The sequence below is a fragment of the Rhinopithecus roxellana genome, chromosome 2 (genome assembly GCF_007565055.1).
Source record: "Rhinopithecus roxellana isolate Shanxi Qingling chromosome 2, ASM756505v1, whole genome shotgun sequence".
NCBI lineage: Eukaryota > Metazoa > Chordata > Mammalia > Primates > Cercopithecidae > Rhinopithecus > Rhinopithecus roxellana.
Genome location: NC_044550.1, coordinates 146,361,065 through 146,649,422, shown reverse-complemented (window position 1 = coordinate 146,649,422; position 288,358 = coordinate 146,361,065). Strand labels below are relative to the sequence as shown.

The window sequence follows — 288,358 nt, the reverse complement described above, 5'->3', positions numbered from 1 at the left end:
TTTTTAGCATGAAGGGCTGTTGAATTTTGTCAAAGGCCTCTTCTACTTCTATTGAGATAATCATGTGGTTTTTGTCATTGTTTCTGTTTATGTGATTGATTACATTTATTAATTTGTGTATGCTGAATCAGCTTTGCATCCCAGGGATGAAGCCCACTTGATCATGGTGGATAAGCTTTTTGATGTGCTGCTGGACTCGGTTGGCCAGTATTTTATTGAGGATTTTCGCATCAATGTTCATCAGGGATATTGGTCTAAAATTTTCTTTTTTTGTTGTGTCTCTGCCAGGTTTTGGTAGCAGGATGATGCTGGCCTCATAAAATGATTTAGGGAGGATTCCCTCTTTTTCTATTGATTGGAATAGTTTCAGAAGAAATGGTATCAGCTCCTACAAAAAGACTTAGACTCCCACACAGTAATAATGGGAGACTTTAACACCCCACTATCAATATTAGACAGATCAGTGAGACAGAAGGTTAATAAGGATATCCAGGATTTGAACTCATCTCTGGACCAAGTGGACCCAATGGACATCTGCAGAACTCTCCACCCCAAATCAACAGAATATACAATCTTCTCAGAACCACATTGCGCTTATTCTAAAATTGACCACAAAATTGGAAGTATAACACTCCTTAGCAAATGTAAAAGAACAGAAATCACAATAAACTGTCTCTCAGACCACAGTGCAATCAAATTAGAACTCAGGATTAAGAAACTCAATCAAAACCGCACAACTACATGGAAACTGAACAACCTGCTCCTGAATGACTACTGGGTAAATAATGAAATGAAGGCAGAAATAAAAATGTTATTTGATACCAATGAGAACAAAGACACAATGTACCAGAATCTCTGGGACACTTTTAAAGCAATGTGTAGAGGGAAATTTATAGCACTAAATGCCCATAAGAGAAAGCAGGAGAGATCTAAAATCTACACCCTAATATCACAATTAAAAGAACTAGAAAAGCAAGAGCAAACAAATTCAAAAGCTAGCAGAAGGCAAGACATAACTAAGATCAGAGCAGAGCTGAAGGACATAGAGACATAAAAAACCCTTCAAAAAAAAAAAATCAATGAATCCAGGAGCTGGTTTTTTGAAAAGATCAACAAAAGAGACCACTAGCAAGACTATTAAAGAAGAAAAGAGAGAAGAATCTAACAGATGCAATAAAAAATGATAAAGGGGATATCACCGATTCCATAGAAATACAAACTACCATCATAGAATACTATAAACACTTCTACCCAATAAACTAGAAAATCTAGAAGAAATTGATGAATTCCTGGACATACACACCCTTCCAAGACTAAACCAGGAAGAAGTTGAAACTCTGAATAGACCAGTAACAGGTTCTGAAATTGAGGCAATAATTAATAGCCTACTAACCAAAGAGAGTCCAGGACCAGACGCACTCACAGCTAAATTCTACCAGAGGTATCAGTTCCTTACTATACTAACAAAAAGACATGGATCACCAGGGAGATCTTTTCTGATTGGCTTCACAAACATTTTGTACCAGTAGCTTGCCCTCACTGCAAAAATACTAGACTGGATGGCAACAGTGTGATTGTCTACATGTGTGGCTTAGATAATGAAACTTTTGCCTTCTGATGAATTGATGTATATAAACTTGGTTTCATGCACTATATTATTTAAAACATTGTACAAAATTACTTTCAGGCTATGTATATGATATGGTTTGGATGTGTGTTCCCTCCAAATCTCATGTTGCATTGTAACCCCTAATATTGAAAGTGGGGCCTGGTGGGAGGTGATTGGATCATGGGAGAAGTTTCCCCCCTTTGGTGCTGTTCTCAGAGTTCTCAGGAGATCTGGTTGTTTAAAGGTGTGTGGCACCTGCCCCGCCCACTTTCTTCCTCCCGCTCTGGCCACGTAAGATATGCCTGCTTTTCTGTCACCTCCTGCCATGACTAAAATTTTTCTGAGGGCTCCTCAGAAGCATCATGCTTCCTGTACAGCCTGCAAAACCATGAGCCAACTAAATCTATTTTCTTTATAAATTACCCAGTCTCAGGTATTTTTTATAGTAATGAGAGAACAAACTAATACAGTGTATAAGATGCATATAAATAATGAATAAATACATTTTGTGTTTAGACTTGGGTCTCCTCCCCAAGATATATCATTACATATATGTAAATATTCCAAAATCCAAAGAAACCCAAAATCTGAAATGCTTTTGGTCTCAAATGTTTTGGAAAAGGATTACAACTTGTATTCTAATTGTAATGGCATCTCAAAGGAAAAAAATACAATGCTTTCATAATTTTTCTTTTAGATTGTCAGACTTGAAAAATATAAATAACATCAGTAAAATCTGATATAATTTTAAAAATAGATATTATGGGGTGTCTGCCTGAGCCTGGACCTGAAATTTCAGAACTGTGAATTGTTTACTGCATCCTCAGAAGATTATTTCTTTTTCCTGGAAGTATTTTTTGATTAATCCCTTTAGTTACACACCAGGCAAAGGTTCTTTTCTGAAATGGAAATACCTGAGACAATTTCAATCTAATTATGCGGGTTGGATCTGTAATGGGTTGCCAGATCTGATTATTGGTTGATCATTTCCCTTAACGAAATGTTTCTTTACTACACATTCTCACTTCTCTATCTCTGCCTATTATCGCATGTTCCTGCAGAATTAAATGCTGTCTGCCTAAATAGTTGCTCAAGGTAGATGGAGTATAGAGATGGGTAAGGTGGCAGCAGGCATGTATAGGTCTTCCCTTGGTTTTCTACTGCAAGAGAGATTGCGCCAACTAGAGGGAGTAAGCTTGGTACAGCATGACTTTCTCTGGATTTCAATGGCCTTCACATGCTATAGTAAGAGAAAATGCATAACCCAGACTTTAAGAATCATACTATGTTTAATCTAGACTTGATAAGGTGCCAAATAACAAAAGAAGATATTAGTAGACTGGTAAGGTTTCCCTGATAAAAATGAATATTCTGATAGTCTCTCAGCATATCCATATACAGTAATATGCATTTTAAATTTTACATTGCTTCTGTTATTCTGAACATTCAGTGCAGTGAAGTTGCAAGTTAGACTTTGGGCTTTGTGTTTTTGTATGAAATTACAAATCAGTCTCTCCTGAGTTTCTGATTAGTAGCAAAAAAAAAAAAAAACAACAACAACAACAACAACAAAAAAAAACAGAGAGCTGGGTCCCCTTCCTTAAAGCTACAGTGGTAGTGACAAGAACAGTCATTAGTGAAGGACAGCTGTACCCATCGGGGTGATGACACCACCACAGCCAATCTCAGCAGAGCCAGTACAGTGGCAGCATGTCTGGAGGCTGCAGCAGAATCATGTAGGAGGCTTATTTCTGGGCACTCATGTGACAACTATCTGTGAAGCTCTTAGAAATAGCTAGAGGACATGTTGAGAGACGCTAATTTCTGTCATTCAAGTACATAGGGAGGATGCCTTTGTAATTTGGATATTTTGAGTTACTTATGGTGTGTGGTACTCAAGCTGGTCAGGCTAGAGAACATTTGTGTTACATAAGCCTTATTTGTTATGCAACACAAGCCATACAAACTTCTTTTCCATTTTTGTAACCCTTGTGCAGAGAGATGAAAACACTATTTTTGTGATTTCTTTTTCCCTAAAGGGGTCTCTCTGTTCTGCAAGAAGTTGCAGAAACTGCTACTTCATAAAAACATCTTTTCCCAAAGAAGTTACTTTGTACCCTAAATAAATTAGTATAACATATGTATAGTCAATTTCTGTTTTATAAATGGAATCTCAGCTCATGGTGGATCAGTCAACAAAATGAAACATCATTGCAAGAAATAAAATAAGAGAGGAAATTACCAGTCAATCCACTCAGAAAGTAGATTGGTTTCTTCTTGAAAACCACGGAGAATAAGATAGCTGGATTACACCAACCAGGGTACAATGTTCTTGCAAACAAAGAGATAAGTTGTCTTGATTCTATATATTGTATTATTCCACATGAACATGTAGTCAACTAAAGATCACAAAACCTTTGTGGCATGGGGAACTGGGATAGTAGAGAGCCAGAATGAAAAAGAAAATTTAATGAATTAATACAGTAATTAGAAAGTCTTTAGATGAAAGAGGGAAAGTTAAATGAACTCATGGGAAATGCTATAACTTTAACCAAGTCGCCAACACGTCCAGAATGCTACTGTCATGTATGTATGTGTTCCTCTTAGTATTCTTTCAGTTACAGTGTTTTCCAGTACTCAATAGAGAAATTAAGGTAGATGTGAAATGTGAATCCAAGCTCAAATATACTCCATCTCTTATTTTAGACCCTGCTCAGAGATATGGCCTGAGTCAAATTAATAATTTAAAAAAAAAATCCAAGCAGCATGAGATTTAAAGTCACCTTCTCCTTTATCTTAGAGAAAACATGTTTAATGAAGAATAGAGCAATAGATGAAGGTTTTTAATGATGTCAAACACCTCAAAAATGTTCATTAATACACTGAGAAAGAAATAACTGAGGAATAATGGGAAGGAAGAAAGAGCAGGAAAAAGAGAGGGAGGATGAGTATGAGACAAGGAAAAAAGAAGGACAGAAGGTGAAAAAAAAAGAAAGAAAGAAAAAATGGAAAGAAGGAAATAGAAGATGGAAGTTAGAAAATCAAGCCCAAGCCCTGGCGATAATTCCCTTCTGAAGGCTGCAGTTACCCCATCTGTACTGAGAGAGCCTGAGGCCAGATGTTCCCTAGATCTATAGCAACTCAATTAAAGGTGAAATTACAATGGTTATTTCTGCACACTGATTTACCTCAGCTTTATACAGTGCAGAATTGCACAGGAATCATAATTGCCTTAAAAATTCTTCCTCCTCAAGCTGTTAGCTGTGGGATCCCAGCTCTATTAAAATCCGTGGTCCCACAGCCTTAGGTCTTCACAGACCCTCCAACTACTTCCTTGCCCTAAAACAAACATCCCACCCTCAAGGCCTCACTTCCTTAGACTCTTCCACAAAACAGATCACTCTTCACAGAATTGAGAGATATGTCAGAATGTGTTTTGATTCCTAATTCCATTTCCAATCCACTACTTTTCCACCCTCTGGTGAAATTCTATCTTTTAATTTTACATCAGCCTCCTCTCATAGCCAGTCTCTGCAATCCTTCACCTTCTCACTTCCCTTCAGCAAGACTTCTTCAACTATCTTCGACAACTGCATTTGGTCTCTTAGACCATACATACAAGTTCAATGCTGCCAACAATTAGAAACTTCTTCCTTGGCCTTATAACCCCATTGTCACTTCTCATTCTCTCTCTTTTCTCAACCAAAATTCTCAAAACACGTTCAGTACACTGTCTTTACTTACTTTCACTCCTTAATATACTACAGTCTCATATCTGCCCCCACGATGTTGGTGGGAGTCCCCACTCACCTGCCAATTGTCAAGTGAAAATAGCACTTATATTACTTAGCCTTTCTGTAGTATTTGATGTTATTACATCATGGACAGTCTTTCCCCCACCCCCTTGCTTACCCAACACCTGATCTCCTGGTTTTTCTTCTCTCTCATCACTGCATCTCAGTCTCTTTTGCTTGACCCTAAGTCTTTCAGTGTTCCCTGGGTTTCTTTATCTTTTTTCCTTTACAATGCTCTCTCTTTTTAGTCAAGCACATACATTCTTAAGTATTTAAATTTCACCTGTAGCTGCATGATAGAAGAAGTTTTCTTAAACATGAAATTCCTACTACACAGACCTCCCTGAAGATGGGACATGAATAGGCACACAAAATGTTTAACACCATGCCTGGCACATAGGATAGACTCAAAAGCTTGCATTCATTATTTCTAAATATAAAGAAAATTTTTCATACATTAGTGATGGCCAAAATAACTCCATAACAGATCTCTGTAGTGAACTTTAGCTTAAATACATTACTATACATTATATCTATATATCTGACAAAGATCTCCAAAACATGTCTAAAACTAAAGTCTTATTCTCTTTACCTCCCCTTCATCCCCCTTCCCAAAAAATTGTAAGTCTGCTCTTCTTCCTTGTTTATTCCCAATTTTTGGTTGAGGAAAACTTGTCTCTCAAATCTGCAATGTAAGTAATTCTAAACCCCTTCTTCTAGATTGTATCGACAATGCATTTTCCTGACTTTCCCCATTCCCAATCCAGTGCATTCTACCTTGCTAACATCTGGGATCCATTTTCTCCTCTTCATCTGACCTTATGCTAGTTCAAGTCCCTGTAATCTTATTCCTGAACTGCCTTTTCATTAGCCTTCTAGTCTTCGTCTCACTAGTCTGGAGTCTAGACTGGCAAAGAAAGACAGTACTTAGGCAAAATACAGCCTACATTTGCCACTGATGGAAATAAATCCTTTTTCACAAATCCCTCATTTTAAGATGATAAGAACAGAATATGCAGCTCTTCAATTTCCTAATTCTGCCTATATCCATGGTCTCACCTTTGTCAATCTCTTTTCTGAACTTAAATCCAGCAATATGAACCCCGTAATATTTTGGATACACCTTGTTGTCTCATGTTCTCATGAACATCCTGTTTCTTCTGCTGGACTGTGCTTACACTTCTCATTGACCTGAAAATTACCTATCTTTCAAATCCAAAATTATTAGTCTTCTCTTGTACAGTGCTTTAATTCCCATCATCCCAGAAAAAAATTAATCACTTTTGGATTCAAGCATGAAAGGGTCAAATTCAAATCTGTGCTTAGGCTTTTTGTAACTATATGAATTTGGATGTCACTTAGCTTTTCCTTGTCTCATTTTCCCAAACTGCAAAATAGGCACAGCACTTGTGAGGCTTAGGAGTTATGCATAGCCAACAAAGAGCAAATGCTAAATGAACTGTAGTTATTATGTGCATATAGAGAATTATACAGATGCTATTAGGCAGTATGTTATCATCAGTTGTGTTGTAATCATTTGTCTTCCCCATTGAATTGTGGAGATCTTTGAGGGAAGAGACTGTGCTATCTGAATATCTGTATCTCCAGAACCTAATGCTGAACCTAGCATTTAGTAGCTCTTCAATAAACATTTATTGAATAAATGCATACAATAATGAATATTCACTATTGTTACAGAGAAATTAGTGTTGGAAAATAGTGAGGGCTTTGTAGGCTTCCACACCACAGAGGGTCCTTTATTAAAGGCCTTTAGCTGATTTCCAGTTGCAATAATGGTGCATTTGTAAATCGATATTCTTGGATTCTATAAAATAACTCTGTCATGGTTAGGGAGTGAGAATTAATAGAGACAAGAATATTTTTAAGTCTGTAATCAAATATACAAAGTGAAGAAGCTCCAGTTTTATACCTCTTGAATCTTCTCACTTAGGAACATGTATCTCCATCTACACATATCAGTCTTGCTTCCAGGACAAATTATACTATCTCCCATTTATAGCCCTACTGCTTTATGATTAGACCCTTTAGCCAGGAATTTTCTCTTTCTGGACACTATGAACTTCTGGTTTACCTGCTTCACCTGTCAGTCTCTGATGAGTTACCTCTGAGTACATTCTAGCTTCAAGCTCCTACTGATTATTATTCCTAGTGGCTTCTTATATACACATGCATTAAAGTAGTGCTTCCAGGTTACTGTTCTATTGACTATTAATTGCATTCAGTGAACAAGAAAAACACTATGGGTAATAACACTAATCAGGCACCCATTTGGCCCCAGTCACTGTGCTAGGTAAGTAACACATGCTGCCTCATTTAATTCTTACAACACAGAATTATAAGAGACATACAAAGATTAGGTAACTTGTCATAGGAGTAGTAATTAATAAAGCTAATTAATTTATTAATAAAGCTGATCACTTTGCCTCTTAAGATAAAGCCACACTGCTTTTCTTCACCTTAAAAATTAAACATGTACCCACGAAAGTGTCAAATAATTATGCATGATTATGATATACTGCCTTCAAGCTAGAGTACAGTTAGATGAAAAGCTAGGTGATTGGTAAGATTGAGCTAATCACTAGACATAAATGTAGTAAGACTATTTCCCAGTCTCACTGGAGAGCCTGTTAGAGAACCCAACAGAGCTATAGTTAGTGATTGCATAAAGTTCTTGTTCTTTTGTATTTTTATGGAAATACTTAGAGAACACATAAAGATGAAAATATAACCAAGTACAGTTTAACCAAGAAAGTATATTTGTGCCCTTGGGTCTTTTTTGCTAAGTGCTTTGCCTTAGGAGCCACCTAGTGACCCCCACAAAGTGAAAACTAAAAGAAGTCATTCACGCTATCTTGAATTTAAAGAAGAAATCTTTGTTCTTAAGCCCAATTACTATTAAATTCAGATTTGATTCCTTATAGAATTAGAAAGCTCTGTTATTTACACTGTCTAGGTGCCTTTAAAGTTGAGTGGAATCAAGCAAATTGAAGGGGAAACTGAAAATAATATATATATTTTATGTGGACTAACAGGAGTTGACCAGAATAATATAATTTTACTCTATAAAAATGAAGAAATATGCTTTAGCTCTTGGATTATTGCCTATAATATGAGTCATGTATCAGACACTAAAGAATATTGAATGGACAGAAATGAAGCTGGCCACTGAGCTGAGGATTATGAAAATTGTCTCTTTACAGAGCACGCTGAATAGATATTAGAATGTAAATGACTTATGATTATTTACATATAATTTAATTTCTCATATTTTCAAGGAAGAAGAATACAAGTCTTGCAATAATATCCTTTATGGAAACATCTTTGGGAATCAACCTGCTGTTTTCCTCTGAAAACAAATGCAGTATAAGTAATTCTTACTATTCTAGGAAACAAAATGTATGATCTGATTCTAGAGAAACTGCAAATAGAGGACAATATTTCTCCACTGATTCTAAAGGCTACACCGTAATGCATTCATTATTGCACAGACCTCAAGGTCGGGTTGATTTTATTACCCATGCCTAAGTTAGGAACTAAATTTTTGTGTACATTTAGCAATGTTTTTCCATGACATTTCTATAAATGAAGTTATAGAAAAACTAAACATTTTTTACAAAATGCTACAACCTTTAAGTTACCCAGAAGAGTAGTAAATCTGCTGGTTATTCTCCATTTGCTTCAAAGTCTCTGACCCCATTCATTCGTGACCATTTTCCTCCTGTGTGTACCCTAGGAGGATGCTCTATATGAACTGAATCGATGGATTTCCTTGACAGTTGGTTTCCATCAGAGTGGTCATCTTCAAGAGATTGGAAGTCTGGAGGAGAGAGGGTCAGGATTGTATTTTTTTACATTTATTTTATTTTATTTTAAGTTCCAGGGCATACGTGCAGGACATGCAGGTTTGTTAGATAGGTAAACACGTGCCACAGTGGTTTCCTGCACCTATCAACCCATCACCTAGGTATTAAGCCCAGCATGCATTAGCTATTTTTCCTGATGCCCTCCCTCCACTGCCCTCCTCTAACAAGCCCCAGTGTGTGTTGTTTCCCTCCCTACATCCATGTGCTCTCACTGTTCAGCTCCCACTTATAAATGAGAACATATGGTGTTTGATTTTCTGTTCCTGTGTTAGTTTGCTGAGGATAATGGCTTCTAGCTTCATCCATGTCCCTGCAAATGACATAATCTCATTCTTTTTTATGACTGCATAGTATTTCATGATGTATATGTAGCACATTTTCTTTATCTAGTCTATCATTGATGGGCATTCGGATTGATTTCATGTCTGTGTTATTGTGGATAGTGCGGCAATGAACATACATGTGCATGTATGTTTATAATAGAATGATTTATATTCCTCTGGGCATGTCCCCAGTAATGGGATTGCTGGGTGAAATGGTATTTCTGGTTCTAAATCTCTGAGGAATCTCCACACTGTCTTCCACAATGATTGACACCCAAATTGTAAAAGTGTTCCCACCCACAGTGTAACAGTATTCCTCTTTCTCTGAAACCTCATCAGCATCTGTTGTTTCTTGACTTTTTAATAATCGCCATTCTGACTGGTGTGAGATGGTATCTCATTGTGGTTTTTATTTGCATTTCTCTAGTGATCAGTGATGTTGAGCTTTTTTCATGTTTGTTAGCCACATATATGTCTTTTTTTTGAGAAGTGTCTGCTTATGTCATCTGCCCACTTTTTAATGGGATTGTTTGCTTTCTTTCTTGTAAATTTGCTTAACCTCTTTGTAGATTCTGGATATTAGACTTTGGTCAGCTCAATAGATTGGAATAATTTTCTCCCATTCTGTAAGTTGTCTGCTGGCTCTGATGATAGTTTCTTTTGCTGTGCAGAAGCTCTAATTTTTGCTTTTGTTGCAACTGCTTTTGGTCATTTCATCATAAAATCTTTGCCCATGGCTATGTCCTGAATGGTATTGCTAGATTTTCTTCTAGCACATGTATGTTCATTGCAGCACTATTCACAATAACACAGACATGAAATCAATCCAAATGCCCATCAATGATAGACTGGATAAAGAAAATGTGTTACATATACACCATGAAGATTTTATGGTTTTGTGTTTTACATTTAAGTCTTTAATCTATCTTGAGTTAATTTTTGTACATAGGGTAAGGAAGGGGTCCAGTTTCCATCGGCTAGCTGTTTTCCTAGCACTATTTATTAAATAGGAAATCCTTTCCCCATTGCTTTTGTCAGGTTTGCTGATGATCAGATGGTTGTAGATGTGCAAGTTTTATTTCTGAGTTCTCTATTCTGTGCCATTGGTCTATGTGCCTGTTTTTCTACCAGTACCATGCTGTTTCTGATTACTGTAGCCTTGTAGTATAGTTTGACGTTGGGTAATATGATGCCTCAAACTTTTTTCTTTTTGCTTAGAATTGTCCTGGCTACACAAGCTCTTTTTGGTTCCATATAACTTTAAAAAAATTTTTTTCTAATTCTGTGGAGAATGTCAATGGCAGTTTAATAAGAATAGGATTCTTCCTATCATGAGCATGGAATATTTTTCCATCTGTTTGCATCCCCTGTGATTTCCTTGAGCAGTGGTTTATAGCTCCCCTTGAAGAGGTCCTTCACTTCCCTTATTAGCTCTATTCCTAGGTATTTTATTCTCTTTGTAGCAAGTGTGAAAAGGAGTTCATTCATGAGTTGGCTCTTTACTTGTCTGTTGTTGCTGTATAGGAATGCTTGTGATTTCTACACATTGATTTTGTATCCTGAGAGTGCTGAAGTTGACTATCCGCTTAAGAAGCTTTTGAACTGAGTCAGTGTGGTTGGATAATGTGATCTGCAAGCAGAGACAGTTAACTTCCTCTCTTCCTATTTGAATATGCTTTATTTTTTTCTTTTGTATGATTGCCCTGGCCAGAACTTCTATGTTGAATAAGAGTGGTGAGAGAGGGCATCCTTGTCTTGTGCCAGTTTTCAAGGGGAGTTCTTCCAGCTTTTGCCCATTCAATATGATATTTGCTGTGGTTTTTCATAAATGGCTCTTATTATTTTTAAGTACATTCCATCAATACCTATTTATTGAGATTTTTTAATGTGAAATGATTTTGGATTTTATTGAAGGCCTTTTCTGCATCTATGGAGATAATCATATGATTTTTGTCTTTAGTTTTCTTTATGTGATGAATTACATTTATTGATTTGCATATGTAGAACTAGCCTTGTATCCCAGAGATGAAGCCAGCAAATGCCCACATCAAAAACTGAAAAAGATCTCAAGTCAACATCCTAACATCACAAGTAAAAGAACTAGAGAACCAAGAGCAAACAAACTTCAGAGCTAGCAGAAGACAAGAAATAACCAAGTTCAGAGTGTTAGTGAAGGACATAGAGACACAAAAACCCTTCAAAAAATCAATGAATCCAGGAGGTGTTTAAAAAAAAAATCAATAAAATAGACTTCTAGTAGACTAATAAAGAAGAAAAGAGAGAAGAATCAGGTAAACACAATCAGAAATGATAAGGGGGATACCACCACTTACCCCACAGAAATACAAACAACCATCAGAGAATACTACAAATACCGCTCTACAAATAAACTAGAAAATCTAGGCAAAATGGATAAATTCCTGGACACATACACCCTCCTAAGACTGAACCAGGAAGAAGATGAATCTCTGAGTAGGCCAATAACAAATTCTAAAATTAAGATAGTAATAAATAGCCTACCAACCAAAAAGAAAGCCCAGGACCAGATTAATTTACAGCTGAATCCTACCAAAGGTACGAAGAGGAGCTGATACCATTTCTCTGAAACTCTCCCAAACAATTGAGAAGGAGAGACTCCTCCCTAACTCATTCTATGAGGCCAGCTGTATCCTGATATCAAAACCTGGCAGAGATACAACAATAAAAGAAAACTTCAGGCCACTCTCACTAATGAACATCAATGCAAAAATCCTCAAGAAAATATTGGCAAACTGAATCCAGTGCACATCAAAAAGGATTCCTTTCTTTATTTGTGTCTTGCTTTAGTACTACATTTCTTTCAGCTCAGGACCCTTTTAGGATTAAATCTCATGCAAATAGTCCTTCTCTATGGCTTCAAATGTTACAGGGCTTCCTGAAATTACTTTTCCCTTCGGTATCTGCATTCCTAGGAGTTATAATGGCTTCCTACTCTTGTTAGCCTCTGGGTCCCTCATCATCCCTTGATGGTTCCACTAACCATGCCTACACCTGTATAAATTATCCCCTTGTTAAGATGTCTTTTCCTGAAAAAAAAATCAAAGTTGACATTGTAACACCTGACTTCAAAATATACTACAAAGCTATAGTAATCAAAACAGCATGGTATTGTTATAAAAATAGACACATAGACCAGAGAAACAGAATAGAGGACTCAGAAATAAATTTACACATTTAGAGCCAACTGGTCTTCAACAGAGACCAAGAACATACATTGGGGAAAAAACACCTTCTTCACCAAATCATGCTAAGTAAACTGGATATCCATATGCAGCAGAATGAAACTAGACCTCTATCTCTCACCATATATGAAGATCAACTCAAAATAGATTAAAAACTTAAAAACATAAGACCCAAAACTCTAAAACTATTAAAATAAAACATAGGGAAATGTTTAGGACATTGGCTGAGGCAAAAATTTTATGGCTGAGACTTTAAAACTACAGGCAACAACAAAAAAAAAAAAACAGACAAATGTGACATATGAAACTGCAAAGTTTTTTAATGGTAAAGAAAACAATCAACAGGGTGAAGAAATAACCTGCAGAATCATTTGCAAACTATTCATCTGACAAGGGGCTAACATCCAACATATACAAAGAAATTCAACAGATAAAAACCAACCAACCAAACAAATAACCTAATAAAAATTGGGCACAGGATCAGAATAGACATTTCTCAAAAGAAGACATACAAATAAATAAGTATATTAAAAATGTTCAACATCACCAATCAGGGAAATGCAAATAAAAGCCACAATAAGATACCATCTCATATCAGTTAGAAGAGCTTTTATCAAGAAGACAAAAAATAATAAATACTAGTAAGAATGCAGAAAAAAAGGGAATGTTTAGACACTGTTGGTGAAAATGTAAATTAGACAACCATTATGGAAAACAGTATAGAGATATCTCAAAAAGCTAAAAAATAGAACTACCATAGGATCCAATAATCCCGCTACTGGGTATTTATCCAAAGGAAAAGAGAGAAGTGTGTTGAAGAGATACTTGCACCCTCATGCTTATTGTAGCGGTATTCACAATAGTCCTGACACAGAATCAATCTAAATGTCCCTCAACAGATAAATGGTGATATAGTCTGGGTATGTGTCCCTGCCTATACTTCATGTTGAATTTTAATCCCTAGTGTTGGATGAGGAGCCTGGTGAGAGGCGACTAGATCATGAAGGTGGAAGTCCCTCCTGCTGTTCTTGTGATAGCAAGTTCTTAGGAGATCTGCTTGTTTAAAAGTGTGTAGCACCTCCGCATATTCTCTCTTCCTCCTGCTCCAGCTATGTAGGATGTGCCTGCTTCCCCTTCCCCTTCCATCATGACTATAAGTTTCCTGAGGACTCCCCAATCATGCCTCCTGTGCAGCCTGAGGAACCATGAACCAATTAAACTTCTTTACCTTATAAAACTTTATGAAGAAACTTAATAAAACTTTTTTTTACTTAGAGTCAGTCTCCGGTAGTTCTTTATAGCAATCTGAGAATAGACTAATACAAATGGATAAAAGAAACATGGCATATCTACACAATGGATTACTACTCATAAGAATGAATAAAATTCTGTCATTCTTGGCAACATGGATGAACCTGGAGAACATTATGTTAAGTGAAATAGGTTAAGCATAGAAACACAAATATTGCATGTTCTCACTCATACGGGGGCTAAAAAATTAAGCTCAAAGAAGTATAAAGTATAATTTTGGTTATTAGAAGCTGGTAAGGGTAGGAGACAGTGGAGGATTGGGAGAGGCTAGTTGGCAGAAACAAAGTTATAACTAGACGGGAGGAATAAGTTCTAGTATTCTGTATCACTGAAGGGTAAATACAGTTAATAATTTAGTGTATATTTTCAAAAAGCTAGAAAAGAGGATTGCAAATGTTTATAACACAAAGAAATAAATGTTTGAGGTGATTGATATGCTGATTATTCTGATTTATTACATATTGTGTGTGTATATATATATATCTCAAAATAGCACTTTGTACCCCACAAAGATGTACAATTATTATAAGTCAACTAAAAATAAAATAATTACTTGACCAATCTGAGGGGACTTCTGCTTTCTACCCATACCCTGACTTCTACAGTGAGGTTATATGTAATATATGTATTAAGCAAATAAAAATATATGAAATACATCCATGTTCACTTTCCAGGGTTAGAAGGGGAAGGGGAAGGGGAAGGGGAAGGGGAAGGGGAAAGGAAGGGAAGGGAAGCGAAGGGAAGGGAAGGGAAGGGAAGGGAAACAGAGGAAAGAAAAGAAAAAGTAAGTGAGTCAGACAAACCCACAAAACTTAACCCAGTGATTTCTAGACAGAGAGGTCCCTATTATCAATGAAGCGCTGAATTCAACATTTCAAATAAGCCAAAGCTAGTCTTAGGTAAAACCCCACAGGTTAAGCAAAATAATGAGTTTTACTGTCTTTTGTCTTGCTTTGGCTAAAATGCTGACAGCTCAATGTGATGTCACTAGTTATCTTAGAATAATCAGAAGTTCTTAATTGTGATTTTATATACCTGAATAATAACCATGTGACAGCTAATTATTTGCACATGATAAGAGCAATGTGGCAAATAGTCTAATCTTAATGTTTATAGAAAAAATTCAATAAAAAGGAGTTATTGGGGTTGAAAGTTAGGTAATGACTGGCTTCATACTGTAACATTGGAAAAGGAGGCTCTGCTTAAATCTGGGGCCTCTTGCTGCAAACTCTGCCACATGCCTCAAGGACACTTCACAATGTAGGGCAGCCACCTCCCCATGGACACTTAGTCCTCAAAGACCCAAAGAATCAGCCACAAGAGACTTCCATATGAATGCACACCATTGCTTGCTTCAGCCCCATGAATAAGAGGTCTATGATAAGGAAGACTGAAATAGTGAGACCAAAACTCTATACTTATCAAGCACAAATTTGAGAATCTAGTTCATAGACCAGCCCTGCTGTGTGACTCAATGTGTTGAATTTTCCCTTCTGGGCTCCCCACATCAACATTTCACCACCTATAACTGAATGTGACTACATTCTTCATGAAGGTGCTACATTGTGTACCTTGGTTGTGAAATTAGCTTCACTCTCTTAATAATTCTCATTTTATTTGAGTAACATTTGATACAGGACTGCTGTGCATCACCAGTTGGTAATGTCTGCAAGTGTCAGAGGCAAGATTTCACTCACAGCCCCACTGGGGGCTAATACATGCCATTATTGTTGGTATCAATAAAAGACACAGTCTCTGAAAACCTCTAATACTGACCACTCTTTCCCAGGGCTGTTTTCTGTGAAGGTCACAATTCAGGTGTCTTAGATATAACCTGTGATTTCTAATTTGAGTACATCCCTGATGCCAGGCAGAACTTTAGTAACAGGCTCTGGCTAAATAGGTTAAATTCTACATAGTTTATATATATTAATTGATCTATCATTGATCTATCTAACTAGATGTAGATAGATGGATAGATTATAGATAATAGATAGAAAAAGCTATATCATATATACATGAATATGGTACAAAAATACACTTTATTATGGCATTCTTAAGTATTTTACTTACTTTTAATGCCTTTTCCTCAGGGAAAAGGTTTCCTTTTCTTTTTAATATATGCATGTTTATAGTGCTACATACAGCTGAGAAAAATAGTTGCTGAGTTTTAAAATCAGCTAGACTATCTGAAAATACTAATTTCCAAAAACTCAAGTAAAAATCCTGAGTGTCAGAGTGAAGGGACATAGGTTCTGGTGTGGGCCCATCTTTATTTACCTAAGTGATCTTCACCAGCAATTAAGGTATCAAGATTTCAGTTTTCTAATTGGTAAAGCAAGGAGACTGAGAGCCCTTCTCAGACCACCCTGCTTCCTTTCCACCTCCAATTCATAGTCTGTATCAACAACCCACTCCCTCCACTGACCTTTCATATTTATGATTATCACAACTTGTAATTACTTATTTACTCACTCGATTTTATAACGTATGCATGAATTTGTATAGCAGGAGCTCAGGAAATACGTGTTGGCTGAATGGGAGAATTAAGTTGATTCCAGTTTCAATATCTTATGCATCTAGTAGGTAAGGTCAGGATCCAAGTGAGGCTCTCACTGAGCCAATAATCCCACTGAGCATTGAGTTGGAGCTTGTGGTGACAATCACAGTAATTACTGCATTCCAAAGCCATAGGCAGTTTTAGCAGGAAAAGGTAGTGTTTCCTGATGGAAGTACTGTCAAATGAAGCCTTTGAGTGAGAATGGCAGATATTTCCTTTAGGACATCTTGGGAACCACATAATCTCGAATCCTACTTAGGGATCTAAACTCGACATCCTCCTGAAGCTGACTCCCAGACTTTATGGTCAAAGTCTCTTTGTGGCTTTAAAAACAGTACTGGATTTGGAACAATGAGGCCTGGGCTTGAAATCTCTCTCTGCTGCTTTTAAGTTGTATAGCTGTGAAAAATAACTGAACTAATATTTCAAATCTAATTCTTCATTTGTGAAAGTCAGACAGCAGCTGCCTATCTACATACCCTATGACTCAAAATTGCTTTGGGGCATAAGGAAGTTAGCGTTACCAAATAATATAGCATGTATGAAACACACTAAATGCCGTTGAATTTGAATATCTAGATTCACCTTTAGGAGAATTCATCTTTAGAAAACTTCAGCATGTCATAGTTTTTTTAAGGTTAACAAAAAAATGCAAGAGATGATTACTGCTTTTGTAAGAAAAACTGCAGAAATTATTAGTAATGACAATTATCCAAAATATTAAAACTATTTACAGAATCACCTAAAGAGTTAGGGTAATTAGTCAGTTAACATGACTTCATTTTAAAAGAGGAATAAATCTTTGTCAAAGACTAAAATGACTATAGGAAAAATGTGATTTTAAAACAAGGCTGAAACAGTTAAACTGCACTAATAGTTCATAATTAAGAGTTGAATTCGAGTATCAATGTGATCCCAAAGTAACAACAATCAAAAAGTTCAGAAAATAAACTAGAGTCCATTTCTGCAATGCAGCAATAACTGCTGATAATAATAATGGCAAGTGCAATACTAGCAGCCATCATGCATTGATAAGTTACCAAATGCCAAAACCATGTTCCCATGTATTATATCTCATTTAAAATTTCCTCAACAACCCTAGAAAGTTAAGCTCTGATAATACTTGGATTTTGTAGATGAAGAAACTGAGTTTCAGAAAAGTTGAGTAACTTGTCCAAGCCACAGTTATTAAACTTTAGAGCTGGAATAAGACCTTAGGCAGTGGGATTCCAAAGTGCTAAGAAAGGAGATATAAATTACTCAAACAACTGAACATTGCAGCACTTCCTAGAAGCCTAAGCATCCTGCTTCAATTTACCTGCATGTCTGAGATGCCATTTATTGAAACTACTTACTTGCTCAACATTCAAGCATTAATTACAAAGATAACAAATACCCAATCCAATAAAACTGCTGTTAGTCAGTGCTCTACTGCTGAGACACATATGGACAAACGGCATGTGGTGGAAACTTTTACTTAGGTCAAACAGGAAACCAGGTATCAATTATAAGGAAGACGTGATTTAAGGAAAAGGGTCTTTGTTAGCCCGGGATAGCTTCACCTCACTGATGCTCATAGGCAGTCAGGAAGCCACTTTTAGCTGATCACTACATTCCCATTGGGATATTAATTTATTATTAGAGTCACACAATTAAAAATGACTTACAATTATTTTCTCATTTCTTCCTGGGGTGTTATTTTAAAATCATAATTACAAAATTAAGTAATTTGCATTTTTTCTCATTCATTCAATGAATTATTTCTACCCAGTTTTTAGGCTTGCTGTCAATTCTCTCATTTACATACCTTGCATTCCTATTCACTTATGTTTTAAGGATCTCTTTAAGGTTAAAAGTCAATACAGAAACTAAAATCTGAAATAAGTAAACTTTTCACATTTAGCCAATAATTTTTGTGTGTCAATCATTTTCTAATATGTTCAAGTCAATATGTTCAATTGGTTTTCTGAATATTTACAAAATATAACTGAATGTTTCCTTTGGAAGATAAGTCAGCATCATATAAGACCCTAAAATTATTGCTATAAATAAAAAGAAGAGATACTACTTTATTTTTTCTATTTCGTTATTAGAGATAAACTGACTTCACCAAGGTCACATACTTGTTAAGGAAAATTACCAGGGATGGAAGGTAGATCTGATATAAATGTCCCCACAGCCTTGCTTCTCAGCGTAATACGAAAACTTACAGCATTGCCATCATCAGGGAGCTTGTTAGGAATGCAGAATCTCAGGTTCCACTCACGTGTACTCAATTAAAACCCACATTTTACAACATCCTTAAGTGACTTGCATCTTGTCGAAGTTCAAGAAGAACTGCCACTGCTCTATAGTATACTGCCAATTATCTTAATTATCCACCTACAAAATAATGTGGCCCTTGGCAGATGTACTCATATAGAATTTAAGAGAAATTCAGGAAAAACTGAGGACTAGCTTTTTTTTTTTTTTTTTTTTTTTTTTGAGACGGTGCGCTCTGTTGCCCACGCTAGAGTGCAGTGGCATAATCTTCACCTCCTGGTTTCAAGTGATTATCCTTCCTCAGCCTTCTGAGTAGCTGGGATTACAGACGCACACCACCAGGCTTGGCTAATTTTTGTATTTTTAGTAGAGACGGGGTTTCACCAAGTTGGTCAGGCTAGTCTCAAACTCCTGACCTCGTGATCCGCCCACCTCGACCTCCCAAAGTGCTGGGATTACAGGCGTGAGCCACCACATCCGGCCAGGACTAGACATTTTTTAAAACTTATGTTGAGTGATTTCAAATAAATCTTTTTATTATCAGGCACTTTTCTTTAGAAATAAGCCATTAATATGTTTGTAATTGCTAATAGAAATTGATAGCTACACAGGCATCTGTTTAATACATATATACTAAAAGAATGACATATTTCAGATCTTTACTGAACTGCATGTTTTTTCATCCCTAGAGCCCTGGAGAGGAGGGCAGTACATCCGCATAACCCATCAAACTCAACTTTTACCATGCACGTTGTTACCTATTTCAAGCTCACCAGCGCCACCTGCTGAAGCTGCCATAGAAAAAGCTAGCAAAGTGTTTTGCACTTCTGTTTTCTTATCAAGGTAGTTTCATTATAATTTTACTGTTTAGCATTGACATTTTTCCCCAATCCTTGAATTTTCTCCATTCCATTCAATATTTCTCCTTTGTTTATGAGTCCCAATAGAGTATCTATACTTTAGCCTACACAACCACACTCAAAATATTTTAAAAGCAGCTTCAGAATATATGAAGTAGTTTATATTACTGTATTCTATGCATAGATTTATAATTGCCAGGACAAGTGTTCTAATTTATGACTTAAAAAGTAATATCAATGTATTGGGCTCAGCCTAGTGACCCATGCAGAAGGCCTTATACTTGTGTTCAAAGAAAAAATATTCGAGACCCATTAGTTATGAGAAATTCCTCTCTTTATTCTCCTTCATTGGTTGTCTGTGTATGTTTGTATGAAATGGCTCCTTTCTCTTTTGCCTTTAATAACAGTAAACATCACCATATATAAGTATCTATCCATCTCATAAAGCAAATTTTCTTTAACCCCTATTTTCTTTCCTCACCCTGATTAATTTACTCCCAGAAAAATCTCTGTTCCCTTTCTCATATTATTAAAAATAAAACTGGCTTCTAAAAAGGCAACTGTCCGGAAACTCCTGGAAACATTTTAAAGCTAGTTCCAAATGATCTATCAAAATATAATTAGTTGGAAAGATCTCGAGGAGCTCAAAATCTCTGCTAGTTAACAAAGTTAGTTTTTGTCACTTTTGTTGTTGATGATGATTGATTATAGCATCTTTAAAAGTGATTCCATTAAAGTGATGTGATTGCTACCCTAAGTACTTCCCCTCTGGAATGCTGTGTGACATCCTACTGAAAGGGAATTCCAAATATCCCTTAAGTTTAGAGGTACATAGAAGAAAATCCCTGTGTCTCATCTTTTAACATCTTAAGCCCTTATGGAGAAAGAATGTTAATTCAACATTAGTGAAATTTAAAAGGATGAACTGAAAGAAAAATAAAGTGCATTCCCTAAAAAAGTATATGCCTTCAAATCTTAAAGTGCCAATTCAGTATAAGAATCAGCTAACATAAAATGTTCAGAAGAAACAAGAGTAAGGAGAAACTGGCGCTTTTTTTTTTTTTTTTTTTTTTTTTTTTTTTGACACAGAGTCTAGCTCTGTCACACAGGCTGGAGTGTAGTGGCACAATCTCAACTCACTGCAAGCTCCGCCTCCTGGGTCCAAACGATCCTCCCGCCTCAGCCTCTGGAGTGGCTGGTGAGAGGTGACAATGTGCTAGCAGCCCTCACTCTCGGCGCTTCCTCAGCCTGGGCATCCACTCTGGCAGCGCTTGAGGAGCCCTTCAGCTCGCCATGGCACTGTGGGAGCCCCATTCTGGGCTGGTGAGGCAGGAGCCAGCTCCCTCTGCTTGCAGGGAGGTGTGGAAGGAGGGGCGCGGGTGGGAACCAAGGCTGCCTATAGGGTTCACAGTGTAGCGCGAGTTCCGGCGGGCGCGAGCTCAGCTGGCCCCACACTCGGAGTTGCCGCCATGTGTCTCCAGCCCAGGGCAGTGAGAGGCTTAGAACCCGGGCCAGCACCAGCGGTGTATGTGCTGGGTCCGCCAACAATGCCGGCCGCCAGCGCTTCCCTCGAGTTCTTGCCTGGCCCCAGCTGCCTCTGCTGCCTTCCCAGGACAACACTGGGAACCTGCAGCTCGCCATACCTGAACCACCCCTCCCCTGCGGTGGGCTCCCGTGTGACCCGAACCTCCCCAACTAGCCCCAATTAGTGCTGCTCCCTGCTCCCTGTCCCAGAAACCCTCCAGGGGCTGAGGAGTGTGGGTGCACAGCTCAGAACTGGCAGGCAGCTGGGCCCATGGCCGGTTGCCCAGGTGGGGGATCCAGGAAGTGAACCCAGCTAGGCCCCTGAGTCCAGTGGGGACTTGGAGACCTTTTATGTCTAACTAAAAGATTGTAAATTCACCAATCAGCACTCTGTCTAGCTCAGGGATTGTAAATGCACCAATCAGCACTCTGTCAAAATGGACCAATCAGCTCTCTGTAAAATAGACCAATCAGTTCTCTGTAAAATGGACCAATTAGCAGGATGTGGGTGGGGCCAGATAAGGGAATAAACTCAGGCTGCCCCAGCCAACCAGCAGCAATTTGATGCGGGTCTCTTTCCACCCTGTGGGAGCTTTGTTGTTTCATTCTTTACAATAACTCCTGTTGCTGCTAGTGCTTTGGGTACAGGCTGCCTTTAAGAGCTGCAACACTCACTGGGAAGATCTGCAGCTTCATTCCTGAAGTTAGGAAGACCAGGAACCCACCAGAAGGAGTAAACTGTGGGCACATCTGAACATCTGAAGGAACAAACTCGGAACACACCATCTTTAAGAACTGTAATACTCGAAGGGGCAGGGTGACTCAAGGCTGTAATCCCTGCACTTTGGGAGGCTGAGAGGAGCGGATCATGAGGTCAGGAGATGGAGACCATCCTGGCTAACACAGTGAAACCCTGTCTCTACTAAAAAACACAAAACACTAGCCAGGGGAGGTGGCAGGCACCTGTAGTCCCAGCTATTTGGGAGGCTGAGGCAGGAGAATGGTGTAAACCTGGGAGGTGGAGTTTGCAGTGAGCTGAGATCCGGCCACTGCACTCCAGCCTGGGCAACAGAGCAAGGCTCCGTTTCAAAAAAAAAAAAAAAAAAAAACCCTGTAATACTCACCACGAGGGTCTGCGGCTTCATTCTTAAAGTCAGTTAGACCAAGAACCCACCAATTCTGGACACACTGGGATTACAGGCATCCGCCGTTATGCCCAGCTAATTTTTGTATTTTTGTGGGGACAGATTTCACCATGTTGGCCAGGCTAGTTTCGAACTTCTGACCTGAGGTGATCCACCCACCTCAGCCTGCCATAATGCTGGGATTATAGACTTGAGCCTCTTTTCCCCACCAGGAAATTGGCTTTTAAGAGATTGCTATATACGAATTTACATGAAATCACTTCCACTGTGCTTATGTTGAATTTAGTTACCATAATAATAATAATAAAAAAATAGGCATACCACCTGGATTTGATCTATTTTGAAAAAAGTGCTTCACATTATTTCACATTTTCAAAGAATAATTACACCAGAGTTCGACAGGCAAGGAAGACATAAGACTATTGCAAAAGGGGAGAGAGATTAAATTCTACTCCACTGAAACAAAAGATGAGTGGATTTTTAATCATGGGGGGTTGCCGGTGGCAAAGTGCTGGAAGACATTAGCGGAGAGGTTACGTAATGTCATTAGCCTCAAAGTGTTTGCTTATGAAGCTCTTACCCGCCTACAGAGACTGGAAGATAAGGAAGCTGCTCCTCTCAGTGACTACGTCTCAATGGGATAGATTCTAGATCTTTAAGAAAGGTTAATTTTTGGGTTGTAAAACAGGCTAGAGGCTAGAAGACAATTTACATACATTTCAAAGGGACAAAGAAAGATTTTACAATTGCAAGTTTTCTAAAATAAATGCTTTAAGCAAAAGGAGGTCAGGTGCCCACAGTCAGGAAGAAACCTGTGCAAAGTCTAGTCAAGGTAAGAGGATTAAGGCTGCCTTGGTTAGCATCCAATTATATCAGAAGGGTGTTATTTTCTGAATTCACTGGATGTGAAAATGAACTCAAAAATCTAGATTTTCTTTACTGATGTATAAACCATATATAAAAGTAATCTGCAAAGAGAAATTCTTAACCTATAACTACTTTATTAAAATAATTGAATAACCTCACAATAAGAGGACTTTGAAAGGCAACACTAATTTGAATATGTTAGTTTCTGTTGGTTAGTGAAAGTCTATTTACCTAGTGTTATAGGAGATTCTGTCCTTTGCCATTGCGTAACTCATTTTTTTTCTTAAATTTCAGAGATTCTATTTTATTTCTTTACTTTTAAGAAATTCATTTTGAAATTGTGTTAGGTATTGTCAAAAAATAATTGCTCTAAAACCATTGCTATACTATTTTTCGTAAAGTGTGGCTGAGCCATTTTACATTTCCACCAACAGTGTACAGAGGTTCACTTTTCTCCACATTCTCACCATTATTTATCTCTGTGACCATCCTAGCAGGGGCAAGGTGACATCTCATTGCAGTTTTGATTTGCAGTCCCTTATGATTAGTGATGTCAAGCACCTTCCATGAACCTTTTGGCCATTTGTATGTCTCTTTTAGAGACTTGCTTGTTCATGTATTTGGCCCATTTTTAATCAAGTAATTTGTTGGGTTGTGGGGTTTTTTTGTTTTTTGTTTTTTGTTTTTGCTATTGAGTTGGAGTTCCTTACATTTTTTGAATATTAACTTTTCATCAGATACATTGTTTGGAAATATTTTCTCTCCATGTATACCTATGTAACAAACCTGCACGTTCTGCACATGTATCCCAAAACTAAAAGTATAATTTTTTAAAAAAAAAGACAATATAAACATATTTATTATGTTTTTAACACTTTTCTTATCCCATGTTTTAAAAGGCAACTGTATAAGGCAATAATTAAAAGCTGTGTTTATTCACAATAGCAAAGGATGTGGAATCAACCTGAATGTCCATCAATGAAAGATTGAATGAAGAAAATGTGGTACATATACACTATGGAATATTATTCAGTCATAAAAAATAATGAGAGCATGTCTTTTGTAAGAACATGGGCGGAGGTGAAGGCTAACTGATACAGGAACAGAAAACCAAATATCACATATTCTCACATATAAGTGGGTGCTAAATAATAACTTATGAACACAAAAAAGAAAACAGACACTGGGGTCTATTTGAGAGAAGAGGGTGGGAAGAGGGAGAGGAGCAGAAAATATAACTATTGGGTACTGGGCTTAATAGGTGGGTAACGAAGTAATATGTACAACAAACCGTCATAACACATGTTTACCTGCTTAACAAACCTTCACATGTACCTTCAAACCTAAAATAAAAGTTAAAAGAAATTTAAAAACAGAAATATTTTCTCTCATTCCATAGGTTGTCTCTTCATTCTGTTTATTGTTCCCTTTGCTGTATAGTTTTTTTAGGTAAATGTTGTATCACGTTTATTTTTGCTTCTGTTGCCTGTGTGTTGATGTCATATCCAAGAAAACATTGCCAATATCAATGTCAAGAAGGGTTTCCCCTATATTTTCAGAAAACAGTATAGAGGCCACTCAAAAAATTATAAATAGAATTCCCATGTGATCCAGCAGTCCCACTTCTGGGTGTATATCCAAAATAACTGAAAGCAAAATCTCAAAGAGACATCTGCACTTTCATGTTCTTTGCAGCATTATTAACAATAACCAAGATAAAGAAACAACTTAGAATGTCTATTGACAGACAAATGGATAAAGAAAACACGCAATGGCATATTATTCAGCCTTATAAAAAAAATCCTACCATATGTGACAGAAAATATTAATGATCCTAGAAGACATTATGATATTATGTGAAATAAGCCAGTCACAGGACAATACTGTATAATTTCACTTATATAAAGTATCTAAAATAGCCAAGCTCATAGGAGCTGAGAGTAAATGGTGGTTGTGAAGGACTGAAGAGGGAGGAAAATATGCAGTTATTGTTCAATTGTATAAAATTTCACTTATTAAAGATGAATAAGTTGTAGAAATCTCCTGTACAACATAGTATTTATCGTTAACAATATTGTATTTTACACTTCAAAATTTGTTAAGAGAGTAAATCTTAACACAAACAAACAAACAGGAAAACAAAGGAACACATGGCAACTTTCAGAGGTGATGGATATGTTTATTATCTTGATTGTGGTGATGGTTTCATAGGTATGTGCATATGTCTAAATTCATCAAATTGTATGCATGAAATGTGTACAGTTTTTTGTATAACAATTATACCTCAATAAACAGATTTTTTTTTAAAGGAACTGAAAACAGATTTTTAAAGCAGTATTAAGGAGGAGATGATAATCTCCTTATTAAAGAATGTTGTTTAGTTAGTCCTGTTTTTGTATTGGAGATTATGTATCAAATATCTTTTAGATGAACTTATTTACATTCAAAAATAAAATAAAATAATCGCCATAAAATCATTGCAAACAATCATCATACTTCAATGGCATACAATAGTGTTTCTTTCTCATGCTTTGTAAGTTCAGTTGATCTACGCTGAGTCCCCTGGCATGACTCAAAATTTATCATCCTTTTCCTAAGATTGGCAGGCAACCCCAGGCATGTCCTTCTTCAGAGGATGACAGAAGAAAGAAGCAATCAGAAATAGACAAGACCTCTTGAGCACTACACCATACCATTGCTTCTTCCTAACATTGACTAAAGAAAATCACATGGAAGAGCACAGTGTCAGAGAGGGCACTACAAGTTACATGACAGGGATACAAGGAGGAGTGAAGAATTGGGGATATTAATGCAATATACCATAGATTTAATTATTAATTATTCATTGAAAACTTGCTGTATTCACTGAGTAATGTTGAAGAATACTTCCTTTTTCTCTTAAGGAATGCATAGTCTAAGAGAAAACTTGAGCAAGTTCAAAGACTTTCAAGGGAAGTATTTTCAATGAGTATTAAAAAAGACACTATTCACTGAATAGAAATGTACATGATGCTGGGAGCATCATGAACAGAAGCATGTAAGTTAGAAAATATGGGCATATTTACAAAGGTCCAATTTGAGTGGAATAATGAATACATCAAAAGCAAGAATTTGAAATGCTGTTGGAAGAAAAAACATTGACTCAGTATCCCTTACTAAATCATCATCTTCATCTCACTCCTTAAATGTTAAAGGACCCTCACACCAGTTAGAATGGGAATCATTAAAAAATCAGGAAACAACAGGTGCTGGAGAGGATGTGGAGAAATAGGAACACTTTTACACTGTTGATGGGACTGTAAACTAGTTCAACCATTGTGGAAAACAGTGTGGCGATTCCTCAAGGATCTAGAATTAGAAATACATTGGATCCAGCCATCCCATTACTGGGGATATACCCAAAGGATTATAAGTCATGCTGCTATAAAGACACATGCACACGTATGTTTATTGCGGCACTATTCACAATAGCAAAGACTTGGAATCAACCCAAATGTCCATCAGTGACAGACTGGATTAAGAAAATGTGGCACATATACACCATAGAATAATATGCAGCCATAAAAAAGGATGAGTTCGTGTCCTTTGTAGGGACATGGATGCAGCTGGAAACCATCATTCTCAGCAAACTATCGCAAGAACAGAAAACCAAATACCGCATGTTCTCACTCATAGGTGGGAATTGAACTATGAGATCACTTGGACACAGGAAGGGGAACATCACACACCGGGGCCTATTGTGGGGAGGGGTAGCGGGGAGGGATAGCATTAGGAGATATACCTAATGTAAATGATAAGGTAATGGGTGCAGCACACCAACGTAGCACATGTATATATATGTAACAAACCTGCACATTGTGCACATGTACCCTAGAACTTAAAGTATAATAATAAAAAAAAAATAGTTAAAGGACCCTAGGACTTGGTATTTGCTTTCTCTCTACTCTACTAGATTGATCTGATTTCCACATCCATATTTAAGTAAATGACTCATAAAGCTGAATCTCCAGTCATAACCATTCTCCTTTTACATACAGAACCTCTTGTTCCAACTGGCTTCTAAATATCTCTAACTGAATGCTTTAGAAATATTTCGCAGAGGATGTTTCTAAATGAGTTTCTCTAGTGTTGAAGTGAAGGAAACTCATTTAGAAACATCCTCTTTAAAATATTTTAGAACAACCAAGTCTCCTTAGCTAAAAAATCCTAACTCATTTCCTAACTTCCATCTGCTCACAACTCAGCTACATCTAATCACTCATTGACTCACATGAATTCTGCCTCATAAGCATTCCATGTATCTACCCACTCCTTTCCATTTCCGCATTATTACCTTAACTAAGACCATCTACATTTCTTGACTGCAAAATTACAATATTCTCCAAACGTAATTCCCATTTCTAATCCTTTCATTATCAGAATAACCTATCAAAACTGAATTCTTTGGTCATATTATCTCTTTGTACAAAAAAATTTAAAGGCTTCCTCTTATTGCCATAATTATCTTATTTGGTCATTTATTCATCCCCAAAATACAGCTTTTTAAAACGTGTACTATGGATACATAATACTTGTACATATTTATGGGGTGCACGTGATATTTTGATACAAACTCATAATGTGTAATGATCAAATCAGGGTAATTGAGGTGTCCATCACCTCAAACAATTATCATTTATTTGTGTTAGGAACAGTCCAATTCCAGTCTTTTAGTGATTTTGAATATACAATAAATTACTGTAACCACAGTAGCCCTACTGTGTCATTGGACACTAGATCTTATTCCTTTTATCTAACTGCATTTTTCCACTCATTATCCCCTCTTAATCCCACTTACCCTTCCTAGCCTCTGGTAACCATCATTCTACTCTCTATCTCCATGAGTTCAATTTTTTCCGCTCCCACTTGTACATCTTGATTTCCTACTATGTGTCAGCCCTGTTTTTGTTAACAAGAGTACAGCCCTGAAAAGCACAAGAAAGGCCTCTGCTCTCATGGATCTAGCATTCTAATGGGACAAAAATAATACAACAAGTAGAGAAGAAAAACACATAATGTGACATACTCTAAGAGAATAAAAAGCAGCACTATAAAGGATGTAGGGTAATGGGATAAAGAGGAACCTGGTATGAAGTGTCTGTTTTAGAGCATAATTAGGAAAAAAATACTGCTAAGAGTTGATGGTGACAGATTTAGGCTGGTAGCAGAGAAGAGGTGATTAAAGATATACTGAGATCCAAGGTACATTTTGACATAGAAACGACAGGCTTAAATCATCGGTTGGGTGTGAGTGATGAAGAAGAGGGGAATCAAAGATTGTTTTCTTGTATTGGGACAGGAAACTCAGTGAATGGCAGCACCATGAGCTTAGCTGGGTAATATATCTGGGAAGCAGTGGTTAAGAATAGAGGAATCAAGATTTCTAGTTTTGCCATGTCTAGTCAGAGATGCCAAAAGTAAACATGGAATAACTGCTTCAAATTACAGAAATTAAATCAATTAATTAACAATTAATGACTTCTGAAAATTCAAAGTACTATAAATAATTTTTAACACATAAATTATAATGGGAACTTTAAAGAATATATTAACATGCTTGCCTCTTGCATTTTCATACACATCCTTTTCATCAGTCAGTAGGATGGGGATTACTTTTGACCTGTTATTATATAAATGTCCTTCATCATTTTGTCTAAAAAATTTATGGTTATTTAATTAAATCAATAGTACTTAAAACCATTACGATAGCATGTCTATAATATATCATGAGGAATAAGATTCTACAGGTTATGTTAATGTATAGATTAGATTATCTTTTCATGGATTCAAGCAATCATTCAACAAATATTTCTTAAGGAGTTCCAATGCCCCAGGTTCTGTCGAGTTCTATGAAAGCTAGCCTGTGAGCCTTACTGCTCAAAGCTAGAAGAATGGAGGAGGTAAGCAGAGGAACGGGAAAACACTAAGTCCACTTTTTCCATCCCAGAAATTGTGGAAGAGGAATGATAGAAATGATCAGACCTCAAGTGTTCTTCTTACCACTTCACTCCACATTTCAGGCTCTCCTTTAACTGTTTTTTAAACCTCTGGATATGTATAGGGATAAGCTGAAAGACAGAGCAGGAGTCCTATTCTCCTGGCATAATAAAAGTAAGGAATGTGAAGGCCATTAGAAGGCCTAATCTGGGCTCAAGATCACATCCAATGTGGTGTGAGGGTGGCTTGTGGAAGAAGCAACAAGAATCAGAAGTAAGTGAGTCTGTGCTGGGGCCGTTGGCATTTCTTATCCTGTACTTGGAGTGCTTCGTGAAAAACCCTAGAGAACTAAGCTGACCCACAGACCAGGAAAGTCATGGCTCAGCACAGAAGCTGATTCAACAGGGACTTCAGGCTTGGAAACAAATGGCAAGAACCACAGAGTCCAGCAATGGGGCCAATACATCAGTGGTGCTTAAACTAAGACCAGTGCAACTTTCTTATAGATTCAGATGTTTTTAAGGAAATCAATTTCCAGATTCTCAACTTTCATAATTTGTCTTTATAAAAACTTACCTAACTGGGAGCATTCCTGCATTCACAATACCTGTTTTTCACTTTTACAGAAAAGATATAGCCCTCACCCATCCAAATAAACTGATAGTTGAAAATATGTATTTTATATATCTCTTTTTTAGTTGTTAATTAATCAAAATGTAATAGATGCACAGGGTTTCTTTTTTCTTATTTTTATATGTTTTTATTAAGGTGGACACATAATACTATAATAGAACACTATGTCGTGAGTTGGAATCTTGTGAGTTCAAATGTTGTGAAATAGAGTGGGTGATGACAATTTTTGTTTGACAACTTTTTCTCTTTTATTTCAGGCTATTTTCAAAGAAGGTGTAAAGTCTGAGGCAAAATCTCATAAAAATAAAACAGAGCATTGGAAATAGATATTGAACCCTAAAAATGTTTTTCTTTGATAATTTACTTTGTATATTCTAACTACTCATCTCCAGAATTTGTCATTAACTATTTTTTTAAAAAGCCACTTAAAAGCAGATATAGTAGCAAAGGCTTATGATATCGGTTCTCCAAATATAGCAAATGTTTTGAAAGACTACCGTGGCTTTCCTGACACACTGAATACACTTCACAGGTAAAATTTTCATATAATTACTATCACAGTTTTTATTTAGAATTCAATATGATAACTAAAACCAATAATCTCAAATGAAATCATGAAACATCTACTGCTTTTATTTTAAATTATCTTACAATATACTTACCTGTTTCTTATTATTAAGAAAAAATTAACATATGTCAACTATCAGAGTCTTAATTTTCAGTATTATATATTGTTTCCTTTTATAGAAAACAAAGAAAGTTAGATTCTAGTATTTAACAAAGTTAATACGGTTCTTTTTTGTTTTAAATCCTTAATTTTTATTGTATTATTTCCAAACCCAAACAATTGAATTTGCTATATATACACATGTATTAAAGTAACAGCATGCCTATTGTGGGTTGGATTGTGTCCCTGAAAAATATTCTGAAATCCTTACCCCCAGTACCCATGAATTGAACTTGTTTTGGAAATAAGGCCAATGTAGGTGATCAAGTTAAGATGAGGTCACTTGGTTGGGTCCTAATCCAGTATGACCTGTGTCCTTATAAAAAAGGTAAAATGTTGACACATATACAAACACATACAGAGGAAAGATGATGTGAAAGCACAGGAAAAAGTCCATCTACCAGCTATGTAATGCCTGGAGCTACCGGAAGCTAGGGGCAAGCCCTGGAGCAGATTCTCCCTCACAGCACTCAGAAGGAATCAGTCCTGCTGGCATCTTGATTTCGGACTTTCAGCCTACAGAACTGTGAGACAATACATTTCTCTTTTAAAAGCCTTCCAGTTTGTAATACAAAAAACTAATACAATGCCTTTTATCATATGCCTTATTTTACAAATAACATAATTTTCACAAAATATTGTATAATATATGTATAAGAAAAATCATATTGATTTATTTTGAATTAATTATATAGTATGCAAATTAATTACATACCATTTACATTTCCACTTTGATTAGACTGCTTATAATATATATTTTAAAGTGTTATAATTTTATTTTTTTATTTTTTATTTTTGTGGGTACATAGTAAGTGTGTATATTTATGGGATATATGAGATTATTTGATACAGGCGAGCAATGTGGAATAAACACATCATGGAGAATGGGGTATCCATCCCCTCAAGCATCTATCCTTTGAGTTACAAACAATCCAATTACATTCTTTAAGTTTTTTAAAAATGTATGATTAAGCTATTATTGGCTATAGTCACCCTGTTGTACTGTCTAACAGTGAATCTTATTGATTTTTTCTAACTACATTTTTGTACCCCCTTAATAATCCCCAGCTTCCCTGCCCAGCCCCCTGCAACCCTCCCCAGCCCTTGGTAACCATCCTTCTGTCCATGAGTTCAATTATTTTGATTTTTAGATCCCACAAATAGCTGAGAACATGCAATTTTTGTGTCTCTGTATCTGGCTTGTTGCACTTAGCACAATAATTTCCAGTTTCCAGTTCCATCCATGTTATGGCAAATGACTGGATCTCATTCTTTTTTATGGATGAATAGTACTCCATGTGTGTATGTACCACATTTTTTAATCCATTCATCTACTGATGAATGCTTACATTGTTTCCGAGTCTTAGCTATTATAAACAGTCCTGCAACAAATATAAGAGAGCAGATATCTCTTGGATTTACTGATTTCCTTTCTTTTGGGCATATGCCCAGCAGTGGGATTGCTGGATCATATGGTAGCTCAGTTTTTAGTTTTTGAGGAACCTCCAAACTGTTCTCCATAGTGGTTGTACTAATTTACATTTCCACAAACAGCATACAAGGGTTCCTTTTTCTCCACATCCTCGCCAGCATTTGTTATTGCCTGTCTTATGGATGCAAGCCATTTTAACTGGAGTGACAAGAGATCTCATTGTAGTTTTGATGCACATTTCTCTGATAATCAGTATTGTTGGGCACTTTTTCACATGCCTGTTTGCCATTTGCATGTTGATATGGTTTGGTCGTGTCCCCACCAAAATCTCAACTTGAATTGTATCTCCCCAGAATTCCCACATGTTGTGGGAGGGTCCCAGGGGGAGGTAATTGAATCATGGGGGCCGCCTTTCCCATGCTATTCTCGTGATGGTGAATAAGTCTCATGAGATCTGATGGGTTTATCAGGGGTTTCTACTTTTGCTTCTTCCTCATTTTCTTTTGCTGCCACCATTTAAGAAGAGCCTTTTGCCTCTTGCCATGATTCTGAGGCCTCCCCAGCCATATGGAACTGTAAATTAAACCTCTTTTTCTTCCCAGTCTCGGGTACATCTTTGTCAGTAGCATGAAAATGGACTAACGCAGTAAATTGGTACCAGTAGAGTGGGGCACTGCTGAAAAGATACCCGAAAATGTGGAAGCGACTTTGGAACTGGATAACAGGCAGAGGTTGAAACAGTTGGGAGGGCTCAGAAGAAGACAGGAAAATGTGGGAAAGTTTGGAACTTCCTAGAAACTTGTTGAGTGACTTTGATGAAAATGCTAATAGTGATATGAACAATAAGGTCCAGGCTGAGATGGTCTGAGATGGAGATGAGCAACTTCTTGGGAGCTGGAGCAAAGGTGACTTTTATAACATTTAGCAAAGAGACTGGCAGCATTTTGCCCCTGCCCTAGAAATTTGTGGAACTTTGAACTTGAGAGAGATGATTTAGGGTATCCGGCAGAAGAAATTTCTAAGAGCAAACCATTTAAGAGGTCACTTGGGTACTGTTAAAAGCATTCTGTTTTAAAAGGGAAACAGACCATAAAAGTTCAGAAAATTTCGGCCTGATGACGTAGAAAAGAAAACCCCATTTTTTGAAGGAGAAATTCAAGCTGGCTGCAGAAATTTGCATAAGCAGCAAGGAACCTAATGTTAATTCCCAAGACAATGGAGAAAATGTCTCCAGGCTATGTCAGAGACCTTCATGGCAGCCCCTTCCATCACAGGCCTGGAGACCCAGGAGGAAACAGTGGTTTTTGTGAGCCAAGCCCAGGATCCCTGTGCTGCTGTGCAGCCTAGAGACTTGGTGACCTGAGTCCCAACTGCTTTAACCATGTCTGAAGGAAGCCAATATACAGCTCAGGCTGTGACTTCAGAGGGCAGAAACCCCAAGCATTCACAGCTTCCACATGGTGTTGAGCCTGCAGGTGCACAGAAGTCAAAAATTGAGGTTTAGGAATCTCTACCTAGATTTCAGAAGATGTATGGAAACGCCTAGATGCTTAGGCAGAAGTTTGCTTCAGGGGCAGGGCACTCATGGAGAACCTCTGCTATGGAAGTGTGGAAGGGAAATGTGGGGTTGGAGCCCCCACACAGATTCCCTACTGTGCCACTGCCTAGTAGAGCTGTGAAGATGGCCACCTACCCCCAGACCCCAGAATGGTAGATGCATCAACAGTTTGCACCATTCGCTTGGAAAGATCACAGACACTCAATGCCAGCATGTGATAACAGCTGGGAGAGAAGATGTACCCTGCAAAGCCACAGGGGATGAGCTGCCCAAGACCACAGGAACCCACCTCTTGTATCAGTGTGACCTGGATGTGAGATCTGGAGTCAAAGGAGATCATTTTGGAGCTTTAAAATTTGACTGCCCCACTGGATTTTAGACTTGTGTGGGCCCTGTAACCCCTTGTTTTGGCCAATTTCTCCTATTTGGAATGGCTGTAGTTTGGAATACCTGTACTCTCATTGTGTCTAGGAAGTAACTAGCTTGCTTTTGATTTTACAGGCTTATATGCAGAAGGGACTTGCCTTGTCTCAGATGAGATTTTGGACTGTGGACTTTGTGGTTAATGCTGAAATGAGTTAAGACTTTGGAGGACTGTTGGGAAGGCATCATTGGTTTAGAAATGTGAGGACATGAGATTTGGAGGGGCCTGGGGTAGAATGATATGGTTTTGCTGTGTCTCCACCGAAATCTCAACTTGAATTGTATCTCCCAGAATTCTCATATGTTGCGGGAGGGATCCAGGGGGAGGTAATTGAATCATTGGGGCTGGTCTTTCCTGTGCTGTTCTCATGATAGTGAGTAAATCTCATGAGATCTGATGGGTTTATTAGGGGTTTCCACTTTTGCAGTCTTCCTCTTCTCTCTTGCTGCCATCATGTAAGGAGAGCCTTTCACCTCCCACTAGGATTCTGAGGCCTTCCCAGCCATGTGGAACTGTAAGTCCAACTGAACCATTTGTTTGTTCCCAGTTTTGGGTATGTCTTGAAACTCTAATGTCCAGCAGCATGAAAACTGCTATGGGTATATCTTGGGTATGTCTTGAAACTTTCGTCTCCAGCAGCATGAAAACAGATAATATATATGTCTTCTTTTGAGAAATGTCTATTCAAATATTTTGCCCATTTTATGATCAGATTTCTAAATTTTTTGTAGTACCACATAAGCTTTGTGATTTTTTTCCACTCCTGTGAGGAATGCCGTTGATATTTTAATAGAGACTATATTGAATTTGTAAATTGCTTTGGGTAGTATGGATTCTTCAACTACATTGATTCTTCCAATCCATGAACAGGGAATTTTTTTTTGTTTTTGTTTTTGTTTTTGGTGTCCTCTTCAATTTATTTCACAGTTTATATTGTAGAGATCTTTCACTTATTTGGTTGTTAATTCCTAGATATTTAATTGTATGTTGGCTATTGTAAAGGGGATTACTTTTTTATAGTTTGTATTGTAGAGACATTGTTCACTGTGGAATGTAGAAGTGTCACTAATTTTTGTATGTTGATTTTGTATTCTACAACTTTAATGATTTTGCTCATTAGTTCTAATAGTTTTCTTGTGGAATCTTTAGGGTTATCAAAATGTAAGATCGTATCATCTACAAACAAGAAAATTTTACTTATTCATTTCCAATTTGGATTCCCTTTATATCATTCTCTTGTCTGACTGCTCTAGCGAGGACTTCCAGTACGATGTTGAATAACAGTGGTGACAGTGGGCATCCTCGTGTTCTAGATACTCAAGGAAAGGCTTTCAGTTTTTTCCCAGTCGGTCTATTAAATGTAGCTTTCATTATGTTGAGGTAAGTTCCTTCTATATCCAGTATTGTTTGTTGTTGTTTTTGTTTATTTGTTTTCTTATTTTTTTGAGATGGATTCTTGCTCTGTTGCCCAGGCTGAAGTGCAGTGGCATGATTTTGGCTTACTATAGCCTCTGTCTCCTAGGTTCCAGTGATTCTTCCATGTTAGTCTCCCAGGGAGCTGGGTTTACAAGCATGTGCCACCATGCCAAGCTAATTTATATCCAGCGTTTTGAGGGTTTTTGTCATGAAGAAACGTTGCATTTTATTGAATGCTTTCTCAGCATCAGTTGAAAAGATCATACAATCTTCATCCTTCATTCTGTTGATATAATATCACATTGATTGATTAACATATGATTAACCTTCCTTCCATCTCAGGGATAAATCCCACTTCATCATGATTAATAAACTTTCCAATGTATTGTTGAATTTGGTTTGCTAGTATTTTGTTGAGAGTTTTTGCATCAATATTCATCAGAGACATTGGCCTGATGAATTTTCTTATTTTCTTTATTTGATAAATCTTTGTCTTGTTTTGGTATCAGGGTAATACTGAACTTGTAGAATGAGTTTGGCAGTGTTCCCTTCTCCATTTTTTTGGGAGAGTTTGTGTAGTGTGATTCTTAAAAGTTTGGTGGGATTCAACTGTGAAGCCATCAGGTCCCAGCCTTTTCTTTATTGGGAGATTTTTTATTATGGCTTTGAACCCATTACTTGTTATTGGTCTGCTCAGGTTTTACATTTCTTCCTGGTTCAATTTTGGTAGATTGTATGTATCTTGGAATTTGTCCATTTCTTCTAGATTTTCAAATTTATTGGCACACAGTTGTTCATAGTAGCCACCAATGATCATATAAATTTCTGCAGTATTAGTTGTAATGTCTCTTTTTTTTCATTTCTGGTACTATTTATTTTGATCATCTCTCTTTTTTCTTAGTTGGGCTAAAGGTTTGCCAATTCTGTTTAACTTTTCAATAAAGCAACTTTTTGCTTCATTGATCTTTTATATTTTTTATCTCAATTTCATTTCTTTCTGTTTTGATATTTATTATTTATTTTCTTCTACTAATTTGGGATTTGGTTTGCTCTTGCTTTTCTAGCTCCTTAAAATACTTTGTTAGATTATTTATTTAAAGTTTTTTTTCTTTTGTTTGATGTAGGCACATTTAGCTATAAACTTTCGTGTTAGTACTGTTTTTGATATATCCTTTAGGTTTTGGTATGTTGTGTTTCTGTTATCATTTGTTTCAATAAATTTTCCAATTTGCTTCTGAATTTCTTCATTGACCCTCTGGTCATTCAAGAGCATATTGTTTAACTTTCATTTTATTGTATAGTTTCCAAAATTCCTCTTGTTATTCATTTCTAGTTTTATTCCACTGTGGCCAGAGAGGAGGCATTATATTATTTCAATTTCTTTGAATGTTCTGAGACCCTTATTGTGACTAACATACAGTCTATCATTGAGAATGATCCATGCGCTGAAGAAAAGAATATGTATTCCGCAGCTCTTGGAGGAAATGATCCATTTGGTGTATAGTGCAGATTAAGTTTGAGGCTTTTGTCTAATTTTCTGTGCAAATGGGGTTTTGAAGTATCCAGCTGTTATTGTATTCAGGCCTATATCTCTCTTTAACTCCAATAAAATATTCTTTATATATCTGGGTGCTCCAGTGTTGGGTGCATATATATTTTAAATTATTATATCCTTATATCCTTTTGTTGAATTGACCTTTTATCATTATAAAGCTTTCTTTTCTCATAGTTTTTGTCTTGAAATCTATTTTGTCTGATATAAATGTAGTGATTTACCTCTCTGCTTGTAATATATTATTATTAGTTGTACCCAGTAATTACTTCTCAGGATTTAAAAATTTGTTTTCAAATGCATATACTATACTCCTCTTTGCTGAAAACAGAATCAGATTTCATCTAATAACAAGTCTGATTTTGATGGTTGGTTTGACAGTGAGGGCAGCTTTGCTCATTCAGTTTTATGGTAGATATTTTCCATACATTAGATGAGGTAGCTCTGTGGTTCCAAGAGTTTGGTGAATTTATTCAAAATGTATTGTAAGATAGAAGTATTTTGTCAAAATATACTGTAATTCCACTGTATTGGGAATATATAGTAAAAATAACTGTGTATTAATATTCTCAACTCTTTGTGATTAAAATAACATTTTAATATAACTTATTTTTGTAATTTTACATAATTCATCTTTTTAATATGGCTGTGTTTGCTGGCTCAGATACTTCCTAAAATTATAACAATTTTTTTCTCACAAGCTAGTATGAACTGGCTTCACCACACCACTGGGTGAGACCTAAGTACCAATTAAGAAGAACTTATATATTTTCCCAATTCTAACAAGATCCTACATACGTGGAGTGGCTCACCAGAAGACGCACACACTAGTGAGCTAACGTTTCTGAAAAGTTGAGCCAAGAAATGCTCATCAATTGCATTTCTCCAACTCACCCTTGTTAATTTTCTGGACCCTTGGTCCAGTAAATCAATAACTTCTATCAGGTGCATGCAAGTGTGATCTCTTTTCACCAACAGGTTACCCATAAAAATGTCACAGAGTGGGTGAAACAAGAGTAAAAATATGCAAACTCCAACACAAAATAATTAACCCTAGATATAATTTAAAGTATCCTAATAACATTATTAAAAATATGACCAGGTTAAACTGTGAAAAATGGTCCAAAAGAGATAAATATTGCTAATTTATCTTTATATTTTTAGTTCCTGACTCAGTACATGACATATACTAGGTTCTCAAAGAATAATCTCTTTATCAATGACCAAAATACATTAAATGCTTTTTTCTTATTATTGTATCAATTTATTATTTTATTTTATTTTGTTTTATTTTATTTGAGACAGAGTCTTGCTCTGTCACCCAGGCTGGAGTGCAGTGGTGTAATCTCGGCTCACTGCAAGCTCCACCTCTCAGGTTCACACCATTTTCCTGCCTCAGCCTCCCAAGTAGCAGGGACTACAGATGCCTACCACCATGCATGGCTACTTTTTTGTATTTTTAGTAAAGACTGGGTTTCACCGTGTTAGCCAGGATGGTCTCAATCTCCTGACCTCATGATCCACACACCTCAGCCTCCCAAAGTGCTGGGATTACAGGTGTGAGCCACCACACCCGGCTATTGCACCAATTTTTTAAGAAAAAGAAAAGGATAAAAAGTGGAAATGAAGGAGTTGGTCTCAAGTTCTAAACCTGCTGTCCTTGTGTCCTCTTGAGTTAGGTATACTTTGTGGGCCTAATATATGTCTCAAGGATAAAATAAAATGGTTGCCATAGTAATCTTTAACTCTATAACTCAAAATGTATAATATATAAAACCATTAGAAAGAAATATAATACTTAATTGGATAGATTAAGTATTATAGATAAAGATAATTGGAGCAATAGAATATGTTTAAAATAATCTATCAGGTGTTCCTAAAATTCTGTAAAGTCTACCTAAAGTGCTTAAATAAAGTGCTTAAATTATTGTATCACGGTCAATTCTACCTGTGAATTTAAGTATAAAGTGCTTAATTTATTGCACCACAGTCAAATCTACCAAACTTTTTGATAATATATTTCCATTGCTATTTGAAAGAAAAAAATAGAGCTTTCAAATTATATAGACCCTATGTATTGAATCTTAGTAGTATGTTTAATCAACATGGGTTTTATTTTATATTGTTTTAATACACAGAAATGTCACTTGTGAAAAAAACATCTACTTACTGTTGTATACACAAGGAAGCATCAATCTTCAAAACAGTGTGTTAGCCTGCGAGACTGCCTTAACAAAATACCACAAATTGGGTGACTTAAGCAACAGAGTTTTATTTTATCACAGATCTGGGGTTTAGAAGTCCATGATCAAGGTGGAAGCAAATTGGTTTCTATAAGGGACTGTCTTCCTGGCTTGTAGACAGCTGTATTCTCACTGTGTCCTCACATGGCCTTTCCTCTGTGCATGTGCAGAGAGAAGCATCTCTGATGTCTCCTCCTCTTCTTATAAGGACACTAATCTGATGGAATTAGGATTCCACCCTAATGACCTCATTTAACCTTCCTTACCTTACTAAAGGCCCTATCTTGGAATACAATCACATTGGGAGTTAGGGCTTCAACATAAGAATTTGGGGGAGGGCAAGGGACATAATTCAGTCCATAACAAATGATGTTTTAAGAATAAATGAAAACAATAATTAAAACAACAACTATAAACATTTATAAAAGACTGTGTGTCAGTCTCCAACTCCCAGTGCGAGCGACACAGAAGACCGGTGATTTCTGCATTTTCAACTGAGGTACTGGGGTCATCTCACTAGGGAGTGCCGGACAATCGGTGCTGGTCAGCTGCTGCAGCCTGACCAGCGAGAGCTGAAGCAGGGCGAGGCATCAGCCTCACCTGGAAGCGCAAGGGGGAAGGGAATCCGTTTTCCTAGCCAGGGGAACTGAGACACACAACACCTGGAAAATCAGGGTGACTCCCACCCCAATACTGCGCTTTAAGCAAACAGGCACACCAGGAGAATATATCCCACACCTGGCCGGGAGGGTCTCACGCCCACGGAGACTCCCTCACTGCTAACACAGCAGTCTGTGCCGATCTATCCGCAAGGCAGCAGCGAGGCTGGGGGAGGGGCGCCCGCCATTGCTGAGGCTTAAGTAGGTAAACAAAGCCGCTGGGAAGCTCAAACTGGGTGGAGCTCACAGCAGCTCAAGGAGCCCTGCCTGTCTCTGTAGTACTCCACCTCTGGGGACAGCGCACAGCTGAAGACCAACAGGGGAAGCAGCAGGGGCTGGTGCAGATGCGAACGACTCTGTCTGACAGCTTTGGGGAGAGCCGTGGATCTCCCAACGCGGAGGTTGAGATCTGAGAAAGGACAGATATCCTGCTCAGGTGGGTCCCTGACCCCTGAGTAGCCTAGCTGGGAGACATCCCGCACTAGGGGCAGTCTGACACCCCACACCTCACAGGGTGGAGTACACCCCTGAGAAGAAACTTCCAAAGGAAGAATCAGACAGGTACACTCGCTGTTCAGCAATATTCTATCTTCGGCAACCTCTGCTGCTGATACCCAGGCAAACAGGGTCTGGAGTGGACCTCAAGCAATCTCCAACAGACCAACAGACAGTCCTTCTGACTGTCAGAAGGAAAACTATCAAACAGGAAGGACACCTATACCAAAATCCCATCAGTACGTCACCATCATCAAAGACCAGAGACAGATAAAACCACAAACATGGGGAAGAAGCAGGGCAGAAAAGCGGGAAATTCAAAAAATAAGAGCGCATCTCCCACTGCAAAGGAGCGCAGCCCATCGCCAGCGACGGATCAAAGCTAGTCAGAGAATGACTTTGACGAGATGAGAGAAGAAGGCTTCAGGCCATCAAACTTCTCAGAGCTAAAGGAGGAATTACGTACCCAGCACAAAGAAACTAAAAATCGTGAAAAAAGAGTGGAAGAATTGACAGCTAGACTAATTAATGCAGAGAACGATCATAAACGAAATGACAGAGATGAAAACCATGACACGAGAAATACGTGACAAATGCACAAGCTTCAGTAACCGACTCGATCAACTGGAAGAAAGAGCATCAGCGATTGAGGATCAAATGAATGAAATGAAGCGAGAAGAGAAACCAAAAGAAAAAAGAAGAAAAAGAAATGAACAAAGCCTACAAGAACTATGGGATTATGTAAAAAGACCAAATCTGCGCCTGATTGGGGTGCCTGAAAGTGAGGGGGGAAATGGATCCAAGTTGGAAAACACTCTTCAGGATATCATCCAGGAGAACTTCCCCAACCTAGTAGGGCAGGCCAACATTCAAATTCAGGAAATACAGAGAACGCCACAAAGATACTCCTCGAGAAGAGCAACTCCAAGACACATAATTGCCAGATTCACCAAAGTTGAAATGAAGGAAAAAATCTTAAGGGCAGCCAGAGAGAAAGGTCGGGTTATCCACAAAGGGAAGCCCATCAGACTAACAACAGATCTCTCAGCAGAAACTCTACAAGCCAGAAGAGAGTGGGGGCCAATATTCAAAGTTCTTAGAGAAAAGAATTTTCAACCCAGAATTTCATATCCTGACAAACTAAGATTCATAAGTGAAGAAGAAATAAAATCCTTTACAGATAAGCAAATGCTTAGAGATTGTGTCACCACCAGGCCCGCCTTACAACAGACCCTGAAGGAAGCACTAAACATGGAAAGGAACAACCGGTACCAGCCATTGCAAAAACATGCCAAAATGTAAAGACCATCAAGGCTAGGAAGAGACTGAATCAACTAATGAGCAAAATAACCAGTTAATATCATAATGGCAGGATCAAGTTCACACATAACAATATTAACCTTAAATGTAAATGGACTAAATGCTCCAATTAAAAGACACAGACTGGCAAACTGGATAAAGAGTCAAGATCCATCGGTCTGCTGTATTCAGGAGACCCATCTCACATGCAGAGACATACATAGGCTCAAAATAAAGGGATGGAGGAAGATCTACCAAGCAAATGGAGAACAAAAAAAGGCAGGGGTTGCAATCCTAGTCTCTGATAAAACAGACTTTAAGCCATCAAAGATCAAAAGAGACAAAGAAGGCCATTACATACTGGTAAAGGGATCAATTCAACAGGAAGAGCTAACTATCCTAAATATATATGCACCCAATACAGGAGCACCCAGATTCATAAAGCAAGTCCTTAGAGACTTACAAAGAGACTTAGACTCCCATACAATAATAATGGGAGACTTCAACACTCCACTGTCAACATTAGACAGATCAACAAGACAGAAAGTTAACAAGGATATCCAGGAATTGAACTCATCTCTGCACCAAGCGGACCTAATAGACATCTATAGAACCCTCCACCCCAAATCAACAGAATATACATTCTTCTCAGCACCACATCACAATTATTCCAAAATTGACCACATAATTGGAAGTAAAGCACTCCTCAGCAAATGTACAAGAACAGAAATTATAACAAACTGTCTCTCAGACCACAGTGCAATCAAACTAGAACTCAGGACTAAGAAACTCAATCAAAACCGCTCAACTACATGGAAACTGAACAACCTGCTCCTGAATGACTACTGGGTACATAAAGAAATGAAAGCGGAAATAAAGATGTTCTTTGAAACCAATGAGAACAAAGATACAACATACCAGAATCTCTGGGACACATTTAAAGCAGTGTGTAGAGGGAAATTTATAGCACTAAATGCCCACATGAGAAAGCAGGAAAGATCTAAAATTGACACTCTAACATCACAATTAAAGAACTAGAGAGGCAAGAGCAAACACATTCAAAAGCTAGCAGAAGGCAAGAAATGACTACGATCAGAGCAGAACTGAAGGAGATAGAGACACAAAAAACTCTCCAAAAAATCAATGAATCCAGGAGTTGGTTTTTTGAAAAGATCAACAAAATTGACAGACCGCTAGCAAGGCTAATAAAGAAGAAAAGAGAGGAATCAAATAGACGCAATAAAAAATGATAAAGGGGATATCACCCCTGACCCCACAGAAATACAAACAACCATCAGATAATACTATAAACGCCTCTAAGCAAATCAACTAGAAAATCTAGAAGAAATGGATAATTTCCTGGACACTTACACTCTCCCAAGGCTAAACCAGGAAGAAGTTGAATCCCTGAATAGACCAATAGTAGGCTCTGAAATTGAGGCAACAATTAATAGCCTACCCACCAAAAAAAGTCCAGGACCAGATGGATTCACAGCTGAATTCTACCAGAGGTAGAAGGAGGAGCTGGTACCATTCCTTCTGAAACTATTCCAATCAATAGAAAAAGAGGGAATCCTCCCGAACTCATTTTATGAGGCCAGCATCATCCTGATACCAAAGCCTGGCAGAGATACAACAAAAAAAGGGAATTTTAGACCAATATCCCTGATGAACATCGATGCAAAAATTCTCAATAAAATACTGGCAAACCGGATTCAGCAGCACATCAAAAAGCTTATCCACCATGATCAAGTGGGCTTCATCCCTGGGATGCAAGGCTGGTTCAACATTCGCAAATCAATAAACGTAACACAGCATATAAACAGAACCAAAGTCAAGAACCACATGATTATCTCAATAGATGCAGAAAAGGCTTTTGACAAAATTCAACAGCCCTTCATGCTAAAAAAGCTCAATAAATTCGGTATTGATGGAACGTTCCTCAAAATAATAAGAGCTATTTATGACAAACCCACAGCTAATAGCATACTGAATGGGCAAAAACTGGAAAAATTCCCTTTGAGAACTGGCACAAGACAGGGATGCCCTCTCTCACCACTCCTATTCAACATAGTGTTGGAAGTTCTGGCTAGGGCAATCAGGCAAGAGAAAGAAATCAAGGGTATCCAGTTAGGAAAAGAAGAAGTCAAATTGTCCCTGTTTGCAGATGACATGATTGTATATTTAGAAAACCCCATCGTCTCAGCCCAAAATCTCCTTAAGCTGATAAGCAACTTCAGCAAGTCTCAGGATACAAATTAATGTGCAAAAATCACAAGCATTCTTATACACCAGTAACAGACAAGCAGAGAGCCAAATCAGGAATGAACTTCCATTCACAATTGCTTCAAAGAGAATAAAATACCTAGGAATCCAGCTTACAAGGGATGTAAAGGACCTCTTCAAGGAGAACTACAAACCACTGCTCAGTGAAATAAAAGAGGACACAAACAAATGGAAGAACATACCATGCTCATGGATAGGAAGAATCAATATCGTGAAAATGGCCATACTGCCCAAGGTTATTTATAGATTCAATGCCATCCCCATCAAGCTACCAATGAGTTTCTTCACAGAATTGGAAAAAACTGCTTTAAAGTTCATATGGAACCAAAAAAGAGCCCACATCGCCAAGACAATCCTAAGTCAAAAGGACAAAGCTGGAGGCGTCACGCTACCTGACTTCAAACTATACTACAAGGCTACAGTAACCAAAACAGCATGGTACTGGTACCAAAACAGAGATATAGACCAATGGAACAGAACAGAGTCCTCAGAAATAATACCGCACATCTACAGCCATCTGATCTTTGACAAACCTGAGAGAAACAAGAAATGAGGAAAGGATTCCCTATTTAATAAATGGTGCTGGGAAAATTGGCTAGCCATAAGTAGAAAGCTGAAACTGGATCCTTTCCTTACCCCTTATACGAAGATTAATTCAAGATGGATTAGAGACTTAAATGTTAGACCTCATACCATAAAAACCCTAGAAGAAAATCTAGGTGGTACCATTCAGGACATAGGCATGGGCAAGGACTTCATGTCTAAAACACCAAAAGCAACGGCAGCAAAAGCCAAAATTGACACATGGGATCTCATTAAACTAAAGAGCTTTTGCACAGCAAAAGAAACTACCATCAGAGTGAACAGGCAACCTACAGAATGGGAGAAAATTTTTGCAACCTACTCATCTGACAAAGGGCTAATATCCAGAATCTACAAAGAACTCAAACAAATATACAAGAAAAAAACAAACAACCCCATCAAAAAGTGGGCAAAGGATATGAACAGACATTTCTCAAAAGAAGACATTCATACAGCCAACAGACACATGAAAAAATGCTCATCATCACTCGCCATCAGAGAAATGCAAATCAAAACCACAATGAGATACCATCTCACACCAGTTAGAATGGCAATCATTAAGAAGTCAGGAAACAACAGTTGTTGGAGAGGATGTGGAGAAATAGGAACACTTTTACACTGTTGGTGGGATTGTAAACTAGTTCAACCATTATGGGAAACAGTATGGCAATTCCTCAAGGATCTAGAACTAGATGTACCATATGACCCAGCCATCCCACTACTGGTTATATACCCAAAGGTTTATAAATTAGTCTACTACAAAGACACATGCACACGTATGTTTATTGCGGCACTATTCACAATAGCAAAGACTTGGAATCAACCCAAATGTCCATCTGTGACAGACTGGATTAAGAAAATGTGGCACATATACACCATGGAATACTATGCAGCCATAAAAAAGGATGAGTTTGCGTCCTTTGTAGGGACATGGATGCAGCTGGAAACCATCATTCTTAGCAAACTGTCACAAGAAGAGAAAACCAAACACCGCATGTTCTCACTCATAGGTGGGAACTGAACAATGAGATCACTTGGACTCGGGAAGGGGAACATCACACACTGGGGCCTATCATGGGGAGGGGGGAGGAGGGAGGGATTGCCTTGGGGAGTTATACGTGATATAAATGATGAATTGATGGGTGCTGATGAGTTGATGGCTGCAGCACACCAACATGGCATAAGTATACATATGTAACAAACCTGCAAGTTATGCACATGTACCCTAGAACTTAAAGTATAATAAAAAATAAAAATAAAAAATTAAAAATAAAGAATAAATAAAAGACTGTGTGTCAAATATTTTATACAAGACTATATGTCAAATACTTTTCTGAAAGCTTAATATTTATCTATATATTTAATCCTTCTAACAAGTCTTCAGGTTAGATAATATTATCACCAATATTTACAAATGAGATAACTTAGGCACAGAAATGGAAACTTGCCCAAGTTTTCACAGCTAATAAGATAGGATCCTGCTAATAGAGCAAGGGTACAAAATCATACAGGCCCCAGAGGGTACACTCAGTGAAACTACTAAAACCATCAAGTCAATTTAAGGATGGGTCACTGAGTCCCAACTTGTTTCTCAGCTTTATGAAGAGAACAGTCAATATAAACTACTATTTCATACTTGGGCTCATTAGCTTTTATGTAGAGGCATTCTCATTCATCTGTTTGAATTTTAAGATGAACATTAAGTCTTTCTGGAGAAAACTGTCAATTCAAGATGTTTTCTCTGACTGCCACCAGCTCTGCTAATGTACATATACTGCAGATATATTTGCCATTTGAACAATTTAGTTATTCTTACAAGAGAGGCTTATATCAGCATTCTGTGTGCAAGAATGTGTAAATGGAATAAGAGAAACTGGAGTTATAAAGTGCATCACTTTATTGAGTGGGTTTGGATATTTGGTGTCTAAACAGCCTGTTAAGGAACTCATCTGAATAATTCACTAAATATATTATGAATGTTATACAGAGGCACTTGAAAGATGGTGTAAATGGTCTGTAGTAATATTTTCCAAACCAGATAATAGCAATTTACGAAGAAGGAAAAATTTGCCATTACTGTCATTTATTTTCCAAAACTTGATCTATTCAGAAACTAAATAGACAGAAGAGTTGTATCAGATGGTTTAATCAAACAAAATTTGTTTTGAAAGGTCATTTGCATCATTTTCTTTGAAAATTAATTCTCAATATTAAATCTTAACTAATAAGACAGTTAAATAGTTTCAGTTCTTTCCAACTATCTGTGCCATTGAGCTGGAATTACGGTTAAAGCTAAAACACAGAATCAATTTTTTCACCTTAAAAACTTGCCTTCATCTCAACCAAACCAACCTAAATATTTCTTTATTTCTTTAACTGAGCATAAACAGCTCCATTCACCTCACCAATCAGTATTTTCAGGATGAAAGTTGGCAAAATTTTTGAGAACTAATATTACTTATATTTCATAGTTATTCTCATTTTAATTTGAAAATCATGTTTAATATATATTTTAATAATTGTATTCTACTTTTAACAATTATACTGTTTTCCTCAACAGTAGTATAATAGTTTTTAATAAAATTTGAGTTAAAAAAGGTTGATTTTAAAAATTGATATTTAGTAAATAACAGTGGATTGCATGCATATAGCAGAAACCATGACAATGGTTTATAAATGACTGAGAATTACACATCATTACATTATTCTAGTATGTTCCTTTAAAATTAAATATTTTAATTACTCATCTGCATGGAAAAGTTATTTGCAGCATTAAAAAATAATAACCACATACAATAAATCTGACAATTATATAAACAAGATTAAAAGTTAAGGAAGTACAGGCCTGGCTCTGCGGCTCACGCCTGTAATCCCAGCACTTTGGAAGGGCAAGACGGGTGGGTCACCTGAGGTCAGGAGTTCAAGACCAGTTTGGCCAGCATGGTGAAACCCCATCTCTACTAAAAATACAAAAATTAGCTAGGTGTGGTGGTGCACACCCGTAATCCCAGCTACTCAGGGAATTGAGGCATGAGAATCGCTTGACCCTAGGAGGTGGAGATTGCAGTGAGCCTAGATAGGACCACTGCACTCCAGCCTGGGCAACAAGAGCAAAACTCTGTCTCAAAAAAAAAAAAAAAGTTAAGAGAGTATAACATGTTTATCAGTTAATCAGTTATTGCTATTCACAGGAAAGGAGATTCAAATTCACCATGATCTTGTCTAGCCTGTACAGAGCCAGATTCTTGTCTTTCCTTTTTTAAAAAATTTTCTTTTCTCCCTTTTTTTCCTTTTTTTCTTTTGTTCTTTTGTGTGTGTGTGTGTGGATTGAAATCCTCTGAAAAAAATCAATTTTCTATTGAAGCAGTTCATTACATCTTGAAATTTCACAATCACCTAGACCAACACTATAAGCAAAACCAATCTATGCCTTCCAATCTCTTCCAACTCCTACTTATTATATGTGAAAGAAAGAAAAAGGTCAATTAGATCAGTAATGGTAACAATAGTGACTATTTTGTTATGACATTCTTCTATCTCATGCCTTCAGTTATTCCTTGGGAGCTCTGCAACGTGACCTCAATCTATTTGTGTGACTTTCTCCCACTGTTCTACAATTGAGAGGTACCTGTCTCCATATTGTCCCCCAAACACGCCTGGTTCAGGTTTATCCCTAATCCTGTTCTGTTCTGTTTTCTCTACTTAAATGCATTTTTCTTTTTTCCCTGTCTAACCAATTGATTTCTATCCTTCCACCATGGAGGGTTTCATTTTCCAGAAAATCTTAGATTTAATGTATCTGGCCCTCTTGTAATCATCTGTATAATTTATTGCCTACACATTAATTGCTGTATTGCCAGAGTTGCTTATCTATGGCTTAGTTACTGAACTGGTTTATATCCATTTTCCCCCACTAGGATTTTAAGGTATTGGAATCAGGAATTACCTGTTGCAGTCATTTTTCCCCTGGAACTCAGCTATGCATAGAGTTATTTAGTAAATACCAAATAAATTAGCACTAGGTTATTTTATTTATGCCTCACCTTAATCAATAAATTTTACATGGTTCCATGAATTACATGCAGTAAAACAGTAAAATGTGTGTGTGTGTATATATATGTATATATGCACATTAATATTTTATATATAAAGATTATATTTATATATCAGGAAAAAGAAAATACAAAATAGTTACTAATTATTATTTTATTATGTAAACTACATATTATATTTGTGTTTTATATATATATAAAAATTGAGAAAAAGCAAAATGCAAATTAAATAGGAAAGTAAAACAAGCACATATATGTATATAAATGTATGTATCATAAGAATCCACCCAGATTCAAAATAAGGGCTAAAATTTTGTTCTAGGATCTCTGACCACTAAAGGAAAATAAGTCCAGATACATTGCACATAATTTTCATGTTTTATAAGAAAATACTCCCAATTTCTTAGAGTAAACAAAGCTATTTCTAAATTTCTAAAAAAAGTTTCATAATGTCCAAGTGAAGAATAAAACCCTGAAAGGTGATAGATAAAATGGTCAACAGTCCTCTAGAATATGGCCTTTTTTCACAGATCCTCAATTAAAGCTAATGCCATAAATGTAAACTCCATCTTAGTGAACTTCAGGTTTTAAACATAACCGCTTGCCAAACTGAATAGATTGAAGAATATCATTGTAAATTATAAACTCTTTGTCTGATCTGTGGAGCTACCAGGACATAAATGAAATGAATAATTTCATTTAAATTATTAACTGAAAATAATTTAATAGCGTATATAATGCCATTCTAATTCATTAAAACAAACCTGTATCATAAGCATTTTTCTGTGTTTTCTCTATATCAGAAGAAATGTATCCAAATCGTACCAAGATGGTTATAATTTTATGCTATTTAGTATTGTGATATAATCTGTCGTCTCTGCCCCTTGCACTCCTGCTATACTGCATACCTTGGTAATGGACTTTTAGCTCATGCAGATTAACCTCCATTATTCCTGTCCATAGTTTGAAGACTGAAAAAAATTCAACAACATTTACAAACGATTATATTACTCTTTTTAAAATAACTTTTATTTTAGGTTCAAGGGTGCATATGCAGGTTTGTTATATGGGTAAGCATGTGTCACAGGGGTTTGTTGTACAGATTATTTTGTCACCCAGGTACTAAGCCTGGTACCCAGTAGTTATTTTTTCTTATCCTCTCACTCCTCCCATCCTCCACCCTCAAGCAAGCCACAGTGTGTATTTCCTCTTTGTGTCCATGTGTTCTAATCATTTAGATCCCACTTATAAGTGAGAGCATATGGTATTTGGTTTTCTGTTCCTGCATTAGTTTGAATTACTAAGTATATTATATTACTTTTAATAGGTATCTCAACACATTGATAAAGTGGTTGGTAGTAGAACAGCCATGTATAAAACCCACTGCATCCTTGTTTAAGTATTTGCCAGAAAACCTCAGACTTGGAGATGTTTAAGGAGGAAACAGTCATGAGGTCTAGTCAGACTGTGTAACAGACTGACTGACCTCAAATTTGAAAGGAGAAAAGCATCTCTCCTCAGAAAAGAGAGCACATAATTTGGGGTCTATCCAGGTGGGAATCTACCCGTGGAGTTGGTTAAAGCAATCAATTGGTGGAAACAGAGCCCACCAGTCAGACCAGAACTGATTCAAGTTCTGGACACAAAATGTCCTTGTTCATAACTTGACCATGGGTGGGGATACAACTGAAATCTCCAACAGATACATCATTTACCTATCTGTTAATAATACCAGATTTTGGTCTTAATGCATTTGGAGAGGTCTTATTCTTACTAAATTGGCACAGCTCTCTCCACATAAAAGAAAAAAGAGCACATTGTCATTCCAAGATGGCATTTAAATCTCAAAAGATGCTTGTCTGTATGTTAGGGAAGGTACTTGCAGAACCCCATACCCACCCTTTAGGCAGGTGACAACTGATAAGGCCTTATCTCAATGAGCATGAATTGCTATATATTCATAAACAAAAAGTAGTTTTAAAATAGGTGAAGATATAAAACACAAGGGAGCCACATTATGTGTACAAATGCCTAAACTCCCACCCACTTCTCAGAGTTTATTGTATTTCAAATATAAAATGTTTTGAAATATAACATCTATGAGAAACATTAACATATTAGAGCCAACATATGGGTACATCATATAAGGACAATCTTAGTGAAGAATAGTATTTAAAAAGACAATGTGACAGATATTAATTAAGTCATTATCCTTATTAAGATTAAAGTAAAACACAATTTTGTGATTGTCTTGACCCCTAGTTAGTTCAGGGATTTTTAAGTTCCTCTGATTCCAACATTCTTCTCAGGGAAGTCTTCTCAGGAAAGCATTTTACACATGGCCCAATATACCACATATGTTTGTGTGCATTTGTGTTTTTTAGAGCTGTCATAACAAAATACCACAGACTGAGTGGCTTAAGTCACAGAAATTTATTTTCTCACAGTTCAGGAGATTAGATGTCCCAGATCAAGGCATCAGCAGGTTTGTTTTCTCCTGAGGCCTCTCTCCTTGGCTTGCAGATGGCTGGCTTTTTACTGTGTCCTTGCATGGCCTTTACTTTGTGTGCATACATCTCTAGGGTCTCGTCCTCTAATTACAAGAACATCAGTCCTATTTGATTAGTGCCCCATCCTTATGACATCCTTTAATGTTAATTACCTCTTTAAAAGCCCCGTCTCCAAATACAGTCACATTCTAAGGTATTGAGTGTTAGGGCCTGTATTAGCCCGTTTTCACACTGCTGATAAAGACATACCCAAGACAGTAATTTATAAGGAAAAGGAGATTTAATAGACTCACAGTTCCATGTGGCAGGGACACCTCACAATCATAGTGGAAGGCGAAAGGTAACGTCTTACATGGCAGCAGACAAGAGAGAGTGAGAGAGCCAAGCAAAGAGGGGAACCCCTTATAAAATCATCAGATCTCCGTGAGACTTATTCACTGCCATGAGAACAGTATGGTGGAAACCGCCCCCATAATTCAGTTATCTCCCACCAGGTCCCTCCCACAACATGTGGTAATTAGGGGAGCTACATTTCAAGAGGAGATCTGGGTGGGGACACAGCCAAGTCCATATTAAGGCCACAATATATGGATTTGGGGAAGGTGGAAAGGGCAAAATTCAGCCCATAACAATGTGTGTGTGTTTATTATGTGACTGCAATATAGATTCACAAAGCAGTGCTTACCCATATTCTATACTATGTGACCTGATACTGTCTTTCTATTCTAATACATTGTATTCTTCAAACAAACAAATCTTGGTTGTGACCCACTAGTTTGATTTTGTGACGCACTAATGAGTTGCAAACTGAAGTTTGACAACGTTGACCAAGTATATCTAGACAAGTATATGGTCCACTTAGTTCTTGGAGTAGGAGAAACTGTGGGGATATCAGATGAGATCGTATACATGGAGTAGTAATCACTAGAGAGTCAGCCAATTGAAAAATAATAGTTAACAGTATGTTAAACGTTATTTCAAAGTAGACTATGATACTGATAAAAAAAAATCTAGACTTCTGAATCATTGAGTCAAGAATAGGAAGGTAATTGCATTCGGGGAATTTCTAAGCTTTCTTGCTGCTGACTTAAAGAGGGATCACCAGTGTGACTTTGCAAATGCTCTTCGAAGTTACAACCCAGTGAAAGGAGGCTGCTCAGCATGAGTACTAGATGTAGAGGAAGACACCATGGGAGAAAAATGTATTCAAGAGATGTTTCACCATAATCTAACCATAAAGTCTTATTAAATCTTCCTTCAGAGAAGCTAGCCTTTCCATCTGTGGAAATATTATATTCTTCTAGGCACAGTGAGGACTACAGAGGCAACACTCCATATGAAAGTATCCTGTCTGGGTTTCCTCGTGGTCTCTAGATTGTAGTACAATTTAGTAGTGGCAGCTTCTGATGTCCTAAATATGTCGTTTCTCCTTTACCCTTGATAAGTTCATCGTTATTTCATAAACCATTGACAAGCAAGCATTCTCTCTCCTTAACATCTGCTCCTCAACTGTTCTCTGTTCATACAGTGCTTCAAATACTCATAGTTCTCTAGTGCAGGCATTGGGCTCTCTCTGAGAATAACACTTTAGAGAAAAGAAAAAATAGTAATATTTTTAAAATGGCAGAAAGAAGCATAATGTGTCACACTGTAAGACATCTACATTTGGGTAGGAGAGTCATGGCACATATTTCCAAACTTCAACTTGGTCTGTATTCCCTCCCACAAAGGTCCTGGTACAAGTAACTAAAAACTTGTCATAAACCCTAGGTTCGTCATATTCCCAAAGGCAATCTGGTGCCTGGCTTTTTCCTTTAGATAAACACACAAATGTGCGTATGTGTGTTTGTATATTTGTATGCATTTGTGTATTTTTGGTGTATATACGACACACACACCCACGCACGCACTCACACACATGTATAGGTATATATACATACACATGTCCATATACATAGATATACACATATATATACACATGCACATATACACATATATATACATACACATGTGCATACACATACATACATATGTTTATTCTGTAAAGTTTTTTACATAAGTATCAAAGAGCCATTCCAATGTTAATTTACTTAAACCCACTCTCCAGTGAAGTAGGAGGAGACATTTTTATAAATAGACAACACATAGAACATAATTTTGATATCTCCCCCTTTATTTTAAAAGGTTAAAAATAGATCAGAACGGGCAGGGTACAGTGGTTCACGCCTGTAATCCCAGCACTTTGGGAGGCCGAGGCGGGCGGATCACAAAGTCGAGACCATCCTGGCTAACACAGTGAAACCCCGTCTCTACTAAAAATAACAAAAATTTGCTAGGTGTGGTGGCGGGTGCCTGTAGTCCCAGCTACTCGGGAGGCTGAGGCAGGAGAATGGCATGAACCCAGGAGGTGGAGCTTGCAGTGAGCCAATATCCCGCCACTGCACTCCAGCCTGGGCAACAGGGCAAGACTCTGTCTCAAAAAAAAAAAAAAAATTGATCAGAACAAATCTCATCCCTTTTATTCTTTTCCCATAGCAATAATTTCATTATTTTGTTAACTCTGAATATCTACCAGACATTTTTACTAAATTCAATTTTTAAAGCTATGAAAGCAATCCAAGAAAAACACTTTAGCAGAATTATCACAGTTTCTGGGATTAAAATCACTTAGTTTTTGCTGTCTAGTTCATCCCTGAAGTTTCTTAAGAAGGTACAATGTATATTGTGACGCAAAACCCAAGTTCTATAATGTCTTCCTTCACAGCAGAGTTGACTCAATTCTTTCGTTTTCCCACATGGAGGTTTCAAGGCAATAACTTTGCATAGGAAGGAAAGTTGCCATAATGTCATTTTCAGGAAAGTCAAACACACATACTAATGAAGCTGTTGACAGAAATATAAGTGAATTATGGCTTGGCAAAGCATGAAGCCATTAAAGGAAAAATGTCCTCCAAGTCATCCCTAAGGATCAGCAGATTTTATACATGACAGCTTTTCTTTGCTTAATGGACTTTCAATGGGAATTATAGTAGCACAGTTTGCATTACACTATTTGTTATTTAACATGTTGAAATATGGCTCCTAGTCAGAGTAAGTTCTAGAGAGAGTCGGGAAATAAGGACCATGAGACTTGCCTAGAAATGGGGATTGAAATTCCATTTAAAACCCCATGTTCACACTTGGTGTAAGTGATATTTTAGGGAGAAATACTTCCCTAAATGAGTGATAGATTGGATGTTTCGATGGATTTTTTTTTCCAACTCTAAGTTTTCTGAGTTTTTTATAATTTTCATTAGACATTGTTAGATCTTTAAACTGAAGTTGATCCTTAAAACTTAATACCGACTTGACTCAATTGACTTGACTCAAAATTAGGACTAGTTGTTGCCTGCTTCATATCCAAAACATGTATTTGTAGAATCCAGCTAATAGTACTGGGTTCCAAAGAATGAGGATTCAAAAGACTAAATTATAAAAGGTAACACAATGTATGTGTTTATTGTGTACCTTGTTTTGACCATATGCTGTGTTAAAGGTTTATTTCGCAATTTATCTTTTCAATTGCCCTGAGGCAGCTGATTTTCTTTTTTCCCTTGGTACCAGAAACAAACTATTTTTAAAAATTACATGAAGACTATGAAAGCTGTTGTTTTGTGTCTTAGAGTTAATAGGGTGAGTGTTTATCATAGTGTTCTAATTTTGTTTGAACTTTTCTTACTCAGTGTATTCCAAACACCTTTCCTTTCTGTAAAGTAGTTCAGAAAATCTCCATGTCCTGGCTGAATTTACTCAATCAAACCAAGAGGAGAAAATGCTGTTTAAATGCTGTTTAATACATGTGTGTGTGTGAGAAAGTGTGTGTGTGTGTACAGTGAGTAACATATATATGTTTTATATATAAATAAAAGTTTATATATAAATATTTTATATAATATAGATCAAATATATGCTTATATTTTATATATATAATTTTTTTTTTCTTTTTGAGACAGAGTCTCATTCTGTCGCTCAGGCTGGAGTGCAGTGGCACAATCTCGGCTCAAGGCAACCTCCACCTCTTGGATTCAAGCAATTGTCATGCCTCAGCCTCCCGAGTAGCTGGGATTACAGGCACCTGCCACCACACCCAGCTAATTTTTGTATGTTTAGTAGAGACGGGGTTTCACCATGTTAGCCAGGCTGGTCTCGAACTCCTGACCTAAAGAGATCCATTCACCTTGGCTTCCCAAAGTGCTGAGATTACAGGCATGAGCCACCACGCCTGGTCAAAATGTTTATATATATATATCTTATTTATATATAAAAAGTTGTATATATGTGTTACTCATTAGACATTATACTCGTTAAACATTATATTCATTCAACATTGTACATTATACTATGCTTGACCAACTGTATCACACCTAAAAGCTACTCATTTATATATATATATATATAAATGTGTGTATATATATATAAATCAAGCATAGTTTCTATTAAGAATGTGTCAGTGTGTTTGTGTTTATTTTAGAGTGTAAATACCTTTCTAAGGTCACTTGGATGATGGTTCTGCCATGAGCTCCAAGTTCTTTGTGATATCTTAGGTGTCCAGCATCATGTACAATCATGCACAGATCTGGTTGAATAGAGCATCACTGTATTTCTATGACTAAAAGCGATCAAGGGGTAATCATAGATTCCTGGGTAGAAGATAGCAAGCAAACCAGTTTGACTGAATGGACATGGATAAAACTCTTACTTGAAATACAGGAATAAGTAGTAGTATTTATCTGGAAAACTAAAAGTTAACATTCAGGAGAGTCTAGAGAGATTCACTATTGGCATAGAAAGTAAATTGAAATGAGAATGAGAGGATTTGTTTGTTAGGGGACTAGGCTCCCAATCCTGGCTCTCTCTACCTGGCTTTGTGTCATTGGGCACATACTGGGTCTTTGTTTTACCTATAAAATGGGTTGTTGGATTAGACTTTTTTTTTACATCTTCAATTGCCCTTTTTTTCTCCCATTTTAAATCTTTTTGGAAGCTTCAAAAATATGCTAAATTGAATATTTGACTACATGGACAGTTCTACTGTTCATTTGTTTTACCCAATTCTTCAATTAAAGCTGACTATGTTACAATTGATTTCATTGCAGAGATCACTGGGCAGGTAAAAACACAAATTGAATCAATTTAGCTTATTAGCATAAGTTAATATATGGGAGATCTTGGCCATTTGTGAATTGTCTTATTCTTTCTTCTATGCACCTGCCACACTATATATTTTATATATATATATGTGTGTGTGTGTGTGTGTGTGTGTGTGTGTGTGTGTGTGTGTGTGTATACCAATTACATGGATTTTAGCAACTGATATGTTGTATGGTCCTGTTTTATACCCAGGAAGCCTGTAATTCTCACTGCCTGGATAATGTGGATAAATTTTTTAGTGTCTTGGATTGACATTTGGCTGTATTTCTTTATTCATAACTTTGTAGACTACAGTTAATGAAATGAAGGTTTGCTACTGATTTATGAGTAATTGGTGCTAAAATAAAGTATTACCTCATATTTTATTTATGAATATGTTTAAATATACCTATTAGGTCAAATAAATCTGTACCATGGAAACTAAATATCTGTAAAATAAAGTTGAAATTGGTAAGATCAGCAAATATAACTATAGCTCTTTCTACACACCAGACATTATTTTAAGTGCTTTAGAGATATAATCTCATAATTTCCACAACAACCCTTTAAGGTCAGCACCATCCTGAACCTCATTTCTTGGAGAGATTAAGTAACTTTCCACACAGCTGACAAATGGCAGAGTTGGGGGTTGAACTAAAGTAGTCTGAAACCAGAGTCCACATCAGCCTGAACATGAGAAATATTTTCCTGTCTTTGAGTTAACCAGTAAAAATGAAAATAGATGATTTTTTTATAAGATTAATTTTTCTAGAGGAGTATCAGCAAACTAGTACATGAGCGAATTCCAGCCTTCTGTTTTCGAAATAAAGTTTTGTTGGAACACAACCATATGCATCTATTACATCTTGTCTATGACTGATTTCACATTACAATGTCAAAGCTGAGTAGTTACCACAGAGACTATATGGCCCACAAAACTTAAAATATTTACTATGCTACCTATTATAGAAAACTTTTGCAGACTTGTGATCTAGAGGAATCCTACTCAAGTTTCTTCTCTTTGAATAATCAGTCTTCTTCCAACCTTCCTCTTGTAAATCCATAATGAGAAGTTGTCACCAATAACATGTATTCACATTCATTCTGCCCATGCCAGGATTCAAAACATGGCATTCTTTCTACCTTTTTATTTTTAACCATTCAAGCGAACTTTCTTATCTATTTCATTTTCTTTCAATCATTTTACAAAATTTTAAATATTTGCTTTGTTAGCATTTATTTTATTTTCATATCTATAAGTAATATTAAAGTCTAGATTTGACTCTGATTAAAATATCTTTCATATCTCATATTTATTAACATATGTAGTAGGTAAATGACTTTCTTTTTTTCTTCTTGTGCTGATCTCGAATTGGTCTGCTCTCAGATCCATTCTTTCCCCTTCTTCTGCTTTGCTCCCTATCGCAGGGGACCTGATCCCTGCAACCTATATTTAAGAGATTCCTCAAACAGATGGCATCCAGCTGGATTCAACAATAGGAGGCCTCTGGAAGATGGGGAGGTAGGGAAAAGTCAAAGTATTTCTTGCCCTCCTTGCACCTACTCCATGGTTTATTGTGGTTCCAGTTTACTAGATGATGGAGTAGGAGACAGGGCTACAGCTCACAGATTCTAATAACATCCTCTCCCCACTCTGGTCCAAGCTTCTTGATATGGCTAATTTCTGGACTGTCTCATCACTCCATTTGGCTTTGTTGACTTTCTATCTCTTATATAACCATTCCCCTGCATTTAATTACTTTGGGTTCTTGAAGTGTGTTCTTTACTTTGGTTTGACATTGACCATTATAATCCTATTTTGTATAATATTTAAAGATAGACTATACTCTTAACATTTGGTTAATTGTCAAGCATGACTTTACAAAAAAATAGGCCTGTGAGAGTTAATTATCCAAGTCTTTTACATGAAGTATATGTTTCCAAAAATATACTACTAGTGGAACAATCTTATAAATTGAATTTGTAAGGCACACACACACACATACACACGTGACTTTCCACTTACTTTGAACTCTGTTCAAGCACAACAGATTGCCAAATTCCATAGAAAAAATAATAAACCCAACCCTCCTTTTAAAGCATTATACATTTCATCTTAACCAAACATATTTCAAAGTTTTAGCCTTTAGATGCAAGGAATTACTGGACATTTCAAAATTAAATATGAGACATGAAAATTAAAGAAAAAAGCCTCTTTCTGCCATTTCCTCATTCTGAAGCTAAGCACTCAGTAAGAACTCAGCTGAAGACAATATGAATGCCTCCCTTAGGATTCCTGCCTTTCCCAAAGATAGAAACCAAATGTGACTTGTAATGTGATGCTGAGGTGAAAAAGAATAATAATCAATGGACATTTTCAGATTTAGAATCTAACATGCCTTGTTCTGTAAAAAAAAGGTTTCGTGTATATATATCACATTTTACACATGACACAGTTTTATATATTATCTACAAAATATGTTTTTCATTTTAAAAAACTGCAAAAATTTTGCACACCATTATAGGTCATGTATATAAACTTTAGGAATACTTATATGAATACACAGTGCCTTTTTTATTTTCAGAAACAGCAATCAATGTTAACAAATACATTTTAATATCTCTTCATGCTGAAAGCAAGATGGCATTAAGGATGTTTTTTATTGGCTGAAAATTTCCTGAATTTCTTCTTATTCTTTCCTTCCTCCTCTCTCATTTTTTCCAACTTCTCTTTATTCTCATTATAAGTATGCTTTGTAATGTTATGGCAAGAGTAGGGATTTTGGAGTCAGGGACATTCAGATGCAAATCTCAGATTCTCCACTTCTTATCTGGGACAATTACATACTTCTTTGAAAGTTTATTTCCTCCCTTGCAAAATATGTGTAATGCTATCTCTTCCATAGAATTTTTTAGAAAAAATATATAAATTCCTTTCAATATGCGCACTCAGTATATCTTAGTACCCTCTACTTCATACCATTTTCTCCCTGCTACCTTCAATATTCAACATAAAAGCCAACAAGTTCCATACACACCATTATCTGTGTTAATTTTCCCTCTTGTAAGCTTGGATTGCCTTTTTATAAATATACCCATTTGATGAATTAGAGGAAAATACGAAGTAATATGCAAATTTGCAATTCTAATTTATTTCCGTTTATTCTCTTAACTGTATCTTTACCTACAGATAATTTTAATGCAAACAACTATTAGTCTATAGAATTCTCCCTCTTTGTGTGTGTGCGCGTGTGTGTGTGTGTGTGTGTGTGTGTGTGTGACGGAGTCTCACTCTGTTGCCCAGGCTGCAGTGCAGTGGCCAGATCTGGGTTCACGGCAAGTTCCGCCTCCTGGGTTCACGCCATTCTCCTGCCTCAGCCTCCTGAGTAGCTGGGACTATAGGCGCCCGCCACCACGCTCGGCTAATTTTTTTGTGTTTTTAGTATAGACAAGGTTTCACCATGTCAGCCAGGATGGTCTGGATCTCCTGACCTCGTGATCTGCCTGCCTTGGCCTCTCAAAGTGCTGGGATTACAGGCGTGAGCCACTGTGCCTGGCCTCCCTCTTTTACTTACTCCTCCAGTCCATGCATAGTAAGCCTCTCTTAACCTCATCACCATCCACACAACTTAGGAGGAAATGCACAGCCAGACATGGGAAGGTAAAAAAGAGAGATAGATAAGGGAATTTGTAAGCCTGACAGGACAGTCAAGGCTTTTGTTCCAAAAGACCTGTAGGATGAACCGCTAATTAGAAAGGCCCTTTACTTGTAGCAAGTAACAAGTTGTCATAGGTGAAATTCTGGTAATTCTATTAGAATAAGATGCATGCTGTCAATTATAGACAGCTAACTCCCTGGAGATGCTGAATCCTGAAAACAAGAGGCAAATTATAAATGTTTGGCCGTGACTATTGCTCAGGAGATGAAAGCCAATATTTGAAGAACATGTTCTCATTTTACTGTCTTTCGTTCCACTGTGATAGAAAAATCCTACTCTAGACTGATCATTTATGTAAGTCCCTAAACTTCAATGAAACGTAAGCAGGATATATTTCCACATGCCTATACCATCCAAAGCTCTAAGTTCCTAAGTTATCTCAAAAGGGATGGTTTAGCCAGTTGCCAATTGCCATACATTACTTGTTTTTGTTGCACAGGTATAACTTAGAATCCTACTTTTTATACCACTTAGATATTGTGGGGTGCTTTCTAATAAACATTTTAACTTTTCTATTGGAGTATTTCATTTGATATCAAGCCAGGCACTTTTAAAAGTACATATTTTTACTAATAATGCAAGAAAAGGCGTGGTTGGAGAGAGGGGTGGGGGGTTAAGAAACTGGGGAAGATATTCTTTGCTCTTACTCCCAGGAAGGGTAACAGGCCGTGATGTTTTCAAAATACAGCCTTTCTTTGGTGAATCCATTAAATTTTGTTTTAGAAATTAAATGTTTGTGAGAGTGGGAGAAGATATAAAATAAACCTTTCGTGAAGTTAAAAACAAATTTCCTAAACCCCTGGCATAAAACTGACTCACTTCTTGCCTCCCAGAATTATGAAGGTCTCAGTCTCTGCTGGTTTTATCAGGTGAGCAATTTAAACAGCTCTGGGTCCAGGACACCTGAGGTGTGTGGGTTTGAAGGGAAAGGGCTGTTGCGGATCCTGCCAGGAGAGACTCAGAGCTGAGTCATGGGGACATGGCCAGAAAATTCAGAGGAAACATGGCTATTTGTGACATCTCCTTCTTTGGACACAGAATCCAGGAAGGAGACGTGATTACATTCTAGAGCACTAGTGCCAGACAGATCATACCAAGTAATGGAGAGATTGTAGAATGAGAACTCTCATATACTGCTGGAGGGAATTTAACATTGTTATAATCACTTTGGAAAACAATTAGATCATTTCTTAAAATGTATCATTCCTACAATTTCACTCCTGATATTTACTCAAGAGAAATGAAATAATTAGTCTGTAACATTTTTTATCACTCTCGGGTAGTAAAAGTTCATCTAGCCATATTTAGTCATCAAAAGTTTTTATCACTCTCAGGTAATAAAAGTTCCTCTAGCCATATTTAGTCATCAAAATAGTCTTTTTATGCTGTGTAAAATTTCTATTTTCACATAGTAATGGAAACTCTAAACTCAGTCAAAGTCAAAGCTTCTTCTCTCTCCATGCTCAGCCTTGCTTAAAGTTGGTGGCCTGAAGAGGAAAAGGGTTGCATGACTGACTTCTTCTTAGTCCCTCTTCAGCCATCAAATCCTTCATCCCTACATCACTAGCTGAGAGTTCTGTTCCTTCTAAGAGACTGGCCCAGGATAAAAACATACCAGGATCTCATATGACAGTATCAGAATAATCTGGTTTCCTCTGATATGGGTCAAACTGACTTTTTCTTTTTTTTTTAAGAGATTATTTGTGGGCTTCAGGGAGGTATTCCTTCCATACCATTTCCAGTTGCTGAAATGTCTTGTTGCAGACCCCTGACATCTCTGGCAGGATACTTGTGACTCCTCATCAGCTTTGGGAACCCAGATACCATGCCTCTATACATAGACCTCATGGACTAGCTCTCTCATCTATGGGGCGTATATCTTGTCCTCAGAAAGTGCTAATGAATGGTTCAGCTTAAGTAACTCTGGGAGCCCAGGTTATTGCCAAAATGACAACCTCTTCTCAGAACTAGACACAGTGTCTCAAGAGGATGGCTCACAGAAAAGTTTTCTGTAACCCCTGACCTCCAGGGACAAAGTTCAAGCTCTCCAAGGCCTTAAGGTGAATGGAATATACCACTAATTTTTCTTCCATGGGAATTGGCATCAGGACTCTCAGTGCCCTTTTTATATGTGTTGATGTTAGAGTGTGAAGAAATACTTCTATTTTCCAAACAACAATAACTTCAGCAACTTGAACTCTTTTGACCTTAAAAGGACATGCAGAACTATTTATCACAAAATTAATTTTTGAACATGTCTTTATAACCCTATTTCATTACATCCACACCTTACTTTAGAATGCAGAAGTGTTTGCTATACATACATATACATATATTCATATCTGTATTCATATATACACATATATGAAAATTTATATATAATATATATACACACATACATATATACATGTATACACACATACCTATATCTATGTATGTGTATATATATACATATATATATACACATATATATATACACATATATATATACACACATATATATATACATATATATATATATACACATATATATATATGAAAATAAACTCTCTTGGGACCAGAAATGGAGATGCAGTTCTAAAAGAAAGAAGCCAACCAGAGGTACAGCTCTAAACAAAAGTAATCTCCATGGATCTGAAGCTGACTCTGCACTAAAGCAGTGAGGAGATCTTTTCTTTAAAAAGAAGAATAATGAAGACATAAAGCACTGGAGAATCCCAAAATATGTGAGAAAATTCAACACCAGCACGTTCCCAGCTGAGGTAGAACAAGGTGACACACTTTGACTTCTTGTTTCAGTTCTCTTACCATGAGCAAGTGTCATGGTCCATACAGTACCATGTTTTCCACACTTTTGTACTTTTTATTGGTGATTCCCTCGCTTAAAATGGCCCCCAAGCATAATGCTGAAGTATTGGCTAGTGTTCCTAAGAACAAGAGGACTGTGATGTGCCTTTCAGAGAAAATAAGTGTGCTACATACAATTCTTTCAGGCATAAATTATAATGCTGTTGGCTCTGAGTTCAATGTGAATTAATTAATAAGACATCTTAAGTAATGTTTGCTTGAACAGAAATATACGTAAAACAAGTTTGGGTATTGATCAGTTGATGAAAATACTGTGACCAGAGGCTTACAGGCACCTAACTTTGTATTTCCCCTAAAAGCGATGGTTCAATAACTGTTAATTCAGTGCCCATGGTGCCATTATAGAATACAATTGCTGTGAATAACAAGAGTCAACTGTAAATAAGTCAATAAATAGTAACCACATTAGAAAGAAAAACATGAAACTCCTTATTCACAGACACATCAACTCTACCTAGAAAATCCTACAAAAAATGGTACTAGAATGTATTAGTAAGTTTAGAGTTCATGAGACAGTTAATACACAAAAATTAATTGTATTTTCACATAAAAAATCTAGCAATCAGAAATTAAAATTTTTGAAGAAAAATAACGCAAAAATATATACAATGCTTACGGTTGATCTAACAGAAGAAGTGAAACACCTGTACACAAATACAAAATATTGCGGAGAGAAATTAAAGACCTAAATAACTACAGAGACATATGTGTTTATGGAATAGAAAATACAATATAGTAAAGAAATCAGTTATCTCCAGACTTATCTAAAATATCAATGTAATCTCAACCAAAATCCTCTCAGAGACTTTTGTAGAATTGACCAGATGGCTCAAAGTCACAAGGGAATCTGTTAGAACTTAAAATAGCCAAAACTATCTTTAAATATCTGCGACAAAAACTTTGGTTCTCAGAACCTCATTTTTCTTATCCGTAGAATGGTAATACAATACATTCCCCATGGGAGATGTTAGTTGAAGATTCAATGACAGATGTACACAGAAACAATTTTCTACAAGAAAACCAGTTTTGATCTATAATCATGAGTACAACAATAACAAGCTGTGATAGTTCATCCTTTAAACGTCAAAAAGAGTACTCCTGAGATGCACATGTGCTCATATCATTTTCATTTCTAATCAAATTATGGAATACTTAAAAAAGAATAAAAGGTGACTTTTACCTGAGAGAGTTCTGTAACAAAGCAAATTGTGATATGTAAACTTCAGAGTCATTTTAAGTATAATGAGCAGAATAGACAAAAAGAAGATACGTTGTTGGTTGTTACGCTATGGGGGAGAAACGTTCTTGAGCAAAATGTCCCGGAGATACAGAATCTCACTAATTAGAATGAATTAGTGTTGGTAAGGCTCCCATGAAATAGACTGAAGACTGGCTGACATGTAATCAACAAAGAGTGATGATAAATGATGGTGTGCTGAGCTGGGGTGATGTGATTAATAGAATCTACAGAAGTCCAGGCTGCCTTTTATTTGACTTAATATTTTCCTGAGTGAATTCAAGAAGGAGTTTTTTCTATCACATCAGTTTAAATGAAGAAGAAATAGTGGAGATGATGGACGTTTTAAACCCAAGAGAAGTCAAGCAAAAGATAATATTACTTCCTCAAGCTCTTACAGGGCTATTTACAAAGGGCTCCCACATTCTATTATTTAACCCTCTTACTGACATAATGAGTTAGGCAAAACATGTATTAACGCCCATTATATAGTTGAAGAACCTAAATCCAGAAAGCCTGGGCTGCCTGTCCAAGTTCATATCACTAGTAAATTTCAGAACTGGGACTATAGTGAGCATCTGCAATGTTTTCATCTGCTCAGAATTTACTATTTATTCTGAAAATATTACTCTTATTTTGGGGGGTAGCTACCATCCCTCTCTCTTCCATCCTTTTTTCTTTATTCAACAGTCATGTAATTTTATTTTAGCAAATTAAAATAGAAGATTAATAAAAAAAGGCAATGTGGTTATAGCTAAAAAATTTGCCTCTGTAACAAAGCTACACTTATACCCCCTCAATCCATTGTGTGGTTTTAATGTTACAAATACCATTCACAGGTCTCAGGGCATGTGTTAGAACTCCTACTAGATTTATTAGGGCAAACAAACATATATTTTTAAAATATATCTAGAAATATGTCTAACCAAGGAGGTGAAAGATATCAACAAAGAGAACTACAAAATACTGCCTAAAGGAATCATAGATGACACAAATGATAAAACATTCTGTGGTCATGAATTGGAAGAATCAATACCAATAAAATGGCCACACTTCCCAAAGCAATCTGTAGATTCAATGCTATTTCTATCAAACTACCAATGTCATTTTATACAGGATTAGAAAACAACTATTCCAAATTTCATCTGAAACCAAAAACAGCCTGAAAGGCCAAGGAAATCCTAAGCAAAAAGAATACAGCTGGAGGCATCACATTACCTGATTTCAAACTATAAGGCTAGAGTAAAACCAAAATGACATGGCACTGGTACAAAAACAGACACATAGACAAATGGAACAGAATAGAAACCTCAGAAATAAAGTCACACACTTATGACCATTTGATCTTCAACAAAAATTAGGAATGAGGGAAAGACTCCCTTGTCAATAAATGGTGCTGAGATAACTGGCTAGCCATATGCAGATGATTGAACCTGGACCCCTACTTTTCACAATACACAAAAATTAACTCGAGCAGATTAACAATTTAGATCTAAGACCTAAATCTATGAGAATCCTGGAAGAAAACTCAAGAAACACCATTCTGGATATTAGCCTTGGCAAAGAATTTATGGCTGAGTCCTCAAAAGCAATTGCAACAAAAAAATTGATAAGGGGTTCCTAATTAGAATAAAAAGCTTCTGCACAGCAAAGTAAACTATCAACAAATAGACAACGTCTAATATCCAAAATCTATAAGAAACTTATCAATTCAGCAAGCATAAAACAAATAATTCCATTAAAAAGTTGACAAAAGACCAGACACTTCTCAAAAGAAGACATACCAGCAGCCAACAAACATATGAAGAAAATGCTCAGTATCACTAATCATCAGAGAAATGCGAATCAAAATCATGATGAGACACTTTCTCACACCAATCAGAATGGCTATTATTAAAAAGTCAAAAAACAACAAATATTGGTAAGGCTACAGAGAAAAGGGAATGCTTATACACTATTGTTGGGAATATAAACTGGTTTCTTCACTCTAGAAAACAGCTTGGGGGTTTCTCAAAGAACTTAAAACAGAGCTACCATTAGACCCAACAATCTCATTACTGAGTATATATCCTGCCTTTACTTCAAGTTGTCGTGCCTTTCCGGACCGAACCAATGTACTTCTTGCATATATTAATTGATGTCTCATGTCTCCCTAAATGTATAAAACCAGCCAGTGCCCTGACCACCTTGGGCAAGTATTGTCAGGACCTCCTGTGGCTGTGTCAGGTGTGCGTCCTCAACCTTGGCAAACTTTCTATATTAACTGAAACCTGTCTCAGATTTCCTGGGTTCACATTTTGGTAACTAGGGGAGGATTCTGAGTGGAGATGCCCCTGACCTTTGACAGATCTCCTGTTTGTTTCACGTGTCCGTGTGAAGAGATCACCAAACAGGCTTTGTGTGAGCAACATGGCTGTTTATTTCACTTGAGTGCAGGCGGGCTGAGTCCGAAAAAGGAATCAGCAAAGGGTGATGGGATTATCTTTGGTTCTTATAGGTTTTGGAATGGGTGATGGAGTTAAGAGCAATGTTTTGGGGGCAGGGGTAAAGCTCACCAAGTACATTCTCAAGGGTGGGGAGAATTACAAAGAAACATCTTAAGGGTTGGGGAGATTATGAGGAACCTCCTTAAGGGTGGGGGAGATTACAAAGTACATCTATCAGTCAGGGTTGGGCAGAAACAAATCACAATAGTGGGATGTCATCAGTTAAGCTATTTTCACTTCTGTGGATCTTCAGTTGCTTCAGGCCATCTGGATGCAGGTCGCTGGGGATATGATGGCTTAGCTTGGGCCCAGAGGCCTGACACTATTGGTGCTTGGTATCAGCATGAGCTAACTTTATGACTCAAACCAATAGGACAATTTACTGAGGTCTGAGAGTACCCCCTCCAAAGGATCCCTCATCTCCCAAAATTTGGTAGAGATCTAAAGTTTATTTTACTGTACAACTCCTCTTTTTTTTGTTTGTTTGTTTGTTTTTTTTTTTTTTTTTTTTTGGAGTTTTACTTGCTTCCAACAGGAGGGGCAGTCTTCCTGCTTCCACGACAATGGAAGGCAGGTAACTCCTTCAGGGAATTTGAGCTCGTTTCAAACAGAGAAAATGAGTTTCCTTTCTTTTTTTACTGCTTCTAGTGTTGTACCTGAGTGAGTTAGAGAGAAGCACCACACTGTTAGGGTGAGGGAGAAGGGACAAAATGGAGGAAGGTGAACAAGATAGAACAGTTCCGATTGCTTCCGGGTTCTTCATCACCAACTTTCCCGAGCTGGGGAAAGTGCAGGACAACCGAGCATGCGCCAGGTGACATCAATCCAAAGAGATCCAAACTTACCCAGCCACACCTACAGAGACGCCCCTATCAGCCCTTATCCCGCCCACTGCCCTCCCCCTTCCAGTACCAACGCATAAAAGTCCACCACCGGCAGAGGTCGGAGCCACTTCCCTGGCCCCATACCGGAGGACCGGAGAACCTCTCCCGAGAGGGCATGCATATTTGCAATAAAAGGCTGCCGCTTTCTTATGTACTTTGGTCTCATGTTTAATTATTTAGCTCTCCTAAATTAAATTAAATTAAGACAGTTGGTGCCAAAAGCCTGGGAGGAGACACTTCCTCGGTATCCCTCAGGGGGATCCTTGGAACCTCCTCCCTCACGAACCTACTACTCCAGCTCCAGAGACCTTCCTGGGTACATCAAGCATTCCGGCTCCTTTTTGCCGCGGCTCTGAAGTCGCCATCTTCAGTGAGTGTTCCCCTTCCCTAATTCGCCCTGTCCGTAGTCCCCTCGGCCTGAAGTTGTGTACACGCCAGGGGCTTAGACCACCTGGTGGCTGCTGGGAGAACTTCAACCCAGAGACATCCGTCTTGAAGTTTCTCTCTCTCTTTTCCTAAGTGGCTCCACAAGCCCCCGGTCTTTAACAGCGGCAAAAGATGCTTTGCCACTGCCCAAGACCTGCCTCCATTTCTATTAGCTAGGGCAATGGGAACCTCACAGTCAAAAATCCCTAGGAACACCCCCTTGGGTTGTCTCCTCCAAAATTTACAAACCTTACATTTGGCTCAGGATCTAAAACGAAAAAGACTAATTTTCCTCTCCACGGTGGCATGGCCACAATATAAATTGGACAACCAATCTCAATGGCCACCCGAAGGTATGCTTGACTATAATATTTTACTAGACCTTTCTAATTTCTGTCAAAGGCTAGGAAAGTGGTCAGAGATCAATTATGTCCAAGGCTTTTCAGACTTGCGCTCTCGCCCAAACCTGTGTGCCCAGTGTTCAATGGCCCAGGTCTTGTTAGCCAAAACCCAGCCCTCGGCCCCTACCTCAACATCAAAGGAGGACTCCACCTCCATTTCAGATGGGGCCCACAGTGGGTCACCTCCCTCCCGACCTTCCAGTGCCCCTCCATATGCTTCTCTCACCGCGCCTCCCTCAGCCACTCTTCTTACCTCTCCCATTTCCGCCCACACTCGCTCCAAGACCGCAGTAGTGGCCCCCACTAGTCAGCCCTCTACCAGTCAGCCTGCCCCAACCCTCCCTACCAGTCAGCCTGTCTCAACCTACCCTATTGGTCAGTCTGTTCCAACCTCCCCTGCTAGTTTGTTGGCCCCCCTCTGAGAGGTCGCCAGAGCTGAAGGACTAGTTAGAGTCCATGTCCCTTTTTCCTTGGCAGACCTTTCCAAAATTGAAAAACGGCTTGGCGATTTCTCAGCTAACCCCACCCTATATTCCAAGGAGTTTTGATACCTGTGTCAGGCATATGACCTTACCTGGCATGACTTACATGTCATTCTTACTTCCACTCTAAACTCAGAGGAAAGAGAGCGCATTCTTGCAGCCGCCAGGCAGCATGCAGATCAGTTACACTTAACTGAGCTTGCCATCCTGGTGGGTGAGCAACTGTCCTATCTGCAGATCCTGAGTGGGACTACCAACCTCAACAACCCGGGCGTCGCAGGAGAGACATTATGATACAATGCCTCTTAGCTGGCATGCAGGCAGCCTCTAACAAAATTGTAAATTTTGATAAATTGCAAGAGGTTATTCAACATTCAGATAAGAATCCTGCCTCCTTTTTAAATCGCCTTATGGAGGCACTTGTCCAATTTACCCGACTGGATCCCACCTCTCCGGCAGGAGCTACTGTCCTTGCCACTTATTTTATTTCCCAGTCAGCCCCTGACATCAGAAAAAAATTTAAAAAGGTACAGGATGGACCTCAAACCCCCATTCAGGACTTAGTCAAGCTGGCTTTCAAAGTTTTTAACTCTAGAGAGGAAGCAGCGGAAGCTCTTTGACAAACCAGGGTAAAACAGAAGGCCGCCCTCCAAGCACAAGTTTTAGTGGCTGCCCTCCAACCTGCGTTGCCCACTTTGCTGGCAGGGAAAACCAAAGATAAGTCTCTTAAGGGCTCCTGCTACAAATGCGGAGACCCAGGACACTGGGCAAACCAGTGTCCCCAGGCCAAGCTGACCACTCCGTCTGGCCCATGCTTTAAGTGTGTCACAACTGGGCATTGGGCAAAAAGATGTCCAAATCCTTGCCAGCCTACCATGCCATGCCCAACCTGCCAACAGGAAGGACATTGGAAGTCTAATTGCCCTGCTAGCAGGGCAGGCATTGCGCCTTAACATGGTGCCTCTCCTCAAGGGTCAGAAGGCTCCTTCCAGCTCCTACAGCTGGACGACGACTGATGGTGCCCACATTCGGAGATGCCGGTCACCCTCACCGAGCCTAGGGTAACTCTACAGGTAGCAGGTAAGCCAATTTCTTTTCTCATCAATACGGGGACTACCTATTCTGTTTTGCCAACCTATGGAGATCCTAGCCAGCCATCCACTGTCTCAGTAGTTGGGGTACACGGTAAACTGTCTAACTCTCGCCAGACCCCAATGTTAAATTGCTGCCTGGACTATGCATGCTTTGCCCACTCTTTCCTCATCATGCCCTCATGTCCCACCCCCTCTTAGGACGAGACATCTTAAACAAACTCAAGGCATCTATTTCCCTTCCCTTTCATCCTCACCCTGGCTCTAACGTCACCCTCATAGTGCCTTTGTGCCCCCATAACCAAGGTCTTAAACCCCCGTCCCTGACATTTCCAGTGTTGGTCGACCCACAGGTATGGGACACCTCTACCCCGGTAGTCGCCCAACACCATAAGCCAGTCCTCATTCGCTTAAAACACCCTACCCACTTTCCGTCTCGCCCCCAGTTCTCTCTCTCATTGCGTCACCGACAAGGAATCAAACCCATCATAGATCGTCTACTCCAACAACAAATTTTAATTCCCACCCATTCTCCTTGTAACACCCCCATCCTCTCTGTCAAAAAACCTTCAGGGGCATACAGATTAGTTCAAGACTTACGCATCATTAATGAGGCAGTAATCCCAACACACCCAGTAGTCCCTAACCCATATACCCTTTTATCCCGTACACCTACCAAAACGTCTCACTTCACCGTCTTTGATTTAAAAGATGCATTCTTTTCCATTCCCTTGCACCCTGACTGCTATTTTCCATTTGCCTTTACTTGGAAAGACCCCAAAACCCATACGTCTACTCAGTTAACCTGGACAGTCCTCCCCCAGGGCTTCTGGGACAGCCCCCATTTTTTTGGACAGGCATTGGCCAAAGATCTGGCCCAGTGCCCAATCAGTTCTAGCACAATTATCCAGTATGTTGATGATTTACTTCTGTGTAGTCCTTCACATAATATCTCCCCACAGGACACCGCCCTCCTCCTTAATTACTTAGGAGGGCTAAGTTACAGAGTCACCAAACAAGAGGCCCAACTTTGTCTCCCTGTAGTTATATACTTAGGTATAGAATTTACTCCTGTGTCCAAGTCCCTTACTATAGACACACTAAGTCTTATTCAGGATCTCACCCCCTCCAACCAACGGAGAAGAAATCTTATCTTTTTTAGGATTGGTAGGATTCTTCTGACATTGGATCCCAAATTTTGGGGTCCTGGCCAAACCCCTTTACCAGGATGCAAAAGAGTCCCCAACAGGACCCCTGTCCAATCCAAAACTAATCACTACTGATTTTATGTGCCTTAAGTCGTGTCTGCTGTCAGCCCCTACTCTCTCACTGCCTAACCCCCAATACCCGTTTTATCTCTTCACTGATGAATGCCAAAAGGTAGCCACAGGTCTCTTGGCTCAACCAATAGGAACAACCTTTAGGCCAGTTGCTTGTCTCCCCAAGCAGCTAGACACCACAGTGCAAGGGTGGCAACCCTGTCTATGAGCTCTAGCCGCGGCAGCAGAAATAACCAAAGAAGCCTTAAAACTTACCTTAAAAGGTCCCCTCGCAGTCCATTCCACACATCGCCTCCAAGATCTAATTTCCCACAAGTGCATCAGTCATCTCACTCCTTCCCGTATACAATTATTTCATGTCCTATTTTTAGAAATTCCTGACATTAAATTAGCCACCTATTCCCCCCTTAACCCGGCCACTCTTCTACCTATCCCAAATACCCCTCATGCCCCAGAACATTCCTGTCCTGAGGTCATTCAATCAGTCCCCCCAACTCATCTCCACTTACAGGACCAACCCCTCCCAAATCCACAACTAACATTCTTTCTGGATGGAAGCTCCTTTACTGATCCCCATGGAAACAAATACGCAGGATATGCGGTAGTCACTAACACCCAAGTAATAGAAGCCAAACCTCTACCATTAGGCACAACCTCACAAAAGTCAGAACTCACTGCCTTAACCAGAGCACTCCATCTCTCTGAGGGAAAAACTGTTAATATATATACTGACTCTAAGTATGCATACATGATAGCACATACACATTCTGTACTCTGGCAAGAGCAGGGATTCTTAACCGCCGAAGGAACTCCCATTATAAATGGCAGACAAATCCAACTGTTACTACAAGCTCTAACCTCCCCTAAGGAGATGGCTATCATTCATTGCAAAGGACATCAAAGGCCTACCAATCCAATTGCCCAAGGTAACCACTTTGCCGATGGCACAGCAAAATCAATAGCACGCTCCACAAAAAATCCCCAATCTATCTGTTTCTTAAACCCCCAATACTCCCCTTCCTACTCCTCAGAAGAAAAGAGTAGACTTTTACAAAACCCACAAGCAACCATAACGCCTGACCAATGGATCTTTATCCAGAACAGTGTTGTCCTCCCTGAAGCTCAAACGCAAAAAATCCTAAGAGACATCCACAACTCCCTAGACATTGGGCACCAAGCTCTATATGATTTTTTATATCCCATCATTGAGTGTCCATCCCTTCTCTCTCACCTCAAAAAAATCGGACAACAGTGTCTAATCTGCCTAAAGGCAAACGCTCAAGGGGCAATACGCAACATACACCCAAGCCATCAGCTTAGAGGGCATCAACCCAGAGAGGATTGGCAAATTGACTTCACCCATATGCCTAGACACAAAAGACTCCGCTACCTACTCACCTTAGTAGACCCCTTCTCAGGGTGGATAGAGGCCTTCCCCACTACGGGGGAAAGTGCATCCATTGTGGCTACCACAATTATAGAACAAATCATACCATGCTTTGGGCTTCCCCAATCAATCCAATCTGATAGTGACCCGACCTTCTTTTCCAGAGTAATCCAACTGGTGGCGGATTCTCTCAGCATTACTTGGAAGCTACATATTCCATACCATCCCCAGTCATCTGGAAAGGTTGAACGGGCCAATGGACTCATCAAGCAACAATTAACCAAACTCTCCATGGAGACACGTCAATCATAGGTAACCCTACTTCCCCTTGCCCTCACTAGACTACGGGCGACACCTAGAAGCCCTACAGGCCTTAGCCCATTTGAACTAGTTTATGGGCGCCCTCTTGCATTATGAGAACTTCGTATTCTTCCCACACCGCTGGCACCCTACTTGCCCTATTTCTCTCTCTTAAGACAATTCCTTAGAGAACACACCAAAAAGTCACTTCCCCCACCTACACAAGGAAATCCAGACACCCCCTCGGCCCTTTCTCCAAGTGACCAGGTTCTACTCAAGGATCTACGTGCAAAGTGCCTTACTCCTAAGTGGAAGGCCCATATACAGTAATTCTTACCACTTCTACAGCAGCCAAGCTTTCGGGTCACAGTTCCTGGGTCCATTTTACCCTGTTGAAGAGAGCCCAGCCCCCTCAGGCTAAGTGACAGTCCACCCAACTGTCACCCACCCATCTAAAAATAACCAAGATAGAAACAAGCTAGATGAGCCACACCCTCCTCAAATTTTCCCATTTCCTCACTATTGTTCATCTTAACTGACTTTTCCCTCACAAACCCCATAGATACCCTCCTCCCCAACCCATCCCCCAACCAGTGAGTCTCCCAACTTTTTACTCTCATAGAATACCTAGCTTGGCAGGGTGCCCTTTGTGATTTCAGCAATTTTGAACTTACTCTCTACACTTTTGCCACCATTATTATGGTTCATTCTAATCCCCCTAGTTACTCCTACTAATCCTAACTTTGTATGGAAATTTTCTATAACTGAAACCTGGTCTACAGACAACCAGGTACACTCAGTCATGCAGGTCACTGCAGAATGTCCCCCCCAGGGCTGTCAATCTGTCCTCTCCCTAAACTTTTCCCTAAGTTCCATCACTGGAGACCTCCTGGGCATATGTTTCTTATATGACCAAACAGAATATAATTGTAAAAACTACTGGCAAGAAACCAACCTAGGGTGTCCATACAATTACTGCAAAATCCATCCTTTGTATGACTTTGGTGCACAATCCCAACATAAGAATATGTTTCAAAGCCCTTCTCCAGGAACATATAGTCTTATTATTAATGATCCCTGGGACCCTCAGTGGGCCCAGAGAGTAAAAGGTGGACTATATGCATCATCTTCTTCCTCATATCCCACCGCAACCATCCAGGTAAAGAGAATATACGTTCAGCAAGTACAACTCTCTAAGACCCTACAAAATTTAACCTCAGTCGTAAAATCTCATGAACAAAAAATACAGAAGCTGTTAAGCCCCCCAAGCCCCCCTAACAATGAGGACCCATTCTCATGGCTAACACTTATTCGCCAGGGACTTAACTTAACCCAGGCTGCCGGAGTAAGAACCCTCTCCCACTGCTTCCTTTGTGCTGCACTCGGAAAAGCTCCCTTAGTGGCAGTCCCTCTACCAGCCACTTTCAGTATCACCACCGACTCTACCAGCTCCTCTCAAGCAACATCCTTGCCTCAAGTCCCATTATACTGTAATCCACAGAGTCTAACCCTTCCTTTTTACTACTCTACTCCCAACTCTTCATGGTGTAATCACACCCAAGCTCCCAATGGAACCCAGATGGCCACCTTTGGCAGCTACTTCTGGTGTGACCAAACTTTATCTAAAACTCTTAACCCCACCTCCATCACCCAATCCTTTTGTGTTCCGGTGTCTTTAGTGCCTAGTTTAACCCTATAAGGTGAAGGAGAATTGTCCAAGCTAGCTTCACAGCTTACCACTTCCAGCAATAAAATCCAAAAATGGGCTGTTTTTCTTCCCTTAGTTATCGGGGTTTCCCTAGCATCGTCCCTAGTAGCCTCAGGACTTGGAACAGGGGCCCTCACCCACTCAATTCAATCCACACAGACCCTCTCCACTCAGGTCCAAGCAGCCATAGAGGCTTCAGCTGAAAGCCTAGCCTCTTTACAATGTCAAATCACCTCAGTAGCCCAGGTAGCAGCACAAAATAGGTGGGCATTAGATCTTACAGCTGAAAAAGGAGGAACATGCCTCTTCCTAGAAGAGGAGTGTTGCTACTACGTAAATGAATCAGGCCTGGTTGACACCAACATCCAAACATTAAACAAAATCAAACAGGAGCTTCAACAATTTAATGCCCCCTTAATCCCCAGACCACCAGTATGGCTGCTGCCTGTAGTACAGCAGATGCTTCCATTCCTAATTCCCATACTAATCCTCTGTCTTATGTTGTGTCTTGCTCCCATTCTAATAAAATTTCTCCGAGCCAGGGTCCAAGAAATCACCCGAGTCACCTTCAACCAAATGCTCTTGCATCCCTACATCCAACAGCCAACCTCAGACCCTAACTATGCCCCTTAACAGCAGGAAGCAGCCAGAAAGACAACAGCCCCCCAAATTCTTATAATCAATAAGAGATTGGACTGTTTGGGTGAGGGAGAAGGGACAAAATGGTGGAAGGTGAACAAGATGGCACAGTCCCGATTGCTTCTGGGTTCTTCATCACCAACTTTCCCGCACCCAGCAAAGTGCAGGACAACCGAGCAAGCGCCAGGTGACGTCAATCCAAAGAGATTGAAACTTACCCAGCCACGCCTATGGAGACGCCCATATCATGCCCTTATCCTGCCCACTGCCCTCCCCCTTCCAGTACCAATGCATAAAAGTCCACCGCCGGCAGAGGCCAGCGTGACTTCCCTGGCCCCATACCTGAGGACCGGAGAACCTCACCCGAGAGTGTGTGCATATTTGCAATAAAAGGCTGCCGCTTTGTTATGTACTTTGGCCTCATGTTTAATTATTTAGCTCTCCTAAATTAAATTGAATTAAGACACACACTTTGAGACAAATTCAGGAGTCCTTTATTAGCCGGCGATGGAGAGAAAGCTAATGCTCGAAATTCTCTCAGCCCTGAAGCAGCAGCTTGATTTTCTTTTATACTTTGGTTTAGAGAGGGGAGAGTGGGTGCTTAATTGTAGCAATTCTATAGAAGTAAAAACATGCAAAAAGTTAAAAAGGCAAATGGTTACAGAAAAGCAAACAGTTACAGGTGCAAGGGCTTTAAATTTATCACAAGGCTACAGGTATGGGGGCTCTGCTGGACAGTAACATGGGGGCTTTTTGGTGCTACCTCTTGAGCAAATTCCTGGGAACTACAGACATTGCTTGCCACAGTACTTTATCAGTTAATTGGACTCTTTGATATGCTGAGAGTCAGCTTAGATGGGCTAACTCCTTGAGGAGGGGGGTGGGTAAGGAGTCCTTGATGTCTTTTAAATGAAGGAGCCAAATGGAGTTCTTCCAGTTTTCTCAACTAAGGGAGAACCTATTCATAGTGAAACAAGGTTAGTAAGCTAAGGGAGTCTAAAAACAAGGTTAGGTATTACACTAGGATGGTAGAAAGCAGTCTACACCTTGAGACCCATCACTAGGTGACAAATTGGTTTGGGATTCTGTCTTGCAAATTCCTTTTAAATGGCTGGTTAACATTTAACAACCAGTTGGTATTAATTCCAGGTTACACAAAGCGCTCAGAAATCATATAATTTGTGTGATCATTGTTATCTTAGCAGCATTTTGTCCCAGCTGAAATATGGTAATAAGATTAAAAAAATGTTTTTTAAGGAGTTCAATGGTTAAAAGTCAGCTTAATTAAAAGGCTGTCATCCAAGATATGTGTGTGTGTGTGTTTTTGTGTGTGTGTGTATGTGTGCATATGTGCATGTTTGTATTTAAAAGGCCTTCATGTTTTGGGGTTACGTTTGTTTGTTTTTCTCCCCTAAGAGCCTTTTTTTAAGCAAAACTTTTTTTTTTCTTTTTCTTCTCAGTTGACTGAATTCTGTTTTCACTTTTTTTTTTTTTTTTTTTTTTTTTTTTTACTAAATTACTGCAACAGAGGCTGCTCTTAGGTTTTTAAGGAAGAGGTAGTTTAATTTTACAATTAACTTGGCTCAAAGAAAAATCAAGTTGTCTCCCTCTAGCACCACCAGACTTTATCCTCTCTTCTCTGTACTTTATGATGTAAATTTTGCTATTTGATTTTCACTTGAGTTGTTTCCTTTAATGTGCAAATTTAAGGCTATTTAGCTGATAACTGCCTAGGACTGTGAAACAAGTTATCAAGAATCTAAGATAGAAAAAAAAAAAAGTAGGGGAGGTCTTTATAAATCTATAAAATGTACTTCCATTGGCATGTCTAATATGCTTTTATATGTATTTATGTATTGTGTACAGAATGTTTCACTACTAAAAAATATATAAAAGAGCTATAACTAATTGGCTAAAAAAAGTGCTTAAATTGACACAAAAAAAGAAAAGACCAGTAAAATGCTTTTTCAAGTTTATGTAACTTAAGTTAAATCTTTAATAAATAAGATAGCTTTAAAAGTATTGGTAAAATAGTATTAGAAATGTTTTAAGAATTGCCCAGCATACATTTTTGTTTGTGTTTATTAATCGAGGAATTTCATACTTATCCCTGCCAAATACTGTAAGGTGTCAAAATTTGGCATATGGGTTATGAAACTATAAACCAAGCCCAAAACACAATGATCTTTGCTTGTGTAATTTTTAACAAATAAGACACTGATATTGTTATGCCCAGACCCTTTATTCCCCGAAGAAGTCCACCAGAATCCAGAGTCAAAGCCAAGCGGCAAGGATCTTTAATGCAAGTTCGAACTTGGTCCCTCTGTTTTACAACATACAAGAGGGCCCCGAATGATGTATGTGGCCACTCTTTATAGCCCGATACATACAGGATATGCAAGGTTACAGAGGTACAAAGGAATTCTTTTGGTTGCAGCATTACAACTGGTAATTGGTTAATACAATTAACAGTTTTCCATTTGTTCCCGCGCTTTTAGTAAAACTACAAACGGTTGTGATCTTATCAGGGGCTCTCTAGGTGGTGTTTCTGAGATGTGTGGGGGGGAGGATGTGTTGGGCTCAGGAAGTTGGGACAAAATAGAGGATTGTGTTTGTACTGGGCCCAGGACTAAGATATGTGGCAGACACCAGTAATTAGAGCAGGACAGAGACTTTCACAACGTTTGTCCTTACAATGTCCGGAGTCTATAGATAACCTAATTAACCTAATCGGTTGGGTCCCGGGTCGATCTTTAACTAGGCTGAGGGTGCCGCCCGGGCTGTCAGGGCGCCGCCCGGGCTGCTTGCCTATGGACTTCATTTCTGTCTTTTAGTTTTTTTCATTTGATCTCTTTCATTCCCCCCTTTCTCAGGTACATCTGGAGCCAATCTTGGGTCTTGTAAGTCTGATTCTGTTTCAGCGCTTACAGGTTGGTATTGGGCTCTGAGGACCATGAGAGCTGTATGGTGTCAAACCTTTCCCTGACAAACTGCAAAATTCTGTTAATAACACAAGTTCCTATGGTAAGCAGAAATAGTAGACTTAGCAGGGGTCCAAGGAAGGGGGCTAACAGGGGAAACATAGAGGAATTTTACAATTGTCATTATGACACTGAGATTACAAACTTTACAAAGTAATACAATATTACAAAGTAAGTGGGGGCAGGATGAGAGCACAGGATGGTGTTAACATTAAAATTGCTAATGAAATTTTGGGCACGCATAGTCATTGATAACATTTTATCAGGAAATAGGGTTTGAGAGCAGACAACCTGACTGACCAAAATTTATTAGGTGGGAATTTCCTCATCCTAATAAGCCTGAGAGCACTACAGGAGGCCGGGGCTTATTTCATCCCTTCAGCTTCAACTGTAAAAGGCGGCACGCCTCCAAGGGGGTCGTTTATAGGCCTACCCTTAGAGCGCATTCTCTTTCTCAGGGATATTCCTTGCTGAGAAAAAGAATTCAGCGATATTTCTCCTATTTGCATTCAAAAAGAGAAGAAATATGGCTCTGTTCCGTCCAGCTCACCGGCGGCCAGTTCAAGGTTACCTCCCTTGTTCCCTGAACATCACTGTTATCCTGTTCGTTTTTTTTAAGATGCCCAGATTTCATATTGTTCAAACACACGTGCTCTACAAACCATTTGTGCAGTTAACTCAATCATCACAGGGTCCTAAGGTGACATATATCCTCCTCAGCTTACAAAGAAGATGATGGGACTAAGAGATTAAAGACACAGGAAATTACAAAAGTATTAAAGTAAAGACAGACATAAGAAATTACAAAAGTATTAATTTCGGAGAACTAATAAAATGTCCATGAAATCTTCATATTTTATGTTTTTTTGCCATGGCTTCAGCCAGTCCCTCCATTCAAGGTCTCTGACTTCCCGCAACATTCTCTCTCCCTTTTTCTCTATATAAATGTGCCATGGCGATGAAGGCTAGTTTGTTCTCTCGATTGTGGCGTAGGATTTTTTTTTTATGACTGGTCCAGCACACTAAAAACAAACTGATTAAACAGAGACACATAATTCCAAAATTTACTGCAGTAGAGTTCTCAATAGACCTAATCCAAGTCGTGGGGTTTAATCCATAAAGAATTTTTTTTTTTCACTTGATCTAATGCCTCAGTTCCAGGCACAATATTTAAATGACTTTGAGAGGCTTCAAAATTTGTTGTTCTAATTTAGAAATGTCTAAAGTGAGATTATCTCCTCTTCCCTGTAGATGGCGTTTTGCCATGTCCCAGTGATGTTTAGACTCATTATAAACTTGGGGTGTAATACAAAAATCTGAAGTATTCCAGTCACACTGTAACTGGAAACAATACCTAATGGAAATATTTATTATCAATTCTTTTTTTTTTTTTCTCGGTTAGGCAGGGCAACAATCTCTGTGGGACCAGGTACCTACACACTATTATTAACATATATTTTAATAGGATTATCCATCCATGTGACTGCCCGAATTAAGGGCGGGAAAGGCACATAAGCCCAGTAGGTATAATTAGCTGCAGCTGCTCCTGCAGGCATGGGGAGACTTACCACCGTTGATACAACCATTAAAGCTGCAAGCAGCATTTTTTTTTTTTTGAGGTTTGTGTCACCTTTGTGCTGGCTAGGCTTTTTCTAGCTAACAGCGTCAGCTTCTTTAACTGTGCCCAGGTTGGCAGCTTTGCCTTCCTGGTGCGTGGTGACTTTATCTGTGTTTCTAATATCACCACTTGATTTCTCCTGCGAGTCAATGGTGCTCGATTGCGGTGTTTCCATCTCCGTGGAGGCGCTTTTCTTTGCATCTCCGATGGGTTCATTGTAGAACTTCAAATGTTTAGTGGGTATCCAAATAGGAAGCTGATTTTCTCCTAGTGAAACACAAGCAAAACTTCTTCCCCAGGTTATTACCTTCCTCTATTTCTCATGTCCTATTTTTGTTGTAACAAAGTGAACAGTTGGTTTAACTGATTATCTATGCTATATTTAATCAGAGCTGTCTTAACATCCTTTGTAGCCTGTACTACATATACAGAATCTGATATAATATCAGCAGGTTGATTAAAATCTTTTAACACTGTAATGACTGCAACCAACTCTGCCCTTTGAGCTGATTGATATTGAGTTTTGACTACTCGCTCCTTTGGCCCTGTGTAAGCTGCTTTTTCATTGCTGGAACCATCAGTGAATACTGTCAGAGCATTTTCTAAAGGTTTTGTGTCTGGTAATTTTAGGTAAAATCCAAGTAGTCAATTTTAGAAACTGGTAGATTTTTGTTTTTGGGTAATGATTATCAATAATTTCCACAAAATCAGCAAGGCCAATTTGCCATGCACCAGAATTGATAAAGGCTCGTTTAACTTGTTCATTCCCTGAGGTAATACTTTCCAATGAAACCTGGTGGCTGGTTCTTTATTATTTATGGCTGGTAAAGTAAAGGCAAATTTTTCACAATCTTGCTCTGCCAGAGGAATGGTAAAAAAGCAATCCTTAAGATCAATTATAATTAAAGGCCAGTCTTTTGGGATCATGGCTGGAGAGGGCAATCCAGGTTGGAGAGGCCCCATGGGTTGAATTACAGCGTTTACAGCTCTTAAGTCCATTAACATATGCCATTTGCCTGATTTTTTTTTTTTTTTGTATTGCAAATACAGGAGAATTCCAGGGTGAGAATGAAGGCTCAATGTGTCCCTTTGCTAATTGTTCCTTTACTAATAAGTGTAAAGCCTCCAGTTTTTGTTTTGGTAGCAGCCACTGATTTACCCATACCAGTTTTTCTGTTTTCCAAGTTAATGGAATGGGTTTAGGAGGCTCTACAGTGGCCGCCCCTAAAAAGGATATCCTATTCCTTTCCTTTTTTGATTTTTCTCAGTCTCAATTGGGACTTTAATGCCATGTTCATTTTTTCCTAATCCCTTTCCTGGTATATATCCCATCTTAGTCATGATTTTTTTGACTCATGGGGCTGTATAATAGAGCGGGCATAATGACTTCTGCACCCCCTTAAACATAAGGGAGTGGCTGGACAATAGGATCATTGTAGGGAGGAAACCAGCAGTAAGACGTATAAACAAAAATCCCTGTAACATGAATAAGTTTAAAGGAAAATGCTGCGCCTTGAGATGCATATGCAAACATCTCCATAAACCTTTTAGCAGCATTGCTCCGGCAAGTCCCACCTTATTCCTAAAGGCGGTTTTTTCCTTGCTCAGTAAACAAATCACACAATGGGTTTTACACCGAGATGCTCCATTGCCCAGGGACGGGCAGGATTTTTAACCAGCAAGTACTTGCCTTCAAGCACTTGTTTAACAAAGACACATCCTGCACAGCCCAATATCCATTAAGCCTTGAGTCACCACAGCACATGTCTCTGGCAAGGACAAGGTTGGGGGTAGGGTCACAGATTAACAGCATCTCAAATACAGTACCAAATAGAGTCTCTTATGTCTACTTCCTTCTATATAGACACAGTAACAGGCTGATCTCTCTTTCTTGATTATCCGGCCCTAAACAATGTAAAATCATTGTACTTTCATATCCTTCTGAAGCTGTGCCTACGCCGACAAGTCTTGTAACAGCCTTTTGTTTAGGCCAATTTTTTTTTTTTTTTTGCCACTGATTTAAAGCAATGACAGAGATATCTGCTCCTGTGTCTACCAACCCTTCAAACTGTTTTCCTTGAATAATGGCCTTACACACAAGTCTGCTCTCAGAGACCAGACTTGCCCAATATGCAGCTTTTCCTGCCAGATCAGTGCTTCCGAACCCTCCTGTTCTTTTTATTTTACTGTTTCCAACTTTAATATAAGGTAGGAGTAATAATTGAGCAATCCTGTCTCCTGGACTGGCACTCCAAGGAATTGAGGAACTAATAACCAATTGAATTTCGCCTTCATAGTCTGAATCAACCACACCAGTATGAATTTGAACTCCTTTTAGATTTAAACTTGATCTTCCTAAGATTAGTCCTACAGTCCCCTCAGGCAATGGTCCGTACACCCCTGTGGGGATTTTTTTTTTTTTTTTTTGTAGGCTCCCCTGGAAACAAAGAGACTGCTTGTAAAGTACATAAATCTACTGCTGCACTGCCACTTGTGGCGGGGGATAATTGCTGTATTGTGATAACTGGCTTATTCCCTGAGACATTTGCGACAGTGGGGGTTGTTATTCCTGAAAACCCTGAGGAACAAAGGGTTGAACTTGGAATGCCCCAATTTGTTGCGGGGCCTGAGGCTGGCCCCTCCTCTCATTTCCTGACAGTGAAAGGAGGGGCAGGCGGTTCCTGGGTCTTGGATTTTTCTCCCAGGCCCTAAGGCAGATAGCCCTGATTTGCTCAATGGCCTCATTTGGCATTATTGCTTGTCGGTCAACAGTGCTCCAATTTTGACCTATTCCTAATAGTTGATCTGCATCTATGTTAATTGGAGGATTGGCAGTCCTATTTTTTCGGACCTGTACTTGTGCCCCATCAATCCACCAAGTCTTAAATTGTAAAAATTGAGAGGGTGAGAGTGATGATTTTGCCAGAATCTCCCAATCATAAGGAATGAGTCTATGTCCATGAGCAATGGAATCTAATAATGTTCTCATGTAAGGAGAGTTGGGTCCATACTGTTTTACTCCTTTTTTCATTTCTTTTAGCATTTTTATAGAAAAGGACTGATATCTGGCTTCAGCTACGGGAGGCTCTCCCTCTTTTTAAGAGAATTTTTATAAAGCTGCGATAAGAGGCATATTTACTTTTAGTTTGCCCCATTGTTACCCTAGGTTCTTCTGAGCGCACAAGCTTACCACAAGGCTGACTGTAGACGTACTCAGGAGTCTCTCGTCAACTTGTCCAGCGTACCTTTACCTTAGAGAAAAGCTTCCACGTTGGACGCCAGATGAAGGGGTGGTCTGCCCTTCCACACCTGTGGGTGTTTCTCGTTAGGTGGAATGAGAAACTTTAGAAAAGAAGTAAGACCCAGAGACAAAGTCACCAGCGCTCATCTTACAGAGGACCCACGCCGGCCCTTCAGAGTTACTTTCCCTTTCAGTGGGTCCGGGTGCGCTGGCTGCCTCCCGTCCGCCTGCTCCCTCCCGCGGCTCAGCCTGGGGGTGGGGGCTGAGGCCTGCGGCCCGGAGAGGTACGGAGGGGGTTCTGTGGACAGTGGGTCCTCGCTATCAGGTAGAACAGGATGGGGGGGGCAGTCGGTTGCTTGGATTTTAGCGGCCGAGCAACCAGTGTCTTACAGGGTTCAGAGGCTAATTGGAAAGGGGACAGCCAAGGGGGCGGGTTCCCAGCTAGATCCTGCCATACGAGGATATATGGGATATGATCTGGGTGACTAGCACGCCCAGGCTGGAAAACCTTGGACTTTACTCTAGTGATGACAGGAAGACAGAATGTCCCTTTGGGTGGCCACCCTACGTTAAGGGCGGGCCACTCGGAGCGGCACAGAGTAATTAGCTTTCCCTTCCTGATGTCCATACCAAGATCATGGCCCCTTGCCCTAACATCCTTGAAATTACTTGTAAGGAGAGATAGGGGAGTGCTCTAGGTATTACCCATCTTGAACAGTAGCGCCCGGAGTGGCGCCTGGAACAGGTCCTGCAAGGGAAAAGTGAGTTGCGGAACAGGTCCTGCAAGGGAAAAGTGAGTTGCTGGAACAGGTCCTGCAAGGGAAAAGTGAGTTGTGGAATATCAACAACAAGTTTACGTCAGTTGCAAGCGCGCTCCAGAAATCTGGGTCAGAATAAGTGCAAACAAGAATCAGATGAGAGCCGGGGGACGTCTCCCACCGGTCTCCTCTGGCTGTCCTATAGCGCGTCCGCCAGAACTTATGCCAGCTTTCAGCTTCAGACCTCGCGAGTCACAGATTCAGAGCAGACTTAGAGAGCCGCGAATTCAGACAGGCTAACAGCCTCAGGCGGACTTAGAGAGCCGCAGGTTCAGAACGGACACAGACAGACAAACAAAGACTAGCCGGCTCACCTATTAGCAGATCGATCCTAGTAGATCCGTTGACCAGGGGTCTGGTGGGCTTGGGGGAATCCCGGATGAGCCCCCAAATGTTATGCCCAGACCCTTTATTCCCCGAAGAAGTCCACCAGAATCCAGAGTCAAAGCCAAGTGGCAAGGATCTTTAATGCAAGTTCGAATTTGGTCCCTCTGTTTTACAACATACAAGAGGGCCCCGAATGATGTATGTGGCCGTTCTTTATAGCCCGATGCATACAGGATATGCAAGGTTACAGAGGTACAAAGGAATTCTTTTGGTTGCAGCATTACAACTGGTAATTGGTTAATACAATTAACAGTTTTCCATTTGTTCCCGCGCTTTTAGTAAAACTACAAACGGTTGTGATCTTATCAGTGGCTCTCTAGGTGGTGTTTCTGAGATGTGTGGGGTGGGGGATGTGTTGGGCTCAGGAAGTTGGGACAAAATAGAGGATTGTGTTTGTACTGGGCCCAGGACTAAGATATGTGGCAGACACCAGTAATTAGAGCAGGACAGAGACTTTCACAACGTTCGTCCTTACAATGTCCGGAGTCTATAGATAACCTAATTAACCTAATCGGTTGGGTCCGGGGTTGATCTTTAACTAGGCTGAGGGCGCTGCCCGGGCTGTCAGGGCGCCGCCCGGGCTGCTTGCCTGTGGACTTCATTTCTGTCTTTTAGTTTTTTTCATTTGATCTCTTTCAATATGAGTTTAATGAAAATAGCTACATCTTGAATTTAGTAAGATTACCATAACTTGGAATCCTGTGGTTCTAAGCAGCCTGGTCCACAAACAATAAGGAGGTTTGTTTTGGAAAAGGACAGTTATCGTCTTTCTTTGAAAGCCAAACTGTAAACTAGTTCCTCCCAAAGTTAGTTCGGCCTATGCCTAGGAATGAACAAGGACAGCTTGGAGGTTAACAGCAATATGGAGTCAGTTAGGTCAAATCTTGTCCAGTTATAATTTTGCAATGGCAGTTTTATAACTTTAAATCATGACTATCATGGTTTTCATAAATAATCTAGGTAAACAATTAAAACATTTAGGAAAATGTAATGGGATAAATACTTGTAAACAAACTGGTCATAATTTTGAATATAAAGTAATATTAAATTAAATAATAGATATTTCATTATTTGAGTATTTTCCAATAAACATACACTGCAGGAAAACATTTTTGCTAAAGAAAAATCCAAGTGTGTCCTTTTTTAAAAATAAATTTGAAAAGGTAAACAAGTTTTGTCTAATTCAAAGCTTTTTTAAAAGTTATGTATAAAATAAGGTGAAAACTCCAGGAATTTAAAAAAAGATGTAAAGAAAGTTATAAAAAGAAACAGGACTTTTTGAGGTAAAAAACCTTAAAGAGAAATAATTTTATATAAGAAAGAATCTTGTATAGTAAATTTAGTCCTAAAATAAAATAACTGGTGGTTTAAAAAGGAAGGATGTTCAGAACAAATCAGAAAGTCTGACCATCTCATGAACAGTCAGTGTAAGTCACAATAAGAGGATTTATATTTTTTTTAAAACTTTTATATAATCAAGTTGTCATATTATTATTGAGTTTTATTTTGCTTAGAAAACACCTGAGATAAAAATTAATGTTATTACATCCACATATCTTTCTATATGTTAAAGTCCTTGTAATATTGAGTTAGAGGATTTTAACTCCTGGGTCTGAAAAGGACACCAAGTCCTGCTAAATCTTAGACACTGACAGCAATTACAGTCTTATCTTCAGGCCCCATAGAAGATGTCAATCAAAACAAACTGCATTCCTTGAGACACAACAAGGAATTAAAGCTATTCAACTTCTCAAGATCCAGAGATGATCACAGAGGAGGTGGGTGTGTAAGATTGTAAGATAAAATAAGTTCAGTTTCTCTATAAATTATTAATGTCAAAGGCATACTGATGCAAAACCAGTATATGGACCCCCTGTGTCAGATTAACAAGGTTCTCCAGAAGCGCATTAACCAACATTTTTTTTTTTTTTAAGATGGAGTTTCACTCTGTCACCCAGGCTGAAGTGCAGTTGCGTGATATCAGCTCACTCCAACCTCCACCTCCTGAGTTCAAGTGATTTTCCTGCCTCAGTCTCCTGAGTAGTTGGGATTACAGTCATGCACCACCATAGCCTGCTAGTTTTTGTATTTTTAATAGAGACAGAGTTTCACCATGTTGGTCAGGCTGGTCTCGAACTCCTTACCTTGTGATCTGCCTGCCTTGGCCTCCCAAAATGCTGGGATTACAGGCATGAGCCACTGCATCCACCCACATTAACCAAATTCTTAATAAAAGTTATAAAGCTTATACAAGGCTTATGGAGGTTATATTTTATAATCAAGATTAAATTTTATAGATTGTTTACAAAATTTTGAAAAACAAATGTAATTAGCTTTATGCTGCTTTTGTTAGTATTTCTTGTTTAGAAAGTTAAGTCTCCTCTCTCAAAGAATGAATGTTTTTGCATTTTTTTGAAGTGCTTGAATTATCACTTTGGTTAAATAAATGACTTTACAATGATCTGTAATCCTATTCTGTAATCTCCCGTGTTTTGAACCTTTTATATTTGGCAAACTTTCCAAAATCAAACTATAAATTATGTCTTTTTCTAACCTAATTAATCCTTTAAGACATTAGGTTCCCTAAAGTCCAAAAGTGACATAATTTGGCTTATTTGATATAAAAGTTATACACAGAGTATTGTCAAATATGTAATTGTGTTTGGTTTTCTTTGGACTGTATTTGTTTAAATATGCTATTGGTATGTGTTCCAACATTATTGGAAACTCCTGCAATTCTGATATAACCTAGTGTACATTGTCAGTAATAATCATAATTGTTATGTTAAAATTATTGTGTGCCGCAGAGGTAACAAACTTCTTTGTCAATTGTGTCTTTTAACTATGGCTGTTTTAAAACTTCTTTTTATCCACAGACAATTGTCTTGTTTTAGACCCTCTTTAAAAGGTGGGTTTATAATCAGCCTTAGGATTCTAACAGGTGCAGTTAAGTGCAGGTTTTCTGATAACTTCAGAACTTGTGACATTGGAATAAAGGAAAAAACTTTCAGAACTCTCATGGAGAGCTGAAATGTTCATGACTATCAAACAAAACAGGAGTTAACTGAATTAACTGAACCAATATAAAACTGAAGTAATCTTTTTTATTTTTTACTTAAAATGTTTGCTGATCTTTTGCTTTGTTTTTCAGAGTCTCAAAACATTTCTTTTGGGCTATTGACAACCTTTAATAATTTAGTAAACTCCTATGAACATAAATCAAAGCATATTTGTTTCTCTCTACGTGATTTCTCAAGAATTTGAAAACTATTTGTGAGTATTCTTAACTTACGGCAATACAGCTATTTGTTTCAGTGCAATAAGAATCTGTTTTCACTTGTAACAGGACACAACTGGAGAAATTGGTTACCTTACCAAGGCTTTGATTGAAATGGTGTACTTTCCTTTAAGGAATCAAACCTAACTTATGGAGGCAAAACAGCCCTTTGGAAAAACTGGCCTCATATATTTGTGTACATAGTCCCTGTACAGGGTTTCTCACCTGTGGTAAGTAAAGAATGTCACTTTCTGACAGACACAGAAGCCCCAAGTTTATCTTGGAACCTCAAGAGGAGAGGAAATTCACCCAACTCATTTGATGGCACAAATCCATGACTGGACTCAGCTATAAAAAAAGTCTTATCTGAGATCCCTTCTATGGAACAAAGTTCCATAAAAGTCAATTTAAAAGCCTATATAAAAAGTAATTATTTTTGCTGCACTATATATAAATAATGAGGCCAAGTATAATAAAGCAAACTAGTCCTACCATAATTTTTCTTTAGTAAAAATGGGAAACTTGAGAGAGAAAAATTATGTTTCAAAACTACAGTAGACCTGTTACTATACTCTAGTCTTGCCTAATTTTTTTTTCTTTTTCAATTTTTATTATTTTCTACAGTTGGGACCAAATTCTAATTTTTCTTAGATCTTCAAAATAATGTTTTCAATTTTTTTCCTTCTTTTTTGCATTTTTCCTAATTTGGAGTCACTGAAAACTAAGTTGTGCTTTCTTGAAACCGCGTGAACCGAAGCCAGACAAATTAAACTTCAGAAGAAAATAACAGCAAGGGCCGGGCGCGGTGGCTCAAGCCTGTAATCCCAGCACTTTGGGAGGCCGAGACGGGCGGATCACGAGGTCAGGAGATCGAGACCATCCTGGCTAACCCGGTGAAACCCCGTCTCTACTAAAAATACAAAAAACTAGCCGGGCGAGGTGGCGGGCGCCTGTAGTCCCAGCTACTCGGGAGGCTGAGGCAGGAGAATGGCGTAAACCCGGGAGGCAGAGTTTGCAGTGAGCTGAGATCCGGCCACTGTACTCCAGCCTGGGTGACAGCGAGACTCCGTCTCAAAAAAAAAAAAAAAAAAAAAAAAAAAGAAAATAACAGCAACTTATTTACATACATAAGCCACTTTCATACCTGCCTACTGATGTATGGAACTCAGAATAATGTGATCTATATCAAATCTTCCAGGATTATTCTTTTGTTTGTTGTTCTTTCTCCCTCCCCCATTGCTATTTTCTCCTCACAGGACACAAGACTTCACAACCTTCTAAAAATGAGCTTTTTGGACCTATCCATCTAGAAATAAACTATCCTAGCCATGAGAGATCAGAAAAAACCTGGAACCAGTCTTGTAAAATGTTTTCTCCAAAAGATTTTTAAAAAGAAAAGGGAGGAAATGTGAAAGGAAAATATATTGGGCCCCTAAAATCACTACGGAAAACTCAAACTGGGAACTGCTTAGGGCAAACCTGCCTCCCATTCTATTCAAAGTCACTCCTCTGCTCACTGAGATGATGTATATCTAATTTGCCTCCTTTGGAAAGTTTAATCAGAAATTCAAAAGAATGTAACCATTTGTGTATCACTTATCTATCTGTGACCTGGAAGCTCCCTCCCAGCTTCGAGTCTTCCTGCCTTTGCTTCAAATTGTCCCACCTCTTTGGACCAAACCAATGTACTTCCTGCACATATTGATTGATGTCTCATGTCTCCCTAAATGTATAAAATCAAGCTGTGCCCTGACCACCATGGGCACATGTCAGGACCTCCAAAGGCTGTGTCTTGGGTGCACCCTCAACCTTGGCAAAATAAACTTTCTAAATTAACTGAGACATGTCTCAGATATTCTGTGTTCACAATGTAAACACAGATCTACCAAAAGTCACCACATGTCATCTGGGAAATGCCAAAACTCATATCTTGAAGCCTAATCCCCGTGTGATGATATTGGAGGTGAGGGCTTTGGGAAATGTTTAGGCCAAGAGGTCATGAGCCCTCCTGAGTAGGATTAGTTCTGTATAAAGGAAACCTCCAGAGATCCCCCTTACACTTCTATTATGTAAAGACTCATCAAGAGGACAGCTCTACACAAACCAGGAAGCTGGCCCTCAACAGACACTGAATGTACTAGCAACTTAATCTTAGACATTCCACCTTCCAAAACTGTGAGAAATAAATTTCTGTTGCTTATAAACCACCCAGTTCATAAAATTTTGTTATAGCAGTCCAAATGGACTAAAACAGAGGTATTTATATGTTCTTGTACATTCCACTATATCTACATTCATTTAAGTAGTAGACAGCTTGTTCTGTATGTCTTTGCTTAAGGAATACAGTGTAGCAGCACTGAAAGCAAAAGTTTTATCTGAAAGATATATCCCTTCTTAGCTCTTGTTTCCCAAAACCAAATCCACTTGCTAGGAATAACGCTAAAAATTCTAAAGAAATTGAGCACTCAAACAAAGGGTTCTTAGCAAAGCAATTTTACTTCTGCACAGAGGGTTCCCTCCTTGGCCAGTCTCCGTGAGAGTACACCTGAAAAAAAGACACAAGAGCCTTTATTCCTGATGCGAGTCCTGCCCCAGTACCCTTTCCCCATTGACCGGGTTTGGGTAGTAAAATCTAAACTAATCCCAGTTGGTTAACCATTTGAATTTTTTTGATAAGATGGGCATGTAAAAGAAAGTGAAGAAGAAGTGGAAGGGGTATCTGTAATGAGCTAGAAAGTTAGTCCTCTTTCCAAATAAACAAAGGAATGTGAGCTGGTACTGATAACACCTGGTACTGTGGAGTGCCTGGGCATGTAACAAAGGCAGAAAGGAAAAAAAAGGCGGGGGGGGAGGAAAAAAGGGAGGGGAGTAGTAGGAATTAAAGAATAAAAGATTGATCAGATTATTTGAAGAGAAACCTCATCATATCCCACAGTTTCCTTCTTTTCCTTTTGTTATAACTGTTTCTCTTCAAATCTTTTTAGTGTAATTTGGCTCCATTGTTCTACTTGGTTTTCAAGGAGGAAAATCTTATTTGAATCCTAGGGAAGAGGATCGTAAGAAGTTTTAGTGAGAGCTTTTTCAATAATTCTTTGTATTAATCCCAAGGCACAAGGTATGATGCAGCATCCTATGAGAATAAGCAACCCTATTCCAATGGCCAGAGAGATGAGGATTAAGGACATAAGTCCCTTCCATCTAAGTCCCTTCCATCTACCAAACTAATTTCCCATTAAATTTGTGAAGGGGTCATTTAGTCCAGAATTTTGGACTAGCTCATTTGATAGGGCAGTAACACCCTGTAATGCTTTAGTTAAGGTCCCACTGGGAGCAGTGTTATTACGGATATAAGTACAGCATTGGGTCCTGATCATAATACAAATTCCACCTTCTTTTTCAATAATTCTTTGTATAATTCTAGTATCATGTCTAATGCTGTCCTGTTTTCCCAGGCCATTTGACTGGCAGGTCCTTATTACTCAGCTATTCCTTTCATAGCATCTCTAGTATAATTAATAAATCATTGCTGATTGTAATAAATGTAATTTATCCAACTCACATTTTTATTTACAGTTAACCACCAGAAGAATGTAGATTCAAATCCGGCGGTTATTTGGTTTCAGGCCTTAAATTCATTTGGCACTCCTCTTGGGACCCCAATGGCATCTACACAAATATGAGAATCGAAGGACCCATGGGAGGCCTCTCTTCTTTGATGATGTTGGGTTCCTACCCTTTCTGGCTGATGAAATGCCTAGGTGAAAGGGATGGCCAATTGAATTAGAGCACAAATTCCACTCCAGTTACTTGGCTGAGTGTCCAGTATTGGTCTACCACAATACCACCACACATCCACTCGAGGATGGCTAAGGGCAGACTGATGGGTAAGCTCTTGGAAGGGCACAAGCTCACTGCATCCCATTAAGGCTCCAAGGAAGGCCAAGTTCTCTCCCTATCATGAGAGACACGAAGTAAAATTGGCATTGGGAGATGGATGCTGAATGGCCCTTGGGGGCTGACCCACAGGGTGTTTAACTTCAAGGAACAGCAGATAAAGAGCTTGGCATGATTTTTTGCCCCAGGCTGAGGGGATGTGGAAGACAGCTACCATACAGCTCATGCCTGGTGGGCTGTAAGACCATCCAAGTTGAGAGGGGACAATCTGGGCCTATGGTCAACTGTGCGTGCAAGCATAACATTCACTTTTGTTTAAAGTGTGGATGAAATATTTAATCCATTCCAGCCAAGCATTTGCACCTTGATACCCTGTCTCTACAGCTATAGTTTGCCTTAAGTTTCCTACCTTCACAACCTTTACCTTGGTTGGGTCATTTTGGAGATGGGAGGAGGATGTTGGACTTGCCATACTTGGGGAGAGCGTTGGGTTCCACGTTTCTCCCGAACTTTGGATCTGAACTCCTTTATTATTGTTAACAAGTGGTTTAATTAACCTTAGGGAGAAGATTCCTATAGGTCCTGTCCTTCAACATCTGCACCTAACCTATACCATTCAAATATAGAGGGCTCTTGGGCCATTGTCCAGGGATTATTTATAATCACCAACAAGGGGTTACAGTGTAATGGCTTACATTTCAGTGAGGTGGGATCACAGACTAGTGAGAGATTTTGTTTCAGTCCCTGTAACTTATTTGAAGCAGGGGTCTTCTTGGCTGTCCATCCTTTGTAGTTAGTAGTCCACCAAACATCCGCCCAGTCACCACAGGGACTTTTTAAGTTTCTATAGTTATACTTGCTTGATTCTTTACAGTATGGACAGAAACTTATCAGCACAGGATAGTTTCCTTTGAGCTTGCTTGTCTTCACAGGGGATGAATGAACAGGCACTGAACTGAAGGGTTAAAGGATGACTAGCCTCAGTTACATTGATGACAAGATGACCTTCTGTTGAAAAGAAAAAAGAGAATAAACAAGTGATTATTAAGCTCTTTTTAGAGTTAGTTTGGTGGGGGTGGGCCCTGGAGTAACACTCCATGATTCTGGAGCTGGTGGCACCTTCTTGACTCGGGTGTGATGAGTCCATCCTCTTTCTGCTGTCCAGACTGCAGTCTCAGTAGTTAGGAGCACTAGGTAGGGTCCTTCCCAGGTTAGTTCGAGCTTCCCTTCCTCCCACCCTTTGATGAGAACATGGTCTCCAGGCTGATGCTGATGTGCTGGAAACTCCAGGGGCGGTGCCTGTGCTAGGAGGCCTTTAGTCTTAAGGGAAGAGAAGGTAGAGGATAGACCAAGTATATAATTTTTGAGGAACTGATCCTTTGTTTCAAACATAGAGATATTAGCAGTGGAGTGTGTCAGTGATACAGGACCTGGACGCCAGTCATGTGAAACACACACTGTGTTGTATTTCCCTGGAGAGAGGGTGCTGCAACAATGATGCACTGGATTTCTTGCCCACCCAATAACAGGGAAAGGGAAGCTCAAAGGTGAATTGACTTTAAAAAGCCAATAAGTGTGCTATTTATATTAGTTTTCGAACAAAGATTCTTACCTGGTTCTAACTCTCTTCTACCCTTTTTCTAGAACATGTTTTGTTAACAACATATTAAATAAATTGCCTGAAAACACTACTTCCTGATCATTGTTATATTATATGTACAGCACCTAACTCCCTACTCACCCCCAGAGAAGGAATCAAACTCAATTGCTACTTTGTTATCTGTTATCTAGCAGTAACACTTTCTTGAATCTACTCCTTCTATAAGGTCACCAAAGAACTTCCTGGCTTGTGGGTTCCACCACAACCTCTACAAGATGATAACACTGAGGTTTCAACTGTAGTAATTTTGTTATATTAAATATACAGCTCCTACTCTATCCACCCCCAGCAAAGAAATCATGTCATATACGGTACAGAAAACCCAGATTGCAGGAAGGAAAGATAAAATGAATGACTGAGAAAATGTACTTCTGTCTACAGGCATGGTGATGAGGGGTACCTTTTACACCAAAGTGGGAAATTTGTCTATATATTATTCTATTGTAACCATACAGTTTTGCCTGAAAAATACATTTTAAAACTTTATTTTCTTTCTTCTCTTTTTTGACTAATCTCACGATGTAACCTTGAAGCTTACTGCAAAAACCTTTTTCTTTTCCTCTCCTTAGTGTTAAATTATAGCCTTGAAATGTACTTTCTTTGAAATACCATGTCCCTCTTTTCTCACCATATATTCCCTTACGTCATGCACATTTATCTAACTGTATGCTAATCATTTGCTTACTTAGAAGTTCCAGGCGCTAATCTTAAAACAGACCAAGCATAGAGACCCAGTTGTGAAATTCCAGAAATTATCTCAAGGCAGTTATTCCGCCACCGCTGCTCAAAGTCCTTACACAGGAGGGGGAGTACACAGATGAACAGGTGCAGGAGCCCAGGTGGCCATGTGTTACAATGCACTCTTTTAGCTTTGCTGTCCATGGATGGCTTAAGTGTTAACCAGCTCAGTGGACTGTGAGTCTTTTTGCAAGGGTCTTGTCCAGTGTCCCAGAATAATTGGGTCACACACAGACTTGAAGAGTGACTGTAGGGGTTTTATTGAGTGGTGGAGGTGGCGCTTAGTGAGATGGATGGAGAGCTGGACCGGGGATACAGTGAGAAGATGATCTTCCCCTGAAGTTGCGCCGTCCAGTGGCTGATTTTCTGACCGCACCCAGCTGAACTCCTCCTGACGTTCAGATGTTCCTTCTCTTCTCTCCTACTCTGCCGTGCTGTTCTGCTATTCGTCTGCCCCTCTGTTCCCTTGTGGAGCCTGGGGTTCAGGGTTTATATGAGTAAAGGATAGGGGGCGTCGTGGGCCAAAAGGCAACTTTTTGGGCATGAAAACAGGAATGCCTGTTCTCACTTAGGGTTCCAGGTATCCAGGCTTGGCGGCGGAGGGGGCCTGTGCTGGGGAACCACCCTCTTCTACCCAGTATTTCCCCGCCTCCTGTCTGTATCACTTGCTCCTGGTGGACCATGGCTTCTGATAGCCACCAGAACAAAACATGGACATCCTTTACTCAGCACCGCTCCCTCATGTCTCCCATTTCTAGCTCCCCTTTTTAGCCCTATTCCCCAGCCTAAAGTTTGAAATGATTCCTAGAGGCATAAGCCAGCTGCCTCCCCCAGTGCTAGCTTTGGAAAATAAACTCACTTTCCTTTCACTGCACTTTGTCCTTGTCACTGACTTTGCAACTGGTGGGCAGCCAGGCCTGCACTCAGTTATACTACCCTAAAGTTGGCTTAGTGATAGAAATTGCTTATTTTAGTAATAATATCAAGAAAGAAAAAGAAGTATCTTGAGTATCTTTGAAATTGAATGATTCAAAAATAAGGGGTCCAGTGATTTCTATTTTGTCTTAGTTGATCCTGAGCTCTCTTACTAAGAAGGGAGGCTTCAGGGACATTATATTTTACAGTCAATCCTAGTTTGTGATTTACAACAAAAAGCTTGTTAATTGCATATCGGAGCCTACTAAATGTTCTTGTGGCTTGATGCGTGTGAAGCAGACTGGAAAAAACTGTAGGAAAGATGTGCAGCAAAGTGACAATGACAAAATAAAAACAATGCTTTCTATGTGCTAAGTACTTTTTTAAGACTTTATATGTATTGTCTGATTTAATTTAACTGATCAAAAGTTTTAGCAAGAACTTAAGTTAGAAACAAGGAAACTTGTTTCTAACATAAGAAACAAGTAAGCTCAACTTTTTTATTTATGGGTAACAAAACTATTGCTATTATAGCAACCTTATTTCTTTGTACATATTTACCTTATAAATTGGTAATATTTTAATAATACCTCACATCAATGAAACAGGAATATTATTGCACATATAGCTATTAAACTTTAATTTCTTTAGATTTTTACTTAAATAATTAGAAATATAAATAATATGAACAGACACACATTTATAGATAGTGCTCAAAGTCCAAAAGAACAAGACCTATATTTTTCCTTTTATTCTGGCACATGATATTTAAATACAATACCCCTTTCTTTTCAGGTTAATTTTTCTCAGTGACATTTTGAGATCTGAATCTGCATATAATTATTCTTTTTTTAAAACCCCTGAAATGAAAGCTGAGCTCATAAAAGAATATTTAAATCTAAGAACTTTTGAAGAATTTTCTATAAGTGAGTCAGCTAGAACAAACTTTATTTTATTAATGTTTTAATTGTTTTTAATTGTTGACTTCTCAAGGTGAATAGAAGGTCTCTGATATGGAGGAAACAACTGTAGGATGGTACTGAGAAAATCTGTGGTTTAAACAATCAAAGTAAGGTTTTCTAGAATGTTTGGAACTAAAGAATATTACAATCCAGATCCTTTCCAGTTCCTTAAAAGCACACAGAGATTTTTGCCACCTAAGAGTTTTCCCATAAGCTACCTCCTCTCCTTAGAGTGCCTGCCCCATCCGCAGCCACACCCAATTATTTAACTGCCTAATTTCCACTTACTGTTTTTTTTGTTTTTTTTGTTTTGTTTTGTTTTGTTTTGTTTTGTTTTGTTTTGTTTTGTTTTTTGAGATGGAGTCTTGCTCTGTCACCAGGCTGGAGTACAGTTGCACGATCTCAGCTTACCACAACCTCTGCCTCCCAGGTTCAAGAAATTCTCCTGCCCCCACCTCCCGAATAGCTGGGACTACAGGTGCACACCACCACACCCAGCTAACTTTTTGTGTTTTCGTAAAGATGGGGTTTCACCATGTTAGCCAGGATGGTCACAAGCTCCTGACCTCTGCCTGCATCAGCCTCCCAAAGTGCTGGGATTACAGGCGTGAGCCACCACACCCAGCCAATTTCCACTTATTCTTTAAGTCAGCTCAAAAGGCACTTCCTCAGGCAAACCTTTCAGATCTCTTCCTGGTAGATGCTCTAATATAACCATACACTTTCACAGTTTATAATTATACCTTTAGCTATGTACGTTTTGTTTATCTCTCTTAACAAAATTGTAAGCTCTACTCCATGAAGTCAAAAGCTGTGTTTTTACTGTTCCCTGCTCTATTTCTAAGAATCATTAGAATGTCTAAAATACATATGGACCATAAATATTTGATAAGAAAATGAGAAAGATAACAGGATCTTTTGAAAAACCTCAAAAGATTATTTTTTAAAAAAATTATTGCAGCACTATTCACAATAGCAAAGACTTGGAATCAACCCAAATGTCCATCTGTGACAGACTGGATTAAGAAAATGTGGCACATATACACCATGGAATACTATGCAGCCATAAAAAAGGATGAGTTTGCATCCTTTGTAGGGACATGGATGCAGCTGGAAACCATCATTCTTAGCAAACTATCACAAGAAGAGAAAACCAAACACCGCATGTTCTCACTCATAGGTGGGAACTGAACAATGAGATCACTTGGACTCGGGAAGGGGAACATCACACACCGGGGCCTATCATGGGGAGGGAGGAGGGGGGAGGGATTGCATTGGGGAGTTATACATGATAAAAATGATGAATTGATGGGTGCTGACGAGTTGATGGGTGCAGCACACCAACATGGCACAAATATACATATGTAACAAACCTGCACGTTATGCACATGTACCCTAGAACTTAAAGTATAATAAAAAAAATTATTTAATTTATTTTTTATTTTTTTGAGATGAAATTTCACTTTCGTTGCCCAAGCTGGAGTGCAATGGCCCAATCTCGACTTACTGCAACCTCCATCTCCTGGATTCAAGAGATTCTCCTGCCTCAGCCTCCCTGGTAGCTGGGATTACAGGCGCCTTTCACCATGCCCAGCTAATTCTTATATTTTTAGTAGAGACAGAGTTTCACCATGTTGGCCAGGCTGGTCTCAAACTCCAAAAGTCAGGTGCTCCACCCGCCTCAGCCTCCCAAAGTGTTGGGATTACAGGTGTGAGCCACCACACCCTGTCAAAAGATTGTTGTTAATAAGGCAATAATGCAAAGAATATTTTTATTTTCTACAGTCCTGTATTAATTGGTAAATAATATCAAATTTATTAACTCCACAAATACTTACTGAGAACATGCTGCATGCTACACACTGTGTTAAATGATGGTGCACAAGACATGATCTCTGCACTTAAGATACTTGCAAGTCTATGGGGAAAACATGCAGTAAGAAACAATGATGAGGCACTGTGACAAGTATGACAACAGGATAAGGACAGAGTATGGTGTAAGCATTATAGGAGGGTCAATAATTCTAGATTCTGGGCCACAAATTATCCCAAAACATAATGGCTAGAATAATGTGTTAATGTTGATGCATTAGAAGCCTACCATCAAAACACTGTAATCTTCAGAGATTGGGAAAATATTAGAGATTTCGGATAAGAAACAATATGCCACTGGACGTAATGGTCCACACCTGTAATCCCAGGACTTTGGGAGGCCAAGGCAGTCAGATCACCTGAGGTCAGGAGTTCAAGACCAGCCTGGCCAACATGGTGAAACCCCATCTCTACCAAAAATACAAAAATTAGCCAGGTGTGGTGGTGCACACCAGTAATCCCAGCTACTCAGGAGACTGAGGCAAGAGAACCACTTGAACCCAGGAGGCGGAGGTTGCAGTGAGCCCAGATTGTGCCATTGCACTCCAGCCTGGGTGACAGAGTGAGACTCCATCTCAAAAAAAAAATAAAATAAATAAAATGAAGCAATATGCCAGTAGCCACTCCACACTGTCAAAGATCTAAACAGACCATTTGTAGGTAAGATGCATAAGCTACAATTGTTTACTCACCCTCAGGAAGCTATGAAGGTGTGTTACTGGCCAGAGAGAGATTTTCTGACAGGAAAGAACCAAAATCACAAAGCAAGCAAGGAAAAACAGTAAGGATTTAAATAGTAAGATTAATTAATATAGTACTAAAATCTTTTTCAATTTTTTCCTGCTTTATTAAGGGATATTAAAATGGGGGAAATGGGCGGAAAGCTATTCTGGTACAATCAGCAAAGGCAGCATACAAATTATTGTTCAGCAATAGCCATTGGTGAAGAATTAAACATTTCTGATTTTAAAGTAACAAGTAAAATAGATCTATGTATAAGGATCATAAGCCATGTTAATACAGAGCCAAATGCCTAAATAGACTCTGGTGATTTATTTTCTATCTTTGGGAAAATTCTTCATGAACTTCTGGTTTCAACTACCTCATCTCATATTAGGAACATTTCCCACCTAGTCCTTTTTAAGGGCATCAAAGTTAACTGTTAATCATTTGCGGCAAAAATATTTATTGAACTCTGTAGTCACAGAGTCTGAAGCTTAATTCAAGTGATTCGGTTTTGAAAAGACAGGAACCTACATTCAGTGAGTATAATAATTAAGAAATTAATCAAAAGTAAGCAAGTCATCACAACACAGTGCAGTAAGAATTTCAATATGGGATAATTACTGATCTAACTCCACAAACATTTATTAAGCAACTTCTATGTGCCAACCAATATTCTAAATACTGATAAGGATACAAAATAAACTAGCACTACTGCTAGCAGGATGTAATGCAGTGACAATATGTAACACTGTGTATTGGTGAATCAGAGTATGTCCTAGGGTGCGGACAGATACTTAGAGATTTAGTTCACAAGTAGACACAGGTAACTCCAACTATTCTTCAAACACAATGCAACTACAGAAGGGGTTATCTTTGTATAGTGTCCGTATCAGGAAGGATTTTTCTGCAATAATTGTTATTTATGCTTTTTTAAGTCTATAAAAATATTTTTTATATTATAACTAGACATAAATTCAATTTACTTTATTAACATGGTTATAATTTGAAAGAATTATTGCTGTTTATAGATTATGATGTTTTACTAATATTGGAAGTTATATACAGTTTGTTTTTACAAAAGAGCATTCCCAATATGATACTTCAGAATGGTAAATGTAAGGTATAGTTTGGTCCCAGTTACCAGGCCTTGTGAGGGAAAAATAAACTGGTTTTTAAATGCTTCCCCAAAGATTTCTTGAATTTACTATGCTCTTATCCCATTTCAGTTACCTTGGAGACTCTATTTCAGAATTTTGAAGCTTAAGCAATTCATTATAATGTAAGGTTTCTGATTTTTTAACTAAGTAGCAGAACATATGATTGTGGATGCTCAAATTCCCTGATATATGAAGTTTTTTATTATTAATGATAAGTCAAAAGGATTCACCTTTGGTATTTTAGTCATGAAGCCAAGGATAACATGAGCCAAGTGCTAATGCTACTGTAGACCTTATAATCTCTACTAATGCTCTAAGAGCATAACATAAGTGAAAAACATCAATTAAATGGTGTAAATATTTGTTAAATATATGGTTTCAGTTAGAATAATTATTTATCTACCATTAGCATGACACAAAGTTACTAATGAGTAGGGGATTGGGAAGTCCTAGACTATTAGTTTGCATGTGCAAAAGAGGTGAAAGAAAATTCGGCTAACATTCAGACAGTCCACATGCTGGTGTCCAGGTGAGCTATAACGTCCTATGGGTGACTCATAATTTCTCAAAGATTCACCACACTCCTAAGATCCAAAAATCAGTCAATGTCTGATCCTTGTATAATCATGTGTCATTAATGACAGGGACAGGTTCTGAGAAATATTTCATTAGATGATTTTGTTGTTGTGTCCTCTACGATGTGTACTTACACAGACCTAGATGATACAGCTTACTATATACCTAGGTTACATGGTATAGTGTATGGTTTCTAGGCTACAAACCTGTATAGCATGTTACTATACTGAATATTATAGGCAATTGTAACATAATGGTAAGTATTTGTATATCTGAACATATCTAAACATAGAAAAGGTTTAGTAAAAATACAGAAAAAATATTTAAAATGGTAGACCTGTACAGGGTACTTACTTACAGGACTGAAAATTGCTCTGGGTGAATCAATGAGTGATGAGTGAATGTTAAGGCCTAGGAAATTACTGTAGCACTACTATAGATTTTATAAATAATGTACACTTAGACTACACTAACAATTTAATTTTTTCTTTAATCTTTTCTTTTTTCTTCTTTTTTTTTTATTATACTTTAAGTTCTAGGGTACATGTGCATAACGTGCAGGTTTGTTACATATGTATACTTATGCCATGTTGGTGTGCTGCACCCATCAACTCGTCAGCACCCATCAATTCATCATTTTTATCATGTATAACTCCCCAATGCAATCCCTCCCTCCTCCCCCCTCCCCCCTCCCCATGATAGGCCCCAGTGCGTGATGTTCCCCTTCCCGAGTCCAAGTGATCTCATTGTTCAGTTCCCACCTATGAGTGAGAACATGTGGTGTTTGGTTTTCTCTTCTTGTGATAGTTTGCTAAGAATGATGGTTTCCAGCTGCATCCATGTCCCTACAAAGGACGCAAACTCATCCTTTTTTATGGCTGCATAGTATTCCATGGTGTATATGTGCCACATTTTCTTAATCCAGTCTGTCACAGATGGACATTTGGGTTGATCCAAGTCTTTGCTATTGTGAATAGTGCCGCAATAAACATACGTGTACATGTGTCTTTGTAGTAGAATAATTTATAATCCTTTGGGTATATACCCAGTAGTGGGATGGCTGGGTCATATGGTACATCTAGTTCTAGATCCTTGAGGAATTGCCATACTGTTTTCCATAATGGTTGAACTAGTTTACAATCCCACCAACAGTGTAAAAGTGTTCCTATTTCTCCACATCCTCTCCAACACCTGTTGTTTCCTGACTTCTTAATGATTGCCATTCTAACTGGTGTGAGATGGTATCTCATTGTGGTTTTGATTTGCATTTCTCTGATGGCGAGTGATGATGAGCATTTTTTCATGTGTCTGTTGGCTGTATGATTATCTTCTTTTGAGAAATGTCTGTTCATATCCTTTCCCCACTTTTTGATGGGGTTGTTTGTTTTTTTCTCGTATATTTGTTTGAGTTCTTTGTAGATTCTGGATATTAGCCCTTTGTCAGATGAGTAGGTTGCAAAAATTTTCTCCCATTCTGTAGGTTGCCTGTTCACTCTGATGGTAGTTTCTTTTGCTGTGCAAAAGCTCTTTAGTTTAATTAGATCCCATTTGTCAATTTTTGCTTTTGCTGCCGTTGCTTTTGGTGTTTTAGACATGAAGTCCTTACCCATGCCTATGTCCTGAATGGTACTACCTAGATTTTCTTCTAGGGTTTTTATGGTATTAGGTCTAACATTTAAGTCTCTAATCCATCTTGAATTAATCTTCGTATAAGGGGTAAGGAAAGGATCCAGTTTCAGCTTTCTACTTATGGCTAGCCAATGTTCCCAGCACCATTTATTAAATAGGGAATCCTTTCCCCATTTCTTTTTTCTCTCAGGTTTGTCAAAGATCAGATGGCTGTAGATGTGTGGTATTATTTCTGAGGACTCTGTTCTGTTCCATTGGTCTATATCTCTGTTTTGGTACCAGTACCATGCTGTTTTGGTTACTGTAGCCTTGTAGTATAGTTTGAAGTCAGGTAGCGTGACGCCTCCAGCTTTGTCCTTTTGACTTAGGATTGTCTTGGCAATGCGGGCTCTTTTTTGGTTCCATATGAACTTTAAAGCAGTTTTTTCCAACTTTAGTTGACTATAATATTTTTACCTTGGCTGGGTACGGTGGCTCACGCCTGTAATCCCAGCACTTTGGGAGTCTGAGGCAGGCAGATCACGAGGTCAGGAGATCGAGACCATCCTGGCTAACATGGTGAAACACCGTCTCTACTAAAAATACAAAAAAAAATTAGCTAGGCATGGTGGTGGGTGCCTGTAGTCCCAGATACTCGGGAGGCTGAGGTGGAAGAATGGCCAGAAGCCAGGAGGCAGAGCTTGCAGTGAGCCAAGATCACACCACTGCACTCCAGGCTGGGTGACAGAGCAAGACTCTGTGCCAAAAAAAAATTTTTTTTTACTTCATAAACGTTTACTTTTCATTTTAACTCTGTTTTGATATAACATTTAGCTTAAAACACAAACATATTGTATAAAAATATTTTCTTTGTATTCCTATTCTATAAGCTTTTTTTTCTGTTATTATTTATTTATTTATTTATTTTTGAGACAGGGCCTCACTCTGTCATCCAGACTGCAGTGCAGTGGTGTCATCACGGCTCACCACAGAGTCAAACTCCTGGGCTCAAGCAATCCTTCCACCTCAGGCTCCTGAGTAGCTGGGACTACAGGCACACGTACCTCCATGCCAGGCTAACTTTTTTTTTTTTTTCTCTATAGAGACAAAATCTTGTTATGTTGAACAGGCTAAAGTTTTCCATTTTTTTTTTGTTAAAAACTAAAACATAAATGCAAATATTAGCCTCAATATACAGAGGGTCAGGAATATCTTTAGTAATGTGTTGCACTACAGCTATGATGTCCCAAGGGGTGAGAAATTTTCAGCTGCATTATCATCTTATGGGACCATTGTTGTCTATATAGTCTGTCATTGACCAAAATGTCATTATGCAGCACATGACTGTTTCTGGTAAACTTCAGTCAAGGTTGGCCACTAAAGAGATAATCATATAAGAAAAAAATGTTTTGACTAAAGGAGAGACGTCCTAAGATTGAATTACACCTAGGTAAAAAGTTAATGAATCAATAGCAACAGGTCAAAAACACTGGCCCCAACATCTAGCATGAGGTCAATTTATGAACAAATAATTCTATTTAGTCTTCTTTAACTTATTCTTCAATTTCTCTGATGTTAATTAAGGCATTAAAAAGCAAATTTTACACTTAAACGCTTGTTAAATTTTGTACTTTTGCTAACGACAAAATCAGCCAGCTTGAGAACTATTCAAGAGTTCCCAGGACAAAGCCTGCTCTTGGAGAATGTATTGACCTAGGACACCCATGCTGTAGCCATAATTTAGTTATGAAGCCTTAGGCACAATCAAGACAATATTGTGTAAGGAATATTAGCCCTGTGGTTGTTGATGAAGATAAAATATAATAGAAATCAGAAACTCTACTTCATAGTAATTCTTCATGATGAGATGTAGAAAAACGTTATTGTTTTTGCCGCCTCACTTCGGTCTTCTTACAGAATAGTACTTTTAATTTCCTATGGAAAGCTACTTTGTACCTACTTTACTGCCATGCTGTCATATTTGGGGGGATTTGTATTCAGCAGATTCACCTGGTTGCAATAACTAGTAGAGGGATAGACACATCAGCCACTGAACCACTGGGGCATTTGCTAGGATTTCTAGGGGAAAAAACTCCATCTCAAACTTGGTTGAATGTAGACAGTAGCCCTTACAACCAACTTGCCCTTCATTGAGTCTGAGATAAAGACAACATTCTAAGAACAAGTGAAAAAGAAAAAAATAAATAACATGGAACAAGGCCTTAGCTTGGCAATGTGGCTTCATCAAGCTGCAGAGGAAATGAGATTCATCAATTGTATAAACCAAGAAATCTTCACTTTTATCAAGCAATTTAATTAGTACTAACTGATGCATGGACCTCTACCCAAAATATAAAGAGGCTTTCTAGCATAGTATAGGAGATTTAGAATCCAACACCTCTGGATTTGAATCCTAATTCTGTCACTATCTAAAGATATGACCCCGAGTAAGTAATTTAATCTTTGTGCCATTAGCCATTAGTTTTCTTACTGTAACACACAAACAGTAAAATCTGAAAGATCCATGACAAAACTGTGAAAGGCTTTGAATACAGTATGTGTTGGGCTGGGTGCAGTGGCTCACAACTGTAGTCCCGGCACTTTGGGAGGCTGAGGCAGGCAGATAACCTGAGGTAGGGAATTCGAGACCAGCCTGACCAACATGGAGAAACCCCATCATTACTAAAAATACAAAATTAGCCAGGTGTGGTGGTGCATGCCAGTAGTCCCAGCTACCCAGGAGGCTGAGGCAGGAGACTCACTTGAACCCAGGAGGCGGGGGTCACAGTGAGCCAAGATCATGCTGTTGCACTCCAGCCTGAGCAACAAGAGCAAAACTCTCTGTCTCTCAAAACTAACTACGTAAATTAAAAAATGCAAAATAAATGGTGATTGTTGTTATTATTTTCTACACAACAGAAATGATGAAGCATTCAGAAAATCCTTATTGGTGTTCATAAGAAACTAAATAGAAATTGTGAGAAAAAAACAAAATATAGAACTTTTTTTTCTGGTCTTGTTAAATAAATTCAAATATTCCAATGCTACCAATTGTATAGCTTTGGAAAAGTCATCTCACTTCCTATTACTTCAGCTGTAAAATGGTTTGTTTGGAAGATGAATGTCAATCAGCATCTCTTCTATTTCTAAACCTCTGATTCATTCATTCATATAACTGAACGGTTCCAGGTGAATTTGTATCAAATCTTGTAAATATATTAATCAACACGCTCCTTACAGGAAAAATGAAAAAGTCATAGCTCATTCTTTCGACCTGGTTAGCTATCTTAAAGGAGTAATTTGGGAAAATAGTTTTTACCAAAGAAAACCCTCTTGGAGATAATAATTGTTTTAATTATAATAGCAGCTGCTTGCTTGCCTTCTTTCCTTTCTTCCTTTCTCCCTGAATAATTTGTCCATTAGGAGGGATCAAGAAAGGTAGCTGTCAGTCAGGGCTAGGGGAGGTGGCAGCCATTTGAAATAAGATGTTGTAGCCAGAACAAAATGAGGACCATGTCCTTGCACTGGTATCTAGTACTGAAGGTCGTTGACAGAGCCTAAGTAGGGTGAAAAGAACAGGCACAAAAGGGGTAAGAGGGTACTGAGAGTGCCAAACAGACATTGGTAACATAATGGGACAATGAATTTACTAAGTAATATATTGAAAATTATGGGATATATGTTTCTCCAGAGAAGAGTTACCAATATGGAAAAGAAAAAAAATCAAATAAATACTTCCTTACTGAACTAAAATTAGAAGTATCAAATGAGGCCAGATGCAGTGGTTTATGCTTGTAATCGCAGCAGTTTGGGAAGCTGTAGTTGAAGAAGGATCACTTGAGCCCAGGAGTTCAACAGCAGCTTGGGGAAAATGGTGAGTCTCTGTCTCTGCTAAGAAATGTAAAAATAAATTTAAAAAATGTTTTAAAACTAGCCAAACATGATGGTGCATGCCTGTAGTTACAGCTACTCAGGAGGCAGAGGCAGGAGAATTGCTGGAGCCCAGGTATTTGAGGGTGCAGTGAGCTATGATTGTGCAACTGCACTCCAGCCTGAGCAACAGAGCAAGACCTTGTCTCTAAAAACAAAAGTATCAGCTGAACTCAGATTTATATAGATGTAATGTTATATTACATATAACATATATCTAATTAAATGTGCATATACATACATATACTACCTAATTCTGTCCACTGAAAAGATGCCGGAAGCAGTGACACCTAAGGGTAATAAACACATCTAGGGTCCGGATCTTGGTTTCTAAATACTCCTGTCCACTAAAAGGACCCAAGACTCTTTGGTGAGATCAGGGTAATACTGGCCTTGTAAAGTGAGTTTGGAAGTATTGCCTTCTCCTCTATTTTTCAGAATAGTTTGAGGAGTATTCATGTTAGTTTTTCTTTAAATGTTTAGTAGAATTCAGCTGTGAAGCCATCAGATCCCAGGATTTTCTTTGCTAGAAGATTGTTCATTACAGCTTTGATCTTGTTACTTGTTATTGGTCTGTTCAGGTTTTAGATTTCTTCTTGGTTCAATCTTGGTAGGTTGTATGTATCAAGGAATTTGTCCATTTCTTCTAGATTTTTCAGTTTATTGGCATATAGTTGCTCATAGTAGCCACTAATTATCCTTTGAATTTCTGTAGTATCAGTTGTAATGCCTTCTTTTTCATTTCTGTTTCTATTTATTTGGATCTTCTCTCTTTTTTTCTTAGTGTGGCTAAAGGTTTAACTTTTCAAAAAAACATCTTTTTGCTTCATTTATCTTTTGTATTTTTTTTCATTTCAATTTCATTTCTTCCCACTCCAATATTTATTAATTTTATTCTATTAATTTTGGCTTTGTTTGCTCTTGTTTTTCTAGTTCTTTAAGATGCATCATTGGATTGTTTATTTAAAGATTTTCCTCTTTATGATGTAGGCACTTATAGTTATAAAATTCCCTCTTAGTACTGTTTTTGATCTATCCCATAGGTTTTGGTATGTTGTGTTTCCATTATAAATTGTTTCAAGACATTTTTCAACTTCCTTCTGAATTTCTTCATTGACCCACTGGTCATTCAGAAGTATATTGTTCAATTTCCAGGTATTTGTATAGTTTCCTAAATTTCTCTTGTAATTAAATCTAGTTTTGCTCCATTGTGGTCAGAGAAGATGCCTGGTATTTCAATTTTTTTGAATGTTTTAAGACTTGTTTTCTGACCTGACATATGATCTATCCTTGAAAATGATCCATGTGCTGAGGAAAAGAAAGTGTATTCTGCAGCTCTTGGATGAAATGTTCTTTAAAAATCTATTAGATCTATAGTGCAGATTAAGTCTGAGGTTTCATTGTTTATGTCTGGAAGATCTGTCCAATGCTGACAGTGGGATGTTGAAGTCTCCACCTATTATTGTATGGGGGCCTATCTCTCTCTTTAGCTCTAATAATATTTTCTTTGTATATTTGAGTGCTCCACTGTTGGGTGCATATATATTTAAAACGGTTATGTCCTACTGATGCATTGACTCCTTTAACATCACATAGTGAACTTCTTTGTCTCTTCTTACAATTTTTGTCTTGGAATCTATTTTGTCTGATATTTAAAGCATATTTAACCCAAAGAAGACTACCTCAAGGCATTTCATGATCAAACTCCCAAAGATCAAGGATAAAGAAAGGCTCCTTAAAAGCAGCAAGGGAAAAGAAATAACATACAATGGTGCTCCTTGCTCTTTTTTAGTGCTCCTTGCTCTTTTATAGTGGCTCTTGCTCTTTTTTGGTTTCTATTGGCATGAAATTTCTTTTTCCATTCATTTATTTTCAGTCTGTGTGTCTTTATAGGTAAAGTGTGATTTGTATAGGAAACATATCTACGGAGCTTGCTTTTTCATCCATTCAGTCACCCTATATCTTAGTTGGAGGGTTTAGTCCATTTATATTCAAGCTATTATTGATGAGTAGGGCTTAATCCTGCCATTTTACTTGTTTTCTAGTTGTTTTATGGTCTTCTCTTCCTTCTTACTTTCATTTCTGTTTTCTTCTAGAGAAGATGATTTTCTCTGGTGATATTATTTAGTTTCTTGCTTTTGTTTTGTATCCATTGTATGTTTTTTGTTTGTTTGTTTGAAGTTACCGTGAGGCTTGCAAATACTCTTATAATCAATTATTTTAACCTACAACTTAAAACTATTTACATAAACAAACAAGTAAAAAGAAAACTAATAAAGACTTGCCTTAACTTCATCCCCTTGGTTTTTAATTTTTTGTTTTTCAATTTATATCTTATGTATTGATTATGTCTCAAAAAATTATAATTATTATTTTTATTGGTTCACTGGTTAGTTTTTCTACTTAGGTTAAGAGTTGCTTACACACCCCAGTCACAGTGTGATAATATTCTGTATTTTTCTGCGTAGTTACTATTACCCATGAGTTTTGCACCTTCACATGATTACTTGTTGCTCATAAACATCCTTTACTTTCTGATGGAAGTACTGCCTTTAGCATTTCTTTTAGGTCAGGTCAGGTATTGATGAAATCCCTCAGCTTTTGTTTGTCTCAGAAAGTCTTTATTTCTCCTTCATGTTTAAAGTATATTTTAGCCAGATATACTACTCTAGGGTAAAAGTTTTTTTCCTTCAGCCCTTTAAGTATGTCATGCGGGTCTCTCCTAGCCTATAAGGTGTCTAGTAAAAAGTCTGCTTTCAGGCATATTGGAGCGCTATTGTATGTTATTTCTTTCCCCCTTGCTGCTTTTAGGAGCCTTTCTTTATCCTTGACCTTTGGGAGTTTGATCATGAAACGCCTTGAGGTAGTCCTCTTTGGGTTAAATATGCTTAATGTTCTAGAACCTTCTTATACTTTGATATTGTTATCTTAATCTAGGTTTGAGAAATTCCCTGTTATTATCCCTTTAAATATTCTTCCCACCCCTATCTTTTTCTCTACCTTCTCTTTAATGTCAATGACTATTAGATTTGCCCTTTTTCTTCTTGGCTTTCTATTCTTTTTTCTTTTGTCTCTTTTGACTCTGTATTTTCAAATAGTCTATCTTCAAGCTCACTAATTCTTTCTTCTGGTTGGTCCATTCTGCTATTAATGAACTCTGATGTATTCTTCAGTATGCCAAGCGCATTTTTCACTTGTTTTCTGATTCACAGAATTTCTGCTTGATTCATTGTAATTATTTCAATCTGTTTGTTAAACGTATCTGATAAAATTCTGAATTCCTTCTATGTGTTATCTTGAATTTCTTTCAGTTTCCTCAGCACAGCTCTTTTGCGTTCTCTACCTGAAATGTCACATAGCTCTATTTCAACAAGATTGGTCTCTGGTCTCTTATTTAGTTCACTTGGTGAGGTCAAGTTTTCCTGAATGGTCTTGATGCTAGTAAATGTTCTTCGGTGTCTGGGCATTGAAGAGTTAGGTATTTATTACAGTCTTCACTGTCTGCTCTTGTTTGTAGCCAGCCTTCTTGTGAAGACTTTCCAGATACTTGACAGCACTTGAGTGTTTGGACCTAAACTGTTTCTGCTTTAGGGGGCAGCCCAAGCTCAGTAATGCTGTGGTTCTTGCAGACTCATAGAGGTACCACCTCGATGGTCTTAGACAAGATCCAGGAGAGTTATCTGGATTACCAAGCAGAGATTGTTCTTTTACTTTCTTTCAAACATACAGAGTCTCTGTCTCTGTTCTGAGCCACCTAACATTGGGTTTGGGGTGACATAAGCACCCCGTGGCTACCACCACTATGACTGTGCTAGGTCAGACCTGAAACCAGCACAGTACTGGGTCTTGCTTATCACCTGCTGTAACCACTCCCTGGCTATTACTTGTGTTCATTCAAGGCCCTGGGTCTCTACAGTCAGCACATGGCAAAGCCAGCCACAACTGTGTCCTTCCCTTCAGGGTGGCAAGGTCCCCCAGGCCCTGGGTGGTTCCAGAATTGCTGTTCAGGAGTCACGGACTGGCGTCAAAAACCTTAGAAGTCTACTTGGTATTCTATTTTATCGCACCGAAGCTGGCAAACCACAAGACACAGTCCTTCCCACTCTTTCCTCCTCTTTCCAAAGGCAGAGGGGCCTCACACTATAGCCAACACCACTCCTGGCCACACAGGAGTACTGCCAGATTACCACCACTAGGTATATATGGGACAAGGCCCAAGGTCTCTTAATTCAGCTTGTGGTGAATGCTGCCTGGCCTGAGATTCGTCCTTCAGGACAGTGGGCTCCCTACCCAGGGCAGGTCCAGAAATGCCAACCAAGAGTCAAGCCCTGGAATCAGGGACTCTAAGAACCCACTTGGTGTTCTACCCACCTGTGGCAGTGCTGCTACCTAAGGTGCAAGACAAAGTCCCTTTTACTTATTCCCCTGCTTTTCTCAAGCAGAAGGAATTTTGCCCTGTAGCCACCACACCTGGTAACATGCTGAGTCTCACCTGAAACTGGTAAGTTTCAGAGGCTCACCCAAGCCCTTAATTTAGCATCTGGGTGTCACTGTGTCTGGAATTGGTGGGTTCTTGGTCTCGCTGACTTCAAGAATGAAGCCATGGACCCTTGCGGTGAGTGTCACAGTTCTTAAAGATGGAGTTTGTTCCTTCAGATGTTTAGACGTTTCCAGAGTTTCTCCCTTCTGATGAATTCGTGGTCTCACTTGCTTCAGGAGTGAAGCTGCAGACCTTCACCATGAGTGTTACAGCTCATAAGAGCAGTGCGAACCCAGAGAGTGAGCAGAAGCAAAATTTATTGCAAAGAACAAAAGAACAAAGCTGCCACAGTGTGGAAGAAGACCCAAGGGGATTGTCATTGCTGACTCAGGTAGCCTGCTTTTATTCCCTTATCTGACCCCACCCACGTCCTGCTGATTGGTCCATTTTACAGAGAGCTGATTGGCCCATTTTACAGAGAGCTGATTGGTCTGTTTTGACAGGGTGCTGTTTGTTGCCTTTGCAATCCCTGAGCTAGACACAGAGTGCTGATTGGTGCATTTACAATCCTCTAGCTAGACATAAAAGTTCTGCAAGTTCCCCCCAGATTAGCTAGATACAGAGTGCTGATTGGTGCATCCACAATGTGTATATTGGTGCATATACAATCCTCCAGCTAGACATAAAAGTTCTCCAAGTCCCCACCTGACTCAGGAGCCCAGCTGACTTCACCTAGTGGATCCTGCCCTGGGGCCATGGGCAGAACTGCCCGCCAGTCCTGGCTGCAGGCCCGCACTCCTCAGCCCTTGGGCCGTTGATGGGACTGGGCATGGTGGAGCAGGGAGCAGTGCCTGTTGCGGAGGCTCAGGCCACATAGGAGCCTACAGCAGGTGGGGGCAGTTGGGTATGGCAGGCTGCAGGTCCAGAGCCCTGCCCGGTGGGGAGGTGGCTGACGCCTGGTGAGAATTTGAGCATGGCACGGGCAGGCTGGCAGTGCTGGGGGACCCAGTGCACCCTCTGCAGCTGCTGGCCCAGGTGCTAAGCCCCTCACTGCCTGGGGCCAGCAACACCAGCCAGCCACTCCTAGTGCCAGCATACCAAGCCCCTCCTAGTTGGGGCCCACCAAGCCCCCGCCCACCTGTAACTTGCACTGGCCCAGGATCGCCACCGCCCATTCCCGGTTCCCGCCTGCACCTCTCCCTCCACACCTCCCGGCAAGCAGAGGCAGCCAGCTCTGGCCTCAGTCAGCCCAGAGAGGGGCTTACACAGTGCAGCGGCAGACTGAAGCGCTCCTCAAGCATGATGCTGAGGCCAAGGAGGTGCCAAGAGCAAGCAAGGGCTGCTAGGCTAGCATGTTGTCACCTCTCATCACTGCTGGTTATTCAGGGCCCAGGGACTCTTCAGTTAGCAAGTAGTGAATGCTGCCAGGACTGGGTCCTTTCTTTCAAGACAGTAGCTTCCATTCTGGTCCAGGGTGTGTCTAGAAATGTCATCTGGGAGCAAAGGCCCAGAATGGAGATCTCACAATTCTGATTGGTGCCCTATCCTGCTATAGCTGAGGTGGTATGTAAGACGCAAGACAAAGTCCTTCTCACTATTCTCTCTCTTTTCCTCAAGTGAAGGAAGGGGGTCTCTTTTGGATCCATGGGCTGTGCAGCCTAGGGCAAAAGAGTAGTGACGCTAGCACCCTCTTGGCTGCTTCAGCTGGTCTCAGTATGTCACTTGCCCTTCACCCCTACCCCAGTCAGGGCCTAGTTCAGCCCCAAGACTCGCCTAAGAGTTGCAGTCCTTATGACCTAGACTGCCTTTTGGTTGCTACATGTACTTAGAAACCAAGAGTACTTTGGCCCTTGGTGACAAGGTTTGTGAGCACTCGAGCTCAGACAGCTGGGATAGGAGATTCCCCTCTGTGTAGGCTGGTTTAAATTCTCCATCTGTGGGTGGGTTTTGGCTGAGTTTGGTCTGGTTTTCTTTTCTTCTTTAGCAGGACAGCACTGAGTTCAATGCCTCACAATTGCTGTGTCCTCCCTCCCTCAGTGCCCAGAGATGCTCTCCACAACATGGAGCCGACACTGCAGGGGATCAAAGAGGAGTGGTGTTGGTGATTTAGGACTGTTTTTTCTATTTCTTCAGTGCCTCTTTCAGAAATATGAATTAAAACCAGGTACTGTGAGCATTCATCTGATTTTTATTCTCATAAGGTGTTTTTTTTTTCTCTGTAGATAGTTGTTAACTTGGTGTCCTTGCATGGGGGATGATCCATGGAGCTTTCTGTTCTGACATTTTGCTTCACCCCAAGACCCATTGGTGAAATGACTGATTTCTGGTTTTAGAGCAGGGACAAGAAAAATTCAAAATAAGCCTAGACAATATTTTAGCATAAAGAAAAAGATACTCAAAAATAATAAAGACCTGTTAAACAACAAAAAGACCAACTTAAAGGGGCTCTTAACTGAGCAGATTAGGACAATTTACCAGTTAAAATTCACTTAAACATTAAGAATCCACGAATCCATACTAATATAAATAAACAAAAAAATAGGTGCAGGTAAGAGAACATATTTGCTTTTGGCATAAAGTCAACCAATAAATGTAAAATGAAAGATAGAATTTTAAAAATCACAATTTGGCACAGTAATATTCATTTAGCCAAAACATATCAGGGAGTGCTAAAATGAGTAGATTAAATTTTGATGAGCAATGGGAATTTACACAGTCTCAAAAGTACCTCCCTACAAAATACTTATTAATCACAAAAGGTCACATGGGTAATTTTACAGTGGAAAAGCATAGCAGATGCCACCTTAATCAAGTGATCAAAATTAACATCACCAGTAATGGACAAATTAAAATTGTTTAGTAACAGATAGGATATAATGACAAGAAAGGAATGTCACTTCTCTTATATACTTGCCAAAAATATGTAACTTTAATCATGGAAAAACATTAAGTAAATCCCAGTTGAGGAACATTCTACCAAGTAATTGGTTGTAATTCCAAAAACATTAAGATCATGAAAGGCAAAGAAAGACTGAGGAACACTGACTGAAGGACATTAAAGAGATTGCAACATGCAGTCATGGTTTGAATCCTTGGGACAACTAATGAAATTTAAATGAGATCTGAAGATTCAGTGATGATAATGTATCAGCATTCATTTTGATGGTCATATTGTGGGTTTGTAAGGGAATGTCCTTGTTTACAGGAATTACACATCAAAGTATTTGGGTTAATGAAGCATCATATTATTGACTGATGATTAAGGGAAAATTAAATTATTTGCACTATTATTGTAACTTTTATGTAAATTGGATATAATTTCAGAATTGAAATCATCTTCAGATAACATAAATATCACAAAACCCAAAGTTGGAAAGAACAGAAATGTTCATCAAAAGGTGAATAGATAAAGAACAACTTATAGTGTATTCATACAGCATAATACTACTTCGTAAATAAATGGAACAAACCACTAATGCATGCAATTACATTGATAAATCTCACACGTATAATGCTTAATAAAATAAGGCAGATACAAAAAATAATTACTGTATGATTTTGTGTATAAGAAATTCTAGAACAAATAAAATTAACCTATAATCAAAGAAATCAGATTTGTAGTTGCTTGACTCTGGAGGGTGGGGAGTCACAGGGAACAGGCAGCAAAAGGACACAAAAGAAGCTTCTGGGTGATGGAAATGTGCTCTGTCTTTATGGAGATGGTCACTAAGCAGGTGTATACTGCTGTCAAAAGTCATCAATCTACACTTTTAATGTGAAAATTGTTTTATGTAAATTACACCTCATTAAAACCTATTTTAAAATAAAATATTGCTTGTCATAAAAAGTAACAACAAAGGAAATAAAACAGAAAGTAAAATAATAAAAACAAATTTTTTAAAACCCGGTGCAACTGTTCTCTATGGATATATTTTTAATAAACAGTCATGAAATTGTGAATTACCTGTTTATTTACTGAAACTTAATCAGCTGGTAATTTTAAGGGGCTCATAAGTATTTAATTTACTTATCTCTCTTCATTTTAATGCTGCATATTTAATAAAATCTTATTATGAAATTAAAATTTCTAAACCAAAACACTTCATTATGTAAATTTGTTTATTTAATGTGTTCCTTATCATCATAGCTTAAATTCGTTTTAATTTTTCTTTGTTAAAACAGTGTGGTTTGTTTTAAAACTAAACAATTCAATTAACATAAATATGCAAGCAAATGCCTTTCTTGGCTTGGTCAAGAGAGTTGCTTAATCCATTTGTGCTACTATAACAAAATACCACAGACTGGGTGATTTACAACGAATAGCAATTTATATTGTTTATGATTCTGGAAGCTGGAAAGTCCAAGATTAAGGTGATGCACCTGGTTAGGGTCTTCTTGCTGTATCATTACATGATGGAAGACATCACCACACAGCAAGAGAGAGCAATAAAAGGCCATACTCAATTTTATAACAAACCTGCTCTCCCAATAATGATCTCATGCTCATGATAATGACATTAATCTATTCCTTAGGCAGAGCCCCTGTGACCTAATCAACTCTTAAAAGTCCCACCTCTCAACACTGTTGCATTGGGGATTAAGTTTCTAAAACATGAGCTTTGGGGAACACATTCATCCCCCCCAATCCACATTCTTCTCACATGCAAAATACATTTCATCCCAATACCCCCAAAGTCTTAACTTATTCCAGCGTCAACTCAAAATTTCAAAACTCAAGAGTCTCATCTAAATCATATGTGGGTGAGACTCAAGACACTATTCATTCTGAGGCAAATTCTCCCTTAGCTCTGAGCTTGTAAAGGTAAGTTATCTACTTACAAAATACAGTGGTGGGATAGACATAGGACAGATGTTTATTTTCCATGAAAGAGAATACAGACAATAAAAAGAGGGTATCTGGTCTCTGGTAAGTCCGAAGCCCAAGAAGAAAAACAATATAAAATTTTAAGATGCCTTAATAATCTCCTTTGACTCTGTGTCCCATATCTTGGACACACTGGGGCAGGGCTTGGGTCCCTAAGGCCTCCAGCAGTCCTGTCTCTGTGTTGCTACTGGGCTCACTCCACCAGCTACTGTCTTGGATTGGAGACTCATGCTTGCAGCCCTCCCAGGCTATAGCTGCACACTGATAGCCTTACAGTTCTGATATCTCAGGGACTGCCCTACTTCCATGGTTCCACTATGTATTGACCTAGTGGGCACTTTCTGCAATGGCTCAGCCCTTTGACAAGTCTATGCCCGGGACCCCCAGGTTGTTTGTAACATCCTTCAAAATCTAGATGGAGGTGTCCCTGCCCCCACCTTGAGTTTGTTATCCAAAAACTGTGAGTTGTTATCCAAAACTATTTTATATTATTTGAAATGTTTACTACAAGAACATTTTGTCATGACTCTACTTCACCTGAACACAACTTAATCTATTCTCCTTTTTTATATACAGTATCAAAAAGACGAAAATGACTCTTGTGACCTGAGCATTGCAGGAAAAGAATAACAAGGCTTTATTCCAGCTGAGCCTTAGATTGGGCTATAATCGTTTAGGTCATTACAGAGGACTCTGCCCAAGTGACACCGATGAGCTGCTAAGAGCTGATATTTTAAAATTCTACACATAACCCATTCCTTTTTAAACAATTCTTTTTCAGATTCATTATTCTGGAATAAAAGACGAAAGACCTCTAGATTTAAATATCAAGAATTAAACACCATAATTTTGCTACTCAATTCATGGGTGGATTGATTATTCAGTGCCTTTAAGTGCCACCCCTAAATTATTTAAAGGAAACTAAGCAATCTAAATTCTTCTGCTGCCTGAATTATTTAGGTCATAAATGTTTCCTGTTGAATGCCTTTGTGGTCACGTTTTATGTTTTGGTCTAAGTGAATAAAATTAGCTTTAATGCAATAATACAAAAGCAATGGCTAGAAATAATACATGAAGTGACAGTTACTGTTTTTTTTCTTATGAAACTGATGAAGCAGATATTGGCAATAATATGCATTTTTAATGTTTTAGTAAAGCCTTGCACCAACAGAAATCATTCCTCTTTTTCTGTGTGTGTGTGTGTGCTTGCATGTGCATGTGTCTTTTATCTTATATGAAAGCCAATTGCAATTAATGTTCCTCTGCCAAATTTTTAACTTACTTGCTAAATCTGCTGTTGCTAGCTCACGTTTCCATACCTATTACAATATTTTATGTTGGCAATAATATACTTACCAGTGTGGCCAATTACCTTGCTGAAGAGAAGGTGGCAGTCTGTCATTTTATGTGAAATCTCATGCATTCTCTCTGGAGTGTAGCTTTGATTATATTGCTAAAAGATAACATTGTGGTTCATTTGCCCCTCAGGTTTAGGAACAGACTACTTTGAAGCCTTACTAGAGCCTCATTTTTGTCATTAAATTTAATTGCCTCTCATTTAATGGTGTTTTTAGCAAATCCAGGCCACATGATTTGAATTTCAGATTTTATTTCTCTTCTCTTTCTTGTTATGGAGGTGGGAATAGGAGAAGGAAGGTCAGTTAAAAGTTATGAAAATGAAAAAGTGAATCAGAAATAGAATAAGCAATTACAAAATTATTTTGTTCAAGAGATGCACTCAAATTAAATTGAATCAAAAATATTTTAAATATAATGACAGTCCTTTTTTAGAGATTTATGGTTGCAAGTAACAGAAGCCAACTCAAGATATTTTAAGGAAAAAGAAAAAAAAAAAAACCTAGATGGGCTGGGAAGATAAATTTATTACACGGACAAAGGGATTTCTCATAGAATCCAAAGGAAGCAATTCCAAGTCTCCCAAAGAGACTGCAACAGGAAGCTGGAAAGTTGTAGCACTCTCACTACACTTCCTAAGTCTGATTCTCTCTGGACTTTCTCTTCATTTTCCTCTCTCAGTAGATGGCCTTTCCTGTTTGCATAGCATGCAGAACTTGGCTAGCCCAGAGTTCTCAAGATTAGATTTGGAAGTATCAAGAGAAGCCCAGACTCATCTAAAATTTCTGAGAGAAGAATCTTATCAACTTAGCTTGAGCCAAATGCCTTTTCATGGTCAAATCAACTGTGAACAAGGATTTCATAAATATTAAGTGGCTTGAGGGACTGGGGTTATAATAAAGCTGCAGAGGAAAGGAGACTTTATTGTTTTATGAGTTGGACAGAAACTCAAAATATGCCCATCACAGAAATTTGCAGCTAATTCCTTTTAAAGATAATTGTCCTTTTAAGTCAGTTCCTTTAGTAACTTGCATCCTTAAAATAATGTGCTAAATACCAAGAAGTTAGACTTCTAGAATTCTACGTTTTGTCTACACAAGTCCAAAAACTAAACTTTCATTTTATAAAGTATTGTATACTTTGTAAACTGATTGTTTTTCTCCCGCCAGTATCTACTTTGACAGTAGTTTTCATGTTTGTCTATCTGAAACATAATTTCCTGTACTTCCCTGAAATTCCCTTTAATAACTGGCAAGTTCACCATCAATTTACCATGTCCTCTCCCCACTTCTAAGGTCAAATTCAGGAGCGCAAGTAAGATTATAAAGGCAGGCTATGGTTCCTACAATCTTCTTTCTTGTATGGTTCCAGGTTAGAGTTTGCCAACAAGAGGTCTTCACATGATATTTGTCATATAAAAAAGGAGAAGCCATTGTGTTTTCAAGGCAGTTGCAGTCTGAAGTGTGGACAAACATGGGACCCAGTGACTTCCTACTAAGCTCTAGAACAACAAGCCTTGCTAGTGTAGACTGAGTATGTTGATGAATGCTTCCTGGAGATGCCTGAGAAATATAACACCTCCTGGTGAGGTCTTCAGAACTATCAAGTATTTTATAATTTCAAGTTGAGGTTTTCCATGTTAGCTCCCTTGATATCAGCTCTTCCAAGAATTATGTACCTCCTTGACTCATATATTAAACCTTATATACCCAGAATACATGAGTGACCTCTGTGTTCCTGATTGACTGATGTCAGATAAAAAGATTATTAAAATCTATCATCAGATTTGATTCTTTATCCTATGCTATCATATGTAACTGACTTGCAGAGTCTATGCTCTTAATCACTCTAAGTTCAAAGGACTCTGGTGTTTTATTTCCATCTCAAACAGTACTTTTACTTGTTTGTTGTGGAGTTTGATTAACTAACTTATGGTGACTAAAGTTTTAATTCTTTTTTTGAGATGGGGTTTCGCTCTGTTGCCCAGGCTGGAGTGCAGTGGGGCGATCTTGACTCACTGCAAGCTCTGCCTCCTGGGTTTATGCCATTCTTCTGCCTCAGCCTCCCGAGTAGCTGGGACTACAGGCTCCTGCCAACATGCCCGGCTAATTTTTGTATTTTTAGTAGAGACGGTGTTTCACCATGTTAGCCAGGATGATCTTGATCTCCTTACCTCGTGATCCACCTGCCTTGGCCTCCCGAAGTGCTGAGATTACAGGCATTAGCCACCGCGCCTGGCCTGAACTTTTAATTCTTAAAGTAATTTGCCAAACACTCAGAAGTTAGACTTCTAGAATTCTACATTTTGTCTACACAAGTGTAAAAATGAAGCTTTCATTTTATAAAGTAGCATATACTTTGTAAATTGAGTGGCTAATTTTCCCCTCCCATGTCTAATTTGCCAGTAGTTTTCATATTTTTATATCTGCAACAAAGTTTCAGAAATAAAACAAAGTTTCATATATACTCAGAATTCTCACAATTCATTGTTTTCATTTCTTTTCAGAAGGTTCTAATATCATTACTTTTTTAAATACTCAGAATTTTGGGGGAATGAACCTTGGTGATTGTTATGTTAGTCTTAATGACTAACTGTCTAGTTATCATCCAATAACTGCCTTCAAAATTGCTACCTTTCTGTCTTACATAGTACTTTGGATATGACTGCCAACCCAGCTGTATTCTCTAAAAATTTCAGAGGCAAATGTAGTTTTACTTTTGAAACACCTTTGAAACCCTCATTGCTTCCTGCTGATAGGGTCCTGAGAGCAGAAAGCATAACTCATCTGTCCATACATTCCTTGTAAGTTTCTGCTTTCATTAAATCCAGTTTTGGCTGCTAGATTTGCCTTGGATATTGAATTTTTATTAAGTTCACATGAGAGTACTGGGAGAAATAGGTGCAGTATAAATAAATCAAATCAAATGAATAAAGCATTAGGTGGGCTGTACAATGGGCAGAAGTGTCTGTATGTTTGCAGGAAATTCGATACGAGATGAATGGCTTTGAAGAGCACGTGCACAGCTAGGGAACGGCTCCAAATGAGCAAGCCAAGGGCAGTTAAGTCTTGCATTCACAGTTCAGTTGCCTATAAGGCTCAAATTTGCATGGTCTTTGAAACCCAGTTGTTGAAACTCTTTTTTTCATTTTGAAACCAAAGGCACTGGATTCTACTATGAATTTCACACAATGAAATAAGCATCTCCATTGATAGTTTATTATTCTCTTCCCTAGAATTTGTGAAAGTAATGAGATGAAGTTTACAGTTAATTGGAAGATATTGATGAGGGTAGATTCATAATTATCGGTGGCTTTCTTTACTCTAGCAGTTGCTTGTGTTATATGGTTACAGTCCTACTGAAGTTTCAAGTGAAAATTTATTTTTCAAAAGGCAGTAATTTTCTGAACTTGCTTTCTACATTAAAACAAAACATACTTCTAGGATGTGGTATGTTAAGCTGTGAAAAAGCAGTAGCATATATTTCACCAATATCCACAACCTTCTTTTAGACCATGAAAAATACCACTACCTTTCACTGATGAGTTGGCAAGAGTTTGAGAAATGTCACTAAGGCTGAAAAAACAGAAAACTGACTGTTTTTTTTTCCACTTACATTTCATTTTCAATGTGTTGATTGACCTCCCTGTTCACCATTTGTTGAAAAAGTTATGAACCTAATTATATGTTTTGATTTTAATTATCTTTTCTCAGTAACTCTATATAGATATTTTATTACAAATTATAGGACATTCTCATTTATCAAAAATCTAGATTTTGACTTTTTAGTAAGCTGATTTATCTTTTAAACCACAGGAAAATGTTTAGTACATTTTCTGAACATTGCTAAACAACATTTTTACCAACCACTCTAGCTCATCATCTGGATTTTCTTAAGACAGCAGCTTGAGGAGGGAGAAAACATGAAAGAAAATGTAAGGTTTCTGTGCCCATTATCTGAACTAATCTTCAAAGTAGAGGAAACAGCAAAAATTCAGAGCAATGCAGGGTGCTTGCAGGGGGCTGTTACTGCTCAGAAAAAAAGTTAGTAAAACTGAGAGTCTTTTAAGAAGAGCTAGTGTCATCCCTCTCGGTCTGTATACAAGAAGCAACAAGAATTTTAAAAGAAAGCCTATTTTGCTAAAAACTTGCCATCAATTTCCCTGGCAAAATTACCTAATCATGTGATTTTTGTTCAGATCTCAGACTGTCAAGTCTCTCATTCTATGTTTTAGCTCATAATCTATGCTGCAGCACCCCCGCCACACACACACACATACACACACAAATCTAGAAATACTAGTATCCTTTGTGTTAAGACTTCCTAGGCAAGGGAGAATTGGGATAATTATTTGGAGCAATATTATACCAATTCAGTCAGGGAAATTATATGGAGGAGGAGGACAGGTAGATATTAGACAATGCACAAAGGAATAATATTTCAGTTCTTTATTTTTAAGATGTGTCTAGTTAATTCAAATAAGAGTAACTGTCTTTTATTCTTTATTTTTTGCTTGTTTGTTTTTTGAGCATCTTCTGTATTATCTGCACAGTCTCCCTGGATTTCAGATTGAAAGATTGCTGGTATAAGACAAGCATCATAGTGTACTTAAAACTAATGAGAAAAATATTAACACCCTTATGCAACAATAAACTCCAAAGATAATTTTGATATTCTAAAATTCAACCTTTTATTTATTATATGTTTATCACATGCCAATTTTGAGCATGTCAGAAAGTGAGAATTCTAAAGAGCATTTCCAACACCTGGATAGAAAATTGGAGGAGCTAGAATATTGATCAATGTGTTTGAGTACAAAGAAGTAGCCCAGGTTATCAGAAGCTGCAAGATATGTGTCAAAATTTTACTTCTGGTGCTACTTAAAGACACAAAGGTCTTGGAGATTGTTTCTTTTGTTTTGTAATCTAAATGCTTCTAATTCTGTTCTATAATTTTTAAATAATTTTCCCAGATGAGTATTGCAATGAGTTGCATCCATATGCCCCCTTTTAGCATCTCAGTGGGGTTTAGAATGTACATTCTGTTTTTTCCATACAAGGAATCAGGAATGAGCTGGCAAACAAAAGGGAGAATTCTCTCTAAGGAGCAACAAAAGCTCAGTTGACAACTTATACCCTTACGTGGGAAATTCTAGGTAATGTCAGAAAACCTTTCATTTGTAATCTGAATTGGGATTTTTCTATCTCTACTTAGAAAAGTAATAATTTTTTGAATTCAAGAAGTAAAATTTAAGAGTGAATAATTCGGGGGGCGGAGCAAGATGGCCGAATAGGAACAGCTCCAGTCTCCAACTCCCAGCGCAAGCGACACAGAAGACCGGTGATTTCTGCATTTTCAACTGAGGTACTGGGGTCGTCTCACTAGGGAGTGCCGGACAATCGGTGCTGGTCAGCTGCTGCAGCCTGACCAGCGAGAGCTGAAGCAGGGCGAGGCATCGCCTCACCTGGAAGCGCAAGGGGGAAGGGGATCCGTTTTCCTAGCCAGGGGAACTGAGACACACAACACCTGGAAAATCGGGTAACTCCCACCCCAATACTGCGCTGTAAGCATACAGGCACACCAGGAGAATATATCCCAATCCTGGCCGGGAGGGTCCCACGCCCACGAAGCCTCCCTCACTGCTAACACAGCAGTCTGCCGCGATCTATCCGCAAGGCAGCAGCGAGGCTGGGGGAGGGGCGCCCGCCATTGCTGAGGCTTAAGTAGGTAAACAAAGCCGCTGGGAAGCTCGAACTGGGTGGAGCTCACAGCAGCTCAAGGAAGCCTGCCTGTCTCTGTAGTCTCCACCTCTGGGGACAGCGCACAGCTGAAGACCAACAGGGGAAGTAGCGGGAGCCGGTGCAGACGCGAATGACTCTGTCTGACAGCTTTGGGGAGAGCCGTGGATCTCCCAACGCGGAGGTTGAGATCTGAGAACGGACAGACTGCCTGCTCAGGTGTGTCTCTGACCCCTGAGTAGCCTAGCTGGGAGAAATCCCCCACTAGGGGCAGTCTGACACCCCACACCTCACAGGGTGGAGTACACCCCTGAGAGGAAACTTCCAAAGGACGAATCAGACAGGTACACTCGCTGTTCAGCAATATTCTATCTTCGGCAACCTCTGCTGCTGTTACCCAGGCAAACAGGGTCTGGAGTGGACCTCAAGCAATCTCCAACAGACCAACAGACAGTCCTTCTGACTGTCAGAAGGAAAACTATCAAACAGGAAGGACACCTATACCAAAACCCCATCAGTACGTCACCACCATCAAAGACCAGAGACAGATAAAACCACAAAGATGGGGAAGAAGCAGGGCAGAAAAGCTGGAAATTCAAAAAATAAGAGCGCATCTCCCCCTGCAAAGGAGCGCAGCCCATCACCAGCAACGGATCAAAGCTGGTCAGAGAATGACTTGGACGAGAGGAGAGAAGAAGGCTTCAGTCCATCAAACTTATCAGAGCTAAAGGAGGAATTACGTACCCAGCGCAAAGAAACTAAAAATCTTGAAAAAAGAGTGGAAGAATTGACAGCTAGACTAATTAATGCAGAGAAGATCATAAACGAAATGACAGAGATGAAAACCATGACACGAGAAATACGTGACAAATGCACAAGCTTCAGTAACCGACTCGATCAACTGGAAGAAAGAGTATCAGCGATTGAAGATCAAATGAATGAAATGAAGCGAGAAGAGAAACCAAAAGAAAAAAGAAGAAAAAGAAATGAGCAAAGCCTGCAAGAAGTATGGGATTACGTAAAAAGACCAAATCTACGTCTGATTGGGGTGCCTGAAAGTGAGGGGGAAAATGGAACCAAGTTGGAAAACACTCTTCAGGATATCATCCAGGAGAACTTCCCCAACCTAGTAGGGCAGGACAACATTCAAATTCAGGAAATACAGAGAACGCCACAAAGATACTCCTCCAGAAGAGCAACTCCAAGACACATCATTGCCAGATTCACCAAAGTTGAAATGAAGGAAAAAATCTTAAGGGCAGCCAGAGAGAAAAGTCGGGTAACCCACAAAGGGAAGCCCATCAGAATAACAGCAGATCTCTCGGCAGAAACTCTACAAGCCAGAAGAGAGTGGGGGCCAATATTCAACGTTCTTAAAGAAAAGAATTTTAAACCTAGAATTTCATATCCAGCCAAACTAAGTTTCATAAGTGAAGGAGAAATAAAATCCTTTACAGATAAGCAAATGCTTAGAGATTTTGTCACCACCAGGCCTGCCTTACAAGAGACCCTGAAGGAAGCCCTAAACATGGAAACGAACAACCGGTACCAGCCATCACAAAAACATGCCAAAATGTAAAGACCATCGAGGCTAGGAAGAAACTGCATCGACTAACGAGCAAAATAACCAGTTAATATCATAATGGCAGGATCAAGTTCACACACAACAATATTAACCTTAAATGTTAATGGACTAAATGCTCCAATTAAAAGACACAGACTGGCAAACTGGATAAAGAGTCAAGACCCATCAGTCTGCTGTATTCAGGAGACCCATCTCACATGCAGAGACATACATAGGCTCAAAATAAAGGGATGGAGGAAGATCTACCAAGCAAATGGAGAACAAAAAAAAGCAGGGGTTGCAATCCTTGTCTCTGATAAAACAGACTTTAAACCATCAAAGATCAAAAGAGACAAAGAAGGCCATTACATAATGGTAAAGGGATCAATTCGACAGGAAGAGCTAACTCTCCTAAATATATATGCACCCAATACAGGAGCACCCAGATTCATAAAGCAAGTCCTTAGAGACTTACAAAGAGACTTAGACTCCCATACAATAATAATGGGAGACTTCAACACTCCGCTGTCAACATTAGACAGATCAACGAGACAGAAAGTTAACAAGGATATCCAGGAATTGAACTCATCTCTGCAGCAAGCGGACCTAATAGACATCTATAGAACTCTCCACCCCAAATCAACAGAATATACATTCTTCTCAGCACCACATCGCACTTATTCCAAAATTGACCACATAATTGGAAGTAAAGCACTCCTCAGCAAATGTAAAAGAACAGAAATTATAACAAACTGTCTCTCAGACCACAGTGCAATCAAACTAGAACTCAGGACTAAGAAACTCAATCAAAACCGCTCAACTACATGGAAACTGAACAACCTGCTCCTGAATGACTACTGGGTACATAACGAAATGAAAGCGGAAATAAAGATGTTCTTTGAAACCAATGAGAACAAAGATACAACATACCAGAATCTCTGGGACACATTTAAAGCAGTGTGTAGAGGGAAATTTATAGCACTAAATGCCCACAAGAGAAAGCAGGAAAGATCTAAAATTGACACTCTAACATCACAATTAAAAGAACTAGAGAGGCAAGAGCAAACACATTCAAAAGCTAGCAGAAGGCAAGAAATAACTAAGATCAGAGCCGAACTGAAGGAGATAGAGACACAAAAAACCCTCCAAAAAATCAATGAATCCAGGAGTTGGTTTTTTGAAAAGATCAACAAAATTGACAGACCGCTAGCAAGGCTAATAAAGAAGAAAAGAGAGAGGAATCAAATAGATGCAATAAAAAATGATAAAGGGGATATCACCACTGACCCCACAGAAATACAAACTACCATCAGAGAATACTATAAACGCCTCTACGCAAATCAACTAGAAAATCTAGAAGAAATGGATAAATTCCTGGACACTTACACTCTCCCAAGGCTAAACCAGGAAGAAGTTGAATCCCTGAATAGACCAATAGTAGGCTCTGAAATTGAGGCAACAATTACCAGCCTACCCACCAAAAAAAGTCCAGGACCAGATGGATTCACAGCTGAATTCTACCAGAGGTACAAGGAGGAGCTGGTACCATTCCTTCTGAAACTATTCCAATCAATAGAAAAAGAGGGAATCCTCCCTAACTCATTTTATGAGGCCAACATCATCCTGATACCAAAGCCTGGCAGAGACACATCAAAAAAAGAGAATTTTAGACCAATATCCCTGATGAACATTGATGCAAAAATTCTCAATAAAATACTGGCAAACCGGATTCAGCAGCACATCAAAAAGCTTATCCACCATGATCAAGTGGGCTTCATCCCTGGGATGCAAGGCTGGTTCAACATTCGCAAATCAATAAACGTAATCCAGCATATAAACAGAACCAAAGACAAGAACCACATGATTGTCTCAATAGATGCAGAAAAGGCTTTTGACAAAATTCAACAGCCCTTCATGCTAAAAACGCTCAATAAATTCGGTATTGATGGAACGTACCTCAAAATAATAAGAGCTATTTATGACAAACCCACAGCTAATATCATACTGAATGGGCAAAAACTGGAAAAATTCCCTTTGAAAACTGGCACAAGACAGGGATGCCCTCTCTCACCACTCCTATTCAACATAGTGTTGGAAGTTCTGGCTAGGGCAATCAGGCAAGAGAAAGAAATCAAGGGTATCCAGTTAGGAAAAGAAGAAGTCAAATTGTCCCTGTTTGCAGATGACATGATTGTATATTTAGAAAACCCCATCGTCTCAGCCCAAAATCTCCTTAAGCTGATAAGCAACTTCAGCAAAGTCTCAGGATACAAAATTAATGTGCAAAAATCACAAGCATTCTTATACACCAGTAACAGACAAGCAGAGAGCCAAATCAGGAATGAACTTCCATTCACAATTGCTTCAAAGAGAATAAAATACCTAGGAATCCAGCTTACAAGGGATGTAAAGGACCTCTTCAAGGAGAACTACAAACCACTGCTCAGTGAAATAAAAGAGGACACAAACAAATGGAAGAACATACCATGCTCATGGATAGGAAGAATCAATATCGTGAAAATGGCCATACTCCCCAAGGTTATTTATAGATTCAATGCCATCCCCATCAAGCTACCAATGAGTTTCTTCACAGAATTGGAAAAAACTGCTTTAAAGTTCATATGGAACCAAAAAAGAGCCCGCATTGCCAAGACAATCCTAAGTCAAAAGGACAAAGCTGGAGGCGTCACGCTACCTGACTTCAAACTATACTACAAGGCTACAGTAACCAAAACAGCATGGTACTGGTACCAAAACAGAGATATAGATCAATGGAACAGAACAGAGTCCTCAGAAATAATACCACACATCTACAGCCATCTGATCTTTGACAAACCTGAGAGAAAAAAGAAATGGGGAAAGGATTCCCTATTTAATAAATGGTGCTGGGAACATTGGCTAGCCATAAGTAGAAAGCTGAAACTGGATCCTTTCCTTACCCCTTATACGAAGATTAATTCAAGATGGATTAGAGACTTAAATGTTAGACCTAATACCATAAAAACCCTAGAAGAAAATCTAGGTAGTACCATTCAGGACATAGGCATGGGTAAGGACTTCATGTCTAAAACACCAAAAGCAACGGCAGCAAAAGCAAAAATTGACAAATGGGATCTAATTAAACTAAAGAGCTTTTGCACAGCAAAAGAAACTACCATCAGAGTGAACAGGCAACCTACAGAATGGGAGAAAATTTTTGCAACCTACTCATCTGACAAAGGGCTAATATCCAGAATCTACAAAGAACTCAAACAAATATACGAGAAAAAAACAAACAACCCCATCAAAAAGTGGGGAAAGGATATGAACAGACATTTCTCAAAAGAAGATAATCATACAGCCAACAGACACATGAAAAAATGCTCATCATCACTCGCCATCAGAGAAATGCAAATCAAAACCACAATGAGATACCATCTCACACCAGTTAGAATGGCAATCATTAAGAAGTCAGGAAACAACAGGTGTTGGAGAGGATGTGGAGAAATAGGAACACTTTTACACTGTTGGTGGGATTGTAAACTAGTTCAACCATTATGGAAAACAGTATGGCAATTCCTCAAGGATCTAGAACTAGATGTACCATATGACCCAGCCATCCCACTACTGGGTATATACCCAAAGGATTATAAATTATTCTACTACAAAGACACATGTACACGTATGTTTATTGCGGCACTATTCACAATAGCAAAGACTTGGATCAACCCAAATGTCCATCTGTGACAGACTGGATTAAGAAAATGTGGCACATATACACCATGGAATACTATGCAGCCATAAAAAAGGATGAGTTTGCGTCCTTTGTAGGGACATGGATGCAGCTGGAAACCATCATTCTTAGCAAACTATCACAAGAACAGAAAACCAAACACCGCATGTTCTCACTCATAGGTGGGAACTGAACAATGAGATCACTTGGACTCGGGAAGGGGAACATCACGCACAGGGGCCTATCATGGGGAGGGGGGAGGGGGGAGGAGGGAGGGCTTGCATTGGGGAGTTATACAAGATATAAATGATGAATTGATGGGTGCTGACGAGTTGATGGGTGCAGCACACCAACATGGCATAAGTATACATATGTAACAAACCTGCACGTTATGCACATGTACCCTAGAACTTAAAGTATAATAAAAAAAAAAAAAAAAAAAAAAAGAGTGAATAATTCTATTGCACTTTTTAACTCTTGTTGTTATAGCTGCACTCCAGGCTATAAAATATTTTTGTTGTTCCGAGGAAGGTAATATATATCAAACATTATTGACAGAGATTTCAGCTATTCTGAAGTACAACGAAAGTGGAGTTTAGCCGAGGGCTTTAAAAGGGTTAGAAGATTGCAGCCTTGAATCTACTTTTTTCTTACATTGAATGCATCAGTGAGTGTAGTTTGAGTGGTTAGAAGATTCCTTTGATACTTTGCACTCAGTGGTGGATCTTGAGAAGCATTGTCACCACTACCAACCTATCCTTTGAAAAATGTTTGAAAAGTATTCAAACACAATGCATATTTTACAGTGGATTTCCTGGCCACTATACCTATTGAGGGGTGACTGCATTTGAATAAGAAGAGAGATAAATGCTGCTGACTTCATGAGTATAGTTTATACTGCTCTTTGAAAGTCACTAAACACTACTCAGAATGGAACTGGGGAGAATAAAGAGAGAACAGGAGCCTGAAGTTCCTCAATCTGACAACAAATGTAGTTATTTGCACAGCGAGGGCACATATGAGGTAACTAACTTCTGTATTTACTCTTTCTCTTCCACCTACTCCATAGGAGGATTTGAATGGGACCAAACATATGGAAATTGTCAGTTTACAGACTTCAACTGGTTGTCAGAGCCAGACTCCGTGTCTCTTCTTTCTTGTGTTATATTTCCATACTTGATAGGATTTGGGTAGCAAGAGATGTAAAGATGTGTGGGCAATCAAATAGTCATTCAGCAAATCTTACTCAGAAATACAGCATGAGTCAAGTATCATCTTGTCGTTTCTGATATAAAGGTTAAAAAATATTACCTGCCGAGATTTGTAATCTGAATCTGAAATCCAAAATGCTTCAAAGTCTGAAAAATTTTGAATAACAACATGATGCCACAAGTGAAGAATTCCATCACCTAACCTCATGTGACAGGTCATAGTAAAAATGCAGTCAAAACTTTGCTTCATGTACAAAATTATTTAAAATATTATATAAAATTAGGTCTAGGCTGTATATATAAGGTGTATATAAAATATAAATGAATTTAGTGTTTAAATATGGTTCTCATCCCCAAAATATCTCATTATGTATAGGCAAATATGCCAAAATCAAAAAATTAAATTTCAAAACACTTCTGTTCCTAAGCGTTTCAGATAAGAGAAATTCAACCTGTATTAATATCAGCAAGAAGGTTATAACCTATTCAGAAGACTCCATGAGCTTACCAATCAATCATTTTCAACACCCAATATACTAATACTACTACATATCTACAAAGTTCAGTATATTTTTTGATATTAAATATCTATTTTAGAATATTATTTTTAGAATTACTACTAAGAATTGCAAAAATTGGTCAGATACAAAGTAATTTTACAAATCAACTTTTAAAAAGCAAGCTATAAATCACTCAGAAATACAATTGGGAAACAAAATTATTCATCATAATAACTTTAACAAAAGAAAGGAGTAGGACACATAAAATTAATTCTACCATAATAACAATAACCAACAAAGCAGACTACATAGCAATATATTAACAAGATATTTGAATAACCTGCATCAATAAAATTAATAAAGTTTTACTGAATTATATAAATAAACATTTGAATAAATTTATTCAACAAATATTTACTGAGTTTTTATTGCATAACTGGTATGGTTCTAGTATCGAAGGATAAGGCAGTGAATGTTTACCCCGCCACGATAAACAACTAAATATAGACTACAAGAAGCTCTCTGGCTAAGATGACATTTGAGCCACACTTAAAAAAGTGTTGAAGAAGAGACAGTCTGCTTCTTGATTTGAATAATAAAAATGGGTAAGAAGAAATAATCCAAATTTATACTGCTCATGCAAATGTAGGCAAATGTCTCATGTCAATCTGTTTTTGCATCACAATATAGAAATACTTGAGACTCAGTTATTTATCAAGAAAACATTTAATTGCTCTCAGTTCTGCAGGCTATACAGGAACATGGTGTTGGGATCTGCTTCAGCAAGAGCCTCAGGAAACTTACAATCATGGCAAAAGGTCAAGCAGGAGCAGGCACAACACATGATGGGAATGGAAGTGAGAGAGAGACAGGAGGAGGAGCCAGTCTCTTTAAACAACCAGTTGTCATGTGAATGAACAGAGTGAGAACTCACTTGTTAGAATGAGAAGGGCACCAAGCCATTCATGAGGGATGTGCTGCATGATTCAATACCTTCCACTAGGCCCTACCTCCAACATTAGAAGTCACATTTCAACATGAGATTTGGAGGGGAGAAACATCCAGACCATATCGTGTCCTGAAGGAAATAATTTCAAGGACTGCGTTTGTGCTGGGTTTGGGGTTTCCTTTTTCTGTATTTCTTTATTTTACAAGAAAAAAGATATGACAATGATGTTTTAGTTTAATATTCAGAAATAAGTAATTTTATGCATCAAAAATTACTCCTATTTCTCAGATATGCAAAGAAAATGTTCTGCATATGCCTGCTATAACTTTATTTTGGTTTATCCAATCAATTGCTCAAATCTCCATTTTTCTTATTAGCAGGGAGTAAATCTCTCACATGTAAGGGTTTCTTCAGTCACATAGATTTTTTCAAAATCCTGAGAGGATCCTGCTTCCCTGAACTAGTATATGATCATTCCACTAGTGGTATATTTTTTGCCACAACATGAGGTCACTGTTGAAGACACATCCTGTACAGTTTGATAACTGATGCTTGTCACTTCCTACTAGGTTACACTTGCAGATTCCCATCCAGGCCAGAAAAAAAAAGGAACCAAACGTATACCTATTTTTAGCTTACACTCCAATCCCCAGACAATATTCTCCAAAGCACAACACTACACCAATGTTTAAAAAATTTTCTCATCAGCTACATCATGTGCTGAAAATATCCCCCTCAACAGTAAGAAAACATACATCTTTCATTTTAACCCAGATTTTCCCTGGATTCAAAATGAAATTGTGACTGAACTACAGAAGGATGAAGCTGGCACAGAGATAGAGACAATGGCTGACAATAATTGATGGGGCTTTGATTGGAATTTCCTGCTAAATATGGACTCAGTTATCAAGTTAATTACCAACTCTATATTCCATAAAACAAATAGTGGAAAGTGAGAGGGGAAAAGTAGGGATATTGGTTGATACGTATATATATCAAGATAATTGAGAAAGTTATAATATGGATAAGTATTCTTATCTGCATTTCCACACCTGATCATCACATTTGGTTTGTATTTATAAACTTCTTTTTTATGTTTTTCCATGTTAAGCCTGCACCTCAGTGGAATGGGTTCTTCTCCTAGTAGGATAATCTAAAATCTAAAACTTTCCTTCTAGACACTCTTACCTTCTGGTTGTCCTGCTTTTGCTGCAGTGCTATAATCTCTTATTAGCTTTTATCTCTAGATGTCGTAGCACTAGGTAGTGTCTAACAAACAGTCTGGGATCTAGACATCCTTCTTCCTGCACACGTTGTATACCAGCAATACATGTTGCATTGATAAATAGGATCAATCATTCTGCCAAACAGTAGTTTTTTTTCTGTGTGAATGATAGCATCTGAAACTAAAAATGGCCATGTGAAAGAATCATTGTCAACAGAACCATTGCTTTTGCCCTTACTAGAAGAACTTTTCCTTTGAATACTAAGATAGCTATATCAATAGTCCAATATAATGGGGGTGGGAAACAAAAATATTTTGAGCAAAAATATTAACAGTAATATTTAGAGCATCCATTCCCATTTCTAATTTTTGGTTCCCAGACTCAAGTATTCTGACTATGCAAAAATAGTACCACATATTATCATTGGTTAAGAGTACATATTGCACTCCAAATCTCAACTTACTTTTTCCCAGCCCCCTCAATTCTTTTAATATATAACTACTTTCTTTTTCTAAACCAACATTTCATGGAATAAATACCTTGACTGAAAATGCCTTGATTGCCTACAGGATAAATATAAATGCCTGCACCTTCAAAGCTTGTCACTATCTAGGCCCAGATTATCTCTACCCATATATGGCAGGTATTGAATTAAAGAATTCATCCACAACAACCTAATCATTGAATAAACCCTTTTAATTAGATACTAGTATTATTTTCATTTAACAAATAAGAAAATTGAGGCACAGAAAGTACAAGTTACTTGCTTAAAGACATACAGATAGTAAATGGCAGAACTGGGATTGAAAACCAGAAAATCAGGATCCAGAGCCTAACCACAGGGTTACACTGTCTATGACCGTCATCTTTGGGGTCATTTGAAGCATGCAATGAATGCTTGCCATCTGCCAGGCTAAGTACTTTGTGCTGAGCATTTTGTTTTCCACTTGCCTGAATCCATAGCTGAGCTATGACATTCCACCCATATCTTTGCTGTAGAAATCCTAGCTGTTATCACATACACTGCTTTAAGCTAATTTCACCAACAAAGGCTCTCATGTTTATATATTCTGCTCCTTTGAGCATTCTCTAATGTTTATAGTCTCTAGCAGTCATCTGATAATCAATAACCTGCATAATACAGTTTGTGTTCTAGTTATCTTTAAGATGACTTATCTTCCCAATCATGATAGGGGCAAAACCATGTCAGATTATATATATTCATCTCCCTCACAATGCCTAATATATTTTTGAAGTGAATGTCATGGCTAGCATTGATTCCAGAAACTCTGGGAGTTTTCTATAATTACATATCACCTTAACATTACTAACAAATTCAAATATTTAATTTAGAGACAAAAGTACTCCTACCTCATAAATAGAGTCAAAATTCATCCCCAGTTCCTATTTTTTGCAAACAGGGAAGGAGAGGAAAATGGGAAGAGGCACACATGGGGTGGGGATTACAGCTACTGGGAGCTCTTGACATATTTATAACAGCAAAAGAATGTACAGCAACTACTGAAAAAAATACAAAGATTGTAGCAGTTTTACCTTAAGGAAGAATGTTCTAAAAAACAGTTTGTCTTTCTTTTTACTAAAAGTAAAGCATGCTATGATATTTCCTTCCCAAAATACAAAAATGTAATGGAAAATATGTTGACAATTCTGTCTCTAGGTAAAATCTACAGCAAACAGGTAACTCAGAACAGATATTTAAAGGTCAAAGCGTATATGTAAACTTCACAGCAATAAAGTGGCATCTGGTATTCCAGGAAACAACACCTTAGATTTTGTACCAGTGCTTCTTCTAGGGTCTTCAGGTTTCACAATGTCTTTATTCATCCAATGAAATGTTCAAAACAGGAATGAAAGAAACCAGCAATTCAGAAGAACAAAAATTAAAAGATTACTGTTTTCCATTAGTTTTAACTTCATTTACTGCAATAAATTAGCACTGTACCATAGCACCATTTTCTAGATTATGCAAAGATTTTGCTTTCTAACTGATCTACGACTTCTATTCTGGGTACTCAGATAACATTTATATTTATATTCCTCTAACAAGGTGGTGCAAAGAAAAGGATTAAGACCACAGAAACTATAAAGAAAGAAAGGTAACAACTTTGGGGCACAGAATGCTAAATGAGGCATGTGCAGTGCAGAGAATCAATATGGATCTTCCAGATATTGATTAAAAGCAGGCTCTAGTTTTACTACCTATGACCAATGCTTTTAGAACATCTTATATTCTTCTATGAGAGCTTTGTTCCAACTCAAAGTCACCTTGCAGCCAAATCATATATTTTAAATTTTTCAATATATTCTGTGTTAGGTTTAATGGAAGAATTCAAAAACTTCAAAATAGAACCAGAACAAAAGTTTCCATCAGAACGAGTACTCCTTCTTTTCCTAGAGGAATTGTGCTTTAAGACATGGATACTTATACATGAAAAATATTTTTATCTCTATTGACTAGAATTATTATAGCCTGTCAAAGAATGCCCAAGGAAGAAGGTGCGTCTTGACGGGAATCCACTGCAATCACTTTCAGTAAAGCATGAGTCTGCTTCTGCAGCAGCAGCATCCTCAATGAGACTGTCTCTTTCTAAGTGAAGAAAGTGCACAAAGAGCCACATGTCTTCCAAAGTGATTGAGCCTCCCATCAGGCATGGTCGGCATTAGAAATGCTGGTCCCTAAGTGATGCCACTTGCCGATGAGCCTGAAGGGAGGTCAGAAATGCAATGATGAATAACCTTGAGCATATCATCAATAATACCCTTGGTTACTGTCATGGCCACATAAGTTATCTAAAGCTTTCTTAGCCAACTTAGACTTCACATACTTTCAAGGTTGGTCGACTTTCCCCATTCCCTCTGTGATACGTTCCTTCTGATGCCTCCTGTCTCCTGAATGTTCTCCGATCCGTAGAACCACTCTTGTCTGCTGGTTCACTTCCGCTAGCAGCAGACATATTAATATTCTAACACTCAGTTTTATTTCTTCCTAAGTTCGATAGCTGTATAATTGTATTTATAATTGTACATATATATAATTATACATATAATTGTATAACCTAATAACATTAATCTTAAATGTAATAGTTAAGAAAATAAAGAAAGCTGTGTTTTCTATGAAAAATAACTTTATATGTTATATGTAAATAACTACCTAAGTCAAATACTAAGAAAAAATACTGTTAAATTAGTTGTGGATAACGAAACTGTAAAAGTACAGAAGAAATAATCACAAAAATCCAAAACAGTATTATATTCTGATTGCTTTCTACAAGAGTCTTTAAATTTCCACTCCACTTTGAAGGAACTCAGAGTAGTTTCTTTACATGTGTGAGGTTTGTGCATGAAAGACCAGATAAAACTTTTATCAATATACCAATACTTTATCTTTTTAAAAAAGACCTTATCATGACAGATTAGAAAATAGACGTGTATTTCTGTTACTTAGGTATATGTCATTTTTTAATATCTCTTCCTTAATCCTTCTTTAAAATTTATGAACAAACTCCAGTCCTGATTGCATTACTATATGTCCTTTGCAAACAACCAGCAAATTGACTTTTGACTTTTGAAATCAATTAAGAATTGCCAGGAGGAATGTACGAAGTTGTAAAAGCATAAAAGCTCAGGACAGGCTTTTTCATTTCAACTTTATTGCTTATGTCAGGTTTATCTTTGAGCAAGTTTATTATTTGCTTGACTGCTTTCCCACTTTATACCAGACATAAAGGCAACTCACATGGACACAGAATATACAACAAATTAACATAAATTTCCAGACTTTCAGAGAATTAATTAACACTCTGAATCACAATTTCCTCATCTATGAAATTTTGGGATACTGCGAAGAATAAATGAGATATCTTCTAAAAAAACATAGCAATCAGAAGAAAGTTCAACAAATATTAGTTCTTTTTTCTAATCTGGCCAATAAAAAGATATATTGCTAATGCATAATTTTTGTGTTAATTATGAAATTATTCTATGCTTCAATAGTATGCTTTGTCTTTTTTTTAAAGTACTTTCCTATATATTTGAATTAATCCCACACTAAGACAGTGTGAGGTTAATATAGCAGTTATTATTATTTGCCATATATATATCATAGAACCAAAATAGATAGCTGTAAAGTGTCTAAAGCAAGTTATCTCAGACAGTTAGCATAAATTTATGTTTAAATAAGCCTATTCTAAGCTTGTTCTGAGCTGATTACTCTCATTAACTTCTGCAATTCTAGGAGGTATCTGAGTTTATTTTTTTCAAGTTTAATTATTCTTTCGTAATGTTCTTCCTTAGAGGCTTACTAATAATCGACAGAAAACACAACACTTTAATCTCGTAGCAATGCATACAAAAAAGGAATAAAAGATAGAAATAATTTTTTTAACGTAATTGAGAGACAAGAAGCTTTTGCCCACAGAGCCCAGGGTTTAGGATAGGGCCTAAAAATTAGATTCCCTTGTACTATTCTAATTCTCCAACCTGACTATTATTAGCTCAGACAAGGAGGACATTGAGACATGTTTGGATTTGCAGAAACAGAGCCAGGGCTCAAGTAGTGAGAAAATTTTGAGATTCTACTTAGTATCTCACAACCATGTTGGAACAGCGATGAGAAATTCTCCCTGTTACAAGCAACTCTTTCCCTCGTTAATAGTCCATTTTCCCCCTGCTGATAAAGATATACTCAAGACTGGGCAATTTACAAAACAAAGAGGTTTATTGGACTTATAGTTCCACGTGGCTGGGGAGGCCTCACAATCATTCCAGGAGTCATGGAGCAGCAAGTCACATCTTACCTGGATGGCAGTGGGCAAAGAGAGAGCTTGTGCAAAGAAACACCTGTTTTTAAAACCATCAAATGTCATAAGACCCATTCACTATCATGAGAACAGCACGGGAAAGACCTGTCCCCATGATTCAGTCATCCCCCATTGGGTCCCTCCTATACCATGTGGGAATTATGGGACCTACAAGATGAGACTTGGGTGGGGACAAAGAGCAAAACCATATCATTCTGCCCCTGGACCCTCCATAATCTCATATCTTCACATTTCAAAACCAATCAGGCCTTCCCAACAGTCCCCCAAGTCTCAACTCATTTCAATATTAGCTCAGAGGTCCAAAGTTCAAAATCTCATCTGAGACAAGACAAGTAAGTCCGTTCTGCCTATGAGCCTGTACAATCAAATGCAAGTTAGTTATTTCCTAGATATAATGGGGGTACAGGCATTGGGTAAATACAGCCATTCCAAATGGGAGAAGTTGGCCACAATGAAGGGGCTACAGGCCCCACGCAAGTCTGAAATCCAAAAGGGCAGTCAAATCTTAAAGCTCCAAAATCTTCTCTGACTCCTTGTCTCACATCTAGTTCACACTGATGCAAGAGGTAGGTTCCCATGGTTTTGGGCACCTGCACCCCTGTGACTTTGCAGGGTACAGCCTCCCTCTTGACTGCCTTCACACGCTGGTATTGAGTGTCTGTGGTTTTTCCAGGTGCATGGTGCAAAGCTGTCAGTGGATCCACCATTCTGGGGTCTGGAGGATGGTGGCCCTTTTCTCACAGCTCCACTAAGTGGTGCGCCAGTAGGGACTTTGTGTGGGGGTTCCAAAACCACATTTCCTTCTGCACTTTCCTAGCAGAGGTTCTCCATGAGGGCCCCGCCCCTGCAGCAAACTGCCTGGGCATCCAGGCATTTCCATACATCTTCTGAAATCTAGGCAGACGTCCCAAACCTCAGTTCTTGACTTCTGTGCATCTGCAGGTTCAACACTATGTAGAAGCTGCATAGGCTTGGGGCTTCCACACTCTAAAGCAACATCCTGAGCTGTACCTTGCCCTTTTAGTCATGACTGGAGCAGCTGGGACACAGGGCACCAAGTTTCTAGACTGCACACAGCAGAGAGACCCTGGGCCCAGCCCACAAAACCATTTTTTACTCCTAAACCTCCAGGCCTGCGATGGAAGGGGAAGCTGCAAAGGTTTCAGACATGCCCTGGATACATTTTCCCCATTGCTTTGGTGATTAACATTTGGCTCCTCGTTACTTAGGTAAATTTCTGCAAACAGCTTGAATTTCTCCTCAGAAAATGGGATTTTTCTTTTCTATTCAATTGTCAAGCTGCAAATTTTCCAAACTTTTATGCTCTGTTTTCCTTTTAAAACTGAATGTCTTTAACAGCACCCAAATAACCTCTTGAATGCTTTGCTACATAGAAATTTTATCCACCAAGCACCCTAAATCATCTGTCTCAAGTTCAAAGCTCCACAAATCTCTAGGGCAGGGGCAAAATGCTGCCAGTCTCTTTGCTAAAACATAACAAGAATCACCTTTGCTCCAGTTTCCAACAACTTACTCATCTCCATCTGATACCACCTCAACCTGGACCTTATTGTTCATATCACTATCAGCATATTGGTCAAAAACTTTCTACAAGTTTCTAGGTAGTTCCAAACTTTCCCACATTCTCCTGTCTTATTCTGAGCCCTGCAAACTGTTCCAGTCTTTGCCTGTTACCCAGTTCCAAAGTCGCTTCCACATTTTTGTTTATCTTTTCAGTAATGCCCCACTCTACTGGTACCAATTTACTGTATTAACCATTTTCATGCTGATGATAAAGACATACCTGAAACTGGGAAATATACAAAAGAAAGAAGTTTATTGTAGTTACAGTTCCACACGGTTGAGGAGGCCTCACAATCATGGCAGAAAACAATGAGGAGTAAGTAACATCTTACATAGATGGCAGCAGACAAAGAGAGAGCTTGTGCAGATAAACTCCTGTTTTTAAAACCATCAGATCACATAAGACCGATTCACTATCATGAGAACAGCATGAGAAAGACCTGCTCCCATGATTCAGTTATCTCCCACTGGATCCCTCCCACAACACATGGGGATTATGGGAGCTACAAGATGAGATTTGGATGGAGATACAGAGCCAGATCATATCATCCTCTTTCTTGATAAAGAAGAAATCAACTCTCAACTAGCTGTATTATGTTCCACTGTCTTAGCTCTGGTCATATTTAATTTCTTAGCACTTTCTTCCCCCCATCCCTGTAGGCCAATCATTCTATAGATTAATTTTGCCTATTCTATAGCTTCATATAAATGGAATCATATAGGGCATACCTTTTGTGTCTGATTTAGTTCATTCAACATACTATCTTTGAGAGTCATCCATGTTATTGCTAGAATCAAAAGCTTGTTCCTTTTTATCACTAGTTAGTGTGCGCCTTTATTAGGTTAGGGCCATGATCCTGAAAGACACAATCTCAAACTCCACAATACTAAATTCTGAAATCCTGAAAGATGAAAATCTGAGAAATATAATTCCGGAAAAAATAATTTTAAAAACATTTCAAAGACAGTTATCTGCATCTTTGAAGGGGACTTATTTGACAAATATATAAGAACACAAAAGAAAACTTCATAGGCCACCTTACACAATACAACATCCAATAATGACACAAGCATTTCTGTAAGCATGAACACTAATGACAGTTGCAGAGGTATGACAGTTATGAACAGACAACTATATTCATAAAGAAATAGCTTATATAACTTGGGTTACCTGAAATACCATGGCAGACAACCTAAGTCTTCCATCAAAAACCATGATGGGTCACTGCTGCATATGAGTCACCAAAGAGCCAAGGTTTCAAGAAATTTTATCTTTCACAAATGCAGATGTACAAAAAGAACATTTCTTCATTTATTAAATTTCAATGTTTTTATGTTCACACACAATGTTTACACACAGAGTCAATACTGTGACTTAAATTTTGTGAAGTCAAATTTGCAAAAAAAAAAAGTATACAATCAATTTCTATAAAACTCTTTACATTATTATAACTCCAGGATTGGAAATGATGCAAAGATGAAATACATAGCATAGTGAATTTTTTAAAAAATACTGACAATTTAAAATACTGGGAATAAAACAATAAAAAGAAAAAAAACCTTTGAAAAAAACCTAATTTTTTTTTTCAATATAAGAAATTGTATTACAGAGTAAGATTATGGGCAATTGCATGGAGGTAATCCATAAAAACTGGTGGACTTTCATGATTGTTAACCTTGAAATCTTGTCGTAGGATGAATAGCTGCTTATATTATTATTATCACCATTATTATACTTTAAGTTCTAGGGTACATGTGCATAACGTGCAGGTTTGTTACATGTGTATACTTGTGCCATGTTGGTGTGCTGCACCCATCAACTCGTCAGCACCCATCAACTCGTCATTTACGTCAGCTATAACTCCCAATGCAATCCCTCCCCCCTTCCCCCTCCCCATGATAGGCCCTGGTGTGTGATATTCCCCTTCCCGAGTCCAAGTGATCTCATTGTTCAGTTCCCACCTATGAGTGAGAACATGCGGTACTTGGTTTTCTGTTCTTGAGATAGTTTGCTGAGAATGATGTTTCCAGCTGCATCCATGGCCCTACAAAGGACATGAAATCATCCTTTCTTATGGCGGCATAGTATTCCATGGTGTATATGTGCCACATTTTCTTAATCCAGTCTGTCACAGATGGACATTTGGGTTGATTCCAAGTCTTTGCTATTGTGAATAGTGCCGCAATAAACATACGTGTGCACGTGTCTTTATAGCGGCATGATTTTTAATCCTTTGGGTATATACCCAGTAATGGGATGGCTGGGTCATATGGTACTTCTAGTTCTAGATCCTTGAGGAATCGCCATACTGTTTTCCATAATGGTTGAACTAGTTTACAATCCCACCAACAGTGTAAAAGTATTCCTATTTCTCCACATCCTCTCCAGTACCTGTTGTTTCCTGACTTTTGAATGATTGCCGTTCTAACTGGTGTGAGATGGTATCTCATTGTGGTTTTGATTTGCATTTCTCTGATGGCCAGTGATGATGAGCATTTTCTCATGTGTCTGTTGGCTGTGTGCATGTCTTCTTTTGAGAAATGTCTGTTCATATCCCTTGCCCACTTTTTGATGGGGTTGTTTGTGTTTTTCTTGTAAATTTGTTTGAGTTCTTTATAGATTCTGGATATTAGCTCTTTGTCAGATGAGTAGACTGCAAAAATTTTCTCCCATTCTGTAGATTGCCTGTTCACTCTGATGGTAGATTTTTTTCCTGTGCAGAAGCTCTTTAGTTTAATTAGATCCCATTTGTCAATTTTGGCTTTTGTTGTCCTTGCTTTTGGTGTTTTAGACATGAAGTCCTTGCCCATGCCTATGTGCTGAATGGTATTACCTAGGTTTTCTTCTAGGGTTTTTATGGTATTAGGTCTAACATTTAAGTCTCTAGTCCATCTTGAATTAATTTTCATATAAGGAGTAAGGAAAGGATCCAGTTTCAGCTTTCTACTTATGGCTAGCCAATTTTCCCAGCACCATTTATTAAATAGGGAATCCGTTCCCCATTTCTTGTTTCTCTCAGGTTTGTCAAAGATCAGATGGCTGTAGATGTGTGGTATTATTTTTAAGGACTCTGTTCTGTTCCATTGGTCTATATCTCTGTTTTGGTACCAGTACCATGCTGTTTTGGTTACTGTAGCCTTGTAGTATAGTTTGAATTCAGGTAGCGTGATGCCTCCAGCTTTGTTCTTTTGAGTTAGGATTGTCTTGGCGATGCAGGGTCTTTTTTGGTTCCATATGAACTTGAGAGCAGTTTTTTCCAATTCTGTGAAGAAACTCATTGGTAGCTTGATGGGGATGGCATTGAATCTATAAATTACCTTGGGCAGTATGGCCATTTTCACGATATTGATTCTTCCTATCCATGAGCATGGTATGCTCTTCCATTTGTTTGTGTCCTCTTTTATTTCACTGAGCAGTGGTTTGTAGTTCTCCTTGAAGAGGTCCTTTACCTCCCTGGCAAGTTGGATTCCGAGGTATTTTATTCTCTTTGAAGCAATTGTGAATGGAAGTTCATTCATGATTTGGCTTTCTGTTTGTCTGTTAGTTGTGTATAAGAATGCTTGTGATTTTTGCACATTAATTTTGTATCCTGAGACTTTGCTGAAGTTTCTTAGCAGCTTAAGGAGATTTTGGGCTGAGATGACGGGGTTTTCTAAATATACAATCATGTCATCTGCAAACAGGGACAATTTGAGTTCTTCTTTTCCTAACTGAATACCCCTGATTTCTTTCTCTTGCCTGATTGCCCTAGCCAGAACTTCCAACATGATGTTGAATAGGAGTGGTGAGAGAGGGCATCCCTGTATTGTGCCAGTTTTCAAAGGGAATTTTTCCAGTTTTTGCCCATTCAGTATGATATTGGCTGTGGGTTTGTCATAAATAGCTCTAATTATTTTGAGATATGTTCTATCAATACAGAATTTATTGAGAGTTTTTAGCATGAAGGGCTGTTGAATTTTGTCAAAGGCCTTTTCTACATATATTGAGATAATCATGTGGTTTTTGTCTTTGGTTCTGTTTATATGCTGGATTACGTTTATTGATTTGCATATGTTGAACCAACCTTGCATCCCATAGTTGATTTGCGTAGAGGTGTTTATAGTATTCTCTGATGGTAGTTTGTATTTCTGTGGGGTTGGTGGTGATATCCCCTTTATCATTTTTTATTGCATCTATTTGATTCTTCTCTCTTTTCTTCTTTGTCTTGCTAGCGGTCTATCAGTTTTGTTGATCTTTCCAAAAAACCAACTTCTGGATTCATTGATTTTTTGGAGGGTTTTTTGTGTCTCTATCTCCTTCAGTTCTGCTCTGATCTTAGTTATTTCTTGCCTTCTGCTAGCTTTTGAATGTGTTTTCTCTTGCTTCTCTAGTTCGTTTAATTGTGATGTTAAAGTGTCCATTTTAGATCTTTCCAGCTTTCCCTTGTGGGCATTTAGTGCTATAAATTTCCCTCTACACACTGCTTTCAATGTGTCCCAGAGATTCTGGTATGTTGTATCTTTGTTCTCATTGGGTTCAAAGAACATCTTTATTTCTGCCTTCATTTCGTTATGTACCCAGTAGTCATTCAGGAGCAGGTTATTCAGTTTCCATGTAGTTGAGCGGTTTTGAGTGAGTTTCTTAGTCCTGAGTTCTAGTTTGATTGCACTGTGGTCTGAGAGACAGTTTGTTATAATTTCTGTTCTTGTATATTTGCTGCGGAGTGCTTTACTTCCAATTTTGTGGTCAATGTTGGAATGAGTGTGATGTGGTGCTGAGAAGAATGTATATTCTGTTGATTTGGGGTGGAGGGTTCTGTAGATGTCTATTAGGTCCGCTTGGTGCAGAGATGAGTTCAATTCCTAGATATCCTTGTTAACTTTCTGTCTCGTTGATCTGTCTAATGTTGACAGTGGAGTGTTGAAAGTCTCCCATTTTTACTGTATGGGGTCTAAGTCTCTTTGTAAGTCTTTAAGGACTTGCTTTATGAATCTGGGTGTTCCTGTATTGGGTGCATATATATTTAAGATAGTTAGCTCTTCCTGTTGAATTGATGCCTTTACCATTATGTAATGGCCTTCTTTGTCTCTTTTGATCTTTGATGGTTTAAAGTCTGTTTTATCAGAGACTGGGATTGCAACCCCTGCTTTTTTTTGTTCTCCATTTGCTTGATAGATCTTCCTCCATCCCTTTATTTTGAGCCTATGTGTGTCTCTGCATGTGAGATGGGTCTCCTGAATACAGCAAACTGATGGGTCCTGACTCTTTATCCAGTTTGCCAGTCTGTGTCCTTTAATTGGACCATTCAGTCCATTAACATTTAAGGTTAATATTGTTATGTGTGAACTTGATCCTGCCATTATGATATTAACTGGTTATTTTGCTCGTTAGTTGATGCAGTTTCTTCCTAGCCTCGATGATCTTTACATTTTGGCATGTTTTAGCAATGGCTGGTACCGGTTGTTCCTTTCCATGTTTAGGGCTTCCTTCAGGGTCTCTTGTAAGGCAGGCCTGGTGGTGACAAAATCTCTAAGTATTTGTTTATCTGTAAAGGATTTTATTTCTCCTTCACTTATGAAACTTAGTTTGGCTGGATATGAAATTCTGGGTTTAAAATTCTTTTTTTTAAGAATGTTGAATATTGGCCCCCACTCTCTTCTGGTTTGTAGAGTTTCTGCCAAGAGATCTGCTGTTAGTCTGATGGGCTTCCCTTTGTGGGTAACCCTACCTTTCTCTCTGGCTGCCCTTAAGATTTTTTCCTTCATTTCAACTTTGGTGAATCTGACAATTATGTATCTTGGAGTCGCTCTTCTCGAGGAGTATCTTTTGGCGTTCTCTATATTTCCTGAATTTGAATGTCAGCCTGCCCTAGTTGGTTGGGGAAGTTCTCCTGGATGATATCCTGAAGAGTGTTTTCCAACTTGGTTCCATTTTCCCCCTCACTTTCAGGCACCCCAATCAGACGTAGATTTGGTCTTTTTACATAATCCCATACTTCTTGCAGGCTTTGTTCATTTCTTTTTCTTCTTTATTCTTTAGATTTCTCTTCTTATTTCATTTCATTCATTTGATCCTCAATTGCTGATACTCTTTCTTCCAGTTGATCGAGTCGGTTACTGAAGCTTGTGCATTTGTCACGTATTTCTCGTGTCATGGTTTTCATCTCTGTCAGTTCATGTATGGCCTTCTCTGCATTAATTATTCTAGTTATCAATTCTTCCACTCTTATTTCAAAATTTTTAGTTTCTTTGCGCTGGCTACGTAATTCCCCCTTTAGCTCTGAGAAGATTAATGGACTGAAGCCTTCTTCTCTCATCTCATCAAAGTGATTCTCCATCCAGCTTTGATCCATTGCTGGCGATGAGCTGCATTCCTTTGCAGGAGGAGATGTGCTCTTATTTTTTGAATTTCCAGCTTTTCTGCCCTGCTTTTTCCCCATCTTTGTGGTTTTATCTGCCTCTAGTCTTTGATGATGGTGACGTACTGATGAGGTTTTGGTTTGGGTGTCCTCCTGTTTGTTAGTTTTCCTTCTAACAGTCAGGACCCTCAGCTGTAGGTCTGTTGGAGATTGCTTGAGGTCCACTCCAGACCCTGTTTGCCTGGTTATCATCAGCAGAGGCTGCAGAAGATAGCATATTGCTGAACAGCGAGTGTACCTGTCTGATTCTTACTTTGGAAGCTTCCTCTCAGGGGTGTACTCCACCGTGTGAGGTGTGGGGTGTTGGTCTGCCCCTAGTGGGGGATGTCTCCCAGTTAGGCTACTCAGGGGTCAGGGACGCACTTGAGCAGGCAGTGTGTCTGTTCTCAGATCTCAGCCTCCATGTTGGGAGATCCACTGCGCTCTTCAAAGCTGTCAGACAGAGTAGTTTGCGTGCACAGAGGTTTCTGCTGCTTTGTTGTTGTTGTTGTTGTTGTTGTTGATTAGCTGTGCCCTGTCCCCAGAGGTGGAGTCTACAGAGACAGGCAGGGCTCCTTGAGCTGCTGTGAGCTCCACCCAGTTCGAGCTTCCCAGCGTCTTTGTTTACCTACTTAAGCCTCAGCAATGGCGGGCATCCCCTCCCCCAGCCTTGCTCCTGCCTTGCAGTTAGGTCCCAGACTGCTGTGCTAGCAATGAGGGAGGCTCCGTGGGCGGGTGTGGGACCCTCCCGGCCAGGTGTGGGATATAATCTCCTAGTGTGCCCTTTTGCTAAGACCCTTGGTACAGCACAGTATTGGGGTGGGTGTTACCTGATTTTCCAGGTGTTGTGTGTCTCAGTTCCCCTGGCTAGGAAATGGGATTCCCTTCCCCCTTGTGCTTCCCAGGTGAGGGGATGCCTTGCCCTGCTTCAGCTCTCGCTGGTCGGGCTGCAGCAGCTGACCAGCACCAATTGTCTGGCACTCCCTAGTGAGATGAACCCAATACCTACGTTGAAAATGCAGAAATCACCTGTCTTCTGTGTTGCTCGTGCTGGGAGCTGGAGACTGGAGCTGTTCCTATTCGGCCATCTTGCTCCGCCCTTTTTTTTTTTCTATTAGGGCATGGCTCCTGTTGGAGAATATGTCTACATTCATTTTCCACATAGTGTTGCTCTTTTGAATTCTTTCTTGATTTGATATACAACAACACGAGCATTCCCTATTACATTTTCCCACTTTCTGTGCCGTGCCTCTGTATTTTTAGGGGTACACAGAAACCCATTCTGCAGGCACTCACATTCAGACTACAAATCTGGCAGAAACAATACTGGTAATGGTTCAACACCATTGCGTGTCTTTTTATCCTACCATAAACATAATTATTTTCAAACCAGTCAGTGACTTTGCAGGCATCTTCAAAGAAATTCAGCTTTAAGGTATTAAACCTGTCTACAGCTTCATGAGATGGAAAGAATGCCAATGCAGACAAATGACGCATTTTTAAACTGAAGTTTTTGTTATTGCCATATGACATAGTCAATTCACTCAACAAAATTTTCCACTCATTGCATTGGGCTGAGTAGACAAAGCAAACATTATTGGTAACAATTTGAAATTCATTTTTAGAAGCCATGATCATCACCTAATTCCACACCTGTCTTTATGGTTTGGGGATTGAATTAGATGTTAGGGATTATAGACTTCAGAGATTTAGACTTTAAGAATATTGATCTTTCAAAATTTCAACAATTAGAATTGTGGCATTAGGAATTGTATCTTTGGGATTTTAATCAGCATCACTCTTTATTAATATACCACAAGTTTTTTATCAATTCTCCTGTCAATGAACATTTGAGATACCTCTACTTTTGGCTATTACGAGTACAGCTTCCACAAAATGCTCGTACAGTGTGGACATATGTTCTTTCTTTCTTTCTTTTTTTCTTTCTTTTTTTTTTGTTTTGAGACAGAGTCTCACTCTACTGCCCAGGGTGGAATGCAGTGCTGCAATCTTGGCTCCCTGCAACCTCCCTCTCTCCAGCTCCAGCAGTTCTCCTGCCTCAGACTCCCAAGTAGCTGGGACTACAGGTGCATGCCACCATGCCCTGTTGATTTTTGTATTTTTTAGTAGAGATGGAGTTTCACCATATTGGCCAGGCTGGTCTCGAATTCCTGATCCCATGATCCTCCTACCTCAGCCTCCCAAAGTGCTGGTATTACAGGCATGAGCCATTGTACCTAGCCATATATTCTTATCTCTATTGAGTAAGTAACTAGGAGTAAACTGGTGTTTGGTGTATATTTACCTCATCAGAAACTGTCAGAGGTTTTCCCAAGTGGTTGTACCACTTAACATTCACATTAGCAACGCAGGAGAGTTCTAGTTACTCCACCTCCACACCAACACTTAGTATTTTCAATCTTTTTAAACAAATTTTAGTCATTCCAAATATTGTGCAGTAATATAACATTGCAGTTTTAATTTGCATATCTCTAATGACTAATGATGTCATATTTTACTAAATGTTTTTGGCCAGCCATAGCCTCTTTTGCAGGCACTTGTGACCCATTTCTTCATTAGATTGTCTTTAGGTTTTCTTTTTATTTTTGATTTTTCAGAGTTCTTTACATATTCTACATATTTCGGTCCTTTGGCAGACATTTAGATTGTGAATATTTTCTCCCTGTTATGGCTTCCCTTTTCATTTTCTTACATGTGTTTTGTGAGAACATTTTAATCTCTTTTTTTTTTTTTTTTTTTTTTTTGAGACAGAGTCTCGCTCTGTCGCCCAGGCTGGAGTGCAGTGGCCGGATCTCAGCTCACTGCAAGCTTGCCTCCCAGGTTTACGCCATTCTCCTGCCTCAGCCTCCCGAGCAGCTGGGACTACAGCCGCCCGCCACCTCGCCCGGCTAGTTTTTTGTATTTTTTTAGTAGAGACGGGGTTTCACCCTGTTAGCCAGGATGGTCTCAATCTCCTGACCTCGTGATCCGCCCGTCTCAGCCTCCCAAAGTGCTGGGATTACAGGCTTGAGCCACCGCGCCCGGCCGAACATTTTAATCTTGAAGTCCAATTTATGGTTAGGTGTTTTGACTTACTTGCCCAAAACATCTTCACCTATCCCCAGATTGTAAAACTATTGCCTTGATTTAGCTTCAACATTTAGATCAGGGTTTCTAAGTCTTGGCATTACTGACATTTTGGATTAAATCATCCTTTTTTGAGGCAAAGGGTTATACTGTGTTTTGTAGAATTTTTATCAGTATCCCTGACCTCTACCTACTAGGTGGCAGGAGCAGCGGTGGTAGCAACGTAATAGTAGTCATTGTCGTAGTCATTTTTTCCACATGGAAATCTAGCTGTTCCAACACTATTTGTGAAAAGACTTTCCCTTCTCTGTTGCCTCAAATTGGCATCTTTCTTGAAAATCAGTTGATCTTAATGTGTGTGTCTATTTCTATATTTTCTAATCTATTTTATCGATCTATTTGTCTCTCATTATTTTACTCTACTTGTTCAAAAATATCTATGTTATTTGCATTTTTATATAAATTTAGATTTATTCATCAAGTTCTACTAAGAATCTGGTGAGGTTTTAATTGAGATTGCATTGCAACTCCTTTATAGACACCTTTAAAATGTGAAGTCTTCCATTACATAAACATTATATATTTCTCCATGTATTAGGGTCTTCTATAATTTCTCAGCAAAATCTACATTTTAGTTTTTGATGTTGAAATCTTGTACATCTTTGGAAAAATGTATTCCACGTATTTGATGTTTTCTGATAGTGCTTTATATTGGACATTCAATATCCAATTGGATATTAAATTGGAAATTTCATATTTAATTGTGTGTTTCTTATACATTGCATTCCAAATTTTATATAATGTCCTTGAATCCAATAATTCTGCTAATTTCAGTTTTTAGTTCAGTAGTTTATAATTTTTTTTAGATTTTCTACATCCCAATCATGTTGCATACAAATAGTGAGCTTCATTTTTTCCAATTTTTATGACTTTTTTCTTTGCTTTATTTGTCTAGTGAGGACCTCTATCACAATATTGAATAGAAGTGATGAAAATGAATATTCATTTGCTGTTTCTGATCTTAGGGAGAAGGCATCCAATATTTTACCATTATGTATGATATTAGCTCTAGCGTTTCATATTCAAGGAGTTCCTTTCTATACCCAATTTGCATGTTGAGTTTTGTTCTAGCATTTAGTCAAATACTAAAAGATACCATAAAACCATGGAGGTTTGGTTTCAAGAATTCTACAGGCAGCAGCTCATCTCTCTGCCCAACTTTCTGGCCTGTTGGCTGTATCTTTCCTCTGCCTGTGTAGGTTAGGAATCAGCCCAGGATTCCAGGTGAAATTAATGAGCAGATGTTGGGGCTCCCTTCTGTTGATCCCCTCATTTCTTGGAATTTTCCCCTCACTTCCAGACACTCTGGCAGCTCCAGATTCCAACCTCTATCTTTTTCACCCAGTAAGACTACAATTTCTTTATGAGGCATATTTTATGAAAACTAGAATGTACCTGCAGAGGAAACGCTGGATAAATGTGAGGTTCGTTGGGTTTCCAATCTTTCAGTAAATGAATCCTCTCCTGTTTCTTTTTGTTTGGGGTTGTTTTCTAGTACCTTCAACAATTGCGTTTGTTTTTTATTATTTTGTTCAGTGTACATGCGTTATTAGCAGAAGGCTTATTCTGCTATAAACTGCTACACTATTATGAGGCAATCACTCCTATATTGGATTTCTTACAGTTCTTCGAATACACACCTTTCCTCTGACCTCGGGTCACCACATATGCTATTTCTCTACCTGAAGCACTATCCCCTTGCTTGTTGAGTAACTGGTTTCCAATTTCTCTCATGTCTCATTTAAAATGTCAGTTGCTCAGCAGTCTTTGTAATCATTTTCTACCTCATGTTGATACTTTCCCATAACACATTGTACTTCTTTTGCAGGTTTTTTTTTTTTTTTTTGAGACAGAGTCTCACTCTGTCACCCAGGCTGGAGTGTGCAGTGGTGCGATCTTGACTCACTGCGTCTCTGCTTCCCAGGTTCAACCGATTCTCCTGCCTCAACCTCCCGAGTAGCTGAGACTACAGGTGCTGCCATCAGACCCGACTAATTTTTTGTATTTTTAGTAGAGATGGGGTTTCACCATGTTAGCCAGGATGATCTCGATCTCCTGACCTCGTGATCCACCTGCCTAGGCTTCCCAAAGTGCTGGATTATAGGCATAAGCCACCATGCCCCGCCCTTTTGTAGTATTATAGGACTCATCTGCTCATATTTATTCGTTGTATACTCCTTACTTCTTAAAGTGTAAGCTCCATGAAAGCAGAAACCATCTCTTACTGTGGGTCTAGCTAATTAAAAAGTACTCTGTAAATATTTGTTGCTTTTCAGAAAACCAAGGAGCAAAATATTTTGATTACCTTATCACAAATACTGTGAAGGCAACTTCTAGAAATCATTGATAAAGCAAATCCATCCGAGTACAGACATGTATATATACGTAGTCATCAGTCAATAATTACAGCAAATTTTCTTTTTTGCACATTCATACCTAGAATGTGTTCAAATGGTAGAGTGCTCTGGTGTCCCGCTAAGAGGACGATAAAGAGCCACCTTTTTGAATGGCTTTCAAGTGACAATGGACAAAGTAATTCTATGTAACAAACCTTCACATGTACCCCCAAATATTAAATAAATAAATAAATAAATAAATAAATAAATAAATAAATGTCCAGATAAGTCTTCTGGTAGCTTTTGTATCGACACAAAGAAATCCACCTGATAGCATTATTGGTTTATCATTAAGATCATCAGCTTTGAGACTATTCTGCAGCTTAAAAAAACAAACAAACAAAACTATTCTACAGCTTAAAAATATTACTGCCTAAGTATAAATATGATCACATTTTTTCCACTCTCCAGAGCTTTCTTCTTCCTTGTAACATGCCTAGAAATATGTTATGCTTCTAGGTACTTGCATTAACTCATCCTAGTCAATAGGGTGATATTGCAATAGGCACCATTATCTAGATTTTGCTCTTTTCTTTAGACGAGCAAATACATTTAGGGAATCAGACTTTGGATATCTTTGAGTGGTTTGGGGTACTCCGTTAATTCCAATTCGAAACCAGGGTCTAGCACAGGGTTTGGCACATAGTAGTTGTTAAATAAACATTTATTTAATACATCAAAGAAAACTGATTGCAGCAAAAATTCACCACAAAGACAATTATAATAAAGTTTATTGGTTAATCCATAAACATAAGCATTTAAAAAATATATATAAACCAAAGTATTGCCTTTGATTAATAAAATGAGACTTTTCGTGGGTAGAAGCTCCAATTAACCAACACAGTTCTTACAACGCTGAAGACCGTTTTCATTGCAAGCCGTACACTTCAGGGCTTTGAAAGAGTCTGTGAAGCAATTTCGAAACACGGACATCTTGCTCCCATGGCACATAGAGCATGGAAGAAACCCAAAGCCTCCACAAGAGGGACACTCATGTGGATGCTGCACTCTCTGTATAAGGTGGCAGGGGAACAAGAGAAAACAAAAGATGTGTTAGCATGAACAACTCAATCAGCCTCCTGGTCTTTCTGTACTGTGAGTGGTCATAAAACGATATTGGCATAATATGGCTAAACACTTGAATTCACCTACTATTAATACACATTACACCCAGGGAAGTAATTAGTTGAAGTTCTCCTTCATTCCCCAGCCAATGGCCATCTATACCACAGGTTTGGTTTGTAACATGGGAAAATTTTAGGTTGAAGGGCACATAACTTCAAGAAATACATCATATGAAAACGTCTATTTACAAACCAAATAATTCAGAAGCTGTTTTTTTGTATTAAGGGAAAATACTTTAACTTTCCCATTAGTATCATTTAACAGTTTCATGTCTTTGTTTATAGAATAGTATACTAATAACAAGTCTGAAAAAATCAGAAAGCTAAAAGCTGAAGTGTGCAGAAGCCACTATCAACTGAAGATTACTAATTATATTATAAATTTAGACTAATACTTCTTTTTTCAAAGCACTTTCAAATGCATTTTTGTATAGCATCTTCACCCACACTAATCAGTACACATACAGACACCTTTTTCAGTAAAGATTTAATTTGAGCATCATTATCCTCATTTTATTTTTAAGAAAACAAGCACAGAAATCTTGAGACATTTCTGTAAATCTATTTAGTTTCCCACAGTAGCTATCAACCTTTCTATCTCAAGCAAAGGTAAAGTATCTCTGATAATACAATGAAAATAACCAGATAGGGTGTTGAGAGTAATATTTTTAAAATCATTTACATGCATTTCTCTTTGCTTTTCTGAGCATATAACCTTTACTGGTGTCCTCTAGAGGCATCCATCAGTTTAGAGGAGATTAGGTGCCATTACAAAATGAATACAAAGAGAAAATAAGTAAATTGATACTAAGCTTCTGACTTGCAAAAAAGGAATTTGCAGCAGTTTTTGAAGCCCTGGCTTTGTGAAGGGAATAATTGCTACAATAAGCTCAGGAAATGTGGATACACACGTACACAGGCAAACACATACTCAGACAAACATGCTTAACATACCGACACATACGTATAGCTTTTCTCCAAAGATTTATAATTGCACATATTAAACCCTAAAAAATATTCAACTTAAAAGAAACCTGATAAACTGGGTTTAACCCAGGATTGCTCCAGCACATACAACTGTGAGAATTTTTAGACTCAATAATATAATTATCTCATAATTAGTAACCTGTGGGATGTACTTTGGTAATCAAACATTAGGATCTAATTGATATTTATAAAATATCAATCTACCATTGATATTTTAAGGCAACATAAATGGGCATTTTCTGTATATAGCAGGATTCACTTGCAATTATAGTTTGACTTGACTATTATATCAAGATGGCTAAACTCATATAATATCTCATTTCTAATGGCACCGAATCACAGAAAGTTGTTATCAATCTGAATAATATGAACAGTGAACTTCGTCAAGACTGTAGAAATGTAAAGCTCTTCCAAAAAGATAGACTGAATATGCACAGCCATTTGGTCACTTTGTTGATGGATTTTTGTCATTTCTTTGTGCAAGAATTGACCTAAAAAAAGGATGCACTGCACTTAAGTTTTGCATAATATTAAAATAGAAAAAAGAAAAACTCTGAGTGAAAACAAACTCAGTGATGGAAAAACAGTGTACTTTATAAGCCAAATATGAGAACATTTCTAAGTAATGGAGTTCTTATCAAATATTAGAAGGAATATAATGTAGATAAATCCTTGTCATTCACTATTGCTATGACAGGAGATTAAACTAAAAATATTTAATGACTTGTACAACAAGTGCACCAAATCAGAATAAATGCTGGGCTGGCCAAGGTCCTAGAGCAAGGACCTGCAGGGACCCTGAGTCCAGCCCTTTACTCATTACTGCTAGATTGTAAATAGATCTGAGTTCCTAGTAAAATAGAGTTGTCAGATTTTGCAAATAAAAATACAGGAAGTTCAGTTAAATTTGAATTTCAGATAGAACACAAATATTTTTTGTTTAAGTATGTACTAAATACTGTATGAAATATACTTAAGCCAAAAAATTATTTATAATTTATCTGATATTTAAATGTAAGTGGGCATCCTGCATTTTATCTGGCAAAGTTTATAAGTTGGAGTTTACAGAGAAGAAAAGAGATATTAATGCATCTTGGGCAATGGCTATTTACCAACCAATATAAATTATTTCAATATCTTTTTTTTTTTTTTTTTTTTTTTTTGAGACAGAGTCTCGCTCTGTTGCCCAGGCTGCAGTGCAGTGGTGCGACCTCGGCAGCTCACTGCAACCTCCTCCTCCTGGGTTCAATCGCTTCTACTGCCCCAGCCTCCCAAGTAGCTGGGATTATAGGAGCATGTCACCACACCTGACTCATTTTTGTATTTTTAGTAGAGACGAGGTTTCACCATGTTGTTCAGGCTGGTCACAAACTCCTGACTCAAGTGATCTGTCTGCCTTGGCCTCCCAAAATGCTGGGATTACAGGCATGAGCTACCACGCCTGGCCCAATTATTTCAGTATCTTAATGAGTACAAACATAGTTCAATATTTTCAGCAACCATGACCTCTGTACCAGTGCATATTAGGTGAATATGAATTCCTGCTATGACCCAAGACACTTGTGAATGACCAGATTCTTGAATGGCCATATGGTTTTCTCATGAAATGTATTTGTGACTACAAGCAAAGAACAACAAAGCTGAAATGAAACGTTAGTGCTATGCAGCTTCCTAAGCTCATTTTCTATTTGTGGCACTTCAGACACCAGGCTCTGAGCACACAAAATTCAAAATAGTAACTCAACACAATTAAAAATTGTTTTATGTAATGGACCGACAACATGACTTACAAATATTACTTTCAAAGGCTAAAATATCAAATGTTAAGTTCACTAATACCAAGAGTCTACCGTTTCTTCATAATTTATTCCCTTGTCAGAACAAATAAATTGCCTAAAATAAACTTAATACATAAATACCAAAGCTACATTTTTGTTTCTAAATATAATCACAAATACAACAAAGCCATTCTAAAATAAGGTCCTCAGAGTCCGTGCAATTCTGTGATGAGACCTCTCTTTTATTCAAAGGATTGTTGAGAGGATTCAATGAACTAATTCATGGGAAGTGAACAGAACATTGCCTGGCACATAGTAGGCACTCAATACAATTAGTCATTACTGGCCATTATTTTATTAATAAATTCCATTTGAAATGATTTTTATTAACTGCTACCTCAAGCTAAACTGCTTGTGGTCACATGACACAACCATTTTCTACACTTCTCAGAGTCGTTCAATTTAAACACTTGTTCCATACTTCCCTTTCTGGTTTAAAGTTTTGCCACTGTAAGAAAAGGAGAGTAAATGTGTTTCAATTCATGTGCTATTTCTGTTGTCTTGGAGAATAGTGCTGGAAAGCACTTCCAAGATAGTGAAAGAATAAGTCCACTACTTCCATTCTCAGGGAAAATTAGCTAATTCAGCCATAACCGTAGGAGAGGAAAGGGATGGCTTACATCTCATGTGGAGTCTTTGTCCCCTTCTCATACCAGCCTGACGTGATAGACACTACCATTTTACAAATGAGGAAACACAGCCTCTAAGCTGGTTTTTAAAAACTAATTATCAAGTTATAACTAGAAAGTTGAATATTGAAGAGGTCTCTCTATGAGCAAAATCCATGGTCTTCCCTCTATGATAGTAGTTTTCAATGTTTATTTGCATCCATTTTTCCCCAAATAATCTAAACATGAGATCCCCAAATGTAAAGCAGTTGAAAGGATAAATGCTACGACAAAAACCAAAGTGGTAGTGAGGTGGGGTGGGTCTCAAGGCAACTCACTAAAGCTCCCCAGTGCCCCCTCGTCACCCAGGAATCTCATTCTTGCTGCATCATCCAGCACAATTTACACCATTTGTTATTCTAATAAGAATAAATAATGTAGTCATGCCTAGCCACGTCTTTCAAAGCGCACTTTTGTTATACTGGAAGTCTGGTCCTAATTTAGAGGGTTCTGTACAAAGAAAACCCAGTTGGGTTATATTAGATGCTCTTATATTAGTGTTGCTCTGAAGTCTAACCCTTCTGTAGACAGTTTTGCCCACAGATCAAGATGGAAAAAGAGCTAGGAATTTCCCGAAGAACGTGGAAAAAGTTTCAAGTTGGAGGAAGAAAGAATAACCCAAGTTAATGAAACAGACTTCCACTTTACTTATAGCATTGCTAATTACTATTAGTAGCATTACTAACTAGTAACAAAACAGGCTTCACTATTAGTAAAAAAAAAAAAAAAAAAAACTGACTTCCACTTTCAATGAAGAGACTGACTGTGGAAAGTTTGACCTGCAAGCAATTAAGAATCCAGGCAGACCTGGTTGAGAATAGCACAGAGAGTACTGAATCAACTGACTGTCTCCTCTCCTCTGAATAGTGGTTTGGGTTGAGACAAGTCACTTTGGGGTGGAATTCAAGAAAAAAAAAATGAGAATTCACCCTCCACTTTACTTCTTTCTGTTCATTTATTCCTGTGAGTGAGTTTTAAAAAACAGATACTCTGTGAGTGAGACCTTCTACTTATTCATTTCATTCCACAAATATATATTGAGTATTCACTAGCCAGGCACTGTGTAAGGCAATAGGAATATAGCCGTGAACCAGACACTTCTCTGTTGTCTTAAGCCTCACCCTTGAGTCTTGGATAGGTCTGCTCCATATTGCAGTCATCTCAACTAAAGCACACAAAATGTCTTTTGTCTCTAACAAAGGACAAAAACTGACAAACGACAAAGATAATGGCAAGTTTATGAATGAATGTGAAATGGACTTCCTTTGTAACAAAGGAAATTTGAAACTCAAATTTCAAGAATGCAAGTTTACCCCCAGTTATGCAATATAAAAACAGGATGCTAAGATCAAGAGTCTTCATGTCTTCTTCAAGATCAGGAAATGAAATTCTTGTTATTTTTAACCTCAGATCATCAAATCCTATTCCAATAGAGCTTGAAAGTCCCTTAAGTATCTGACCAAAGAGGAAGCAACTTATTTGAGCCTCTGTGACAATACACCTCATTATCCAGATTGTCTATGAAGCAGTATTACCCATAAAATAAATTGTCAGAGAGTACACGCTTGGCATTATAATCATCTCTGGATGATTCATCTTGGTCTATGTATTTTGTTTTAAACTAGATTCAAAAATTTAATTCAGCAAATGCTTAAATGCCTACAAACACCCCTCTGCCTGACCAAGCTGCTAAAAAAATAAATAAAATCTTTTCTGATCATCAGTGTTTCCGGCATCCTTAATTTGCAGAGTTGAGAAAGAAGTCACTGAACAAAATGCAGACACAGGGGAAATTTGTAGCTCATAATTCAAAATGTAGAAGCCTGGATATAGGAGCCTGATTCTTAAACCAGATGGGATGGACTGCCATAAACCTACTTAAATAGATGTTTTGATTTCAGAGAGAGGCAGATGACATGGCCTGATTCCCCAGGTGAGCAGGTAGGTGGTATCTGTGGCTGTAGCCTCAGAATAGGCTGCTGCCACCCCCTTCTCCCTAGGAAGGACCATCACGCAGAGCTATACTTCTCCAGGGAGCCTCAGGAGAGTCTCTGACACCTCCAATGCCTTGCACAGATAGCCTGTGCCATTTTTGACATCCTAAGTGTGTATTTGGGAATCTTTGCTCAGTTCTTCAAGAACAAATAAGCAGTTGCCAGTCCTCAGGGGAGAATCAGATTAAGTAATTGTTATCAGCTTTACCAATAAAAAAAAAAAAAGGACAGAAAATGGACACTATGTTGGCAATCTCAGTACAAATGACAACAAAACTATTTACTCACTATCTTCAAAAAAATAACAAGGCAAAGCTTACTTAGAGCTTCTCTGCCATCTGAGATCTTTAATTCAGTATCTGCCAGAACCACTGATATGATAATACATCTCAGCACTCCCCTGGCTCTCCCTGCATGGACACCAGCAGGATTAGCTATCCATCTTGGTTATTGTTTTTTGAGGACTCCTTAGACATCTCATTCCTTCTCATTTTTAGCCTATTTATTAACATAAATAAATATCATTTACCAAAAAATAGTGGTTTCATTCATCCTTTCAGCCACACATTCTTTTATATAAAATAATAATTTTCTCTTTCTTTTCATCTCTTAAATGCGTTGCCTCCTCCAAAAAAAGCTTTGGATGAAAGAGAAGTCATTTATTTATTCCCTCAGTAAATATTTATGTGTCCCTGGGATATGCCAATCCCTGTTCTAGGCACTAGAGGTAAATAATAAAAATAAATGAACATCTGTGTTCACATGGAGTTCACATCTTAGTGGAAGGATTACCTGCAAACTGTCAATTCAGGAACACAGTCCCCATTGGCACAACCAGCTCTACTGAGACCAGATCTCCATACCAACTATCATATGTGTTACTAGCTTCTGCTGCCTTTGGCCAGCTCCTCACGTTTGAGGCCGCTAATAATCTTCATCAACAAATCAGATCCACTCAGCTTCCACAGCAATTTTCAGTTGGATGGGATGTATGATAAGATTCTTGGTGCAGAAAAAAAATTGAAATTATTTTCTGACTCCATTTCTGATTGTCCAACCACAGCTGCTAAGTGTCCGTCTTCAGTATCACTTGAAATAACTGCTAGAAACTGGAACCTGAATTATGAAGACCAGGAGTGGTCATAGACTACCATGTAGTGACCCAAGTAACAGCAAACTAGATCTTGCCAGGATCTGTCTACTGTCAGAGCCCTGTGTCAAAATCCAGACTATTCCCTGAACCTAACACCTTTAGTAGCTTACCTCTTAGGAAATTACTAACCCAGGTTTTGTGTCTTGCCACAATATAGTCAGATTTCCTAGATACCTACAGGCCACTTAATTTGAGAGTCATGGAAGCATAGGTTCATAGTTAATTAACATTATGGGTTTGGAATCAGACTGATTAGAATCATAAATCAAATACGACTACCTAAACACTCTTGAGCAAGTGATTTTTGTCTTTCTGTACCTCCATTCCCTTGCCAGTAAAATGGGGATAATAAGAGAACTCATTTAGCAGAGTTGTGAGCTTTCAATGATTTAATACATATAAAAAATGGGGATAATAAGAGAACTCATTTAGCAGAGTTGTGAGCTTTCAATGATTTAATATGTATAAAGTGCCAGGAATATATCTTGCTATATAGTAAGGACTGAAATGTTTCCTTCATCATGAATATTTAACTCCTACTCTACTGTCAAAAGCCAACCAGAAAAATGGGATGGGTTTGGATCTGCATTTTGTATCCCTTATCCTCTTTGCATGGCTTTCCCAGTGCTTCTTTTCACCTGGTCTCTTTACTTCCTCTTAAACTCCAGCTACCTCTCAGGCAGAGTTCTGGGTGTTCTTGATTGGCTACAAATTCTCCACCAGTTTTACTATATGGCCAAAGCAGCTGAACATAGTGATGGCATCGCAGAGTTCCTATAACATTAGAAAGTCAATATCATACCATTATTTTGAACATTAAAAATAGCTTAAAATATTTGTGCCCTATTTATGTCATGTGTAGAATGGAGACAGACTTAATGAAGAGAAAAACATCTTCTTTTCCAAAGTTTTTGAGCTGATGGAGAGAGAGAGAGATTATCTAACATGGTACTGTTGATCAAGTTGTAGAATTGAATAATTATAGACTCAATGGAATAAAAGTCCAGAATAACTAAATCAGTCATCAACCCATACAAAGAAAAGCAATGAAAGATATTCATCCTGTAAAATCCTAAAAGATGCTCTTAAGCCATAGAATTAAAATAGTACAATATTTATGCAACAAGAATTAAATAGATCAATGATACTGCATAATACCATTTAAATAAGTTTAAAATGTACACAGAGAATAATACACATAAACCAAATTGTTTAAATAGAAAGATATATAATAATATAAGTGAATAACTTCACAGGTTTGGAGTAGTATATAAGAACAGAAAGAAATAAATAGATCCATTCATACAGCTTTTTTAGCTAAGAAGAGTTTTAAGAGAAGCAAGTACACACCCTGATTTAATAGATAAAGAAATCAAGATACTGACAGGTGAAAAGTTATGTCCAAAGGCTTACAGCCAGAAGCAGAGCTGAGGAAGGAGCTAAAAATCCTCTGATTTCCAAATCATAATACTTCAGAAATTATAAATTATGGAAAAAAGGGAAATTTAAAACATTTTACAAAAACAAGTTTACTCTCAGTATATATCTCATGGCTTTTGAATTTAGAATCAGACCATAGTAAGTTATCTTATTAAAGCCCAAGCATTCTCCTCCTTTATAAGCACTATATTTCTGGCCATCATCCTCATTGAACCACAATGTCTAAACATACTCTATTGTTTGTATTGTGACACAAACTGATAAAAAATGATTTTGAGTTATTGCTATAGGTCTGCAGTACATTGAGAGAACGTCGTTGTCTCCCTTAGCAAAGTACCTGTAAACAGTAGATACTCAATAAATGTTTGTTGAATGAATGAATCCATTGTTTTCCTTCTGGGAAAGGTCACAATATGAATAAAACATGAATCCTTCAATCAAGGAGCATATAGTTCATTTGCGACGTGAGTCAAATACCCAAAGAAAGGTAATACAAAAAAGACTTTTATAAGCCCCCTAAAAAGAGGGTTATAGGAATTCAAAGGCGGGGGAGATCAGAAATGACTATTGGAAGAACTGATACTGAAGATGGGCCTTGAAAATGCTGGAGGGAAATTAGGAATTGGAACAGTATCATTCTAGGCAGACAGAAAAGCTTACACAAAGGGATAGTAGTAAGAAGCACAAGAAGCCACATAGTCCTTTCTTTTATCTACAGTGGAAGGAATGGTAGAGAATCAGAAATTCGGTTACCAAAGACTAGAGCAATAATAACCAGTAGTGACATATGGATACTGGATAACCATATGACCTATTTTTTCTGGCAAAGTCCTGTTTCACGTTTGCCGTCCCAGAACAATTACTAATGCATACTTTTCACTCTCAAAGTGTCCCAATCAGGACAATAAAGTATATAATCTTCTTACAAATAGGGAGGAAGAGTCTGATAAAATAATTTAGCAATGAGGTAATAAGGGCTTTCCGGTTGCATTTTAATTTTATGAGTATTTGAATAAGTATTTCTCTGATGCTACATGTATAAGCACAGGAATACAAATTAAAACATGCTTTTCGGAGAAATAATTTTTTATTTAATCTTTGTAAATGATGTAGGAAGATCTTCTATATGTAGGAAGATCCATGGGAAAAATAAAGTTGTTTCAATGAAAAATTTTAATGTGCTTCAAGGCTATTTCCTGATTTGACACACCTCATCAATGCCTGTATTACAGAGAGTTGGGCTCAAATAAAGCTGACCATAACACTCACCTAATAGTATGAGATTATTAGAAGTTAACATTAAAGTCACTCTAGATGCAACAAACCTAATAACAGAAGACATCAAATTAAAACTACCACATGTATCCTATTGCATATCTGTAAGAACATGGGGAGAGAGAATTCAATTAGGAAAACTCAATTATAATCAGAATGTGTTTAACATGTTGATTACTAAAAATAAGTTGCTGAAAGCACATTTACCTCAATTTTGGTTAGGAGGTCTTGCAATTCTCCTGATTCATTCATTGACAAAATTTTCTCAGCACCCTATTAACAAGAGAGAGTAGGGGGAAAAATCCATTTTTGTTAGTATTTGAGAAAATAAAGTTCTAGCCAGGAAAGCTTAACCCACAAAATACTGAACACAATTCTTCCCTTTGGAGCTGAGTAAATGTGCAACTAGGATGCCAAGGAGGAGAAGACATTTTTCCTTACTGCCCCAAACTCTTGAATCTAGTAAGTCTTACCTCAGGTAAGGGGAAGGCTGCCTACAGAGGCAAGCTCCAGGAAACTCACAGCTGACAGGTTTAAGTTCAAATACAGAAAGGGCCAGCATACTCTTCAAGGTTGTTTAGGGAGCCTGGAGCCAGTCTACCATCTGGGAAAGGAATCCTTGAAGCAAATTCCCACCCTCAGTTATCTCTACCCTACTCCAAGCAGTACTAGACATGGCCCTCCTTAACAGCCATGCATGTAAAGATAACAGTAGCTGACAATAACAACAACAACAATAATGATAATAACTATCAACACAACTTAAGCAGGTATTTTGAGTTTGGCACAAATATCATCTCCTTTGCTGTAGCAGATTCTATTATTTGCAGAAGTTGAGCCTCAATGAGATTGAATAACAATTTCAAGGCCACCCAGAGAAGACACAGAGAGAAAATGTAAACACAGGTAGGGTATGAACTCCAGAGCTAATGCTTTTAACTTCTAAAACATTACTATGAAAGTGAGAAAGGGTACAATGTGTGTTTCTTCAAACTACTCAATTTTTCTCTCCTGTCCAGCTGCTTCCTACATCCTACCACTCTACTTCCCAACATAAAACCATAGAGAAGGAAGAAGGAAAAACTGGAGTAATTATTTTTAATCAAAGACAGAGACCATGTCTGCCTTGTTGACACTGTGTCCTAGGCACTCAGCACAGTTGCTGGCTCAGAATAGGCATTGGATCAATTTTTGATTAATGAACAAGACAGGGAGAAATATAATCACACACTAAACATTTTTTATTCCTACTTGTGCTAAGCAGGGCGCCAAGCAGGGCTCATTTAAAAAATAAAAACGTTCTAGTTCTTAGGGAGGTTACTATACACATCTATGTAAAAGTACTTTTTTTTTGTAAATGTGCAAAAGACTAACCCACAGTGTAGAATGAAAAATCAGTGCCAAATGAATGATGAATAAAAAAGATAAGCCAGGAAATCACAACAGGAGGAAAACTGTGCTTTTTGAGGGTAGAGAAGGCTTTCTGAGATTGGTGGCATTTGATCTGGACCTCAAAGACTGGATGAGGTTTCTAAAATAGGTTAAACAATCCTATAGTGATGTATAGGAATATTTAGTTCTTGGTTTCGTTTTATTTCCGTCTATCTTGTATAATTTATGTCATCACAATCACCATAAAAAATGTCAAATTGATACATTCAAAAGCAGTATGAACAAACATACAGGGCTACAGAGAATATATATTGCTCTCTGAGGCAAGTTATATCACTTTATTTGTTGCTGGTTGGGCCACGAATAGAGACGTGAAACCTCTAAAGTAAGAACAAAGGTAATGAAAGCACCATGACAACACATTAAAGTCTAAATGTAGTAATAACTGGTAATATTTTACTTTTGCTATATTCTATTTCTTTTAAGAGATAGCTAAGTTAAAATGGGAAAGAACTCTGGGGAATTTGATACATGAACTAAAGCAGTAAAGAGAATACATGCCTCATTTTTCTCAAACAAAAGAAAATGCCCCACAAGGACTCCAAACAAAATGAATGGACCAGAAAAGCTGTCCACATCTCCCACCTGGCTCTTCTCTTATGGAAGCATTGTGTCTTAGTCAGTTGTTTAGAGTACAACGCATATGCCAAGAAAGGACCTGTCTCAATATTCTTAAATACATGAAATTTGCTCTGTCTCAGCCAAATAACTCTTGCAGCTTTACTACCACAGGAGGAGATTCCACATTGCAGGAGAAATGCAGGCTTTGCTTATGTTAAGCAAAGTACTTAAAGGCATAATGGTCACTGATTTTCAGGACACCTGGGTGTCTAGTATACAGGTGGTGTAATGAGTGCTTAAGGTTGGAAAAAAGCTGCTCCATAACAGAGGACAGGCAGCTGAATACCTACTTCCCTCATCCAACCACTGCTACTCAACACAGCCTCCACAACCCTACCTGCCCTGTCCTCAGGTCTTTCCCTTAGAACCAGCCCTTTGGTCCCTGTGCCACATGCTGAGCATTGACAGTAGTCAAAGCCTCCTGTTCCCTACTGGGTCCCATGTCTCTGCCCTCCACATGATCCTGTCATTACCAAGCCTAAGAGCAGGATCCTACAGGGGACAGGGAAATCAGATGATCGCCTTCTCTGATCGTAAGTTCAGTAGCAGCAATAGCAAAATAGAGATTTTAGCCTGCTTGGCACATGTCAGAGAAACATTACAGATCACTCCCATACACAGGTTTGGAGCATTTATCAGGGTAAATCTCAATCTGCCCTGCTTTCCCTGCATTTGCATATTCTAAAGGTCTCATTGTCACCCTTTTTCTTATCAAAGACATTCTAATTATTAATTGATCTATAAAGAAACCTCTGTGTCCACAAAAGAGAGTGCATTTCCTTACACATTGACATTCTTAGGAAATTATCTTTTCCTGGTTGGTATTTGGCTAAGAATATCAGACATGTTTGTTTTTATATACACTCCACCACTCAATTCTATGCTAGTGGAAATTATTTACTCTATTACTCAGCATAGTTTATCAAGACCTCCAGGACACCTATGGAAATATTTCTTGCATATTTTCAATTGGTTCAGAATCTATTTTTTCTTAAAATTAATATAATCCTGAAAATAATGATAATAGTAATGTGTTAAGTGCTTTACAAATATGAACACTTCTAAACATTGGCACAAAGTAAGCATTTTTTTAAAAAGGAACTATCTCAATTTTTTAAATAAAGAAACTAAAGTCTAAAGAGAATAAAGAGCATGCCTGGAGTCTTTCAGTTAATCAGTACAAGGCTCGGGTTGATCTTGAATTCAGGTTGAGCTGACTCCAAAACCTACCCTCTTTCCATTGCACCCTGCAAACTGCCTGCTCACTGATATAGCACAACTGTATTAGTGAAAAATGGTACAGAGAACTCCCAGTCTAGGGAATATGAGAGTCTGTGGTTTGAACTCACTGTTGACCAGGTACTCAGAAGCACAAGTGAATTGAAGGCTCTCACCGTAGTGACTCCACGTCCAGAATGAACGTGCCAGAGAAGCTACGAAATGTCCAAGTTCTGTTTTTGTAAATCTCAGCATTGCATCTTAATCAGTTATTTAGAATAATTGCATATGCCAGGAAAGAACCTATCTCATTACCCTTTAATACATGAAAAATCTCTACCTCTCTCAAATACTTTACAACTTAAAATTCAGAGCAGTGAGCTGTAACATGTGAACAAGACACTTTGCTTTACATTGTTGTAACAAACTTCACAGATGAAGATAAGATAATCTATTTAATTTTTCCTTATCTATGAATCACCAAGGAAGGAACACATACCTTCAAGGAATAAGAAAAAGGTAGGAAAAGAAATCAGGCCTCTGCCAATTAAGATTGCAAAAAAAAAAAAAAAAACACTTACCATACTACCTATGAATGTGTAAAAGTGTGCTACCATACTCATTCATGCATTTATCCATTCATTCAACACTATTACGAGTCTCCATTAGGGATTAGGCACTGTGCTGCGTTAGAGCTATATATTAAGCAAAAAAGCCACACATGCACACACACACACACACACACACACACACACAACTGCTTCCCGTTACTGAGGAAATGTACTTTTGGGGGAGACAGATTTTACACAAAAGATTACACAAATAAATGTAAACTTATTTATAACTGTTTAAAATAGTACAAAAGGGGCATGCTACAAGATGCTAAGAACACAAAGAGTAAGGCAAATTTAACAAAACTGAGGCTAAGGAAGGCTCTCTGCACAAAGCAATCATTAAGTTTTTATCTTTAGGAAGAATAGTAGTTGACGGAGCACACAGACAGAATGAGGGAGGATAATTAATAGGAACAATAACACTACCAATATTATTATATGTATGTGTCCTTTTGTAGTCACCATTTCCCTTCATTCAAGATCAGAGGAAAAGCTATGTTCAATAAAACATCCTAGCAGAGTCTCTGCGTAGCATTGTGGGTTGATACCCTGGAGGGAACATAAGTGAGACACCATGCCACTGCATAGGCAATCTATTTTACACAATAAGCTAAAGAAGACAATAAAGTGATATACACCAGCTTATACTTAGCATACTCTATTAGGTCTCAGGGAAGAGTAGCTAAGTCACGAGTTTCTAAACACTATTTTCAAAAAATAAAACAATCGAACATTTAAGCAATTTTTCTCAAAAGTTTTTAAAGCCACACAGATCTTAGTTATCTCTACACGGATATCCAGGCTCTGGAATTCCACATGGGGCATCAACTTTTGAAACTATTAACTTAAACATCTCTGAGGAGCCAAGAAGGACTAAAAATAAAGTTCACACTAACCAAAAACAAATACAAATTTTAATGTGTATATATACATATATTTATATGTGAATGCACATATATACGTATATAATACAGTTTTATTTTATTTTAATTTATATTTAGTCATAAACCACCTCATCTTATTAAGAAAGTAGCTTGCAGTAAAAGATCTATACAATAGTATAATAAAATAGAAATTTAATGGGAATTTATAGGAAATATTCTAAATAAATCTCAAAATGGTAGCTATGGGTGAGCCTTAAGTCTGATTCTGAGTTAGCTTTTTAGATGAAACAGTTTTCTAAGCACAGTAGTCTAAACAACATCTTGCATAAGACTTTGGATGGACTGGTTGATATAATAAATAGTATTCTTGCTTTTTTGATAACCGTAAAAATATTGTTTTCAAATAAATGCTATTACAGAAATGGCTCCTACATCCAACTAGTACCAGTTTTTATTCTTTCTTCTAACTTAAATCAGGCTCCTTTTCTCTCTCACTTAACTGCCTCCCTGTCATTTATTTATCTTCTGTAAAGATAAATAAATATTATTGTTTACCTTATACTACTTGTTAGATTATCTTCTAGTGATTACGGTAAAACCCAAACTCTTTCTAGCATGGCCTACAAATGTCTTCACTATCTGATTGCACCAATATTCCTAGCCCTGTCTTTTGATATAATAAGCTTCTCATACCCTGGATTTCTCTCCTTCTCCTGGATATCCTAGGTCCTTGCATGAGATTTTATGCCTTTACACATGCTCCATTTTTTGCCTGATATTTCTTCTGTCTTTCTGCCACCACCTCTTGGGAAACTCCTATGCATCCTTTCAAACCCAATTGAAATGTCACCTTCTCAATAAAGCTTTCTTGATTGAGAAATGACAAAATTAATCATTTCCTTCTTTGTGCTCTCAGATCACATTTTGCTCCACTGCACAGCTAGTCCAGTGGTGATTTCAGGGGTTATGACTTCTTCAGGCACACAGCATTTTGTGTAGTGCACCATAGAAAATCAACCGGTAAGTATTTGCTGTCTTAATTTATTCAGCATTTTTGGAGTAAACACAGCATTCAATTCCAAATGGGTGTTTCTTTTAGTGATTGATGATTTCAAACAGAAAAACAAGCTAAGGCACATATCAAAATGCACCTTTGTAAAGCGGTAGGGACCAAGCTGATGTGATGTGACAGTAAAAGGCCAGATACATAGAGTGAGAAGGTTGAATACTATATAAATGACTTCTATCACTTCTCTCAGCGGGGCATTTGATGGCAACTGAAGAGCAAACCACTGGAGGTTGCACTCTCAGATAAGGACCAGGAGCATAAGACTCTTTAGTACTGGCTGATAAAGAATCCTTCTGCTATGTAATCAGGAGAGCAGATGGCAGGGCTGGCATTGAAGGAGTTCGACCTGCACCTAGCATGATGCCTGCCAAAAGATGTGCTCAGTAAATGTTTGTTGCTGTGACTACCATGCCCATCGAAAATGGGAGGTTACATCAACTCTGCTTGGAGATAGGCCACCTGAGCCCCGCTAAAAAAGAATTTACCTCGGAAATCAGCTCTGGATCTTTTCCAGGGCATGAACAGACCCCATTGAGTCCCTGGAGTTCTATGCCAAACACTTAGGCCTGGAAAATGTTCAAGGCAGGTGTAACAATATCCCACCAGTGTCTTTAAAAATGCAGTAAAGGCTCCTGTGGATAATCTCATCCTAAAGAGCATGGTTTTTCTGCATCCCTGGCAGGAAAAATTAACTGCAAAATTAACTAAACTAGTTGACTTGTTTTTTGCAATTATGTAATACAGACCTTTGGGTGTCAGAAAATGCCTGCCAAAGACAGTGATTTCAGCTTTATATAATTAGTGCTGAGGCACTTTTTTCAGCAGAATTGTAAAGCACAATTTCCCATAGAGGCCAATCCTGATTTTTTATAATAAAGCCATATTATCAAACTAGATGATCACAAGGATGTATTATTTGCTTCTCTATGGCAGAAAGCCATCTTTCGCATTCCTTTGGAATTAATATCAAATTATATAAAAGTAATATCAAGTCACTAGACTAGAAAACAGGTAGTGCTGGGAGTTGGGCTAGATAAAACCAGAAGACTGCTCTATTTAAAAGATTAAGATTGTTGTCTGCTCTGTCCCCAGATTCTCTTTGCATAAACCGATTTTCATTTTTATTTTTTACTTTTTTTTTGTAATTTAACTTGTATTTTTGATTCAGGGGTACATGTGCAGGTTTGTTACCTGGGTATAATGCATGATGATGGAGTTTGGGGTATAACTGATCATACCACCCAGGTAGAGAGCATGACATCCAATAGTTTTTCAATCCTTGTTCCCCTCCATCCCTGCCCGCTCTAATAGGCCCCAGTGTCTATTGTTGCCATCTTTATGTCCATGAGTACCCAAAGTTTAGCTCCCCCTTATAAATGAGAACATGCAGTATTTTATTTTCTGTTCCTGCATTAATTCACTTAGGATAATGGCCTCCAGCAGCATCTATGTTGCTAACAAGGGACATGATTTTCTTCTTCTTTAGAGCTGAGTTATGGTTTTTCTTGGCTGCTGATGGGTATCTATGTTGATTTCATGTCTTTGCTATTGTGAATAGTGCTGTGATGAACATACAAGTGCATGTGTCTTTTTGGTAGAATGATTTATTTTTATTTTACTAAATACCCAGTAATAGGAATACTGGGCCAAATGGAAGACCTGTTTTAAATTCTTTGAGAACTCTCCAAACTGCCTGAACTAATTTACCTTCCCATCAACGGTAATACAAGCATTCCCTTTTCTCTGCAGCCTCACTAGCGGCTGTTTTTTTGTTTTTTGTTTTTTCTTATAATAGCCATTCTGACTGATGTAAGATGTTATCTCACTGTGCTCTGATAATTAGTGATGTTGAGCATTTTTTCATGTTTGTTGGCTGCTTGTATGTCTTCTTTTGAGAAGTGTGTGTCCATGTCTTTTGCACATTTTTAATGGGATTATTTGCTTTTTGCTAGTTCAATTGATAAACTGAGTTTTAGCATGTGGTGATTAGGCTTACCAAGGTTTTTTTTTTTAAAATAATAATAATAAAATCCAGGATTAAATCTTAGCTCCTCTGTTTACAAGTTAACTTGGACAAATAACTTCAACTATTAAAGACTCAATTTCCTCATTTGTAAAATGGGTATTATAATGTCTACAGGGTTGTTGTAAGGATTACATGAGATAGTATATAAGAGTTTAGAACACTGCATGACACATAATATGAACTCAATAATTTGCAGTTGTTAATTAGAAGTAGTAGTAATAAATTCCCAAAGAGCAACTAAGCACACAAAATGTGGTCCACAAACATTTCCTGTCTAGACTCAACAAATAATGAAAGATTAATAGAGTTTGACAAAAGTCTTACATTGTCTTTGGATGATGTCACAATAAAGTAAAAAAGAATGTAATAGAAAAAAAATAATGGGGAGTGGGATAGTTGGGCTTAATATATGATTATTTATCATGCAAGATATTGAGAAGAAAGACTTAATTTTATGGCTTGTTAAAAAGAAAAGGTAGCATGAAATTTGAGGATGTTCCAGTCGTAAAATTCCACAGCTAAATTGCAGAATACATAAGGTATTCTTTAGCCTAGCTAAATCTCTCATGCTAAAAAGCCGCATTGTAGCTAGGTTCTCTAAAGAGTCAAAAGACTGAGGACAGTTAGTGAACAATATTGTTAAGGAAAATTGAGTCAATTTTTTTTCTGGGATGATATGGATATTTAATCACTCGGCAGGAAAAATATTTGAAGAAGATTCACATAGTGAGAATAATTGAGAAATATAATTAGTTGATCAAAGTGTCAATTAAAATTCCATTCACAGGAGGGAGCTCCAACTTGAATGGGCTCTCATCCCAGGTGGGAACCAAGGATGTTTAGGCATGAGCATGTTACTGAAGATCCATCATTGCAGCTTTTCTCCCTTCAGTAAAAATTCCTTTGTTATTCATCCTACTATCTTAGTAAAATGACTAAGGAATCAAATACATCATCCCCAGTTGTCATCAAGAAAGACCTCCCTACAATGTGCTGAAGCTTATGGGCAAGAAATGAAACAGGCATCCCATTTTTATAAGGCACTACAACACTAACAAGTCATATATTGCTCAATAATTGCTCATTTTAAACTCATGATGATAACCCAGTTTATCTTTTAGGATCCTAGCAGGAAACAGATGGCATACCCAAATAATTTTATTAAAAATTGTTTAATGAAGAGCCCCACATTAGAAGTGTGAACAAGGTTAAATAAAGAAGCTTGATGAAGCACCCAGGAGCTGTCAACAATGAGGAGCTCTAACCACCCCTAGGTCTAAGGGTCATGGTGAAGGTACGGTATTACAGAACCAAACAAGACCTGTAGCTCTGGGAAGAGGACTAGGAGGTACTCAACAATTGCCAAAACTCTGCCTCAGGAGGAAGGGAGCAGAGGCAATGCCCCCAGCCTCTCTATCCTGCTCCAGCTTCCGTCTTACCAAACCCATCTAGAACTCAAAGGGCAAAGGCCCCTGTGTGATTCAGTCTATAAAGTTTTGCTTCGTGAAACTATGAGTAAGTCAGAGAAAGGGAGAAAATGGGCCTGGAAGGAAAACAGAAATTAACCAGCACAATCAATAATGAATTAAATGATTTCACTCTTTTGTGGTAGATCCCTGTTTGAGTCTATTTATTATGTGTTTTCAAAACAAGAGAATAAGGCTGATGAGAATCTTCCTGTAATCCTGGAGGGAAGAAAAGTGATAGGCAAGAGGATGTGTTGGGAGGCTGCAACATTCAGGTTAACATTGTGGACTCAGCCACATATGAAATCCTGTCTCCTCTACTTAATAGCTGTGTGAGCTTTGGAAAGTTATTTAACCCCTCAAAACCTCACTTTTCAAAGATAAAAATATTTCTATCATACAGTGTTTTAAGAAATAAATGAGATAATGTATGTTGAGTATTTAGCACAGTGCTTGGCACACACAGCACCTTAGTAACTTGTTGCTTTTAGAAGATTAGTGGAAGTAATACTAGTCTTAATTTTTAGACTATTTCAAAGAGCTTTTTAAAAAACCATGCTGTCGGCCGGGCGCGGTGGCTCAAGCCTGTAATCCCAGCACTTTGGGAGGCCGAGACGGGCGGATCACAAGGTCAGGAGATCGAGACCATCCTGGTTAACACAGTGAAACCCCGTCTCTACTAAAAATACAAAAAACTAGCCGGGCGAGGTGGCGGGCGCCTGTAGTCCCAGCTACTCGGGAGGCTGAGGCAGGAGAATGGCGTGAACCTGGGAGGCGGAGCTTGCAGTGAGCTGAGATCTGGCCACTGCACTCCAGCCCGGGTGACAGAGCAAGACTCCGTCTCAAAAAAAAACCATGCTGTCAACTTCTTTCTTTTTTAAATCAACTGCAGTGATCTCATATTGGAACTATCCTTCTGCTATTAATAATTAAGAGAGAATAGTAATTACCTCCATCCCCCACCACCCATTCTTCATTCTTTCTTTTAGTAAGAGAATCCTCTAAAATTTATTTGGGAAATGGAGCAAGATGGCCAAATAGGAACAGCTCCAGTCTCCAACTCCCAGCGCGAGCAACACAGAAGACCGGTGATTTCTGCATTTTCGACTGAGGTACTGGGGTCATCTCACTGGGGAGTGCCAGACAATCGGTGCTGGTCAGCTGCTGCAGCCCGACCAGCGAGAGCTGAAGCAGGGCGAGGCATCGCCTCACCTGGGAAGTGCAAGGGGGAAGGGAATCCCTTTTCCTAGCCAGGGGAACTGAGACACACAACACCTGGAGAATCGGGTAACTCCCACCCCAATATTGCGCTTTAAGCAAACGGGCACACCAGGAGAATATATCCCACACCTGGCCGGGAGGGTCCCACGCCCACAGAGCCTCCCTCATTGCTAACACAGCAGTCTGCGATCTAACGGAAACAGCAGCAGAGAGGCTGGGGTAGGGGCGCCTGCCATTGCTGAGGCTTAAGTAGGTAAACAAAGCCGCTGGGAAGCTCAAACTGGGTGGAGCTCACAGCAGCTCAAGGAAACCTGCCTGTCTCTGTAGACTCCACCTCTGGGGACAGGGCACAGCTAAAACAACAACAACAACAACAACAACAACAAAAAGGCAGCAGAACCTCTGCAGATGCAAACGATTCTGTCTGACAGCTTTGAAGAGAGCAGTGGATCTCCCAACACGGAGGTTGAGATCTGAGAAGGGACAGACTGCTCAAGTGGGTCCCTGACCCCTGAGTAGCCTAACTGGGAGACATCCCCCACTAGGGGCAGTCTGACACCCCACACCTCACAGGGTGGAGTACACCCCTGAGAGGAAGCTTCCAAAGTAAGAATCAGACAGATACACTCGCTGTTCAGCAATATGCTATCTTCTGCAGCCTCTGCTGATGATACCCAGGCAAACAGGGTCTGGAGTGGACCTCAAGCAATCTCCAACAGACCTACAGCTGATGGTCCTGACTGTTAAAAGGAAAACTATCAAACAGGAAGGACACCCACACCAAAACCCCATCAGTACGTCACCATCATCAAAGACCACAGACAGATAAAACCACAAAGATGGGGAAAAAGCAGGGCAGAAAAGCTGGAAATTCAAAAAATAAGAGCGCATCTCCCACTGCAAAGGAGCGCAGCCCATCGCCAGCAACGGATCAAAGCTGGTCAGAGAATGACTTTGACGAGATGAGAGAAGAAGGTTTCAGTCCATCAAACTTCTCAGAGCTAAAGGAGGAATTACGTACCCAGCGCAAAGAAACTAAAAATCTAGAAAAAAGAGTGGAAGAATTGACAGCTAGACTAATTAATGCAGAGAAGGTCATAAACGAAATGACAGAGATGAAAACCATGACACGAGAAATACGTGACAAATGCACAAGCTTCAGTAACCGACTCGATCAACTGGAAGAAAGAGTATCAGCGATTGAGGATCAAATGAATGAAATGAAGCGAGAAGAGAAACCAAAAGAAAAAAGAAGAAAAAGAAATGAACAAAGCCTGCAAGAAGTATGGGATTATGTAAAAAGACCAAATCTACGTCTGATTGGGGTGCCTGAAAGTGAGGGGGAAAATGGAACCAAGTTGGAAAACACTCTTCAGGATATCATCCAGGAGAACTTTCCCAACCTAGTAGGGCAGGCCAACATTCAAATTAAGGAAATACAGACAACACCACAAAGATACTCCTCAAGAAGAGCAACTCCAAGACACGTAATTGCCAGATTCACCAAAGTTGAAATGAAGGACAAAATCTTAAGGGCAGCCAGAGAGAAAGGTAGGGTTACCCACAAAGGGAAGCCCATCAGACTAACAGCAGATCTCTCAGCAGAAACTCTACAAGCCAGAAGAGAGTGGGGGCCAATATTCAACATTCTTAAAGAAAAGAATTTTCAACCCAGAATTTCATATCCAGCCAAACTAAGTTTCATAAGTGAAGGAGAAATAAAATCCTTTACAGATAAGCAAATTCCTAGAGATTTTGTCACCACCAGGCCTGCCTTACAAGAGACCCTGAAAGAAGCCCTAAACATGGAAAGGAACAACTGGTACCAGCCATTGCAAAAACATGCCAAAATGTAAAGACCATCGAGGCTAGGAAGAAACTGCATCAACTAATGAGCAAAATAACCAGTTAATATCATAATGACAGGATCAAGATCACACATAACAATATTAACCTTAAATGTAAATGGACTAAATGGTCCAATTAAAAAACACAGACTGGCAAACTGGATAAAGAGTCAAGACCCATCAGTCTGCTGTATTCAGGAGACCCATCTCACATGCAGAGACATGCATAGGCTCAAAATAAAGGGATGGAGGAAGATCTACCAAGCAAATGGAGAACAAAAAAAAGCAGCGGTTGCAATCCCAGTCTCTGATAAAACAGACTTTAAACCATCAAAGATCAAAAGAGACAAAGAAGGCCATTACATAATGGTAAAGGGATCAATTCAACAGGAAGAGCTAACTATCCTAAATATATATGCACCCAATACAGGAGCACCCAGATTCATAAAGCAAGTCCTTAGAGACTTACAAAGAGACTTAGACTCCCATACAATAATAATGGGAGACTTCAACACTCCACTGTCAACATTAGACAGATCAACGAGACAGAAAGTTAACAACGATATCCAGGAATTGAACTCATCTCTGCACCAAGCGGACCTAATAGACATCTATAGAACTCTCCACCCCAAATCAACAGAATATACATTCTTCTCAGCACCACATCGCACTTATTCCAAAATTGACCGCATAATTGGAAGTAAAGCACTCCTCAGCAAATGTACAAGAACAGAAATTATAACAAACTGTCTCTCAGACCACAGTGCAATCAAACTAGAACTCAGGATTAAGAAACTCAATCAAAACCGCTCAACTACATGGAAACCGAACAACCTGCTCCTGAATGACTACTGGGTATATAACGAAATGAAAGCAGAAATAAAGATGTTCTTTGAAACCAATGAGAACAAAGATACAACATACCAGAATCTCTGAGACACATTTAAAGCAGTGTGTAGAGGGAAATTTATAGCACTAAATGCTCACAAGAGAAAGCAAGAAAGATCTAAAATGGACACTCTAACATCACATTTAAAAGAACTAGAGAGGCAAGAGCAAACACATTCAAAAGCTAGCAGAAGGCAAGAAATAACTAAGATCAGAGCAGAACTGAAGGAGATAGAGACACAAAAAACCCTCCAAAAAATCAATGAATACAGGAGTTGGTTTTTTGAAAAGATCAACAAAATTGACAGACAGCTAGCAAGACTAATAAAGAAGAAAAGAGAGAGGAATCAAATAGACGCAATAAAAAATGATAAAGGGGATATCACCACCGACCCCACAGAAATACAAACTACCATCAGAGAATACTATAAACACCTCTATGCAAATAAACTAGAAAATCTAGAAGAAATGGATAATTTCCTGGACACTTACACTCTCCCAAGACTAAACCAGGAAGAAGTTGAATCCCTGAATAGACCAATAGCAGGCTCTGAAATTGAGGCAATAATTAATAGCCTACCCACCAAAAAAAGTCCAGGACCAGATGGATTCACAGCTGAATTCTACCAGAGGTACAAGGAGGAGCTGGTACCATTCCTTCTGAAACTATTCCAATCAATAGAAAAAGAGGGAATCCTCCCGAACTCATTTTATGAGGCCAACATCATCCTGATACCAAAGCCTGGCAGAGACACAACAAAAAAAGAGAAGTTTAGACCAATATCCCTGATGAACATCGATGCAAAAATCCTCAATAAAATACTGGCAAACTGGTTTCAGCAGCACATCAAAAAGCTTATCCACCATGATCAAGTGGGCTTCATCCCTGGGGGATGAAAGGCTGGTTCAACATTCGCAAATCTATAAACGTAATCCAGCATATAACAGAACCAAAGACAAGAACCACATGATTATCTCAATAGATGCAGAAAAGGCTTTTGACAAAATTCAACAGCCCTTCATGCTAAAAACGCTCAATAAATTCGGTATTGATGGAACGTATCTCAAAATAATAAGAACTATTTATGACAGACCCACAGCTAATATCATACTGAATGGGCAAAAACTGGAAAAATTCCCTTTGAAAACTGGCACAAGACAGGGATGCCCTCCCTCACCACTCCTATTCAACATAGTGTTGGAAGTTCTGGCTAGGGCAATCAGGCAAGAGAAAGAAATCAAGGGTATTCAGTTAGGAAAAGAAGAAGTCAAATTGTCCCTGTTTGCAGATGACATGATTGTATATTTAGAAAACCCCATTGTCTCAGCCCAAAATCTCCTTACGCTGATAAGCAACTTCGGCAAAGTCTCAGGATAAAAAATTAATGTACAAAAATCACAAGCATTCTTATACACCAGTAACAGACAAACAGAGAGCCAAATCATGAATGAACTTCCATTCACAATTGCTTCAAAGGGAATAAAATACCTAGGAATCCAACTTACAAGGGATGTCAAGGACCTCTTCAAGGAGAACTACAAACCACTGCTCAGTGAAATAAAAGAGGACACAAACAAATGGAAGAACATACCATGCTCATGGATAAGAAGAATCAAAATCATGAAAATGGCCATACTGCCCAAGGTTATTGATAGATTCAATGCCATCCCCATCAAGCTACCAATGAGTTTCTTCACAGAATTGGAAAAAACTGCTCTCAAGTTCATATAGAACCAAAAAAGAGCCTGCATTGCCAAGACAATCCTAAGTCAAAAGGACAAAGCTGGAGGCGTCACGCTACCTGACTTCAAACTATACTACAAGGCTACAGTCACCAAAACAGCATGGTACTGGTACCAAAACAGAGATATAGACCAATGGAACAGAACAGAGTCCTCAGAAATAATACCACACATCTACAGCCATCTGATCTTTGACAAACCTGAGAGAAACAAGAAATGGGGAAAGGATTCCCTATTGAATAAATGGTGCTGGGAAAATTGGCTAGCCATAAGTAGAAAGCTGAAACTGGATCCTTTCCTTACTCCTTATACGAAGATTAATTCAAGGTGGGTTAGAGACTTAAATGTTAGACCTAATACCATAAAAACCCTAGAAGAAAATCTAGGTAGTACCGTTCAGGACATAGGCATGGGCAAGGACTTCATGTCTAAAACACCAAAAGCAACGGCAGCAAAAGCCAAAATTGACAAATGGGATCTCATTAAACTAAAGAGCTTCTGCACAGCAAAAGAAACTACCACTAGAGTGAACAGGCAACCTACAGAATGGGAGTAAATTTTTGCAATCTACTCATCTGACAAAGGGCTAATATCCAGAATCTACAAAGCACTCAAACAAATATACAAGAAAAAAACAAACAACCCCATCAAAAAGTGGGGAAAGGATATGAACAGACATTTCTCAAAAGAAGACATTCATACAGCCAACAGACACATGAAAAAATGCTCATCATCACTCGCCATCAGAGAAATGCAAATCAAAACCACAATGAGATACCATCTCACACCAGTTAGAACGGCAATCATTAAAAAGTCAGGAAACAACAGTTGTTGGAGAGGATGTGGAGAAATAGGAACACTTTTACACTGTTGGTGGGATTGTAAACTAGTTCAACCATTATGGAAAACAGTATGGCGATTCCTCAAGGATCTAGAACTAGATGTACCATATGACCCAGCCATCCCACTACTGGGTATATACCCAAAGGATGATAAATTATTCTACTACAAAGACACATGCACACGTATGTTTATTGCGGCACTATTCACAATAGCAAAGACTTGGAATCAACCCAAATGTCCATCTGTGACAGACTGGATTAAGAAAATGTGGCACATATACACCATGGAATACTATGCAGCCATAAAAAAGGATGAGTTTGCGTCCTTTGTAGGGACATGGATGCAGCTGGAAACCATCATTCTTAGCAAACTATCACAAGAACAGAAAACCAAACATCGCATGTTCTCACTCATAGGTGGGAACTGAACAATGAGATCACTTGGACTCGGGAAGGGGAACATCACACACTGGGGCCTATCATGGTGAGAGGGGAGGGGGGAGGGATTGCATTGGGAGTTATACATGATATAAATGATGAATTGATGGGTGCTGACTAGTTGATGGGGGCAGCACACCAACATGGCACAAGTATACATATGTAACAAACCTGCATGTTATGCACATGTACCCTAGAACTTAAAGTATAATAAAAAATAATAATAATAAAAAAATAAAATAAAATAAAATTTATTTGGGTGTAACATTTAGTGAAAGGTGATATTTCTCAGTCTCCCATTTGGTTAGGTATATCTATGTGATAAAGTCCTCGCAAGTAAGAAAGTAAGATGTCAGCAAAAGTAATACGTACAACTTCCAGGCCACACTTTTTTTTTTTTTTGAAATGGAGTTTCTCTATTGTCACCCAGGCTAGAGTGCGATGGTGCAATCTCGGCTCACTGCAGCCTCCACCTCCCAGGTTCAAGCAATTCTCCTGCCTCAGCCTCCCAAGTAGCTGGGACTACAGGTGCTCACCACCACATCTCGCTAAGTTTTTGTATTTTTACTAGAGGTGGGGATGAGGTGACAGTATGTGCAGTGATAAGATAGGAACACTGTGTGGTGAAGGAACCTGAAAGGCTGTGCAGTCAAAAGACCTTGAAGAAGCTCATGTTTAAGTAGAAGCTGTCTTTTTTAGCACAGAGCAAGTCCCTCCTTTGTCTCTTGTCACACCCACCTCTGAGCATTGAGTAAATTCTATACACACATGCTTTGTAGGTATGATGTGCAGAGAAACCAGAAATGAGCTGAATTTAACATCAAGGTTGACTGTAGTGCAGGACAGAGGATGTACAAAGAAGAAATATACCCGAGGCAGAAAGGATCATAAGAATGCAAGCCCGCCTCCCTCATCACTCCTTCATTCTCAACAGTTCATGAAAATCTTGGTGAGAATTTTGAATATGCACCAAGAATGCAGTTTTGCAGCTTTTAATGTTTCCTATATCCTGAGTGGTCAGGGATCTCAGTTGTTATCTGGGTTGTGCACCTATTAAGTCATTTCTTCCTAAGTTCTATTGATTTAAAATACTTTTTGACAGCCGAGAAGGATCTAATATAGGTACCGGACATCAAGTCAACAATGTTAGCTGTATTGCATGCCTGGGAAAGCCAAATCTACCAATTTGCCAATCATTTTTTAAAGTAAACTCTCAAAACTTATCTCTGATATACGAAATTCCAACTATTGACTATAGTCAAGAAGAATGATCAAAAAGGTAAAAACATTTCTTTTGCTTACATGTCCATTTTCAGAGGTAATTATTCCTTGAAACAAGACCCTCTGCCTTATGGAAAAGTCAGAACACATGAAATGTTTGGGACAGATGATTTCCTGTCAGGAAATACCACAAATATGAAATTCGAGCATGTCGGCCCAAATGCAAACCTGCTGTGTTTTCTTTACTTTTTATGAAGAACCACAGACATTTTTTTTTTTTTTCCTTATAAGCCTGGCCATTTTAATGATGGTTAGTCAATCATTAACATTTTTACAATGTATCTTTCACTTGCATTTTTGTGATATTGTCTTCAGAGACTGTCATTTCCATATTTTCTATTATTTTCCAGATGTGTGGAGGTAGTATTTATACTCTACTTAATTACATGTGCATGGAACGTTGTACATGAATAAAAATGTGGCACTCTCTATTTGTAGGGTGGAAGTTTTAGTGCATTCTTTTCAAGTTTATCTTTATTAAGAAAGGGATCAGCCAACAGAAGAAAAGTAAGAATGGGAAGGAAGTGGATGAATTTGCTGATGTTTTTCAACAGAGCACAGTTAAGTGATAGGAAGCATATTTTTATGGACTCAAGTTCAGAAGGCCCTGTTTTAAACTTTGCTCCATCATTTCCTGGCTGTGAAATGAGGCTCACCTAGCCTCAGTCCCTTTATTTGGAAAATGGCGGTAATAATTGCATTTACCTCATCAAGCTCAAAGGACTTAATGAGAGATCCTGTGTGTAAAGCATTTACCATTGTGCCTGACACAAAGTAATAAATACACGCTTTTAAAAAGTATTATTCTCTTCTACTTTAAAATGTAGGTTTTATTATTATTCAGGTATGGTGAGGCCAACAGATGAGAAAACAATTGACATGGAAAAGAGAGTTTGTACTCACAGTTCCCGAGAGGAGAGAGGAGGTGCGCCATGACATGCAGGAGCCACACAGGGAAGCACTAGGGTCATTAGGAGGCAGAGAGAGAAGGGGGGAAATGAAGGCAAGGGCCTTTATTGCGTTTTCCATGGAAAAAGCAAGGCAGGGTGAGCAGGCTTAGGATTGGCTGTTTTAAATAACTTCAGTGGGCTCTGGGACAGAAAGGCCGTCCCTAGTTTTCTGATTCCAGGCCCTGGGGTGATTAAGACAGGGAGATATTGGCACCCTGAGTGTGAGAGTCCCATAGGGGAGGTGACTGTGGGTAGGAGCTCTGATGGGTTTGTTTGCATTCAAGATTCATTTGCAATCAAGACTCATTCTTGAGCAAGTCCTTTGCTATCTCTAGGAATTAGATGACCCTGGAGGGGCAGTCTCTCCAGTGTTAGCAAGGCCCCAGATGTTAAAGCATCAGAAGATATAGAAAATAAGAAAACACGGTTGATACATTTTCAGCTACATATTTTTAGTATTATTATTCCCTTCTGCTATAGATTTTAGTTACAGTTTGAATGTTAGCCAGGACACTGCCTATGTAAATAGACACACTAAATTTCTGTTCATTAAAATCACAATTGGCTAATCTACTCTGTGATCAATAATAACCTTCACTAAATATTTGAAGTGTCCTACAGATGGCAAAAATAAAGAAAAGTAAACCAAATTTCAACTTTCAGTGATCTATTTTAAGACATCATCTACTCAAAATGTACCTTACCTATGGGTAATAACCTATTGATATAGAATATTTGCAAATATATGTGTGTATATATACATTAAAATACATATAAATGACATCAAAGAATAAAATTTATTTTCTCAATAAATTGTCAAAATGGTTACCAACTAAACATAAGAGCCTGAACTGATACAGTGGGAATTAAGGAAAAGGAAGGGAAGTAAACAATATTCTGGAAGCAGAACATAGTGTACTTGATGGCCAAGAGATTGCAACCAAGAGAGCCCATCCCATTGTGAAGAATGAGACAGAGAGGCATACATATATGTATTATAAGACTTTTATAAATCACTAATGTATCTTTTATTAATATAAAATTTTAACATAAATTTTATGATATTTATTACACTTTATATTTTATATTGTCAGTATGTTATTTAATCTTCCTTTATAGATGAAATTTTGCATGTTCTCTACAGAGTCATCTTCAAAACATGATAATTAAGGATGATAGCTGTCTACAATAAACCTACACTTGTAGGATTTACAGTTTTGCTGTATAAATTCACAATAAATGGAATAGACTATTTGAAAAAAAAAAAAAACTTGACCACAGACAAAGCTGTTGTTTTACTAGAATTACATAGTACACCTTCAGAATGCATAGATTATTGGTCAAGTTTTTTTGTTGTGCAAACTAAAAGGCCACATATCAAAAAGCACAAGTTGGAAAAACTAGGCTGATTTATTCTCCGAGTAACTTTAGGTCAAAGTTAAAGATGACTTATTAAGGTCATAAAATATCACTGGCTGGAGTAAATTTATGTCTTTGCTTTGTTCCCTGTCATTTTGTAACCAAAGTTATTTCTATCCTACCATAATGTGTATTTATAATCAGACAGTATTAGCCACAGCAGAGCAAACCACAAGTCACAAGGACAGATGATCGTAACTTTATTTATGTTCAAAATAGATTTCTGTAGCACTACATATAAAGCAGGATTTATAGACACAATTAAAACTCCACTTCACTTCCATAATAATTTTGCTTCTAATAAAATCATTTTGACCTCTAAATTTCATCTTTAAAACATACTTGAAGAAATACATATTTTTTTCTGCACGCTTCTAAAGTAACACTAGTCTGAAAAAAATAATAACCACTCTATTGATTAAATGCTGCCTATGATAAAGTAGCATAATGAAGAAACCTGAAAACTCAAGGATGCTTATATTTGAGGTGTTCTCCTGTAGGAACCATGGTAGTAGATAAAACCTTTCGCATGACCTCAGTCCTGAGCAAGTACACAGCAGAGTTGCAGTAAACAACTTCTAAGTCCTCGGGCTCAATCAGACCTTGTCCAGAACTGGCTGGGTCCCTCAATTCTTCAAACCCAATGCTTTGTTGTGGACAAAATCATCCACACTTTTGTGACATGCTGTTTCTTGTGTTAGAAGATAAAAAACATTAAAAATTTTAAATGTCATTGCCTGATTCCCCAATTTATTTTATTGATCAAAATAGTGGCATACATATACTTCATTTTCTTTCTAAGGCAGCAAATGTGTTGGCATTTTAATAAGATTTACACCACACATTGTGCATAGTGGCATAGGATTGTAGGTACAAGCTCTTGCGGTGAGGAGGTGGTAAACTAGTGACTCCTAGTGGTTGGTACACAATTGTGCAATTATCTATTTCTAGCAAAGAAGATAGGGAAAATATTTACTGCTTCTTTTCCTTTTAAACAAAAATGTTTTTTCCACCAAAAACAAAAAAAAATTAGTGGATAATTTTTACAAGTGCAAATAAAATACATACAAATAAACAGATTTAAAACTCTTTTTTTTTTTTTTTTTTTTTTTTTTTTGAGACGGTGTCTCGCTCTGTCTCCCAGGCTGAAGTGCAGTGGCCGGATCTCAGCTCACTGCAAGCTCCGCCTCCCGGGTTTAGGCCATTCTCCTACCTCAGCCTCCCGAGTAGCTGTGACTACAGGCGCCCGACAACTCGTCCGGCTAGTTTTTTTGCATTTTTCAGTAGAGACGGGGGTTTCACTGTGTTAGCCAGGATGGTCTCGATTTCCTGAGCTTATGATCCGCCCGTCTCGGCCTCCCAAAGTGCTGGGATTACAGGCTTGAGCCACCGCGCCCGGCCTAAAACTCTTTATAGTAAAAGGTTCATGGCAAATTTTCCAAAGCAGGAATACCAAAATATATTGACGAATATTGCTGAGATAAAACTATAATTCAGTGCTCCCATCTATAGGATTTTTTCTTAGTAACATAGTTCATCAGGAATAAAAATCTATATGCAGTGAACCCCAACACTGGAAACATTTATTTCCAACAAGAGGGAAATATCTTAACAAATTCAAAAATGTCACCCTGATGATATATAGTAAAGTAATTCCCAAGTTTATGTATATAGACTAGGGGAAAAATGAAAAATGCTTTTGATAAATATTCAGTTTAATAAGGAGAGTAAAAATTGTCCATTTATTGTGAATGTCACCATAAAAATATGTATGCATGTATATACAAATTGGAAGGCAATACAGAAAGTTGAACATAGTTGTATTTAAGACAGTAATATTAGGCATTTTTGATGTTTAAAATATCATTCACCTACCCAATAAAAAATTAAAGAAAATAAAATATCTAGATTGCAAGTTTATTTTAAAGTAACATGTAAGGATAAACTAACAGTGAACTTTCAAAATTCATATCTAATCATGTCCTCTTCTCCAATGTCTATTCACTTTCAAAGCATACCTCCTGTCACTTCCTCAGGAAAGTCTTCCTTCACTCCCTAGTTTGGATAAAGGTCCGATACTAGGTGTTCTCGGAGACCCTATTCCTATTCTTCACAATATATCTCTCACTTTGTGTTATATACTTATTAGCATGATTAGTAAGGTTTGTTTCTTTCACTAAATTATGACAGAAAGACTGTGTCCATTGGAAGAACTCAATAACGTTTGTGGGGTAAGTTTGAATAATAGCACACACTCAATGGGATAACTAACTTGTACAACTTCCTGTCTTTACTCCTCTAGAAACTGCAGCAGAGTAAGGCATGGGTGTTGTCTTCAAACATTCTGGCAATTTTCACCAATCTGCATGAAAGTGTTGATGTTCTTAGGATTACCTTGCACTCTGGTAAAGTTAAGTAGAATCTCCAATTCTTGATTTCCTCACATTTATCAATTCTTCATAATTATCTTCAATGAGAGACTTTGAAAGACTAATAACTTTTCACTTAGGACCTCCCTTGTCCTTGTTCCCTGCAGCTGTTTGCCCCATCTCCTCTTACATGACTTGTAGTCCTCTCCACGTTTCTTGATACAACACGAATTGATTAACAGTAGTTGCTAATCTGCAAGAACAATACATCCCCTTTCAAGAACCATCTTTGGCCAATAAATTTCTCAAACCTGATGAACTTCTGCTGACCTACTCTTGCTACAGTCCTATAAAACATTTCTTCCTTTCCTAAATAAGAAAGCTCCTTCAAAACGTCCTTATGCTGGCGTTATCAAATAAAGACTTACGATAACAGTGCTCAGGTCAATTTTCTTCCACACTCGTTTATTTATGAAAGAGATAGAGAAGGAACAATATGTCCGTTCCACTCTTCAGGTACACAGCATCCAGCACAATTGCTGATACTTATTTGGATCCTAATAAGTAACTTAGTAGCTGAAAGTAAATACAGATAGTTCCTGACTTAATTTACAATGGTTCAACTTACAATTTTTTGACTTTTCCATGGTGTGGAAATGATACACATTCAGTAGAAACCATACTTCAAGTACTCATACAACCTCATTATGCTTTTCACTTTCAGTACAGTATTCAATAAATTGTATGAGATATTCAAGAGTTTATTATAAAATAGGGTTTGTGTTAAGTTTGCCCAACTGCAGGCCAATGTAAGTGTTCTGAGCATGTTTAAGGTAAGCTAGGCTAAGCTATAATGTTCAGTAGGTTAGGTATATTAAGTGCATTTTTATTTATGATATTTTCCACTTATGATGAGTTTACCGAGACATAGCCCCATTCCAATTCTAAGAGCATCTGCAATTAAAAACTAGAAAGTATAGTTTAAAGATTGACACAAGAAGCTAAAGCTAAAATTCTAATTCCTCATTACATTTTATCATTTTTTTCAGCTCAGGGCAGAGATGCATCAAGAAATTAATATCCTCGTGTCCAGAAAAAGCAAAAAGAGGACTGATAATGAAGAATAAAGGGAGTGTTTTTCAGATGTTACAGATGTGAATAACTCCCATCTGGCCAGGAACACATTTTCAGCTGATCTTTTTATTTCACTTACAGTTTACTTGTCAAAGATAAAATACAGTTTACTTGAATGGAAGGAAGAAATAAAAAAGAAAGAAAGAAAGAAAAAAGGAATAGAGGAAGAATGCGGGGACATAGCAAGGGAGAAATCCCACTGCTTATTAAAGCAGCATTTGCCATTTCAGATCTGAAATAAAATGAGATATGTGTGGTGTTTGCTAAAGAAGGAAGGGAGGGAAAAAAGCCTTCAGGAAAAACTAGATTTTTATTTTTTTCTCCCCAAATTGATTAGTATAAACAATGAAATGTAAGAAATAGAAAAGTATAAGTAAACTAAAGGAATTACAAACTTTTTAACACTTTTATAAACATTTTAAACCATTTTAAGAAATGCACTTAATTATATTTAAGTACATCATACCAAAATATGCTAATTTTATCCTCACTCACAATTGCCTCACCTTAGTATTCTGAATGTACTGGCAGCTGTGAACAATGAAAAGTTCCTTTTCTCACCATGTCATATGCTTGAATCAAGCTACTAAGCATTATGGGTTTCTAATGGCTTTGAGGTTCCTGACGCAATAGTATGGCCAACTATAAGTATATGAAATATAATGTAAACAAATCTGATTATCACTCTTTTCCACACTTATACTGGAGTTCTAAGCAAGACAACTGTGATTCAAAAATTAAAATTCTGTGGATCATTAAGTGATGGCAATCTTCGAGGCAGAAAAAAATAGCTCTCCACATTATACATAACATATAAGGCATAAAATCACATTAAATTATCATCTGTGTTCTCATTAACATGAATAGTGACTTTGGTGTGCAGAGAAAGTAGCATCCGTACAGAATGATTATCCCAGGTTTGACGTATAGCATTACTATTTCTCCTATGAATTGTCAACCATACTAAGTTATCTAGCTTTCTAAAGAAAAACATTTGCTGCTTTTCATTTTAATGCCATTCCTATGGTTGTATTCTATAATCTTCTTAAGAAACAGCCACAAGGATTTATGAGTAAGGTGGTGGTATAAGTCTATAAGTATAGCCCCTCTTTGCATCACCACTAGATTCCTCATGAAAAGAAAAAGGAATACAGGAGAGGAGGGAAATTTGATTTAGTGATTAAAAATTAGAAAAGGATTAAAAACTAGAAAACCATCCACATGTCAGAAGCTTTAAGAAAATGCTGCAAAAGGAAGGGCAGCCAGGACTGAAAATTCCATCAAATCTGCCATATAGAGAAGCCACATGCCTATAGGAAAAAATTAAAAAATACCTTCAAAACAACACTTCTTCTTGTAGAAGTGGGTGGCAGTAATGAAACCCCTCTGTGCAGCATTCTCAATGAGGGCAATATTGTCTCCAAGGGATTGAAAATTGGTTCTTCTGGTGGGCAAGAGTGAAAAAAACTTACTTTTTAACTGTAAAAATCACAGATATACATATAGTATATAAACAGATAGAAGATGATAATGAAAAAAAAAAAGACTGAGAAATATGTTGCACAATACCAACTACACAGAGAAAGTCTTCTAACACAAGAAATACTGAGCCATAACAGTGACATTTATACTTGGTAGACAATGTTTCAAAGAACTCCTCACTGCCTCACTGAAAGAGGCAGTTTATTGTTGCAATTACCTCACTTGATCTCTCCCACCTTGTCCCCTTAAACTGCAAAGAAAGCACAGTACATTTAATGAATGACAGATACATATATATATATATGTAGAGAGAGAGCGAGAGGTATATATAGATATATATGTATACATGTATAATAAAAAATAGAATTTTAAAAACTGGAAAAACATAAAGCATAAAATAGCATAAGAATGGTAAGAAAAAAAATTTTAGGACAATAAATGTAAATGGGTTAAGTTCCATTTATTAAAACATAAAGATTCACAGATGTTGCCAAATATGTAAAATCCAATTATGGGCCGGGCGCGGTGCCTCAAGTCTGTAATCCCAGCACTTTGGGAGGCCGAGGTGGGTGGATCACGAGGTCAGGAGATTGAGAGCATCCTGACGAACACGGTGAAACCCCGTCTCTACTAAAAATACAAAAAAACTAGCCAGGCGTGGTGGCGGGCGCCTGTAGTCCCAGCTTCTAGGGAGGCTGAGGCAGGAGAATGATGCGAACCCGGGAGGCGGCGGAGCTTGCAGTGAGTGGAGAACGCTCCACTGCACTCCAGCCTGGGCAACAAAGCGAGACTCCGTCTCAAAAAAAAAAAAAAAATCCAATTATATTTTTGTTTATAAAAGAGACAAATCAAAATTAACAAGAAAAGAAAAACAATTTAACACATGAACAAAGAAATATAAGACAAAATAAAACAAAATGCATAAATAAAATACTGGCAGCTGTGAAGCTGGCCATCTGAGTATTCATTTACAACTAGGAAGAATCCAAGTCAAATGCATTGACTAAACAAAGATAATTATATTACAAGAATAAAAGATTAAATCATAATGTAGACCTTCCACAAATACCTCTCTCATATTTAAATATATGAAGACAAATTGATAAAAACTAAAATGTATAGATTACTAACAGCTTCCCATATGTATTTGATGAAAAAATAGATTAAAATACAAAATATTTGAATGGCATAATTATGATGTAATTTAACAACTGTGTGGCATTTATCTATGCTTATATGCATATATATATGTAAAAAGGAGACTACATATTCTTTCCAAAGAGCCATGATAGTCTATGATAATTTATAAAAATTATCATATATTAGACTATTAAAAAATCAATAAATTCCAATTAATAATCATATTATGGGTCATATTGTCTAATGACAATGCAATAAAAGCAGAAATAAATAGCAAAATATAGAACAAAAACATTGAGTTTCTTGGAAATTGATAAAATCTCCAAAGAAGTATTAGGTCAATGAGGGAAAACTTAAAATTACCAACTCTAACTATAATAAAAATTAGGATGTTGCAAATTAAATTTACACATACTATGAAAATAATTTTTAGAGACAAATTCATGCCTAGTTTTGATTCCTTCAGAAAAAATAAAAATAAATAAACTAATAATTCAATTCGAGAAAATGCATAATGAACATCAAAAGTATTCAACAAAAGCAAGAAGAGCAAATAAAGATCAAAACAGAATTGATTCCTAAAACAAAAAAGGCAGAAAAATCTTAGAACTGCTATATACTATGCTCAACTGGAAGCTATTGAAGTTTTTCAAGCAACTTTCTTCAATTATTAAATGAAAACTTTTCACAACCTTGGAAATATTTATAAATCACACATATAAATATGGAAAATGATAATATATTAATTCTTTCCTTCAGAGTTTAAGAAGAATCCTATATTTAGCAGAAAAAAATTACTTGAAAGGTGCTTGCAGATAGCAGACAATACCGTAACAGACTTAGGTATTGGTGGAACTTTTCTAAGAGAAAGAAAAAACACTTGTTTATTGCTCTAGAGGTAGAAAGTGAGATCAGAATGGAATGGATATTGCATCTTCAAGAAGAAATAAAGCTAAGTAGTACATAATGTGACCCTTCTGTGTATAATAAAACCCTGATATGCTTGATGTAAGTGGATTGATAGTGAAAGACAATGAAGTTCTACACCCAGTTATTGTAGGATAAGATAGGGGTAACCCATAGGAGCTCAACAGCATAGAGGTAGAAGTAAATTTATGGAAATTATATGGAAGATTTTGCATTGTTATAAGCTGGTATGCATTAAAGTAAAATAAATTTAAATAAATCAAAATTCTTATGCTTAAGCCCTAATACTCAGTGTAACTATATTTGAAGATAGGGCTTTTAAGGAGGTAATTAAGGCTAAATGAGGCCAGAATAGTGAGGACCTGATCCAATAGGATTAGGGTCCTTATTAGATGAAGAAGAGACAATAGGAACAGAGAAGAGGCCACGTGAGGATATACCAAGAAGGCAGCCACCTGCAAGCCAAGGAGAGAGGCCTCAGGAGAAACCAAATCTTCCAACACTTTGATCTTGGACTTTCAGCCTCCAGAACTATTGTTTAAGCCACCCAGTCTATGGTATTTTGTTATGCCAGTCCTAGCTGAGTAATATATAAGCGACATAAAAGAGGAAATTATAGAAAGTGTGTTTCCTGATATCTTCTTCCACCACAGTCTAGCTCTAGAAGGCCATAAGCAAAGGCAATTAGCTTCGTGTAACAGAGAACAGCCTATGGGTGACCCCCTTTTATAGATGTGAAAAATTGAAGTGTTTAAGGTCACCCAGCCAGAAAGTTTTTGCCTGTGATATATGGAGAGATGATTATAATATAGTAAAATTTTACTTGCTACAATAAGCCTTTCTTGATAACTCTCTTATTGATCTTTTTATCCTCTGATAATATATGACTTATAGTCTGAAAAAAACTATATTGCATACATGAATTCCATATATACACTTGCCTCATTTTCTCAGTCTCAGTACAAGTTGTGGTGGCAAAGACCACAGTTTATATGGCTACAAAATTTTCCACAAGGCCCAGCCAGCACACCATATTATAGGTTCTCATTCATTTATTAATTATCCACTTCATAAATACTAAATTATTTAAAAATAAAGAGTTCAAGAAAATTCACCAAGTTTTCTTCTACAAAGGAAAAATATACTTATAACTGAACATTTAATTCTATTTTTATTCCAATTTTCTAATAATATAGTATGAATTATTGTGTGTTCTGAAATATGTGTTTTTGAACCTAGGAAAAAGGAGACCTTGAAAGGTTATTTTTTGTGAATAATTTCCCTTTAATCTGACTTCTGCCCTACCCAAAGAGAAAGAGTAAACTGAACTTGGCAGTCTTCAGAATAGATTATATTTTTATTTTTATTATGTCTTTTGCCTGAGAAATGACTGAAATGTGGTGTCATTCTGCGTCAGTGCTCTCAGATGGTGACAGAAGAAGATTGATTTATTCCTCATTTTGCATTATAAAAATCTGAAAATGTAGATCTTGCCTATTTTCTCCAGGGAGAAAACACAATAGACAGAGTGAAACCAGGATTCTCAGCAAGTATGACTGCTGCCAAGATAGCACTCTGCACTACCCAGCCCCTTCAGATTACCTTCTCATAACTTCTCTTGAATCACTCAAGAGAAAATCAGAAGAATGAAGCTCGGGATCAGGTTATTTTTAGCTCTAGTGCACAGGATGCTGCAGAAACTGTGTGACATCTGAGGACCCCAGTGAAAAGAGCAAGGAGGGATTCTCCTGCCCTTAGGAGACTCTAATGCCATTTAGTCTTTGATTTGGCAGTCACAGCAGAAGGTAGATAGCAAGGAAATTGGTCTAATGCCATTTAGTCTTTGATTTGGCAGTCACAGTAGAAGGTAGATAGCAAGGAAATTGGTTACAATCTGCTTTGAGTTGAGTTCTGTGTCACAGAAGCCTAATAAAAATGTCTTCTCTAGTCTCGATATTTTGTGGAGATCTAATTTGATCTGGAATTCCTTTAGAAAACTTCACTGAATTCCTAGAATTATTTTACCTAGAATTTTATCACCTAGATCTTTCCCAGAACTGAACTGAAGCACACCTCACATGTTTGATAGGAAATCAAACATGATTATATGTCAGGTATAGCAAAGGTTTGTTTTCTCCAGAAATCTTTCATGCTAGGAACACACGTGGCATGGAATTAAGGATACATTTTCACCACTTCTTATTGAAATCTTCTCATTGTTTAGGCCAGGTAGTGGATCTCAACACTTTGGGAGGTCAAGGTGGGAGAATCATTTGAGGCCAAGATTTTAAGACCAGCCTGGGCAACATAGTGAGACCCCTGTATCTACAAAAATTAAAATTAGCTGAGCATGGTAATGCACACTTTTGTGGTCCTAGCTACTCAGGAGGCTGAGGCAGGAGGATCACTTGATCTCAGGAGTTTGAAGTTACCCTAAGCTATGATCACACCACCACACTTCAGGCCTGGGTGACAGAGCAAGCAAGACTCTCTCTCTCTCTCTCTCTCTCTCTCTCTCTCTCTCTATATATATATATATATATATATATATATACACACACATATATATATATATGTGTATGTATACACACACACATATGTAAATGAAAATCATACTCATTTTTCAAAGCACAGTTCAAAGTATGTCCCTGTCTCCTCTTCCTTCTAAATAAATCTTTTTTCACCATTAACTTAGCATTTAGCACAACTAGCATTGTATGACACCCACAACCCCCAACCCCCAAACACACACACATACACATACACATATCTCTAAAATTTTGAGTCTAGATGGCAGGGACTGTGTTTAAAAATCTTTGACCCTCTAGAACATCGCACAGAAGGTGCTCAATGTTTGTTCAGTGACTGTTCGACTTGTTCCTTCCAGGCTTAGGGTGACTAATTTTAAGATACCCTGGAGGCTCTACAAGGAGACATATCTAGACTTGCCCGACCTGACAGAGGAATACCAAACTCCACCCTGGGTTAGAAATATGACCTGAGTTCCAGAGAATCTCAAATAAGACAAAATTCCTGAAAATAACATTAGACATTTGTTTCAGAGTTCCCCTAAGTTATTAAATGAAACCTTTCTGTTTATTATAAGTCATTCAAGAGAAACCATACATGGAGTACAATAAAATGTATATAGTGAAAAGTATAGATCGGTATTCAGCAGAGAGCTTGAAATTCCTCTCACCATCACTACCCTTCAGATACTCCCTAAAAAAAGATTGAAGAAATCAATAGGGCACCACAGAGATTAATTTGAAACCATGAATTCTAATCCAGCCTCCCCAGTACTTCAGATGAGAAACATGAGTCAGAGAGAGGTGCTGAAAGTCAAAGGAAATGGACGAGCATTGACTGGCCCCTGGGACCACTAAATCTTGTTGATTTCCTGCAAGTCAGACATAGGTTACACTCAGAGAAAAAACCCACAATGAGCCCTTCACTTCAGTATTTCAAGGCTTACTGCTGGAGAGATGGTTTGTTTCATTTCATTCATTTTATTCATTCTTTGAATCTAACACAGAAAATAAGCACCATCAGGACCAAACATATGGTTAAGTCTTTAGCTTAATTTTTGTGTTTTGGAAAGAGAGTCATCTTGGGCTATGTTCAACCAAACTGGGAGTCTAAGAAGTGATTAAAACAAAACAAAAGCACAACACACTGTATTATAAACCTACCTGAGCATAAGGAAGCCTGCGACTTGGCTCAGGAGCTATTTACATTCTCAAATCCCTGGGTGAGATGTTTGCTCAGTTGTAATCATATATAACATCATGGTAATAACTAGATGTTTATGGAAAATAAATCCTGAGGGTTAGAAACTCAGAGAAAATATATGCACTTTCCTTTTATTTTTTTCAAGTCAAGCTGTAAATGAATAAAATAAATGTTTGCTTCAGGATTAGGCAACAAATAGCAAAATAGTTATTGTATTTGTTTTAAGTTTTTGATAATCAATTTAAAATTGGCTCTCCCAATTCTTTCTTTTTTAAAAAGGAAATCTAGATTTGAAGCTTTGTTTATAACCTACATATTTAAGACACTTTTAAATTGCACTCTAAAAAATGTACATCACACAAGATTTCTTCTATTTTTATTCATTTTTCATATATTTAATATAGTTTTTTTATTTGGAAAGCTGTCTGGTAGTTGAGAGAATACTAAATCTCTATGCTCATTAAAACAGAAATAGTATTTATTATCAACTAAAGCTCTTCTTTACTGAAATACTGACTGCAAGTTCCATTAGAAATAGATGCTTATTAAAATTTTTATTAACTTTCACCTACCTACAGAATAGCAGATTGATTCACTTTTATGTATTTTCTAGAAAAAATCCTTGAAAACATATGTTACAGGTTGTATCTTTAAATTCATATTTAGAAAAAATGAAGAAAGAGTTTATATTATCCATGTCACCCCTCCTTGAACCCCAGCTGACAGAGTGCAGAGTGAGGTATCATCCACTTAGGATAAAGGAAGGGAAGTGATCATAACACTTTGCCTTAGACCCCAGCTTCAGGTCCATCACTACTAAATCTTAAAACCACAAAGCCTCCCTCAGTCTCAGACTCCAGGCTGGTACATTTGTACCGAACCTACAGACCCACTTCAGCACCAGGCAGAGTCCCACAGTCCCAAGCTTTAGGCCTATGAAGCAGAATTGATATCCAGTCCACACCACTGTCAGACCAACTTCGGCAGCCCCAGATTCTGGACAGCCCTCATCAACAGGCAGGCCTCAGCAGTTCTGAGAGTCTGGTCTGCCCCAGTGCTGCACCAACTATAGCAATCCCAAGCTTCAGGTCCACCCCAGGGCCAAACCAGTCCCAGCAGCCCCAGGCTTCTAGCCTGTCCCAGAACTGTGCCAGCCCCAGTGAACCAAGGCTTCAGGACTCTGCCAGACTGCCTGCCAAGAAACTCTGAAGGGGCTGACTGTTGAAGGGCTAACTCAGACAAGTCCAGTCTAGAAGACTAGAATAGGTATCTATTTTTTGAAGTGCACAAACATTGGCACATATCCACAAAGATCAAGAATAGTCAGAAAAACATAACATTACCAAAGAGACAAAATAAAGTTCCAGTGACTGACCCTAAAGAAATGAAGATGTATGAACTGCCTGATGAAGATTCAAAATAACTGTTTTAAGTAATGTCAATGAACTTTAAGAAAATACACGTAAACATTTTAATGAAATGAGAAAAATAAAAAGTGTCAAGAAAGAAATTTGAAAGAGAGATTAAATGCTTTTATATCAAACGGAAACCCTGGTGTTGAAAAATACAATGAACAAAATGAAAAATGCAATAGAGGCCGGGCGCGGTGGCTCAAGCCTGTAATCCCAGCACTTTAGGAGGCCGAGACGGGCAGATCACGAGGTCAAGTGATTGAGACCATCCTGGCTAACACGGTGAAACCCCGTCTCTACTAAAAAAAATACAAAAACTAGCCGGGCGAGGTGGCGGGCGCCTGTAGTCCCAGCTACTCGGGAGGCTGAGGCAGGAGAATGGCGTAAACCCGGGAGGTGGAGCTTGCAGTGAGCTGAGATCCGGCCACTGCACTCCAGCCTGGGCAACAGAGCGAGACTCCGTCTCAAAAAAAAAAAAAAAAAAGAAAAATGCAATAATGCAATAGAAGCATTAACAGCAGAATAGAGCAAGCTTAAAACAGTATCTGTGGGCTGGGTATGGTGGCTCTTGCCTATAATCCCAGTACTTTGGGAGACCGAGGCAGGAGGATCACCTGAGGTCAGGAGTTCGAGACCAGCGTGGCCTACATGGCAAAAATCCATCTCTACTAAAAGTACAAAAATTATTCAGGCATGGTGGTGGGCGCCCATAATCCCAGCTACTCAGCAGGCTGAGGCAGGAGAATTGCTTGAACCTGGGAGGTGGAAGTTCCAGTGAGCTGAGATCACACCACTGCACGGCAGACCAGGTGACAAAGTGAGACTCTGCCTCAAAAAAAAAAAAAAAAAGAAAAGAAAAGAAAAAAATCTGTGAACAAAAAGACAGGTTACTTGAAAATATACACTTAGAAGAGAAAAAAGAAAAAAGAATAAAAAAGAATTTTAAAAAGTTAACAGGATTTATGGTAGAGCATTAAAACAGGAAATATTTGAGTCTTCTCATTTAAGAAGGAGAAAGAAAGATGAAGGGGTGGAAAGCCTCTTTAAAGCAATAATAGCAGAACACTTTCCAAATATGAAGAAAGATATAAACATCTAGACACAGGGAGGTCAAAGATCTTCTCTGCGTTCATACATTACATAATCCAAACAAGATTATTCCAAAACATAATATAATCAAACTGTCAAAAATCGAAGATAAAGAGAATATCCTGAAAGCAAAAGAAAATAAGCAAATAACACATAAGGAAGTTCCAAGATGTCTAGCAGCAGATTTCCTAGCAGAAACCATAAGACAAGGAGAGAGTGGGGATGATATATGGAAAGTACTGAAGAGAAAAGATAAAACTGTCATCCAAGAATACTATAGCCAGCAAAACTGTCCTTCAGAAATGAAGACAGGTTTTCCCAGATGCACAAAAGCTGAGAAAGTTCATCACCACCAGATCTGTCTTACAAGAAATGACAAAGAAAGTTCTTCAAGCTAAAAGAAAAGAACACTAATGAGTAACAGGAACATCTGAAAGTATAAAACTCTTTGGTAAAAGTACTCACAAAATTCAGATATTCTAATACTGTAATGGTGGTGTGTACATCACTTATATCTTTCGTATTAAGGTTAAAAGTCAAAACTATTAAAATTCATAAAAGAAACCGTAATTTGTAAGGAATATGCAATATAAAAAGACAAATTGAAACATCGAAAATTCAAAATATAGGGAGGGATATTATGGAGTAAAATTGGAGAGGTTTTCTGTGATCAAAGTAAAATTGTTTTCAGTTTAAAATAATTTGTCATAAAAATAATACTTTTTAAATAAGTCTCATGATAACTACAAAGCATAGTATAGTAGATACATAAAAAAATAAAAAGTAAAAAAAAAAAATCACATACCACTAGAGAAAATCGTTTAGCTACAAAGGAAGACAGCAAAAGAAAAATAAAGAGAGAAAAGACCTATAAAATAATTAAAAAACAACTATCAAAATGGCAGTAGTATTACCTATCAATAGTTATCTTTAACGTAAATTGATTCAATTCTCCAATCAAAAGATACAGTAGCTGAATGGAACAAAACACACACACACACACACACACACACACACACACAAACGAAGATCCAACCAAATGCTCCACACAAGGGTCTCATTTCACCTATAAGGTGAATATAGACTGATAAACGAAGAGATATTAAAAGATTTTCCATGAAAATGGAAACCAAAAGATAGTAGGAGTAGCTATAATTATATCAGATAAAATAGACTTTAATTCAAAAACTGCAAAAAGAGACAAAGAGGATTATTATATAATAATAAATCAATTCAGTAAGATGATATAACGATTATAAATGTATATGAACACAACACTACAGCACCTAAATATATAAGCAAATATTAATAGATTTGAAGGGAAATATGGATGTCAATGCAATAATAGTAGGAGACTTCACTATCCCACTTTTAACAACAGAAAGATTATCCAGACAGAAAATCAGTAAGAAAATATTGTATTTAAACTGCACACTAGACAAAATAGACCTAACAGACACATACAGAACATTTAAAAGCTGCAGAATACACATTCTTCATGCACATGGAACAGTCTTCAGGATAGATCTTATGTTAGGCCACAAAATAAGTTTTAAGAAATGTAAGAAGATTAAAATCATATCAAGTATCTTTCTTGACTACAAAGTTATAAAATAGAAACCAATAACAGGAGAAACTTCAAAAAATTTACAAAAACACAAAAATTAAAAAATTATTCCTGAAAAATCAACGGTTGAATGAAGAAATTAAAACAAAATTTCAAAAATATCTTGAGGCAAACAAAAATGGAAACACAACATTCCAAAGCTTAATGGAATACAGCAAAATCAAGTCTAAAAGGAGAGTTTATAGCAATAAATGCCTACATCAAATATGAAGAAAGGTCTAAAACAACCGAATGTTACACTTCAAGAAACAAGATGTATAAGAACAAAGTAAACTCAAAGATAGTAGAATGAAGAAAATAGTAAAGATGAGAACAGAAATAAATGAAATAGAGACAAAAATAAATCAACAAAACTGAGCTGGTTTATTGAAAAAATAAAATCAACAAACCATCTAGACTAAAAAAAAAGAAGAGGACTAAAATAAAATTAGGTATGAAAAAGGAGATGTTACAATTGATACAAGAGAAATACGAATGGTCATAAGAGATACCAACAATTATATACCAACAAATCGGATAACTAAGAAGAAATGAATGAATTCCTGGACATACACAACTTGCCAAGATTAAATTATGAAGAAATAAAATATCTCAACAGACCAATAATGAGTAAGGAGATTGAATAAGTAATAGAAAGTATTTCATCAAACAAAAGCCCAAGACCTGACAGCTTTACTGCTGAATTCTACCTGACTTTTAAAGAACTAACACCAATTCTACCTGCCCCACACACCAAAAAAACCTCTTCCAATAAACTCAAAATGAAGAAAATACTTTCAAACTCATTTTAGGCCAGTATTACCCTGATATCAAAGCCAAACTAGGACATTCCAAAAATAAAAATAAATAAATAAATAAATAAATAAATAAACTATAGGTCAATATTTCTGATAAAAATACATGCAAAAATCCTCAAGAATCCTCAAAAATCCTCAATATACTAGCAAACCACATTCAACAGCATATTGAAAAGATTCACCATGATTGAGATTCATCCCAAGGATAAATGTGATATATCACGTTAACAGAATGAAAGAAAAAAAAAAGTATCATTTCAATAGATGCAGAAAATATTTGACCAAATTCAACATCTTTTCATAATAAAAACTCTCAATCAATTAGGTATACAAGAAATGTATCTCAACACTAAAAGCCATATATCACAAACTCATAGCTAAAATCATACTCAATGAGGAAAAGTTGAAGGCTGTCCCTCTAAGATCTAGAACAAGACAAGGATGCCTACTCTCACTACATCTAGTCAACATAGTACTGGAAATCCTAGCCATAACAATTAGGTAAGAGAAACAAATAAATAAAAGGCATCCAAATCAGAAAAGAAGAAGTTAAATTGTCTGCATTAGTCCATTCTTACACTGCTATGAAGATACTGCCAAAGACAGAGTAGTTTATAGGAGAGAGGTTTGATTGACTCACAGTTCAGCATGACTAGGGAGGCCTCAGGAAACTTATAATCATGGCAGAAGGTGAAAGGGAAGCAAGGCATCTTCTTCACAAGGTAGCAGGAAAAAAAGTCCCAAGTGAAGAGGGAAGAGCCCCTTACAAAACCATCAGATCTCGTGAGAACTCACTCACTATCACAAAAACAGTACGGGGGAAACTGCCCCCATGATTAAATTACCTCCACCTGGTCTCTTTCTTGACACATGGGGATTATAGGGATTATGAGGCTTACAATTCAAGATGATATTTGGGTAGGGACACAAAGCCTAACCATATCATTGTCTCTGTTTGCAAACAGTTTAATCTTACAAGCCAAAATTGCTGTTAAAAAACTCTAACAAAATGTGTAGTACCAATAAATAAATTTGATAAAATTATGAAATACAAAATCAACATACAAAAATTAGTAACATTTCTGTATATTAACACTAAACTATCTTAATAAGAAATCAAGAAAACCATCTCAATTATATGAATTACAAAAATAAAGTACCTGGAAATAAATTTAATGAAGGAAGTAAAAGATCTTCACACTGAAAATCATAGAAAAATCACAAAAGAAATTGAAAACACAAATAAATAAGCATATATTCTGAGTTCACAGATTAGAGGAATTAATATTAATAAAATGTCCCTACTAATCAAAGCTAAATGCAAATTAAAGTCACCCTCTATCAAAATACCACTGATACTTTTCACAGAAATTAAAAAGTTATCCTAAAATTTATATGGAAAGACAAAGGACCCCAAATAGCCAAATAAATATTGAGCAAAAAGAAGAAAGCTAGAGGCATCACACTACCTGGCTTCAAGTTATACTACAAAGCTATAGTAGCCAAAGCAGCATGGTTCTGACACAAAAGTAAGTAAATTGATACATAGACCAAAGGAACAGAATACAGAGGCCAGAAATAAATCCAAACATGTGCAGCTAACAGATTTTCAACAAAAGTGCCAGGAATAAACAATGGAGAAAGCACAGTTTCTTTAATAAACAATGTTAGGAAACCTGGATAACCATATGTAGAATAAAATTAAACCCTTGTCATACACCATATACAAAAATCAACTGAAAATGGATTAGAGACCTAAACATAGGACCCAAAACTATGAAGCTACTAGCAGAAAACATAAGGCAAATTCTCCGTGATAGTCTGGGCAATAATTTTTTGGATATGACTCCGAAAGCACAGACAACAAAAGGAAAAATAGACAACTGGTGTTACATTGAATTAATAAACATCTGCACAAGACAAAAAGCTATCAATAGAGTGAGGGGACAACCTGTCGAATGGAAGAAAACATTTGCAAACTATCCATCTGACAAGGGATGAATTTCCAGAATATACAAGGAACCCAAACAACTCAATATTTTTTTTTAATTCCATTAAAAACTGAACAAAGTTCATGGACAGGTATTTATCAAAAGAAGACATAAAAATGACCAATAGTTACATTTTTTAAATGTTCAACATCTTTGATTGCTAGGAAAATGCAAATTAAAACCACATTAAGAGATCACCTCATGCCTGTTAGAATGGCTAATATTAATAAGGCAAAAGACAAGTGTTTGTGAGAATATGGAGAAAAGGAACACTTGCACATTATTGGTGGAAATGTAAATTAACATAGCCATTATGGTAAATGGTATAAAGATTCCTCAAAAAATTAAAAATACAACTACCATATGATCCAGCAATCTTACTGCTGGGAATATAGCCAAAGAAAATAAAATCAGTAAGTCAAAGAAATATCTACACACCCTTGTTCAGTGCAGCATTGTTCGTAACAGTCAACATACAGAATCAATCTAAGTGTCCATCAGTGGATACATGGATAAAGAAAATGTGAAATATATATACACAATGGAATGCTATTCAGCCATTGAAAAGAAGAAAATCTTGTTATTTGTTACAACATGGATGAATCTGAAGAACATTATGTCAAGTGATATAATTCAGCCACAGAAAGGCAAATTGCACATGATCTCAGATATATGTGGAATATAAAAAAGTTGAACTTACAGAAGTAGAGAGTAGAATCATGGTCACCAGGCACTGGTATAGTTGGGGATGGATAATTGTAGAGATGTTGGTCAAAGGTTACAAAATTTCGCATAGAAGGAATAACTTCAAGAGATATATTGCATCCAGTCTATTGGTGACTAGAGTTAAGAACCATATATTGCATTCTTGAAAAATGCTGAGTGGATATTAAATAGTCTCACCACAAAAATGATAACTATGTGAGATAATGCTATGTTAATTAGCTAGATTTAGCTATTCCATGGTGTATATATACTTCAAAACATCATGTGGTACATGATAAATGCATACAATTTTATTTGTCAATTTATAATGAAGTAAAATAAACCATTAAAAAACTACATACATGCAAAAGAATATTTGAGATTGGTTATCTATGGAAGGAAGATGAGGGTACCAAGAATGGGAGATTTTGTGCACAGTAAAATTCTATTTATTAACCTAGGTGCTGGTTACATGGGTGTGATCATGTTGTAATAATTTGCTGACCTATACTCTTGTGATATATGCATTTTCTGTGTGTACATTATAGTTCAAAAATAAAGTTAGTTTTAAGAAAGATATAGATAACATCTTTTAAATATATAAAACATACAGAAAAATCTTTAAAGATTTCTTTAAACTCAGATAAATGCCATGGAACCATTACTCAAATGAAGACCATAACTAACGAAATTAATAAATAAATGGCTACAGATATAGGTTAATTGGCTCTTTAAGCTCTTTACCAGGTAGCATTTTCTAAGTCTTCATTTAACTTGTGACCAAGTCACCAATAAACAGAACTGTTTTATACTTTTATAGTGCCCAGGTCCAGAGTGCTAAATTAAAGCCTCAGGTTTTGACACATAAGAATCATTAAACACTGGACCTGCTAGACCACCTTACAATTGTCCTGCCACACAGAATTACAGCAGGCAAAACTCAAAGAGGTAAAATCAAATCTAAAGGAACCCACAAGAAGACGACTCATCAAAGAATGCAGTTTCCACATTCTGATGATTTCATCCCTCCTACCCTGACCAATCAATCCCAATTTTCCAGCCCCCCACCCTCCATGATCCACTTAAAAACCCCTGCCCAGAACTCCTCAAGGAGATGGATTTGACAGTCTTTTTCCATTTCCTCATTTGGTACCCTGCAATCACTAAACTCTTTCTCTGCTGCAAACCCTTCTGTCTCAGTGTAATTGGTCTGTTTCTGTGCAGTGGGCATATGAACCTGTTGGTTCTATAACAAATGTAGCATGCACTTTGGTACATTGTTGTGGGGATAGCCACCAATTTGTTTGTGCTTTGTTGTATGCACACCCCTACAACATGCTGTAGCCTTAGTAATATTTAATATTAGCAAATGTTTACTGAGTGTGCATCATGTTCTAGCCACTGTGAGTTTTTATGCTTCATCTCATTCCATCTTCACAATATCCAATGCTGTAAGTATTCTATTGTCTTCACTGAAAGGGGATCAAATCACCTATCCATCAAATATAACCAGTAAGAAAAAGAACTTATCATTGCTTGCAAATATGTCTGCCTCTACTTTACTTTGATATAACCACTTAGGCGAGTTCTTAAAATGTGCAAAATAGAGATCCACATATACTACAATAAATCTTGGCAACTGACAAGATATGAGGCAAGAGAAAGTAGATGGAGTCAAAGAAAACTGAATAAGTGGGGGAATTGTGAGGCCATTAATAAAAAGCAGAGTATTGGAATTAGAAACTAATGCTGGAGGGTGGTTCTGTGGTATTTTTTTAATGTCAAGAAAATAAAACATTGGCAAGGACCCCCAAAATGAAAAGACTTTACAAGATTAGTGCTTTGAAAGTGAGGAAACAGGAAATAGCAATGGAACTTCTGTTTAGGGAAATTAGAAAAGATGTAGAGCAATTTTTTATGTGGATCACAATAGAAAACTAACAAGATATTAACAGGAATATGAAGTAATGGGCCTAGATAATACTGACAATACAACCTTCTTGTATACCTCTTTGTTATGTTTTGGGATCTTCTAAAATCACGCCCATGGCAATGTGGAGTAAGAAGGAAAAAACAACTGGAGGGGTTTACACAGAACTGGGAACTAGCAAACTTGGACAGTCTATAGAACCTCTGCAACAAGTGACTATAGACTGGCTGTTATTACATTTCTGAATCTGATAAGATAAGGAGACAAGTGAAAACAAAATTGTGACTATAAGCTAAGATAAATTGTAAAGGAGTAAAAATTAAAAACTGCCAATGATGAGAAAGTTCAATAGGGGAAAAAATGGAAGAGACTAAAGGACAGAAAATTGTGACCAAAGCAGAACATTACTAAGTTCACAATTTTGAATATGGAATCATTTCAAGTGGTGAAGTAGTTCAGCATGTAAAAATGCTGCTAAAGAGTAGAACTGAAGGCCATTGTCAATTGATTAGAACTTTGAGTCCTCAACTTTTAAAAACTCAAGCAATAGCCAGATCCATCTAAATTTGAATCATGGCTACACCAATTGTGATCTGAAGATATTTAAATAGTGTCTTAGTTTCCATAAGCTTACGTTTACTTCAAGTATAAAATTTTGGTTTTGAAAGATAACAGTGCCATTCACAGTATTATTTTCAAAAGTAAGAGATAATGTATGTAACATGCTTAGCGAAGTATGACATTCAAATTAGCTTTTACTATCACTGTCATTGTTGTTCTTACGATTAAAAATTATCCTGAGATATCCAGGAAAAAGGGACAGAGAAGTAATCACACAAGACACTGCTTAAATTCTAAAAGTCTGGCTTTAGTTCTAAATTTTAAATTTCTCTATCCCTGTACTATCTGAAGGTCAGAACAAACACTTCATGGCTTTAAACAACAAAGCTTGAAGATTTAACACTTATCTTGCCTATTACCAAATAAGATCCAAACAAAAAAAGATTTGAATGTTCATGAGACTCTCCTCCAACCCAATATCTGGTGGAATTTCTAATGATCAAACAAGTGAACAAAAAGAAATGAAGGTAACAAATAAAAAGGAAGAGTAATAAAAACCTAAAATTCATCAGTTCCATAGTTAAATAATGAAAAATTAAAATTAGCTATGATAGTACATGTGATGAAAAGGGTCACACATTGCTAAATAAAATGCTCAAAGACAAGCCTGGGCAAGTGGTGAAACCCCACCTCTACAAAAAATTTAAAAATTAGCCAGACATGGTGGCTCATACTTCTGGTCCCAGCTGTTTTGGGGGCTGAGGTGGGAAGATCGCTTGAGCTGGAGGTGGAGACTGGAGTAAGCCAAGATTGTGTAAGTGCCCTCCAACCTGAGCAACAGAGCAAGAACCCTGTCTCAATATCAGATATTATTTTTTGAAAGTTATTCTTAGAAAACTAACTTCCCATCTTAGAAAAGTACCTTAGACATGGTTCTTAGTGAAGTGTATCCTGCTTTCTAGCTGTCTGTGAGCATTTTTATATATTTTTTGAGATACGAGATTTGGAAAGGTACGAGAGTATAATGATATGGTTGGCCTTGTGTCCCCACCCAAATCTCATCTTAAATTGTAATTCCCATGGGTCAGGGGAGGGACCTGGTGGGAGATGATTGAATCATGGGAGTGGATTTTCCCCTTGTTGTTCTCATGATAGTGAGTGAGTTCTCATGAGATCTGGTATTTCAAAAGTGGGTGGAACTTTTCCCTCTGCTCACTCTCTCTCTCTCCTGCTCTGCCATGATAAAGACGCACGTGCTTTGTTTCCCTTCACCTTCTGCCACAATTATTAGTTTCCTAAGGTCTTCCAACCATGATTCCTGTTAAGCCTGTGGACTGTGAGTCAACTAAACCTCTTTTTTCACAAATTACCCAGTCTCAGGTAGTTCTTTATAGCAGTTTGAAAATGAACTAATACAGGAAATTCATACTGGGAGGGGGGCATTGCTATAAAGATATCTGAAAATGTGGAAAGCACTTTGGAACTGGGTAATGGGCAGAGGATGGAGCAGTTTGGAGGACTCAGAAGAAAACAGAAAGATATGGGAAACTTTGGAACTTCCTAGAAACTTGTTGAATGGACTTGACCAAAATGTTGATAGTGATATGGACAATGATGTCCAGGCTGAAGCGGACTCAAATGAACAAAAGAAATTTATTGGGAACTGGAGTAAAAGTCACTCTTGCTATGCTTTAGCAAAGAGACTGGTGGCATCTTTCCCCTGCCCTAGAGATTTGCATAACTTTTAACTTGAAATGGTTGATTTAGGGTATCTGGGTAGAAGAAATATCTAAGCAGCAAAGCATTCAAGATGTGACCCAGCTGTTTCTGAAAGCATACACTCATATGCATTCACAAAAAGATTGTCTGAAATTGGAACTTATGTTTAATAGGGAATAAGAGCATAACAGTTTGGAAAATTTGCAGCCTGACCATGTGGTAGAAAAGAAAACCGGACTTTCTGGAGAGAAATTCAAGCTGCTGGCTGAAGAAATTTGCATACGTAAAAGGACCTGAATGTTAATAGTCAAGACAATGAGGAAAATGTCTCCAGGGCATTTCAGAGACTTTCAGAGCAATCCTTCCCATCACAGACCCAGAGGCCTAGGAGGGAAAAATAATTTCATGGGCCATGCCCAGGGCCCCCACTGCTCTGTACAGTCTTGAGACATGTTGCTCTACATCCCAGCAACTCCAGTTCCAGCTGTGGCTAAAAGGGAACAAAGTATAGCTTGGGCCATGGCTTCAGAGGGTGCAAGCCCCAAGCCTTGGCAGCTTCCACAAGGTGTTGGGCCTGCAGGTGTGCAGAAAGAAAAATTCAGGTTTGGGAACCTCCACTTAGATTTCAGAGGATATAAGGAAATGCCTGGATGTCCAGGCAGAAGTCTGCTGGAGGGGTAGAGTCCTCATGGAGAACCTTTACTATAGCAGTGCTGAGGGGAAATGTGCAGTTGGAGTCCCCACATAGCTCCACTGCAGCACTGCCCAGTGGAGCTGTGAGAAGAGTGCCATTGTTCTCCAGACCCCAGAATGATAGATCCACTGACAGCTTGCACCATGTGCCTGGAAAAGCTGCAGACACTCAACACCAGCCCATGAAAGCAGCTGCTGGGCCTGTACTCTGAGGAGCCACAGAGGCAGAACTGCCCAAGGCATTGAGAGTCCACCCCTTGCATTAGCATACCCTGGTCATGAGACATGGAGTCAAAGGAGATTATTTTGGAGTTTTAAGATTTAACAACTGCCCTGCTGGGTTTTGGGCTTACATGGGACCTGTAGTCCCTTGGTTTTGGCCAATTTCTCCCTTTTGGAATAGGAGCATTTATCCAATCCTTGTATCTTGGAAGTAACTAACTTGTTTTTGATTTTACAGGCTCATAGATTAAAGGGAGTTGCCTTGTCTCAGATGAGACTTTGAACTTGGACTTTTGGGTTAATGCTGGCATGAGTTAAGACTGTGGGGGACTGTTGGGAAGGCATGATTGTGTTTTAAAATGTGAGAAGGACATGAGATTTGGGAGAGTCCAGGGGTGTAATGATATGGTTGGCTCTGTGTCTCCACCCAAATCTCATCTCAAATTGTAATCCCTGTGTGCCAGGGAGGGGCCTGATGGGAGGTGATTGAATCATAGAGGCAGACTTCCCCCTTGCTGTTCTCATGATGGCAGGTTCTCATGAGATCTGGTTGTTTGAAAGTGTGTGGCATTTCCCCACTTTGCTCTCTCAATCTCTCTCTCTCCCCTGCTCCACCATGGTAAAGACATGCTTGCTTTCCCTTCACCTTCTGCCATGATTGTAAGTTCTCTTTGTGAATGCATATGACTACACTTTCAGAAACAGCCAGGTTACATTACAGAGGTCTTCCAACTGTGCTTCCTGTTAAGCCTGCAGAGCTGTGAGTCAATTAAACCTCTTTTCTTCATAAATTACCCAGTCTCAGGTAGTTCTTTATAGCAGTGTGAAAACAGACTAAAACAAATATCAATATCTTTCAGCAGATATTCAAAGACTCCTATGATCCCAAAATTTAAAAATTACTTCTCACATGCATACATTAAATACTTTCACATGATTTAAAACAGAACAGTTTCAAAACATAACAAAGCAGTTAACTTTCTGTTAATGGTTTATGACACTAGTTATTATTTTATATAATTATAATAACACTCCCATACAGAAACAACAAATTTACCAAAGGCTCCCCACCACCTCTGCAGCCCTTATTAACTGAGTAGATACTAGGGAATCATTGACTACATGGAAATAACTAATGAGAAACACATACAGCTTGATGGAATTGTTCTAGTCAACCACTCAAAACGAGCTTTGATCACCTTGGCAGACACTAACTGCCTACCCAATATCTATGATCTCTCTTTTCTATGCAGTACTAAGAAAGACCTTATTTTTTCAGCCTATCAATGTAACATCTAGAATATCATATTTCTATCCTTCTTTGATACTAAAGGTTAACAATAAAATGCAAGGGGAAGTTGGGTGAGATTTCTGAAAAAATAAAAAAAACCCTTTTAAAAGGAACTTCCTTCTTTTAAGAAGGATGTACTTTTTCTCTTTTCTTTTTTATTCCCTTTCTGTCTGGAATACAGGTATGATGGCAAGAGTTTCAGTAATTACCTTATATTATTAAGAGAACTTGAGGATGGAAGTCCTGTGCTAAGAATGGCATAACTAAAAATTAGAAAGTGGTGCTAGATTGTATCATAAAACTTTATACTCTCTCCAGTGCACTTTTCTGTACATTTTGCATATGAGAATAAATACAAACCTCCTAGATTTTAAAGATTTAAGTTTCATTGTTGTTTAGTGTGTGTGTGTAAAAGAACCATTATTACTCAGAAATGAATGTAATTTATAACTCTTATACTCGTGCAGCCTAAAAATTTTACTTTACTTTGTTATTTTGCCTGAAAGTAGACCAATTGTTTTATTTTGATAAACAATAATAATTTTAACCTTTAGTTTTATAATATTGGACATCAGACAACAATGAATGATGATCTTGGAGATGTAGGAAATAGATGGTGAGCTCTATGGCTACCCAAGCTGACTGCCATGACAGCTTTTCCAAGCTGTGTACAGGAGGGCTGGAGGACTCCCTGAGTGGAGGAAACAGACTTGAGATTCAGAAGACCAAGATGGCTGGAGTTGACAGGATAGAGTTTCAGAGAGTAAAGAACTTCACTGAGAACTCTGGATAGGAATACAGGGCCCAGCCTGGCTGCTCAGCAGAGTGTTGATCAGTATCTTCATCTGAGAAAACCACTCAAGGCAAGCAAAATAACTATCTGAAAGAATTAAAGGAGATATTATCTAGGTAAAGGACCTAAAAGAGTACCTGTTCCCACCAGTAAGACTGGAAAACCTCATAATTCGTAGGGCATTGAGTAAAGTGCTCAGAAGATCTTGATCAGTAATGGAAAATAGTTAGCTTTAGACCAAACACTACTCTGGCCCTGACTAGAAAACCTTAAGAAACAAAACCCAAAGGATCAAACTCTTTCTAAGAAACTTAACTGTATCTCAGCAAAAAGCTGAAGAATATGTATAGGTATAAAAAATTATCCCAGTAATGAATAGTTTTACCTAATAAGGTAAAATTCACCATATGTAACATCTAAACAAAAATTACCAAGTAGGCATAAAAGTAGAAAAATATGACTAAAAATTAAGAGAAATATCAATCAATTGAAATCAACTAGAACTGACACAGATACAATTGTTGAATAAGTAGGTTAAAACAGCTATTCTACCTGTATCTTACATACTCAAAAAGAAGAAATATTGAGCATATTGAGATATAAAAGAAATATTTCTAAAAAATTGGATTACATTAGTAAAAGAATAGATAAATGGCCAATAGAACAGTATAGAGAACCCAGAAATAGATCCATATAAACACAGTCAACTCATCTTTGACAAAGCAGCAAAGGCATTTCAATAAAGAAAAGAGTCTTTTCAACAAATGGGCCTAGAACAACTGAGCATCCATATGCAAAATAAAATTAATCTAGACACAAATATTATTCCTTTACAAAAATGAACTCAATATAGATTAAAGGCTTAAACGTCACATGTTAACTATAACACTCCTAGAAGATAACTTAGGAGCAAATCTAGATGATCTAGGGTTTGGTGATGATTTTTTAGATACAACATCAGAAGTAGGATGCATGAAAGAAATTATGCATAAGGCGATAAAGTGAACTTCATTGATACTAAACATTTTTTGCTCTTAAGAGACATTGTCAAGAGAATGGAAAGACAAGCCACAGACTTAAGAAAACACATGCAAAAGACATACCTAATAAGGAGCTGTTATCCAAACTATACAGAGAACCCTTAAAACTCAACAATAAGAAAACAAACAACTTGACTTAAAAATGAGCCAAAGATGTTAATAGACATCTAACAAAATAAGATATGCAAATGACCAATAAGCATATTAAAAAGATGTTCCACTTCATATATCATTGGGGAAAGGCAAATTAAAGTAACAGTGAGATATCTCTACACATCTACTAGAATGGCTAATATCCAGAAGACTGACAACACTAAATGCTGACGAGGATGCAGAGCAACAGGTGAATCACAACAAACACAGTGAATTTCTGGAGCCAACTGCTTCTTGATTATGGCAGACGCTTCCTTGGGCACCAATATCTGCTGAGAAATTTTGTGAGTATTCCTTAGAAATGTACCTAGAGTTTGTGTTTCTAGTTTGTAACCTAGCTGTGCTCAATACTAGTGGTCTTTATTCTTAAATAGAATAATACAGTACGTTAAACATATACAGAATTATCAATCAGTCCCACCTCAATATCAGGTAGTTTAAGAAATCTATCTTTATCAATGGCCCTTCTATTCTTCTCTCTGTCACCAGAGACCCCACTTAGGTTCATTCTGTGTTTTATAGCACCATTCCAATGTGGGTTTTGTGGATTTCTACCATGGAGGCTTATGATTGGTCCATATGGGCTACTATTTCTAATTTATATGCTACTGGCATTTCTAAGGTAATTTATGTTGTAACTATTTGAACACAATCTTTTTTGTGTAAAAAAAATTTCTAATGCAAAATAATGAAACAGTTGCCTTAAGCAAGTTCCAAACTGAATTTGCTCCTACCATGGAGTATCCAAGGGCAGTGTAGATTTACCTTCTAAAGTAGTTTTTTTCCTTGACTGTTTTATTGCTTCCATCTTCATTTTTCAGTTTGGTTGGGGAAGAGAGTCATCAGGAAAAAAAGAGCTTAGTGTCCTTGTAATTCTTCTTGTCCATTAAACTCTGTTATTTTCACTTCAATGAAGATAACTAAATTCCTCTGGCACCACCCACCCTGGGTTGGGTAACACTGACAGTAATGCAAAGGGAGCTACAAAATATTCTCTTGTTCTCCGTCCCATGTCCCCCAGTCTGCCTCCAGATGCCTCACTTTCTGTCTCTGTCTACCTCATTCTCTGGCTGTTTCTGTCTGTTTTTCTATTTTTCTCTCTCCTTCCTATAAAGAAATTGTATTGTGCAGATGATTCACAAATCTTGATTTTTCTCACCCATCTAAATTTAAACTAAATCAAATGGTTTCAGTGCATCTGTTTAAAACACCACAGATGTTAAGGAAATTACCAACATCAGCTTCTTTTCCTCCCTTAAAATTACATTTCACCAGGTGTCAAAACCCAGCAGAGGGCATCCTTCCATTTCAGATGCATGCATAGTGCAGGAAAAGGGCCCTATAATTCAAGCAATGTATTCCATTTAAGTGCATTGCAATTTAAATAAGCAGGCTATTTTAATAGGAGGGGAATGTGTTGTTTTGGAGTGTTTGCCATTTTGAAGTAAAGATTTAGGAGTAATTTGCCTTTCATAAGCAAAAAAAGAGAGGGGAAATCTGTTTCTGGACTCTCTCTAGGTTTGGAGCTTTAGCTTAAATTGCAGAAACAACAAGGTAGCACCTGTGTGATACTTCCTCCCCTAGGCTACCATGTGTGTAAATAAAGTGATCACAGAAGAAAGAAACTGGGAAAGAAGCATGCCCCCTATCTCATTTGTCTGTTTTAGCCTTCCTGTGAGATTCCTCAAACTAAAGGGCAAATAGCAGGACGGGCATTACAGCCTCTCATATTATCTCAGAAGTAGTGAGAAGATAAGCAGTTTGGCTTCTGAATAAGAACAGCCAACTTTATACCTGTGCATTGAAGGCAGTTGCCCACTAATTTTAACCGTGCAGTTGCACAGAAGTTGAAATTTCACAATGGGAAATGTCTTACGTTGTCAGACATTTTCCCAAGTTAAAAAAGGCAAATATTCATAGCCCTTACAAGTTATGTTTTCTCCCTAGTGTGGTTGAGTTTATCAGATCCCTTCTTTATTAAAGAATGTCTTAGAGAGAGAAGGAAAGAACATGATGAGGAAATATAGCATAATTCATCCATCCATTCAATATATGTTCATTTGAACACTTACTTTGCATTAAGCCCTGTTTGAGGTCCCAAAACTATACCAGCAAACAGGCAAAGATCCCTTTCCTTGAGGTGATGTGCCAAAGAACAAGGGTTTGGGGAGTCAGACAGACATAACTTTGAGTGCTGGCCTTGCCACTTAGCCAGCTCTGTCACTTGGAGTAAAGAAATTAATGTTTTCTTTTGCAAAACAGGGATAACTGTTCATATTTCCTAAAAACATACTTTGTTCCAGGTACAGGAACTAAGTGCTTAATATGTATTAGCTCAATACTCTCACAAATCAGCCTATGAGGTAAGTTGTATTCTCATTCCCATTTTACAAATGAGAAAGCCAAAGCACAGAGTCACATGGTAAGTGTCAGGGCAGGGATTTAAAACAAGTCTGTCTGACCCCAGTGCTTGCTCTTAACCAGTATGCCATATGAAAGTTGATTTCTAAGACTACCCTGAGGATTACATGAAATGATACATGCAAAGCTGTGAGTGCACTAGAGTGTTATTATTATTACTATTATTATGTATTATTTTTAACATGATTATTACTGCTGTTGTAATTTTCTGCAACCTAAGGATATGTGTTGAAATACATCAAAAAATGGATCAATACTTCAAATTAGCATTCCTCTACTACAGAATGTAGTGTGTGTCCAGCTCTGGTTAAAAGTACAATCACATAATGTCATCGCTATTGGAGCACAGCTTCTCTACATTTATCTTTTTCATAAAATGACAGGATATTAAAACACAGATTGATTCCCTGAAACAAAATGTGAGCATCTCCTGTTCTAGATTTGTATAACCTTCTCTGAAAAATGAAAGTTAAGACCAGATGCTAAATGAAACCAAGATCCAAGTATCCATCTGTGGTTTGACGGTCTCTGTTCTGTGATAAGTGATCATGTAGTCAGCCCATAAACTGGTTACTGGTGCCCCTTGGCTCTTTGCTCTCACCCTTTCCAAAGTGTACTCTCTGGAGCCCTCTCTGTAGGCTTCTTCCACAGGATGTTCACAGATCAATGGGAGTTAACTACACTAGCAGTATTATTCAAAGAGAAGTGAAACAGGCATGTTCTCCTGCTGCTCTGGGAGTTCTCTCTGCTTTCCGTAAGCCTGAATTTATGTCTCCAACTGCTGCATTACCCAAGTCAAAAATAATTTTAAGCAAGCGGATCAAACCCTGGCTCCAGGCCCCATTTCTTGTTGATTTCATTTCAGGACTATCATCTTAGGTTCATTAGGTAGGAAACTGATTGATAATGCTGTATATGAGAATTTATAAATATATATCTTATATATATATCCATTTTTCTTGCCTAGACTAAAAATGCAGTCTTTATCTCACATGCTAAGCTTCACAATGCAAAACTGAAGTCAACTGAATATTTTTAAACATTTATTTATATTCAAAACTGCAGTTTCTTGCTGATTTTATCTCACTGTACTTCTTCAGGGAGGAGCACTGTGGCAGCTCATTGTCTGGGACAGAAATAAATGCTCCAGTCCCTTTGGTTTGAGCTCCAAAAAAGCCAGCAAGTATTCCAGTAGTTATGCTGCAAATTTATAGATCGTTATAGATTTCTATCAGCCCTGGTTGGGTTCTATGAAAAAGACTTTCCTGGGCAGCGTACTTACCCCAAGGTAATGGCCATCAATGAACACAACAGGGAGGGAAGGCGCTTCGGAAACTCGTCGGCATCGTTCATCTAACTCTTTTCCATATTCACCATTCAGGGCTATGTTTTTCTCTTCAAATTTTATGCGATGGTTTTGGAAAATCTTTCTAACCAGTTCACATCTTTCAAAGGTTGTCCGAACCACACGAAGGCAGGTGGTATAAATCACTACACGGTCAAATTCTAGGTCAGTTGATGGTTGCTGAAGGGAAAACATTGAGTTGTAAGAATGCTTACTTTTACTTTCTTGTGTCTTATGATTTTAAGACAATTAACAATTGCATTAAAGGCATGCAATAAAAGTTGAGTGAACTCATTTATCAATTCAAAGACTTATCCTTTTAAGTTACAACATCTGTAATTGGGATACAGGTAACAATCAATATAATTTATATGACATAATTTAATTTTTTTCCTTTTCTCAGTAGCATATCAAGTAATGGCTAATGTTAAAATTGGTCACGTCTCACATGGAATGCCATGTGGTAAAACAGTAAATGACTGACATATTTTTCTTACGTTTCGTAGACATTACTCAATCACTATATCTGTTTCATAAACCTAAAGTTTATGCCACAGAATAGTCAACATTAGCATTTAGCTAGTTAAAATTCTTCCACTTATCAATTTATCAAATTGTATCATCTTTGGGGCAACAATTTCCTGGGAATAACAAGACCTATATCATGGGATTTTTCTAAGGTTTAAGTAGCATAACATATGTTCAAGGGCTCTGTTGAGTGACAGGGCTCCCACATGTAGTGAGAAAGCTCTGCCACAAGAAATAAAAAAGTAAATGTTCCAGAATGGGAGTCCACAGAAACCAACACCAACGTGAATGGTGGGTCAAAGCCAGGCATAAAAAGGAAACAAGGAATCAGACACAGGAGTGGAGGTAAGCAGCACTCAAAAACAAGATGAAGACTATCCTATGTGAGAATCTTCTTCTACATTTCAGACATCAGTGACTGCTTTCCCGGGAAACCCTGCCCAGCACTGCTAATGTGTGCTGAAGAGCCATACCAGGTAGGTCCTGAAATCAATAAGAAAGCTTCTCTTCTTCCTTATCACAGTCTTAGTTGAAGGCAACTGAACAAAACACAACTATACCATGAGACCATGGGATACATGAGTCTTCACAAAGCTATAATTTTTTAGAGCACAACCACACGATTTGCAAAACTCCTGTGGAGTCAAACCTTTGGAAACCATTCTGGACAGCTAAATACTAAAGCAAGCCACTAGGACACTAGTTCCACCACTGTGTATGCAGAGAAGTCAAGATGCCACTCTGCCAAGATGCAAATGGACAGGTAACACTCCAAAGGTCCAATGTCATAAAAATGCCAATACAAAATTCTCCACCTCATGGAGAGAGGATTTTTTGGATGATAAAATTTAATAAAGATGCAAGAGTCATTTCTTTCCTCAATAGAGTGTAGAGGTTAAGTTGAAAACCTAGAGTCCTGGAGGGATTAAGCTGGTATCATAAATGCTGAAGCAGGTCAAGAGTAAAAGGAATACTAGGGAAAGATTAAGAATAGCATCTAAATAGAGAAATGTTACACAGCCTAGGCAATTGTTGTCTTGCAGGCATGTGACTTCCGTGTGGTTACACATAATTATTTTATGTAGAAACTTAAATTCTGGATTTTTATAGGAAATTTTTTGATTTATAAATGGTGACACCTAACTATAAATGCTTTTAAAGACCACGTGGACCAATATTTCTGAAGACTGGATTTGGTATATGCTGCCAATTTCTTACTAAGATAAAGAGAGCATAGCAGCACTATTGACAATAGCAAAGACATGAAATCAACCCAAATGCCCATGAATGATAGACTGGTTAAAGAAAATGTGGTACATATGCACGATGGAATACTATGCAGCCATGAAAATGAATGAGATCATGTTCTTTGCAGGGACATGAATGGAGCTGAAAGGTATTATCCTCACCAAACTAACACAAGAACAGAAAACCAAACACCACATCTTCTCACTTATAAGTGGGAAGTGAACAATGAGAGGATGTGGATACAGGGAGGGGAACAACACACACTGGGGCCTGTCAGAGGGTGCGGTGGAGAGAGCGAGAGCATTAAGAAGAACAGCTAATGCATGCTGGGCTTAATACCTGGGTCATGGGTGGGTAGGTGCAGCAAACCACCATGACACACGTTTACCTACATAACAAACCTGCACATCCTGCACATGTACCCTAGAACTTAAAATAAAAATAAAATTTTAAAATTTTAAAAAGGAGAGCATAAACTTGAAAATCAGATATACCTGAGCTCTGCCACTGGCCACCTGTGTATCTTTGGGAAGCTAATGAACTATTGTCTCAGTGTTCTCATTTGTGATGACAGTGATGAGAATGTGATAATAACAATAGCTACCTAACAAGTTTGCTGAGAAGATTAAGAAAGAAAAATGTGAAAAAAAAAAAAAAAAACTAGTGTAGGACTTGCAACACACTACTATTCTAAGTTAAGCAGAGAAAAATATTGCACTTCACATCATGGAAATTTTTAAGATTAAAAAAATATATAAGTCAGTGGGAAAAAATCAGTGCAATTGATGACAAAAAGGAAATTATTACTATGTTTTGATTTAGAGACACTGATCTTTAGAAGGAGCAACCAAATGCCCTAGAGTCGATAGCTCCTCTTCATATTAACAGGTATGGGCAAGCAAGGCACAGAAACTCGCTACAGGTGCTGCAGCTTTCAGAAGAGCACCAAAGCTTTCTTTTTTCTCATCATATTATCTGTGTAATTATGCATTTTCCTCTGAATACAAAAACTACTGTTACTGCATTAGTTTTCTACCAAAATGGTCCACTACTTCAAATAGGTGCATTTATTTTTTAATTATTTGTTATGAAATACTTTTCCCAGATGTGTCAAAGTGGAAAAATTTAAGATTGGACCAACCTGCTGCCATGTTAACCAACTGATGTAAGATTCTCTCTGATTACAGAACAAACCGTGTATACCAGCGTTCTGTGTCTCTAAGACACATGCATTTTCAAAATACTAATAAGATGACCCCTATCGGGTAGCCACATTGGATGTCATCTAATGTATGAGATCACATGGATATCCCTTTAAGTGTTGTTGAGAATGAGCTTTGCCTGGAATCAGTGCATCTCAAGAATGTTGAGTGTTAGAATAAACTGGGGATCCTGTGAAAATCCCCAAATCCTAGGCCAAGCCCATAGCAATTAAGTAAGAATCACCAGGGTGGGGCCTCTGAATTGCGATTTTTTTTTTTAAAGTTCTAATGTGATTCTAATGTAGATCCAAGTTCCAGAGCTACTTAGATACAGATTGGACTAGATACAGATTGGATGCAGAATCACAGGCCTCACCCTAGATCTAGTGACTCAGAATTTACATTTTAAAAAGCTTCCTGGAATTTGGAAACATATTTTGTGTTCTTACGTTGTACATACTTAAGGTGTATAATATAATATTTTGATATATGGAGTTAAATAATTACTGCAGTCAAGTAAATTAATATATATATTATTCCACATAGTTACATTTTTTTGTGGTAAAAGTGCCTAAAACCTATTATTTTAGCAAATTGTGAGTATGTAATACAATATTATTAACTATAATCCTCATGTGGTACATAGAACATCTCCCTATTATATCCTCCTCTTTACCCCAACTACTAACAGCCACCATTCAACTGTTGCTGTGTATTTGAGATTGCTTTTGTTTGTTTGTTTGTTTGTCTGTTTGTTTGTTTTTCAGATTCCACATGTAAGTGAGATCATGCAGTATTTTTCTTTGTCTTCCTGGCTTATTTCACGTAGCATAATATTCCCTAGGTTCATCTATGTTATCACAAATAGCAATATCTGTTTCATTTTTAAGGCTGAATCATATTCATTGTTTATATATACACTACAATTTATTTATTCATTTATCCATTAAAGGATACTTAGGTTGTACCTATATCTTGGCAATTGTAAATAATGATGCAATAAACATAAGCCTGAGAGTGCAGATATCTTTAAGAGTTGGTAATTTCATTTCCTTTGAGTATATACCCAGAATGAGGATTGCTGGGTTACATGATAGTACTGTTTTTCATTTCTTTAGGAATATTCATAATGTCCATAATGGCTACAGTAATCTACTTCCCACTAACGGTGTACGATTGTTCCCTCTTCTTCACACATGTGCTACACTTGTTGTTTCTTGTCTTTTTAATAGCAGTCATCCTAAGAAGTGTAAGGTGATATCTCATTGTTTTGATTTGCACTTCCCATTGTGGTTTTGATATTACCGATGTTGAGCACTTGTATAGATCTCTCTTGGCTATTTGTATGTCTTCTTCAGAGAAATATCTATTGTGGTCATTCGACCATTTTTTAAATTGGATTATTTGGTTTTGGCTATTGAGTTAGTTATTTATGTTCCTAATTACTTGGGATACTAACCCCTTATCTACATATGGCTCACAAATATTTTCTTCCAACCAATTAACTGCATTTTCATTTTGTCAATAATCTTCCTTGCTGTAGAGAAGCATTTTAGTTTTGTGTGGTCCCACTTGTTTATTTTTCCTTGTATTACCTGTGTTTGGGGGAAATATCCAAAACTTAAAAATTTCTTGCCAGTGGTAATATCAAGGAGTTTTCCCCTATGCTTTCTAGGAGTTTTACAGTTTGGGGTCATATGCTTAGATCTTTAATCCACTTTGAGTATGTGGTATAGGATAAGGGTCCAATTTCATTCTTTTGCATGTAGATATTCAGTATTCCCAACATCATTTATCGAAGAGACTAACACTTCCCCATTGCATCTTCTTAGTCTCTTTGTTTAAAATTATTTACTTTGTATAGTTGGGTTTATTTCTGTTACCAGGAAGTGCAGCAGTCCTCATTTCTTATTTAACTTAGAAGAAAGAATTCAGCCAAGAGACACATAGCAAGAGTTAAGCAGCAAAGTTTGCAAGAGTCACAGCATTCCTGGCATTGGTATGCCCTCTAATGCACATATGGCTACAGTGACCAAAGATTTAGATCACAGCACTCAATTCCCTTTGAATACTTGGAAAGCTTTTTCAGGATAGAGGGGTACAAACAAGCCCATGCTGCAAAGGCTGGAATAAATACCTAACTCTTCAATGCTCACATATTGACAGACATCTATAAGCATTAAAAGCATCCAGGAAAACATGTCATCAAATGAATTAAAATTAGTTACCAGTGACAAATTACAGAGTGACCTGTCAGACAAAGCATTTACAATAGCTGTTTTGAGGAAGCTCAGCAAAATCTAAGATAACACAGAGAAGGAATACAGAATTCTATCAGATAAATTTAACCAAGAGTTTGAAATAATTTAAAAGAATCAAGCAGAAATTCTGAAGCTGAACAATTCAATTGACAAACTAAAGACTGCAGCAGGGTCTCTCAGCATCATTGATCAAGCAGAAGAAAGAATTAGTGAGCTTGAAGACAGGCTATTTAAAACTACATAGTCAGAGGAGGCAAAAGAAAAAGAATAAAAAATAATGAAGCACACCTATAGGATCTACAATATAGCCTCAAAGAGCTAACTCTAAGAGTTATTGGCCTTAAAGTGGAGGTAAAGAGAGAGGGATTGGGGTAGAAAGTTTACTCAAAGACATAATAACAGAGAACTTTCCAAACCTAAAGAAAGATAGCAATATTAGAGTACAAAATAACGGCTACTCATTCATTCAGTAATTAGAATAATTTGTTTGCCAAACACAGTATTAAGCCCTAGGTATATAATGGTGAGCAAATAATATAATTCCATATCAACATGGAGTTCATAGTCAAAAGTAATAGAAAGCCAAAATGTCACATAAATATAGAATTACAAGCTACTAGGTACTATTAATGAAATGCAGAAGTAATTAGGAAAGCATAGTGCCTGGGTACCTTCTCTTCTTTTCTTAGAGATCAAGAAAATATTTTCTGATATTTGAGGTTAAGCTGGAAGAATAGAATTTAACAAAGAAATTAGGTAGAGAGTGGGGGAAAAGTATTTCACGCAAGTACAAAGATCTTAAAATGGGAGGAAGATAACGTGTTTGATACTCTTCAAAGTTTGTTTCTTGATATACAAGAAGGGAAAAACAGAATGTTATTAAGTGATTCCAGATAGATATGAAGGGTTGATACCATGTTGTATTTTATAGCCATGTTGTATTTTAACGATCTTGGGTTTTTTACCCTAGAGCAACGAGAAATCCCTAAAGGGTTTTAAGAAGGATAGAAGGAGTTGCACTAAACCTGGTTTACATTTCAAAATGATAAGTAAAGAAGGACCAGTGGGTGTAGTTTATAAGATGCACACTGCACAAACTTAGGCAGGGCCATTAGTAGCATATTCTAAACAAAAAGTTCCCCTAGGGTTGTGTAGTCCACATTTTGAGCCATTATACTCAGTCTCACTGCCAGTTCCCTTGCTCAGGAGACTGAGGCTGAATATGGGGCAAATTTGGGGTAGAAAGTAGGTTATAAATTAAAATACATTATTCAGTAAAATGTTCTTAAAAAAGATTTTATTGTAAAATTTTTGTATGATTTGGAAGTAGGTCTTTCTAGAGGTAGAGTGATAAGTTGGATGATTTCTCAAGGTCTTCTCCAGTTTTATATGAATTTTAAATGATATTGTCTTTGGCAAAAAAAAAAAAAAAAAAATCCTCCTCTTCTACATTTGCTACATTTTCCTTCCCTCAATAGATTTGTCAAAGCATCTGGCCAGAAGTCTAAAAATAGCCTCTAATGGCTGTCCCTCTTCTCCCTTCCTGAGGGTTACCATGGGAATAGCGTATGAAGGATGGAAGCATCTGAGACAGCACTGAGAAGCCTTTGGGGTCTGCAGCCTCCCAGCTCTGAGAGAGCCAACCTAGATGGCAATAAACATAGGCCATTTTTTCCTTTCTGTTTATTAAAAAGATGAATCTTGGGGATGCCTGGAAGCCTTACAACAACCTGCATCACATGCAGATGTGTTGGAAAGGGACGGAAATTACTGCAAATCAGACTAAGGAGTTAACCAAATAGCTAACCTATGTCCTCAGCCTGCACATCGCCCTGCAGTAGCCACAGCACAACAATGAGTACAGTCACCCCCTCATCTTGGGACGATTATGGAGCTTCCACATCCACTGGAACTAACCCTGGAATTCAGACCAAGAGTTATTATCCACCCATCCCCCACAGAAGATCAGTACGGAGCAGGCTCAGCTCCTTAGGCAGAAGCAAATTCAGTGGGTTATTTCAGGCTGAGCCTTTGTAGCTCTAGCCTCACACTGATTTAAAAAGGATTCCTGAAATGGCCTCCTAGCCTTGCCCCAGTGAGTCCCCACATCAATGAGGACTTAGAGGCCTCCAGACAGCTGCAAGAATTCACGTCTTAAGCAATTTTTTTAAATAAATAAAAAGTAACACATTTGAATATCAGTGGCAGACAATACTAGTAACTTTACATTTATCTCTTCCTCACAATAACTTACATAGTGTTGCTGTATCTACAGATCTAGAAACCTAGACTCAGAAAGAGTAAGTATCCTCATATCTTCGACAAGGAGACAGAGCTGATGTTCAGCAAAATTAGAAAATTGGAACTCAGATGTGCACCCTTCCAAAGTCCATGTGCTTTCCACTGAGCCAAGACAAAACACTGAACCACACGTTGTTTTGCTACCCACTCCTCAGGATAGAGTTGTTACCAAACCACAAACTGCTATGGGCCTAATTCATTGCTGGTGAGATAACGGTTGTGAATTGAAGAGGTTCTCCTCTTTACTAAATTATGGTCCCACATGTATCAGTCACTTACATCACACAAGAGGCATGTTAAATTTTTTTTTTCAGTCTAAAATGATTCCTTTGAGATGGGTAAGGAACAGATATTTTTTCCTATACATAAAGGCAAAGAGGCAAAGTGATTAGCTCAAAGCAATACAGCATGTCAGTAGGCAAACTGGGACTAGACCCAGATTTCTTGATTATCAGGCAGTGGGCCAACCTGGCTCTGGGAACAGCGATTTTAAATAGCAGGCACATGCGGCTGGAAGCAGGGCTGTGGGCCTTGTAAAGGGCAAGACATTTTACATATATTACACTCTCTCTCCCTCTTCATGATATTCTATAAACCTTTATAGTTAAATGTGCATTATGAAATACTTCTTAACACTAAATTTGAATAAATAAATCTCTGCCCACCTTGCTCTCAAATCACCTCTTGAATTTTTATTCTTGCACTTAATATGATTTGTCAATCCGTTTTATCCACACCAGACTTTACCCACACCAGGCTTCTCTCTTAGCTTATTTCCTAGATCTGTTTCCATTCTAACCGTACTCCCTATTCAGTTCTAAAGGTGAGTGGTAATTTCCTACGTCAAATTCCCCTCCTCACAATTGGACCACAAAACATCAAAAGGAACTTCTCTATGTCCCTCTATAAGACACAAATTATAAAAAATAATTATTTATCACATGACTGTTGCATATTTATATGCAGTTCTAGAGACTGCAAAAAAAACTCTACATATGCACTTTTTCATTTATCATAGTGATAAAGATTATGGCCCAGGTTTTATAGACACGGAAACTAAGATGTGGAAATAAAGTTAAGGTGCCCAAATAAGTCAGAGGGGAAAAGGGAGCAAAATGAGAATTTGAAACTGAGTCTGCCTCCTAAGTCCTTACTCTTTCCTTAAGAAGATGTTATATAATCTTCTTAAATACAAACGACCAAAGGACCACCCTGTACTAAAATAATGGCAAAATGTACCATGAAGAGGCTGTCACAGGGACAGTCCTAGAAATTCCATTACTCATCCCTGTGCTGTCTTCTAATCTCTGGTTAATTGTCACTTCTCAAACAGGCCTTCCCTCATTGCACTATGGGAAACAACCCCTCTATCCTCTTACCCAGTTCTTTCCTAGTACTGCTGAATGTTATATTGTGTATGTTAAGTGGTTCACTATCTATCTACACACATTAAGACATAAAGGACTTAGTTTTTTCATTAGAACTAAGAACCCAGAATATAACCAAGTACATATAGATACTCCACAAATATTTTCTGGCCTCTTTTCCATACATTTAAACCAGAACTTGGTTTGAATTTCCCCCTTAGTAACCAGAAAATCCTGGACAGTTTATTGACCGCTCTTAGTTTTCTTATCTTTAAATATAGACACTAGTGCCTACTTCATGGGGATTTGTGAGGTTTAAATGATTACATGAATAGAAAAACTCTTATCAGGAAGACTAATGCATCATGAACTCTGAGTAAATGGTATATTTTTGTTAATATTATTATTATTATAAAATGTTATTGACACATATCAGCACCATCACCATTATTGCTATGAACAAAAAGTCCAAATCCACAGATGTCATCAACCTCATAAGCTCAAATGGCAAACTTTAACCTCATAATTACACAATGATCAAAAAAGCCAGTCTCTTATTGAGGTAAATTGCTCTTTTATTAAAAAAATCAACAACATTTATTTTTCTCATGAATCTGCAATTTGGCTATGGCTAGGTGAGGACAGCCCATCTGTTCTACTTTTCCCACCAACCGGGGAGCTAGAAGCCTGGGGCTGTAATCATCTGAAGAACCTTTCACTCACATGACTGGCAGCTGATGCTGGCTGGTGGCTAGGATTGTAGCTGAAGCTGTCTTCCAGAACACCTACTCATAGCCTTGTCCTGTACTTCCTTGTAACATGGTGCCAAGTTCAAAGGGTAAACATCCTAAAAGAACGAGAGCCAGGTGGAAGACTTATTGCTTTCTAGCCTTCACTTGGAATCACTTTTGCTGCACTCTATTCATGAAAGCAGTCACGAAAACCCACACAGATTCAAAGGGAGAGGAAATAGACTCCCCCTTCTTGATAGAGGAATGGCAAAGTTCTGGAAGACCATATGGAACCAGAGATCTTGCTGTGGCCATTGTTTTTGATGGGGGGAAATATAATTTCCATACAACCTGGTAAATCTGCTATAGTCCAGAGTCTTGGCCCTCAGACATGCAAGCTGGGAAATTCACCATTGGCTGGCTTTTTGAATCAAGATACTGATATGTAAGACTAGAATGCCTATTTATTATTTACAATGAAAAGAACATGTCATTGACATAGGACCACTCAAATTCTCTATGCTTTCCATATTCTTGGTGAGCATAGAATCAGAACAAAGGAGTAATGGATTTGAGTCAATGGCTTGAATAGCAGCAGGTCAAATTATGTCTGAATTTTTGACTTGTCAAAGGGATATGAATTATTAGTATTCAGTGACTGAGACTTCTGGGGTTTCTCTCGATGCTTACCTCTGTGATTCCCCTTTGTGTAGCTTCCTTAGCTGATCAACTACTCCTTTGGAATGTTCTTTCTTTGAGTATGCTGTTCCACCCAACCTCATCAGTCTAGGTTTGCTGAGGGGAGCCCTTCTGCTCCTGTAAGTATGACTTTCCACTTTCATTTTCTAATTTGTCTTGTCTTGATCTTATAGTCTACATCTCAGAAAGCAACCTTAATGCTTTTATTTCTTATTTCTTGTGGGAGGAAGAAGTACAACTACTGAGAAGAGAGTTCACAGTAGTCAAGGTGGTAGCAGGTGGTTTGGACTAAGGTGATGTTGGTGAGGTAGGGGGTGGTCAAGTGAATGGGAAGGGGTTCAGGGTGGTATAGTCAGCTTTGTTGATGCTCCACACACTCCCCTTCACCAGGTCAGTGCCTCAATCCCCCACCTGGTGTGAGTGTTGTTTGCTAACTGCTCTCAGCTGCCTTCTTTGGAGAATTGGTCTCGCTCAATGGAACACACTCAGCTAGAAAAATGGTGGGAACATAAAGTTTATAACCAACAACTAACTGATACTGGGGTAATAAGGCCCTGAGCTCTTTTCTCAAAGTGAGGCAACTCTGCTCTTCACATCTCTTTGGGATATGCTATCAATTCTTATAGTGAAAAAACAATAGAGTCAAGCATATATCAGCATATAGCAGATGTCATAAAAATCTCTCCAAGTTCAGTTGCCCACTTTGTGGCATAACAGAAATGCATAAGCATAATCTTTGCATGCAAATATTTCTTCAGAGTGTTTTCTATTTTCTCAGTGCTCTCAGATCATTCAAATAAGTGAATTTCAGTTATTTCCTCAGGAATTATCCATTTGTCCAAGTCAATTACTGAATGAGCCTAGATGTTAACTGAAAAGTCAATGAACCTAATAAATCTTCCACACCAAAAAAAAAAAAAAAATGCTGATTATTAGGCAAATGCAAATCAAAACCATAATGAGATACCATCTCATGCCAGTAAGGATGGTGATTATTAAAAAGTCAAGAAACAACAGATGCTAGTGAGGATGTGGAGAAAATAGAATGCTTTTACACTGTCGGTGGTGAATATAAATTAATTCAACTATTGTGGAAGACAGTGTGGTGATTCCTCAAAGATCTAGAAGCAGAAGTACCATTTGACCCAGAAATCCCATTACTGAGTGTATACCATAAGGAATACAAATCATTCTATCATAAAGATACATGCATACATATGTTCATTGTAGCATTATGATGACTGGGATCTACCTCTTTAGCAACATACGTCAGAGGAATCTGCGACTCACTCAGTTGAATTATTTGAATCAAACTTTTCTTTAGGAACCAGTATGTTGCTGTGTAAAGAAAACCAATCTGAAGCCATTGCTTTGACAGTTAGTAGCTGTGATGGTTAATGTTATGTGTCAACTTGACTTGGCTAGGGGATGCTCAGATATCTGATTAAACATTATCTCTGGGTATGTCTGTGAGGGTGTTTCTGGAAGAGATGAGCATTTGCATTGTAATGAGCATTTAGAAGCAGATGGTTCTCCCTGATGTAGGTGGTCATCATACCATCTGTTGAGGGACTGAATAGAACAAAAAAGCAGAGGAAGGTTGGATTTGCCTTCTCTCTACCTGGCTGCTTGAGCTGAGACATCAATTTTCTCCTGACCTTGGTGCTTCTGAATCTTATGCCTTCAGACTAAAATTTAAATCTACACCATCAGTTCTCTGGATGTCAGGTCTTCAAACTGCATCATTGGCTTTCCTGAATCTTCAGCTTGAAGACTACAGGTTGTGACACTTCTTAGCCTCCATAATCCCATGAGCCCATACCATGTAATAAATCTCTTCCTATATATAGATATCTGGATACAGAGAGAGAGAGAGACATAGATATATAGACATAGATATTATGCAAATATAGATATTGTATTGGTTCTGTTTCTCTGGAGAACACTGACTAATATAGTAGAGGTACGAATTTGAGGAAGTAAATTTACTTTTCCAGGACTAGGTTTTCTGTTCTCTAGTATGGGAATAGCTACAATCTCACACACAAAAGAGTTGTAGGATTATATGTAAAATCCACATGAAGACACATTGCTAACTATAAATCTTCACAAACATGCCATCTATCACTATTACCCAAAATGTCATAGCTGGAAGAAAGAGGGATTAGAATCTAATTCAGGAATCTCTCCTGGTAACCACATTCCTACTAAATAAAAATGTCTATCTTCTAATATGAATATCTTGGCTTCTATACATATTGTCAAAAACACTATGTATTAGCATTTTACATTTTGCTAATCTCTATAGATAAAACTGATATGAGGATGAACACCAAAATCACTATATTCAGGAGCCTCTAATCTCAAAATTATGAGCTTACAACAGTGAAAAGCCAGGCAGTAAATAAGTCAGGAACATCTCGCAAATGGAGAAATTTCTAAAATATTTTTCCTCTTATTTCTTAAAATATTCAAGTTGCAAAACCAGAAGAAAAGGGACTACAATATTGAACAATGGCATCAGAGTATTAAGGGACTAGAGAGCCCTGCACTAAGCATTGTCGTAACACCCTTCATCTTTGCTCCAAGAACCCCAGTGCTCTTTCTTAAAGGGAAAGGTGCCCTTTCCCTTCTACTGTATTTTGTATATTATATCTATAATATTATATAAGATTAAAGTGTTTCTCAATTTTCCACATCAAGAAAAATGCCTGAATAATCAGCTAAATGCAGCCAATCCCTTTCAGTGCATTTGGATGCTGTAAGAATCTACTTTAGGGGTTGAAATACCTGTACTTCATCTCAGCCTGATTCTTTCATAAATGTCAGTGTGATGAAGACGAGTTATTTCAGTCCCTGTAGAATTCCCAGAATAGACTGAGAACTGAGGGCAAGAAAGCCAGTGAAAGTTCAGAATTTGAGAAAATTGGACACAGCCTCAGGGAAATCCCCCATTTCCATTTCCTCCTCAGGCTTCCAGGCTTGGCTCTTATGTCTCTCTGACTGTACTAATGATCATGGTCCCAGTGTCACCTAAATACACTGAACTCCAGGGAAGTAACAGCTAGAGGCCATTTATGGAAGCTTGGTTGGTGCAGGAAGCTAATATTTTTTTGTAAGTAGGGAGTCCTTTAACTCTCTAAGTAAGTAGGTATTGTTATTATCTTAGCTTTACAAATGGAAAACCTGAGGCACAGAGAAGTATGTAACAGGACTAACATCAGGCAACTAGCAAATGATGGAGCTAGTATTTGATTCAAGTAAATTACAGAACTCAAAAATTTATATGACCTTATTAGCCATGTTCTGATTCTCTCTATATCCCAACTCATGTGATAAACAATAAAAAATTAGAGGGACTAATACAGGATTTATTAATTTTAAAGTCTCTCTCTCTCTTTTTTTTTTTTTTTTTTTTTTTTTTTTTTTTTGAGATGGAGTCTTGGTCTATGGCCAGGCTGGAGTGCAGTGGTGTGATCTCATCTCACTGAAATCTCCACCCCAGGCTCAAGTGATTCTCCTGACTCAGCCACCCAAGTAGCTGAGATTACAGGCACGTGCTTCCACACCCGGCTATGTTGCTGATTTTTCTTTTTTTCTTTTTCTTTTTTTGGTATTTTTTAGTGGAGACGGGGTTTCACCATATTGGCCAGGAGGATCTCGATCTCCCAACCTTGTGATCCGCCCACCTTGGCCTCCTAAAGTGCTGGGATTACAGGCATCAGCCACTGCACCCTGCCTAAAGTTTCTCAAATACATAGAGATTTAAAATAAATAGTGTATTGGTTTCCTATTGCCACTGTAACAAATTACTACAAAGTTAGTAGTTTAAAACAACAAAAAATTTATCTTACAATTTCAGGGTTAGAAGTCTTATATGGGTTTCAATGGGCAGAAATCAAGGTGTCAGTAGACCCAAACTCCTTTTAAAGGCTCAGGGAAGAATTCCTTGTCTTGCCTTTGCTGGCTTCTTGAGGTTCCCCCATTCTTTTTTTTTTTTTTTTTTTTTTAATACTTAAAGTTCTAGGGTACATGTGCATAACGCGCAGGTTTGTTACATATGTATACTTGTGCCATGTTGGTGTGCTGCACCCATCAACTAGTCAGCACCCATCAACTCGTCATATACATCAGGTATAACTCCCAATGCCATCCCTCCCCCCTTCCCCTTCCCCCCTCCCCACAATAGGTCCCGGTGTGTGATGTTCCCCCCCAAGTCCAAGTGATCTCATTGTTCAGTTCCCACCTATGAGTGAGAACATGCAGTGTTTGGTTTTCTGTTCTTGCAATAGTTTGCTGAGAATGATGGTTTCCAGCTGCATCCAAGTCCTTACAAAGGACACAAACTCATCCTTTTTTATGGCTGCATGGTATTCTATGGTGTATATGTGACACATTTTCTTAATCCAATCTGTCACTGATGGACATTTGGGTTGATTCCAAGTCTTTGTGAATAGTGCCACAATAAACATACGTGTGCATGAGTCTTTATAGCAGCATGATTTATAATCCTTTGGGTATATACCCAGTAATGGGATGGCTGGGTCATATGGTACTTCTAGTTCTAGATCCTTGAGGAATTGCCATACTGTTTTCCATAATGGTTGAACTAGTTTACAGTCCCACCAACAGTGTAAAAGTGTCCCTATTTCTCCACATCCTCTCCAGCACCTGTTGTTTCCTGACTTTTTAATGATTGCCATTCTAACTGGTGTGAGATGGTATCTCATTGTGGTTTTGATTTGCATTTCTCTGATGGCCAGTGATGACGAGCATTTTTTCATGTGTCTGTTGGCTGTGTGCACGTCTTATTTTGAGAAATGTCTGTTCATATCTCTTGCCCTCTTTTTGATGGGGTTGTTTGTGTTTTTCTTGTAAATTTGTTTGAGTTCTTTATAGGTTCTGGATATTAGCCCTTTGTCAGAGGAGTAGATTGAAAAATTTTCTCCCATTCTGTAGGTTGCCTGTTCACTCTGATGGTAATTTCTTTTGCTGTGCAGAAGCTCTTTAGTTTAATTAGATCCCACTTGTCAATTTTGGCTTTTGTTGCCCTTGCTTTTGGTGTTTTAGACATGAAGTCCTTTCCATGCCTATGTCCTGAATGGCATTACCTAGGTTTTCTTCTAGGGTTTTTATGGTATTAGGTCTAATATTTAAGTCTCTAATCCATCTTGAATTAATTTTCGTATAAAGAGTAAGGAAAGGATCCAGTTTCAGCTTTCTACTTATGGCTAGCCAATTTTCCCAGCACCATTTATTAAATAGGGAATCCTTTCCCCATTTCTTGTTTTTGTCAGGTTTGTCAAAGGTCAGATGGCTGTAGATGTGTGGTATTATTTCTGAGGACTCTGTTCTGTTCCATTGGTCTATATCTCTGTTTTGGTACCAGTACCATGCTGTTTTGGTTACTGTAGCCTTGTAGTATAGTTAGAAGTCAGGTAGCATGATGCCTCCAGCTTTGTTCTTTTCACTTAGGATTGTCTTGGCAATGCAGGCTCTTTTTTGGTTCCATATGAACTTGAGAGCAGTTTTTTCCAATTCTGTGAAGAAACTCATTGGTAGCTTGATGGAGATGGCATTGAATCTATAAATTACCTTGGGCAGTATGGCCATTTTCATGATATTGATTCTTCCTATCCATGTGCATGGTATGTTCTTCCATTTGTTTGTGTCCTCTTTGATTTCACTGAGCAGTGGTTTGTAGTTCTCCTTGAAGAGGTCCTTTAATCCCTTGTAATTTGTATTCCTAAGTATTTTATTCTCTTTGAAGCAATTGTGAATGGAAGTTCATTCATGATTTGGCCCTCTGTTTGTCTGTTACTGCTATATAAGAATGCTTGTGGCCGGGCGCGGTGGCTCAAGCCTGTAATCCCAGCACTTTGGGAGGCCGAGGCAGGCGGATCACAAGGTCAGGAGATCGAGACCATCCTGGCTAACACGGTGAAACCCCGTCTCTACTAAAAAGTACAAAAATCTAGCCGGGCGAGGTGGCGGGCGCCTGTAGTCCCAGCTACTCGGGAGGCTGAGGCAGGAGAATGGCGTGAACCCGGGAGGCGGAGATTGCAGTGAGCTGAGATCCGGCCACTGCACTCCAGCTTGGGAGACAGAGCGAGACTCCGTCTCAAAAAAAAAAAAAAAAAAAAAAAAAAGAATGCTTGTGATTTTTGCACACATTAATTTTGTATCCTGAGACTTTGCTGAACTTGCTTATCAGTTTAAGGAGATTTTGGGCTGAGACAATGGGGTTTTCTAAATATACAATCATGTCATCTACAAACAGGGACAATTTGACTTCTTCTTTTCCTAACTGAATACCCTTTATTTCTTTCTCTTGCCTGATTGCCCTAGCCAGAACTTCCAACACTATGTTGAATAGGAGTGGTGAGAGAGGGCATCCCTGTCTTGTGCCAGTTTTCAAAGAGAATTTTTCCAGTTTTTGCCCATTCAGTATGATATTGGCTGTGGGTTTGTCATAATTAGCTCTTATCATTTTGAGATACGTTCCATCAATACTGAATTTATTGAGCGTTTTTAGCATGAAGGGCTGCTGAATTTTGTCAAAGGCTTTTTCTGCATCTATTGAGATAATCATGTGGTTTTTCTCTTTGGTTCGTTGGTTCTGTTTATATGCTGGTTTACGTTTATCGATTTGCGTATGTTGAACCAGCCTTGCATCCCAGGGATGAAGCCCACTTGATCATGGTGGATAAGCTTTTTGATGTGCTGCTGGATCCGGTTTGCCAGTATTTTACTGAGGATTTTTGCATCAATGTTCATCAGGAATATTGGTCTAAAATTCTCTTTTTTTGTTGTGTCTCTGCCAGGCTTTGGTATCAGGATGATGTTGGCCTCATAAAATGAGTTCGGGAGGATTCCCTCTTTTTCTATTGATTGGAATAGTTTCAGAAGGAATGGTAACAGTTCCTGCTTCTACCTCTGGTAGAATTCAGTTATGAATCCATCTGGTCGTGGACTTTTTTTGGTGGGTAGGCTATTAACTATTGCCTTCAATTTCAGAGCCTGCTATTGGTCTATTCAGGGATTCGGCTTCTTCCTGGTTTAGTCTTGGGAGAGTGTAAGTGTCCAGGAAATTATCCATTTCTTCTAGATTTTCTAGTTTATTTACATAGAGGTGTTTATAGTATTCTCTGATGGTAGTTTGTATTTCTGTGGGGTCAGTGGTGATATCCCCTCTGTCATTTTTTATTGCGTCTATTTGATTCTTCTCTCTTTTCTTCTTTATTAGTCTTGCTAGTGGTCTATCAATTATGTTGACCTTTTCAAAAAACCAACTCCTGGATTCATTGATTTTTTGGAGGGTTTTTGTGTCTCTATCTCCTTCAGTTCAGCTCTGATCTTACTTATTTCTTGCCTTCTGCTGGCTTTTGAATGTGTTTGCTCTTGCTTCTCTAGTTCATTTAATTGTGATGTTAGAATGTCCATTTTAGATCTTTTCAGCATTCCCTTGTGGGCATTTAGTGCTATAAATTTCCCTCTACACACTGCTTTCAATGTGTCCCAGAAATTCTGGTATGTTGTATCTTTGTTCTCATTGGTTCAAAGAACATCTTTATTTCCGCTTTCATTTCGTTATGTACCCAGTAGTCATTCAGGAGCAGGTTGTTCAGTTTCCATGTAGTTGAGTGGTTTTGATTGAGTTTCTTAGTCCTGAGTTCTACTTTGATTGCACTGTGGTCTGAGAGATAGTTTGTTATAATTTCTGTTCTTGTACATTTGCTGAAGAGTGCTTTACTTCTAATTATGTGGTCAATTTTGAAATAAGTGTGTTGTGGTGCTGAGAAGAATGTATATTCTGTTGATTTGGGGTGGGGAGTTCTGTAGATGTCTATTAGGTCTGCTTGCTGCAGAGATGGTTCAATTCTTGGATATCGTTGTTAACTTTCTGTCTCGTTGATCTGTCTAATGTTGACAGTGGAGTGTTGAAGTCTCCCATTATTATTGTATGGGAGTCTAAGTCTCTTTGTAAGTCTCTAAGGACTTGCTTTATGAATCTGAGTGCTCCTGTATTGGGTGCATATATATTTAGGAGAGTTAGCTCTTCCTGTTGAATTGATCCCTTTACCATTATGTAATGGCCTTCTTTGTCTCTTTTGATCTTTGATGGTTTAAAGTCTGTTTTATCAGAGACTAGGATTACAACCCCTGCTTTTTTTTGTTCTCCATTTGCTTGGTAGATCTTCCTCCATCCCTTTATTTTGAGCCTATGTGTGTCTCTGCATGTGAGATGGGTCTCCTGAATACAGCAAACTGATGGGTCTTGACTCTTTATCCAGTTTGCCAGTCTGTGTCTTTTAATTGGAGCATTTAGTCCATTTACATTTAAGGATAATATTGTTATGTGTGAACTTGATCCTGCCATTATGATATTAACTGGTTATTTTGCTCGTTAGTTGATGTAGTTTCTTCCTAGCCTCGATGGTCTTTACATTTTGGCATGTTTTTGCAATGGCTGGTACCGGTTGTTCCTTTCTTTGTTTAGTGCTTCCTTAAGGGTCTCTTGTAAGGCAGATCTGGTGCTGACAAAATCTCGAAGCATTTACTTATCTGTAAAGGATTTTATTTCTCCTTCACTTATGAAACTTAGTTTGGCTGGATATGAAATTCTGGGTTGAAAATTCTTTTCTTTAAGAATGTTGAATATTGCCCCCACTCTCTTCTGGCTTGTAGAGTTTCTGCTGAGAGATCTGCTGTTAGTCTGATGGGCTTCCCTTTGTGGGTAACCCGACCTTTCTCTCTGGCTGCCCTTAAGATTTTTTCCTTCATTTCAACTTTGGTGAATCTGACAATTATGTGTCTTGGAGTTGCTCTTCTCAAGGAGTATCTTTGTGGGGTTCTCTGTATTTCCTGAATTTGAATGTTGGTCTGCCCTACTAGGTTGGGGAAAGTTCTCCTGAATGATATCCTGAAGAGTGCTTTCCAGCTTGGTTCCTTTTTCCCCCTCAGTTTCAGGCACCCCAATCAGATGCAGATTTGGTCTTCTTACATAATCCCATACTTCTTGTAGGCTTTGTTTATTTCTTTTTCTTCTGTTTTCTTTTGGTTTCTCTTCTCGCTTCATTTCACTCATTTGATCCTCAATCGCTGACACTCTTTCTTCCAGTTGATCGAGCTGGTTATTGAAGCTTGTGCATTTGTCACGTATTTCTTGTGTCATGGTTTTCATCTCTGTCAGTTCATTTATGGCCTTCTCTGCATTAATTATTCTAGTTATCAATTCTTCCACTCTTTTTTCAAGATTTTTAGTTTCTTTGCGCTGGGTACGTAATTCCTCCTTTAGCTCTGAGAAATTTGATGGACTGAAGCCTTCTTCTCTCATCTCATCAAAGTGATTCTCCATCCAGCTTTGATCCATTGCTGGCGATGAGCTGCGTTCCTTTGGGGGAGATGCGCTCTTATTTTTTGAATTTCCAGCTTTTCTGCCCTGCTTTTTGCCCATCTTTGTGGTTTTATCTGTCTCTGGTCTTTGATGATGGTGACGTACTGATGGGGTTTTGGTGTGGGTGTCCTTCCTGTTTGTTAGTTTTCCTTTTAACAGTCAGAACCATCAGCTGTAGGTCTGTTGGAGATTGCTTGAGGTCCACTCCAGACCCTGTTTGCCTGGGTATCAGCAACAGAGGCTGCAGAAGATAGAATACTGCTGAACAGCGAGTGTAGCTGTCTGATTCTTGCTTTGGAAGCTTCCTCTCAGGGGTGTACTCCACCATGTGAGGTGTGGGGTGTTGGTCTGCCCCTAGTGGGGGATGTCTCCAGTTAGGCTACTCAGGGGTCAGGGACCCACTTGAGCAGGCAGTCTGTCCGTTCTCAGATCTCTACCTCCGTGTTGGGAGATCCACTGCTCTCTTCAAAGCTGTCAGACAGAGTCATTTGCAGTCTGAAGAAGTTTCTGCTGCTTTTTGTTGTTGTTGTTGTTTAGCTGTGCCCTGTCCCCACAGGTGGAGTCTACAGAGTCTACAGAGTCACAGACAGGCCTCCTTGAGCTGCTGTGGGCTCCACCGAGTTCGAGCTTAAGCCTCAGCAAAGGTGGGCGCCCCTCCCTCACCCTCGCTGCTGCCTTGCCCTTAGATCGCAGACTGCTGTGCTAGCAATGAGGCAGGCTCCGTGGGCGTGGGACCCTCCCGGCCAGGTGTGGGATATAATCTCCTGGTGTGCCCGTTTGCTAAGACCCTTGGTAAAGCACAGTATTGGGGTGGGAGTTACCCAATTTTCCAGGTGTTGTGTGTCTCAGTTCCCCTGGCTAGGAAAAGGGATTCCCTTCCCCCTTGCGCTTCCCAGGTGAGGTGATGCCTCACCCTGCTTCAGCTCTGGCTGGTCAGGCTACAGCAGCTGACCAGCACTGATTGTCTGGCACTCCCTAGTGAGATGAACCCAGTACCTTAGTTGAAAATGCAGAAATCACCTGTCTTCTCTGTCGCTGGCACTGGCAGCTGGAGACTGGAGTTGTTCCTATTCGGCCATCTTGCTCCACCCTCGAGGTTCCCCCGTTCTGTGGATCACGGTCCCTTCCTCCATTTCTGCTTCTGACCTTCCTGCCTTCTTTTTATAAGGACCTTTGTTATTTCACTGGGTCCATCCAGTAATCCAGAATAATATCCCCATCTCACGATCCCTGATCCCTAACTTCATCACATCTACAAAGTCTCTTGTACTGTAAATTAACATATTCATGGGTTCCAGGGATTAGGAGAGGGACACCTTTCAGCAGGGTGCGGGTGGGGGCAGGCAGTGTTATTCAGCAGCCTATCACAGACAGATGGATTTTAAATACCAAGTCACAGGCATAGGACTAAAGGGCTTATTGGACAACATCTTTCTCATGTTTATCAACTTGCTCTAGAAACACAGTCTGATGGTAATTCTAATAAGGTAACCATGAAACACATTGTTCTTCCAAGACCCTCGATACAATCACTTGTGCATAGGACTTTTCTCCAGCTTGCTACTGAAGAAATAGAAAGGGCATGAAAAAGAAGCAAGTGCATTAAAGAGGGGAGATGATTTGCCTGTTTTTTATCTATCTTTTCTACTGGTTTCTATCTCTTATCTTGCAGTATGCTTTCCCTTCAGGTATTTAAAAAAGCCATAGAAATTGCTGTGAAAAGCAAACACAGAGCATGACCAAGTGAGGGAAGTACTTTGCATTACATGAAAAGGAAGACACAAATGAAAATGTTCTAAATTTTTGCATAAAGCCAGGGGTTGAATTTGTCTATGTGCTCCACAAATGAATCTAGATAATTTTTCAGTTCAGCTTCAAAGAAATCAAATAATGACAAGATTTCAAAAGCAAGAAAACGTTACCTTCCCATCTCTTCTGCAATTTCCCCAAATTAGGTTGCTTTAATTAAAACACCTAAATTGTGAGGCACATGAAACATACACAAGTAGATGTGTGCAATAATGGTTAAAATTACAGAAGTCATCTTTTTTCACTACATGTACTATACCATTTGGCATGACTGATGTAGTTTTGTAAAGGAAGTTTAACATTTATTATTGATTGTATATTCAAACTAAAAATAAATGCAGATTTTTAAAACAAGATTGATTGTTATATCATTATCAGAAGGAAGAAAACAAAATTCTGAAAGTGTTGGGAATTGTTTCTGGAAATGTAAGCAGACTCTGCTTAGTTTGTCACCAGAGCTCCTCACTGGAGCTAATTATTCAATTTTGGGGATTTAGCCATTAGGAAAGGAAATCTAACTAAATTATTGAACAAAATAATAAGTCTCATTAAGTGGCAGATTTCATCACGTACAATTTTATCAGTAACCCAATCAACATTGGAAAAAAAACTTGTTGAATGAAGTCTGTATTCCACGCATTATGTCAATTGAATGTATTGCCATAATCTTCACAATATACTATGCAATAGATACTATTATTTCTTTTTCACTGACAAGGAAAATGAGTTACAGGGAGATTGCTAACTTACTTAAGGTCACAAAATCATGGGGCTCTTTCCCATTAGCAAATGTAACATCCCTCATCCCTAAGTTTTCTCTCACATGTCTGGTCACTCCTTCTCTGTGTTCAGCTAGGGTCACTCTTTCCCCTGAGTCTTCTGTTTCCCAGAAGCTCTCAGTTTTGTCCACTGACCACCTCATTCTCTCTGATGACCTCGCCCAAAATTTCAACAGTTAACTGAAGGCTGTTGAAGCCCCCAAATGTACATCCTCAGCTCAGGCTCTTTTCCTACAACCCAGACTTGAAGTCCAGCTATCTACATAATATCTCTACTTGCAAACACTTCCTATACCTTGAATTCATGAAACCTACCAAAACCACGTCAAGTAGCACTATCTCTAGGGAGTCCTTCAAAACTCTCCATTCAGTGGAATGTGTGCTGCCCATCTTCTGCACCCCCAGCACTACCTCCACACCATTATGTACTTCCTGAGATCAAAAAGTGTATGGTATGTAATTTTGCATCCTCTAGACTTAACAAAATATCTGGAACATGATCATAGACACTTCTTTGGTCTCAAAGACTGTGTCCCCCAAAAATTCCTATGTTGAAATTTAATCCTCAGTGCAATAGTATTAAGAGATGGAGTTTTTGAGGGGTGATTAGGTCATGAAGGAAGAATGCTCATGAATAGGATTAGTGCCTTTATAAAAGAGGCCAGAGGGAACTGGGTTTTTCCTTTCACCATGTGAAGATACAGCAAAAAGTTCCCATCTATGAGGAAAAAGCCCTCATCAGGGAAGCAATCTGCTGGCCCTGTGATCTTGAACTTTCTAGGCTCCAGAACTGTGAAAAACAAATTTTGTTGTCTATAAATTGCCCAGTCGAGGGTATTTTGTTATAGCAGCCTGAATAAGCTAAGACAGACACTAAAGGACATATTTGTTGAATAAGAACCAATAAAAATTTGAATGTAAGACTGTCTGATTCTAAAGTGAATACACTTTTCACACTAGGGTAATAACACAATGTGACATAATATAATTTTTTAAAGAAGAAAAATACCAATAGTGTTTTAATTCAAAATAAGCAAGCCAACAAAATCTCGCTTGTATAATATCAAATGATTGTCACTTAAGGAAGCATTTGCAGTGGCCTTTTTCCTGTCTCATTAACAATTTTTAACATAACGATGATGACTAATTTGCTCCTAGCCAAATACTTGAGGTGGAAATTCAGGTTGTTGCTGTGGCATGGCTATTCCATTGGGTATACATCATTCTGAACAGTATAATTTTATAGCTCTTGCCTCTGATTAAATTGAAACTACATTGCCAGGCCAAAAGCTGAAGGCTGAGTATTGCACAGCAGCCAACTGCCTGTCCTGAACAACATGATACATTCAAACAAATCACCAGAAGGACTCTTTTGCTTGCCCTTATCTTGTCATTTTAACAACATATAGAGAAGGAAAAGGCTGAAAAACTTGTTTACAATTAAAATAAAATAATGCAGTAGTTTATTTTAAAACACTGGAGAGTAAGACAGTAAAGCAATGCTCAAAAACATATATTTGTAAGAGGAGGAAGGAGGAATAAAATAAGCTAACCATCTCTAAAATAAAACAGAGAGTATCATTATCCTCCTTTACTACGTGGCTAAATGCTGTTCCATGGCTGAGGAAAGCCAAGCCTGTGTCCTTCACATCATCTACCTTCCACTTGGTAGCACTTACTGTAAAGGTACCTAAAAAGTCTGCAAGAAAATAACCACCCTCTGTAGAGTTCAACTTACAATCCAAACCTCTATGCCACAGGCACTTCTTCAGCCAGAACTGGCAGGGAGAAAGCATCTTTCTCTCTGTTTTCAAAGCTGTGAGAATATAACTATAGAAGATGCCAGACATGATGTTACCACTCCCAAAGGTAAGGAAGAAAAGAAGGAAGGAAGAAGCAGAAAGGAAAAAAGAAAAGGGGTCTTGATTGTGTTTCCACTTTCACTGTACATCTCCTCTGTCTTGCCATAGCCATGATTTATTTACATGAGTCCATAAATAAATTTCTCTTTCTTTCTTTTTTTTTTTTTTTTTTTGCTCTGTCACCCAGGCTGGAGTGCAGTGGCGCTATCTCCGCACACTGCAAGCTCCGCCTCCCGGATTCACCCCATTCTCCTGCCTCAGCCTCCGGTGTAGCTGTGACTGCAGGTGCCCACCAACACCCCCGGCTAATTTTTTGTTTTTTAGTGGAGACGGGGTTTCACTGTGTTATCTAGGATGGTCTCGTTCTCTTGACCTCGTAATCCACCCACTTCGGCCTCCCAAAATGCTGGGATTACAGGCGTGAGCGTGCCCGGCCCTCTTTCTTTCTTTTTATGAGTTTTTTTACATTTCTGTCATTAGCAACTGTCTGAATCGGCTTGGGTGGCTATAACAAAATATCCTAAACTGGGTGACTTATGAACAACAGAAATTTATTTCTCACAGTTCTGGAAGCTGGGAAGCCCAAAAGCAAGACATTAGTAGATTCTTGTCTGCTGAGGGCCTATTCCTTAGAGATGGCGTGTTCTCCGCGTGTCTTCACATGGTTGAAGGGGCAAGCAAGCTCCCCTTGGCCTCTTTTATAAGAGCAGTAATCGGATTCATAAGGGAAGAGTGGAAGTGACCTAATCAGCTCCTAAAGGATTCACCTCCTTTACCATGACCTTGGAAGATAGTTTTCAATATATGAATTTTGAGAGTGTACAAACATTCAGACTGTGACACCAACCAAGATACTGACTGATACAACCAAGATTCCAGCAGATTTAGTGAGCTAGATTGATTAATTTTTTTGCTCTCCAAAAGTAAAAACTTTTCCCGAAACATTCTTTTTTGAGATAAAGGAGGTAGCATTTTTCACATCCTTTGGGCATAAATGTATCTCATATAGCACCTGGACTTGAACAGAATTAATACAGACCTTAAGCATGCTTGGCTGAGCTCCTTCCTCTTGAGTTCTGGTACACATGGTGTTAAGAATTCTGAATTTGGGCCAGGCGCGGTGGCTCAAGCCTGTAATCCCAGCACTTTGGGAGGCCGAGACGGGCGGATCACGAGGTCAGGAGATCGAGACCATCCTGGCTAACACGGTGAAACCCCGTCTCTACTAAAAATACAAAAAACTAGCCGGGCGACCTGGCGGGCGCCTGTAGTCCCAGCTACTCGGGAGGCTGAGGCAGGAGAATGGCGTGAACCCGGGAGGCGGAGCTTGCAGTGAGCTGAGATCCGGCCACTGCACTCCAGCCTGGACGACAGAGCGAGACTCCGTCTCAAAAAAAAAAAAAAAAAAAAGAATTCTGAATTTGGAGGTAGGAAACCTAAGTTTTGAATCTCATCTCTGGCAATCTGTAGTAAGATGATTTATAACTGATTCCCATATTCATAAAATAGACAAAAACCTACCTATATATCCATGCCATGCAGCTCTTATGAGGATCAAAGAAAATGAATGGAAATACTATACCTTGTATAAAGATGCTTAAGTGGCTGTTATTAATTACTGGCATTCCCCAAGGCACAGTCTTTGAACCTCTGATATCTTTTCTGTGAATTTCCTCCCATGAAGATTCATCTATTTGATTGAATAAAACTATCACCTTGCTGTTCCTGGATCCAAGATTAATACTTCTTTTCTTTTTTTCTTGCTTGTGCTATAGTCTAACAGACACAGCACATTTAAAATCCTGATACTATCTCAAACTCAACAAGTCTAAAAGCAAACTTTTCCCCAGTTCCATGTTTTCTCTGATCTTCCCTTTGGTTTGTCCATCTTCTACCAGACCCTGTAGTCACCTTCCATCCTAGTCTTCTCTCTTCATAAGACTCAGTCATAGGCCAATTTATATTGGGATAGTATCCTTATAAATGTTCTCTCTTACCTGTATTGCTCTGTTCCTATTATTGCCTTCCTATTGCCAAACATGTTCCAATTATAAAAATATACATTTTGTTAGGATACGAATCTTATTTGTCTTCTTTGTCACTGATACCTGGAATACAGTTTCTCAACCTTAGCACCATTGATATTTTGGACCACATTTTTAATTTCTGGAGGGAAGGGGTGCTTTCCTATACACTGTAGAGTGTTTAGAAGTATACATGGCATCTACCCATTAGATAGCAGTAGCAACCCCCAGATGTAAAAACCAAAAATGTCTCTATATATTGATAAATGTCTTCTAAAAGGCAAATTTAACCCACTTGAGAGCCACTGACCTAGGGCAATAACTGGCACACAGCAGGTGACAAAAAAAAAATTTATTGAATGAATAAGTAATAAATATGTACCTCTACTTTAGTAATGCTCATGATCTTTTCCATAAATCTGCCGTTGTTGTTGTTGTTCTCATTTTTATAGCTTTGGTTTAGTTATTTTCCATGCTGGAGATGCTCCCTGCCTGGTACCTTAACCTGAGACTCACATGAGGTGCTTATTAAGATTAAGTGTCCTGGACTCTGCCCTGGCGATTCTGATTCAGAACCCCTAGAACTGGGCCCAGGGATCTTATTCGTTAGCAAGTACTTCTAGTTATCCATAAAACTGTGTAAGTTTGGGAATGAACACTGAACTGGAAGTCAAGACATCAGAGTTCCTTTCCCAGGACCACTAAACTAACTGGGTGGGCACAGAGAACTTAACTTCAAGGCTTCACTTTCAGTATATTTCCCTCTAATTTATATACACAATTTTTCTTTCAAGGATAAAAAAATAGCTATTTATTGAACAATTAACTATGCATCAGGCATTGTGCAAAGTGATTTTCCATGTTTTTTTTTTTTTTTTCTTTTTTTGAGACGGAGTCTCGCTCTGTCCCCCAGGCTGGAGTGCAGTGGCACCATCTCAGCTCACTCCAAGCTCCGCCTCCCGGGATCACGCCATTCTCCTGCCTCAGCCTCCTGAGTAGCTGGGACTACAGGCACCCGCCACGGCGCCCGGCTAATTTTTTTTTTTTTTGTAGTTTTAGTAGAGACGAGGTTTCACCGTGGTCTCCATCTCCTGACCTTGTGATCCGCCCGCCTCGGCCTCCCAAATTGCTGGGATTACAGGCGTGAGCCACCGTGCCCGGCCATGTTATTGAAAATTTACCTATTTGTATTACTTTTTAGAAAGGTGGAAGCTGAGACTCACAGATATAAAACAATGTGTCCTAGTTCACGTAGCTATGATGTGGAAAACCAGGATTTAACTCTGGTACCTCTGTATCCCAAACTTGAGAATGCGATGCATTTATTAACTTGCCACATCCAGCCCTTCCATTAAGGGCTTTGTGACTTCCTCCTGCTCTAAAACATCCTCCCTTCTCTCCTTACTCTTCAATCCATCCTTTCCTATGTCAATTATTAATGGTATTACATCTGCAAAGTAAATTGTGAGCACCATGAAGGCAAGGTTCAGGTTTTCAAAGTCTTTTGAGTTATTATTATAGTTATCTATTTTTATTACTTTCCGCTCCTGAAATGAAACTTAGTATAAGGAACTAGAAAGAGAGAGCAAGGAAAGTTAAATATTCTGAAATTCCTATGAAATGCAAGATGCTTTTACAGAATGTGGTCAACAGATCACCAGCATCAGCTCTCCTGTGATGCAGGTCCCAGACCCTGGTCCCATTAATTTTGTTATAGTAACCCTGTTGCTGCAGCAAGAAGCCCTCATGATTATTAGGCACACTACAGATTGCAAATCACAGAAACCTGAAGGCTTGCGGTGTTCTTGCCATAAGACTGAATTTTTAAACTGCATATTCTGTTTGTGCTCCATAGAGAGTAACCAAACATTCTGCAGAAAGTTTGCCTATTCTTATGACTGTCAAGGGATGAGACTGTTACTTTCTTTTTCTCATTTTCACTGAAAAAGCTCCTAATTAAAACCTCCCACTGAGCTAACAGTGAGTCAGGTTCAGGTAACTACTGTGTCTTATTTCCTTGATTTTGTGAGAGAAGATAGAGTGAAATCTTATTTAAAAATACAATTTACCTTTAAAAATACTCATTCGATTTTTAAATAAACCTCAACTCCCCCACCTTTTCTCGGTATATATGTTTCACAATGCATCCAGTTTACCATATCTGGAGTATTCAAAATTAATTATATCACATTTCTACCTCTTGCATTTTGTAGAAATAATTTAATTGTTGTTACCATGCCTACTATCAGAATAGTTTCCAATTACAATGCTCTAGTCCCACACAGATAATTTTAGCTTTACTCTCTCTTTTAAAGACAGGACAAGAACAAGCTGTGAATTGAAACTCTCAGAAACAGGTTTTGAAATTATGTGCTCAAGTTACTGTGTTAGTTTCATATATATGTCAAATTAATAAGGAAAAAAGTTTCTTGATAGTTTCCTAAATTGACCTTTCTATATTATTTTTTTAAAAGAGGGAAAATGGATATTGCCACATACCTTAACTATGTTTGTTTGTTTTGATTTTCAATAGTGGGGATAATTTTGTCTTCTAAAACTTACACACTCATTGATATGAATCATAAGATGACTGATCAACGTTAGGCCCTTCAGTTAATTTCCATTAAAGAGAAGCTTGATCTATGCAATGCCAGCTAAGGCCGACACCATGGTGTTATGAGAATAATATTGGTCTAGGAATCAGAAGTCCCAGATCTTATTTCTAGTTTGGTCACAACTCTGGAGCCTTTACATTATCCCTCTGGAACTCATTTGTCTCTCCATTAAATCAGAGGGGTGGATTAAATCAGGGGAATCAAAATTAAAAGTTTTTCAGGAGCTGAAAAACTGATGTGGGAAACAAATGTGGGAAGCCAAATAATTATGTAATTCAACAGGGAGTAGTGGGAACTATGAGGAACTGGATTTTCATTCCTCCTCAATAGGCATTCAAATTAAAAATAATTTTAAAACATGGTTATAAACAAACCTCTGAAAGTCAAACTTAGCCCTCACATTACTTACGATTCCTAAACTAGAGAATTTTTCCAGTACCTTCTGGTTTTAACCATGTATTATTCTAAAATAACAAGTAATGGTAATTGAAACTACCAAAGATCTGCTCATCTGCAGCAGAAGTCACTGAAGCCATAAACTGGTAAGAATATTTACATGGTAATTTTGATAAGCTGCTGGAGGCAAAGTGGGCACTTGCATGAGAGGAAGAAAGACCAAGGGACCACTGTCTTAGGAGGACTCCCACACTTTAATTCCTGGGTTTTACCTCCAGGAATTCCAGCAGATTCTCACCATGAAGAATTCAGAAATATCCTCCCATGGATCTGGCAAGCAGAGGACAGAAGTAGAATAATCACTGTTCAGTGTGCCCAGAGCCTTCTCCACCACAGAGGCCTGCTTTCCATGGGTAAAGCCTTTGCCAGAGCATTATCTCAATTAAGAAAAGGACATTGCTCCCACACTGGCCCTTCTAATACTTCTGTCTCAACCAAGGGGAAAAAACAAACAACAGGACTCCAACGAACTAACTAGATCAGGAGCACTACAGATGTAGATGGTGGTGGTTGGGAGGATATACCCTTAGGGAAACATTGAAAAGGTCACAGTGCAGAGACCCAGACTCATCGAAAGGCTGAGATGTAATAATAATATAATGGAATCTTCTCCCTCTCCCACATATTACCACCATACTATCTGGACTCCAGTACAATAATAAAGAATTGTAACTGAAAGAAATAAATGATAAATATTCTTTCTGAGGATGGGTACTTATGCAATTTCAAAGTTAAGAGGCAAGACAAAAATGAGAACATTAGAGGAAGATCTTTCCTCTAAGATATGAAACAAGACAAGGATGCCTTCTTTCACCATAGTTATTCAACATAGTACTAGAAGTCCTAGCTAAAGCAATCAGATAAGAGAAAAAAATAAAATGTATCCAAATTGGAAAAGAAGTCAAATTATCCTTGTCTGCAGATGATACGATCTTACATTTGGAAAAACCTAAAGACTCCACCAAAAACTTGTAAGAACTGATAAACAAATTCAGCAAAGTTGAAGGGTAAAAATCAACGTACAAAAATTTGTATTATTTCTATATGCCAACAGTGAACAATCTGAAAAAGAAATCAAGGAAGTAATCTCATTTACAATAACTACAAATAAAATAAAACCCTAGAAATAAACTTAACGAAAAAAGTGAAAGATCTCCACAATGAAAACTACAAAATATTGATGCAAGAAATTGAAGAGGACACACACAAAAATAAAAACATGTTTTATGTTCATGGGTTGGAAGAATCAACATTGTTAAAATGTCTAGCCAAAGCAATCTACAGATGCAATGCAATCCCTATCAAAATACTAATGACATTTTTTACAGAAGTAGAAAAAGCAATTCTAAAATTTATCTGGAACCACAAAAGACCCAGAATAGTCAAAGCCATCCTAAGCAAAAAGAATAAAACTGGAGGAATCACATCACGTAATTTCAAATGATACTACAGAGCTATAGTACCCAAAACAGCATGGTACTGGCAAAAACATAGACATATAGACCAATGGAACAGAATACAAAACCCAGAAATAAATCCATATGTCTACAATGAGCTCATTTTCAACAAATGTGTGAAAAACATACACTGGAGCAAAAATAGTCTTCTTAATTAATGGTGCCAAGAAAACTGAATATCCATAAGCAGAAGAATAAAATTAAACCCATATCTCTCACCCTGTATTTTATTATATCATTTTATTTTATTATTGGATTTTATTTATACAAAAATAAAATACAAATGAATTAAAGACAAATCTAAGACCTCAAACTATGAAATTCTACAAGAAAACATAGGGGAAAATCTCTAGGACATTGGTCTGAGCAAAGACTTCTTGAGTAATACCACAAAGCAGAGGGAACCATTAGTGCAACCACTATAGAGAACAGTGTGGAGGTTCCCTAAAAGACTAAAACTGTTATGGAACTACCATATAGATGTAGCAATCTCTGTGCTAGGTGTATAAACAAAAGAAAGGAAATCTGTATATCAAAGAGGTATCTGCACTCCCATGTTCATTGTAGCACTATTCACAATAGCAAAGATCTGGAAGCAACCCATTGTGTTCGTCAACAGACGACTGGATAAAGAAAACGTTGCACATACACACAATGGAGTACTGGTCAGCCATAAAAAAGAATGAGATCCTGTCACTTATGACATGAATGGAACTGGAAGACATTTTGTTAACTGAAATAAGCTGACACAGAAAGATAAGCTTCACATATTATAACTCATTTATGGAAGCTAAATATTAAAACAATTGTACTCATGGAGACAGAGAGTAGAATAATGGTTACCAGTGGCTGGAAATAGTAGTCAGGGTTGGGGAAAATTTGGATGGTCAATAAGTACAAAAATATAGTTAGATGTAATGAATAAGATCTAATTTTTGATAGCACAGTAGGGTGACTACAGTCATCAATACTTTGTTACATATTTTACAATAACTTAGAGAATACAATTGAAATGTTTATAACACAAAGAAATGATAAATGCTTCAGGTGATGGACAGCTCATTTACATTGATGTGATTATTACACATTTTATGCCTATATCAAAATATCTCATATCTTAATATATACATACCTACTATGTATCCAAAAACATTAAAAACTTTTAAAAATGTATGTTACAATTGCTATACATGTATATGAGATTTGAAATATTAGGTAAACAGATGATGGATGATGGGAGCCAAGTTTCTTATTGTTAAGAGTGGGAATTTAGAAATAAGCAAGGGAAGGAGACTAGACTTATCCACGTGGTAATGGATTAGAGTCGTGGGCACCAGTACGAATTCATGTTTAGCTTGATTCAGATACAAATGGTTGCATATGGAAATATTTGTAGATGTGGAAATACACAGGGTAGCATACCCACATATATTTCCTTGCTCTGTCAGCTGAGAGGTCCTAGAAACAATGACATCCCCAGAGCAGTGAACACACTTAGCTCTCTTGGCTCCCAAATATTGCTAATACCATTTTTCAACAAAATGAACCAGAGCTCCTTGGAGGAACAGCTAATTCTAGCACTGGGGCAGAAAAAAACACAACATGAGCCTGGATCATCTTACATTGCTAGAAAGTACTCAAAAACAGAAAGAAAAAAAAAAAAAAAGACCTCAATATGAGTATGTCAATGGGACTGAAGAACCAATTGGGTTTTCAATGACCGAAGCTGGAACAATTTGAGCAACAAAATAAAGTAGTATTAGATTATAAATCAAGGTATAAAATAAATACCTATGAGGCCACACTGATATAAATAAATGATTGAATATAAATAAGGACTAAGCAAAATCTTCCATGAGAAGAATTTCAAATGCTGTATGTAGACACTTCACTCTCAAGGAGGTAAAGCATAACTCTTCATGTGGTAAATGTGAGCTGAATGACTTCTTTCCAAAGAGTACAGTGTGGAAAGTAGGGAAAAAGAGTAATTATACAGTGGAGAAACCTAGCAAGCAGCACCTCATCCAAAGATCAAGTTTAACTTCAACAATGAAAAGTCATGTTGATAGCATGTACTCTTTATAGAATGATATAAAAATGAAGCATTACTTCTGTTATCTTCCTTTCCAAAACACATAACCATAATCTAATTGTGGAGAAAATATTGAACAAATTCCAACTGAACATTCTTAAAAAACCCGATCAGCACTCTCCATGACTAAAAAGATCACCAAAACCAAGAAAAGCCTGAGAAAATGAATGCAATATTTAACCTAGATGAGATCCAGGAACAGAAAAAAAGACAGTAGATGAATCCTAAGGAAATCTGAATAAAATATGGACTTTAATTAATAATAATTTGTCAGTATTGGTTCATTAACTGTGACAAATGTACCACACTAATTTTAACATGTTGATATTAGGAAAAACTGGGTGTTGGTTTTATGGAAACTCCTTGTACTGTCTTTGCAATGTTTCTGTAAATCAAAAACTATTCTAAAATATATAATTCTTTAAAATGCAAAAGGCCAGCAAACATAAAAATTTCTAACACTAGTAATAGTAATAAAATTCAGCAAATTAATGTAGAAATCTTAATAGCTTACTATAACTCAGATTATTAATTAAAATTGGAGAATTGGATGTTGTTTTCTTCTTAAAGACTAATTTTCAACTTGGTATGTGGTCACAAATGTCAGCAAATTTTGGTCTACAGTAATTTTTATTGAACATCAGTTTCAATAAAAATTGACCATCTCATTTTCTAATATTTATATTATTTGACAAAGAAACAAAGTCACTCCAAAGAAGGATAATTCTCACCTGTTCCTCCCTGTTGCCCAAATTAACGAAGCCAGGACTACAAATCTGCAGAGAATAGCTGGTAAATATCTAGTAGAGCATTTCCCAAATTAAATTCCAGAAAGTGATAAATGTCAACAAGTGTTTTTTCACAGAAACAAAAAAGTAGGATGGGAGTTCTTTAATGAAATATTATATTCCCCCCTTTTAAAAAGCAGTGTTGTTCAGTATAAAAGACTGGAACATTCCAGAGTAAAGAAACCTATTATCTCACTTCGTATGGTCATTGTACAACTTTTCAGGAGGCATATGTTAACATCTGAAAGAACACTAGACACCCAAATAATAAAATACATTAAGATTATTCAAAAAGAAATTTAATTGAAATAATTTAAATGACATTTTTAATCTTGCCGGATGCTTCTGCCTGGCACTCACACCCTTTTACTGTACAGCCTGTTTATCCTTCATTTTACATCCATCCCATATCTCAGAGGTTCTTCACCACAAACCCCCACTCTTACAGAGCTCCTTTGTATACCTGGATCTTAATTTTATTTCTGACTTGCCTGAGACATTGTGCCATCTGACTGTCTGAGACACCTTCTTCCTTCCCTCCTCTCCAAATTCTACCCATCTTTCCAAGCCTAGCTTAAACCACATCTCTTGCACAAAACCCTCCCTGATTTCTCCAGGTCCTAATTCTTTCTTTCCCCTCTTCCTTCCTATACTTCTGTCTGTAATACTAACTTTACCACTTAGTGCACAGCATCCAATTATTTCCCTCAGTAGTTCTCAAAAGTGTTCCACGGACTACCAAGTTTTAATTTGGTTTTGTTTTTCCTATCTCTCAGTGCTAGGATTCTACGTGCCTTATTGAGGAAAATGCTAACTTTGCTACTGTTTTTGTCTCTGAGTACAGGCATGTGTGTATCATTCTCTCTAAGAGTCTATAATTCTTTGAAAGTAGAAAATATGTCTTTCACTTATATGTAACCTAGAAAATGTAATGTTTAACATATGGTACATGAAAAATACTTGTGGCCTTGAATATTCCTGAGCAGTCAAAGTTTCAGGCATTCCAAAATACTCTGGTTATTCAAGGAACTTCTTAAAGAAACTTTGTGTCCTCACCAGAAGACAAGAGTTATGGAGCCCCCACTGTAATCTTCAACCAAAATCCCAATTCCAGACTCAAATCCTAGGGATGAAATGTTCATTGCATAGTTTACTAAACTTCAGAGAAAAGTGTCACTGACCATAAGCATAATTTCTGTCCTGGCTCCTAAGCTTTCTCTGAGTTCATTGACATGGTCTTGTCATCACCAATCAGCTCTTATCAAGTTCCTATTCAGACATGAATCTGTATGAGTCACTAGTCTTAGCTGTTATATATGTGGCTCTTATTACTGCAAAATCTATTCACAGAGCAAGTTTAATACAAACATAGACAACAGATAAGTGAAAGTATTTTGTAAAAACACAAAATAGAAGTCATGGTTTTAAAAGGCACTCTTTTTCATGATAGAGCAAGTGCAGAATTGGAAAAACGTGTAGTATTCTGTTAGCTAAGATGCAAAATGAATTTGTCCTTTATGTGTGACCTAAAATCCTTTCTATAGGAAGTTCTTTCATATAATTCACATGGAATTATATGAATTATATGAAAAGAAGTGTTAATCCATGTGTTCAAGTATAAAAGAAGAGAGAGAAACTCTGGGTGTGTGTGTGTGCGTGAGTGCGTGTGTGTGGTGCAGAGGCAAGATGTTACATTGAATTTCTATTTTCTCATTACAAAATTGTTCAATGTATCCATTTTGCACTTTCTACTGCTCAGTATCTCCAACATTCAAACAGCACTTTGAATATGCTAAATTGTGTGGATATCACATCATACATGTATAACAGTTATATTATGAATTCTCAAATCAACATAAAACTTATGGTTTCCGTTAACTGTCTCTACCTGTGTTGTATGAGATCCCATAAAGAAGAAGAGGCCTCCTTAAAGTGTCCACAACTTGTCTGCTCCTTTCTGATTTAGAACTGCCTCATTTGGATATTTAAAATAGTACCAATAATTTTCAAACTTTGATCTTGAACATGAGACTGAGTTTCCTCCTGCTCCATGTTCTGACTGCATCTCCCCTTGATTCATCTCACTTGGGGGAAGGTGGTAGAGCAGCATGCCCTGCTCTTTACTTCCCCTTTCTCATTGTCTTCAGAACATCAGCTCCTCTTTCTTGGTGGAGAGTGTCTTACTGTGTTTAGGCTGCTATAACAGAATATCATCAACTGGTGGCTTTAAACAACAGTTCTGAAAGCTAGGATGTCTGAGATAAAAGTTCTACTAGATTTGATGTCTGGTGAGAGCCCATTTCCTGATTCAGAGGTGGCATATTCTCTGCATCTTCACATGGTGAAAGGGAGGCAAGTGCTCCGGGGTCTGTTTTATAAAGGCACAAATCCATTTATGAGGGCTCCATGCTCATGACCTAATCACTTCCAAAAACCAACCTCCTAATATTGTCCCATTGGAGGTTAGGTTTTAATGTATGAATTTGGGGAAGATATGAAGATATTGATTTAGTCAATAGCAGTGAGGAAGAAGAAGAGGGCAAACATCTCACTTCACTGAGCAAGTAGTCATCCCCTTGATGAACATGATAGTTGCTGCTACATGAGAGTTACGATGGTGTGGTTGCTGACTCTAACAGACCCAGGCAGCTCCCCTTGATGTTGGTAGTTCCTTGTAAGAGGTGACCACTTCTTCCAGCTGTTCTCCAGCTAGCGGGTTCAAGCAACATGCCTCTGACTCATGAGTCCCCTTTTCCCCCATAAAGCACTGGTTTTAGAAAAACTGTAGCCTCCTGTGTCACTACCCTCAATAGCCAGGCATAGGAGGTGGAAGTGTCTCTTTCATAACTTATTTAAACTGAGCGTTAGACATGGGATGTGTCCTGATTTCCTCTCTGCTTAGTAATTTCTCACCATGCCATCTCTGCCTAATTCTCTTTACTTATGTTTTAATAATAAATTGGCCAGTTAGAAGGTTTTCTCATGAAGCACAGGTCCAATAGTTGAGTAAAGTGGTAGTGCCTCCTTATCTGATGCTCCTTAGAATCGTATAGATGATTCTCTCATCATTCCCCGCACTGACCTCCTTCTTTCCTTAGCTTGAAAAAGAAAAAACACCAGATCCACTTATATCCTCTCCACCTCAAGGCACAGGATGAGAGTCAATGGAGGAGTACATTATCCCAACCATTACCAACTCTCTCAAACTCAGGAACACTTAACCTCTTTTAAAGTTAGCCTTACTCTTGGTTGTAATTCCAGGATGAAAGGGAGTAAATTCTCTCCCAAAAAATAAACCGTAAACTCTCTGGAGACAGAGATGCTTCATGTTTCTTAGAAGCCCTGCATAGCACAGGGCCCTATACAGATTGCCACTATATATATATGCACACACACACACACACATACACACACACACATATACGTATATATGTGTATATACATATTACATATACACATATATACGTATATATGTGTATTCTTTTATACTGATTTATTTATTTATTCTTTATTTCTTTATTCTAGAGCCACTCATGTTTGATCCTTAACAATGCAGCATAGTCCTTGCGTCCTCAAGATACTCACCTAGTGATTTAGATAAGCAAACTTTCTCAGTATGTTTCACAGGTCAGATACAGATTTTGATCCATGATTAAATTTGTATTTATGAATTTCAAGATGCCCTTAACCACATTTCACACTTCTGTGAGTGATACTGAATCAGGAAGGTCACTGGCTACCAGTTCTCCAATATTTGGTGCTGATATTCTAAAAAGGAGTGGAGCGTTAAAAGAATGTGCTAAAACCCTGTCTAAATATCCAAGCACAGAAGAATGTCTAGCTTCTAGAAAAGTTCTTGAATCAGAGTAGGCACACAGTAAATTTAACTGACAGACTGACAGAGAAGCTAGAAAAGAAACTTCATCCAATATGATAACACGCTTGAAGGCTTTCCTGACCATTGTCTCGCCAGTCAACATTTCACAGGACAGTGACATGAAACTCTTTCTGTCACAGTTTTGACTGTGACCTAAAAGTGGAAATAAATGAACAAGTACTAAAAGGCCCTCAGGTCTTAAAAGCATGTTTTCTTGAATAGAAACCAATGTGTTGCATGGAGCAGCAACAAGAGCATCACTTGGGAACTTGTTAGAAAGACACAATCTCATGCTGCAACCCAAACCTACCAAATAAACCTTGCATGGCAATAGCATCCCCAAGAGTGCTGGGTGCACAGTGCATGCAAAAGGAACAAAGGTAGTTTTATCTCTAACCTTACAAACCCAAAGTGAGTAAAAGGAGGAATCCAAAAATGGGCAGAGGTGGTGAATTTCCACAGAGCATGTCACTAGAGGACATTTGTTGTGGCATTTTCTCTGTCCTTTATCTAGTTGGGAGATGAGTGGAAGGGAGTTTTAAGAGAAACACTCAAAGAGAGTTTAGCCTGATCTATTTCTCTTGTAGCTGATGAAAAAGTCTACATGCAAGAGGCTGCTAAGAGGCCATGGCTGCATGATAAAGAGATGACATTGGAGAGCAAACTGCGGTGAAACCAATTCTGGAGGAGTAATGTGTTTTCTCCCTGGGACTAAATGTGTGTCGTGAAGCAGGGAGCAACCTGGAACTGTCGTGAATCCTTGTGTAAGAATACTGCTGTGGGAAATATACTCCAGGGACTGAACAGAAACAGCTGGATGCCAGGGGCCAAGGAAGGAATCTGCACAGGCATGGCAGGAGGACTGCAATGCATACAGCAAGAGGAGGGCAGCGAGATATTGGTCAAAAGACACAAATTTTCAATAAGACAGGAGAAATAAGCTTAAGAGATATATTCTACAGCCCGGTGACTGATATGGTTTGTCTGTGTCCCCACCCAAATCTCATCTTGAATTGTAGCTCCCACAATTCCCACATGTCATGGGAGGGACCCAGTGGGAGGTAACCGAATCATGGGGGTGGGTCTTTTCCGTGCTGTTTGCGTGATAGTGAATAAGTCTCATGAGATGTGATGGTTTTATAAAGGGTAGTTTCCTTGCCTCTCTATTGCCGACCACCATGTAAGACATCCCTTGCTCTTCCACCGTGATTGTGAGGCCTCTGCAGCCATGTGGAACTGTGGGTCAATTAAACTTCTTTCCTTTATAAATTACCCAGGCTTGGGTATGTCTTTATTAGCAGCATGAGAACAGACTAATATAGTGAGTGTAGTTGATAACAATGTATCATATTCTTGGAAATTGTTAAGGGAATAGGTTTTAAATGTTCTCACTATACACACAAAATTGATAAGAATGTGAGGGAGTACATATCTTAATGCCACTCGATTTAGCCACTTCACAACATATACATATTTCAAAACAAAATGTTATACAGAATAAATATATATAAATTTTTGTCAATTAAAAATAAATTTGTTAAAAAAAAAAAATTGAAAGGACCCAAAGAGCCTATCACAGACACAGAAGTATCTAATGAGATGAAGAATCAGGCTTGGAAAGGTGAAACTCCTGGAAGATACTATCACAAAGTTACATTTTATCAGCCATAGACTTCTTCTCCCCCACCAACAAAAAACTTAAAGAAGTCAGAGAAATTCTAATGGCAGGTGGCAAACAAGATGGGAAGTAGAAAAGTCCCTCATACCCCAATCCCTGCTGCAGGCCCACCAGAATGAAGATTACCCCAACTGGAAGGTGGAAGAAATTAACTTTGAGTGAAATTCAAAACTTTGATTATTATACTGCACATTTTACTTACTTATTGTATATTTTACTTATTGAAGTGAGCCTGTAACCAGGACAGAAAACCTTCTAGTTTCTATTCAGCCTTACTGAAAGTTTTCCCAACATTTTGAAAAGAAATAATCCATAAATTTAAAGGACAGAAGACAAAAGGAGTATTTATACCCTTTTCCAGTGCCATTTCTAAAAAGAAAAAAAAAAAAGCCTGTTTGTCTTCAGGAATGTTGGTTCAAACATGCAGTATTATCCTTGCATATGTTCCATGTCATCACTCAGATATAACTCTTGTTACTAACCCTACTGGCTGTTTGTTTTAGGGTTTGCACCTGATGTAAGCCATTTCTTACATTAGTAAGAAAATTTACTAGCTTGATCAATTTATAATTATTGTCGTAGTAAAAGAAAAGAAATAGAAGAATGGGAAGGAAGGGATTAGCATTACTGAGTGCTTTTCTATGTGTCAGGGACTATGCTAGGACCTTACACATGCATCATCTGATCACTATGTCTATCATTGATCTGAGGAATCCAAAGCTCAAAAAGGTAATAATTCATTTATTTGTGAATAAATGATTCATTCATTTATATGAATAATTCATAATAATTCAATTAATAGACAGAGGAACTAAAATTTTAACCCAGATCTTGATGACTACACTATGTTCCAATCTAAGGAAGCCAATTCTTAAAAAAAAAGAATCCCTATTTTAGCCGTTAGTCTCAGTAATTGATCAATGGGAATCAATATTAGCACTGTGATACAGATGCCAGAAGCTAGAGAACTACATAGATGGATAACAGAAGAGGAGAGATAGGAAACACAGAGATTTTGAATATAACCTAATGTACATCTTAAAATTGACATATCCTAAATAAACATCTGGATATTCAAAGACAGGCCCACTGCTTGGTTTAGAACTTAGAAGCTAATCTGTATAAGGAAGAATCTAAAGAAAGAGGGGAAAGGACTGACTGAGATGGGGAAATGGTCTAGAGAAACTTCTCATGATAGAGAACAGCCAATGGAATTTTAGCACAGTGCTGTCTAATACTAAGTCTTAACTTGGTGCTTTTGCTGTGCTGGCGTCCCTTCCCCTAGTCTCCCAACCTTTGGTAACACTCTCTGACACAGAACTGCCTTTTGATGTTAATGGCATTTTAAGAAAATGAAGAAATGTATAAGGGTGATAATAGCCAGGGTGTGGCAAAAAGGGCTGATCAAAAGAAATGAGATCAAGAATGGACAGAGAGAATCTACTGAGAGCCAAAAGGCAGAGCATAGATGTCAAGGCTTGGCTTCAGCTCTCAGTCCTGCCATCAATCAACAGTGTGGTTTTAGAGATGCGCTTGACCTCTTTATACTTCAGTTTCCTTACCCCTAAAATGGAAATAGTAATAGAATTGGCTCAAAGGAGTGATTGTGAGAATTTATGAGATAATGTATGCAGAGAGGGTATAAAAATGCTTGGAACAATTTTTATGGTGCTGGTGTTATAACTATTATTATTGCTATATTGAGGATTATTTTGAGGAATGGTGGGCCCCTCTCCATTCATTGGATGGAGAGGACTTGGGTCATTTATTTGAATACTACATGAAATTAGACCAATTTTGAGAGGCTCAGGCAGCCTACCCTTGTGTGGCTTTAGGTAGCATTTCTCCATCTTCCACCTTCTCAACCCTACTCGCTTCCCCCACCCACACCAACACAGACCCAACCTCCAAATCCTTCCCAAATAAATATAGGAGTTTCTAAGGGAACTCACATATGCTTGTGAGTGGGATTCTCTCCACAGGCACTCTGAGGCTGCCATATTTCTGCTTCATCTCTGTCTCTCCTTCCTGATGACAAGATTTCTGCTGAGAAGCCTCCGTGACATCTTTGTTAATAAAGGCCCTAATGCTAGTGCCACTGAAAGTGATCTTTTCTTTCAAGATTTCTCTGCTCCCTATGCATCCTATTATAGGCCACTGTGCAAACCTCCTTTGTGGGGACATTTGCCTGTTGGAATGAATCCTTATAAGGCCTCACCATCCCATAGACAAATGGTGCCTCTTGTTCATAGACAGGTCATCATTTTTATACTTGCAAAGCAACTGCTCTTGTGTGACAGCTGGTCATCCTTACATAACCTATGAACAATATAAGAGAGTGCTAAAGACATAGTAAGAAATTATATCCAGAACCCAGATGTTAAGTCCAGGTGTGCAATTTTTGCAACCAAATAAGGTAATATCTGGAGTTTCAGATGGTACTGTATATATAATTTTTTCTATATATAATGATGTTTACACATCTTTTTAAAAATAGAGAAAAAATCTTTCTGGATGGGGAGAAAGTGCCCCTCCAGGGCTAGGCCAGTTCTTAGAGACAGCAAAAGACTAAGCCCGAATCATGCCTTTGATATGCAAACTAAACAATCCAGAGACACATCTCCTATGTCTGTGGTAATGTTCTGCTCTAATTATCCAAGGGCCAGGGATCAGGCAACTAAGGACCACCCCTATAGCATTGAGCTCCAAATTATTCAAACTAGCCAATCCTAAATTGTTTACCCTCCCTTGCCTTGCCTTGCCTTTCCCATGGACACACCAGTAAAGGTAGTGGCCCAATCTCTCCCCTTGCTTCTATCTTCTGCCTCCTGAGCACTCTGGTGTGTTTCCATGTGCTTTTGCATGGCAGGCAGTGCCTCCTATCTCTAAAACCTGTGAGTATAACAAACTTTGTTTTCCTGAGCCTCTCTTCCATCTTCTTTTGTGACCACAGCAGACTGACTATCCCATAAAAAACACAGAACACAGAATAATGCAGTTACTCATATAAAAGTTATGATTAGCCCCTGCCAACAGGACCTTACTCTGGGGAGGTAGAAGACCACTGCCTCTAATACCTCTCTCAGGAGGAAATGGAGAGACATAAGGAACCAAGCTTCCTAAACATCCTCAGGTCTGATATTGCCTCATGTCATCTGCTGGATGAGTATTCTTTATACTTATTGTAGTGAATTCCAACTTCTAAAACATGTTAGTATCAGAGTGCTTTTAATGTCAAGCCTGGAAACCTGTGCAGGACTATGTCTCCATATGTGCTTCCAAGAGTAGAAGCACTGCCTAATACCCCAATGATTCATGCCATCCTAGGGTGTGTCACTAATCCTGCTGCACATGCCTGTAACTCTCTACCCACAGGCTTGCTCTCAGCTAGAATTCTGGAGAGTTAATGCCTCCATGAAGTAACCCTTAGCCAGATAAGTACTGGAGGATAAATATCCCAGATTCCTTGCCCCTCTGAAGAGTGTTCTATCAGGGGAAACAAGCCCCCAATATTTCACGTAGGTTCTTTTCTATTTCTCTAAATGTTGATAAGCATTTTAACACGGTTCAAGAGAAAAGAACCAGTCTGACTAGAATTTGCCAGGCTGCAATTTCCTAATCCTAGCAAGCCTGGGGGAGCTGCAGGAGACTAGGGCGTGTTTCATCCCTATCTACATCTGCATAAAGGCATACACTGCCAAGACTGGCCATTTTAGAGGCCGCGCCCTGGGAATGCATTCTTTTCCCAGGGCTGTTAATTATTAATATTCCTTACTGGGGAAAGAATTCAGTGATATTTCTCTTACCCATTTTCAGTAATAAGAGAAATATGGCTCTGTCCTGCCCGGCCCAGAGGCAGCCAGACTTTAAGGTTATCTTCCTTGTTTCCTCAACATCACTGTTACCCTGCTCTTTTTTCAAGGTGCCCCTATTTCATACTGTTTAAACACATGCTCTACAAACAATTTGTGCAGCTAATGCAATCATCACAGGGTCCTGAGGCAACATACATCCTCAGTTTATGAAGATGATGGGGTTAAGAGATTAAAGACAGGCATAGGAAATCACAAGAGTATTGATGGGAGAAGTGATAAATGTCCATGAAATAATCACAATTTATGTTCAGAGACTGCGGTAAAGACAGGTGTAAGAAATTATAAAAGTATTAATTTGGGGAACTAATAAATGTCCATGAAATCTTCACAATTTATGTTCTTCTGCCATGGCTTCAGCCGGTCCCTCCATTTGGGGTCCCTGACTTCCTGCAACAGTGTTCTATATAGGATTGAGCTCTAGCTGTCTAGAGCAGGAACTTGTTTAAGCTCGAGCAAATTTGGTTTTCTTTTATTGATTTTCTGCCCTTCTCTGCTCAATCCCCACTCTCCTACAGGGGCTTCCTGAGATCACTTCCCAAATAAATTACCCGCACATGAGTTCTTGTCTAGGGAACTCAACCTAAAACATTTACCCTTAATGGGGAAAATTTCTCTCCCCACTTTCCCACTCCCCACATTTTTACTCTATTTTCTGTTCTTGAATTTCAAATCAAGGTTATCTTGGGTCTCCAAGGCTTTCCAAAGATCTTAGCTGAATGACTTTTTTCTTTTCTGTTTTCTTGCAGTTCTCTCTTTCTTAGGCCCAGACATTTAAATCATCTTATTCTATCACTGTTGTTTCCCATATGTTTATCTGTCTCTCCCAGGTAACAAGTAAAGAAGTTGGGTTAAAAAATTGAATTTTAAACACCTTTTTACTTCCCCAACATGCCTAGTGAAAAGTTTAGCATTTTAAACATTTACTAAAAATCTGTTCATAAATTTATAGCAAATTTATAGTCTAGATTACACACTGTCAGGTGCCATTCTCAGAGGGATTTCTGTGAGGTCTCTAGAAGCATGGTTCTGGCAGAGGAGTAAGCATGCTCTCTCCTTGAATTTGGCCTCGTTAACTAACTTTTGGTAGCATCATCTCCAGCATTTGTCTTCCATATTTGGTTTCCCCTTAGATATTTTAATCATGGTTCTCAGCCCCAGCCCCAGCATGCTGAAACAGTTTGTCACAATGTATTTCGTGCAAAACTACCAGCTGCTTTATCCCTTCCCTAGAAACTAAACTAGGCCATCCCTGAATCCTGTGGGATGGCTGAGAACTAACAAATGCTCTTTAAGAGGTCCCATTTGATCCTAGATAATGTCAATGGTGGCATATGGGCAAAGATAAATGAAAGGTCTCAGAATAATAATAACGATTTGGATGATGGTTAGTTTTATTTTCTGTCTCCCTTGTAACTCCAAATCTCATAGTCTACAACAATCAGTTTTTCATTCCCTGCACTGTAAGCTGTGTTGCACAACTTAATAGATGCTCAATATGCATAAGTTGAATTAATGAATCAATGAAAAATAAGTAACTCCAGAAGAAATGAAAAGAAAACCATGGAAAACCAATATGCTATTTTTCTGATGGATGATTGAAAACATCTTCAACCACAATTTAAAAGTTCGTTAATGAAAGACATCTTCAACCACAAGCTTAGCTATCATCCCCAATTAGAGCATAAATCAGCTACAGGTTTTGGTGTCAAATATGATCTGCAACTAACAGAAACTTACAATTTCATATAAAAATCCAATGTGAAATATGTGTAACATTAGTTTTGAAAAGTAAAATTGTACAGCACAATGCAACTAAGCATTCAAATGTAACAGGAAAGTCCACATTATCATGGAGTCAAGGGATTGCTTTCCAAAAGTTGGGAAAAAAACAGTATTCCCAAATCTGTGAATGGTAAGTTTTAAAACTATAAGCTGGGTGATACCAGCTCCATTGTTCATTTATTTAAGTCCAACTTAAATAAAGTTATTGTCACTCTGCTATATGCCAGGCACCATTCTGTACACTGGTGATACACAAGTAAATAAAACAGACCAAAAAATAATTTCTGCTCATATGGAGCCAACATTCTCATTTACACTTTAAGTATTTTTACCTGTATTCACCCAGAGTTGAACAAAAAAAAGGAAAAAGAAAGGAACATCACAATAAGTTTGTCTCCTAGAACTACCAAATTCCACTTGGTACTGTTAGGATTGCTTGAGTTTATGAAATCCTACAACACAGCGCAGTCACTCAGAATCACTGTGCACTCACTAACAGCAATGTGACAGCTAGTAGGAAACATATGAGTCAAGTATCTTCAAGTGGAAAATGTCAAAAGGTTAGAACTCATTGGAAACAAACTTTTTTTCTCAAGGAGCTTAGAAATGTTCAGTAAAAGTAGTTTTTCCCATGGCAGTATTTAATGAAGTCATTAATGATCCAGAGTTATCTGAACTTCCCCCACCCAGACTCCTTCTACACTGAAGTTCTCACTCATTTACTTCCAGGAAGTGTCCAGCTAGGCCTTATGTCTGATCTATGGAGCTGGTAAAATGGCTGGTGGGATTAATTGAATCAGCTGTCTTTCAAGACAACATGACTTTCTCCATATTCTGCCCCTATCAGAGTAATTTCTCTCCATGTCACTCTATCTTTCCAGCTCATTAAGTCCCCTGCAAAGATGGTGGAAGGGCTAAAAGTCCAAGTGATTCTGTTTCATCTGTAACTGTGAAGAAGGAAATAGACTGTAACATTTTTACATGGATTTAGCATATTTTTTGAAGACTGTTATATCTGAGAATATCATTCTGAGAAGGTCATTAAGAAAATTGCTGAAATAAATGCAATGATAACCAAATTGCTGGAAAAAAAGAGCAGGCAACTGAAATTAGCAATATTTGGTTAATTAGGCTGCTGCAATTTATTCTTAAAAGGAACCTTTCATTCAGGATCCTGATGTACTTTGTAAAATGTCTCACTTCTTATTTGCTTGTAGAATTGAATTATTTCAAGTTTTTTACATTTCTTGAGTAATACAAACATGAAGTGCCTTCAGTTGTTGGAACATCCTACTTCCATTGGCAATTTGCCCTTACTAATGCCTCCCAACCAATTCCTCATCAACTCTCTCCTCTCCATTAAATTTCCTTCCACCTTCCAAAAACATGTAATCTTGGTCCTAGTTAAAGGGGCATCCAACCTTTACACCCAAGAATCACAGGATCTGTACCTACTTGATATATAAGGACCTATGTGCTCTTTAAATGCACTCAGACATCTTCTCATGCTTCTAGAAACACCTCACAAGCTTTTCTTTTTTTCTCTCTCTCTTTCATGCTTAGGGCCAATGCATACATTGGTATATAATATAACCATTATCTGCAAACAAATTGCAGAAAGCAACTAAAGGTTTCTGCTAACAAATGCATATTGTTTACAGGGAAATGGTAGAATTTAGATATTTCAATAAACCTGCCAAAGTCTTGGGAAGCCTGTCAGTTTTTAGACTTCCCTGACGCCAGATATAATATGACACCTTACTCCTGCCCTTACCTGTTACCTCCATCCTGCATTCTCAATCTCCTTTCCTTTTGAAAGTTTGCTTTAGAGCATTTATTTACTTGATGGTACATTATGTATTTATTTATGATATTTGGTTGATTAGTATTTGCCTCTAATTAGGAAGTAAGCTCCAGGAGGGCAGGCAGGAACATTGGATAGTTTCTGCTGTATACACAGCACGCAGAAACATACCTGGCATTCATAGCGGGTCTTCCAAACATTTTTGATAAGTAAAGGAAGGAAGTAAAGAAGAAAGGGAGAGAGGCAAATTGTGATTAGAAAATTGATTTTGGATTTAGAAAGTACTGAGCTGCAACACAGTTTCATTGCTTCTTAAATGCAGAACTTTGGGCAGATTAAGTAAATTTTCTGAGCCTCTGCTTTCTTATCTGTGAAATGAAATTAATTTTCCCTCTCCTGCACAGATACTTTGAGTGTAAGTGTGACAATATAGGTAAAATCATCAGTCATTCCAAGTACCTTATACACACACCTACATGCATACAAACACACACAGATATGTGTGTTTATTATACAATCCAAGCATTGTTTCACATAAATATTTCTGAAAGTATCATAACTATGTAAAAGTAAACCATTAGTTAATGAGCGCTTGTCAAATTTGAAAGTGAATTGTAAGACCCAATTCTTGTATGCAGGGTCTACGATGAGTTAGGATTCCTCTCAGGCATCTCCCAAGCATCAAAGCCTCTTCCTTCATTATAGCATCTTGCTGTGTATTGCTTTTTCTACTTTAGATCAGCTAGGAAATTACTTGTCAACTTTAGTATCACAATCAATTGTGCAATTTGTGGCAGGCGATTTATTACCAATAACTGAAATGATGTTAGTGAGTGCTTTCCTTTTTAATATAAAATAGAGGGAATCCAAGTTTATCTCCATAATCACTTCCTGCTCCCTCACCAGCATCTTGAAACTTTCCCCTGAATAAAAGGGAATGGAGTGAAAGTACCACCCCAGAAGCTATGCATCACCTTCAGTGCTACCCATGAAATGTTGCTTGGCAAGTGAGCAATATCTATCATGTGTGTCTCTGAAGAAAAAAAAAAGAGGCATGCTCAAGCGTCCTTGGAGATTTTTTGAGGATCTGGTTTTTGTGGGAATACTGTGTGTGCTTCTCCTTACCCGGTGACAGATGGAGGCATAGAAGCATGCGGCGAGGCTAGGAAGAAAAGGAATTAAATTGTTAACTTGGATGTGGCCCAGGACACATTTTAAAGCCAAATTACAATTATGCATTTGTGTAAGTGTGAGGTAAAAATAACATTTCTGTACACAAAAAGCAAAGATCAAGGTAAACATTTGGATAAATAGTCCATTTTTTAATTGGCAAAGTTACCTACTCTAATAGAAGATACATATTTTTTGCATGCATATCAGGATATTGAGAGATTTGCTTATTGGCCCTGGAATGGACAACTGAGATTGTAAGCCAAGAACATAAGCACATAAGCTACCTAATAATTGTGGGTCAACAGCCTCTATCGGGTTTATTAAGAAACAAATAAGCTCAGCTATCACATATCCTACTGCATTATGCAGTTTACATGAGCAGAAGGTAAGGGGGACAGAGGACCATTGAGTAGGCAGTTGTTAGCCTATGAAGGCAGGGCTATCTCTTACCCACTTCTCCCTCCCTTATGGAGGGGTGAATAAGAAGACTCCTCTACTGAGCCCAAGCCAGGAGAAGTCCAAGAGAATCATTCATCAAGATTGAGAGATGTCTGTGAGAAAGCAGACTAATGTCAGGTTTGGGGTTGATGGTTCATTTATGCAATCATTGTGCTGATCTGATGTCAGTGACTAATTTGAACAAGGAAAACAGAAGTGGAGAGAGCTGGCAGAGTGACGGAAGGCACAGTGAAGTCACCTACTTTTCTACTATTTAGCACTGTGAAGCCAGAGGAGGATCCCATAGGTGAAGTGAGTGCCACAGAGGCATCTTGCTGGCACCACCCACATCCAAGAAGATTGGTCTTTAGGTGAGAAAATTCCAGCAGCAAGAGGCCATGAAGGGGTATCTAGCATGGAGGTTATAACTGATAACAAAAGACAGCAAGGTGGAATAGATTTCCCATATTTGCAAGCCATCTAGAGAGATGCCTCAAGATCTCACTGATGCCACCATTGCTGCTCCCTCAAAACCGGGTAACCGGGGCCACTACCTTAAATCTACTCTCTAGAGGACTTCATTCTTACCCTCCTGAGAGACAAGGGGACATACATATCTGAAACCTGCATCCTCTTTTAAATCATGTGCTAAGTACCCAGCACTGCAGAATCATCTCTCCAGACAGCCCCAAGTCTGCTTCCAGATCCTCCTGGGCTTCTTCCTGGGTCCATTCTCTTGAGAAGCGCAAATTTCATACTCAAAGAGTGGCCAAGTGATAGCTGTTTGCAGCTGATGGCAGGAGGTAAGAAGCTTGAAAATGTCAGCTAGGATGACCACACATAGGTGTATGAGGTCACTGTTAGTCTAAGACAGACCTAGGGCTAGAGAGAGAAGGACAGAAGGCCTTGGGCCACAGACAGACAAGGAAGCAGAGACAGTGACAGTGTATCCCATGCCACCATGCTAACATAACAAAAATGCAAGAAGTTCAAGAAGTCTAAACTCCAACCTGACCTTGCAGATCATTATGAATATATATCTATCAAAATAAGGGCATGGAATATATTTTATTCAATACTTTGTTACCTTGATTTATAACTTTCTTTTTTTTTTTTTTTTTTTTTGAGACAGAGTCTGGCTCTGTCGCCCAGGCTGGAGTGCAGTGGCGCAGTCTCGGTTCACTGCAAGCTCGGCCTCCTGGGTTCACGCCATTCTTCTGCCTCAGCCTCCAGAGTACTCCTGGGTTGACGCCATTCTTCTGCCTCAGCCTCCAGAGTAGCTGGGACTACAGGCGCCCGTCACCACACCCGGCTAATTTTTCTGTATTTTTAGTAGAGATGGGGTTTCACTGTGTTAGCCAGGATGCTCTCAATCTCCTGACCTTGTGCTCTGCCCACCTCGACCTCCCAAAGTGCTGGGATTACAGGCGTGAGCCACCGCGCCCGGCCAATTTATAACTTCTTATATTTTGACAGAAGAAATCTAGACCTCCATTTGTACTCATACTCCAGGCCTAACAGATGTTGGAGCAGGCAACAGAGAGAAATCTGTGGCCACCAACCAGTGCTAAACAAGTGATAAACAATAAACACTGTCACTTCCAATCGCTTTTCTCCTTTCTGCAACACAGGAGTGGGGACCTAGGAAGGGGAGGAGGATGAGGAAAACGAAGGTAGGCAGCACGTTCCAGGAGCAAGGCACAGTCCCTCCTCTCTCTTAGTTCTTCCAGCCCTAAGTCAAACGTTGAATGGTATCAGAGAATGAATGGGGTTTTTTGTTTTGTTTTGTTTTGTTTTGTTTTGTTTTGTTTGTTTGTTTGTTTTGAGATGGAGTCGTGCTCTGTCATCAGGCTGGAGTGCAGTGGCGCGACCTCAACTCACTCCAACCTCCGCCTCCCGGGTTCAAGCGATTCTCCTGCCTCAGCCCCCAAGTAGCTGGGACTAAAGGCATGCATCACAATGCCCAGCTAATTTTTTGGTATTTTTCGTAGAGACAGGGTTTTACCATATTGGCCAGAATGTTCTCGATCTCTTGACCTCATGATCTTCCCGCCTTGGCCTCCCAAAGTGCTGGGATTACAGGTGTGAACCACCATGACCAGCAGGCCAAGAATGAATGTTTTAGAGGTGGAACATTCTGGTATCATTATGGAATTTGATATGTTGACAACGTTTTTTAAAAAGAGATTGGATAAGACATATTTAAATATGGTGATCTGAAAAAAATAAAACCACTCATTTTTTAAATCTCACCAAATTCACGCTACTTAATACACTGTTTAGAGATGGACTGAGTACATACACTCAGGTATATCTGTTATACCTGGTACAGGGTGTATCCCATACTCAGCCCATGAATTCTAACTAGAGAATTATTCAACGTCTCCCATCATAGTATTTCCTGCAGTTGAATATTTAGTAACCAGAAGTATGATGCAGTTCTGAATTTCCAAATTTAGAAAATTCTTAGAGAAAAAAGGAAAATCTAGAAATGGATGTGTCTTAGACCATTTGACACCATTATGTGTCAAAATACCATAAATGGGGTGGCTTATAAATAACAGAAATTTATATCTCCAAGTTCTAGAGGCTGAGAAGTCCAAGATCAAGGTGCCAGCACATTCCATGTGTGGTGAGGGACCATTCCTCACAGAGGTGCCTTCTCGCTGTATCCTCACATGGTAGAAGTTCCCTTGCTCCTATATCTTGAGAAAACAAATCCCATTTATGATGACTCCACCCTCAGGACCTTGTTACCTCCCAAAAGCCAACCCTAATGCCATCATCTTGGAGGTTAGGATTTCAACATATGAATTTTAAAGGGACACATTCAGACCATTGCAGAGTAAAAAGTGAATGTAGGTACAAATAGAAGGCTCACTGGAATTTGTTTTCCGTAATAGAGATTAAAGAGAAAACTATTGCAAACTTGAATGATAGCCCCATAGCAAAGTTGACTGGGAATAATGTACTTGGCCTCTACTTACTAAAGAAGATCAAAGAAGAAAAATCAGAGGGAAGAACTATTAAGGGCACTATCATAAGGATTTAACCAGAATTAGTATAATGGCTCAGTGTAGGAAATGAGAGAAGAATAAAATGTACATATTTTATGTTCCCAAAATTATTTTTAAGACATTTTATAAGAAATAAGAAAAACGAAAGGAAGGAAGGAAGCGAGGCAGGGAGGAAAACTTAGACCCTGCAAGAGTTATCCAACTTAACAAGAGAAAAGGACCCACTGACATGCACTGCCCAGACCTAGGATCTGCAGTAGAACCTCTGCACCTTTCTAATGGCTGCTTTGTACAAGCCATGTCAACACATGCTCTAAGCTCCCAGCTCTTCTAGGCATGCTTACCATACACTACAATGCTGTTTGCTATTTCTGTGTGACACATTTTCCAACATATATATCATTATTTCATACTTGGCTTTGAGCACCATTCTTCCTGATGTTTGCATTTAATGTGGTGGCAAAGGTAGCAAATTAATTCTCTTATTGGGCCATTATAAGTTGTAAATAAAAGCTTTCTTGGTTGAATGAGCAGGCATATCATTAGAAATATTAAAACATTCTGTTTAGTTGAGGTAACTCCTTGCTGGTATATACTCACTGCCTGTGCTCACTGCTCATTCCTCTTTCTTCGTCCTTCACCTTGCCAATTGCTGACTCCAAGTAGGGCAGCCAGTTCTAGAAGTCATTTGTCATTTTTCTATTGTCCTTCAATAAACTCTGTCTGCCAGTGATGCTAAAAGAAGCTCTGCTAATGAATAGTCAGCAATGTCAGACCCCTGCCTGCTCTGCAGACACCAGCAAGACTTGTTGCTCCTCTCTAGGAGGTTTGGGTCCATTTCCTTTTACCACAAAGGCCATGATGCTTTGCACACAGCAGAAACTCCACAGGCATCCTGAAAACATACATAAGTCTATATTCCATTTCTCCCAGCAAACCACGTAATAGGATGCATCAGACCTCTGAGAGATGAAGTCCACTGATAGATTTCCAAATCAATAATATAAATGGTGAAGAAATTTATATTATAGAAATTTGCAACTCTAGAAATAAAAAAATTAATCTCAAAATATAAAATAAAGAGTGAGTTCTGGGAATTTATTCTCTTCCCCAGAATGTAACACATTTCCTGGAAATGGCCTTGTTCACCTGACCCAGTGGAAGACACTGTGTTTTAAGGCGTCCAGTGAGAACAATGAAGAAAACATGACCTGGTGAATTGAGTTTTGTATCATCCAAATGTATTTCTTTCACACTCTGTTGAGCCCTCAACTCTGAAGGCAGTAATCTGAAATGCCTTAATCTTTTTATCTCTGAAATCAAAGCACCCCCATTTATCCTGGCAAGGAATAAAGTTTTGTAGCACATCATTATAAAATGTAAAGCAAAAGTGAATGGCACACTTTTAAAATACCACATCAAAAAGGTAGACTAAGAAGCTGCCCCATGTCCTCAAATTCAGATGCCCACAGGAGATAAGCAAGCGATGTATACATGAAGGACATGGGCCAGGTATAAAACAACAAAAGAGTAGATATGAGGATAACTAACAAGAACCCCTGGCCATGGATTTAGGGACATAATAATGATGAGTAAAGACAGTGCTGAACTGAAAGGCATGACTGTCTGACAGGCCAGCTTCCACAGCTGCAGCTGATATTACCTGAAGAAATATAGGCCCTATTTTGCCATGTTGGTCAATTTTCTCAAAAGATGCCACTAATCCAGATTCTGGATAAAATATCTTGATTTTAAAATATTAGCAACTAATACAGGTTTTTTTTTTTTAACCGGAAGTATTATTACATGGTTATCCTGGCTATTATTAACATGACAACTAGAAGAAGAGGTTATTCTGATTTCTGTTGCTTTCTATTATTTTTGTAATAAATTCTTGGTTTTGACCATCTCTCTTTTGATACATGACTTCTCTCCCAATAGGCATCTCAGTTAACTCGCAAGAATAAAATTCTAGACTATGCTCACTTTTTGATTTTACAAACAAGAAGGTCAAAGGAGCTCTTCTATCTATAGGATAGAGTGATTTTATCCTGTCCAGCTTGATCCTAGGATATATTAACCCTACAATTGAGCCTGTATGGAATGTCAAAAAGGGAGCATAGTCTAGAGTTTTATTCGTGTGAGTTAACTGAGATGCTTATTGAGAAAGAACTCGTGTATTAAAAGAGAGATGGTCAAAGTGTAGGAATTTGTTACAAAATTAATGGAAAGCAGCAGAGATCAGAATAAATATTCTTGATGTTGTCATCTGCTCCCTCAAGGCAAAGCACAAAGGACTTCAGCACAGAGCACAGCTCACCTGTGGAGGCAGCACTCATGTTCAGCAGAAGAAGTGGGTGTTCACAAGAATAAGCCTCAGCCACAGTGGGAAGCAAAAAATGGAACTGGAACATAGAGGAGAAAATGGGGCATACCATGAAGCCAAACTCCATGGTTTGAGTGTTTGGCCCCTCCAAAACTCACATGTTGGAAACTTAATCACCAATGCAACGGTGCTAGTAAGTGTGGCCTCATGGGAGGTGTTTAGGTCATGAAGTCTTCACTCTCATTAATGGGTTCGTGCCACAAGTAAAAATGGCTTTCAGGAATGAGTTTGCCTCCTTTTGCCCTTCTGCCTTGTAAGAAACAGTGTTCCTCCCCTCTAGGTGAGGTGCCATATTGGAAGAAGATACCAGACACTACCAGACACCAAACCTTCTGGCACATCAATCTTGGACTTCCCAGCCTCCAGAACTATGAGGAAGACCATTGACAATGCCAAGAGTATTTATTCTGATCTCTGCTGCTTTCCATTATTTTTGTAACAAATTCTTTTGTTTTGACGATCTCTCTTTTGATACTTGAGTTCTTTCCCAATAGGCATCTCAGTTAACTTGCGTGAATAAAACTCTAGACTACACTCCCTTTTTGATTTTCCAAATAGGAAGATCAAAGGAATAGACAGGTCTAGCCCTCTCAAGCAGTGCTTCTCAAATTTTAATGTGCAAAGGAACCACCCAGGTAAAATTAAAATGCAGATTTTGATTCAGTAGATCCAGGTGAAGCCAGTAATTTTATGCTTCCAACAGACTCCCAGCAGCCAATATTGCTGCTCCTCAGCTGGCTTGTTGGAAAAAAAAAAAAAAACCTCTTTCTGAAAATTGAAAATTGTAGTGCTCCAAGAGAAAAAAAAAATCTTTGTTCAATCTAGAATGGCTGCACAGTTTTTAGGAACAAAGCTCAGGAAATACCTGAGTGTGATCCTAGTCTTGACCTTTCCTGAAGCTGAGATAGGTAAAGCAAGAACACCACCCACCAGACCCACCAGAATAAGTTTTGGAGAAATATTACTTACATATGAAATTGATTCTAAACCACTTTATACACAGACATAAGTAAGTGCTGACTTTTCTGGAATCCTAAAATGCCTATTCACCAGTTAGGTTTTGTATCGTATCTCATAATGTGGAAAAACTAAATGTTAAGATGTTTGTTCATGGACTTCCTTCCCTTTTTCACTTTAATTGTCTAATTTTTATCTTGTCCTCTAATAGTCCTATTAGCACATTATGGTTTGTACTTAATAACCCCCGTTCATCCTGTTTCCCTTAGAAATACTAAAGTAGCCTTTCTGCCAGGACAGCTTCTTTTCCAGTAAAATTTATTCACTCTAAGAAACGCTTATCTCAGGAACTCTAAAAAGCCCTCTGTACCTCCATCCTGACTGGCCACCTGTTTCAGTGACTATTTAATTAAAGCAGGTGTCAGTGGCTCCATTTGTCACTCTCCCTATGTAAGGGAGAGAGATCATAAAGTCATGAGTCGCTGCCAGTAAAGTCCTCTCTGGTGAGTCTCAGCTGAGCTGCAAATATACAGCATTTTCATTGGCAGTTTTTCCAGCCCTTCATTTGGGATTAATTACTCTGCAGGAGCAGTCTGCCTAGCACAACAAAACAATTTCATTCATCAACTGAGGGTGTGAAATTAATGAAAGCCACAACCTCGTTGGAATGAAACACTAAGCTCTCATTTGTGCCATCAACACCAGAGGAGATGGGATGCTTTTTTTCTCTCTCATATATTTTTGCTTTCAGCAATAAAATCATATTAGACTTTTGTAAATGCCAAGGATTCCACTAGATAGATAGATAGATAGATAGATAGATAGATAGATAGATAGATAGATGCCAAATGTATTGGGAAACCATCAGCAACCTCTGGAGACAATGAATAAAAGCAAATTACATAAAACATCTTCATATCAGTCTTCTTTTTAAGGGGGAAATTCTTGGTTTTGTTTCCTCTCAGATTGCCTTTGACCCTAAGCAATCACACACTTTTATGGCAAAATAACAGTTTATTTGTCAATCTATTGATCCTCAATATGTATACTCAATATGTATGTATATACTTAAAATTATTGACTAATAACTATAGGGAAGAAATCATCATTTTGCAAACATCATTCTAAAAACTGATAAGGCAAAAGTAATCAATAGATACTTAATCTTGGATGTAGAACTTTGATGAGGAACATGTTATTTACACAGCCTAAAATATCTCCCAACAAATTGTTTATTAATCACATTGGGGAAAATGGCTGTACAGTAGAGAAATTGGACAATACCATAATAAAATGAAAAAAATTAATATTACTAGGGAGTAAATGGAAATTATGTGCCTTCAGATATTATGCCCCCAGAAGAATGCAACATCACTCATATAATATTCCAGACAAGAATGTTTATTTGCCCTGAATCTAATTAGGAGGAAATATCAGATAAATCTAAATTAAAAGATATTCTATCAAATAATTAGCCTATGATTTTCACAATGTCAATGGCATGAAAAACAACAAAAGGTTAAGGCAATATTATCTCGAAAAATGACAGATATTCATTTGCTTCACATTTGAATCATGACCATTTTTTAGCATGTGTAGTTTTACCTGGTGTTTATAATTTACTGTTTTCTTAGGAGGTCCTCTTTGTGCCCGAAAACTTCCCTTTTACTACCATTTAGCCTTTAATGAAGGCTAAATGAATTAATCCGGTCTGGACCAATTGCTCTCTAGGTTTGCTGAGGGCTTTCATCATAATATCTTCCCTTACTGTTTTCCTGAGTTGGGTACAATATTTCTTGAGTTCCAAATCTTATTTCTCTGCTTATAACTTTCTGTTTTACAAAAGCACATGCTTCAGTAATCTTATTTTTTCTGAAATGATGTAAGAAAGGTAAACTCTCTTGAATCTTTGAACATAAGGAATTTTTTGTTCTATTCTTATACTTGATTAGTAGTTTGGCTGGGAATAAAATTATCTGTTCAAAATCATTTTTCCAAGAGATGTCCAGTCAAGATAGCATTATAACTCTAAGTTTGGATATGCCTCCGACCCAAAGTTCCAAGTACCTAGAAATGGGAGGTAAAATAAAAAAGAGTAAAATCTTTAAAAATCTAAATATTACGTTCATGTTAAGGATTAAAAATGAAACAGAAACAAAGTAATAGGCAAGGATGAAGCCACATAAGCTCCACAGCAATGGACTGAAGCCAGACTCACTTCTTGAAATGGGACGGCACTATGACTCATCATCTCATGACAGGTACACAAAAAAATGATCTCACTGGATATATAGAAATACTTCTTATATGAGATGTGTCAAGATACAAGCAGAGCTTTGCAAATAGGACCCAAGCCAAGCTACTCCCTTGTTTTGTAACAGGATCTAAGACATGCTCTGTATTACCACAAAACGAAAGTCTTAAATCGCAATTTAAGATATGGTTCCAAACTTGGTAGAGATACTAAAAACTACTAAAAAAGGAGAGAAAAAGAGAGAAAGAGAAAAATATCTTTTCATTAAAGACAATCTACACACCCTAATTGATTCCAAATCTGTGAAGAAAATGAGCTCTAGGAAAAGTAGTCAGTGCAAGTGAAATGAAAATGCTGGTGCAATCTGAAGAAGACTTTGTGTCACATGCCTCTCACATGCCACTTCGGATTTTCAAGGCCTTGCATCTTTCCCATCCCATTCTCTGCTATGATGACAAGCTGTGCATTGGTTCCAACCAGATTTAAGTGGGTGGAAGTTAGCAAGATTTACCACAGGTTTACCCCACATTTTTACTGCTACCCAGGGAGTGCCCACTCAACACTAGACTGAGACTACAGGTTTGTTTCTCTGAACATAGCTAATTGTATTAGTTCATTCTCATGCTGCTTTGAAGAAATCCCCAAGACTGTGTAATTTATAAAGAAAAGAGGTTTAATTGAATCACAGTTCCGCATGGCTGGGGAACTTACAAGGCCTCAGCAAACCTACAATCATGGCGGAAGACACTTCTTCCGAGGGTGACAGGAGAGAGAATGAGAGTCCAGCAAAGGGAGAAGCCCTTATAAAACCATCAGATCACATTAGAACTCACTCACTATCATGAGAACAGCATGTGAGAAACCACCCCCATGATTCAATTATCTCCACCGGTTCCACCTTTGACACATGGGGATTATTATATGTGCTGCCAAAGCAAGCGCTACACATGGGGATTATTACAGTTCAAGGTGAGACTTGGATGAAGACAAAGACCCAAGCCATATCATTACAACCCTAACCCCTCCCAATTCTCATGACCTCACATTTCAAAACACAATCCCACCCTCCCAACAGTCAACCAAAGTCTTAAGTCATTCCAACATTAACTCAAAAGTCCAAGTCCAAAGTCCCATCTGAGATAAAGCAAGTCCCTTTCGCCTATGAGCCTGTAAAATCAAAAGCAAGTTAGTTACTTCCCAGATACAATGAAGGTACCACTGTTGGGTAAATACAGCCATTCCAAATGGGAGAAATTGGCCAAAACAAAGGGGATACAGGCTCCATGCAAGTTCAAAATTCAATAGGGCAGTTATTAAACTTTAAAGTTCCAAAATGATCTCCTTTGACTCCATGTTTCACATCCAGATCATGCTGATGTAAGAGGTGGGCTCCCAAGGCCTTGGGCAGCTCCACCCATGTGGCTTTGTACAATACAGCCTCCTTCCCAGCTGCTTTCATAAGCTGGTGTTGAGTGTTTCCAGGTGCAGGTTGTAAGCTGTAGCTGGATCTATCATTCTAGGGATTGGAGAATGATGGCTGTCTTCTCACAGCTCCACTAGGCAGTGCCCTAGTGGGGACTTTGTGGGGCCTCCCACCCCACATTTCCCTTCCACACTACCCTAGCAGAGGTTCTCCATGAGGGCTCTGCACCTGCATCAAACTTCTGCCTGGAAATCCAGGCATTTTCATACATCCTCTGAAATCTAGGTAGAGATTCCCAAACTTCAGTTCTTGATGTCTGTGTACCTGCAGGCCCAACACCACTTGTAAGCCACCGAGGCTTGGGGCTTTCATCCTCTGAAGCAATGGTCTGAGTTATACATGGGCCCCTTTTAACCTCATTGGAGCTGAAGCAGCTGGGATGCAGGGCACAATGTCCTGAGGCTGTATAGAGGAGGGGTGCCCTGTGCCCAGCCCACAAAACCATTTTTCCCTCCTAGGTTTCTGCACCTGTGATGAGACAGGCTGCCATGAAGGTTTCTGATATGTGCTGGTGATATTTTCCCCATTGCCTTGGTGATTAACATTCAGGCTTTTGGTTACTTATGCAAATTTCCACAGAAGTCTTGAATTTCTCCCCAGAAAATGGGTTTTTCTTTTCTATCACTTCATCAGGCTGCAAATTTTCCAAACTTTCATGCTCCACTTCCTCTTGAATGTTTTGCCACTTAGAAATTTCTTCTGCCAGATAATCTAAATCTAAATCATTTCTCCTTAATTCAAAGTTTCACAGATCTCTAGAGTACATACAAAATGCTGCCAGTCTCTTTGCTAAAGCATAGAAAGAGTCACCTTTGCTCCAGTTCCCAAGAAGTTTCTCATCTCCATCTGAGACCCCCTCATCCTGGACTTCATCGTCCATATCACTATCAGCATTTTGGTCAAAACCGTTCAACAAGTCTCTAAGAAGTTCCAAACTTTCCTACATCTTCCTGTCTTCTTCTGAGCCCTCCAAAGTGTTCCAACCTGTTCCTGTTACTCAGTTCCAAAGTTGCTTCCACATTTTTGGGTATCTTTACAGCAGCGCTCCACTCCTGGTACCAATTTATTGTATTTGTTCATCTTGCACTGCTGCAAAGAAATACCTGAGACTGGGTAATTTATGAAGAAAACCAGGCTTAACTGACTCACAGTTCTGAATGTCTGGAGAGGCCTCAGGAAACTTACAATCGTGGTGGAAGACACCTCTTCACAGGGCAGCAGGACAGAGAATGAGTGCCAAGTGAAGAGGGAAGCCCCTGATAAAACCATCACATCTTGTTAGAACTCACTCACTGTCACAAGACACTATGGAGGAAACTGTTCCCATGATTTAATTATCTACACGTGGTCCCACCCTTGACACATGGGGATTATTACAATTCAAGGTGTAATTTAGGTGGGGACATCGAGTCAAACCATATCACTAATGATTTTAAATTTTTCCTCATCAAAGTGATGAGATTTATATTTCATATCACTAGGATCAGCACTTTAGTTTCCCAATGTCCCAATACTGTTTATAAGATAATAAGGGCAAAGTATAGAAAATGTTGCAATCACTGCACATACATAAATATATAATGGTGTTGTCATTGCTGAAACTAAACTATTGACTAATGAACAGAACTCCAAACCTGGCATATGAAAATTGTTCAGGGCTATCATTTAAATATGAAGTAAAAAACTTCCTGTACACATGAGCTGTGCTAGTTTATGTGAAATGAGCATTGACTTCCTCCCATGGTTGTTTTACTTCTATAAAGGGTTCAAGTTCACATACTTCTTTGAACATTTCCAAATATACTGAAAGCAAATCACAATGTATCAGTATAAAAAATGAAGCATGAATTCCACCAGATTGTCTTCAGGTCCTTTTCAATACTAAGTCTTTGTAATTCTGTGGAAACAAATACGATTTTAAATAAACATGCAGTGGTTCCTTCCCAACCTACAAACTGCTCTCCTTCAATGCATCTTACACATTTATGCCAGATAATCTCCTCAAATCCCCATGACTCTTGTTTAAATACTCATTTTTTGAATATTTTTATCAAAACAAGACACTGGATAATGAAAGGAGCTCTGATAACTATAACTAGACAATTGACAATCATTAAATCTCAATTATCCAGGGAAAACCAAGATATATATTCACCCTACCTTTGTTTGCTCTTGTTACTGGCTCACTTTTTGAATCCTCGCTAAGAATTCAAAACAGTTTTTCAACTTTATCTCCCATCATTTTCCCACATAAACCCTTTGCTACAAGTAAACTAATCCCCTCACTGACTCTTAAACATACCTTATGTTTCTGCTAAAAGACTAACTTCCCCATTTTTAATGTAAGTTATATCATATGTAATAGAAGTGTTATATGCCAGGTACTATTCTAATCTATATACATGTGTTAATGAATTTAATCCTCACACTAACCACATGAATTAGTTATAATTACTAGCATCAATTTACATATGGGGTAACTAGATTTTGCCCAAGATTTCACAGCTACCGGGTGTACATGATCTAGAAGTTTGAGCCTAGGGATTTTTTTCCCCATAGTCACTGTTGTAAATCACTAACATACTGTTTAATTCAACTCCAATCTGCTGCTTGGAAACCTACTTGCCCTTCTATTGCCAGAAAATCTCAGAATCCTCTGATATCAGAGAATATATATTTTCTGCTACTTATTTTCCTGTTCACCTATACTATCTTGCAATCTTTCATATTGCAGTGTATTTCCTCCTCTTTTATTCTTATGCATCATTTGATATGTTTGTGTCTTACCTCTATTGAATTCTTGACAGAAGTTGTATGTTCATTAGTATTGATTTATTGTTTGATTTTATACAGTTTTGCTGCTATTTCTTTCTTGATTATATGTATTAGAGGCATATTTGGAACCCTAGTCAACTTCTTTCCAAATATATTCATGCTTCAATTGCTTTGGAATGGCCTAATTTAGATTGGATTTTCCTTTTTTGTAATATACCGGCTTAGCCATCCATTGCATATCAGAATGTATTCATTCATTTAGTCCACAAGTATTTATGGAACATTTATGATGTAGCCAAGTACTATGCTAGGCACTCAGGATATGAAAATAAAAAATACAGTCCCTCTCAGACATGTGGGAAGGCTGGGTAGTAAACAGATTTCTGTGTTAGAGTTACAGTATGTTGTAATAAGGACTTTTGTAGAACTATAATATGGGTGTTACAAGAGCTATAGAGGCACTTAACACTAAGAGGAGAACCATGGAAGCTTCCAGCAAAGAGTCACATCTGGAGTTAGTCTAAAGATTAAACTAACTAAGAGAAAAAAAGTGGCAGCATTTCAAGAATCAAAATCAGCATGCACTCCCCTTCCAGAAAGAATCAGACAATATAAAACAGCAAAGTACAGTTAGGATATCTGTATTGGTATATGTGTGCTGTAAGGGAGAGTATATCTAGGGATAAGACTGGAGGAGTCAGAATGGAAAATCAAGGACAGCTTATATGCCACGTGGGTCAGCTGCATCTTTTGTTCCACCTCACACCCTCCAGGCCTCATGCTGAATTCCAGCCACAGCTTCAATAAACAGTTTTATGTGCAGTTTGTACTAATAGAAACTTGCTGAGAGCTTATGATCTGAATCATTTATTTTCTATCCTGTGCTTTTTCTAACTCCTCCATGGGGCATTCACGGAAGCGCACTCAGCATATGTAGCCCAGGAGTATAAGTGGGTATAGATCTCTTGAGGCAGCTCTTTAGAGAAATGAGGGAAAGTCCATAAATGCAGCTCCCTGTTACTGCTTGGTGGTGTAGATTCTGAAAGTCATTCTAAATATTCCTCAGAAGGCCCTGGAGGGATCCAGGATCAAACCTGATACACCAGATTAAGAAGTTTGATTTTATATATAAGTGCTACAGAGAAACGGTTTGTTTTTTAGTTTGGTTCATAGCAGTAATCAATACACATTTTGATATGGTTAGGTTTTGTGTCCTCACCCAAATCTCATCTTGAATTGTAATCCCCAGCTGTTGAGGGAGGAACCTGATGGGAGGTGATTGGATCTTGGGGGTGGTTTCCCCCATGCCATTCTGATTATAGTGAGTTCTCATGAGATCTGATGATTTTAAGTGTTTGGCAAGTTCTTCCTTCACACTCTTCTCTCTCGCCTGCCACCATGTAAGATGTACTTGCTTCTCCTTCTGCCATGATTGTAAATTTCCTGAGGCCTCCCCAGTCATGTGGAACTATGAGTCAATTAAACCTCTTTCCTTTATAAATTACCCAGTCTCGGGGACTATCTTTATAGCAGTGTGAGAACAGACTAATACACATCTGTATTGGCTTTTCCTCCTTCCCTCTTGAAAACACTTTCATCCCTCCCTCCTGCCCTACACAAGTCTTTATTCACACTTGGCTTTTGAGGGGGACTCAGGCTAATACACCGGATTAAGAAGTTTGATTTTATATATAAATGCTACAGAGAAAAATGGTTTGTTTTTTAGCAGGGGAGTAACATGATCAGAGTTACAATTGGATGATGAACAGATTAGCTGAGGGCAAGACTGGAGGCTGGAAAAGAAAATAGGAAGAGTTTCTTCATATTTCATACTGCAACATAGACATACAGTTACTAACCAGGAGGTAAATGGATTTTTTAATGAGAAAATAACAATAATGATCCTAAAAATTGGCTAACCAGATGGCACTTTCTGATTGCATTTTAGAAAAAGGAAAATATGCAGGGATGAGCTCTGGCTCCAGGATAAATTATTAACTATGTAGAGTTTGTTTTGTGTTTTCTGTTTGTTTTGCTCCTTTTTCTTTTTTGATATTGTCTTTAGAAACTTTCTAGTATCCTCACTTCCAGAGATGTGAGGGTAAACTAACTTCGGGATGTGGTGGAGCCCTAATTTGTAGTCTTTGCTAATTTTTTATGACATATAAAACTGCCACCATGGCCCATTCCAAACTGTCAAGGGTTTAATAACTCATTTTCTGTATGATAGACAAACCTGACAGCAATAATTTAAGCATTCCTTAAGAATGACCCTGTATGGCAGATGCACCTGCAGCAATAACTTAAGAAACGAGGGTTGCCACGTAGAGGTTACTGGGGAAAGGATGCTAAGTGAAGACGCTATAGAAATCATTTGCTTTTTACAAGCAGTTGAGATTCTCCTGTTCATCTCGCAGCCACTGGGGCATCCCTGCATGTAAGTCGTCAATAAACCCTATGTCTTGTTTACTGGCTCTGGATCTCTTCGTAGGCTTCTTGAACCTGGTGCCATCTCCACTGGACTCATTAGGGTTTGGCACAACACTTGCCAAATTTCTTCATATTTAACACTCCTCTCTCCAGCACACCACCTGCGAATTCCCACAGGAAAGGGCCCTGGCTACTTAGAATCCCTGGCAACCAATATTCTCCTTTCTCATTTCTATCAAAATGTGTCTGCCTTTCATTGCTTGTATTCATGTGGTGTGTTCAGACATCCCAGTATCCTAAACTGTGATCCTTCTCCACTCACCGCCATTCCTTCTTGTCTCTAGATAATCTAATTTTATGTTAACACCATGTAGTAGATGTTTTGATGTGCATCCCCCATCCCTCTTCAGGTTTTAGAAACCATTTATAAATAGGCATAGAAGATTGCTGGTTTTGAATAAAACTAACGAATAGAAGGACTTTGCAACAGCTGCAGGCTAAAATATAAGAATATCTGAAGCTTACTGCATACAATTCTGCAAATCCCATGTCACTAAAGTTATCTGTGGTAAAGAAGGTCACCATGTGGAGTCTCTGGCCAGCTTCAACCGAAAAGTCACAACACCAACTCCTAGGGTTCTGGATCAAGCTCAGGCAAGATGCAGGAGATAGCTACACAGTATTTAAAAGCAGGTTCTGGCATGACCTTGGCCCTGGTAGAAACTCGGCATCTACCCTACCAGATCACTAGAACTACCTATCAGTACCATAACATGTATACTGTCATACTCACAAGGTCAGGCAGGTATAGCAGCAATTCAGTGTGAAATAAAGGTGGCTTATCTAAGCTCAGGCTCAAGCAGGTTCAGAGACCTCAAGTGAGCAACACAAACAGGAAGGAACACTGGCCCTGCCAGGCATCATGCCATGCAGACCTGCCACCCCCTAGAGCTTTAGAGCAGCATCTCGAAGGTGTGACAGATGCATCAGTTTGGGAGATGACCCCCCTGTGGGAAGGCAGCATCACTCTTCAGGATGCCACTTATACCTAAACCAGTGGTTATTAGGTGGTGCTACATTGCCAATGGTTAGAATTCATGGATCCAGGAACCAATGGGAAGCTGTAGGAGCCCATTCACCATTACTCCCAATCACCCACCTGAAGGATTGTGATTTTCTCTGCAACGTTAGGCATTCATAGTCCAAGTCCTTGATCCCAGAAGGGAGCTCTTCCCCCAAGCAATGCAGTAAGAGTTCCACTAAACTTAAAGCTATAGTTGACATCTAGTCACTTTGGGATCATGATGATAGTGATCTAGGTAGCCTAAAAAGCAGTTACAATACCGGCAAGGTTAATTGACCCTGATTGTCATGAGGAAGTAGAACTGCTGCTACATATAAGGAGCAGGGAGAAATATGTTTGTTTGGCACTCGGGGCCTCTCTTGGTATTCATGGGTCTAGCAGTGAGTCAGCAAGTACAGCAGCTACTTCCTGAGAAGGGCATAATGCTCAGAACTCAGACTCTACAGGGCCCGAAAATATGGGGCAACCATGTGAGCCACTTAATTGAGTAGAAGTGCTAGCTAAGAGAAGAGGTGTCTAAAATGGATAGTGGAAGATTATCAGCTATCATTTCAAAACCAATAGCAGTGTGGGAACTGTAATTTATCCCACTAGCTCTCCCATTAACTGTGACAAGGCTGTGCTTGGATGCAATAAACTTAATGGCAGGAAGCAGATAAATCTGAACAGTGCAAGAGATGAACTGCAGTGAATGTTCCCAGACCACTTCGTAATGCTGGCTGACCCACCCCCCAGCTACTGAAATATTGGCTGCTAAAAGCTCACAGCCAGTGGTCAAAGACAGGTGAGGCCAAATCCGTGCTACAATTTGTATTCCAGACCATCTCCGGCGTCTGGGCTGGTACTGGCTTCTAGCCAAGATGACTACCTTGTTTCGCTTTCTTCCCCGCCTAACCTGCTTCCTTCACTCTCTTTCTTCTGAGATCCTCCCTTAATCAATCACATTTTACAAGAATCCAATTTCAGGTTCTGCTTCTAAGGAACTCAATTTAACACAAAGGAGATCTCTCGAGTGTGGAAATAGGGAAAATAATAAAAAGAATTTCAGGTGGCGGATCAAAATAAAAGCCAAAATATTTGGAGACAAATGTTTTTTCATTGTCCTTTAAATTATTTTGGTTTGTTGTCAGTTTATCTCATGTAAAATGCATTAATATTTACCTTGTAAATTTGCCATGAGGATTAAAGAAACAGTATTATAAGAGAGGCACCTGAGATAATTTCCATCACATGTAGGCATTCAATGAAGGGTTGCTTGTATTGCTAATACTACTAGTATCCTTTTAAATAGTTCAAAAATAAAAACAAGCTTGCTGGTGACCAGTAAAATCAGGAAAGCTGGAGCTGCATGGCTGAAAGGCTTGCTGAGAGCTGGTCTGCCCTGCTCTGCATGCAGAGAGCTTTTCTAACATTATTCTCCTCAGATGTGAAATGAGTTCCAGCTCACTAACTGTGGAGCCCCTGAGGTGACTGGCATCCCAGGCGAAGAGGAAAGGAAAGAGCTGTGGGAATGATTGTTGTGGCTCTGTAGTCGTTGTGTTTTATACTTTATTTTGCTTTTGATGTAATGGAGCAAGCATGAGAGAAAAATAAAGCCAAGTGCATTGTGTTGGGAAGTTTCTTTCTGTTTTAGATTGCCCAGCTTGGGGGAAATATGGTGTAGAGCTTTTAAAAATTGCACAGCATCCTACTATACAGAGAATAAATGACTACTATAGATAACGACAGGTAAAATAGATAAGTAATATACTAACACTTTTACTGCTTTTAATGAAAAACTGTTCACCAGCCCTATTGTCTTTTGAGGTTTCCAAAGTTGTTGTGTCAGAACAAGTAAACCCAACAGGTGAAAAGCCATGGACTTGAGAAAATATGGATTTAAAAAAATAGAAAGATTAAAATCCTCAAGGACAGGCAAAGAAAATGTACACAGTTTATGAAATAAGATTACTATAAAATGCTTTTGTCATTCAAGAAGCATGACCCAATGTGAGCCAAATTACATACAATAAAAATTAACATCATAACAAAGTTCCTGGATAATGGTGTGGCAGGCACTCTTGCTTGTTTGTTCACCAGCTATTTCCAACCCCATCCTCCCATGCTATCTTCTATCAAACAAGCAATGCCAGATACATTCCTGCCCTCTTACGATGACAAGGAGTGGTCACATGAAACGTAAGACACTAAATGTAAGAGAATGCATCGGTAATTTTCTGGAATTTTCTTTCTCTTTCTGATAAAAGAATCATGCCTATAAGGAATGTTTTCTTTTGCCACACTCCCTTTCAGTTTTGACACTGGTCTGGCTGTAAGCTATGGCATCCATTTTGAATCTTTGAGAGGACATCAACCAACAAGCCAAGAATGGCCAGGCAGAACAACAGGAAACGTCTGGGTCCTTTATCATATATAAAGCCACGAAAGGACCTCAGTAACAGCCTATTTTGAATATCCTAAATGATGTAATACATGTCTGCACATTTTCAGCCATGTCTAGCAGTCCACCGTGTGGCTCATAGCAGAAGATATTCCATAGAGATACAAATTATTCCTTGCATTGGTGTGAAAGGTATTAAAAATCAATCCAGGCTATTACTAAAGAAGAGATTGATTCTGTCTCTACACAGAAGGCGAAAGCAAGGCTTTCAGGATGACAGGTGTTACCAAGAAATACTCAGACACAAGGCATGTGGGTGGTTGGCTGAGTTCACAGGTATAGAGCCAACTGCAGCAGAGCCAGGCTGGCAAACATTTGGCCAAGTAGACACGGTAGTTAATATTAGGGAATCCAAGGCAAAGACCTAGGTAGGGGCCAAAGCCAAGACAGGATCTCCAAGAGAGGAACTGGCCTCAAGACAACAGGTTTGTGTGGCAGGGGTAGAGCCAAATTTGGAGGCGGCAGCTGAGATTTTTCAAAGTGAAGTGATTTCTGCCAAAAAATCTTGTGGTACCAAGATGCCTTTTACGGAGTGGCCCAGGACTTCCCACTCAGCCTTATTTTAAAGAATGGTATCTGAGAGGAACAGAATATCTATAAAATTTATAGAATTGGGTCAGATATCCCATCTCTGTTCCCTAATAAGCTTTTGAGTTCTTGCCATATGTTACAGTAACAATGTGTTTGTGTATCTCATAAGCAAGAATTAGATTCTCTGAGGACAGAAATCATGCTTTATTCATCTTTGCACCCTCATTGACTAGCAGAATACTTAGTAGTACTTGATTCACAATTTGTTTGAGGAAGGACAATAAAAATAACAGTATTTATTGAGTATTTATAAGGTACCAGGCATCGAGAAATATGTTTTATATACAATAACTCATTTATTTCATAGAAATAGTCACAACCGTTATCCCCATTTCACCAATAAAGAAACTAGGATTTATAGAAGTTAAGTACATTTGCCCACATTACACAACTAGGAAAAGTTAGACTGCATCTGAAACCATGTCATCTCTCTCAAGAGAATAGTGCTCTTCTGTATAAATGGAGGGAAAGCAAGCACAGTAATTATTTAAGACACTACTGGGGAATAAGGTATTTTTATCTTCTTTCTCTCACAAAGAAAAGGTGGGCTTTGATTTCTAGAACTTAGTTCTTCTCTTGCTCCTAAGAATAATAGATAGAAGAATGTTTTCAAGAGTCTAGACATAAAGGCAATGAAATTAAGTAGTCCCAAAAGCTGGAAAGAGCAAAAGTTGGGCATCTTATGTGAAGGGCTTTGGGTGCTGCCTGCAGCATCAGTGTAGCACATGGACTGAAGGAGCAGCAATGTAGATGGACACCAGGATCCATGCACCAAAATCATCTCTAGACATTCTGGCCCCTTGTGAACCCATGTATCTTGCTGATCACAATGTGTGGGGAAAGAATCCTGAGTGATGACTAGTACAGAACTCCCTGTCCATTCCTATGTGGAGCATCCAAGAGCCACTTTTAATCTGCTTTAGAAACATTAAGGTGAATGATGTTCCCTGAAGTAGTTGGTTGCGTATCACATTTAAACCTCCAGCAGAAAGGAAGGGAAGGAGAGAGGAAAAGACTCTTATGCAGGATGGGCAGGCAGCTACTTAATGTCCAACATAGGCTTTGGGTCTGCTTCAGTTCTCATAAGCTCTCAGCACCAATGCGTTTTGGGAGGGGCGTGTACAATTTCATCTCCAGAAATTCTTCATGGAAATATAAAAAATATTCCCAGAAAAAAATCAGCTTGTAATTGAGTAGCTGAAGCAGGAAACATTGGCCTTGGAAAATGCTGAAGCAAGCACAAATTTAGGAAAAAGAAAAAAGAAAAATGGAAAAATGGGAAGGGGCATTTATAAATGTATGAAAAGGGAAATTCCATAATTAGAGGAAGAGCCCTGAAAGTTGTGATTAAGAAGATCTACAAAGGTGTGGCCCAAATTTTTATTATTTGGTTTTCTGTGTAGTTAGAAAGAGGCAGCATCCTTAGTAAGGACTATTGGTTTATTTGTGTCATCTTTGTAGTAGATTTTCTAATATTATTTTAAATAAAACATTGTATAACTGTATTATAAGGCCTGCTATTTAAAGCACCTGGCACTGAGAGAGGCAATCTTCAGCCTTCGGGCTCCAGTTGTAGCCTCTGGGTTTTACATGAAGCCTCCTGAGTTCTAGAAGCCCAGAGCTGGATTATTGATTCAATTGATTCAATAATGTTTATGCTCTGACAACAAGCTACACGCTTCTCTGAGATCATAGTTATTTCCATTAGACCATAGGAATTAAGATGACCCCATGTACAAATGACTCCTTTTCTAAGCAAAGTTTCTGGCACTACAGGAATAATGTATTAGAGTCACTCTTTATTTTTCTTCAACTTTTATTTTAGTTCAGGGGTACATGTGCAGGATGTGCAGGTTTGCTGCATAGGTAAATATGTGCCATGGTGGTTTGCTGCACAAATCATCCCATCACCTAGGTGTTAAGCCCAGTACAAGATTCTGTTAAGTCACAGAATCTTGGAACATTGGAGGGCAACCCTTCGGCCAGATGCTCCACAAGCATTGTGCATTTGACAGATGTCAAAGGAAGATACACATGAGAGGGCATGTGAACCTGGCTCCTCACCAAAGGTGATACACAAATAAGAACAGTTGCACTGTGGCATGGGTTAGTTCTGGGACCCTCATGAGCAGAGTTACCCAGTAGCCTCTCCCTGCTGACCCTGCTCTAGACCCTGCCCTCAATCCCTAGGCCCCGCACAAGTTCCTGAAGTCACAGACCACCCAGCTCTTGTCCCCTTTTAAACTAAGATGACCCTCGTTAGTCTCCACCCATTTGGTACTCTAAGTTTCCCTATTCTCTTTCCACTGACCTGTAATAACAATTCCCCAGAGCCTTCTCTTCTGACAAAATCTATCTCTAACAAATCAACACCTTTGGGTTTCACTACTCTACCCTCTTTTGGACTAGTCAAGCTTACACAGAGTTTTCATATAAAAAGGAGCTTAAATTTCATGTAATTAATTACATAAAAAATACAAAAGAAGCAACTAATTCTTTCACAACTTAACTTTGTTATTTAAGAATCAAAAAGTAAGCAATACTCCTATTATTTACTTTATTTGCTATGTAAAAGGGTCTATTACTTCACTCCTGATGCAATGTTCTAAGGCATAATTTATCAGCAATTAAATGAGATAATGAATTATTAGAAAAATAAAATTGAGCAAAGAGTGCTCAAATCTTAGTTGAGTAGATTTGTACACATAAACAAAATGTCCTTAGCTGAAAATTTCTGCACGACATCTTATTCTGTTTATAATTTCGTAAATCCCTTCCAGGTGATAATTATTGAAGGACTGATACATTTATATGCTGTGTCAGTTTATATAGACTATTACATGTTTATATTACTTTTATACAAAATTTAAAATACTGGGTCTCAGAGAAAATATCAGCATGGGCAATAGCTGCCAGCGCGAGCAAGCCACCAAAAGAATGTTTGCCTTGCTCGCTGTTAAATGGTGTTTTTAAGTTTTAGAAACATCAGGTGCTAATTCCCTAATTATGTGGTAATCGTGGGCCACCCATAAGCGTTCATTAAGCAGTTTCAAGTTATATTGCAGAATCTGTGACTTTGCTCAGCAGGTTGTTCTAAAGTCAGAATTCAGACAGATTCATAGGATTAAGCTCAGGTAATTACCAAAGTTCCACAAATTAAAATGTCATGATACAAGGATTCTGATGAACCAGGGAAAAAATGTGATTTTCCAACTTAGATATTAATTGAACTAACTTTAGAAGGAAAGTTTTAACATGATGAGTAGAACTTAGATAAGTCAGTGCTTATGGTCAGAGTCACTGTTATTCACTTCTAGAGACTTGTAGGATCAAGATAAGAGTCATTATACAGATGAGCCTTCAGTTGTTGTCCTTGAGACAAAACTCAACTAGAAAGAAAGCAAGAACAAGCTAAAGAAAAAGATCCAAAATAAAATGCTGGTCTATTAAGAGAAAGACCAAAAGGAGAAAAATATAAGCATTGGCCTAAAGAATGCATAGAGGCTGGTAGGCCGACAAGAAAGCAGAAAGAGAGAATTTTCTGGTAATGAAAACAAAATCTTTTTTATCTGAGTTCCTCCAGGAATTGCTTTACACAATCATTCACAACACACTGCTGGATAGTCCATGAAGGCAGGAATTGGGTGTTAGTCCTCACATTATCTGACATATTTTTTGTTTCATGGTAGATATGTAATAAATAGTAATTAATGAATGATTAAAAATGATCAAAAGAAAGAATGGAATGAAGTAAGCCAACACTTCACCATGCAAACTCTAGTCCTGTCCAATATCGGAAATCTCCAAATCCAAAAGAGATGTAGAAGAGGGAAATAACCACTAAGAGGGTCCACTTAATTCATTAACTCAAAGAAAGAGCATTTATTGAAGTCTTACTCAGTATGTTGCTAATACCACAAGCAAGAAGAGCCAAGGATGGTATGTGCAGGGTGGTCACAGGACTCTAAGTTCTATCACTTAAAATTCTTTAATTGCACATAAGTATTAGTAGTACCAACTCATCTTTGCTGCTTTTTCTTTCGTGCTTTTTACATAAGTCACTTAACCTGTCAGTGTAGTTTCTCACATCATTTGGATTGTATCAAAAATCCTAGAGCTTCTTTACCTACTTACTAATATCTAAAAAGATAATATTTCCATTAATACGTGATAGTCTTGACAGAACACTACATAAGAATTTCTTGGGATACATGACATTTCAAATCCTATAAATTAATGTTTCTGACACAGAGAAAAAGCTCAGATCATAATTGATAATTAATTGATTAATAGTAATACACCTCACAGGGTTGCTGTGGGGAATAAATATCAATGCACATAAATAATGCCAACAGTGTCTAATACTTAATAAGTACTTAATGCTAATTATTTTTCCAGAGTGGTCCAAATAAACCAGTGGGACTAAGGAGTCATCAAGAATATCACCTAGTTTTTACTGAACTATTATTCTATTATCAGAGTTTGATTCAGTGAACCAGAGATGGATAATAAATACTGCTAGAAAGGTCTGTTAACACTACGCATCCTGAGATAGTGAACCACTCTAAGCACCAATATACTTGAGGTAAACAAGTCATCCTCTTCCAGTGTCAATCCTTGCAGTCTCATGACACTTTAATCAAATGATGTTATAGAAATGATGTAAACCTTTTTAAAATACAAGTCAAAGCTGAATTGCAGCTATTTAACTCTGCAGAAAAAAAAACCTTTTCTAAATGAAGATCAAAAGTTCAATAAACGATAAATTGTAAAACCTACTAACCAAATGTTGAAAATTCAAAAGCCCAGATTATATAATAATAGGATATGTTTAGTCTTATTACGTGATATATTTAGTCTTCATGTTTGTTATCATGACATTTCAAAACTTAAAGTTGGAGTTTTTGCATACAGTATAACACTTTTGAAAACTGTGAAAGCCAAAACAGCAAAAGTAAGAGTTATTGCATTACTAGCTTTGGGCCAGAGACTGGATTTCTCTGACACTGAGCTATCTAAAAATAAAAATAATAATAATAATAATTATTATTATTATTATTATTATTATTATGCTCACTTTACAAATGTTGGGGTACAATTAATTAAAATAATATATGTGACATGCCTGTGTAAAATGCAGAATAACATTTTATTCCTAATTACTGAAAAATTTTGGAAAAATTATTTACTTTCTTTAAAGATTAGCCATTGTTACTTCATGCTAAACAAATTACAAATCACCGTATAGCTCATACCTCTCAGTACCCAGTTGACATCATTAGATTTGAGATCTACTTTGTTCTCAGCAGCAAAATATTTCCAAAATCTCTCAGAGTGAGTCCTCAGGTTTTGCCACAAACATACTATTTTTATTTCATTTATCTTGAAATATTAGAATGCTTATAAATACCATCACACTAACCAGAAATATGCATGTACATGCATAGACGGGGTTATATGTTTAATTTGAGTTCTTAGAAAGGAAATGCCAAATTATAGTATGTGCTGTAATTATTTTCCTTCTTTGCACCTATTTATCTCTAAAACAGGAATTTTAAATTTGGAGAAGGAAAAGGAATTAAAAATTATGGAACTTACAGTAGAATATTCTAACATGTATACTCACACAGTTTGAGGATAAGGTCAAGAAAAAAATCGCTGTCTGAAATATAATCTCATAAGAATAAATTAGCAAAAATAAGCAGCCTTAATTATCTGCATCATTGACCCACTCTAAGAGAATCTGAAAATATTTTGCTGCTAAGAGCAAAGTATATCTCAAATCTAATCATGTCAATTATGTACTGAGAGGTATGAGCTATATGGTGATTTTGCAATTTGTTTAGCACTAAGAAACAATGGCTAATTTTTAAAGAAAGTAAACATTTTTTAAAATTTTCCAGTAATGAGGAATAAACTTATGTATCTAGATAGACATATTCTAAGAGCAGAATTTCTTAGAGAGTATTAAAAAGAGAACAACTACATCAGAGTGTATTAGTAAGATTTCTGGACCTGTTCTCAAATGAACTGATAAATTTGAATATTCATGGGCAACATGGCTGTCGGGATAACCTTTATTCATCTTTGGCTCAGAAAAATCTTTTTGATAATCTAACCTGATCAAAAGAATGAATAAGAAATCATTGCATATCTCATTCATTTTCTTTATTAAATATTGAAGAGATAAGGAATGTTAATATTTTTATTTACCCATAGGAACTGGATGAATTTCCTTTTACACTCTAGGTCAATGATTCTCAAACTTCAGTGCATGTAAGAATAACCTAAAGAATTTCTAGTAAATGCCTATTTCCAGGCCACAGTCATGCCTACATTCTAGGTTTTCAGATTTCCAAATTGGCCTCTCTCGAGCTCTGTATTCTTGTTATCTCTGGGAGAGTTGGCAAATTCAGCCACCTGGAGCTGAAGCGCCATAATCTAGAACAGCTAGAGACATTTTGCTTCACCATTAACCACCCTCTACAACGCCCACCTGAGCAGCCAGGTGGCCTTCTGCTTTTTGCCTCTGGTTCATCACTACCTTTAACAACCTTGATTAATATTGCACATCCTCAAATACCCAGAATTATATAAGGTAAACTAATTGACAAATAAAATGGAAATTCATTCTGATTTTTCTTTAACAGACAACTTTCTAAGTAAGTGCTGCCACGAAGTAAAAATATTTTAAGGCAAAATTGCAATGACTTTTTCTGTGCAGTTGAAATTTTTGTGGGACATATGCCAATGTTTTATGAGACAGGGATAAAAGAGTGGGAAACTATGCAGAAGAGGCAAGTGATTGACAGGGTCTTTGAAATATTTTATTCATATTTAGGGCTTTCTTTCACATTTAAGGTTAAGTGCTTTAAGGTTTTAAAACTTAAAACAAAAAGAAAAGCCTCACTGTTTCTTCAATCACAGTTCCTTGCTTCAATAAGATTGGCTGTGCATTGAAACCTTAATCAAATATCCAAGATACCGACTGCTCACTTTTTCCTCCCTGAGGGAGATTACTAAGTTACATCCAGTCAAGTTTACTGCTTACTTTGCAAGGGATATGGAAAATATATAGGGGGAAAAGTCATATCTGGTAGAGGGTATATATAGGAGTAACTGAATAATAACCTCTGCTTCTAGTCCCTGGGGCTTCTCTGTGGGATGTCTATGGGAATTACATACACTATCATCCTAAGACATAAAGCTAAGATGTAAATTACCCCAAATGACATAAATATCCCTTTAAAAATGTGGCAAGTATCCAAATCAGATCTCTACATAATGTTGAGTGGGGGTGTATTGCACAACTTTAAGGGGTACCATTCATGCAGACAATGGGCAATGGAGCTCCTTGGGCAATAATGCAACTGGCAGCCCTGATCCAAATGTAGTTAGTTGCTCCTTTAACTTATGTTTTGTCCTGGAGATACCAGAGAACATTCACACAATGAAAATGCTTGCTGATGACAATGAAACTAAAGTTAATGACCAAAATTTGTGAATACCTACAATAGGCTGATGACTTTGCCAACATTTTAAAGAAAGGACCAGATTGGTGGGCAATTGGGAGGGACAGATCTGATGAAGTACCAAAGACCCTGAAGGACCTCTGCTAATAATCTTTATTGCTCTTTATTGCTCTAAAACAGAGAATACATGGAATGGGGCTAAATTATTAGAAAAAGGCAGTTTTATTGCTTTTTCTCAAAATGGGGCTATGGAACTATGCATAGAAAAATACGCAAGTAAATATTGTAAACTAATCTAGTGTTAACATTTTGATTTTGGAATTTCTTCTACTTATTTTTTTGTGAGTTTAAAGCACTGTCAGCATAAAAACACAGGGAGAAGAAAGTTTTTCTCTTTGAGGTTTTAAAGACTTAAGATACTTACTCATAAACAATAAATTTGGGGGGAGATTTGAATAAACAGATGCAAATCAAAGTACTAAAATTTTAGTTTTGTAAACAACCCTCCAAATCATAAGGCAATTCAAATAATGGCAGACTAAGTCAATCATAATGAATGCAAACATTTTATTTTTGAATAATGCAAACTTTTGAATGAATGCAAACTTAATTGTTGCAAAAAATCTTGGTCTACTCCTTAGAAACAAAAATTTCTGCATTTGGTGAAACTCAGTGGCCACTAAGATTATCATAACCTAATAATCACATCTCTAGAAACTGATACTAGATTGTTTCCAACCTAGTAGAACATAATCATCAGTTTCTGATTTTCAGTCTCCAACCTCACCTCAATATGTAAAATTTTTTACCAGTAAGTGCCATATATTAAAAGAACCTTTGCTCTCCACTGCTTTTATCCTTTAACTAAAACTAATTTTTTAAATCCTCCCGATGTGATATTTTCAAATACTTTCTTTGAAATAAAAAATATTTAAGTACTTTCACTGAAATCCTCTCTTCACCACTCACACATTCTTATATAATATAGAGACATTAAATCATCATGAGACCGTTTTATTTAAAAATTGAGAATAATATAAAAAAGAATTACAATGAAAAACATCGACTACCTTAATGATAGCAATCATGAATTCCATTCCTGACATAACGACATCTGTTTTTAATATAAAACAAATCACTTTACCAATGCTTTCAAAAACTTGTTAACATTAGATCATTGTCAAAAGCCCCAATACCTGAATAATATATTTCTATATTACTCTGCAGAATCTATCACATTTAAAGGCTAATTATTAACTATAAAATCTGGATCTCAGTTTGTACATTTATAGAGGAGTAATTTTTCCAAGCATCATCCTAGAATTTTTATGGGCAACTTAATAGAGAAATTGATATTGGATGAAGCCTGCAACCTCCTCAGGAATGTGAGGAAGTCAAAGTAAGTCTTTATTGCTGCACAACATTCCAGTTGAGCCCAACCTCGTTGAATGCATGCACTCAACCTTTTCTGGTGTTAATATCTACATGAGTAATGATAAATGTCTCACTGGTATTTCAAGGATAATAAACCAGAAGTTAACTTTTAATCTTTGCTCAAATGCTTTGAACAGCATCGTTTTTCTTTTTCCTCAGCAAAGAAGTAGACATATTATTTTAGTCATCACACACTGGAAGAAAAGACCACATACATGTTAGAAATTTGGCCTTGAGAAGTCAGTCTATTTCCCCAAGCGTAATGATCCTATTTTTAATTGACAGCTGTTAGTGCAGTATCTTAGGTGGAAGAGTGTCTCTTGAAGCATGTAGGAGTTGCAAATAAGAAAGGATTGCTTTGGCTAGAGAAATGAGAGGTGTTTAGATGGTGAGTTAGGAACAAAGAGCAAGAGAAGGAAACAGCAATGACTTACCTGTAATACTTTGGTCAAATTGTTAAATAGAGCCTGGCCAGCACTCACTTTGTATTTGACGCCTCTGACTGTGCCATTTTTGCTTAAAATGTTGACTCTTCTTGTACCAAAACCCTTCTCACTGGCAGCCCTTGCTAACACAAGCAAGCTATCCTGGTCATTCTCATTCTCATCACCTTCTGATTCTATGTGCCCATTCTGCTGTCCATCAGAATCACTTAATCCATCTATCCCACAGATACTGGCACATTCAGAATCCAGAGAGCCTGACGGTTGCCCATCTTCATACACTTCCTTCAGAACTCGCCCACTGTGAGAGGACGCGATCCGAAACCGGACTTTCCGTGGTCTGTCACTTTCTGGCTTCATCTCCCTTTTCAGCACGGTCACCTCCACCCACATGAACAGCTTATAGCATTCTGGATCCGTTGTTATTGCACTAGTCCACTTACAAGATGGCAATATCAGAGCCAATTCTAGTGATGGCAGCACTCCTGTGAAACTAACATAGAAAGGAAAGAAGATTCCCAAGGACTTACAGTGCGCCTCTGCTGTTAATAATGTATGTGTGTGTGTGTGCTATGGTTACCTTTAAACTAAAACCTGCAAAATGATCCCAACCTTTAAATATTAAATAGCCATGGTGGACTCTTTAACAGGACAAGTGCAAGAAAGTGGCATGCAGTGAATCCGAAAATATGTACAGGGCAAGAAAATGAA

General features: G+C 38.1%; 1 protein-coding gene across 1 annotated transcript; it reads right to left on the bottom strand.

The window, feature by feature from the left end:
• Positions 1-150,325: 150,325 nt before the first annotated feature.
• Positions 150,326-288,040, bottom strand: GRXCR1 (glutaredoxin and cysteine rich domain containing 1). Its single transcript, XM_010363798.2, has 4 exons — positions 287,639-288,040; positions 210,576-210,818; positions 160,294-160,359; positions 150,326-150,618 (listed from the first exon to the last, which is right to left on the bottom strand). Exons 1-4 carry the CDS (start codon positions 288,038-288,040, stop codon positions 150,439-150,441), a joined length of 891 nt encoding a protein of 296 aa, XP_010362100.2. The 3' UTR covers positions 150,326-150,438.
• Positions 288,041-288,358: the final 318 nt, after the last annotated feature.

Excerpts from the sequence above, each read along its gene's own strand:
- GRXCR1 (XM_010363798.2), bottom strand. The coding sequence starts at position 288,040 with ATGTGGGTGGAGGTGACCGTGCTGAAAAGGGAGATGAAGCCAGAAAGT. Across the intron at positions 210,819-287,638 it reads ATTTGACCAAAGTATTACAG|CAACCATCAACTGACCTAGA; the intron begins GTAAGTCATTGC and ends TTTTCCCTTCAG. Across the intron at positions 150,619-160,293 it reads ACCTCCTAACCAAAATTGAG|AGAGTGCAGCATCCACATGA; the intron begins GTAAATGTGCTT and ends CACCTTATACAG.